At 39.9% G+C, this 287412-nt stretch overlaps 16 protein-coding genes across 23 annotated transcripts; 8 read left to right on the top strand and 8 right to left on the bottom strand.

Moving 5' to 3' along the window:
* Window positions 1-47446: 47446 nt before the first annotated feature.
* LOC113134130 (WW domain-containing adapter protein with coiled-coil-like) lies at window positions 47447-57413 on the bottom strand. Its single transcript, XM_026313368.1, has 13 exons — window positions 57080-57413; window positions 56611-56644; window positions 55688-55877; window positions 54926-55017; window positions 52692-52801; window positions 52422-52519; window positions 51923-52192; window positions 50752-50868; window positions 50111-50259; window positions 49844-49935; window positions 49050-49233; window positions 48379-48506; window positions 47447-48288 (listed from the first exon to the last, which is right to left on the bottom strand). Exons 1-13 carry the CDS (start codon window positions 57316-57318, stop codon window positions 48219-48221), a joined length of 1773 nt encoding a protein of 590 aa, XP_026169153.1. The 5' UTR covers window positions 57319-57413; the 3' UTR covers window positions 47447-48218.
* Window positions 57414-59893: 2480 nt separating this feature from the next.
* On the top strand, window positions 59894-78721 carry LOC113134490 (MAGUK p55 subfamily member 7-like). 2 transcript variants are annotated; one of them, XM_026313889.1, is made up of 18 exons: window positions 59894-59918; window positions 60242-60360; window positions 61140-61217; window positions 62644-62724; window positions 64498-64632; window positions 66919-67000; window positions 67124-67209; window positions 68103-68180; window positions 68834-69030; window positions 69147-69212; window positions 69306-69319; window positions 69907-69951; window positions 72985-73158; window positions 75268-75348; window positions 75448-75541; window positions 75743-75851; window positions 76604-76747; window positions 78477-78721. In XM_026313889.1, exons 1-18 carry the CDS (start codon window positions 59894-59896, stop codon window positions 78705-78707), a joined length of 1839 nt encoding a protein of 612 aa, XP_026169674.1. In that variant the 3' UTR covers window positions 78708-78721. The 2 variants fall into 2 exon arrangements, with proteins under 2 accessions (XP_026169674.1, XP_026169673.1); XM_026313888.1 differs by lacking the exon at window positions 69306-69319 and having other exon boundaries at window positions 69147-69215; window positions 69896-69951.
* Window positions 78722-83355: 4634 nt separating this feature from the next.
* Window positions 83356-89251, top strand: LOC113134637 (homeobox protein Mohawk-like). Its single transcript, XM_026314094.1, has 6 exons — window positions 83356-83756; window positions 84128-84287; window positions 84418-84571; window positions 84713-85051; window positions 88428-88461; window positions 88766-89251. Exons 1-6 carry the CDS (start codon window positions 83509-83511, stop codon window positions 89103-89105), a joined length of 1275 nt encoding a protein of 424 aa, XP_026169879.1. The 5' UTR covers window positions 83356-83508; the 3' UTR covers window positions 89106-89251.
* A 2506-nt stretch (window positions 89252-91757) lies between these two features.
* LOC113134766 (ras-related protein Rab-18-B) lies at window positions 91758-97748 on the bottom strand. Its single transcript, XM_026314274.1, has 7 exons — window positions 97555-97748; window positions 97104-97159; window positions 96850-96911; window positions 94634-94706; window positions 94227-94345; window positions 93904-93970; window positions 91758-93247 (listed from the first exon to the last, which is right to left on the bottom strand). Exons 1-7 carry the CDS (start codon window positions 97620-97622, stop codon window positions 93075-93077), a joined length of 618 nt encoding a protein of 205 aa, XP_026170059.1. The 5' UTR covers window positions 97623-97748; the 3' UTR covers window positions 91758-93074.
* An 829-nt stretch (window positions 97749-98577) lies between these two features.
* ptchd3b (patched domain containing 3b) lies at window positions 98578-101486 on the top strand. The gene is made up of 4 exons (XM_026313370.1): window positions 98578-99297; window positions 99385-99506; window positions 99647-99792; window positions 99967-101486. Exons 1-4 carry the CDS (start codon window positions 98578-98580, stop codon window positions 101484-101486), a joined length of 2508 nt encoding a protein of 835 aa, XP_026169155.1.
* A 1021-nt stretch (window positions 101487-102507) lies between these two features.
* yme1l1b (YME1-like 1b) lies at window positions 102508-112233 on the bottom strand. Its single transcript, XM_026314272.1, has 18 exons — window positions 112034-112233; window positions 111320-111448; window positions 110988-111165; window positions 110522-110620; window positions 110178-110287; window positions 109864-110014; window positions 109687-109770; window positions 109229-109402; window positions 106741-106893; window positions 106436-106568; window positions 106080-106142; window positions 105794-105906; window positions 105526-105681; window positions 104500-104651; window positions 104246-104372; window positions 104016-104089; window positions 103835-103921; window positions 102508-103733 (listed from the first exon to the last, which is right to left on the bottom strand). The coding sequence occupies exons 1-18, from the start codon at window positions 112064-112066 to the stop codon at window positions 103590-103592; spliced, it is 2160 nt and encodes a 719-aa protein (XP_026170057.1). The 5' UTR covers window positions 112067-112233; the 3' UTR covers window positions 102508-103589.
* Window positions 112234-112758: 525 nt separating this feature from the next.
* Window positions 112759-120428, bottom strand: LOC113133780 (acyl-CoA-binding domain-containing protein 5-like). 3 transcript variants are annotated; one of them, XM_026312662.1, is made up of 15 exons: window positions 120328-120428; window positions 119014-119166; window positions 118651-118769; window positions 118143-118266; window positions 117708-117780; window positions 117353-117494; window positions 117138-117176; window positions 116549-116761; window positions 115879-116082; window positions 115109-115203; window positions 114819-114999; window positions 114483-114691; window positions 114286-114336; window positions 113675-113790; window positions 112759-113581 (listed from the first exon to the last, which is right to left on the bottom strand). In XM_026312662.1, the coding sequence occupies exons 3-15, from the start codon at window positions 118730-118732 to the stop codon at window positions 113569-113571; spliced, it is 1542 nt and encodes a 513-aa protein (XP_026168447.1). In that variant the 5' UTR covers window positions 118733-118769; window positions 119014-119166; window positions 120328-120428; the 3' UTR covers window positions 112759-113568. The 3 variants fall into 3 exon arrangements, with proteins under 3 accessions (XP_026168447.1, XP_026168448.1, XP_026168449.1); XM_026312663.1 differs by lacking the exon at window positions 117138-117176; XM_026312664.1 differs by lacking the exons at window positions 116549-116761; window positions 117138-117176.
* Window positions 120408-140716, top strand: LOC113133781 (abl interactor 1-like). 2 transcript variants are annotated; one of them, XM_026312666.2, is made up of 10 exons: window positions 120408-120602; window positions 124827-124994; window positions 130285-130461; window positions 133212-133315; window positions 133549-133689; window positions 134485-134585; window positions 135206-135421; window positions 136839-136928; window positions 139637-139822; window positions 139935-140716. In XM_026312666.2, the coding sequence occupies exons 1-10, from the start codon at window positions 120486-120488 to the stop codon at window positions 140108-140110; spliced, it is 1476 nt and encodes a 491-aa protein (XP_026168451.1). In that variant the 5' UTR covers window positions 120408-120485; the 3' UTR covers window positions 140111-140716. The 2 variants fall into 2 exon arrangements, with proteins under 2 accessions (XP_026168451.1, XP_026168452.1); XM_026312667.2 differs by lacking the exon at window positions 136839-136928.
* Window positions 140717-141951: 1235 nt separating this feature from the next.
* LOC113133782 (amyloid beta A4 precursor protein-binding family B member 1-interacting protein-like) lies at window positions 141952-154345 on the bottom strand. 2 transcript variants are annotated; one of them, XM_026312668.1, is made up of 13 exons: window positions 154220-154345; window positions 150841-150900; window positions 149308-149395; window positions 148738-148952; window positions 148573-148644; window positions 148329-148488; window positions 147928-148049; window positions 147742-147816; window positions 147475-147618; window positions 145214-145324; window positions 143431-143529; window positions 143205-143289; window positions 141952-142990 (listed from the first exon to the last, which is right to left on the bottom strand). In XM_026312668.1, the coding sequence occupies exons 1-13, from the start codon at window positions 154247-154249 to the stop codon at window positions 142851-142853; spliced, it is 1401 nt and encodes a 466-aa protein (XP_026168453.1). In that variant the 5' UTR covers window positions 154250-154345; the 3' UTR covers window positions 141952-142850. The 2 variants fall into 2 exon arrangements, with proteins under 2 accessions (XP_026168453.1, XP_026168454.1); XM_026312669.2 differs by lacking the exon at window positions 154220-154345 and adding an exon at window positions 152479-152555.
* Window positions 154346-156168: 1823 nt separating this feature from the next.
* Window positions 156169-162745, top strand: LOC113133784 (uncharacterized). The gene is made up of 6 exons (XM_026312671.1): window positions 156169-157456; window positions 157754-157959; window positions 158532-158702; window positions 159144-159296; window positions 159454-159520; window positions 160079-162745. The coding sequence occupies exons 1-6, from the start codon at window positions 156745-156747 to the stop codon at window positions 161644-161646; spliced, it is 2877 nt and encodes a 958-aa protein (XP_026168456.1). The 5' UTR covers window positions 156169-156744; the 3' UTR covers window positions 161647-162745.
* A 2431-nt stretch (window positions 162746-165176) lies between these two features.
* LOC113134272 (annexin A13-like) lies at window positions 165177-171476 on the bottom strand. The gene is made up of 11 exons (XM_026313549.1): window positions 171338-171476; window positions 170578-170653; window positions 169425-169519; window positions 169157-169327; window positions 168520-168553; window positions 168271-168350; window positions 167647-167715; window positions 167103-167204; window positions 166927-167002; window positions 166718-166830; window positions 165177-166553 (listed from the first exon to the last, which is right to left on the bottom strand). The coding sequence occupies exons 1-11, from the start codon at window positions 171350-171352 to the stop codon at window positions 166434-166436; spliced, it is 951 nt and encodes a 316-aa protein (XP_026169334.1). The 5' UTR covers window positions 171353-171476; the 3' UTR covers window positions 165177-166433.
* Window positions 171477-174272: 2796 nt separating this feature from the next.
* gpr158b (G protein-coupled receptor 158b) lies at window positions 174273-226574 on the bottom strand. Its single transcript, XM_026314147.1, has 13 exons — window positions 225718-226574; window positions 220968-221073; window positions 204148-204250; window positions 199807-200018; window positions 198325-198393; window positions 190542-190651; window positions 188714-188952; window positions 184747-184885; window positions 180755-180860; window positions 178189-178335; window positions 177612-177855; window positions 176231-176787; window positions 174273-175247 (listed from the first exon to the last, which is right to left on the bottom strand). The coding sequence occupies exons 1-13, from the start codon at window positions 226572-226574 to the stop codon at window positions 174273-174275; spliced, it is 3864 nt and encodes a 1287-aa protein (XP_026169932.1).
* Window positions 226575-231646: 5072 nt separating this feature from the next.
* On the top strand, window positions 231647-242120 carry dis3l2 (DIS3 like 3'-5' exoribonuclease 2). Its single transcript, XM_026314224.1, has 21 exons — window positions 231647-231744; window positions 232300-233078; window positions 233205-233332; window positions 233676-233729; window positions 233924-234025; window positions 234164-234329; window positions 234511-234581; window positions 235013-235242; window positions 235326-235499; window positions 235639-235718; window positions 235821-235933; window positions 236083-236190; window positions 236384-236617; window positions 237242-237321; window positions 237400-237583; window positions 237830-237916; window positions 238251-238398; window positions 238655-238785; window positions 239268-239372; window positions 239902-240006; window positions 240338-242120. Exons 2-21 carry the CDS (start codon window positions 232325-232327, stop codon window positions 240437-240439), a joined length of 3156 nt encoding a protein of 1051 aa, XP_026170009.1. The 5' UTR covers window positions 231647-231744; window positions 232300-232324; the 3' UTR covers window positions 240440-242120.
* Window positions 242121-244275: 2155 nt separating this feature from the next.
* Window positions 244276-263956, top strand: LOC113134046 (unconventional myosin-VIIa-like). The gene is made up of 49 exons (XM_026313245.1): window positions 244276-244287; window positions 244531-244632; window positions 244736-244888; window positions 245170-245238; window positions 245365-245480; window positions 245613-245740; window positions 245841-245983; window positions 246184-246297; window positions 246622-246775; window positions 247257-247333; window positions 247461-247580; window positions 247910-248052; window positions 248200-248410; window positions 248523-248658; window positions 248739-248905; window positions 249122-249262; window positions 250072-250230; window positions 250436-250528; window positions 250808-250902; window positions 251116-251188; window positions 251322-251423; window positions 251645-251761; window positions 253555-253767; window positions 253874-254137; window positions 254232-254387; window positions 254494-254559; window positions 254639-254763; window positions 255014-255140; window positions 256173-256292; window positions 256452-256625; window positions 256709-256936; window positions 258092-258259; window positions 258431-258548; window positions 258853-258979; window positions 259077-259228; window positions 259411-259592; window positions 259947-260056; window positions 260303-260457; window positions 260757-260910; window positions 261018-261173; window positions 261791-261896; window positions 262041-262154; window positions 262284-262371; window positions 262449-262555; window positions 262668-262853; window positions 262968-263084; window positions 263178-263261; window positions 263518-263637; window positions 263766-263956. The coding sequence occupies exons 1-49, from the start codon at window positions 244276-244278 to the stop codon at window positions 263856-263858; spliced, it is 6435 nt and encodes a 2144-aa protein (XP_026169030.1). The 3' UTR covers window positions 263859-263956.
* A 2138-nt stretch (window positions 263957-266094) lies between these two features.
* Window positions 266095-277855, top strand: LOC113133977 (serine/threonine-protein kinase tousled-like 1-B). 2 transcript variants are annotated; one of them, XM_026313084.2, is made up of 22 exons: window positions 266095-266685; window positions 268440-268561; window positions 269325-269393; window positions 269549-269587; window positions 269716-269791; window positions 269872-269915; window positions 269997-270086; window positions 270206-270286; window positions 270401-270493; window positions 270680-270790; window positions 271451-271587; window positions 271735-271926; window positions 272360-272426; window positions 272856-272953; window positions 273173-273254; window positions 273350-273441; window positions 273527-273616; window positions 274301-274470; window positions 274734-274869; window positions 275144-275255; window positions 275439-275546; window positions 276112-277855. In XM_026313084.2, the coding sequence occupies exons 1-22, from the start codon at window positions 266559-266561 to the stop codon at window positions 276259-276261; spliced, it is 2286 nt and encodes a 761-aa protein (XP_026168869.1). In that variant the 5' UTR covers window positions 266095-266558; the 3' UTR covers window positions 276262-277855. The 2 variants fall into 2 exon arrangements, with proteins under 2 accessions (XP_026168869.1, XP_026168870.1); XM_026313085.2 differs by lacking the exon at window positions 269549-269587.
* A 1567-nt stretch (window positions 277856-279422) lies between these two features.
* gorasp2 (golgi reassembly stacking protein 2) lies at window positions 279423-285008 on the bottom strand. 2 transcript variants are annotated; one of them, XM_026314532.1, is made up of 10 exons: window positions 284853-285008; window positions 284041-284121; window positions 283723-283926; window positions 283541-283627; window positions 283304-283434; window positions 282474-282606; window positions 281911-282034; window positions 281650-281757; window positions 281166-281294; window positions 279423-280646 (listed from the first exon to the last, which is right to left on the bottom strand). In XM_026314532.1, the coding sequence occupies exons 1-10, from the start codon at window positions 284913-284915 to the stop codon at window positions 280369-280371; spliced, it is 1338 nt and encodes a 445-aa protein (XP_026170317.1). In that variant the 5' UTR covers window positions 284916-285008; the 3' UTR covers window positions 279423-280368. The 2 variants fall into 2 exon arrangements, with proteins under 2 accessions (XP_026170317.1, XP_026170318.1); XM_026314533.1 differs by having other exon boundaries at window positions 279423-280643.
* Window positions 285009-287412: the final 2404 nt, after the last annotated feature.

The following is a 287412-nucleotide window of genomic DNA, read 5'->3' as shown; positions in this document are numbered from 1 at the left end:
CAATACAGTGCAGCAGGAAATGCCACTGGAGGACAGCCAACTCCTCAGAACGAGACTCAGATGTCTACTTGCATCTGAAGGACAAGGGACAGCAATGTCGACATTTTCTCTCTGACACCACTTATCATTAGATGCATCATGTTTTACATTGTTTATGCTGTGAATGTACAGTTATACCACAGAAGGCATATAATGTGAAAACTCTACATCTCACACTTAATGTTAGACTTTACATCTTTAGATTTACATTATCAACCAGCACAAACTATATTTCATACAGTCATATTATTTGTTATGTCTTGGCCAAAGTTTCATCAGACTACACACTGCAGACAGTGCTTGCCAGCACTTTGTGACCTGCTCTAATTTCTACTAGCCAATGTACACTCCACTTGTTTGTAAGCCCCTGATCATTAGTTAATCAGGATTAGACTCTTTCTATACGTCTTGTAGTGTGTTCACACCTTAAAAGTAATAGACTCTCACCAGAACAGAAAGGTGACAGAAAGCTACCTGAATAAATACTTAGCGAGGCACCCGCTGATTGTGACATTTCTCTACTTATCCTAGAAATGCCATTGTATTAGACGACATATCCATTTACACATCAAACAGAGAGAAGTAATGAAATGCTAAAGAAATCTGCTTCTCTGATACTGTCATGGGTCCTTCAGCACAGGGGGTATAGTATTTGTCTTTGATTCCTGCAAAATAAGACAGACTAATACAATTGTGACATCTGACAGGCAGCACTGTGACCAGTGGGGCCAGTCAACGCTGATGATAAAACACACTGTAAATGAGTGCAGACAGTCCACTGCCACCTGAAAACACCCATCATGAATTTTCTCATGGGCTTTTCAATTTAATTCCTTCTCCTACTTCTGTGTAAGGCAGGGCAGGCCCAAACCTCATACCATTAACTTTAAAAATGTTAGCAGATTTAAATTAGTATTTGCTGTTATTATTACATCAACATTTTCCAAAGTGGGAAGGATTCATATGACTCATAAATGGTTTGGTAAAATACATGACAATCTGTCCAGTTATTTTTGGCCATAGCCTCATCCAGAGAAAAGGTCAGGAAACCACTAGGATGCATTCAGATCAGTCTCAGATTATAATCCAATGATTTACCGCAATTTAAGAATTTTAATTAACAACATTAACAAAATATATGAAAAATTTAATAAACTGATGAGCACATATTTATAATAATAATGATTGTACAAGTGGTATTCCGGCTTTCTTCCACAATCCAAAGACATGCAGGTTACAGGTCCCTAAGTTCCCAGCACCTCTATGACTTTCTATGGGATGAGTGGTATAGGTGATGGATGGATGAAGAACTGGATAATACACTAAGCATTAATTGTACAGACTGCACCATAAGAATAAAAACACAGAACCAAGCTTGAAGTTGTTGCTAAATGGGCATGTAAAATTTAATTAAGCAGAAAGAGAATGCATGTATAACCCTTTACAATGAGTAATACATGTTTAAGGCCGTTTCTTAACTTGTCATTTTAGATAATGTGTCTCCAGTGTATGTGAAGTGGTCACCCCCCCTGACCAAGACTCTTCTTGCCCAATTGCTCAGTTTGGCTGAAAAGCCAGTTCTACAACAGAAAATGTGCAAAAACGTGAGAGAGTCAAAACACTTCCAGGCATCCCCGTATATTGAAAATCTTTATCCTAATCTAGCTGCTCAAACTATGCCTTTTCTCTGAAATTTTCACCTTAACATGCAACAGCAGTTCTCTGGCTAAAACTGTAAACAAATACACTGTGTATTTATTCTCAGTGACTGATGCTATTGACATGCTACTGAGTGTATTGTCCTTGGGATACCTATTTTGTATTCTGCAAGAAAATATACTCAAATCACAGTGTTCTGGATACTGCACAGGTCAAGTGTTCAACCAATTGAGTGAGATTGGCAGGCAATAGTAAAAAGACACCTCCTATTTCCAGTTAAGTGCCACTCTGAACTTCCTCACTTCTTTCTGAAAGGGACACAATTAATTTTTGGTGTAACTAGCACTTGTCTGCTCATGTTTTCCCAGTGTCTGTACAGTTAGTAACAGGGTTCAGGTAAAACTGAAGTTTTCTGGCACTTATTTGATCAACAATCTCAGTGTTTCCTGATTATTTCGAGCAATTCAAGATATTTTAGGTTAACAAAAGCACTCTCATTTACTGATATTATAACTGATAACTGTCTTCTTGTGTTCTTTTTTGTCTAATAAAAAATATTAATAACAGAAAGGTTTAAAGTGATTGCTCAGTATCTGGGTTTCTGCTGGTCTCTGAATGTTCTACTTAATGACCATTTCTGACCTAGTGTGTCAAGGTTAATTATTGTATCCACCTTTGAAACTGATGTGACAGTTTGGTCCATATGAGAATCATTAATATTATAAAATATTCACTGAGGGAAAATATCTCTTCCATGGCAGCTCAAAGCTGCAGCTCACCTTGCGATCAATTGCTGCAGGAAGTGCTGCTAGGTGCTGGATTGCTAGATTTTGATGGACGAGCCTGTGCTATTCTGGTGGATGGGGAGCTGCAGTTAGATGAACGATGGTTAAAGAGCATTAGTGTTACAGTGTGCACTGAGAAACCTCGGTAAAATCTCCAAAGCATTAAAGGGGTCATTAAATTGAAAAAATGAGCATCCCACAAATGATTTCTTCATGGGTATTAATGGTTAATATTTTATTCCAGCTATACAAGCATATCTTAGCTTCCAGTGTCTGCAGCTATGTTGTTTATCTTTCAGACATTTTCCATCACATCTATGGCACAATGAAACAATCAGTTTTATTTTTAAAATTAGCTGCTCCAGCTCTAAGGATTTCATGTTATATGAACAAGCTGACTCAAACACTTGTCAGTATGAGCTGGTTCTATATAATATATAAGTTTTCTCTGCATTTAATGTAACTCAGGGAGATATACCCTTAATATTTATGAATTTAAAACTCCTAATTAGGCCTGCACAATATGAGGAAAATCTGCAATGTGCGATAACGTTTAATATTGCAATGCCAATATGACTTCCAATAAATATTTAAGTGGGTAATGCACAATCCAGTGTCTTCATGTGCCGGTCCCAAGTCCGGGTAAATGCAGGGCTTTCAGAAGCTGGAAGAGGGTTGTGTCAGGAAGTTAAACACATGGGTCTGTAACGCTATACACAGAATCTCACTGCACAAAGCAGGTGAAACACACTAACTTTGTCATCATTCATGCACACACTGCTCCATAAAGTACTACAGGCTGGTAAACAGCCTGTCTTGCATCGACAGCCAGTGCATTTGCTCCAGCACTAACTGCTGCCATCTAACCTTTGCAGGGAAAGAGCAGGCAATTCATGTGACTGGGCCAGCTGGTCCTGGTCTCTTTAACAAAACTGATTGATGTTTGTAATATTAAGTGCACAACAATCTTCTGCATACAGAGGAAAAGCCCATTCACCTTAACTAATGCCTCTAACTTGATGAAAGAGTCCAATGAAGACCACTGTCTACATTAGATGGTGGAATAATGCAAACAACACTTGAGGCTTCCTGAACATCCTCTGAACTTGAAGATACCGTGGGAAAATCCTTTTTGGTTTCTAAGCTTTAACATGCAGTAGAATTATAAAGAACAGAGAACCATTACCATTTTTGCTTTCATCATGCCACTTGACTGTTGTGATCCATTTACTGTAGAATCCATGCCTCACTTTTTGGGTCACACCCATCTTTCGACAAATTATTTGGCTTTAAAGTGCCACTGTGTTATAGCTACTTTGACAGGCTAGAAGCACATTTAAGACCAATCATGAGGCTTTAATTGGAACTATGGGATTCAGTAAGGAGGACAAGTGGACAGTATCAGGTCATCTTTGCTGTGAAGTCAAAAATGACTATCTGCAAATAGATCACACTGATGTCACTGCTAACAGGCAAGGCAAGTTTATTTATATAGCACAATTCATACACAGAGTAAGTCAAAGTGCTTTACAGAAATAAAAGGCAAGTTAAAAGTACATATGCAAAAATCAAAATAAGAGCCAGCAAGTAGTAGAAAATGAACCTGAAGTAAAATTAAAGGAGAATGAGTGCAGATAAAACACTTTTAGTTGTCATATGCAGAGGTAAAAAGAAAAGTCTTTAGCTTGGACTTAAACATGGTCAGAGATGAGTCTTGTCTAACATCATCAGGAAGATTATTCCAGATTATAGCTGCATCAAACTGAAACAGCCTCTGTCTGCATCATTTTACTACATGTTATTCAGCTTTGGCACATCATGATAACACTTTTGTATCATGCTAAGAAGCATAGCTGCATGTTACAATTTTGATAAAATGTTTATTAAAATGTGTGCAGAGAACATGGACACTTAACCAAGGACGTGCATCATGGCTCAGTGGGAATCAACACCACATGGTAAAACATGGCTTTTACTGTGAATGCTATGTGTTTGTCATTGCAGGTAACACTAATAATTATGTCATTAAAAATACATTTAAAAATGATGACTAATTCGCAAGATTACAAAAATATAATAATAATAATTATCATCATCATCATCATCATCATCATGAAAGAAATATTTACTGCCATCAGACTAGAGGCTGCTGAGTTTTTCCTTGTGGCTTAGCTCTGCTATATAAATAAAAGGTTGTCCTGCCTTTTCTTAATTGCTTCAGCTTGACTGTTTTGTGGCCACACCTCCAGAGGAATGAGCCTGCACACCAGATGGTTGTCTCTGCCCTCACTGTCAAAGTCATGCAACTCTCCCACAAACACTTAAGAGTGATGCTGTTTAAGACCCTCACTGGATTTGCAAAGCGCACAAACAGTAGGTCACTTTTGCAGCAGGGTTTCTGTCTTGTCTCTCTTTTATAAGAGGTCCTCACTTATCTCTTTAGTGCTCCGCAGAAACAAGGAAAATAGAATGAAAGCCTAAAAGATTAAACAGCTATCCACAATGAAAACCTCAGGGTCCAAAAACAAACATTACTACAGTAGCTTTGCCAAAGTATATACAGGAGAGATGAAGAGAATGTGATACCAAAGTAAGCAAGTATCTCTATTTGATGTTGTGTTTCACTACTGCAAGGGCACAAATTGAAAAAGTTCACATTGGCAACAATTTGTTGGTTACATGGCAAGTGTGTGAACCTGTGTTCTGTTAACAGGAGACAGGTTCCAGAAACAGCCTCAAATAATAACTGATCCTGCAGTGGGCATATAAGTTCAAAACTAAGTTATGAACATCGGCAAACTTTTGTATGCAAACTTTTGAGACAAGTACTTATCCTTTGATGGGAAATGCCTAGGTTCCATTTTTATTTTAAATATACAATAATAACTACTACATTTAGTAGCAGTAACTGACACAAAGGTTTGAGGGAGTATTGCTGTAAATATCTACATAATGGGTTTTGATTTGTATAAGGACATATATTACTGTGATATTATGATTTAATTTTACTCCACACAGTAATTGTTTTACTGAAATTACATTTGCTCTGTAACTTACAACAATAGTCTTTCAAAGGCGGCTGCATCCTGCAAACAATGTGTGATAAGTGTCACCTCCAGGTTTGTAGTTTCATGCATACAAAAAATTTAAATACAAGCTCAGTTCGCTGGTAAGGTTTGTTGTGTCTCATTAGTGAATGAAGCTATTTGGTAAGGTTACTGTAACGTTACGTATGTTCTTTTGAGTTGATGACAGGCGTAACTGTGATCAGCAGGAGGTAGTTTGATTGGCTTCAATAGTGCTGTGTCACTAAAAATAGCCCTTTTCAGTAATATTTATCAGTATTGACATGAATCAGTTTGACTTTTAGTGTATCAAATGAATGATTGAAAATTGGGGAATTGAATTCAATTTTCTAAAATTGTAATGCTATCCTGTGATGGACTGGTGACCTGTCCAGGGTGTACCCCTGCCTTTAACCCAAAGAGAGCTGGGATAGGCTCCAGCAGATCCCGGTGACCCTGGTTAAGGAATAAGCAGGTATAGATAATGGATGGATGGATGTATGTAATGCTATCATTCACCATGATCTTCAAATAAACGATGCAGTTTAAGCTACCCAACACAATACCAATATATCTTACAAAGCGCCTTTTAAAATCTACCCTGGGAGCAGGTCTCCTTTCACGGAGGCAGCCATGTTACACTGCCAGGTCTCTACAGAATGGACAAACTGGCTAACACTGACAGGGAAAACACAATCTGACATTGTGTGTACCCTTGTAGTATACTACTTTTTATAAACTTTTAAATTATATCAGACATACGACTGAGTAAATTTTAATTCAATTGAATTCAATTTTACAGTTGTCTGTCATTTACTTGATACGTGTTACACAGATTTATCAAACTATATTTGCCTTTTGCCTATAAATTGAATTTTCTATTTTTAAGCATGTCCACGCAAGTCTGCAAGTTTCTGACCAAGTTTGTTTGGTGCACCTATAGAACCAATGCAACTGGCTTAATAAAATGTGACAGAGATCATCACAGAACTACTGTAGATAAGTGACCAGATTATTCATTGAAGAACACTTTACAATCAGTGCAAACCCTACTATGAATGTAGTAACTTCATCCTTTGTGATCCTCTGGCTTTAATACAAGTACAATTTGAAAATAAGGGTAATGTGGTTTCTGGAGTATTAAGGCAACATATTTTTAACCATGAATACTGTTTGTTTTTGTACAGTTATGTTTTCTTTCAAAACACAAGATGAATTCCCAAAGTGACATTAACTGTGAAGAAAAAATAAAAACATTGTTCATTACAGTTCACTGATCCAGTAATCCCTCTGGATGGTGATGGCAATAATGTTTCCCACAAATCGCAATCTACCCGGCTTCTCCCTCGTGCACTTCATCCTTTCCCTCAGAACCTTATCCACTCCTGTCCTGCATGCCTCCACTCTGTCCTCTGTCTGCCAACTGCCTCCAATCTTTCCTTTAACCAACACAATGGTAGTCCAGTATCAGTGGTAAATTACTGCAGCTGCCTGGTGAAGCAGCGATTCAGTGGCGGTATCAGGGGGGCAATCTCATAGCCCAGAGAGAAGAAATTCCCAGGAAAAACTGATGGTATTCCATACTTCATTAATTGCCATCCAAGATGGCAGCTAGACTAAACTGGAAACTCTTTACTACTTCAACCCCACTTCTCTCCCTCGTCTTTGTCATCTCCCACACCCACTAGCTTCAACCACATTACTCTATATACTCCAAAGCTATGACGTTTCTTTTACTAAATGGCATTTCATTGCACTGTGTACTGTGTACTGCTCAAATGGGATCAGTGTGGTCACCTGGAGTTAGTATGAATGACATTCACAGGTAAGATGTTGTTCAGTATTAACAACCATCAGCTGAAATCTTTGGCAGGAAAGGGCAATGTATTAATTCTCATGGTATTTAGAATTACATCAGATAAATAGCATTCAATTGAGAAGTAATGAAGCACCTGTATTTGCTTGGCTTAAACAATGTACAAACAAGAGCACCCTAATTTGGCACCTTAATAGGGTGTTGACATAATAGGCCTTTGGATAGTATTATAATATTTAAATTCTCAAAAATGGTCTAAGTGCAAATTTGTTTGTGTTCATAAACAAACTAAAATTGTTTCATTGATATAATGATCATATGCGATGCCAGTCTCACAGAGATGCAATGTTTGCACACGTTCAGCAGGATTCCCTACAGACATCAGAAATTCAGTAAAGTATAATTAGAAAGGGTTGATCTGTGTGTCTTGATGTGTGGTCCATGAATCTACACAAACCATGCAGCAAAACCCAAATGCAAAAAACAACAGTAAACAATGAGCACTTGTTAATAATACAAACCTCTGTAATGAACTCCCTCACTGCTTCATACATTCATTCATTCAATCATCCTCTTATTCCTATTTAGGGTGACAGGGATCAGCTGGAGCCTATCCCAGCTCTCTTTGGGTGAAAGGCAGGGGTACACCCTGGACAGGTCACCAGTCCATCACAGGGCCACATAGAGACACACAGTTGCATACTTCCAAAAAAAGCTGCTTATAGTTTACGTTATTGCCTTTAACTGAGCTATTATCTTTTCAGAAAGAAGTGTTAATTGTGTGGGTCATAAAATAAAGTTCCAGCATAAAGTGTTTTCAGATATATTTCATGTTGGTCTGTGATGGACTGGTGACCTGTCCAGGGTGTACCCCTGCCTTTCACCCAAGAGAGCTGGGATAGGCTCCAGCAGGTCCCCGTGACCCTGGCTTTCAGGAAAAAGCAGGTATAGAAGATGGATGGATGGATGGATTTCATGTTGGTCTTTGAGACATGTAGTCAATTGTGTAAGAATCCAATTGAATCATTCAGAATCAAAATCAAACAGAATCCAAAGATGGCCATCAATAACAAGGTCTATTTTATTATTTCTGCAGATTCAGAAATACTTTCATTCTATGCGAGTTGGTGCAATTAACACAATGGCCTCTGGCATGTTTTTACCTATGGGGTTTTTTTATTCCAGGACCTGGGTTGCCAGAAGCAGCCATGCAAAGGGACACAGGTAACTCACTCATACATGCACCCACAGTAAAGGCAGAAGCACAAAGCAAAGTATCAGGAAACTTTCCAAAGATTATTTCCGGATATCCGTATTGATTTCAGACAGAATTCAGTTTGTATCAATGGCACTGTATCTTGGACTGGTGTATCAATTTTCTTTTGTTTCGTACCACCCCCAGTCAACCTCACAGATGTAGAAAGCACAAATTACTATGGTCACATTTCATTCTGAATATTAATAAACCTTGTAAAACTGCACGGGTGGTGCTCATTATTCAGCACTTGTAAATGGCCATTGCTGAAGGCATTAGAGGAAAGCATTGTGGAAGGTGAGAAGCCATTATAAAACAAATAATGTCAAACAAAATATGTATAAATTAGAAAATATCTCAACTTTAAATCTACTCTTTTTTTTGTACTTTGGCTTACACTGCAGCTGACAACAATGAAAGTCATTAGAGATTTTGCTTTATTTTGTAACATAAAGTATAAAGAGTAATTTTTTTAAATGTGAATGGCTAAATAGGCTATTGTATTGACTGAAAGGCATACTGCCGCCTTGATCCAAGCCTATCATTTTTTGCTTCACATCCTATGGCATTTCAGATTTCATAGTGCAGTTTGTATTAACTTATATGGAAAAGAAGATGATTAATGCAGTAAATGCATTAAGTATTTTTCATATTTGAGAAAAAAGGAGCTACATGAAACAGCTAACCTCAGCTATAACAAATATGCACAGGTCTTCATCATCCTGAAGTGCCAGCTGTTTGATGGAGGGAGGAAGTCAGGGATTTTAGAGAACCTTGAATCCAAGCTTCCTTATCATCTAAAGATCATTATTGCCAAGAAGACCCAAGAAATTGCATCACCCTAGAATACTTTGTGGTATAGCCGTGTTGGTAATGATGATGTGTTTTCATATTGGACATCCTCTCAAGACATCTACTGTACAATCAATGTGTGTTAGGTCATCTGATTACCAACAGTACGTACAGATTATTTACTATAAACAGAGATCAACAGTATTCTGAAACACTGACACCATTTTTCTCCTGACAAACCAAAAGCACTAAGACGTTTAGGGTCACAACAAGATTATTTTCTTCATCGCTTAATGTGCAGATAAATTTCCAACTTCTAAATTAGACTTTTAAATTATCTACACTCCAAAACCTTTATTCAGTTTGCAGTACAAAAAAAGAGAAAACCAAGAAACATATGGTACCCATGGCTCTACGATCAAGGCTGTAACTGGTTAGAAAACTGCAGAGTGGATAAAATGCAGCCCCTTCACTCATTTCAATTAGCCCACTACGCTGATGCAGTAAAGGTTCTGACACAGAGCTCAAGCAAAGAGATGCAGAGTGGTGCAGCAAAAACGCCTAAACAAGCTCAACCTTTCACTTCCTTTTAAATTCAACAGGTGATATAAATCCTTACTGAGTTTATATGGGTTTACAGATCTCTATGTAGTGTTGAATCAGATACTAATACTGATCACATAATAATACACACAAATGTAAAATGCTACATAGATGTCAGTTCCAGATTTCCACAAAAGCTTTATCTGACATTTGTAGACAAACTGTTTAGATTTAGCCAGTTTACATTAAAGATGGTATATTTCTGCCTGCTTATCTTTTTTTGCTTCTTTTGAAAAAGAAAATGTAGTCCTACATATTTACATCTCTTCTGTCACTTCTTATAAAATGTTACATTACACATGGTAGCTGTGAAATGTTAGGAAGGTTTTTCCACAAGCAGCAGAGAGGGAACCTGAAACTCCCAACACGGGGTCCCAGATTTCGTAACGATCCCATAATGTATCAATTACACACTTGGATGTTATCTCCATCCAGACAATAGACGAGGTAAGCGTGCAATGTGCCATTATTCTTGGGGTCATGGGAAGTTAATTAGGAAAACACATGGTTAATTATATGGCTCGTTTACCCTTGAGAACAGGATGTGTTGATGAACGTCTACAGCAAGCTGTTTGAAATGTTTTTATGAACATGCTATTTTAATTAAAGTTTTATCAGCTTCGAAGTGTATGTGTGTGCATGTGCATTTCCATTTGTGTACAGTTGCATAAAGAGATTTACCACCTTTAAATATTTTAATTTATCAATCAATATGCTGAACGCCAGTGTGACGGTAAACTCCTCCTAAGGGTTAAGATTAATCAATTTCTTATCCAATAAACTAAAAAGGCCAAATCTGGTTTAAAAAGAAAAGTGATTTGCTTTGTTCACACATCTATTGACATGTAAGATATGAGTCATTTAAAGGGAAATTTTTAAAAAAAACGGACTTGGTTTTAGTGTTCAGGTTAGGATTAGATTAAATAATGTATTATGACAATGAATGTCCTCACAGCCATAGTGAGACCAACATAGATCAAGAGCGGTCTACTGTATATAGTGATTGATTGTGTGTTAATGTTTCTTGCTCTTATTGGAAATGAATGTGACTCAGTGTAATCTCCTCTGTACTCTGTACAAAGAACTGTGTGTCCCTCCATTTGTCAAAATACTTGAAAGCTCTGTTTTCTGTTTTCTGCCAATCTGTTCACTTTAGTCCTCAGACATATGTGTCAGACCATTAGATGACAATTTGGCCCACTGAATGGATCTTGAGGTGAAAAGTGGCATACTTTCCAATAGTGACACACTCTGAGGTGGATTTTTTAAAATATATATTTTTTTATATATATATTTTTAATAATCATATATATATATATATAAATAATATATATATATATATGATTACTAATTCCTAGGTCTATGAATAATTTCTGTCTCTAAAAAACTTTATGGATCATTCTGTCCATTTCACCACAGACTACATTGACAAATTGTCATGATGGCAGCGTCCTTGCTGAGGTTCCACCCAGGCTTCGAGAGCCTCAGTGTGCCGACAACAGTGTCCCTGCTGAGGTTCCCTTCCAGTCGCCTAGATCTTTGGCTAGCCTCTCAACTGAGTTTCCAGCCAGCTTTTTGCCTCATTCTCTAGCCAGCTCTTCACCTCTTCAGTCTCCAGCTAGTCCCTGGTCTGATCCTCCAGCTAGCTCTTCACCTCAGTCTACGGCCAGCCTTTCTCCTGAGTTCTCGACTAGCCCTTCGCCTCTGTTTCCAGCCAGCTCTTCACCTCAGTCTCTGGCAGGCCTTTTGTTTCACCTGTGGTTAATTGCCTTTTGTTCCTCCTTGCTATTTAGGTGCACTGCTTCCCTTTGTGTTTGTGGAAGCATTGCAAATGTTTTGTGGACCTAGGCTGTGTGTTTGCTAGTGTTGTGCCACCGCCTCATTCGGATATTCTTTGTTCCCGTTACATTTGGTAATTCTTTGTGTTTCTTTTCCTTTGCCCTGGTGACCCCAGGAGGTAGAAATAAACTGTTTGTGTTCTGCATTTGGGTGCTACCTCTCTCTCTCCTACACACCACCAACTCATAACACAAATTGATTGAAATCTTCTCAACAGATCTGCCAGAATTCAGTATTATGACTGCTGGCACTCAGGCCAAGGCCATTTACAGAGAAAGAAATATTCAACTGTGTTTGTGATTCAGGATAGAGCTGTAAATTTGACCTCTCTGCTCAGGGAATCGAGCCAGTTACCTACTGTCTTACTCCTTTCTTTCTTTTGTAATCAGAAAAGAAAGATTCTTACTTGTGGACCTATCCTTTCTTTTTTCTACATGATCTTCATTTCAGTAGTAGCAAAGGCAAACTTAGTTCTTTATTTATTACTGTATTTGGAAGAATCTATGAGGATACATATAAGTGTGGTTAGAGGCTGTGATGTCATGGGATAAAACAGGTTTTAAAAAATATTCATATTTGAATCAATCGATCCATAAATCCACCCAAAACAATATTTTTATGCTTCAAGTATATTTTATTGTATTTTACAAATGTAACTACATGTAAAATGCCATTGAAGAGACTTTTGTATTAAAGAAGAAAAAAGAGTCCATATAGAGTCTATTTTGGAAAAGAAACTGACTCATCACCACAACACATTCTCTCTTTGACCTTGGACATGGACAAAAAATGTTTCATGTGCTGTTAATATTAAATATTATATAACAGAATGAAGGTACTTAGCTTATGAGTTTATTTCTCATGAATATTTTTATTCAGTTTTAGTTTTCATTGTATTAATATATATTTCTCACTGACTTTTTCATATGTAGGTTTTGTTTTGAAGGAGGGAAGCTAGTCAGAATACCATGGTGGCATGCTAATGAGATCTCTGTAGGATGCCTCTGCCCACTATGTGACCTTGCTCTCTTAACTGGACACATCCAACAAAACATAGACAGAAAGGGGAGATGACATCAAAGGAACAGAGCAGAAAGTTAATTAGCCTTCAAAACTGACAGAGACTGTTAATAGAAGCAGACCAATGCACATACCATAAACAGATGGATGCACTTGATTTGCTATATTCCTAGTCAACAATTCACAAATTATCCACCCGAACGCATACACACCCACACCAGCATTCTACATTGTTTCTGCAGCCCATTATCCCATCCCATCTCGCTGATTTTTCCAAGTATGTAACAGAAAGAAACACCTGCAGTAAAATACAATTACACTGTGGATCAATAAGCCATCTACATACTGATCAATGTAAATAAATAAACATGGACATATTTTCCCCCTCCACATTACTAAATCATTTACCCCTGCTATCCCATCATTATGCTGCCATATCAATTTTGTATAATCTGGTTTGTATACAGCAATTCATTGCCACAATATCTAGAGAAAGGTTCACACTTCTTCTTTCTTCTTTTCTTTTCGGCTGCTCCCTTCAGGGGTCACCACAGCGAATCATCTGCCTCTATTTAACCTCTGTATCCTCCTCACCCACACCAACTATCCTCATGTCTCACTACATCCAAGAACCTCCTCTTTGGTCTTCCTCTAGGCCTCCTTCCTGGCAGCTCTAACCTCAGCATCCTTTTACCAATGTATTCACTGTCCCTCCTCTGAACATGTCCAAACCATCTCAATCTGGCTTCCCTGGCTTTTTCTCCAAAACATCTAACATGAGCTGTCCCTCTGATGTACTCATGTCATCTGCAAACATCATGGTCCACGGAGATTCCTGTCTAACCTCATCTATCAGCCTGTCCATCACTACAGCAAACAAGAAGTGGCTCAAAGCCAATCCTTGGTGCAGTCCCACCTCCACCTTGAACTCCTCTGTCACCCCTACAGCACACCTCACCACTTACAGCTCTCATACATGTCCTGCACCACTCTAACATACTTCTTTGCCACTCCAGACTTCCTCATACAAACCCACAGCTCTTCTCTCAGCACCCTGTCATACACTTTTTCCAAATCTACAAAGACACAATGCAGCTCCTTCTGGCCTTCTCAGTACTTCTCCATCAGCATTCTCAAAGCAAATATTGCATCTGTGGTTCTCTTTCTTGGCATGAAACCATACTGCTGCTCACAAATGCTCACTTCTGACCTCAGCCTAGCCTGCACTACTCTTTCCCATAACTTTTCCCTGACAAAGTCCCTACATTCAAAGTCCCTACTAAGTCCTACACTCCTGCCCTTCCTCTTCTCTCTTTGCCCATGAACACACCTTCCTCCTCTCCTTCTTCGACTAACAATAGTCCAATTTCCACTGGTACCCTGTAGGTCAACAGCACCAGTGGCAGTCGTTGTTAACCCGGGCCGCAACCGATCTGGTATGGAAGTCATATTTGTGATTTGCATGTTTGATTTGGCTGATATTTTATGTCGGATGCTCTTCCTGACACAACCCTCTGCATTTACCCGGACTTGGTACCGGCACATGAAGACACTGAATTGTGCCTCCCTGTGGTTGCATTTCTGACCAAATGTGCTTCACACATATAGTATAATATTTGTATGTTGTAAAATAGGTATTTATGTTTAACGTTGTTTATTACAATCATTAACATTCATGTTTAGCTGAAATTTTGCTTTACAGATTTTAATTCATGTTCTACAATATATACTGTGCTCAGTGTTTTATCCAGCTATCTAAAATGGCTTTCTGGAGGACTCCTGTGCAATGGGTTGATTGACAGGCACTGTGAGTGTTATGAATGGCCTGAAAAATTGGAAGTAAATAAAAGCCGTGTGCATGCCATACCTCTGCTCTATAACATTGCAGACAGGAGGGTGAATGCCCGCAGAGTTGAAATATGGTGCTGTCAGGAATAGGCACATAACAGCAGAGAGAGGACACTGTGACCCATCCAGGGAGTGCGGTGCAGAAGTAACTGGATTGGTTTGGACTGCCTCATACCTAATGTCCATGCTGTTATCCCAGTCTGCACAAAAAAAAAGTACTCTGATCACTTTTTGGGGAAAAAAAAATCAGGCACCATAGCTAAACAAACAAGTAAACAACTGTTACTACAGAAACACCCCAGAAAAAATGTCTCAAAACAAACTATGGCTGTAACTAACTACTACTATTACTTTCAATGTCAATTAATCTGCGAGTTATTTCCACATCTGATTATTTGATTCAAAAATGAAACTATGGCTTAAAATAATGAACTGCCATTTAATCAATTGATATTGAAGGTTCAGTCCTTTTTAATTAGACACTTTAAAGCAAGTGTGATGACTATGAAGTCATCTGAAGGAGACACCTACAGTAAAATACAATCACACTGTGCAGATATGGACCAATAAACCTTCTACAAGCTGATCAATCTAAGATCAATCTAATCAATCGAACATGCACATGTCTTAGCTGTGTTTTATTTATTTTAGACATTATCTGATAAATCAAGTAAAACTGGGACAGGACAGCTGGAAACTCAGGTGAAAGGCCTGCCGGAGACTGAGGTGAAGAGCTGGCCGGAAACTGAGGCGAAGGGCTAGTCGAGAACTCAGACAAACTACCCCTCTATGACAACTCCTACAGTTTTTCTTTCCAATTCTCTACCTGTGTTTTCAAAACATGGCCCATGAATTAGCACTGCCAGAGCCCTCACAAATCAAATCACAGGTACTAAGTAATAAAAGTAGCCAGTAGTCTAGGTCATGTTGATTAGTCATCTGTCACTGGCTAAGTTGCTGTTTATCAGTATAAAAGAGCACAGTTGCTCCCATAGTTTGGTAAAACATGAATCTAAGCCGCTTGAGATAAAAAAGTCATCCTTGTCCTTTTTTTATATATTACATCTGAGTTCAGTGACCAGTCCCCCTTATTGTCCAGGTGCACACCTAGATATTTGTAGGCTGTCCACACCACGGATGTTGACTGGATCAGGCTTAGACCTTTGAAAATCCACTACCATGTCCTTCATCTCAGATATGTTCAGGCAGTTTTTGTGATTCCAGTCACTCAAGGATGAATGATGATGATGAGGAGATGGACAGCATTTCAACTAGGGCCGCCACAAACAAGGACTTCACTAATCGATTAATCAGTCAGTTATGTAATGCATTATTGATTAATTGATTATCTAACTTAACAGTACGTACAAACGCAATTTTTTGAGGAATATGGACCAAATATTACCCAGACTTTTCTTTGTATGAGACTGTTTTATAAAGGAGACTTTTTATAAAGGAGCTCCTTTTTAAAAAGTCTGGGTAGTGTCTGGGTCTAAGCTCCACAGTAGTATACAGTAGTAGCATTAAAATGTCTGTAGGTGAGCTTACACTCAAACATATAGCACCCTGCGCATGCATAGACCATACTGTAGTCTGCAGTAGTACTGTACTGTACTGTACTGTACTGTAGTACTTAGAAACTGACGTAAAGAATAAGCCTTGTAGTCAGGGTTTGCTGTAAGTTGCTATTATTGTATGTGGATCTTACTTTAATATTTTTGGAAATTTTCACTTGACTTCAGGAGACCAAACAACCAACTCTTTCCTGTACAACTAAACTCTAAACATAGATATGTTTTGTAAGGAATGTATTTATTTGATTATATTCCAGCATAACATATTTTTTGAATAACTGACCCTGCTTTTCCCTGCAAACACCCAGGTATGACAGGGAAGGTTTGGAGGAGGTGAACAACGCAGGAGACCTGAGTACAATCCACTTGAAGCTGCACTATGAGATTGTGTGAGATGGGAATTATTTTTAGTTTTTACTGTGAGACTCTGCACATAGTAAATCTTTACATAAATAAAATTGAAGCTATAGTCAGAAAACAGACTTTTGGGCTGGAGGATCAGCTATTTTGTCAGTTTTGTACAAATCAGCAGTGTTAGATCAACACTAAATATGTGAACACTGAAAACAGTACACTTTTCAGCAGGGGTGGGAACATTTATAAATTTTCAGCATGTGCACATGTATGCTACACTTACACTTAGCCTAATGTTACCACTCAGGCTGTGAATTACTGGGGGTGGGGGAGGCCACGGGAAAGGGAACACTGTCCTTTGCTGAAACTGTCTCCTCGTGTAAGAACACTTCTCACTCAGGTAACCACACACTGTGCTGCTTGTGTTAAAACCACAACTCCAGACTATCTCTGGAATTGTCTATATATAAATTCAGCTGGAAAAACCCAGAGGTTAATGATGACATGGGCGAGCTTTGGCATGGAGACTCAATTTGTACAGTTTGTAACAACCAGGCTTTTGTAGTTCATGCTGTAGCTAGGAAACAGGATGGGGTGGGACGGACGGACAGAGCAAAGAGTGGTGAGGAGTCGCTTATGGTGTGAATTTGTTCTGAGTCACTCTAGACCCTCTAGCAGATGAAAAAAAATTAGACAGATTAGCTTTAATGACAGTGTCAACAGATGCTTTACACAAATAAAGAAGCTCATTTCCAGCATGTTGACCTGATGGTGTGCAAGACGTCAGTGCTCTGGAAGGGATTTAAATGGATGCTGAGGAGCATTTTAAGTGTACTTAGATCATCATTATACAGAGTAATCAATGCATCGAACCACTAAAATCAGGTAATGGAGCAGTCCTCTCTGGTACAGCCAGCATGGGGATTAACTCCATGCTGAGATCCCATGAGTCATTGACAGCAATAAAAGCATAAGTTGTATGTTTGTGCAGGTTGAATGGTGGAGATGTATAGCACATGATGTGTCACCTGTGAATGTATTAAAATGCATGCACTGCCAATAGTGGGAGGAGGAAGTGGCACATTGCTGCGATAGCAGCAATGAATGGCCTCGCCAAGTATCTAATGAAGCATCAGTGACAGACTGAGGAAAGTTATGCTTTGCCTCCTCTGCAGCTGATGCCTTCCCATTTTTCATCTAGCTCATGGCAGGACTGGACTGAAGATAACAGATAAACAGAGGTGTAGCAGTGTGGAGGACACACGTATGATGAGCACAGACTTTATAGGGAAGGGGGAATGTCGATTCAGCATCTTACTTCTAACATTTCTTTAAAATCCAGGATGCCTCTACGTACCAGACGAGACATTATTGAATGAATTACTGGAGATAGATCACGTCAGAATTATGAATGAGGAAGTGAAAGGGAATAATTGATTCTACATATATTCTCATCTTTCATCAAATTAAACACTAGTACTATTTTAAAAAGAATAGGACTTAATAGCCATCATTACAAACCACATCAAATCTCACAGGCCAAGCCAACCATTAGGTTACAGGCAAAGCAAAAAGACTCCAATCAACACAGAAACTAGCTTTTAAACTTCCCTTCATGGAAAAGACAGAAGTATCAAAATCCAAACAGCAGTCGCTTTTATGTGAAATTCAACTAAAGAAGCCCAAGTAAAAGTTTCACTGACATTGAGATGTCACCAGTCAAAAGGGCAGCATTTGTTGAGGATTTTAAAGTAAAATTATGAAGCTGAGGACCAGATTTCAAAGAATATCACATTTAAGAGATTCTCGTCCACCCCTCTTTCCTCTTTGATAATGCACACTGACAGACTTATTTCTGCTGACATAATCTACATGTAATTGATGACAACAGGCTAAAATGTGTCAAGTTCTAACCCCTGACCTCGTATGATCAGTTGAGCCCAGGTCATGAATTTTCCAGTAGTCACCACTTAAAGATTTCACTGCCTCATTCATTAGTCAAGACTCTATCCCACTGTTTTTTATGAGCCTGCCTCTGCTGCTGTGGGTGGATAAGTTCATTTAAAGATGGAAAACATGGACTCGGGCATTGTGGATGAGTGGTTAGCACTGTTGCCTCACAGCAAGAAGGTTGTGGGTTCGCAACCTGTGTGGAGTTTGCATGTTCTCCCTGTGCTTGTGTGGGTTTTCTCCAGGTACTCCGGTTTCCTCCCACAGTCCAAAAACATGTATGTCAGGTTGATTGGTGACTCTAAATTGCCCATAGGAGTGAGTGTGAGTGTGTGAGGTTGTTTGTCTCTATGTGGCCCTGTGATGGACTGGTGACCTGTCCAGGGTGGACCCCTGCCTTTCACCCAAAGAGAGCTGGGATAGGCTCCAGTAGATCCCTGTGACCCTGGCTTTCAGGAAAAAGCGGGTATAGAAGATGGATGGATGGAAACATGGACTCACCTTTTCCAAAAATCCTCTTCTTCTCCTCCAGGATGCTGACAAGACATTTGAAATGAGTAACTGTTAATGCTAGATCGACATTCTTTTAATGAATGTGTGTGTAATTGGAAGCAAGCCCTGATGACATATGATGATGATTTAATGCTGACCATAAATTAAGGTGAAGGGCCGGAAAACATGTTTTTCTCAGGTGAAGGTCCAACAGGAAAACATGGGGGTGGCTTTTTTGAACCTTTCACCATTTAGTTGTTCGTTTTCATTTGCTGTACAATTAGGATGTTAGCTGGTACTTTTAATTATTTATTTACCTTGTCCCCACGGTGCTGTGACTCACAATCATAATCATTCTTAATAGGAAACACACAACTCTAGTACCATTAAATACCAATAAAAAATAGGCAGTGAAGTGTTTTTATTAATAAGAAGACTGGCATCACTTTGACAAAAGCCAAGCAAAGGATTCATGTAGAGATGAATTATGGAGTTCAGGCAATTTTCTAGTCTGTGTGGAAATTGCTTTTCATTGATGTACAATACAAATGGAACGATAGTAGAGAGCACTTTTCCCTGCTAGTCTTCTATCCATCTGTCTTCTAATGGGTTTTTGAAGACACATGCTGGCTTTCCTTCTTTTCTGTGGCCTTTCATGTGAGATCTGAGAGGTAAAATCAGTAATCATTTCAAGATTGCCTTCGAGCAGCGGGTTGTATTGTTTATTGTAGCTTTATTGTCAGTCTTTCCTGAGTGAATGAGTTGACATGTTACTCTCCATCTCTATATTCCGATGTCAGTTTTATTGTGGAGTATTGGTGGTGAATGATGTTTATAAATTGTCTTCTTATAGTTCACACAGCTGCTGTTTTGCCTTTCGTCTCCAGTTTTGCTTTGTTCAGCTCCTCACTTTTGGCTCTGTTGCTGTGGCCTTTTGTTTTGCCATAAAAATTGTTTATTCTTCTCATTTGTCTGTTCAAACCAGATGGGATTCTTTCTATTCGTATTCTACATCAGTTTCCTCATAGTTTTCTTTTTTCTTCAGCTGTGTTTGTTCCTCTTCTCCTCATTTGTTCAGAGAAGTGATTTGCTTGGGGAGGTCTCAGTGAACATGTAGTTAAAGAGCAATGGGAATCATTATGGGTATTTGTCATTCGTTGTGTTGCTGTGTGGGCGCCTGTGGGGTAGTGAATGGTAGTGGCCCCAGTCACACCCTAATATACTCTGCCTCTCACAATCAACCTCAGCCTTCCTACAAAATTCTCAATAGTTCTGATGTGTTAGCTCTGTTATATCTGTTTTCATAATGTAATTGAAAACTTTTCTTCTGTTTGCTGAAGAACCTTTCCTCTATTTCCTCATATTTTTTTTGATTTCCATATTTTGAGGATGCCAACTCTGACACAAAACATGCCTGAGCCAAGTCTGGTTGGAAATCTTTTATTTTCTCATTTCCTGTGTTGCCTCAATCTTAAATAAATTCCTAACATGCCATAAAACATATTTTCCTCAGACTCTGTGATGAAGTCTTCATACCCATCCAGTCAGATGACGTCTCTGTTGGTTACACTCACATTGACTCAGATGCATCTTCACCAATTCTTGCTGTCTCAAAGCAAAACAGCCTCTGTTCGTATTTGTTAGTTTCTTATTTTATATGGTTCACTGAAGGTGAACAGCAGATGAGCACATACTGTACATACATAAGTTATTTCGATAAAGGTTTTCAGCTAGCTGTCGATTGAAAGCTCAGGGCTGTTTGGTAGTTTGGGGACCAGAGATTGTATGGATATAGAGCTGCAGGGAAATTGTCTGAGTAAAATGATGGGTCTAAGAAAAATGCTTGCTCCAACTGGTCCTATTTTGTTTCTCAAAGGGAATTTTTTGGAACAGGTGGTTAGCACAACGTGCAGGGTCAACAATAATCCTTTCTTGCTCTTATTTGTCCCCAGTGACAGACTCATTCCCTCTCTGGCAGGAACAGGCAATTGATGATGTCTGGTTCTTGCAAGAAAAGCCCAAGATTTTAGATGCAGGCTACAGTATAAAACTCTGTTATTTATATGATACATCATCACTCTAGCACATTATTGATTTGACTTACAGCTTAAAGAGGTGAGTGTGATGATCGCTGGAGGGATTTCCCACTGCTAGTCTTGATAGACAGAATGTTGGCAGTGGTCTAAAGTAAGAAAAGCACAGAGGACAGTAATCTATGGTCATACAGGGACATCATTATTTGGTGGACTTCTTCAATCATCTTTAGGATTGCTTTAAAGGCCAGGGCTGTAAATCTCTATTTCCTTTTCTTATTTGATTCAAAATTGTGTTCATAACTGGAGCTGTGCACTGTTTCTGCGAAATTACAGAGTAGAAAGAAAGATGATGATTATGTTCAATTTTTTTGTTTTGTGAATTAACCCACTAGGGCAGCAGTAGCTGATAGGTTACCTCCAAGCAGGGCAGTGGCAGTCAAGGACCCAAGTGGGATGACAAAAATGAAGAGTGGGCCTTTGCTGACCCCAGATTCATCCCACTCTCTGTGTATTGTCTGTGTACACTAACAGGCCGAAAAAAGAAAAAAAAAATAGTTGCACACTCTAATATGTAGCCAGCCAACCTTTGGCCAAGATCTTGAAAGTTGAACCACCACCTGAAGTCTTCTTCTCCAGCACATCTCAAAGTCTTCTTCTCCACTGTGGTGGCCAATTCATGTGTGAAAGCGATTCCTCACACTCTCAGAACCACTCACAATTTATGCCTGATGAATCTCATCATTGTCGTCTTATAATATACCTGCAGCATTTCCATCCCAATATAACGGCCACTTTGACACATCACTGTAATGAAGAGCAGGATGGGTAAAGTCTAATGACAAGTTTGAGATATAAGCAACACAACAGTGATCTGACAAAGAGCAGGTGGAAATGGCCTTGCATAAGTACAGTAATTGGTGAGAATGGCTATGTTGGTCTTTGCAACAGGGAGACCAACTGTGTTCTCATGAGAGCTGGTTTTGGATGTTTGGCCCTATCTTTAGGGATGAACGCAGACAACCTGTGACTGAGACTCATTTTGGCTGCCTGGATTTGCAATCTGATTCTGTCACTCATTGGCCAAGCTGATGGCCACAGGAGAAAATTTGTAATATAGATGGACCAGTAAATTCAGAGCTGTACCACTGAGCTGCAAACTGTTCTAGTGCAGAATGGAGAGAAGAATCAGAAAAAGCAAACTCTATCACATCATCCACAAGCAGAAATGCAATCCTGAGGACACGTTCCACCCTGGCTGTACCTCGAGATTCTATCTATATGAAAATTACAAACAAATCTGTGACAAGGTACAACCTGCACTACAAGAACATGCCTAATTTCTGGCTGAGAATGTGGGCACAGCTTTGACTCTGGTTATGCATATTTTTATTCTTGCAGGTATTAAAACTGGATAAAGGTAAACTAGATTCAGTCCTAAGATTAGATAGAAATGCAGGAGCCACCTCAAGACCTTTAGGATTTCAGCCACTTCTTTGCTTTAATGTTGCATATTGCTAAACAACTTGTCAGTGAATCATATAACCAAACCACCTATCACACATTTTACCCAGGGTCATCTTCTCTGATGGGGCCAGGGCAGCTGCCTAATTTATCCATTTGATATTCAAGTCTGAGTTCTAAGTTCATGCCAGGACACCTAAAATCTCCTATATAATCATCACGTTAAGTATTCATTCTTGTTCCTTCTGACACCTGAGGCTGGGTGGGCATGGAGACCTGCCAGTGTAATCAAGAAACTATTGATATTTTTTTTTTCATTTTCCTGGCTGTCTGATACAGGAGGAGCCAACTGGAACCCTGTGACAGTGTAATATTTGAAAAAGTTAATACTTTTCTTAAAATCCTATATAAGTTCTAAAACTTGTCCTTGTTCATTGTGCGTTCTTGGAGGATTTAGGCAACCCACAGAGAGGTGTCTGTTTGTCACCCCCTAAATGAACCTAAGAGCACAGCCTGAGGTGTAATCGACAGTGTTAAAAAAGTGCTGAGCAGTGATGTGGAAGCTTTTGTCCTAATGCAGGGGGACAAGTCAGGGCAGCAGCATTAACAATATGTGTCCTTGGAGACTGGGAATGTGTATTAGTCATATAGCCTGCCTCAGAAACACCCCTCTGAGTCTGACAGGCGGGACGTGAGATTAATGGTGTCTTTTTATCCTCAAACAAAGTTACTGGAGGCCATGGTGACTGGCAGAGAGAGTCTACGTCATAGAGTTACTTTACATGCCATAGGTGTGATAAGGCCTGGAATATAAAGTCAAAATCAATTCAAAATCAACTTCAAACCGTGTGCTCTTTATCAGCTGTTATCTACTGCAAACGCATTACAGCAGATTTCAGTGAAAACGGCCTTAGAGGTCAACAAACTTACTTTTAGCAATAAAAAAGTGCCCATAATCCATCATATGTTGTTCATTTTTACCTGACAGTAGAAAAGTCAATCAACATGGTCAAAGATACAAAGGTGCATCAGTGTAGCACTGTCATACATTGATTAGGGTCTAGTCTCAGCACTGCCTCACTCTGTGACGTTTGCATGTTCTTCACTATAGATTTCCTCTGTGTGCTCTGCTTCACTTTATCTTCAAGATGAATGGACAGCTCCGAAATTGCCCACAGGTATGAATGCAAGTGTGAGTGATTGTCTGTCTACCTGCATTAGCCCTGACATGAACACATGACCTATTTGGGGAATTAATTTTGCTTCCTGCACATTGTGTGCTCAGATAAACTACACTATGCTCCCGAAGAGAAAAAAAACTTGAAAGACGTGAAGAAAATAAATAGTAAAAGGTCAGTTTTACTGTGTCAATTTAATATTTTCTCAAGGAATCAAGTTTTATTGTGGTTTAGATATTGTTTCTGCTGACTTCCTGCCTTGTAGAAAAGCTACTGAAGCAAGCTAGATAGATAGTGAGTGAATGAGTAAGAATGATAGACAGCATGATAGCCAGTGAGTGAGAAATACAGATAGACAGTGAGCAACAGCTAGAAAATGATCAAGACAGATGTATAGTCCTTATATGTATGTATACATTGATACAGTGGGTGCAAAATTACAGGATGGATATGCGGCAAGTTACACTTTAAATTCAAAGCTTCATAGATAAAACAGATTGCTCTGTAGATACACTTGACTGGCACAGCAGGAAATGAAATGAAATATTGTGTCATTGTTTACAGTAATTTGTCAAAGTCTGATAGTGTCCTTGTCTAAGGAAGGTATTTGCTGCTGTGTAGCACAAAAGCATCAAACGATATTACTCTCTGACACATGGAACCATCTTCTCTGCCCTGACATGTGCACTCTAAAAACAGTGCTGTTCATTTAAAATGGTTTAATTGATCGGTTCCAGTGCTCCTGTCTCTCCACCACTGGCCTGAAGTTAGAGATGCTTGTACCTCTGAGAGGCTTTAAAGCTTCACTAGATCATGTTTCTAATAATGTTTATTGTTGTTGTAATTAGTGTTGCCAGTTATGGCTCATCCTCCTGGGGTATGATATGTGTACAAATTTGACACATCACCTGAATACATTATACACAGTGAAACACACTAAGAAGATCACTAAGAAACTCAAGATTTATACGTGATTTTTATCTTACATGATAGTGAGTGAGAAACTGCAGCTCGCTCTCTCTCTCTCTCTCTCTCTCTCTCTCTCTCTCTGTCTTGGTTAGCACACAGAGACACCATCCCCCCCATCCCACAGAGCAACATTAGCATCAGCCCAGCATTCACTCTCCTTTTAGCTCTGACTTGCTCTGCACCAACAGCTGAGAAGCATTCACTCTCTCTCTCTGTCATTCACTCTCTCTCTCTGTCATTCACTCTCTCTCTCTGTCTTGGTTAGCACACAGAGACACAGAAGTATATATTTATATACTTCAGGGCAATGGTAATCTTAAAAGGGCCAGGGTTCCTTTTATCAACATTTTAATATCCCATTAAGATCAAGATGTACATGGGGAGAGAAGTGGTAAAATGTAGAGTGATTCTATACTGGCAGCATGATGGAGGATAGTGGTCTATTGCAATACACTGCCCCTGATTAATGTTAATGATAGGAGGATCGAAACATTCGCCCCTCTGACAGTGTACATGGAGTAAACCCCTGTTTGTAATAAAAAAAAGCACAAACTAAGATTATGTCTCACTGTGAGAATTATTCCTTTATGAGTATAACTGCACAATTGGAAATGGAAATCCATAAGGTAACAGTTTTTGACAAGGCAGCACAAACTGACAGAGCAGATTAAAAACACACACATGACAGTCACAACATGGCTACAGTAGGTGGATGATAAATGTGACACAATATCTGATACAATATTCAATACACAGTTTCTTATGACTTTGTAGACAAATTATATCATAGCAATGATACTGAACTAAAGTAGTAAAACATAGTAAACCCAGTGTATGGCCCTGCCAGCACTATGTTATGTGACATGCTCTGGGGAAAGTGAACACACTGCACACACACTGAAAACTCACTGTTCTGAGTAGGACCATATGTTGGTCAGTGCCAAATATTTGTATATATTTGTAATCTAGATCATTTTCCTCTCAGATATATAATGGCCAAATCTAAAACTATTCCTCTGCCTGTGAGATCAGCAAACAGGGTTGACCTACAAAATTAGCAGCCTGTTGAGTTGCATTTCCAGAGTGGCCTAGGATAGAGCCAGATTAATATTTCAGTCCAGCCCTGCTTCAGGCTGTGTTGCAGCTCATTCCAGTAGTGAAGTGCATAACACTGGAATCCAGGCTTCACAGGACCAGCTGAGACAAGGTGAGGACGACAGTGTTGATTTAAATGTCACTGCTATTTTTTCTTAAGTGAAGATGTGAATCACGTGTCTTTCCACCTGGACAAACCCGACTGTTGTAAACATGTAAAAACACAAAGAAAGACTATATGAAGACTATATTATACTACCATCATTAATAACTGTATTAACATAGAGTATTTCTTAGCATTTCTCTGTATTCTGAGTGAAATACAATCCTAGCTGACTGCCCTGTTTCAGTTGTGTTTGCAGTCATTGCATGTAATGTAATATAATAGTACAAGATCAGAGTCCTTCTAAAACTAGTGTAATCAATAAAGAATAAAAGGCATTCACTGTTTTTCTTTCACTTTATTCTTCATGGAGTTTATATAGTAGCTCTGACAACGAATAAGTATTCACTGACATCATAGTTTCTCACAAGAAAACAGATAATTATTCTGTGTCCGTGTAGACACTCATTCAATCTTTGATAAATAAAAGAACAAAAAGAGGCTGTCTTTTATTTCAGGCATTTCTTTAACAGGTTGTGAAAACAAACACCAGTGCCTGCATGAGAAAAACAGTATTTATGTAATACTGATTTTAAACCACTTTTAACGACAAATCCAGAAAAAATTGTTCAGCTAAAAATTGCTTACTTACACATCAGGCAGACACAGAGCAACATTAGCATCAGCCCAGCATTCACTCTCCTTTTAGCTCTGACTTGCTCTGCACCAACAGCTGAGAAGCTGAGCATTCTTGTTAGAGTGCTAATGTTCACCTGCTAGTTACTAACTTTGTCTGCTGTTTAGTGCTGGGCAGGCAGTGAATACTTTTTTTTAGCTTTCTATTGACAACAGGTGCCTCCTGTGGCAGGTGGACAACAGTGAACCAAAACAATAAAGTTACAGGCTAGAAAACCAAGCCAACTTGTTTTGGCAGCTGCATTTTCATGCTGATATTTTGCTTTGGTCTGGATATAATACCCCTGTAATTTTACAGCCTACTGAACCTCCTAGTTGGGGGAGCAGGGACCTGTTGAGCCTTAACAGTGGCCCAATGATGCCAGGCCTTGGAAGGGCATGATAACATCAGGGAGAATATGGAAAACCAAAACAATGAGCTAAAAGACACTACAAATGTTTTTAGAGCTAAAGGACATTTCAAAATTATGTGTTATTCCCTTGAGTTCATCTCTGCAAGCAAGTTTTTCACAAACTAGTAGGTAAAAATACATATAATAAGAGATTGACATCATGTGTCCGTTCGAACAGGAGAAGCGGAGCTCAGTAAAAAAATAAAAATAAATAAAAAATAGATCTATGAAGCATGAATTTTGTGTATGTAATGATTTCAGTATAATATCCATCTGATGACAAGTGTGCAGTGACATCGGTCACTAAATACATAATACTGTCCTGTGCAACAGAAATTAATGTATGTGCACTGTGAGAATGAAGCAGCTTTTCAGTATTCCTCTATGAATAACAATGAGGTGCACTGCACTAAGACTGAAGTACAGCCTATATTTAGTTTAATTTTCCTTGGCTACACATACAGTGGGTACGGAAAGTATTCAGACCCCTTTAAATGTTTCACTCTTTGTGTCATTGCAGCTATTTGCCAAAATCAAAAAAGTTCATTTTATTTCTCATTAATGTACACTCAGCACCCCATCTTGACAGAAAAAAACAAATGTAGAAATTTTTGCAAATTTATTAAAAAAGAAAAACTGAAATATCACATGGTCATAAGTATTCAGACCCTGTGCTCAGTATTGAGTAGAAGCACCCTTTTGAGCTAGTACAGCCATGAGTCTTCTTGGGAATGATGCAACAAGTTTTTCACACCTGGATTTGGGGATCCTCTGCCATTCTTGCTTGCAGATCCTCTCCAGTTCTGTCAGGTTGGATGGTGAACGTTGGTGGACAGCCATTTTCAGGTCTCTCCAGAGATGCTCAATTGGGTTTAGGTCAGGGCTCTGGCTGGGCCAGTCAAGAACGGTCACAGAGTTGTTCTGAAGCCACTCCTTTGCTATTTTAGCTGTGTGCTTAGGGTCATTGTCCTGTTGAAAGGTGAACCTTCGGCCCAGTCTGAGGTCCTGAGCACTCTGGAAGAGGTTTTCTTCCAGGATATCTCTGTACTTGGCCACATTCATCTTTACTTCAATTGCAACCAGTCGTCCTGTCCCTGCAGCTGAAAAACACCCCCACAACATGATGCTCCCACCACCATGTTTCACTGTAGGGATTGTATTGGGCAGGGGATGAGCAGTGCCTGGTTTTCTCCACACATACCGCTTAGAATTAACGCCAAAAAGTTCAATCTTGGTCTCATCAGACCAGAGAATCTTATTTCTCATAGTCTGGGAGTCCTTCATGTGTTTTTTGGCAAACTCTGTGCAGGCTTTCATGTGTCTTGCACTGAGGAGAGGCTTCCGTCGGGCCACTCTGCCATAAAGCCCCGACTGGTGGAGGGCTGCAGTGATAGTTGACTTTGTGGAACTTTCTCCCATCTCCCTACTGCATCTCCGGAGCTCAGCCACAGTGATCTTTGGGTTCTTCTTTACCTCTCTCATCAAGGCTCTTCTCCCACGATTGCTCAGTTTGGCTGGACGGCCAGGTCTAGGAAGAGTTCTGGTCGTCCCAAACTTTTTCCATTTGAGGATTATGGAGGACACTGTGCTCTTAGGAACCTTGAGTGCTGCAGAAATTCTTTTGTAACCTTGGCCAGATCTGTGCCTTGCCACAATTCTGTCTCTGAGCTCCTTGGGCAGTTCCTTCGACCTCATGATTCTCATTTGCTCTGACATGCACTGTGAGCTGTAAGGTCTTATATAGACAGGTGTGTGCCTTTCCTAATCAAGTCCAATCAGTTTAATTAAACACAGCTGGACTCCAATGAAGGAGCAGAACCATCTCAAGGAGGATCAGAAGAAATGGACAGCATGTGAGTTAAATATGAGTGTCACTGCAAAGGGTCTGAATACTTCTGACCATGTGATATTTCTGTTTTTCTTTTTTAATAAATTTGCAAAAATGTCTACATTTCTGTTTTTTTCTGTCAAGATGGGGTGCTGAGTGTACATTAATGAGAAATAAAATGAACTTTTTGGATTTTGGCAAATGGTTGCAATGACACAAAGAGTGAAAAATTTAAAGGGGTCTGAATACTTTCCGTACCCACTGTATTGCGAATGCCTCATCAGCAATATTTTCACTGTTCATTATTTTGGGAAATTATCTCTGGGAATAATCTCTGTATTACAGATCGTTCAGATCCAGCTGTATAACTCAGTCAAAGCATATTGGGATAAGGTGCAAGTGGTGATCCAGGTGTCCTTTAGCTAATAGCCTGATGTTAATTGAAAGATCTGACTTGTGTTTTTGTGCCATGGCCTTTTTATTTCCTAATTTAAATAATGTCAAAACACAAGGTATTAAATTATTATCACACCAAAGTGTCTAACATTAGAACAAACACTGCAATTTAAGTTTGATCCTTAACAAAACCATTAAAGGGGCCCTCTAGCAATTAGACACATGGAGTTTAGTTTTCTCAGGGCTTGAGATTGAAAAATTGTAACATATGGCAAAGTTAAGGTTAGAGGTCTGAAAGAACTGAGTATTTACAAGTTAGACAGTGTCTAATAAAAACATTAATACACTAAATCCAAGCCGTAAGTGACCTACACTTTAATACTGTGCATGAATGCAGCCTCTGTTGGCACAGAGGAAAGACTGAGGCTGCTGCCTCTGCTCTGCTAATGTGCTGCACCTCCCACACACACACAGTGTTAGCTAATTAAAATTTGTAATTTTGTAATGCCTTTAATATTTAGGGCAATGTAATAGCAGAAATGGAATATAGTATTTATAAATATGTTGTCAGTGTCAGAGAGTATCAACCATTGTATTTTTGTAATCTTAGAATAAGCTTTTTAAATCTACATAGGGAGTGTGTCTCCTCCCATAAAGGCAGCCATGTTCCATTGCCTTGTTTCTACAGTAGCCCAGAATGGACAAACCAAACACTGGCTCTTGACTTGTGTTTTGTTTTTAAAGGTGACAGCCAACTAACCCTCCCTCATGCCTGGATTTGGGAAGTTGGTTTGTGAGAGGTGCACAGAAGGCTGAATTTGTCAATCTCACCAATAAATGTTGTTAAATCTTTAACATTTAAACAACATTTAACACATTGCACCTTTAATGGAGTTAATGAATAAAATATTCCATTAAAAGGCATCTGCACTACATATCTGACTCAGCTTTAGTTTGGTCATTCAATTGTTTTCTTTTCATCCAGTATCAGAGTGGCTGCACAAGTCAGCTACATGCTTTTATGACGTTTTCTTAAAGGTGACATGATAAAAGATGAAGTGTTTTCAGATTAAACATTTTTAGTATAAATTTACTGTATGTTCTATAATAAGGGCAAACCCAGTGCTATTTCAACCATTTGAAATGAAATGTGTGTGGACTGTAACACAACATAGTAAGACAACATTCAACATAACAAATAAGGAGTATGTAGTGAATTCCAGATAATACTTAGAATGATAGTCAGATTAATACACTGCTTTTTAATAAAATGAATATTAGCACTGGGACAAAACTATAAAGCGATGTATAGATTTGTTGATTGCACACCATGGAGCTCAAATAATCTGTAGCCTCTTGTTTAGCTATGAAGGACTAAACTAGTTTAGCAGTTCGAACTCAAGAGTCTTTGTACTGGTTAAACTCAGACATACAAAGACAGAGGAAAAGGGAGCACTCATGAGGATGCTTGAGATATTTTTAAGGTCAGTTTATGACACACCTTGAAAATCAATGTGAGTTGGTTAAATTTCCCCTGGGTGATGCAGGGGAGTGCTGCTCATCAAGTAACTAACAACCACAGGGCCCAAATGAATATCACAGCATTACTTGGAGAAAATGAAATCTTCTCCAACTGTGCAGTCAAACAAATGTGGCCTGGTAATGACTACACACAGGGAAAATGTGAGTTGCATTCACATCTCTGACCTGCAGGGCGTCTGTATATGGAGGTAGTTGGTTAGGTATTTCAAAGTCAATGGCGCTTAATTCACACTTCTACACAAAAATGGCAATTATTATTTATTTGTGAGGCCTGTCACACTTTCTGTTCCATTTATTTACAGCAGGACTTTCTCTCTGGTCACTTTCTTATTGCTCATCTGCCTCTGTTCACAATGATCCTGTTCTCTCACTCCTTCTCCTCCTTGCTCTCCTGTCCATTCTGTGTTGGAAAAAAAAGAGCCCATCAAGGACATATCAAGATTATCATTAAGGTAGTGAGGAGCTGACAAGAAAATAAGAGTCATCCATCAAAGCCCTTAGCTACTTACCCAGTTTGTCAGAGGAACCCAGAGGTTCTCAACACACTGTCTGTTTCCGTATAATTCAGGACACTGTATGAGATCCTCACGTCAGACAGCTGGACCACAATCCACAGGTTTTAAAAAAATACTTAAAATGTGGTGTTTTTTGTTTATTGTTCTGTCTCCAGATTCCCCCTAACACACCTGATGTCAGGTTTTGTATTTTTTTTAAGCCCAGTGCTCCATTTTTACTTGCACAGCTGGATGGAAATGGGTTTGGATAAGTTTTGTCCTCACTAATAATTTACACCACCATCTTGATAAATGCTTCACCAGTGAAGCTTTATCTATTAATTTTACTGTTTTACCTGGTTATAAATCATTCTTTGTATTGTATGAAACACCATGTGGGTCACTGCTGCACCGCAAACATCCACTGGTCCTGCACATAAAAAAATGACAATTACAATATTCCTTGCAAATGAATTGAAGATCAATGACGCAAAGCATTTAAAGTGTTAATGATGCATCTTTGCAAGGTTTAGCTACCCATGAAATCCATGTGACAGGTGGAGGCTCGTAAGTGGTCATTAGAGTCACATACTATGCGTAAAAGAAAGAAACCAATAGTGTTTTATGAGGAAGTATTAATGCTGCCACTAGATAAGATCAGCACGAACTGTAGCATCAGTAACCGGGGATGAACATTACGTTCTGATTAGATTAGACATTGGACAGAGCAAGTAGAGTGCAGCACAGTTTCTGTTGCTGCTGCTGCTGGTGCACTCAGCTGCTACTCTCTGACTAAACAAAAATAGCTTCATTTGCATGGGGGTGTCACCAGATCCTGGGAAACAAATTGCATCTCACTGCGGATTAAAAATATCTCTGTAAGATTTATTTTAGTGGAGATCGTGTCTGGCAAAAGAAAAGAAAGTTGGGTAATGGGCAAACCTGCTGTGTTTCACTGTATCTGAATGTACTGAATAATATTAATGACATTAATCACTCATCTAATTTCTGTATAAAACTGCACATTTACCAATTTATATACTCCCTAGAGCATAATAAAGCTCAGTGACAAATTTAAAAGCAAAATGATCCGCAGCCTGCATGCAGCCCTGTGATGCTGTATTTTTAATTAAATGGTAGTATCAGCATGCTGATGTTAAGCAATTTCACCATCTTAATTTAGACTCTTCGCATGATACATGGATTAATTAGCACTAAACACAAAGTGCAGGCATGATGGGAATGAATCCTCCAGAATTTATCCTCAAGGAACCTGAAATATCTGTAGGAAATTCCATGGCAATTCCATGGCTGTCAGTTCTCATTGTGCATAAGAAATCATGATGCAGTAGGTGAAAATAAATGTGCATTTTATGACAATCCATGCCACTGTTTTAGAGTAGTATGTATTATTACTATAACTGCATTGCTTCATATGCAATAATGTATAAGTAGCCTTTTAATCTTGTAGCAGTTTAAGGTGAAGCTGCTTGTAAACACTTTAAATACTGTGGTGAAGTTTATCATATAACAGTTCATCATGTTTTATTAACTGATTATGTGTTTTAGATGTAAAATCCTACAATGCAATCTGACTAGTAACTCACTCGGGGGGTCACGGGGGCAGTAGCCTGAGCAGGGATACCCAGACTTCCTTTTCCCTGGACACTTCATCCAGCTCTTCTGGGGGGACACCGAGGCGTTCCCAGGCCAACCGAGTGACATAGTCCCTCCAGCGTGTCCTGGGTCTTCCCCGTGGCCTCCTCCCAATGGGACATGTCCAGAACACCTCCCCGGGAAGGCGCCCAGGAGGCATCCAGAACAGATGCCTGAGCCACCTCAGCTGGCTCCTCTCGATGTGGAGGAGCAGTGGCTCTACTCCGAGCTCCTCCCAGGTGACCGAGCTCCTCACCCTATCTCTAAGGAAGCACCCGGCCACCCTGTGGCTTGTATCCGAGACCTTGTCCTTTCAGATCATAGGTGAGAGTAGGAACGTAGATTGAATCTTTCTTCACCACAACGGACCAGTACATTGACCACTTTGACACCGATCCGTCAGTCAATTTCCCGTACGGTCTTTCCCTCACTCATGAACAAGATCCCAAAATACAAAACTCCTCCACCTGAGGCAGGCTCTCTCCCCTGAACTGGAAAGGGCAAGCCTCCTTTTTCCAGTTGAGCACCATGGCCTCGGACTTGGAGCTGCTGATTCTCATCCCAGCCGCTTCACACTTTGTGATGAAATCCTGTTGCCCCCAACTGCTCCCAGAAATTCTGTCCATAAAAATAATGAACAGAACCGGTGACAAAAGGCAGCCCAACATGCACTGGGAACAGGTCTGACTTACTGCCGGCAATGCCAACCAAGCTTCTGCTCTGGTCATACAGAGACTGGATAGCTCTTAGCAAAGGGCCCCGGACTCCGAATGCCTTCTCCAAGTCCACAAAGCACATGTGAACTGGTTGGGCAAACTCCCATGAACCCCCAAGCACCCTGGAGATGGTATAGAACTGGTCCAGCGATCCACGACTGGGACAAAAGCCGTATTGTTACTCCTGGATCTGAGGTTATGACAACATGCTGGACAATTATCATGAAATGAAGGAAAGTCATTTTGAAGAATTAGTTTCATCCCTCCAGGAACATGAACTGCCTTCACTCAGCAAATAATACATGAAAAAAACATATTTTGATGGGACTTATTATCACCCATCGCTATAATAAAACTGATAAGTTCATCAAAATGTCTTAAGAAATGCTTTAACTGCAGAGTGTCTAGAGGACTTTGGGGAAGTTGTGTGAGCCAGGGGAGGGAGGAGGGGTCTGTGGCAGATCAACAACAATATATGAAAATACCAGCAAGACCCAGTCGAAATGTGCACAAGTAGTGTTCACAAAGAGCTACTTTGTTGAACACAACCATAATGGAGCTATGGCCCTGGAACAAAAACATAAAACCTGGTTAATGCAGTAAAAAGCAGTACCTGAATGTATAAAAGGTCCATGATGTTCTGGATAAGTTCCTGTTCCTGCAGAATCATACGTTTAAGCATAAACTAACTGTATGTCACTTAAAACCAATGCCTGTAAGTACAGTATAGCCTGTGGATGACATTTATGTCCTTTCTCTCTATAATGTTCACTTTTCTTTCTCCATTTTGAAGTGTAAGAAGTTTTGGAGAAAAGATGTTTAAGGGAAATGCAACAAACAGCTATGGCTATCTAATTGGACTGATCTAGGTTACAAATTCTTCAACAGACCGGTCAGGATAATGAGCCCAAATGAAAAGAAGAGCCAAGGCAAAGTTATTCCCATCGTGACTCTTTGGCAGAGGACAAAAGGATTCGTGCCACTGCCAGAAACGACTCTTGGCACAGATGCACATTCGCCTTTTGACCTCCACTCTGTTCTCCTCTCAACTGGAAAGAGCTCACCTTGTCTCACCAATTCATACACAATTCAGTTCAAAATCTGGCATCATAGCACACCCTGATCCCTGATGATAATGAAACTTCCTTAAGCAGACACAGAGCGGTAACCAATTACCAGTAAATCATCTGACGTTGAACTGGCTTGTTGCCATGTTTGCCCTGCACAACACACAGAGCTGTGAAAAAACTTAAGACTACACAGGGTCCACAGGCTGAGCATATACTTGAGTATAAATCAGCTCCAACCCTCCAGCTACAACCATGATAATCCTAAAACCACAGCCTACAGCCCCATTCATCACTGCCAGGCTGTAGGGCGCATCCCATTAGTTAGCGAACATTCACCCTTCCACACCAATACTCACCCTGAGAAGAACAAAAGCAGCAGACTCCAGCAGTCACACTGCTACGCTGGAGGACACATGATAGTCAAACAATAGTACAGCAGGCCAGAGGCAGTGTGCTGCTTCCTAAACCTCCATTCTGCTCTGAAATCGCAATGTAAACTCCAGCATTTCTCAGACATTGTCACCACACCTGCATCCAAATCACATCTGCCAAGAGAAACAATTGATTATTGAGCAAGCCATGCATTCATGTGCAGTTAAATATCAAACATACCGTAATTAGTTCACAGGGAGATTCGAATTTTACTGTGTAAGCTCATTCAGGCAGCCAAGCAATTGAGGCCTTGCATCCAGTAAGCTTTTCTGTTTTGCTGTCAACTCGAAAACAGCCGACGTAGAAAGAATGAAGATTTATTAGCTGCTGTGATATAAGCTAGTACATAAGAGAAATGTGGCACTTTGAGTAAAGAGGGGTCATAGGTGGTAACTGTGTAATTACAGCAATAATTAAATGAGGTGGAAGGTGCACTTCCCACTCTTTTTGCTTGTGTGAACAGTGAGCTGAGTTTCTCCCAAAAAACAGGGAGAGCTTTCTTTTGCTTGAAGGCACTTTAAGTTTTTTTTTTTGTCTGTTTCCATAATTAATTATCTCCAGTAAATTGGGTGGAAACAGCTGCTTGAGACTGAAACAGCGTGCTGGGATCACCCTGCCCGACTGCAGGAGAACTCTTGAGTTCTGTCAACTGTAACTGTTCTGATTAAAACAAACCCTCTGACACTAAAATCATCCCTGCTCATATTTGAATATCTGGGAAATGGAATAAAGCAAACATGTAACTGAATGAATCTAAATATTCAGAATCACAGCTGTGTATGTGTGTGTTTGGATAACCTGATCACTGTATTTAAACAACTTACAGTTGTTTTTAAATGACACCAATTATTTAGTTTGACTCACAAAGACGTGCAATGAGACGACACACCAGCAAGTATTCTCATACACACACCAAACAAGATGACTTAAAATACATCAGTTCATGCTACTACCATTGTTGTTTGAAGCAGCTGAGCAGCGCCTTATGAAAGTCAACTTTAATGTGCACACTGTGATTAGTGTTTTGTTTTGGTTTGTGCCGACAGGATCGAAGACTACTTCAGGATTTTGGACATCTCTGCCAAAATACACCAAGTGCTGTCAAACGATCAGCCAGGTCCTGCAGGTGAATCCCTTGAATCTTGAATTTATCTTTGAAAAGAAAAAAGTAGGGGCTCACAATTTCACTCCAATACAACATCAGTGTCAAAGTGTCGAATGAATGTGTGGAAAGCACAAGCTGTCGCTGGAATATTTTGACTCATGCCTGCTGAGGTTAAATGACATTTTATATAAGTTTTGATCGTAGTAGAGAGAATAAAGCCTGTCTTACAGTGACAAATGGTATGTGTGTACTGAGACTGTGTGTAACCTTGCAGATACAGTAGGGGACTTTATCCACCAGCAGTTTTCTCCAACAGATTTCACCTGAGGCTTTAAAATCTCAGCGAAACAGTGATTACAGACCAAACAGTGTCGCTGCATCGTATTTTAAATCCACTCTGGGTAAGGGACAGTCATGTAGGCTAGAGAAAAGATTTGAGGTCTTTCTGGTTATGAAGCGAGGTTTAATACACAGTATACACCACTTCAAATGCTGCAGTGGGTCCAACTGTATGCCTGGTATCCTCCTGTGATCCTAAGGGTCAGATGACTTTGTTTATTAAACTGCTGTTGAATTGTACTGAAATATACTGACAGGTCGTTCCAGCACAAACTACAGCCTCCAAACAATGCTTTGCAATCTGCAATCCTTTCAAACAATGCAAACCATATTTTCATGCATGAATACTTCATAAACACATTCCGATAACAATTGTCAACATCTAAAAGCTTTGTTTTATTTATAAAGTTGTAAGTATAAAAGGAAGGAAATTGTCCACATTTCTTCTGTAAACACACCACCACCAGTGGAAATCCTGATCTACTACAAAGGTGACCTAATTTTAAGAAATGCCCCCCTTTTCCAGCAGTTACTGTCTTCATTTGGCAGCCCCTGACAGGATCAGTTATAATGAGGACCCTAATGGGACACGTTAAAGACGTGTTCAGAGCAATTCATTCTTCTCAGTAATACCCTTTTTTTTTTTTTTATTCAGCCCCACAGTGGTAAGGCTGAAAAACCAGCAACAAATGAAGTGTCTCAGCGAGGTGATATGAAGACGCTGTTGCATTTTCACTGTTGGTACTGATGCAGGGACTTAGCCATTCTTTTTTCTCTGGTTGTCCTTGATGCGTCTTGTGGGCAAAATATTACATTATGCTCTAGGGGATGATAGTGAGAGAATACTCTACACACTACTGTCCACATATTGAGGGCTACCATTTTTTCATTGATTTTCACATGTTGTTATTGGTACTATCAAATAAACACACAAGGCTGGGGGACCCATCATCATCAGGCAGGATATGATGAGATATTGAGTAAATGTTGCAACTGAATGACCAAACTGTTTTTTGTATGTTGTGTATACACTCTAAAGCCATATGGAACATTTAGATGTGCATGCATTCGTTCTTACCTTGAGCTCCACAAGAGATGAATACAATATTAAAATAGGTTTCCGTAAGTTACAGGGCTGGATTTATGGCACATTTCCACTTGTTCACTGTTAAAGAGAATGAGACACTGATGTGTCATTCATGTGGCAAAAATTACACTAGAAAAAAAAAATCTTATTTATTTTCTACTCAGCCTTACTCAGGGACAAGATGTAGTGAACAGCAGAAAGAGATCAGCTAAAACAGGGAAAACAAAGCCAACATAAACACAAAGGACAGTCATGCCTTTCTTTCCTTCTTCACCTCTGTTTATGTGTGCACATTTGTTCTGCAGGGCACTGAGTTCAGGGGAGATCAATACTTAATTTAGTTGAGCATTCAGCCATCTTTAAGAGTACAAACTTCATTTGATCGTCAGTGTATCATTACAACGGTGTGACTCCATTCATGCTAAATTAAATTAATCCTTTTTTTCTGTGCTCAGTTTTGTTTGTTCTCTTTATCGTTGTGCATAATAGACCGAGATAATATTTTGAAATGCATTTAAAGCATCTCACGAGGTACAAGCGATTTGTGCAACGAGGCAGCAAGTTGTCCGACAGTTTTAATGTTGTGGCTGCAGCATTCGACACTAATAAGCAAAAAAAAACATGGATCCAGGCAATCAATGCAGTGCACAAGCAGGAGACTCAGAAAGTCTTTTACTTTTCATGTTATCAAGAAAATGTCCACAGAGGCACAGCACAGAGGCTAGCACTGTCGCCTCACAGCGAGAAGGTGCCCCTGGATAATGGATGGATTGATGTTCACAGAGGCAAGAGTAACAGCTGAAAAGGTCCAAATCTCTCCTCGCTGCTGTTGTTTACAGGCAGTCCAACAATAGACCACACAAGTTCTCTTTCTTTTTAACATTGCCTTACAGCTTTCCTCCCACACTGAGCAGCCACGCTAATGTCTGCAGGTCAAAGGTCAGGTAGCGCTTCAGAGGTAGCGCCACACTGTGATAAGTGTTTTGTTGTCCTGTTAAGTGTTTCTTGCAATCAAACTGGCTTCATCAGACTACTGTTGTGCAAGCCAGTAATTTGGCAGCAGGATGAGATGCTAATCCATTCTACTCTCACATGGACTGCTTTTGTGGCAGTCTCACAAACACATCACAATGAATTAGCCTCTGAATTTGTTTTGTCTGGTGATCAGGAAGCACACATGCAAAAAACAATGCTAACTTGAGAGATGATCATTTAGCCCTTTTGTTTCTATTTCTAGCATTACTCTTGGTCTGGCCTTGTCAGAGTACAAATATCCAATCTGATTCAAATCTAAAGAGATATGCTAGCCAGCAGGGCCAACGATTTTCATATATGAGAGCAGTGTATTATCAATATAGCCTATACAGTCTCCTGGTAGAAATATATATTATACCCTGCCATAGTTATTGATGTATTTTTTTGGTTTTCTCCAAAACATATATTAGAAACAATGACAGAACTTGAATGAATAAGAACAGGAGAGGCAAAACACAGCTTCTTAGTCATGTATTTACCTTAAAAAATATATTTAATGCCACAGCTAAAATATCTGAAATATTTAGGACTGGCTATAGTCATCCTAAATTATGCTGGAAATCAAGTGGGATGGAATCTGCTGACTAGACTGATTAATGCACAGCTCATTGATATTCAATTATGTGACGACATAAAGACTTGGTAAAAATGAGTTTTGAAGACATTACTTTTGTAAATGTTATCAAATGTAAACATTAAGCTGTTTACTATTGAAGAAGTAGAAATAAACATAATCTTACAAAAGAAAACCTGAATTCAAAGCAATAAAACACAACCTTGCTCCCCTCGGTTTCTATTTCTATACCTGTTATTATTGTCATGGCACATTGTAGTTTACAATAATAACAGAGGTAGATGTGCAATATATGCACTTGATGGCTGCATATACTTCATGCAAATAAAACCAGTATGTAGGGCTGGAATAAACAGCATTTACAATTACAATTGCATTGTGTTAGAACCCATAATCCATACATTACAATTTTCTCTTTATGCAATTTGCTCTTGTGTTTTTGCAAAGATTAAATGAATAAAAATCATCCTTTAAATTCTTAAATTAAGTTTATATGCACACCAACAAAAGGTTTTACAGTACACTCTAAAAGCCTAGGACTTAGGACTTTTTTTAGTAGACTAAAGTCTATAGCCAAGCAGGAATGTGTGGACAGGGCCCATAGGAAAACATTATTGTAAATGCACAATAGACTCAACTAAACTTAGCGAGCTTGTTCTTCAACTGCCCAAGATGAACATCACACAGTTTTCTGACTTTAGTACCTGTGTTGCTGTTCCACTACTTTATAGCAGTTACTGCAAGTACATCTCGCTAACCACAGTGGTCTCTCTTCACACTAAAGTACAAGAGGGCCCACTGCTGAGACAGACTATGGCATATCTGCCTGTTGCCTGTTGATGCAATTAGTTATGCATTTCCCACTTCTCTTAGCCACACTCACTAACTTGGAGCACCATGAGCTGTACAAGAGTTGTAACTATTTGTAATGCAGTTATGCCCCCAGCTAATTGGCCATTGTTCTCAGAAGGCTAATTGGTCCAGTCTGGTGGTGCCCCGAGCTGACTGGGAAATTCTCAGCTATTTATTGTTATTAAGCATTAACATTTACAGCCCAGCTGTGGGATGCAATGTTATGGCCTTTTCAGTTCCATTAATGTACCTCTGCTGAATCTGTCAGCTCAAGGAAGTATTGAGATGGTCAGGAATCAGGATATGGCTCCTGAAGACCAGGAGAAAGCACCATGTTTAATGTTTATTAAACACATTTGATCCGTATCTTTATCTTTCTATTATTATGGATTTTACTTCCAGAGTCAGGCTTAGACCAGCTAGAGTTATCAGCTGGTCTAACACTACCACTACCACTGCTATTTGCCACAAGCTGCTCCTGCAGCTAACTGCACTGTGAAAGATGTTTTTTCATTGACTCAACACAGCACCCCCTTCATAACTCAATAGTGCGGTTTGTGGGGCTCCAAGTACAATTGTTTTTGCAGAATCTAAGATACTCACACACATTACTCACATTTTTATCTATGTGAAAGTTTTGTTTCCAGGGTCTGGGTCATTAGAAGCAGGAATGATTGTGTGAACAAAATGAGGAGAAACATCATTAGGTTTCCTGAAGTGCAAATTGAAAGTTAGAACCTCAGGAATAGAAGCAACGTGATACAAAGACTAGATGTTTAAAAAAAAAGAGTGCTTCTGTGAGGGAGTCATATGCCAGCCTCAGAAAAGACAAACTGGTTGTGTCATCACAAATGGAGAGGGGCCTAGTTCAGTCAAGTTTAATAGGAAATAAGTATCATTATGCTTTTTTTTGGCATTGAAATGGTTGCAAACCTAAATAAAGGACCATGGCCTCATGACTGTGAGCTGGGAGGTTCTAGGTGGGGCTAAGGGTAAAATGCTTTTCAGCAAGTTTTGATTTTGTTGTTGTCCTTACTTTAAGTTTTGGTTAATGTTTCTCATCGTTCCATTATTAATATGTTTGCTCTTAAATTTAACACTTTTCCTACTGACCTTTTTCTTCAGCATCCTCAAATGTTTCAGTGCAAATTAACATCATCTAGCCCTGTTTGGGACTGCTGGTCAGAAAGGCTGCAGCATAACAAGCTTCTGCAGACAGCACTGATGAGGCACATAGTAATGAAGGAAACGTACCCACCCTGAACTTATATGACTGAGAAGACAGTCCTCCTGTCTAAAGTTAGTGGATACACAGCCGCATTTTTGATACAGATGCACCTAAGCCCTGTCTCTTTACCTGCACAAATGTACTGAAAATCAAATGTATTGCTCTTTCTGTCAGGGAAACTAGGATCCATAGAGCAGGTTTGTGCAACATGTACAAAACAACAATTCACCAGAATGAAAACTGTTGAAATGCAAAGTAAAACGAGTGAAAAAGACCATCTCCTGTGGCTGCACTTTAAGCCATCTGTCCAGTCAACAGAAGTAAAAGTCTGGTGAAGTAATTATACAGTTCATTGTGATGGGCTCTTCCAAAGCCACACACTTCCAATGATTCAAGCCTGTACATTACATTTACACTGGAAAAATGTGGCACACTATATTACTATACAGGACCAGTGTCATCCAGCAGAGCAGAGGGGTTTTCACCTCCAATGAAAAAGTTACAAAACTATGCTGTATGACTAAATGGTCCTAACTATTAAGACACTGAGGCATTACCTCTGACCCAAATGTGAATCCTTCTCTTTTCAGCCAGAGCCACTGGTGTCTGCTTTTGGCTGCTTCACTTAATTCCTTAATGTTTCTAATTTCTAGGATTTGATGGGCTTCCTGCCATAGGTCCAGGCCATGAATCCGCCAGAATGTGTTAGTGAAAGGTGCAGTCCATATAAACAGCATCTCCTGAGAGCAGCAGACATTCTTGCCTCAGTGTTGATATTTTCTTATTTCACCTTAAATTCAGCCTCTTACCATCTGCTTTAACATATTTCTGTATTTGTGCCAAAGGTCAAAGAACACATGGAGAGATATGACAATATTCTAATACAAGCAAAGTTGATCTGTTTTTGATTTTTATCTACTCCTTAGAAACCTTTTGGATTCTTAATCTACCCCTCAGGTCTGATACAAGTTCCCTGTTCACTGGTTTTATATTGTGTGGTCTAATCATTGATTTCCCCTCTGGATTCAGCAATTTGCTCATGGATATGTATTAAGTTCACATCTGGATCAAAGCAGGGTATGAGGAGCCTGTTTTCAATTAAATCTGACCACTGACCACTGACTAACAGCACCCTCCAGTGGTGAGCCCATCTCATTTCAGTTGCTCAGAAGCATAATGAGACTAACAAGACCGACAAAGTGCCCAGACAGCTGCACCCATTTCTGTGCAGGTTTGTCTCAGGGAGGTTAATAAATCTGTGCTACTCTAATTGTAGCAGATCTATTATCAAATACATCTAGCCTGTGTGACTGCTACACATGCTAAACACACTTTTACTAGGAGTTTGATTGGTTATGCAACACAATCACTCTGTGATTTCAGATCAAAATCATTAACTCTCAAAAATATCTGTTATTTTTATACATTTTATGTGTAAGGCATTTAAAAGATGAGACATTAATTTTATGAAAGCCTGCTTTCACAAGTCCAGTTCTTTGCAGTTGTGTGCTGGGTAGGTGGCATCAAGGCTGGTGAGGCCAACAGACTAAAGAAGTTGATCAGGAAGGCAAAATCTGTTGTTGGACTGGAACTGGACAGTCTGGAGTCTGTGGCAGAGAGAAGGATGGTGGAGAAAATCAACTCCATACTGGACAATCCTGCCTACTCATTTCATGAGGAACTGTGGCCACTGGGAAGTTCATTCAGCCACAGACTAATTCCTCGTGAAGCCAGGAGAGATTCAAGAAGTCTTTTGTGTCCACGGCCATAAGACTATAATTCCACCATATAAACAATAACACATACACACACAAACCCCCAAAAATAAATTATTACTTTCTACATACAAGTTAATTACTTTATTACTTTATTAATTACAATTAATTCATATACATAATATTACATTTAATAACTTTCGATTAGAATAACTGCTGTAACAACTGAATTGCCCCTTGGGGATTAATAAATTACTTCTTCTTCTTCTTTTCTCCACTAGCTCCACAGAGACATACCTGTCTCTTTACCTGTCAAATATTCTACTATATGTACATCAGCAAAATGTTATCAGTGTTACTGCCTGTGTCAGATAGCTTGGGTGGCCTCTAGGTTAAAGAGCCTGTAATCATAAGTCACTAGATATGATTCATAGCTCACAAACATGCAGCATTTGCATCACAATTGTCACTCCCAGTCTGTGACTATTAATCCAAGTGTTTCCATTCTGATGTAGAAATGACAATCAAACATACAGTGCTGCATTGAGTGTGTCTGCACAATGACGCATGTCCCAGTCCTACCTCACGTCTCAATGGCAGGCTAAATGGTGTGAGCTTTAAAAGGCCGTGAGGAACACAGAGGAGTGGTAGGGAGTCAATGACGCTGGCATAAATGATCAGTTGAAGAACGAGGAGGATCACAAGGACACCGTGAAAGTGGTTGGTGGAAAAAAAAAACTCACAAAAAGCGAGATGAGGAGAAAAGCCATGGAGGTGAGATCTGAATAGAGCGGGGTTAGGAGGGAGCAGGGCTAATAGAAGAGGGACAGAGTGCTGAATAGAAAAACAGGACTAATGGCTGAGCCCACAGCTGGCCCACATGGATCAGGGGGACCCATAAATAAACAAGTGACAGCAATAAATACACTATGACAGGTAATCAGCACAGTTACCCACATCCCCCAAGGACATTTCTGGTGAAAGGGGCTGCAGGACATGAGGACTGCCCATTGTCTCAGACATGACTGCTGGGGAGCTGATTGAGCTTCTGTGTGAGGGGACACAAAATCCCCAGAAGGGAAGGAGTTGAAGACAGTAAAGAAAAGAGTAAATGAAGATGACCTTTAACCCACACTGTACGGAACAAATGCTGAAGGAAGGCAGCAGCAATGGGACCTATCAATCCCCTGGTATAGAGATATATTGGTTGTTATATAAGGTGACAGTGGTCAAGCCAGAGTTTAAGGAGTAATATGTGCAATGTTTCTGAGCTGCTTCACGGGCAAAAAGGGCAGTAATTTGTTCAGAGTATCTTTGACAGAATTTGAAATTCTTGCTGGCAGTGAAATAAATAGTTCAACCTTGTAATATATAATGATGAAATGTTAGTAAAAGTTCACTTTACCAAAAGTGAAAACAAGCAGTGAAATCTAGTCCCACACAGTCTGGGGTGAACTCACAATTACTGACTTAATTTCTGCTCATTTTCATTATTTCTTTAGTATCATTTGTTGTGTGGAGATGAAAGTTTATTCCTGAACCTTAGAAACAACAGTTGACCCTACTGTTCATCCATTGATTATCTACCAGTTATCCTGCAACATCCAGGGTTGCATGCAGCCAATCCCTGCATGTAGTGGGTGAAAGATAAGAAACAAACCCAACACAGAAGGACCTGCAGTTGAAAAGGATTAAAACCCACAACCTTCTCACTGTGAGAAACCAGTGCCCTCCTCTGTTCCTTCATGCTCCTCTAAATAGGTTTGTATTATTGTCAATTCATTTTATTATAGCAGCCTGAGCCAAACATAGACTTAAGGAAGAAACAGAAAAGGCAATGACTCTTTTGGCTGTCTGGAAAAATCCCAGCTGAGGATTAATCTGAAGATAGATGTTTTTTTCCCTTGAGCAAAATTATTTCACTCTACTTATGGTGTGATTATAGGATTGCACATATGAATGGGTTGCCAGGGGCACCCAGGACTTAGACTGCATGCAGAGAGAAACAGCAATCATGAATGAAACAAACAAACATGAAAGAGGGCCTTCAGGAGAGAACGTTCCAAAGGTAAAACAGATATAATGGATAACATGTAATGAAGTTGTAAAATTGAGTGCATGGGTCAAATGCATATTGGCAAAAATATCAACACCAGCATGTTCTCCAGGGAACCAGGTCTTGGTTTCAGCAATGCAGAGGCTGCAGGACAGGAAAACAGCTGCAGATCTGTAAAGAAGCAAACCTTCCTTCACCATTAACAAATAGTTAGTTGTAACATAACTGTTAAAGACAGTATAAATATAACCTTGGCTTAATTCAAACCAATGGGATTATACTATTACAGTGTGTCACTGCTCAAAACGACATCTAGGACTACAACCGTGAAAGAAATGGCAATTTAGAGCAATTGACTCTCAGTGATTCTTTGGGGAAGCACTGTCAACTGTGCAATTGCAGATAAATAACTGAGATAGGTAAAGTCTTTACGAACTCAGGTCAGGCAATCTTACAACTAATGGGTCTAACCTGAGTCATCAATCACATAATGAAAGAGAAAATTAATTTGGTGTGCTGCTTTGTTAGTATTGCAGCTATGATAGAGACTATTGTAGATTGTGTTTTAATGAGAGCGGCACAATGTAATCTCATGCACTGGGTCCTTGGATAATACTGAGGACAAACTGAGTACTGGGTGTGGGTTCTGTCATGCTATGATGAGTAATAAACTGGCTATAATTGGTAGTAATTGGACATCAGGGAAAATTCTGAAGTCTCAGTGAAGTCCTTAGTTAAGTCCTTTTAGTCAGACTAGGAAGGTCCATTGCCTCCATGTATCAAAGGGACCAATGCTGACGAGTGCAAAAGGTTAGAAAGAGAGCCCTAAAATTCACAGCAGTGCAACAAAGTATCAAAAAGGCTAAAAATATTAAAGGTCAACCTCACAATGACATGCCTGAATTTCTAAACAAACACACTGAGAAAAGCAACACTGACACTAAAGCATATCTGCAGTGTCTGGGCTGTAGTGTTGGTGCAAATGTTGGACAAGAAATGAGGCCATGGAAAAAATAATTCAATTTGGTTGTGACAAATTACAAAATACATTGCAAAGCTAGTGCTGGCTGACCACTTAGAAACTTACTAATGTGACAAAAAAGCCGTAACATTAAACTAAGCCCAAATTGCTCCTAAATTACTCTGACCTAAAAGTATGACCATACATGTAACATGAACTTTAGATACTATTTTGCACATTTAGATGCCAACAAATCCTTCGTGGGTGGCTGTCCAAAACGAACCACTCACGATGGGAAAAACATTTCTTACAACCTTTGCTAGTTAGTCCAGGCAGGACTAACGTTTCATGTGAGTGCATTTTAAAATTTAAAAAAAAAAAAAAAAAAAAAATCAAACTCAAGATTGCTCACTGTCACCATCCAGTGGTCAGAGCAGGAGCTTAACATCATCTGGTAAAATGCAAAGTTAATTAGGATTGGTATTATCAGTGTGCAGGCCAAAAAAACAAGGACCATGGAGACGAATACCCCTGACATGATACCGTTTGATACCACTGCACATTAATGTCACCATAACCCTACTCTCTGATGCATAATTGCACTTTCATTTAGAAAAATTACAAAATGCATGACTCAGGAAATTTACTTAAGGCACACAGATCACACACACATTACCTTTATTAAACACAGCTCTGAAGTCTAGAACAGTTGAACTGTAAGAAAAGGTCAAGCAGGAGGTGGTATAATATTTTATTCTCATATTTTATGGAATACAAACCCCCAGTACCCACCCCCTATCCCCAAAAGAGTGTGCACATCAGATGTGGTGGGAACTACGGATGAGGAAAAGAATAGTATAGACAATCAAACTTGCTTAATGGGTGTAGAAGTGTACAACTGCAGTCAAATGTCATGTTGATATAAAAAGTATACCCTTTCATTGTGACTGAACCTTTTAAAAAAATGAACAATATCTGGCTAGCCTGTTGATATAGGAGCTGCAGTAATGACAGCAGAGCAAAAACAAAAACTTGAGTTTCCTTGTTGAAAAAATAAAGCTCTTTCATTACAACTACAAGGATGTAATCAATAATCTGCAACAATAATTTAACTTTACATGACAGCAAATTTAGCCACTTTTTCTATTCTTTTACACAATCTCTTGCTAAGCTGCACAAAAGGAATGAAATATTTCCCAAAGTGGATTTGGGAGAGAAACAAAAATGCTGACAATTATACGTAACACAAATAGCAGAAGAATACGAAAACAGCCAGCAAGGCTACAAATGAATACAACCTCATATGTACTAGCAGCCAGCCTAGGTCCAATAATGTAGGTTTTTTTTCAAAATGGCTTTGATATATCTGGAGTGTGTTTGACATAACTAGCCATAACTTCCCAATGAAGTACTGCTGGGAAATAACTGAAGCACATTTAAGGTCTGGCCAAGGTTGTAACTAACCTCATTATATGTAAAACCGACCAGCTTCAGGACACACTGGGGTGGCAAAACCACTGACGAGTATAGTGAATTAAAAAATAACATTAGTAACATCACTGCCATTGAATCCATACATTGTAATGCATGACAAAAGTCCATTTCAGAAGTCTGGGGAGCAATCAAGCTTTTTCACCCTCCTGTCTCCCCAATAACTGTCATACCAATTGTTATGAGATGTTTTGTTTTAGTTAACGTTTGCAAGAATGAATCTTTTCCTCACCACTACACATCAAAACACACCAGAAAACAAGGTAACCCAATACAATACACACAAGCCAAGGTTCACAGTCCAAAAAGGTTCTGTTTGAATAGAGCCCCGGGTCCTTTATGTCCACTCTGTTAAAGTGTCCGACTGTGACCTCTCAGTTTCACCATTCAGCAAGAGCAATTGATGTGGTGGACACAGGAAAAACAATAAAAAAAAGGAAAAAAAAGAACTATAAAAGACTTCAGTTTGACAGAGCTTGTCAGCTGCTGTATCTATCAGCTTCGCTCTTAAGGTGAGAATATAGAGGCTGCAGCAGCTTGCCGTCCATGTCTATTCCTTTGTTTCTATCGTTATGTTAATCCATCCTCCCACCCGAGTCCTTTCCTCTCAGGTCCAGTCCTCACACCATGTAGGAATTCTGGTTCTTCAGCTTGTCCAGCTCTTTGCTCTGCTGCCTCAGAAACAGGATCCTATTGTTTAGGAGAAAAACATATGAATGAAATGGTCTCCATTATTATCAGCTGATGCACACATGTATGCAAATGTGACATTTGCCTCACCTCTGTTCCCTCAGTGTGGCCTGAATCTCACACACTCTGACCAGGGAGCGGAGTTTTTTCATCTCCGTGCATATCTCAGACATGTACAAGCTGCCCATGTTGTGGATGTCCTCATGCAACCGAGCCGCCTGATGGAAAGAGTTAAGCTATGATTAAGTTAAGTTATGATTACCAATGAACACATTAACACAAATATCAAGCATAATTACACCATATAGGAATCAACACTGGCTTAATGATGAAACTCCAAATGTTAAGCTAAAGTTTTATTTGTGATCTTGAAAATTAGAACCTGCTACCACAACCCATGGCTTTCCTTCACAGATGGAAATTTTCAGTTGTCAGAGATTTTATTAGGATTTTAAAAGAAACTATGCTAATAGTCCAGTGAAGCTGTACTGCCATCTTACCTGTCTACATTAAACTGGAAAAAAATTCTGTGACGTGGACAGATATTTCTATTCTTATCTAAATTCTTATCACAGAGACAAAAATAAGGTTGGCCTGACAGTGGCTCGAAAGACCAAAAATTGTAGTTTTAAAAACCACCAATGCGCTGGGTAGAGTATAAACCTGCACTACGCATCACATAACTGTGTAACCCATGAAACCTGACAGATACATCCTACTAAACCAAACCATGTGTTTGAGCTCTATCTGGAGAACTGTACCTGCTTCTCAGTGTTCTCTGAAGGCCAGCCTTGGATATGTCTGATGAGGCTCTCATCAAAATGAGCTGCCAGAGTGGGAGTGAAGGAGCCGGGTGTGTCAGCCTGGCTTTGGCTGGTGCTGCTGGAGGGCACATGGGACAGCACAGCACCCAATGGATTTGATCCAGTGCTCAGAATCTCCTGACTGGTGGTACGAGACAAGTAGTTAGTGTGTTGGCGGCACACATAAAATACAGCTGCAGTTTTCTTAGTGTTGGAATACTAATGTTACAGCATATTACTACAGCAATACTGTGGTCAGTTAGCTTACACCATTCATTTATTAATATAACAAAATAACTCAAATATTGCTCTATGACATTTGGGAGAATAACCAACCTCACCAGCCAACACTGGTATTTTAGGACTTTACTGCCTTGATAGGTCACAGTGTATCACTATAATTATACAGTATATCAAAAAGGTAACAACTTTTAGTGTTTCTTTTTAAACTGTATATGAATGTATGTGTTTCCTTAATATTAAAATGTATGTTTTTCCAGGAAAAAAAAAATACATTGGGTAATAGAAGGACCTTACTGCAAATCCTACTTTTCTTCCTTTCTACCAAACAAATGATCCCTATAAGAACTGTTTGGAGCTCATGTTGCTGTTTGTGTCAACAGTATCACAGTAGTTAAGATGAAATGGCATTTTAATTGAGATTTCATTTTTTGTTAGTGTATCATTTGCCTTTAAACAATCAGTTAATGTAAAAGAAATGCTGTTTTAAAGTGATTGTGAACTTGAACTACCTTTTCTGTTGCAGAGTTCTGGGGTCTTCTGGACGCTTCTCTGCACTCTGAGGTGGGGGGACAGATCCTTGCTTACCTGAAGACATACTGCCCTGCAGAGAGAAGAAGAGACAGCAAGGGAGAAAATCTGGGGAGTTAAAACAAAGATAACTCATAGACAAGGGTAGCCATAACAAAGTCGACAGCAGCAAAAAAGAGGGTGTAAGTCACGAGCAAGGGGAAGTATTCCCTCAATTTACTTTAGCCTTTTTCAGTGCACGTGCTCACCCTGGTTTGTGAGGATGTGATGCTGCTGGGATGCACGGTCAGAAGGGATTTCTGATTGCTTTGTGGCGTGCCGTTCCGTGGTGAGACGTACGGCCGCGGTGACGATGCATCTGTTGTCAGAGAGACAGGGGACTGACTGGAGTGCTGGGCTGAAAAGAGATGTAGCACAACAGACAACATTGGTGTGGAGAAACGGGGGATCTTCAGGTTACACATATGCAAATACAAACCTGCATCTATCTGTAGTTATATAATTGGTCCTCACGTGGAGGTCAGCGCGCACACAAAAAACTGTTAAAAACTGGTTTAACAGCATGTTAGTAAATACTTTACCAAATTAAAGGCTTCAGTAATTAAACTTTTTAAAGCAAGCTTCTTGTTAATGTTATTCAACACCTCTCCCCCTCTAGCAATGAACAAAGATTATTTAAATACATGAGATGTGATTGTTTTTTCACATTGCTGCAGTCAATCTAAAAACCCTTTAAGCTACATACGCAGTTAACATGAATGAAATGCAGAATTTCAATAGGAATATTGGTTATAGACAGAATTTTATGAATTTTGTGGCAACAGGGAGAACTGGATCTGATAAAACAAAAATTTGTGAAGCAGATGGTGAGAAACAGCAGAGGCCATACCTTGATTGGAGTGCTGAGCAGCTGAGAGCAGAGCAGTGATGTTGAAAGCAGGTCCAGCAGTGAGGAGCTTATGAAGCACAGACCGCAAGGAAGCTTGGGTGACAGCAGCTGCCAGGACTGGAGGGAGGAAATGTGTATACAAACACACACACACAGGTAAATGAGCAAGGAAAAACAATAGGTGAGTGCATAAATTCGCAGTTACATAACAAAAACACCGTCAAAATAAGAAACAAATCAATGGAAAGTCAATCCTGGCACCAGGCACAGGAACAGCTTTTTTATTTTTATTTTTTTCTTGTTTTACATTTCCATGTAATTTTTCTAGGAACTAACTGTACCTGTACTAGATCCTGGAGGTTAAACCAAGAGCAAACATATATGCTGTAAACAAATCATAAATGATAAGTGCATGTCCAGGTTAAGAAGACCTGAACACAATCACTCATAACAGATATCACAAAGAAGGACATTGACATGTTTTTTTAATACAAGTAGGACTATATCCACAGCATTGTAAACACAAGCAACATGTAGAGAGCCAAACTCATATCACATTCAGGCTACCTTCTGTTTCACTAGCTCATTTCAGCAATCACTTCAGCTGTCTAAGAAAAAAAATATCAATAAGTGTGTTCCTGGGGTCTACTTTCTATTTTCTAACACCAAGACAATCACTGCAAAAGCTGCAGTAGGAAAATGAAACTGTGGTGATTTTAAGTAAAGTAAAAGATTGTGTTTACTCTGTGAGCACAGAAAAAAAATACAGTTCACATAAAACAAAAAAACAAACCAAAAAAACAATTTTGTTAATTTATTTCCTCCATGGCACTAAAATACATAAGAGCCTTGCGAAACTCTTGTAACTCAAATTTGACTTACAAACACTTGTCACGGTGGTATCTTATCATCTTAAAATACTGACCCCCACTTTTACCTAAATCTACTTTTCAGGAAAAAAAAAACCAATACAGCTGCAGTGTAGAGTAGAACTGCTAACAGCCTAAATGCAATGCTGTAGCTATTCTTCTGTTGAACACAGTGCCAAAAAGTTTATTTACAGCCACTATGTGAAAGAAATGGCGGTGGCCCCAGTGCCACTAACCAAAAAGACACCATGGAAGACAGCAGTATGTGTGGAAGAGTAAGAAAGTTGTGTTTATGGCCTCACCCTCGTTGAGTTTTGCCATGTCCATACTGCCGTTGTTCATTTGCAGAGTCGCCTGCAGTGCTGGAAGGAGCTGATGCAGGAGGGCTGGGTCCTGCAGCAGGGCTGGTGATGGGGACTGGATGGCTTGGGGCACTGGACCTGAGGAGGAAGAGGAGGAGGACATGGTGGAGGGGGTGACACCTAAAGTACCAGGGGTAGTGTTCAGGCTCTGAGAAGAAGTGGAGGAATGGCCAGGGTTGATTACAGTAGACTGGTCCCCTGATGTGGTCTCTGTGGAAACAAAACGGCCAGAAAAACACTATTTGAACATTACATTAATGTAACATTGAGTCAAACTAACACTGAGTCAACAGAGAGACATAGTAAAATAAAGAAAACATTTCTGTATCTAAAAAAAAGTATACAGAAAAGGATCAACATAAGGTAGCAACAGCTTTAGAGGATGGGCCTGTAAAACCTCATATCACATTACTAAGGTTTAATGGCTGGGTGATCTTACTTGTTGTGGTTTTGTCCTGCAAGGCCTCTTGTCTGTAGTCCATATCCCTGGGGAAACTGTTTGCTGCCAATTTGATTGAGTCTTTCTGTCGTTGTTCCCTGATGCAGATTAAAAAGAATAAGGCTGTAGTTAGACTCTGTACCATAATCTCATGAAATTGTGTTGAGACTAGTGCACGTTGTGACCTTGTGATGTATGACTTCTGTCTCAGGTTAAAAACTAAACAGTCCTTCAGTGTAAGCATGCTGTAACTTCATTAGGCTAGCTTGCCTCTCCACCAGGTCCTTGGGCTTCTCCCACTGGGAGACCTCAGTTCTGCAGTTGTAATAGTACTTCTTCCCAGAGGAGCTGATGTGCTCTGTCCAGTCATCTGCTGGGTCCTGGTACAGACAGAGATGCAGTTTTCAAGGTTGACCAAATAAATTCTTTATATGAAGTGAATAGTACACAATGGCTTTAGAAATTAAAAACTCAGAAACTATAAAACATTGTTTGAAAAATAATAATTTCAATTAACTGGCAAGTAAATGGTCTTAAACCATGCACAACTGATGGTTATGGTCCTCAAAGGACAATTTAATGATTTAAAAGTGATTACAACATGAAAACGCAAACAAATCACCACATATGGTTATGGTATTCATAAGTCCATGTTCCTTTAGTAGGTGAACATCTCTCACTTTCCAGCCTTGACAATGGGCCTAGAGTCTGGCGGCATTTTAACATTAATTGCCACATATATTTACTAAAAACTTTGGACACTAACAATTCCACTCTAACAGTTACAACTTGCCTCATCCTTTCTCTGTTCATCTTTATTTTATAGATCTCTCTGAGAAAAACCCTTAGTTGACATTTATTTTGATAAATATGGAGAGTAGTGACAGCAGATTAGAGCAGGGGATCAAATGGGGATGTAATGTGGCATTTACCAACACCATAAAAGAGTCAAACAAAAACAGACTCACAAGGCACAAATCAAAACAGGAACTATATCCAAAAAATGTATTTATTTTTCATCAGCTAATGGCTGAACAAATTGCTACTCAATTATAGCAAGAAATAATATTCAAATAATTAGGGCTGCAACAACTAATTGATAATTATTAAAATAGTCTGCAACAAACAATTGTTTAGTTAGGTCTAGTGATGAAGCTGTTTGCGAAAGCACACTGGGACACAGTGAGCAGCTACAGAGAGGAAAATGGCAGAAGTGGAGAAGAGTGAAATTTTTAAACTGTTACCACTGGTGTTGTCGTCTTCTTCTAATTTTACTAGTTTTTGTTATGCGGTCAGATAATCAGTCATCCAGTAAAATGTTTACAGTTCTCACACCAATTGACACAGCATCTTGTGTCTCTCACTAAGCACACAATCTGTTTTATCTGATATCAGTCCACACTGACTAAGGCAGGCATGAGACCCATGTCCTCCTTAACGTCCGCATTTTTTTTTTTTTTTTTTTAAGACTTCACGCCTGTATTTCTCCACTGTATTTAGCCACTGTCGCTATGTCTCACTGACAGTAACAACAGCACGCAAGAACACCCAAGATGATTTTGGTCAGAGTCACAGTGGATTACATTTTTAATATTAACATATAAACTGCTGACAATGTCATGAGAATCACGTCCAGAAATAGTCCAGTCATCGTTTTAACACAAGCAGCACACTGTGGGACCTTGTCCGACAGACACATTCTTACATGGGGGGAAAATCCAGTAGACTTCAAGGGAGGCACTATAGAGCCCGCACTACCCAGACTTGTTACAATGGAGCTCGCAGGAGAAAAGTCAATGTAGTTGATGTAAATAAGTTAATGTAACAAAATTTAAGATCTGTTTAAATATCATACAAATATAATTCAAGTGTGTTTTATATTTTATTATTGTGTAGCAAACTCATTGTTTAAGGCTCATATTTTGACAATGACAGACTTCACTATAATGGACTCATTATTCAGCTATTAAACTAGTTTGTTGCAGCCCTACAAATAAATATCAAGGAGCCTTTATTAACAAAATACTACTCTCACTAAAACTGTTTATTTGTGGAATTCTTCTCTTTTCATCTCTCTGCTTATGGATGCACAAAGCTGGCTAAAGCAGAAAAAAAAAGGTCTTGGATAAAATATTTCTATTCAAACCATAACGTTGATTTATACATATACACTGTTTTCCACTCTCCACTCATAATGAGAACAAGGTCCTACTGCTCAGTACAACCACTGAGAAATGAGTGTCACTCAGCAGAATAAATTAAAAACATTCCTAACAAGGAATTCTAAGATCTAATACGATCATCTTCTGTATAGCTAGGGACTCTGTTACATAAATGGTATGTTTCAATCAGGCATCTTTGTTGAGTTTGGCAACAGAAAAATTTGCACAGAGAGAGACACCTCCACATAATGTACAGCAAAACATGTTCTGACGTAGTATTACAAAAATTTCTACAAGAAATGCTGATGGCATATCATCAGATAATGCAGGACAACATCTTACCCTGTCTGCAGGCTTGCTCTGAGTCGCATGAGATTCGGGGCCATGATGGGAACTGCTGTTGTGAGAGTTCTCTTGAGGAGAGCCGTTGGTCCCTGCAACAAAGCCATCTATCAGGTAACTGAAAATGCACAATGGTCTGCAGAGGACTAAAGCCTCAGTGAAAACCAGAGCTAAGAAATACTTTTTTATTTTTAATCAGCTTGTCAATGTTTTATGTCTTTATCACAACAGTAATGACTTGTGCAACATCACTAAAACATTAAATTATTGAAAATTGAACAATTTATGCTTCTAACTTAGCACAAGGATTATCTGTAAAGATAAGTGGCTGCTCAGACAATGTGAAGGACATTACATAAAGTAATTCTTCACGCACAATGTCCAGGTAGAAATCCACTGCTCGCAAAATGTCTCAAAACCAAAAGTTGCATTCACAAATGCTTACATCCTCCAGTGAAGAGTAAAAGATATTGGATTTTATTCATGTTGGGCATTTCCACTTCTAAAATGAACTGGATTCATTTTTGGGTGTCTAAAACCAAAATAATTTGTAATTTCTTAGTCAAATGACTAATTAAATTGTACTTGTTGTCAACTAGCTAAATTGACCAAATTTCTAAACTCTGCCTGCATGCAAAGCATCTGATGTTTTCTGTTTATCTGAGCTTCTGACAAGACCAAGATGCTGTCTTTTCTGTACACCACCACATAAGATAAGACTAGAACTGCATGCATGTCTCCGATTTCCAAATGCAGGCTTACCATTTTTACCTCTAACTGAGTGAGAGGTTTTTGTCTTGCCATGTCCTGTGTTGTCCCCATGTCTGCTGACAGGACTTTCATCTGAGCGTCGCAGCATCTTGTAGGGGGGTGTAGGATCTGATGAGCCATCCCGCACCTTTTCATACCGGTGAAGGCTGCTGGACTGGCTCTTTGGTTGAGATTTATGGGTCTAGATTGGACAAAATGTGTTAGATACGCCTGTTGGTATGTACTCAGGCGTACAGTGAGGTCATTTTTTGCCCCACACAGTCCATAAAAATAGTGTTTTAAGCTGGCTTCATTGAGGAAGTGCTATTGCACCGAGACAATAACACCAACAGTGAAAATAAAACTGGTATCTTCAAAAATAATTGGATGGGTTGTCTTTAACATCCTCTGACTCTGCAAATATGAATTTTATCTGTACTGTAAAGGCATTCACTGGCTCCAACTTCTTTACAAGAAAGAATTGAATGATAAAAAAAAGCTTTACACTTTTGTAATTTTTTTGATATATTATCAAGACATATTCTAAATTTCAAAGTTGAATTCTATCCTCAAAACATAGAGTCTATTTTGCAAAAATGTGGCTGAATGTTTTTTGCATTTTGGTTCTTTTTTGCTCAAATAAAAATGATCTGCATTTAGTGTGTGTCTGCAATAATATTCAAAACTGGATGTACTTACTATGGAAAGCCATAATAAGGGTTGATGTATATGAGATCTTTAATGGTTTATTATGTCACTAAAATTTTGAAGCAAGAACATCAATATGTGCGGGCGGTTACATATTCAATATAATAATAATATAACGACGTCGGTATTTTGTTTTGATGAGTTAACACTAACGTTACACTTTTATTAGCTAACTTGGTAATGTCAGAGTAAAGACAGATGAATGTCATCAACTGAACATGCCAAACCTGATAGGATTGTGAATCCCTTCTGTCATTGCACCTGAGGAGACACAGAATAAACATTACTATAATTTTCCTACCGTAACAATGTTTAGCTAGCTGGCTAATTAGCCACATTAGCTACGTTAGCTTAAATTGCCATTTTAATTTGAGCGGTTGTCTCTTCCTGCTACCAGGAACATTAAGGTTACCTACATATATTAGTGAAATATACCGCACATATTCCCCCTGCTCACCCAAAGCTTGCCATTAACGTGATAGTTAAGGTTAGCTAACGCTGCGTTGACGCTAAACGGTTTAGCGCTAGCTAACGTTACCGGAAACACCCGGAGCCCACAGCTACCTGGCTAACTGAAGCAGACTGCTAACTAGCGACCACCGTCAGCGGATACAACCCGACATGAACAGCCTACAAACAGGAAACCGATTAGCTCTGCGCTTCGTGTTAAAACCTTGGTGTGTGTGCTTTATTTACCCATCGCTGACTCTTGTTGGTTTCCTTGCATACATCACCATCAAGGCCGCGGTGATGTGTGTGTGTGTGTGTGAGGGGGAACCTTGGCCTCCTGTCTGTCCGCTCTCACTTCTCTTTTCGTCGGCTTCCTGCTGTCTGCACTCGGGCTGTCCTAACACGCTGATACCTACAGGCCATGCACCGAGGACCAGCACTGCATACCGGGGCACTTTATTAAAAACCAGTGCATCACCGGGCATATAGCTGCGATGTGCGCTTAGCTCGGCCGATGTAGCTCAGCGGCACAGACAGGAGGAAACGGAGGAGACGGACGGCTCAGTAATGTTTAGCTAGAAAAAACAACGTCCGGTTCTGGATTTCAAATTAAAAGTGCTAATATCGAATGTGCCTCAAAGTAGAGTACCACGAAGACAGTTGGTTAAAAAGTGCTGCCATAATATCTTCTCTAGTTCAACAACGTGCTTTTCTACTTATGTGACAGTAATTCTTGACCTTCACTGTGATTGATGTATGCCCAGGTAACGCTAGAAGGCTTCCTTCATATAAAGGGAAAATGGTTCTTCTCCTTATAAATGAGTTCATAACACCTGTACCTACAAATATGACCTGTGACGCACAACTAATTTGGAAGCAATTGCTGTACAAAAATGCAACCTTTATAAATATATGAAAACGTCAGAGCTTCAGGTGCATGTACAGTACTCTGAGAATGAACTTTACAGTGACAGAGACATAAGATGCACTTAAACTTTTACAAAGTAAATATTTGATTATTTATAGTTTTATATGAGATGTTACTGTCATTTTTTAAAAAATTCTATTGGTTAACTAAACAAGTTTGGCTGAAAATTCACCACAAACAAATATTCAAAGCAGAGCATTTTTCTTTAACATCTTTAATATCTTGGTTCACTACCACAGGTACAACAAGATGATTCTATTAGAAAAGTTAATTATAGACATATTTCTCACCATTTTACAATTTAGAGTATAATGTAAGGCATTTATGTGAAATGACAAATAATTCGCAACTTTTTGTAAAACTTTATGTTGACTTGCAGGCAAAATTAGATATACATATTATTTTTATACTTTTTGTTTCATTTAGGAAATTTACCTTAACAAAATAATATGACTACCTTAATGAGTAATATTGGCAAAGTATAACGAAGAGACCCGAAAGACATCTTTTACTCTGTGGTACTTCTGAGTTTGGGATGTTATTTTGAAGTACGTATCTTAATTTCCGGCAATAGCCGGACTGTCTGGGGATAACATGACGCAGCTGAAAACGAAGCCATTGCTATTATAGCTATAGTTGAAGCTGTGGGCTCCTCCCCCTCCACATGTCGTTGGTTGGCCATTTTCTGGGACACACCTACGGCCTATTCGCTAGTCGGTCCTGTTCTCATTATGTTTCAGTGCCATGCACCCTGCCCTCCACGAAAAGTGTGTCTTATATTTTATTCTGGGACCTATTTGATATGGAGTGTGTCCGGAATGACACGGTGCAAGAGACATCCCCGTTCTGTGGACAGCATACAAGAGGGGAACTTCTGTGTAGTGCATGTATACTGTATACATGCAGCAAAACAATTCCACAACTATTCATATTTTTTGATATTGTATATTCATGATTTTATTTTATTTTTTGGTCCCTAGATGTAAAATTCTTCATTAACCTCTCCATTGACACTGCTCAGTCAAAGCCTTGGTAAAAATAGATTTGAAGCCAATTGAGCCATTTGAATTGGGGATTATTGGATTTCTCTTGGAACATGCATCAAACAAAACCTCATGAATCCTATGTTGCAGTCATCTTTACAAACATCCTGATCTTCTTACTTTAAACCCCCCAAATTCCTGGTATCAACATACAACGTGAAATTTGCCTTATAAATAGAAAAAAAAATAATACACAGCACTGAAAGGATGCAACTGTTCATCATCACTTTCACTTAATCTGTGCAAATAACTGTCTGCACTGACAGTCACATCTGTAAAGTGAACAGCCTTACTTTAATCCCTGTGTACTTTGATTGCTGTATTGATTGCCTGCTGGCTTAATTTAGGTCAGAGCTGATACATATTGACTGAATAAGAGACAGTCTATCTGGCTAGTCAAACACTATACAACCTTTCTACAAGTGGATGTTCAAATGCAGAATCCTCTTTGAACATTAAGCAATATGGCCTGTCCAACGAAATGGATGGTCACTGGTGAGTGCACTTTAAGTTTACTGTTGCTGAGCAAAATTTCCTTTACTTTAAAATGAGTGTGAATGAACTTAAAACAATGTTTTTTACCCCATCTGTCAATTACTTTAGGTGTATTTATTAAGGTGAAATTTTGCATGTTTGCATATCTTCAATTGATCAAAATCATAATATTAGAGTGGCTAAAAAATAAATTAACCTTTTACATAGAATATATGTTTTGTCTTTTGTTTGATGTCATTTTACTGAAGTAACCTAAACAAAGCATGTACAAATGAAAAGTTTAACATCATATTGAAAAATAATTTAGAGGATTATTGATAAAACACTGACTGAATTAATAATTCATTGACATTGCTGTAAAGTGGTACAGTATATCACCATAATGATGAAATATCTCATACCAGCATTAGAGGGCAGTAATAACTCAGAAGAAGCATCTTTTCAAAGCAATATTTTGTTGCATTCCCTAAGCCTTTTTTGTGTCCCTGTGTCATGTGCTAGTCTCTGTCTGAACTTATTAAAAAAAAAAGGAACTCTCAAGCATAAATTTCAATATTTGTTGAATTTTTGTTTCATTTTCTCAGAGTGAGGAGGATGCTGAGTCGAACAGAACACAGAGGTATTTTTAAGGAATGACAGGTTATAGATGCCTGTAACAGATGATATAAGCAAGATTTTTTTTTTTTTCATTTTCCACCTCCAATATCCTGCACTCATTAATAAAATGTCTAGATACCTGGAAAATAAACTAAGATCACTGTAACAGTGAGTCTCTTAAAGGCTCCCCTTTGGGAGGTCCATTCAATCATTTGCAGGTTGAGGTCCGTTCCTTCTATTTGGTTTATTGACCAAAATACACAGATGCATATGGACTTCTCATTGATGTATGCTTATGTGTGCCTTTCTACATGTGGGTGTGTCCTGTCCCTCCTCCTCCTCCAGGCGTATGCAGGCTGCTATCATCAGTGATGTCTGAAACAGAGTCTCATTCAGACAGAGAGGAGGACTACAGGTTCCTCCACAGCATGTTGATGGAGAAGAAGCTGCATCTGCTTTTTAAGGTGAAGACATGTAGAGAGTTTTGAGTTTTACATCCTCTTTTTTAGGTTTCATGAGTTCTTAATCTTGTCTATTTGTCTTGAAAACAGAGGTAGATTAAGTATAATGATTTTCTACATAGGTAAAAGTAGTAACACTACTCCATTACAAATGAAGGTCCTGCATTCAAATACTTACTTGAATAAAAGTACAAAGGTAGTAGCAGAAACATTTACTTTAACTGTCAAAAAACAAAAGTACCATATTATAGAAGTTTAGATAAATGGTTCCTGCCAATGGATTATTGTGTAAAATGGAATTCATTTTTCCCTTTTCATTTTTCAAAACTATTTAACTATTTAGAACTATAAATACTACTAATATAATCCACAACAATATATTCTATAAGATTTTGATAAGTAGAATATAAATCTATAGTAGCTTATAAAACCTGTAAATTCTACAGTTATTGCCACTGAATTGCTATAAGGTAGAAGTATTAAAGTATTGAGTATTGAGTACTGAAATACTCAATTATGTAAAAGAATGTTAAAAAAACACAGGTCACATAAACGCAGTTACACTTATTCGATGCAATAACTGTTTATTTTGATTTATTTATTTTAGTTTTTTTTTAAGCTGTGGTCTAGCTCAGTGCTTTATTATAAAAATTATGTTTTTCCTGTTTTCCCCTCATTAATGTTAGTATCAGCAGTAGTAGTATTTAGATTAGTGCAAACATAGAAGTGCCTTCTTGCTATGGAGTGAAAATTATTATTATCATACTTGACTAAATTGACAGATCCATGAGCGACTGAAGCGTTTTGAGAAGCGAAGCCCCATCCCAGTCCAACAGCACGTAGCAAGCCTTCCCTCAGAGGTCAGTGATGCTCTCCAAACATCTTTTGCAGACAGACACACTGATGAGGCTGACATTTTGACAGCACAGGGAATATTTTTCATTGTTTAAATTTTCTCTGTCATACAAATGACTTTCCTACCACACAGAGGTACGAGTGGAACGTACATTCCTTCTGTTGTGCGCTGAATTATGAAATGTTATCTCAATTAACACTGTCACTTTGGATATTATCACTTGCAAAGTGTTTTTTGAAAAAGCTTATATATAAATTTGTATCTGTATTCCAGGAGTTAGGTCACTGAGGATAATGCTGAGCAAAAGGCTGCTAAAATCATTTTCTGTGTAGTGTAATGTTTCAGGTTGAAGGAATACAATTAATTTCAGATTTAAGATGAAGTGACAGGGAGTATGTCTACTACAGCTGTGACTTAAAATGGCCCGACCAGTCACTGTTCCCTTCAAAAGTGTGGCACACTTAATATACTTCTTCATTTCTTTTAGCCCCCAACCATTTTTATGAATCCTCTTGGCTCCTTTGTTCCATTTTTTCTTTATCCCCCACCTTCATTTCCTGATTTGACCTCTGTTTGTGGGCAAAGTGCAAAACAAGGATGTTGTTTTTACCCTTTCCCCTTATTTTGTACTATTATCTTCTCCCCCTGCATATCTGTTCTTTTTCTTCCTTTCCCTTTTCTTCTCCCCATACCCTACATACAGTAATTCCTGCCATGTTTCCATATCGTCTATCGTCGCCCCCCTATTTCTCTCCACCTCCCGCTCTTCACTCCCTTTGCTTCAGATTCAGTTCGACAGCGACTCTCCGCCTGGCTTAAATCATCAGGACCTACTGGAAGGGCCAAACCGTGGGTCTGTTTCCCCTCAGAGAGGCTTCTGTTTGCTCACAGTGGAAACTAATGACCTTCATGCATTGTCTCTGGAGTGTGCCTCGGCATCTTGAAGCAGTAGAAGTCTTAACAGTAATATGCTTGACAAAACGAGTGGCTGCACACAGTCACTCGCCACCTCTCCACTTGCTGCTGATGGTCAAGGCTGCTGTGTTTTAGCTGTCGCCGCGGCTGTCATGTAGCCTTGAACATGTGGGCGCTTTTTTTCCGACAGTGGCTAAAAGATGCCAAACAAAAACAGGGGCGCAGACAAATAGTTAACATCAAGCATAGAAAAGCAAAGCTCCGATGAGGTGAACGAGTCCATACGAAAGTGTAGGCCGTAAGAAATAATGACAGCATTGATGATGTGTCACTGCAGTCTGAATCAGATATAACTTGAATTTCACTAACATTTTTGCCTCTCTGCTCATTTCTCTGTCTCTCTTGGCTAGTCCAGTGTACACTAGAACAAACCTCACTCAGGCCATGATATAAATGTATACCTCTAATTATAAAAAACATATCCTTCCCCTCCATCTCTTTTTCTCTGCTTGCAGTTAACCGAAGACCTAAAATACCAAGGCTGGAGAGCTGAAGTCAAAGAACTGGCTGCCCTCTTCAACAAACCACACTTTAAGGTAAAGAGTATTTCCTCCCATGACAGTATGTACCTGTAGTCTCACACATTTGCATCTGAAACAAGCACAGCCAGGTCCTTCGTCCAGTCAAATCACGTACCGCCCTCTCTCCTGCCATCTGTTGTATTTTGTTATCTTTGGACAAATCCAGGCTACCAATCTTATTTCTGTGCTAAGCCAACTAGCTATAGCTGTAGCTTCATATTTAACAGGCCGGTATGCCAGAGGTTTCAATCTTTGACTTTTTCGGCGCACACACACATGCACATAAACATTCCCACATAAACTCTCCAAGGGTGCAGTTTTCTATCACTGGAGTGCAGTACGTTCTGTAAGTGCCATTTAAACGGACCATTTGTGAGACAAGAACGTGATCCGGTCAGAAGATGCTGTTTTGCTATCTTCTACTCCAGCGCTCCCAATCTGAAAGGATCATTAACAATAAAATAAACTCACTACTGAAGTGTAGTTACAACTAATAATGGAACTGTAATCTAAGAACCTAATTCCCATGCTTCATCTGAGTTACTCTAAGGTATTCAGACGACTGAAGACTGAAGCTTACTAACACATCGAAAAGCTCCCAGCGTTTTGTTTCCTACACTCTGCTCTCATACAAAGTGACAAAAGAATCCAGCTGGTAATTTTATTTAGGCTGATTTCACCTCATTATTCTGCCTGCCCAGAGGTGCTGACATCTATTAACCACACTGGCATTGAAGCTAATCTGTTCCCTGGTTATGTTTATTAGTCTTCACTCATGTAGAGGCCCAGACTACTCAAATGCATGTTTCCTCATTTCAGATACGCTGACAGTCATATTTCAGACACACATACGTACACACACAGCACATGGTTTTTCTGTGAACTGCAGAGGTTGTGGCTTTTCTTAATGAGGAGCTGTGCCCAGACGAGAACTAACAGGTTTGTTTAAACAGCCTTAATGACCTGTTTGTTCTTGGCTCCAACACGGGAGCTCGCACATACTTACGAGAGACACTGGGTATAATATTCTGTAAATGAATGTTTGTTTTTTGAAAACTTGTCTCTGAAAGTGGTCAGAGACACATTGCTTGTTGGCAGCTCCTGAGCAGAGCAACTGCTGATGGACACGGGAATAACAAGCAGAGACTAACTGACAGAGGCATTGGCTGACTGTTAAAATTATTTTGATGAGCAGACATTTCCCTTCTTCTAATTCTTTCTTATTGCAATAAATTCTCTTTTTAAATTGTGCTTCGTGAACGCTAACAGTAAGATATTACTGTTTATCGAGAATATTGTTTTTCTGCAAACAATCCTGGACCTTCCACACTACCAAAAATAACAACAAACAAACAAATAACTTCGGGTACTGATAATGGCTCACAGATCTTTTTTCGAAGACGTGTGATGTTTGAGCTGAATCAACACGACTGCAGGCACAAGCAGTGTTCGTGTTGTGGGGCGTTGCTTTCAGGTGGCCCACGGGCTTGTAGGCAGGTTGGCATGGACAAAAGTAGAGGTTTGCAACCGAAAGGAAAGTGCTGTATTTGGATTCAGTTGGTACAGTGGGTCCAGACGGGGCAGCCAAACTTGTTGGAATTTTTGCACAGCCTCATTCACTACCCAGTCACCTTTAATTAGTCAGCAGGGATTAGTTGCATTTTTGTTTGCCATGTTTTCCATATAAAATGAATACTAACCCTGGTGCCACATTTTTTCACAGTACCTAGAATTCAAAGTGACATACCTCAATGCAGAACAGACACTGTATTTCTGTTTCCCTCACAGAGTCTCCTGTCTGTCCATGACGCTGTGGCTCAGAGAGACTTCGAGCCTATTCTGCCACAAATACCTGATGATGTGCTGGACGAGGACGAGGATTCAGTCAAAATTGTCAGTCTGGTCAAAACCAAAGAACCCCTGGTCAGTAAACATGTCTTCATGTTTCAAAGCTTGAGGTAAAAATAGGATTTTTATCTTCTGTTTGGCTTTAAAGAATAGTTTGACATTTTGAGAAATCCACTTACGCTTTCTTGCCGAGAATAAATGAGAAAGGACTGATTCACTGTTATGTCTGAACTTAAATGTGCAACTAGAGCCAGCAGGTGATTAGCTTAGCTCAGAATAAACAGGGGGCAAACAGGTAGTCAGCCTCTGTCCAGAGATTTTAGATATACGGATATAATGTGTTAATTATTAAGGTGCAGAGGTGTTGGTAATATGGTTTTTTATCTTTAGATAAAAGATTCTACATATTTCCAGCTCATGTCAGGCTTTATGCTGGATACTTGGTGGCTCTAGTTGCATATTTGCTATGTTACCATATGACCATAAGAACAGTATCAATCTCAGGCAATGCTCAGCAAGAAGGTTCATATGCACTGGGGACCTGTCCAGGGTGGACCCCTGCCTTTCACCCAGAGAGAGCTGGGATAGGCTCCAGCTGATCCCTGTGAGCCTGGTTAGGAATAAGTGAATATAGATAATAGACGAATGGCTGGAAGGTTAATATGCATATCTCTCATGTACAACCTCTTATGTACAAAAATACATTTTACGCAAACTGCCCTAGACATTCAACAATAAACATTGCTTAAATGGGCCTAAACGTACAACATTACATAAATCTGTTTCTAATTTGAACTATCTGGCCTTGTAATGGACTCAAAACAAACTTAGCACTTAAGTTAAGACAGCCATGTAACTACACGTAAAAATTAGTACTTGTACTAGTCCAGTGACAATAGCTGATATAAAAAAGGACACAGGCAGTTCAAAGGAACAAACATGTGCAAGACAACTAAAGCTGAATTTTCAGTTCAGTTTATTTATTTTCGGCTGTTGCTCAAAAATGAGAAAAAAAAATGTCTTTGGAAACTGAATTTGTAGCAGAACAAAAGCAGCCTGGATCACCTTTTCCCCTGCAGTGCTGCTCATTCTCAACAACTTACAGAGTTAACTCTTCTACATTGCCTACTCCGCCTCTTGCTCAGTGTCAGCTGGAAATGGCTTCAGCCCTCCTCATCTCTGGATGTACCAGGATAAGCAGTAAATGATAGATGGATGGATAGATGGGATATTTTCTGTTGTTTTCAATGTAAATAAACCTCTTTCAAGGTCTTTAATCATGACTCATTTCCTTGATACTACTGGTATGGTAAGTCTCCTCCACCTTGTTTCAAACCCTTGTCACTTATTTATGGAAATTTCCTGGCTCTAGTGATACTGGAATGGAAACTAATGAAACTACAATGTGCGCATACCTCTACCAAGGTTGAAAAAGCCTCAAAATGTATGATTTTAATAATAAAAATATTCCAAATTTCTTTTATTTGCATTTGGCTCAAAATCACATAATATACATATTATGATGAACAACTATAGTGTACATGTGCCAGATTTTTTTTCCATTCAAGTAGACCCAGTAGTTCATTAGAAACAGCAGAAATGTAAAAAAAAAAAAAAAAAAAAAAAAAAAAAAAATGCCCTCACACGGAAAATTCCTTAAAATGTCTGGATCTACATCAGAAACAGAGCATTTGTTTCCTAGCCTGTGGCGTTATTTTTCACCAAAAAACATTGAAATGTGATGACAGGTTGAGATAATCCTGTAACCGAAAGACAAACAAACAGCACCAAACACCCAGCCTCCACTCCAGATATGAGTTTAATCTTTTTTTTTAAGAAAAATATGCTTTTAGAAGGAATACAAGAATAATTTACTTAATAATGGTCATTTTTGCTCATGTGTATGAGCAAAGGACCAATAATAGGAAACACACTTTTGTATTGATCCCAAAGCTAGATTGGAAGGGGACTGACCTTTCTCTGACATGGTCTCCATGATCGAACCAGCATGTTCCCGTTTTCCAGACAACAGGGATACACCCGAGCGTGAGCTGATTATAGTCAACTACATATGATGCGCTTTCCATTACGATTTGCTCCACATCAGTAACATCTGTTGAAAATAATGCTGATTTGGATAACCTCTTCCAGCGATGTAGTGTGTTACATGAAGGCAGCCAGCTAAATGGTCCTGTCTTGAGACAAATAATCTGTACTGGAATGAAGACACTCTAAATAAGAAGTTTGTCTGGGCTGCAATAAAATCAACATGTTATTTTCTCTCGGCCTATTTGCCTCTGTGCATCTGCTTTCCTCCTTATTTGTCTATCATGCTTTAATTTACTTATCATCATCTTCAAGGGGGCAACAATTAAGAGAGATAAATCCACGGGGGCTATTGTTGTAGCCAGGATCATGAGAGGGGGTGCAGCTGATAAAAGCGGTAAGCTGATAAATTCTTATCTATTGCCCATATTCAGATTATAGCACTATGATGGTATATAATAAATGTATATGTTAAGAGACCAGCTGTGAAATTTATATATGTGTTTCCAATGTTTTGAAGGCCTGATCCATGAAGGAGATGAGTTGAAGGAGGTGAATGGCGTCTCACTGGAGCACAGAAAGCCAAAGGAAATCCTTCCTCTGCTGGTTAGTCTTGCCTCTGCTATTTGGTTTCGGTACATTGTTTTCCTCAGCGTCTCCTCATTGGATGTTTTTCTGTTTGTCTTTCAACACTTTCTTTACGAATACATAGTGCCAGTTGTTTGAGGCTATTATTCTGGTATTACTTGGCTGGTGCTACAGCAGCTGGACAATAGATTTGGAAATAGTCAAAGTAAACTATTGTGCATGTTCCTGGTAACGCAGCAACATGTTACCCAGTGTAGCTCACTGATGTGTTCTTATTAGTTGTTGGACAACAACAGAGCCCTGTGACACAGACAAATCATCTGTATCAGGCTTTGGTTATTCAGGCAATACTTGCTCGAAGGATCAACTAATAGCTGGCTTTGGTTTTTTTCACTGGATTTTTTGACAGTCAGAAAAACACTGACTTTCCAGTGTTTTCATTTAAAGGCTTATACAGTTATAGACAGGGGATATCTTAGCTTAGCCTCAAAACAGGAGACAAGAGACTGATAAAAGTTTTTTTATGACCTTTGTTGGACAGGTGATAGGTAAGAGACAGACACGAAAGAAAGGGAGGGAGAAAGAGAGAGGATGGTACATATAGCACAGGTCTCTGGTTGTAATCAAACCACATGGTTATGTGACATGTGCTGAAACCATTCCTGGACTGGAAACATTCATTTAACATATAACCTTTTGAGCTTTAAAGGTGCACCATGTGAATTTTATAAAGTTCAGGCAACCATTTGCCTATTTCCAGTCTTTATGTTAATCTAAGATAACACACTGCTAACTGTACCTTTACTGTAGCATCCACACATGGGAATGATGTCTCATCTGTGAAAGACAGAAAAATAAGGGTATTTCTCAAAGCATCAACGTATGTGTTTCGTGTCACTTCTCTTTCACAGGCTCGTTCCCAGGGTGAAGTTAAATTCAAGATCGTTCCTGCCTCCTCCAATGAAGAAATATCACCAAATAAAAAGAAGGTACAGAAAACATAAATGGAACGTATTCCTATGCGGTGCAGTCTGCATGGAGAAAACTGTGCACCTGTTTTCAGTAAGAAGAAATGAAATCAGTGATATCATGCGTATGGTTACATTTTGTGTCTTTGCCATGATGCTGTCACTACAGCAGTGTGAGTGTCAACAAGTAAGTTTAGACCAGACAGTCAAGGATATGACACTCATTAACTTCATTACAATTTACAGCTTTTTGTCATTTAAACACTTTGCACATAACACATCTGTTGAGCAGTGTCAACCCAATTTAACATTAACAATGAATCTGCAGCATATACCTTATGTGGAAAATTTCAATTTCCTTTTGTTTAGAAAGAACTGTAGGACACCATCACATACATGGATTGGGTGTGCAAGCTGGAAACAGTTAGAGAAAGGAGCATTTGCAATGGATTAAGACAAATTATTTTCAATGATTGTGGTCATTTTTCAAAAATGACAACAACATATGTGAAGGAACACCAGACAAGGATTTGTGTCCATTGCCAGGAAACAGAAGAAGTTCACAAAGCTAATGCAGGAAAAGAGAAGCATGAATAAATAAATAAAGTCAAATGTGTATTTTTCTTTTTTTTTATGTGTGTGTGTTAGAAAATTAAATGATTGTTTTTCCACAGCTGTTTATCAGGGCTCTTTTTGACTACGATCCTAACGAGGACCCCACTGTCCCGTGTAAGGACGCTGCAATAGCCTTTAAAAGAGGTGATGTGCTCCAGATTGTCAGCATGGAGGATGACACCTGGTGGCAGGCCTGTCACCTCAAGGACAGCAACGGTCGAGCAGGGCTCATCCCCTCAAAACAGCTACATGAGAGGTTGCGATTTTATGCTTTTGTGTCACTCACCCTAATAATGCTGTTATTCAATACCTGTAAGTCATTTTAATAAAATCCTGTTTTGATTCAGCCTTGTTTTATCTGGCTTCTTACAGGAGAGTTGCACTACAGCGACCCAAAGCCCTTTTCAAACCTTGGCGAGTAAAAGCACCAGGTGATGAGCCAACATTTATTCATAAAGTCACCTGAAAATAATAAAAACCTTTAAACACTTTCCAATAAACACATAAAAGCTTCTTCATGGCTAAGTTAAGAGGCGGCAGGTCATGTCTGATGCTGCTGGTCAAGGCCATGGGTGAGCTCTGCTGCCCTCCTGTTGTACTCACTACTTTTGTTTTCTCCACATGCTGCACAGATGAGGGAGAAGGTATTGTCTGTTTGAAGTTGCTTTTGAAATCTTACCTTTAAAATAACTGACATAATATAATGCACATGTATATTTTGGGTTTTGGTTTGGGGTTTTTAAAGATTTAAAGAGCTGTGTGATCCAAAGCTAATAATCATGTAATGCTTGCCGCTTCGTATTTCCAAAATGGAGAGGATTCTGTGAATCGTTCCTCTGTTGTAACTGTTCAAGTATCTAATGGCTGAACAGGCCTATACAATGTTCTTCAGTTTTTCGCTACCAATCACTTGGTATGGTAGCTTTTAATATTATTTCTAAATTGTGGATATCATTTCTAAATAAAACTATTATTAGAATTTCCAAAGCTAAATATTAGGACATTTAGGTCAGAACATATGTTAATACTTTGAGTAGGGTATGAAATTTCAGAGCAGGGCACATGTCCTCCCCCTGTGGTTTGTGTCCATGATTTCCTCACTCTTTCCTCTTCTCTTTTCTTGTTTTTCCAGTCATGGAGGATGTAGACTATGGAGCTATAACAGGGATCCACATTGGTGAGATGTTTGACTTGTTCCACTTATACCAGTGATCCTGGAAAAGAGTCTAGTGTGACACAAGACAATGGAAATTAGGGCAACTGGACATGACAGCTCACAGCAATACATATATACGTATATATTGAGCAATAAAAACAGATGGAGAAAAAACCCAAAGAAATGGGGGACGTGGTTCTATTTACAGTACAAACCAGTTCATATGATAATGTAGTTTTATGGTTTGGAGATTTAGGTGGAAGGACTAGAAGAGTGGTTTTAGCCTTCCCATTTCTGACATATGTCTTGATCTCATGGATTAACCATGATGTGCTTGTGTGTATTTCTGTGCGTATACATGAGCAATGCAGGATGTTCATATGGGGGCGTGCATTTATGGCTGATTGTAAAAAGGCTCCTTACATCTGCAAAAGGCTAAGCAATGCAATTACAGATGTTGCATTATATCAGTTCTAACAGTCATGTGCCTTTAATAATGTGCATTTCATCGTATCTCAGGCCAGGTTCAACCTGACGATGTGGTTCAGACTGTGTTTCCTCTTTGTCTGCCATTTAAAGTCTTATTGATACTGCATGACCAATTGCCTGCATGCAGCATAATCAGAGAAAGAGCATAGTGGATTATTATGCAGTAGAGGCTTGGTAAAGACAGAAAAAATAAGTTACTGTACTAGCTTGTACACACTTAACCCCAGCCAAGAGAGTTTGCAGAGCATTCTGGGTTATCTGTCTGTCAGAATAGCTTGACATTTTGGGAATAATGCATATGGCTTTTTGGCTATGCATTAGAAAGACTGGAAGCAGATGGAAGCACAAAACACTTTTTAAATACCATCTTGTTTTTAGAATTTGGTTTTAGAGTGGGTTGAATAAACAAAATATTAGCTTTGGAGATTGTGGTCAGTAGTTAGACAGAGATGTTTAACTAACTAACTGTTTCATCATATCATCATTCTCAAGCTGCTGTCATCACACCATGACTGTAGAAAGAATCCAAACAATGGAATGAAGTTAATGTGGTAAATTTTGTACTTTGAGAAAGAGAGAGTTAAGTTAAATTTAACTTTAATTTCATTTTCATAAAATAAAAATTTACAAGAACAAATGATGAGGATTGGTGATTGGTGGTTTAGGCACCTTTACAGCTCATTCACACTTGGTTGATTGGTCAACTGTACGTACTGCTGCCCTGCCCGACACACCAAACACAGTCAGTCCAGGAGCCACGAGAGCACATTTACTGAAAAACATTATCAACCCTTCTTAAGGAAAAGAAAAGTCCAAGAAGGCAAGGCACTAGTCACTAGTCTTTTTTTTTTTTCTTGCTAAGGTCTAATTTAATCCAATCAAAGTTGAAAGACTTAATTAAAAGCCCCTAATAACTATACCCAGCCCAATATTTTAGTTTAAATGTTTACATTACGTTTTGTTTCGACTTGACTTTAATTAAAGTGCACCAGCATATAATGTTTCATATATTCCCATTTTCATTCACATCTCATCCATGGCCATGCATGAGCTCTAAAGGCTTCAGCATAAAAATACAGGCAGAAGTCTACATATTCATGCCATTATCCTTAAAGAGGTTTATAAACAACTAAAAATATCTTTTTATCTCGCTCTCTTGAAGAAAAGTGAATATGCTAATTTATCTGTTGGACTGTTTCAGGGGTGGCTACCTCTGGTCCTCAAGGGCTGCCCTACCCACAGCTGATTACAGCAGGGATGGTAAAAAACAAGCAGGACAGTGGCCCTTGAGGGCCAGAGTTAGCTACCCTTGGACTATTTTTTTGAATAGTTAAAAGAATTAATATTTCAGTACTTTTTCTTTGTCCTAAATGGTCTCAGTGTGTTTATGAATGACACATAATAACTTAATATCCACTCCTTTGCACTGCAGATTAGGTTTCGGATCATATCATATAATCTTGACATGTAGGGTTCAGGCCCAGCTCATGACATGAGTTGTGTTTAACTACTCAGCCTTATCTCTCTTCTCACCCTTTCTTCATGCTGTTCAGTGAAGCAGAAATATCTTGTAGCATTTCCAGTAACATTCATTGTATTGGCTGAGAGCACTTTCAGTAACAGATGAGCCTTTCACTGCCAGAATTACTTCAGGTAGACCGTTACAAGATGCTTTCCTCTGGACCTAATTTCAATCTAGGAAATATGATTTCTAGTTTTCTGTATAATATTGGTTTCATACAGTGTGCACGGTATTATTCTGTCACATTTGTGAGTGAAATAATCAGTTTAAATCCGATGTAAACAAAAGCTTGAAATCTCTATTCATAGTGCCATGTTTCTTAGAATGAAGGCTAGAGAGGAAACAGACAGATATGCTTACAAAGTGAAATTACAGCTGACGTCAAAGAAAGCCTGGCTTTGACACTTAGCAGCAGTTAACATCATGAAAGAGAGTAAGCTTGCCAAACCAGGCCAGACCACAGTCGCATGGCAGACGTTGGATGTCAGACGGTCTACAAGCCACGCGTGACGGACTGAGTTGTCGTCTCTTCACTGAGATTTGTGCTGTTCAGGATAGCGCTTGACACCAAATATTTTGTGGCAGTGTTTATGGATTCTTAAATGGTGTTGTGCTCTCCTATTTCATATTGAATGCTTCGTAACACGTTTAAGAGTTTTAACAGGAAAGCAATGTAAAATGAATAGGGAATCATTGAAGTGAATTAGACTGTACATAAATCAAACCTTATACACCAGTGAAGCCTGTTATTAATCCAAAATTGTGACTGAAATAAAATTAAATAATAGGAAAACAGACCATCACAATAGATAGTTTTTCATTCCTCTGTCTTGACCAAAATTCTTCTTCATTCTGTCTATCCACATTAGCTGAATTAAACCAACAACTTGATTATGTACTAAAGTTGAAAGCAATACTGATCAATATTTTTATATCAACAATGTATAAAATGAGAGAGTGTTAAAGTGATGTTTTGCACAGCAAAATAAAAACATGTGCTGTAACATTTATTTACGTCTAAGGCCTCTCTCTCTCTTTCCCAGCTGGCTTTAGACGGAGCTTCCGACTCGGCAAAAAGAGTGGATGGGCTAAAGAAGCAGCTCGATCCAGGAGGTGGAGTACGGGAGTACATGGCTCAATGTGTCCCCCAACCTACATTGAAGTGATCCCCTACCACAAAGACTCCACAGACAGACATCGTCTGGTCATTCTGGTTGGTATGTACGAGGTACACATAAAGCTGCATAAAGAAACAGACAGGTTCCCATCTTGTGTGATAAATTTGTTTTTGTAAAATAGGTTCCCATGATGTGAATGAGTCTAAGCATACCTTAAGCATAGCATGTATATAACATACAACTCTTATGATTTGGGATAGTTACTCTGATGATATGTACCCTGCTGTGGTCAACTGTGTTCTGGTTCATATTATCTTGTTGTCTTTTTTTACCCATATAAAAAAAAAAATTCAACATAACATGATCCCATTCACTAAAAGGGCAGTATTAATGAGGCTGTTGTTGATCAAAAGAAAAAGCAATGCAGTGATGAAGATTTATGTCCCCATTCTGGAGAATGAAGAACAATCCTTTCCCATCAAAACCATGTAAACACTGTCAGAAAACTTCAAGTCAGAATATATTGTGTTCTCTTAAGTTACCTAGTGGCCCACCCCAGATTTACTTCTCCGCCAATCCTGCAGGTCTGCTCTATGTATTTTTTAACTATATCTCTCTTCAGGGAATTTTACATTGGGCCCTGCTGAATGTTTTTTTCCAAATGTCATATTACAACACAACTGCTGATCACATGTGATATGGATATAGATATGGATGAAAAGGAAAAGAAAGAGAGGTGAGAAATCATGAATCAAAGAGGTGCAAAAACAAAACCAGATAGAGAAGAAATAAATGACAAATGAATGGAGAGAAAGGGATGAGTGGATTGTGAATAAGATCCTGCATAATGTCAGCCAAGTGCTCCATCATCAAACTGGAACAGTTACGACAGCTTGGATTTAGATTTAGACCTCTTTAATTGAGTTGGAGCTTGCCCTGACTCTGGATTACGTTTTACTGTCTACTGTGAAGGCTCTTCATTGACCGGAGGTCATCATTAAGAATATATAGCTTATTGGCAATGAGAGACATGAAAACCAAAACCTGGATCACAAAAACAGGAACAGCTGGATAATATTTGACCGGGTTGGAAATATATCCCTTTTTGTTTGCATTGCATACGCACTTCGAATGAAACAATAGCCCATTATGCCCCAGGAAAATTGGTGAAAGTAACTGTCAGCCACTTCAAGCCCTACAAAAAAAGGTCAAAAGAAAGCATCCATGGAGCCTGACAATGCTCCTCTCCAGTTGTGTAGGGCATCTGTGAAAGACATTAGCAGTGTAAGAGTGGAGAGTCTATAAACTTGATATTTTGTAATGTATCGAGCTCATGCAACGCAGTGATGGAAAAGGCAGGTATGTCAGGAATCCTACTTTCAGACAGTGCTCCATTAGAGTCTGATGCAACCTGGAGCAGGAGAAATCTGCAGCAGAAGAAAATCCCAGATGGTACAATATGTGTGTGTGTTTTTGTATTTCTAGCATTGTGAGGACCATTTTGAGCATAATTCTATTGGAGTGACGACATGTTGGCCGGTCCTCACTTTTTCAGACTCCTGTTTAAGGGTTAACGCTTGGTTTTAGGGTTAAGCATTGAATTAGGTTTAGATTTAGGGTAAGTTTGGGAAGTTAGGCATTTATTTGTGAGTAAAAGCACCAGGCTGTTAAGGTTAGGGTATGGGTCTAGAGAATGCATTACCCGAATGAGTGCCCTTACAAAGATAGAAACACTAGTATGTGTGTGTGTGTTCGTGTGTGTGTGCGTGTGTGTGTGTGTGTGTGTGTGTGTGTGTGTGTGTGTGTGTGTGTGTGTGTGTGTGTGTGTGTGTGTGTGTGCGCACAGGCTCACTCTTCATCCTGTGCATCCTACACTATAATGACATTGATACAGTGTGACTTTGCAGATGTCACATTTAGATGTGATGCTATGGATTTTCCAGAAAGTAGGCTATAGAAAAGTTCGGTAGAAAGTCACAGACAAAGAAAAGGAGCAAGGCTGGTTGGCGAATCATTTCAGACTGAAATCAGTATGAAATCAGATCTCTGTCTGTCTGACTCGCTCCTTCTTTGATGATAAAGACAGATGTGTCATCAGATCACCAAGCCTACTTGATGCTGGACTTGTCATGAGGAAAACATTAGTACCCTGTAATATTGGGAATGAATGCCGACATAGAGCACACGTGTTCTGATCTTTGTCTTGAGGGCCCAGCGGCGTTGGCGTTAATGAGCTGAAGAGGAGGCTCCTGATCTCCGACCCTGACCGCTACAGCGTCACCATTCCACGTAAGACAGACATCTTCAAGTTTCATAAGTGTCATCTTTACCTCCTGCACGAAACGCTTTTTAAAGCCAACTTCAGTCTTGCACTGTGTTGCCTTTCAGACACCACACGTGAGAAGAGGAGGCAGGAGAATGAAGGGATGGATTATCATTTTGTATCAGTTCACATGTTTGAAGAGGACATCCTCAATCATAGGTACTCTGTATGTGGGTGTCGCTTTTGAGGTTTCCTTTCCCATGGTGTTAGAATTAGCCCCTCTTGTGTTATGTTCTCCCACTTTTCCTCTCCCTTTTCGTGAGAGTGATGTCCTCCATCTCTACTGCAGTATTATTACCTTTTTATGCTCCCTTAATGTCTTTCCTGTCTGTTTCTGTCCCTGGTTCTTTCTCTCGCTAGGTTTATAGAATATGGGTGTTACAGAGGACACTATTATGGAACAAGTCTAGACTCTGTTCACCAAGTGATGGCTGAGGGCAAGGTGTGCCTTCTGGATGTACATCCCAGTGTAAGTATTAGGCCAAAAAAGATAATTACATTCATGTTTATGTAGCCCGCTGAATCTGGCTGAGTGTCCAAGGAGAAGAATGTTTGTGAGCCAAAGTAGTTCACATGTCCCTGCCAAATCATTCACGTTCGTGCTTCATACTAACACAAAAAATGTTAATTGTGATTACCTTTTCAGTAATGAAAATTTCATCATATGACCCGTTGACGTTTATGAGTTTCCAAGGTCCCATGTGTCACCATTACGGGGTTTTGTTCCTGGCAGTGTTGTCTTCCACTTGGCCAGGCCCCACACTGAATACAAATCACAGGGCTTGGGTGGTGGGAAGCCAATGAGGGATCATATGCTACTGGTTTGTCAGGATGCCTGTGTAGGGAAGGGATAGCATGAACCTCTACATGTTATGACCTGGCCATTAGGGTCCTGGTGACTCCATGTGTATTGGAAAAAAGACTCCCAGGTCAACAATGGGAAACATCAGCTACAGATACTGCACAGGTACTGTGGCTTATGAAGCAGGATAAAACATTAAGTTTCAGTAAAAGCTCTGCTGTGGTGCAGTGGTTGGCACTTTTGCCTTACAGAGAGTTTGAATCCCCTGGTGTGTTCTCATCATGAATAAATGTGCCAATCACCACAAATTTTGATTTATTCCTACAGTGTGGATGTAAATTGGTTAGACAACTTATTGTAACATAAAAACTTCCTGTGGCCTTCATCTAATCTTTTCTTTTTTGTCCATATCACTACAGAAAATAAAGCATGTGTACACATCTGAATTCAAACCGTATGTGGTGTTTGTGAAGCCCCCGCGTATCGAGGAGCTATGTCTCACAAGGAGGAGAGCTAAATTCAGCAGCAATGAAGAAGACACAAACGTAGTCCGGATCTTTGCAGTAAGAGAAACTATAATATAACCACACAAAACACATCCCCTCAGGTAACATGAAGGCAGGTGGTTGTGTCATATTTAGTAACATGCAGGGCTGTGAAAGGTCATACACCCTCTCAAACAAGCAGACATGGGTTGACTTCATAAAGGTGCTAAGGTTTAGTGTTTCATTGACTAATTAGACAATGAATAACGCTGAGTGAAGTCAACCTCTATTGACAGCGCCCTAGAAGAAAACCATTGCTCACAAGAAACCTTAAACCCAAAAGATGCCTGATGAATCCTGGCAGTACATTATTTGCACAGACAAAACCAAAATAAATGAGTTTGGATCAGATGGGGTCTGACAGGTTTGGTGCGGACCTGGCCAGGACTATCACAGTGGCTGCACGGTGCCAAAGTGTGAAACGTGGGATTGTGCCGATATGCGTCTGAAAGAGTAAAAATGGTGTAGCTGATGATTTATAGATGGTACTTTAAGTGCAGATTTGTACACCCTAATACTGAATGAAAAGATGACTCCTAGTCTCAAGAAGCTTGGCAGGAGAAGAAATTTCCAATATGACAATGATCTCAAACACACTGCAAAAATTAGACAAACATTTTTAAAAAATCAAAAGGTGAAAACTAGAATCTGGCCAAATATGTGGCCTGACATGAGTCCAAACAAATGCCACTGAAATATTTTAAAGCTGAAGGTAGAGCAACAAAACCAGTTCAGTAAAGAGCAGCTGAAAATCATTTTTGAGGAATGGCAGAATGTCACTCCTCAGATTTGTGCATGACTGTCATCCATGTCCTTAAGGATCCAATCTACAATCAAAATTGAAGGCAGACATACAAAATATTTTTAAAAATAAAGGAATGGAATCTCACCAATGATTCCTGCCCTGACTAAATTTGCAGATGGTTCTTAAATGTAGACTTTTCTTTAGTATCATCATCACACATTTCTTTTCAAATTAATTGGTTTCTTTCTTCTTGGGATTCAGCTAAAAACAAAAATAATCATTACATGGAAAGAATCTTTAATTACTTAACATTTTATTGACACTGACCAGGGGTGTACTGAGCTTCATTATATACTCTAAACATTTCAGGCAAGGACTCAGTGGGGGTATAATTCATATTATATGTTCCTCAAGTGTGTTTGTACTCACTTACCAGTGCATGTGTGTTTGATGATACGTGAGGTTTATACAGGACAAAAAGATGCTGGGCCACTTTCATAATAAGCATCTGGCTTCTCCTTCATGGTTTGACCTCGGCTGACCACCTCACCTTTATTAAACCCACCAGGTCACACAGCTGTGTTGCAGCATGGCTGGAGCATGTCCAGTACCAAACAGCACAGGCCCCAGACAGTTCAGGAACATCTTATAGGAAAAGTCCTCACATCCTTTACTTTCAACGTGCAATCATGTGTCACACCGTGGTCAGTAAAGTAGAGTGATCTTGGGCACCTTTCCAGATCCTGTCAAATGACAGTATGTGCAGACTATTATACAGTAGCATTACATCAACAGCCTTTATGATTCAAAATGGGGCAGGAATTATAAAATGTCAAGTTTCTTGTTTTGCTTGGTGGTTAATAACATAGACGCCAACCCAGACATATTTTTTCCGTATAAATGCAATACCACATTTACACAACTGGGCTGAATAGTGGTTTTACAGACTAAATATAGCATTCTGTTAACACCCATAATTTGCTCTGTGTTCTTGGTTCACAGGAGGAGGATTTTGAGGACATGATTGACTTGAGTGAAACCATGGAGAACCAGTATGGTCACCTGTTTGACAAAGTGGTTGTGAATGGAGACATTGCTGTGGCGTTCAGGGAGTTAAAGGCAGACCTTGAGAAGATGCAAGAGGCAGAAGTCCAGTGGATTCCTGCAGAATGGATTTGCTCCTCGGAAACAAAAGCACGAAGAAGCTGCAGTTATTTGACCGGCTGGAAATGAAATAATCCTCTTTAGACACATAGAAAACAATAATGTAGTAAAACCTTTAGTGATCAAAGGCTGTGTTTGTCTTAATGGGGATTTGAATGAGGAATATACCACCCAGTTCTGCAAAATTAATTTATTCGATTGTATGTAAGATTTAAAGTTAGAATTCAACACCTTGAACCATAGACATAAAATTTTTGTCATATTTGAAATGTTTTTCCATTTGTTAAGAAGACCTGTGATGACCACATTTTTCCACAATGTGGCTTAATGTGTACCTAATTAGGCAAACAGAATCAATCTCTCTCCTTCTCTCGCTCCCTCCTTCTGTCTCGGAGCCAGTTTTTCTGTTGGCATTTGGCTGAAATAACGTCGACCCTTAGGATGAAGAATTTCAAAAAAAAAGGAAAAAGAAAAAGGAAACTCTCCAGAGCTTGTGGCTGAGTGTAATCCTTCCCTGCCAAGTCACCAACATCAGCATGTAATTATTCTGACAGCTGCTGCATTTCAATTAACTGTAATGTACACCAGAGAAATATTATTAGCAGCAGTAAGGGAGACAGAGACGTTTTTCCAGCAATATACTATATAAAATAGGGGCACAAACAAGACAACAGTCATTTAAAGACTATACCTTTTTTATGATTGTGAGTTGTGGGATTGCGAAAATACTGTATATATTAATAGATAAGTACAACAGAAGTTGGTGTCAGTTAAAATCACAATAGACACAAGTATCTTAGTTATTTAAGGCTTAGATTTTTGTATGTTTAAGCATTTTAAGAATCAACTTCATTAGGAAACATTCAAAAGGCAAGGCAAGACAATTAAAAACGATTATGATTTACTACTAGTGACATTAGCAAATACTCATATTTGAGCATCACAGCTGCCTGTGCAAATTCTTCTGTTCTCTTTCACACAAGCGGCTTAATCTTCTTTTTAATGGCTACATTCCTTTACGTTCATGGTATTTCCGTCCTCCTTTTGGATGCTGTGCTCAATCGGGTGTGAAGGAGTGTTAATGTGTCTATCATGTCGTGTATGGGAAGAACAGGGAACAGCATGATGTGGGGATACGGTAATGACTTTAAAGGGATTTGGGCCTTCACAGACGTATGGAGAGAAAGTTACGACCGCACATAAAAGCTTTCTGTGAAAGCAAACTGAGGCTTGACACACTGGATTAGGCTGCAGGGATAAAAAGCACACCATCAAGTCTCTGCTATTTATTTTACTTTGGAAAGCTTATTGTCAGTGTCAAACACAACTGAGCACACAAGGAAGACAGTGACACAAATGGAGCGGTTGGTTTGGACACAAACCCATTGGTGCATCTAGATGTCACCAAATCGTACAAACCAGGCTGTCAGGACAACAGTCGCACTTCTGCCAGGCATGAATCCTGACCTCAGCCAAAGCGTGGCAGCCTAATTTCATCACACCACTGAGAATCTGCAGGCACCCTCTGAGATCATAACTATGCCATTAAAGACCCCAGAGTGATCCAATGAAAACCCACCGTTTTATGTTCACTGCAGCTCCCACTTCAAACATTAGAAGTATGATGTCAATTGGTCTCGAATCATTTGGCTCAATCATGTAACTGTCTATTCAAAGTATGTAAAAATAAATATGACCGATCTTAAACAATATTCTCATCTTTGCATGAGATATACTTAACTTTTAAACGACCAACAAAGTGAAGCACATGTTGAAAGTATATGGGAGTTCATCATACAAACCTACAGTAAAACAGGAAGAAGAAAAAGGCTGAGGTCATGAGAGAAAGGGTCACCTTACTAAACTCCATTAGTAAGTAGTAATAATAAACTCCAACTCCATAGACTGTGCAACTAAAACCAATAAAATTCTTCCCCTGTTCAATACACAAGGATTTTGTTGTTCCAACTTTACTTGCTCTGGTATGACCAGGATGTTATAGTAGCTGGTAGGGTGGTAGGATGTTGAACAGCACCTAACACTCAAAGCACCTGAAAGGTTCGGTAACTCAACATCCAGATAAGGACCACGGAGTTTGTGTTGTGTTTGTTTTCAGTGTGGCAGAGCATCGAGCATGGCTGCTGAGAGATCCTCTGCGGCTGGATGATCAAAATGACTACTTGCAGCTCAAAAAACACTTCTTACAACATGATGACACAGAGCAGAGAAGCTGAAATAACAACAGTAGGGCTGTAGGCAGCAGAGTTTCATGGAGTGGAATAGTACCACACAGACACCACATCCTGTCCCGTTTCGCTCAGTTTATCAGATAATGTGTAGAACTGTAGTTAATGTACCTCTAACTGCTTTCACAAACAAAAGTACTCATAATTACTTATGATTGTAGAATAGCCCATTTCAAAATGGTACTTGATAATAACTACTGATGCATTAATGTTTAATAGTGCAGCAGGTAGCAGAGGGGCTAATTATAACTACTTTATGTACTGCCAGGTAGCTTAACCCACGATAATAAATCATTATTTAATAGTTGATTACATTTTGTATTAAGAATCTTCATCTGCAAAGTAAATAGTGATTAAAATTGCCACATTAGTGTGGTGGTGTAAAAAGATTATTTGCCCCTTGCAAAAAAGAAAATAAAGGAAAATAAAATACAAGCACTTCAAAATCCTACTAATGTGCAGTACTTAAATGTTACTTTACACCACTGAGCTAAGAGAGCCAGGCTAAGTTAAATTTGCTTCATGGTACAAGCCGCAGCAGACGCTGTTGTTTTCTGGTTGCTGATATGCTTAAACTTAATGAATTCATTTGTTCTGCCACTTAGATTCAGCTAAATAGGCTGTAAATGAAACATATGTTATTACCTTCTGAAGCTGCTGTTAGCAAACAGTGGCCTATTTTCATGTCCAGCTTACATGGTGCAACATTAGCATCCGGAGTCATGTTTCTGTACATTTGAAAATTGAAGTCCAATATTCCTTTTAGCTCTGTTTTGCTTTCTACCAGCTCCTGAGGCAAAAATCTGGCTCCCCCACTGTGTTCACAAGTTGGTTGCTGTTTAGTGTGGGGCTCTTTGAATACTTGTCCAATAGATTTATCAGAGCTTTTTGTTTTGTTGTTTTTGTTCACAGTGACTGGATCAATGGTAAGTACAAATAAATATATTGATTAGTGCAGCTTTAAAGCAAGTCTGGGAACATGTTGCAGCGTCATGCAACAGCCTGCAAAGCATTATCAATCTCCTGAATTAAAATGACTAGATTAGAACTAATGCATTGTCTAAATGTGGCTGAAGTTACTTCTACAGGATTTATCTGAGGACAGTAAAAGCAGTTTCTCCAACAAGCTTTGCTTGATGTCTGGCCCTTTGGGTAAACCTGGAGTTTGTGAACCTGCGTGACATGCACACACGCAGACTGGTGCCAAACTACACAAACAAAGAGAGATATATCTCCCTCCACTGCATTTTTTACAGGTCTCCTGGCTGCCGAATGTGGGCGTGTTCCCAGCTAATATCAACAGTTGAGCCGGTGAACATATCACAGAGGGACAAGAGTAAATGGTGTGTGATAGCATGTAGCATTCTCCAACAACTGCTGAGGAATGTGAACAAGGAATTTACTGTGCCTGACGGAGATGCTTCTGGTCCATGTGTTTTTCAACTTTAAACACACTGAAACTGAGCCTTCCCACTGACTCCTGAATTATGGACAGGGATGAGACCTATGGAGTCCTTTAATACCTTTATCGGTTGAAAAAAATGCTGCCCGGATTTTAGTCTTAACCTTCAAAAGTTGAAACAGGAAATACACATTTTATCACGTTTTCATTGAGTTTATTAAATTATGATTGTACATGGCAAAGTCATTACTGTATATCCAAACAGCCTTACATACTGTAAGAGTATTTGGATGTCAAGAGGAAAAACATACACAGATGACAGCTGAAGTTGAACCATTAAGTCTTCCAGTACTGGGCTCTGTGCCCACATGTTGTCATACAGTTACACTAATGACAGCACTAAGCTTCTGTCAGCCGCAGTTTTCATAATTGTTCACAGTCAATGTTCCTCCGAAATGGAGACAAACAGTGACAGTTATGGCGGATATTATGCTCACACTGCAGACTGTGTGAAAGATGCACAAGCCTGACCCAAAAATACATAAATTACACATGCAACACTGACAAAGATCAATTTCCAGTGTTTGTGATGCCTTCATTATGGACCAATTTGTGCTTGAACTCAGGAGGATTCAGTGACTAACACCAGTCACGGTTTAGTGGTTTTGCTGGTTATTAGCAACCGTGTAATTACACCATAAATTTCCAGAATCCCCTGTTAAAACATGTATTATTATTTGCTGACATGATTTTTTGGTAAAACCACAAACTGCACAAGAATCACATACCTCATGCAGAAAATATGAGAGTATTTTTAACTTCTTAGCACAGGCTGCAGTCACACCAGACAGAATCTCTCTTGTAAATTCAGTGACCACATTTACTGTTATTCTTACGTGTGCAATATTTTTCATATCGTGGGGTGCTACCACTGCAGCTGCTCAGTGAGCTTTTCTTCACAGAGCTCTCCAGAGAAGTGATTGGACGAGCGAAGAGCCAATAGGCGGTGGAGCAGCAGGTTATTTGAACTCCTCTCCTCACACAGCTCAACTAAACCAGACAACATCCTCTGGCTTTTCAAACATTATTCTGTCCTTCATCATCTGTCTGCTCAGTCACAGCTCCTGTGGACACAGAAAGAAGCGCGAGGAACACTTTTAACTTTCTATTTCGTTACTTTTACATCAAGTGTATCAAGGATGGGAACCTACATCTTCTGTTTATGTGTGGAAGTTTACAGATGCACCTGTTTTTGAGGAAAACTGTCTGTGTTTTAAGATTGACCAAAGCAGCAGTGATGAAGTCCGATACCCTGATTCATTTGGAGGATAACAAAGGAGCAGAGGAGAGGAGCAGATTGAATTATGAAGACTTACCTCAGACCAGTTTAACGGACGGACAGAACACAGACCTTCTGCATTGCCAGGAGTCCACTGAAAACCGCTCTCCTATAAAATACAGACGATATGGGTACGCCCTTTTGTATGTGTCGGAAATACTGATTTTAAGGCACGATGGTTGTATTTTGCAATATAGTCACTATGTATCATAATGCACTTACAGTATATTTAATATAGTATTAAAAAGCAGAAGTATATTTAAGGTAATGTTCCAACCTAATGCCATGTGCTGCTAAAATGCAGTCATTGGTCAGTCTTACATAGATAATTGCAAGGTCCTTCACACTTCTTTAGAAATAGAAGATAAGAAATAGCCTCATCAAGTCAAATCAATTGCATGTTGTTGTGTAACCGCTACAATCCTTGTCTGGGGGAAGCTTCTGTGGGCAAAACTGCATCAAGTATTTTGGTCTGTAAACATCATAGTGCAAACTCCTCCAGGTCTCGTCTGGGTGGAGTCAAAGTTCGCCACAAGAGACAGGTGCTGCAGGACATGGCTCGGCCCCTGAAACACTGGCTGTACAAACACCGGGACAACCCTTACCCCACCAAGACTGAGAAGGTCCTGCTGGCTCTGGGCTCACATATGACACTAGTGCAGGTGAGACAAGAAAAGAAAATAGTAGAGGAGGAAGTGTGAAGAAAAGGTGCCTTCAGGGATGTGTTAATAATGAACTTTTTATCTTCAAACTTTGGCTAGTTCTGTCTTCTAACAAGTAGAATCTGTACAGGTTTCAAACTGGTTTGCAAATGCGAGACGGCGGCTGAAGAACACAGTGAGACAGCCAGATCTGAGCTGGGCCCTGAGGATCAAACTTTATAATAAATACATCCAGGGAAACGCTGAAAGGCTGAGTGTGTGCAGTGATGACACTGACTCAGATGGTGAGGGCTACAGTCTGCTTTTATATTAGTTTTAGGTTTATGACTGATGATGACTATAGCATGACATCTCATATATAAATCATTTTAAATCTGAACTAGGTTGTGATTTTATTTTCCTTTCCTTGTGTCACTGTCTTCCAGATGAAGAGTGTCGTCTACAAACTCCTATCAGCCAGTCGAACTTTGGCAGGTCACCTTCTCATAAGAGCGCGCTTGAGAAACAGGGCAGTGTCCTGGCCATGGCCGACTCAGCCAACAGTGACGACAGCGCATCAGCTCCATCCAAGTACAAGAGCAGTTTACTAAACCGGTATCTGAACGACACCCTGCGGCACATGATGGTGACAAAGGCCGATGGTGTGACCTCGGCCTGCAAGAGAAGGACCCACTCCGAGTCATTCAGCTCCAACGAATGTGACAGAGATGTCGTCTCTCCGGCTTCGTCCTACGAAACTGAGGCCAACTTTGTCTACCACATGGGTGAGAGAAATCAGCTTTGTCCCTCTAACGGGAAATTGTCAGTTTAACACAAAATCTGCCCTCAGTAAGTGTAACATCAGATCAAGGCAACACAGCATTATGCATAAACTCAGGACAGCTAAGAACTCAAACAGCACACAGAGGGGAAAAAAAGTGGAAATGAAATGATAGCACCCTCACTCACGGAAATCATTAAAAGCACCCTCCTTGTTAATTGAAAATTTATGTTGAATGTGAGGTAGAGAGTCAGTTTAACTACTCTGTTTCCCCTCAGTTCCTGTGTGTACAGTAAAACATCAAGAGAATGAACAGGAACCTCCATGTCTCAGAACTCCCTGACATTAATAAATCTCTGGCAATACACCCAAAATCAGAAGCTCAGCAAGATTCAATTATAAAATTACAGGGAAACTGGGAGGGAGTTTGACACCTGGGTGCCCTTTCAGATCTATAGGGAGCTCAGCACACTGACAACTCTCAAATCCGCTAAGGTACTGGAGCCAAAGCCTCTACAAACATTACTAATAAAGACTCATGCAGACGCTGAAATCCCTCATTTTAAAATTGGATGGAGCTCACGCTGGCTGCTGCTGCACACCGCAAATATCATTTCCATACACTAGAATGTGCCATTTGTTCCGCTTCAGCTTCTTGCCATGGTGGAAATGTCCAGTCCAGTCTCAAGGACAATTACAGAATGTCTGAGACTTTATTCTACCCAGGGTGAGAAGTAGAAACCTCAGCCAAAATGTAAAAACGGAGCAGTCTGTCAGTAAAGCACTGAAGACGTCTCAGAGATCAGCTGTCAGAGCTGCCACTCAGCTATGAGACAACACAGAGCTAATATCCACTTGGCTTTTCCCATTAGTATTAAAGGGTGTAGCTTTGCTTCCTCTACTCGTGTTTTGGCAGTCTGCTTCTCCCAGGTCTTACTTTCCCACTCAAAATCAATCTACATTTACATCACAGAGCTGTGAAGAGTTCTGAAACTAACGTTACTCATCTCATAGTTTCACTTGAAAAAATTAAAGAAAGCATGCATTCATTTTTTTAACAACAAATTCTCCAAACCTATCAGAACCTACAAACACTTTTTTTTAATACTTAAAAAAATCTCAACAAGAAAGCATGCCTTGAAACATGTCATGACTTTTGTACTTCAAATCATATTTCTCATAGAGTATTTGGGGGTTTCGTGATATTATTACATGCTATGTGGGTGATGTTGTTGAAATGTCTGTTCAAACTTTTAATGCATCCCTGCTGGTCATATTAAGGATGTCTGCAACCTCCGCTGTGGAGGTGAGGTGGAAAGTCAGACTGCCAGATCCATGACATGCACCAACACCATTAACACGTTTATACTCCACCCGAGAGACAGTTAAAGACTCACTGAACCTCAAGTGACGGACTAATACATGATGCCACTATACCGTATTTCAAGGGCACTTCAAACATACTGATCTCAGTCCCAGACACAGTAAAAGTCTAATGGAATAATATATATTATTGATTTTAGTGTTTACTATACAGTAATGTATGTTTGCACTATATAATGTGGCACTCAAGTTCAGTATTTCCCTCAAAAGTCCAGAGAGCCATAAATGTGCCTAGCATCATGTTTTATTGCGCACAGAGCAGCAAAAACATATCTGGACAAACGCCTCGCTGCCTTTTCCACCCATTTTGTTTCAAGTGAAAACATGTATGTTGAGAGCGGTGTCTATTGCAAATGCATACCTGCTCTGACGAAATAGCGTGTTTATTTTTCACATTCATTTTTTCGGTGCATGGTTTTTTTTTACTTACCTAAGTCAGTTCATGTGGAAATTATTTCACTGGTTTACATACAAACAGAATCGGTGGCAGTAATAGAAAGTTAAATCCTCTAATATACTGGCAATTGTGTTTTAAAATAAACACATTAACATTCTTACCTATATCATAGCTGTCCAGTAAATATAAAGAATACGTGTTGTTTACTTGCTAAGCACAAAGACTGGACAGAGGGTGGAGGAGATAGTCTAATCCAGTTAGTACCTGTATTTTCCAGTGTCAAACTCTTCCTATTTGTAAATAAGATTAGTTGTAAGCTCTAACATGGAATTATATGGACACTGCCCCAGCAGCCCCACAGCAAAAAAGCAGTGAGCAGCCTCATTGCCCCTTGTAGAATTTCACTGTAACTGATCCCTGCTGTAAACTTGAGACTCACCAGAGGTAAAACAATGTTTTTTCTTGGTAATAAATACAACAGAGGTACAAAAGGCCTTTCTTTGGCAAAGTGTGTTGTAGCTAAAGAGAGAAATGCTTTGGGACGTTCAGTAGCAAAAAAGTATAAAGCAGTAAAATGATTTACTATCAACAAGTAGTTGCTTTTGGCTCTGAAATGGCTAAAGAAATCAGAGACTGGGATGTTTCGGGCTGTTAGCATTGAAAGACTGTGTTTCACAGTGGGCCTCTAATTTCCCTGTCTATTGCTCTCTGAAGAAAAATCAGTTTTGACCAGCTTCTATCTGCTCCAATGAGAAAAGGCAATAGTCCAAAACCGAAATGGAAAATATGTTTTACATATAATACACACTTATGCACAGACCACAAATAGGAATTGTGCAAGCAACATAATGATACTCCAAAGTCTTGTCTGTCCTGCTCCGACTTCTGAAATAGCAAGAGATAGCGTAGTTTCTTTTGAGATCACTGTGAGAAAGGCTGTCCTTTGTATTCATTAGTAAGACACTCCTTTGCCTGCTGGTAGCTTGGTGTAAAGTATTTTAGTGTCCAGGGATTGGTCAAAAAGATGGAGATGTAATGGGGCAGTTTTGGGAAAGAAATTAAACATTACAGACTAACATTTACAGGTATGAGCAGAGCTTTCAAAACCTCAGAACAGAGCGTCTTTCCTCATGACACGATGCAGATAGCAGATTTTTTCCCCTCACGAAAGCTCAAGAGAAACACCACACAGCATTTGTTTTGGCGGGAGTAGCTGAGCTCAGGCAGACTGGTGCATTTCACTGAGTCAAGCCTTTCTGGCACTGTTAAGCACATCCACAGAGACATACTGGAAAAGGTAGTAACTGTATACACCAGTGTAACAATCATGATGCACTTTATGTGTAGATGCATGTGGGAGGACCTACAAATGCAGAAATCCCATGCATACACATAATCACTCATGAATCCACACATAATTACTCACACATATGCTGCAAATTAGAAACATTCATGCAATTATAGTATGTCTCACTAGCATACAGTCAAGTATCCTGATGTAGAAACTAATTGCCCAGTAAATTTCCTTTTGCACTTTCACTGCTATCAGCTGAACAGATTCATGAGATGTTTAGATGGTTCTTTTTCTTCTCTTTTGCAGATACTACAGACTATAATTCAACTAAATGTCGCAGGTAGGTGTAATTATTCATTGACCAATCTGGAGTAACGTCAGCTGTTTGCACTTTTCAACCTGAAAAGTAACACTACTTATAATCTCACTTGGCAGTTGCTCTTGAAATTGAACCACAACCTCTAATTCATCTGTATTATTCTGGCTTTTTATCAAGAGGAGATATCCAAGCAAATGAACAATATCTGTTCTAGATTTTTAAAATTGCCCTTCAACTGAATTTTTTCTGGTTAATTTGGCATGAGGTGCATTGATATTCAATAACCCACTTCATACACACCTGCTTTTCTTTAATGTATTTACAGGGAGCAGCAGCAGCAGGACCGGGGCCAACAGAGACCAGATGACCAAGGATGGAGAGAGATCCACGCTGCTGTGGCTCTGACCAACCTGGCCCAGGGACAGAGTCACGCGGACCAGAGCAGCGTTAAGGTTCCCAGTGCTGCCACAGTGCAGAGCTGCACCAAAGAGTCCTTCTCCATAACGGGGACCACTATCATAGACAGGATGTGTGTTACAGGGCCCAGCCCTGCTCTGAAAATGAGCTGCACCACACGGCCCACTCTCACCAGCCGCATCATCCAGAAGTCTTCTCATATCTCTGAGGTCCAGACTGTCAAAGTGGCGCTGGCAAACACCGTGTAGGCATTAAACATGAGCGTCTGGTCGAAGCACATCATTCCATATAGGAATACCAGATGCTTAAGTGCCTTGCAATATATGTACAGCCTTTGAGACTATTATTTTGTAGGCATTAATGCTGATCAACATTGACATTTTCAGTCATTTTTACATTGTAAAATGGAAAAACTAACACAGCTGATTATTTCTCTTGTTTTTTTTTCTATGTTTCTAATGTCCTCCTATTGCCATCTGTTGCAGTAAGTTATATTAACTTCCATGAGACTGGATTATCATCCAATGCTAAAATTTGGCAGCAGCTATTTGAATAAACCCAATGTGAAATCTTTTGACCAGTCGTTTGCTTTAAATCATTGCTTTGCAGTGGCTTAAGATGCATAGTTATTTTTCACTGAACTGTATTTAGTGGTAGTTTTCATGTGTGCACTTGTGGGTCTTGCAGTTCCAATATATCCGTTCAAATTGCTTTTTAAAAGGTAGTAATATGGACAGACGTGTGGGATACTGAGCTGAAAAGGAAGATAGTTCCTCAGTCAGACTGCAGTGTTTTAAGCGAGCTAAAGATTCAGTTAAATAAGGATTCACAGTGATAGCTGAGCATGAGAAAAATGTATTAAAATAAAGGTCAGTTAATCAGTAACAATAAAAAAACATGATTGACAAGGATGAAAACTAACAGAAGATCCCATAATCAATATTTTCATAAGAAAATGGGAACCAATGGGAAATGTGTAATTTGAAAGGGGTCACTCATTGTGATGAACCTATAAAAAACACCCTACTGTGCTTTTCCCTCAGCTCTAAAAAACTTTTTTAATATTTTTCAGCTCATATGTTTTGGTTTCGTGGGCCACACTATGCTTTTGATTCACTTTCACTGTTTTTGGTCACATAACAGGAGGCTCTAAAGCTCTAAAAACCAACTGTGCACCAAATGACACAAAGTTTGCAACAAGCTGGTGAACACAGTAGAGCATGGAGAACCAATGTTGGACCTCATCATAAACACCACACCAACACACGTCAATGACCATGATGGGTAAATGAATTGAAAAAGTCAGCTGAATACTGATGTTGCTCTGTCTCCAGAATGTCGAAAGGGCGGTTATTTTGCTAACAACTTTGCTATACTTAGAAGTTAATATGTCAGTCTTGTGTTAACAGTGTGTTTGTGTTAACAGTGTGTTTCCATTGCCCTCTATGGCAAAAAACAAAAAAAAACAAAACACTTTTGCAGGTTAAGGCCTGCGGCTTTTTTTTTTTTTTTATAATTTCCAACTCAAAACATAATCCAAATTCAATCAGCAACAGCTTCAGAAATGTAAGTCCAAAACAAACTACCTTTGCTTTTTTGAATAAGCAGCATTTAGGAGACTTCTGACATACAATAAATCTTTCTGTCCCTATCACCAGTGAGATCTGAAAAGCTCCAATGAAAATTTCACATTTCCTTTCTGCCTAATCAAAAAAATGATGAAAAACACCCTTATCATAAAGAGTCACTCAACACTGGTGCTGTTGAACCTGCTCGAAAAACTATAAAATATTACAGCCTGCAGTGTAACTGAAAAACAACATCAAGACCATAAATTTTAGCCATGCGGTAAGGATTTGCTCTGCAGCCTTCACAGAGAGACAACAGCAGGTGGTATTTAAAAACAGACAAAGCCTGGTCCCCAGTACCAGTGTTGTGTCTGATCCCCCACCAAGATTTCTTTCCCTTAATAAGTTAACCTGGTTGCAGACAAGATGGCGGACTACCAGCCTGTGGGATGTTGGCAATATTAGCTGGAAGCTGTAAACCTTGGCAGGTATGGCCAGGGTTTGTGCTTTAAGGTTAATATTAACCCTAATTGTTACCCAACCTCCAGAAAAAGTTGTCAACCTCCAGCTACGGTTGTCAGTGCCCAAATCATGGTTTCAATCCACTATCGTGTCTGCAGCCATGTCCCTTGTCCCTATAAGGGCATGTGTTGTGTTTACAGCTTGTTTCCACTACCCTCAAGTGGCCAAAACCCCAATTTTGTTAAAACTGAAATTGTAAATGTACTGTGCTGAAATAATAAGGTAAGGGGCTTACAAGGAGAGCTTGATTTCTGTCCCTCTGAGGAACTTTTTTTTTTTCCAAAAGCAAATCATTGTGATAGTTGTGTGTTTCACACACAACTGTTATTTGTTATTAAAACATTACTTTCATTCCAGATGAGATCTCAGGAATTTTCTGACCTCAATATGGGTTCAACTGCCAAAAACTTCAAATACTGGAAATAAAAAGGACATGTTAAGCCTCAGGAAAATGTCTGGTACTCTGTAGAGAGATTTGTGGGGAGCGTACTGTTCCATCTGGGGACATCCTGACACCTAACATAAGCTTGTAATCACACACTGCCTTCTGGTCTCCAGTCTATTTTATGAAACATGATTAACAGGGCTTTTTCCACTTGTGTCCTGGTTTTGGTCTGTTTAATTTTCTGCAAAGAATGTTTTCAGTCTTGCATGTACACACGTCTTGCATGGCAATCTAGTCATCAACAAAGTATTATGGAAATTGCACTTCACTTCTGTTTCCACTGTAAACCTGCTTTTGATTAGGCAGACTTCTACACAACATGGAAACTAATGGCAACTCTGAAATGGCAATTAAACAATAGTTAGTCTTGACTGACAACATCTTGAGATGTAATTTATTTCAGTTTGAAACAATACAAACAGTACTTGACCATGACTCTAGCAAATGTCATTCTATGTTAAGGCAGAGATTAATTCAACATATAGTTGTAATATGACTCAAAGAGATGCACAGCAAAAGCAATAGGAAAAAGTACAGGGATAAAAGCGAGGAAAAGGTAAACATGATTTCAAACAAGACAAACAAACTCAAATAGCAACAGTACATCAATCCAATGCCGAAGTGAGGAAGGAGCTCTCAGGAATGCTCTTTACTTGAAAAATTAAATGTGAAAAAACAAGATTACAGGACCAATTTGAGACCAAAATGCAAATAAGAAAAAAAAAAAAAAAAAGAAAAAGTAAAACCAAAGACAGTGAGCTCAAGTAAAAGAGGACATTTTATTGCAAGAGCTCTCAATACTGTAAACCTTAAACTTGTAGCTCTGGAAGGTATGGTCCAGATCAAACATGCAAAGATAAACCCAAACAAGTTCGGTTGCAGAAAATCCTACAAGATTATTACTTGTCTAATATATTTAAATATAAAGAGGGGAAAATTGTAAATCTTTGCAAGCATATATATGTATAACCGATGTCAATAACTGGGGTCCTTTATGAAGTGTTTTCTTTGGAGCTCTCACAGTGATCTGGTGCATAATGACAGATTTTAAATGGAGGTTGACATGCTCCACATAACAACTCTCTTCCACCACTATCCTCAAGCCAAGTCATGTGACATGCATTCGCTAAAGCTTGCAAATATATTGTGTGTGTTTCATTGAAAATGTTGTACTTTACCTTTGGAGCTACATAGAAGTTGACATTTACAGCTCACATAGCAAAAGCACGACAAGCTTTTCCTGGAAGTAAATGACTGATTATAATTCACTATTTTGAATAAAATCTGACAATCTATTTACTGCACCCTTCAAACTAATTCACGTTATAGGCACTAAACTATTAACCTGAATTGTAGTTGCCAATGGAATAAATTCAAACCAGATATGTACTCATGACGTGTATACTTGGCATGGTTCATTTAAAACACTAGGCTTCTTTAGTCAAAAGACTATATTTGGATGAGCCTTTCATTGAAAAAGTGATGACGTGTGAAAGATGATGGATGAAAAGGAAGTGTGCAAACAGCAAAGTCTGTTCAACCGATATATCTACTCCAACAAATAACATTTTAAAAACGTATTCATCCACTTCTACCTCTCGCTCCCTCTCTATCATTTTCTCTCTGGTATGGCCCGTAGTCATTCATATTAAGTTGTTTTTTTTTTTTTGCTTTGTCCTATTTCAGAATATGGAACAGTATCCTGAACATGCCCTGCTACTGGCCTGCTCCTGGTCCCCAACACGGATCTTCTGACCCTGGCTTTCACTCTGCCAAAGCCCGGGAGTCTGAAGGATCTTCTCCACAAGTTCCTCAAAGGCACACTGGACGCCATCTTTTGTCTTTGCGCTGGCCTCTATGTAAAAGAAAAGAGGGTTACCAAGATTTATGTGGTAAATCAGCAAAACAGTGAAGCACCTTCCAAAAGGTTATTAAAAAAAGAAAAAAAATCTGAGATACATTTCACCTTTTAAATCCAAAAACATGTTTTAAAATAGTGCAATAACCATGTGCTGACAAACATGACATAAAGTACAAAATGACTGCATTTAAGGAGCAGAGACACCCCCACAGCAAAGTAAATCCACAATATGTTCTTTGCCCAGCCCTTCTCAAAACCTCTTAATTTAGCCTTTCTAAAATGGAAACTCCACAGAAATGTTAACCTAATTTCCCAGAGAGGGGCAGACTGGAGATGGTAATCAGGTATAGACATGTATACAATAAATGAAAGCCTGCTAGATTTTAATCATAATGCAGTCTTTCTGGAGTGGATGCATCTCTCAGCGCAGCACTGACACAGACTCAAAAATCCCAGTGCAGTATAAACAATGCAACAAACTTAAACTAAATGCATTACTCACTAAAGGATGGCTTGACTTGTTCCAACTTTGCAATTACAGTTCTGACTTTTAAGTACACTATGGTAAATCTGAAAGGCTGCAAGTTAGATTTTATGGCTCTATTAGCTTAAATGACCATGTCGGATTTAACTTTAACACGGATACTTACCAATAAAGAGCATAGAGTGTTTCCTAGCAAACTTCAATCCTTCATTTCTGTCCACTTCACGGTCATCCTGGAAATCAAATAGACAATCCTATGTCATTTTCTCATTGTGGGATACAGATGGTAAAGGCCTGTTTAAACATCATGCCCTACACAAGTGCAGCAAAATGTGAAGCAGCATTCACAGCCAGTGAGCACAAATGACTAGTTTTTATGGTATATAGCTTTTTATAATAAATGTGAGAGCTGCTGTATTGATAAAAAAAAATTCAAATGAAAGAGATGTGTAAGTCTTACATTGCTGTGTGGTGGTACAACCTACTAACCTTATCAATTTTGTTCCCGACTAGCATTTTTACAATGTCGTTGCGTGTTGTGTAGGTTTCCAGTTCATTCAGCCAGTTTTCAAGCTTCGTAAAAGTGTCGCGCTTTGTAACATCATATACTGAAAACAAGAAAAAACAAATGGTGTGAGATCCATACACAATATACTAATTGTACATTAACATATTTCTAACACTGGAAAATACATGACTGCCAAAATCTGATAGCTTCATATCTACAGTTTGGGTAATCAACTTGTGTCAATGTCTATATCATTAAAATTGCAACAATAAGGAATGACTGACGGTATTTCAATGGTCTCAGGTGGATCAAGTACAGATATAAAGAAGTCATTTGATAGAGGTTTGGTATCGACAATTATGTAGCTTTTTATGTATGAACTATTTACCAAGAATGACTCCCTGTGCACCGCGGTAGTAACTGGGCGTCAGGGTGCGAAACCTTTCCTGCCCAGCTGTGTCCTGCAAAAGTACAAACAGCATAAAAAAAATTCCATGATACCAGTTTCTTAAGCCCAGCACGCACATCAGCCAGGTCCCAGTGTCCAATCTCACACACTGACTTTAACATGTGTTTGCAATGTTTCAAGACTGTCCTGCCGTGAACGGGACGTTGCATGAGGATTTGTTTTATGTTGTTTAGGTCCTTTAATCCTTTGCTTGAGGAAATTAGCCACAATTTATAAACATGACTGCCACGCACTGGGTCTGCCTTTTGTGGAAAACTTTGTGGCTTCTCTGGGCCTTACAGACCTGTCTGGCAGGGATGGACTTCACCCATACAGAGCCGGAGCCAGACAACTATCCCTGCCTCATCCATTAAGACAACTTCCAAGTAATGTTTGGAGAGTCAACCACACTCCAATGACTGTGCCATAACTGGTCACCTCTGTGTACTGTTCCTAGTATTCACAGCACTCTACAGCTGTCCAGGACAAACTATAGACCTATCAGAGACCTTCTACACCTACATATGAGGAGTTTGCTTCCAAAACTGCGTTTTGTAAACGTGTTACTGAGTCAAAGTGCTCAAGACATTCAAACATTCATAGCGTAGGTTGGAAAAAGTGTGATAATCCCTGGGCTAATCAAAAAAAAAAAAAAAAAAAAAAAAGCTAAGTGGAGTCAGGAAATAGCAAACCTGGAGTCCAACCAATATAACAAGATTGAAGGTGTGGCTTAGACATACTTTAACTTCTAAAAAACCCAAACATTTGGACTTTGCTATTGATAAGAAGCATCTGCTGATGTGAACCATGCCTCGCAAAAAAAAAAAAAAAAAAAAAGCCTGAAGAATTGTTGATTTCCATGAAGCTGAAACAAAGTAATGTCAAAGAGTCTATAATGAATTTGATTTAGTACCAAATAAAGGCTTAAATGAACTACAGGAACTGGTTTACGTCTCTGTTCATGAGTCTACCATACACAAATGAAGGTGCACGGTTGCATGGAGCATGTCATCAAGCCAGAGGTGAAATAGAGTGGAGGTAGTATTGTGATTTGAGGCGGCTTTCTTTCCTATGAATTTACAGGTTGATCATGGTGTCATGTGAGGATGTTACTGTCATCTAGTTGAAGTTCAGTAAAAGCTGAACATGACATCAACGCAGACATACAGTGACAATAACATTACGCAAATCTACTACAGATTGACTTTACACAAAGAAAATCCATCTTTTTGAGGGGCCCGGTCAGAGCCCAGACCTTAACACACAAGAAAACCTCTGGAGAGCTGTTCACACCAGACATCCAAAGAATATGGCTGAGCTAAAGCAGCTCTGTCCAAAATTCCCCCTGAACATTTTGCAGGTTTGAACCACAGCTACAGGAATTAGCTGTTTGAGATTGTTGCTGCCAAAGGAGGTTTGATCAGTTTTGAAATCCAAGGGTTTCACTAGCGTTTCCACCAGCTTTCTGACTGACTGTGTTCAATAAAATAAAATATAAGAATGTTTGTGTGTTATTAACTTCTGCAGACTGTGTTTGTCCGTCCTTGTGACCAGATCAAATCATAAATAACAAACCAATGCAGAAAAGCAGATCACTTTCAAATGGTTCACTGTATATCAGTAATTTCTAACTCTTAAACTTCTATCTCTAAAGTCTATAAAACCCATCGTGAACATCTGGCTGAAAAATTAAAAACTTGCTTCTTACACCAACACAGAGCTTGTTTTTTTTTTTTTAACCATTATGATGTCAGTGACATTCCTGATAAATATAGCTTGGCTAACTAAATTAACAGCATTTTTTTTTTTTCTAACACAAAATGTTCTTGTTGATTTGTTTTCATCCATAGAGAACAACCTTTATATATAAAATGAGAGGGAGCTCCACAACACACTTTCCTATTCCTCCTTGGGTTTTTGAGCCCTTTAAAGTCAACCAGAGTTCAGTGTTTAGGTTATAGACTCAGTATCTATAATGTGTTTTCAGTGGACATTGGACCTGCCACTATGTGTCTGATGATAGCACATTTAATCTCTTTTTCAGCTTCTTCCTGTCCTCTGGTTGTGCAATGTCACCATCTTCTGGAGCAAACCTGTACCGCAATATGTTTTGTCCCTCTCAGATAAACACAAGTAGGAATAGCATAATGACTTACCCATATGGCGAGCTTTGCTTTGTTGCCATCTATTGAAAGAGTCTTTACTTTGAAGTCAACACCTGATCAGTCATGAGGAAGAGAAGAGGCTATAAACTATATATACATATATATATATATTTAAAATTATAAGCAGTTTAAATACATCTAACACAAAACAAAAAACACAAAACTGAATATTTTATGTGTTTTTATGTATGTGTGTGTGTGTGTGTGAGAGAGAGAGAGAGAGAGTGTGTGTGTGTGTGTAAAACCTATTGTAGCCGACTGGTCTGGATCAAACGTGTCATCTGTGAACCTCAGGAGGAGACTGTGAGGGGAAAGATAAGATGGAAATGAGCAGGGGATAGAGCACAATGGCCTTCTGTGAGTTTCCTCTGTCAGTAACAGGAAGATGGCAGGAGCACACAGACTGGATGTTGACCATAAACAACATCACCCCTTTCAGATTACTTCGCTTTGCCTAAAGCCAAACTACGAATAACAGGTTTTACAACTGCGACATGGCCATATAAGGCCGTGTAACTGTGAAGGTTTTACCCATAAGTATTTACTGATAACACTGGTAGAAAATAACAGTGCCAGCTAAAGTGACTGTGGCCCCAGCTGATGAGCAGTGGGCGACAAACAACATAATACCGACGTCAATATTCACCACGGGCTAACGTTAGCTAGTAAGCTAGCTAACTATAAGCAGCCACAGACCTGGACTTTCCTACTCCACTTTCGCCAATTATCAACAGTTTCAGCGTGGTCAGCACGTCGTCATCCATAGTTCTGGAGTTGCTAGTTTGAGTTCCACTTGGCGACGACCTACGCAATGACTTGTAGTTAGTTGTTTTTAGAGCAGCAGGCGGCTAGCTGCTCCGGTCACAGCCTGCTGTTTGCGCAACTTCCGTCCAACGTGCTACAAGTGACGTCATACAGAGTCATGGGATCACGGGGTTGAAAGAAATAAAACCTGAAATTCAACATAAAATATAAATATAATAGGAATGAATAAATAAACAATATGGTGTTTGAAATTATACATAATTACTGAACATATTGCGTTTTTTTTTCTTTGTGTGTTGGTTGGCATAGAGAGTTAACCTAATATTCAATGTAGAGATTTTCATTTATCAAAAGGCTACACTGAAAAACATGTAGAATAATTTCAGTATTTTTATGTTTCATAAAATGTGAATCTATGCTCAAGAGCTCAGGAGTCCTTTGGCAGAACTGGAGGGGTTAGATGGAAATGTAGCATAGAAGATGATGGCTAACAGGTAGGAAAACCTTTGAATAGTCTAAATAAAGTCCCACATTACACAGGACAACACACCTTTCTTTGTTCTGAGCCTTTGATTCCCTGCACAGTTCTCAAAAGCCCCAAACATTTATGTTACTCCAACCATGAACAGGAATCACCTGGGGGCTCAGCAATTAGAAACCAGTCACTGTACCAAGACATGCAATGGAACCAGTGAGCCATACTACACCTCCTGTTCTTTAATAGGGTCTTTGAGTGAGTTGATCCTCACACTAGCTGCCTCTGTTTATCATTCAGAGGCCCAACCACGTTATTATGGGGATCTCAGCTTATAAAGGAGCTGAAAAGTCTGCAGCACAATAAATACATCTGGCAGTGAAGAGGTGTTAGATTGAAATTTCAGAGAAAAGGATCTGCACAAAGTATTTTTTTACTATATGCCAACCAGAAATCCAGGTTTTAAGAAACAAGCAGCTATGGCCACGTGGCACACAGACTACATTGAGAAACAGCTATGCATCTGTTTTCAGATGCTGGGCCATTGCATTGGATCCCATCCCTGGTGGTTCCTGATTATCCCACTTATTCTTTCAACAAGTCTGGGGAACGGATTTTACTTCCTTAAAGACAGAAGGTCCAACAGTATTGAAGAGCAGTTCACACCTGTTGATGGGAAAGCCAAGATGGAGAGGAAATACATCCAACACACTTTTCCTGAAAATGATTCCATGTTTTCCAGTTTAAGGCTGAGCACAAATGGGAATTATGCAACACTCATAGCTACGGGTGACGGGAATATTCTGACGGTAGAGTCACTTCAGGACATCCTAGACTTGGACTTTAAACTTAGGGGCATGGCAGTGCTGCATGACAACCAAACATTTGACTATGCAGATGTTTGTGCTGAAGTGATGGGATCCTGCTTCTCTAACACAATTCTAGATATTATTGGATACAATGCCAATAACATAGACACTGTCAATTTGACCTTTCCGTGGTATAACTTGGATTTTAAGAGTGTCCCCTTACATTTAAGTGTGGGGAGTGTGAAACTGAAAACAGAGAGCTCAGCTGTTGAAAGCGCCAGAGCCATACAGCTGCATTACTATTTACGAAAGGACAGCAAAGCAAAAATAGGTCGGTGGCTAGAAAGTTTCATAAATTTGGTCTCAAATGACTCATCACCTTCTATTCAGGTAAGCAAACCTTTAACACACCAGTGTTTTAAATCATCCGCCTTTTGTCGAAGTGATACCTGTTAAATCTCTTAATGATACTTCCAGGTGTCATACTCCACCTCCATGTCACTGCAGTGGGAATTTGAGAAATCTGCAGCTTCAGTCATCTATTTATTCTCCATCACTTATGCCATTGCCATTATATCTTCTATCATATCATGCTGGAGGTTAGTAAGGACTTTGGATTGATTTGTCATGTAGAGAGAACAGTTTACAACGATTCGGTCGACTCAAAATGAAAAGTTAAAAGTGAAAAGAAAAGTTTTGTGTTCAGGAACTAAATTTGTTTAATATGTGATTTCTTCAGATTGGATAACGTACGGACAAAGGTGTGGGTGGCGTCCTGTGGGGTGGTCTCCACAGGTCTAGCAATCCTGAGTGGGTTTGGTGGGCTCTTGTTACTGGGTCAGCCTTTTGTCATGACAGTTGCCTCCTGTCCTTTCATGATCCTGGGTAGGTTCTTTTGAATATCCCTGTCCATCAGAGCAGCTATAAAAATACACCCAGGCACGATAGCTGTGTGTTTCACAAAATGCAAAGTAGTCTATATGTGATTTGCAGTTAAAAAGTGGACTGCACAAGTTATATCTGCCATTTGAAAAATCTCTTTCTCTTCTCACTTTTAAGGTATTGGACTCGATGATATGTTCATCATGATCTCCTGCTGGCAGAGGACCCGTGTTCTGGACAGCATCCCTGACCGGCTGGCTGACACCTATAAGAAAGCAGCTGTCTCCATCACCATCACCACCCTGACCGATGCTCTGGCTCTCTTCCTGGGCTACAGCTCGCCCTTTGGCTCAGTGCAGTCCTTCTGCCTCTATGCTGCGATATGTGTTTGCTTCTGCTATTTGTACAACATCACTTTTCTTGGGGCCTGTATGGCTTTGAATGGACAGAGAGAGGCAGAGAACAAGCACTGGTTCACCTGCTCCAAAATCCCAGAAGCCTTACCATCCAGTAAGTCAAAAGCTTTCAGTATCTGCTGTGTTGGAGGGAGCTATGATCAAATCACTGAAAAGGAGGAAACTGAACCCATGAGTCATGTTTTTGAGCGGTTCTACAGCCCATTTCTGACCCACAAACTGATTAAAGCCTGTGTATGCGTCATCTACACGGGCTACCTGGCTGTTAGCATCTATGGCTGTTCTGTGTTAAAGGAGGGGCTCGATATCAGGAATCTGGCTTTGGATGATTCTTACATCATCAAATACTACAACAATCAAAGGCAGCACTTTTCTGAGTATAGCTGCAATGTGATGGTCTCAGTGACGCAGCCCTTTCCATACTGGGATGAAGATGAACAAAAGGATTTGCACTCATGCATTTCAAGTTTTGAATCTTTGGACTATGTCAACAGCACGTATGCTTGGTTTCTTTCCTTCCAACAATATGCAAATGCAACTAACCTCAGCATAAGCTCTAAAGAGGCTTTCTATACCCACCTGCCTCATTTCTTAGAGCTCAACTCCATGTTCAGACAAGACATCAACCTGACTGTAGACAATGACATTCAGGCCTCTCGCTTTTTCCTACAGACACTTAATAAAACCACAATGAAAGACATGATGACGGGACTCAGGCAAGCAGCAGACGAATGTCCACTGGAGCTCCTGGTGTACCACCCTGCTTTCATCTACTTTGACCAGTACACTGTCATCATGGACAACACTGTTCAAACCATCCTGATCGCTGTGACTGTGATGCTGGTTGTCTCACTCATCTTGATTCCAAATCTTCTTTGCTCCATATGGGTGGCTTTTGCAATTTGTTCAGTCATTGTCGGTGTGACAGGGTTCATGTCGCTGTGGGGTGTAAACCTGGATTCCATTTCCATGATCAACCTGGTCATGTGCATTGGTTTCTCCGTAGATTTCTCAGCGCATATTACTTATGCTTATGTCTCCAGCCCCAAGACTGATACCAATGAGAAAGCTAAGGATGCTTTGGCCCATTTAGGTTATCCAATACTACAAGGAGCACTGTCCACTGTTTTGGGAGTGGTGATGTTGTCCATGTCTGGGAGCTACATCTTTAGGACATTCTTTAAAATTGTGTTTCTTGTGATTACACTTGGGCTTCTCCATAGCTTAGTGTTCATTCCTGTGTTTCTGACGATGTTTGAAACTTGTATCAAGTGGCGTTAAAGTGGTCCTGACAATTTTGGATTGAAATTCAAAATGCAAATGATACTGCAGCTATTGTGCTTATTACATTCTTCTAAAACTGAGAAAACCATTTTGGATGTATTTGTAGAAACTATGTCAAGAGTTAAAAAAAAAAAATCACCTCACCCTTATTGAAAAAAAAAAAAAGTGTTTTAACGAGACTGGTTTTTTCTTCTATCTATCTAGATGGCTGCCTGAACTGAGTCCATTTCTGCTGGAGGTTTCTTCCATTAAAGGCAGGCAGTTTTTCCTTTCCACCCTTGCCAAGTGCATGCTCATAAGTGATTTGTTGGTTTTCCATGTGAAGTGGTTTTCAATGATTTGTACTATATAAATAAAATTGAATTGAACTGACCAAGCTTACAAGTTGATGAGAAACACCAGATATATATATTTTCAGAAAAACAATCTATTTTTAGGTGATTCTAAATCCACTGTTAGATATGTCAAATGTGTAAGAAGCTTTTTGCCATTGTATCAAAGGAATATGTGGTATCATTCTGTACACTTTTGGAAAAATGAATGTGCACCACCACCTACTGATCCTCATACAAAACAAAGATTCCCTTTTGATTTTGGGCATCTTTTTAATTAATTCAACGGCACAAATGTTCATTAACCATCATCACCACATTATTCAAAGATTCTGTCAACCAACAGCAGTCATTCAGTTTGTACACAGCATAAACATATTCCTATACATTTTTATACAATGTTCCCATTACTGAGATACCCCAGTCAGCTAAATATGAGTAAAAGGCCATGTGTGTCAAACCAAAGCAAACAGAAAAAACACTATCCTACCTCATATGCTGGTGGTAATCTTGACAAGAGCTTCACCTGCTATCTGTTCTAAATTGCAAAACATGAAGTAGTGAGAAAGTTGCTGCTGTAACTATTCAACTAAAAATGAACACATTCAACTTTATAACAGATACATAACCGCAAGTCTCTACCTGCAAATTGTGCCGAAGAAAGGTGATACTTAGAACCAAGGATGTCACATTACAATCAGATTTAATCAACAGTTTAAGTTCAGGTTTGTCTCAGTTGTTTACTATACAGAAAGGTATGCAGTACTGTATGTAGGACAGAGATGGACAATAACTGAAAGAACTAGCCTAATGCATGTTTCCAATGCTCTATTACTACTTAAATACAGGTTCTATTTGTTGCATGCTTTCTGAGGCTAAGCAGTAATTTTTGTTCAATCTGTACACAGCATAAATGAAATAAATTAGATGAAGAGTGCACAAGTACATTTTCAATTTGTGCACTTACCCAAAGGACTGAGACCTCATACACTTCCTACTTTAAAGGAAAAAAAAATTACACTTACAGTACATTTCTCAAAAGGCCACCTTTAAAAATAAGCAATAGGAACATATTCAGAGAGTTACAGCAGGGCAACAGAAGGTATATGCATGATCCTGGACACAAAGAATGAGACAGAGAGACATAACAGTTCCAAGTGCTAACTCGGAAACATATAGCCTGACCTTGAAAATATACTTCACAGATAACACGTGAACGGAGACGCTGTTGGATTCAGTTAAATTCTAGTTACTATGATTATGCAGTAGCTCTTTGGGCACACGTCAGTCAGGATTTCTCACTGACACTGAACAAATTTCAACATGTTTGTTTGACAGGTAACTAAAAAACAGAAATCCTATGATGTGTTTACGTTTGAGGTGCATATTTACATTCATGTCTGTTTTCCTCCCACCAGCTGAAAAGTGACCTGAGCAACATCCTTAAGGTTTAACCTGCCACAACCACTGAACCTGTGCAACATGTGCGCGCCTACCTTTGAACACAAGACGTAACGTTTCAAATAAAACTACTTGTCTGGGAATACTGATGAGATTCCATATATATATATTCCAAGATGACAGTGTGAAGGTATGACATCGTCTCATATGAGCACTTGTCAAGAAACTTTGTGAATGCAGGCCATGACTTCTGAATGCTGTGATTCACTACTCAATAGAGTCCATTCCTCTTTCCCTAAAGCCTGAGCTCTTAAAATCTGACCCCTTCCCCACTGCTACCCTGTGATTGTTGCTGTCCTGGCTGGTTTCATCTGACTTCCAGGGTCTTGCCCTCCAGGACTAGCTGGATCTCTTTGGCGTCCAGTGTCTCATACATAAGCAGAGCGTCGGCCAGATTCTTGTGCTCCTTGGCGTGGGACTTTAGCAGGGCTTTGGCACGCTCATAAGATTCCTGGCGACAGCAAAAGAAAAGCTGTTAAAAATGTTATTCCAGGTGGTGAGTGGATTGCTGAGCTGGTTATGTTCAGCTACTGTAAACAGGGCCACACAGACCTTGAGTAAAACCCTGACTTCATGCTCCACAGCAGCTTGTGTCTCCGGACTCTGCTCTGTCATGTCATTATAGGTCATCACGCCCAGCTGAAAACAGGAAGCGAAGCAAAAACGTAAATAAGCCCTGAGAACTAGCAAAAGCAAAAGTATGATAGGCCTTGTCCCTGTCAAGTCCGCCTACCTTTTCACACATTCCAAATCTGGTCACCATCATCTTAGCGATCTTGGTAGCACTGTCAAAGTCACTTGATGCGCCTGTAGAGGAAGAAACGGTATGTATATAACCGGCTGTGCTGCCTTTTAAAATTTCAGCCTTCCTTGAAATAGAACTAAGATTTTTCCTATTTTCTGTCCTTTAAAATAAAATTAAAAAAATATGCTTCACTGGCCCATTTGGGAACAGTTTCCTACCAGTTGTGATGTTCTCATGGCCAAATATAATCTCTTCTGCTACACGCCCACCCATACTGACATCCATCTGCGCAAGAAGCTGCGAGCGAGTCTCGCTCCAGCGATCATTCTCTGGGAGCATGGACACCTGACGAGAAAGGTTGAAGACAACAGGGCAGAGCAAAAAGGATAATTAGGTTCAAGGTAAGGGCAGTTTGGACCAAAGCTAACAAAGTTGTATAAATACTGAGCTTATGAGTTCTAAGTTTTCTTACATGTCCCAGACTGGGTCCTCTGGGCATGATAGTAGCCTTATTGATCGGCATGGCATCTTTGGTGTAGTAAGCTACAATTGCATGCCCTGATTCATGGTATGCTGTGATGCGCTTGTTCTTTTGATCAATTTCTGCACTTCTTCGCTCAGGGCCTTCAAGAAAAACAAAGGAAAAAACATCAGTTAAAGAGAAAGACAAAGTGTGAAAGTGAGACTTAAAAAAAAAAAAAAAAAAAAAAAAAAACCTTAAAAAAAAACCTTAAAAAAAAAAAACAATGGGTGGTTTCCAAAAGCCAGCTCTGTTTTGGACCTGTTTAAGTTTGTAAAATACCCAGATTCTTTAGTTACTGCAGTATTGTTTAGTCCCTTTAGCCTGCAAACAACTGCAAAATACAACATTTACAGGAGTGTACTCAAGAAAAGGGGGTCCTTCGTTTAAATATCTGTTGTCCAGTATGTAAGAACTTATTTATCAAATTACTATTTACTATTGTGATAACATGAGAAGGAATAGTTGGCCTTAGCTTACTGCTGGCATTAGGAAGTATTCTGCGACCTATAGTATTGCAACAAGTTCAGGTAATGTTAATTGCATCACAAATACAAATAAACAAAACCCCTTATAAGGATTCAATGTTTGAAAGGTCAGGGATTCAGTTAGTGCAACTGAAATCTATTCCTCAGCACAACTGTTGAAGATGATCTTAGTAATAAAAAAAAAGCAAAAGTAATCTTTCACTATGTTAGATGAAAATATACAATTTAATGAAAATCATAATGATTCATATTTTTGTATTCTTATTGTATATAACTTTGTAAATAGTTGCACTATTATTATTATTTTTTACAGTATTGCTGCTTTCTCTTTGTTGCTGTAGCATTTTGGAACTTCCCCACTGTGGGACTAATAAAAGGTCTTCTGATCTTAATGATAAGGATGAACTGAAACAGGAAGCATAGATTATAATTACAGTTGTTGGGAACCATCAAAGTGGTACCCTTTATCGAGTAACAAAGCTTTACTCACCCATGAGAATTTTGTCTTTAGCAAACTCCAGCTCCTTCATGGTGACCATGTCTTTGCCATCTACTGCTGCCTTCAGGGCAGCCTGGTTGACCAAATTTTCCAAGTCAGCCCCAGAGAAGCCCACTGTGCCCCGGGCAATAACATTGGCCTCAATATCTGTAGAGATAACCCCCATCAGTTCTCACAGTCCTCTGAGCTAGTCAGGAATCACACTAGGTTACCGTTTTAGCGAAGTAACACAAATAACAGGATTAGTATAATCTCACACCTGGATCCACTTTAATCTTCTTCAGGTACCAGTTGAGGATCTCTGTGCGTCCTTTCACATCTGGTTTGGGGACAGTCACCTGCATGTCAAAACGTCCAGGGCGGATCAGGGCACTGAAGGGGAACATCAGGCTGTTAGTAAAATGCTGATATTTGTGCCAACACAGAAACTGTGATGCACAATTTCAAAACTGTAGTCCATTCTTGTTACTGACAAGGACAGAAATCCTTGACATGTGTAAATATGTATGGTTAGGTCACAAGCAAAAACATTGACATAAACCTACTTATCCAAAGCCTCTGGGAAGTTTGTTGCTCCAATGATGATCACACCTTCATTTGGTTTAAACCTACAAAAAAAAAAAAAAGTACGCATTTATTGTCAACAAGGCAATAATAATCTCTAACCACAAGAATTTTTAATTTATTTGTTAAGAAGGTTATATAAGATATATAACACTGATGTGATGATTTGTCATGTTTCCATTACTGGATTAGCCAAATAACTGCTGCCAAGACATGAAATGCCTACCCACCACGTTGCCAATGAGAACATGGTAAATTCACTTCTGAAGTAAAATAACTCCTCACTCAGTAGATGTCTAAAATTCTAAAAAATGCAATAAATAATTGTAGAGATTACCCATCCATCTCAGCCAGCAGTTGGTTAATAGTCTGTCTGGAGTAAGGGTGCATGGGAGACTCAATCCTTTTTCCACCCACACTATCCAGTTCATCAATGAAGATCACACAAGGAGCATTGGCTTTAGCTTCCCCTACAAAAACATATTCAGCACAACTGGTTTTGCCACTATTATACAGCGCCTGCATTTGGAAAAGTCAACTCATCTCAAGTGGCTTCAGGAAAGCAATGGAAAGGAAAATTTATACATTTTTATGTTAAAATCATTCTTTTTTTTTTTGTTTTGTTTTTTTTTTAAATCTCACTGAAAAGGTTCCTGATGCGGCTGGCTCCCACTCCAACAAACATCTCATCAAACTCCGATCCAGATGCGTAGTAGAATGGCACATCAGCCTCTCCAGCCACGGCCCTCGCCAGTAGAGTCTTACCTGTCCCTGGAGGGCCAACCAGCAGAACACCTGAAGTAAAGAAGGAGAAGGACATAAGGAAAGATACAAAACAGAGTGCTGAATAGAATTGTCCCATCACCATATTTGCTGACAATGTTCAAAGTTATCATACTATATACAGTGGGTACGGAAAGTATTCAGACCCCTTTAAATTTTTCACTCTTTCTGTCATTGCAGCCATTTGCCAAAATCAAAAAAGTTCATTTTATTTCTCATTAATGTACACTCAGCACCCCATCTTGACAGAAAAAAACAGAAATGTAGAAATTTTTGCAAATTTATTAAAAAAGAAAAACTGAAATATCACATGGTCATAAGTATTCAGACCCTTTGCAGTGACACTCATATTTAACTCACATGCTGTCCATTTCTTCTGATCCTCCTTGAGACGGTTCTGCTCCTTCATTGGAGTCCAGCTGTGTTTAATTAAACTGATTGGACTTGATTAGGAAAGGCACACACCTGTCTATATAAGACCTTGCAGCTCACAGTGCATGTCAGAGCAAATGAGAATCATGAGGTCGAAGGAACTGCCCAAGGAGCTCAGAGACAGAATTGTGGCAAGGCACAGATCTGGCCAAGGTTACAAAAGAATTTCTGCAGCACTCAAGGTTCCTAAGAGCACAGTGGCCTCCATAATCCTCAAATGGAAAAAGTTTGGGACGACCAGAACTCTTCCTAGACCTGGCCATCCAGCCAAACTGAGCAATCGTGGGAGAAGAGCCTTGGTGACAGAGGTAAAGAAGAACCCAAAGATCACTGTGGCTGAGCTCAGAGATGCTGTAGGGAGATGGGAGAAAGTTCCACAAAGTCAACTATCACTGCAGCCCTCCACCAGTCGGCGCACTCTGCTTTATGGCAGAGTGGGCCGACGGAAGCCTCTCCCTCAGTGCAAGACACATGAAAGCCTGCATAGAGTTTGCCAAAAACCACATGAAGGACTCCCAGACTATGAGAAATAAGATTCTCTGGTCTGATGAGACCAACATTGAACTTTTTGGCATTAATTCTAAGCGGTATGTGTGGAGAAAACCAGGCACTGCTCATCCCCTGCCCAATACAATCCCTACAGTGAAACATGGTGGTGGGAGCATCATGTTGTGGGGGTGTTTTTCAGCTGCAGGGACAGGACGACTGGTTGCAATTGAAGGAAAGATGAATGCAGCCAAGTACAGAGATATCCTGGAAGAAAACCTCTTCCAGAGTGCTCAGGACCTCAGACTGGGCCGAAGGTTCACCTTTCAACAGGACAATGACCCTAAGCGGACAATGACCCTAAGCACACAGCTAAAATAACAAAGGAGTGGCTTCAGAACAACTCTGTGACCGTTCTTGACTGGCCCAGCCAGAGCCCTGACCTAAACCCAATTGAGCATCTCTGGAGAGACCTGAAAATGGCTGTCCACCAACGTTCACCATCCAACCTGACAGAACTAGAGAGGATCTGCAAGCAAGAATGGCAGAGGATCCCCAAATCCAGGTGTGAAAAACTTGTTGCATCATTCCCAAGAAGACTCATGGCTGTACTAGCTCAAAAGGTGCTTCTACTCAATACTGAGCACAGGGTCTGAGTACTTATGACCATGTGATATTTCAGATTTTCTTTTTTAATAAATTTGCAAAAATTTCTACATTTCTGTTTTTTTCTGTCAAGATGGGGTGCTGAGTGTACATGAATGAGAAATAAAATGAACTTTTTTGATTTTGGCAAATGGCTGCAAGGACAGAAAGCGTGAAAAATTTAAAGGGGTCTGAATACTTTCCGTACCCACTGTATAAAACTCATGTACAGTATTGTGCAAAAGGTTTTAGACACTAAAAAGGGACTGCTTTTAATATAAATTATATAAATATTTTTCAGTTAACTTCATCCAAAGTGCAGTAAAGGGACCAAAACCTGAATCTCATCAGTATCTGCAGCACTTCCCTTTGCCCCTAAACCAGCAGCAGCTCTCTCTGGTTTGACCTATAAACAGTTTCTCCTGGTACTTTGCAGCACCTTGGAGAAGCTGCTGCAGGTCTTCTGTAGATTCAGGCTGTCCCAGTGTTTCTGTCTCTTCATGTGATACCAGACTGGGTCCACACTGCTGAGATCAGAGCTCTGTGGGGGTCAGACCATCTGCTGTAGGACTCCTGGTGCTTCTTGGCTCTGAAAATAGTTCATGAACTCTAGTGGGTTCTTTATGGACTTCATGTCCTGAACAATGAACCTGGAAAAAATCTGGCCACTGACAGTGTTGTGTGATTACAATCTAAAACACCTAAAGTGCCTAAAACCTCTGCACAGTACTGTATATGTAGAAGTACCGTATAAAATCCACCTTACAACCCCTACCATCCCTACCTTTTGGCAGCTTTCCTCCCAAAGCTGTGAACTTCTGTGGGTTTTTCAGGAACTCCACCACCTCCTGCAGCTCGTTCTTAGCTTCTTCTACGCCTTTCACATGCTCAAATGTTACGTTTTTCATCTGGACAGGGTCCACTGCCGAGTCGAGTCCTGATGTGGTTCGGAACCGCACTGTAGGTTCAAGTTTGAAATCTCACTGACCTTACACACACACACACACCTTTTACTCAGAGTTTTTAACAACCACTTTCAATTGCTTATACAAAGAGCTGTAAATAGTTCTATGAAGCTTGATTTTTTTAATTTTTATTTAAGGCCTAATAAATGTTCGCTGCATACAGTGAACGGTATATACATAAACATAAATAATTTCTTTATATTACTTTTATATATTTGTATTGTCTACAAAATGATTTCATGCACGACATGAATCAAAGGAGAAAAGGAGTCTTTACCAGATATAAAGGGGGTCTTGGAGATACCATAGAGCCCAACAAGAAGCAGCACCAGTAGGATCAGACGAGTCCTCCTCAGAGAGTCTGAACAGTTGAAAAAATTACAGGAAAACTATACATAATGTTTAACAGTGGTATGTTGTGTAATACAGTGTGTGTTTTTCCATCTAAACTTGCCTTGCGTGCGCTGTGTCAAGGCTTGAGCTTTCAAGAAGCCCTCAGCAAAGCCCCGCTTAAAAGCATCCTGTTGTCCATCAGGTATATTCTTGTTCTTCAACAGGCTGTCTAGACTTTCCACATCAATCCCCTTGTCACGTGTCAAGAAACCCTAGAGCATAAATTTCAGTTTAGTCATTTGACTTTCAATGTCATATATTTTCAAAGGGCACAAGGGCCACTTGACTATTCTTAAACCATGTAGTAAACCTGCATAAATTCTCTTATGTACTAGTAATAAGTTTGTTAGAACACCAATTTCCAAAGTGCCCTACCTTCATAAAGGATGGTGTGAACCCTTCAGATTCCACAGGGCGGTCCAAGGCCGGCAGCTGTCGCCTTGTTTTACTCTTTAAAGTTTTGAATCCTCTGCTCTGCACCAACACTTAAAATATACAGTTAACATGGAGGTTTAAGTATTTTTAAAAAGCTCACTATGTTTCTACAGTCCATAAATATACTCAATTGCCTATACATAATTAGCATTATTGTATAAAAGCATAATATCAACAATGAATATGTCACTCACTCACTCAGTCTATTTTGTTTTCAAATTACACACACACATTATTAGTGACAGTATGAAGCTGTTACACCGCTGCTTCTAATTCATAGTTACCTGGCCAGTGTTGCAACGCTGTGCATACAGACTGAAGGGGTGAGGGGTGCTGCCTGGAAAAAACTGGGGTCAATTGGGGCACGGGACCACTTGAGAACCCTGAGAAAACAAGATATTAATTAAAAACACATATGAAAATGAACATACAGCTAACTTGAGACACTTTAGTAAAAAGGTGTGATCAACAGCCTTATGGTTTGTTAAGCCTGTCATTGAGTAGTTAACTAAACTGATCATAAAGGGGAGATCCATCTTAATCTCATGATAAATGCTGACCACCTCTACAAACCAGTTTCCAACTCAGTTTTCTCCAACAACTCAGAACAACCTGTTTAAAATGTCTTGCAAACTGGGAAGCTTGATGGTTTAGAGATTACAATAACGTTTAAAAAAGCTGTGCAAAAAGCAAAAGGGTATCCAGCAGTCGCTGCTACTATGGCAGTAAACAGGAAACACACACTCTCACCATACTTGTTGTAGAAAAAAGAGTGTGTGGAGAGATGGGAGGTCCTCCAGGCTGTCTGACTGAGAAATGGAAATGATGTCTCCTGTGGGCTGAATCTTGGTAACATGTGGTTCACTAGCTCATCCAGCTGCTGGGTACCCAGGTCTGATAATCCAAGCTCCTGCAGGTTCCACCTGGTCTGTAAACACACACAACGTACAATGTTGTTATTTTTTCTGCAACTGCTTTTTCTTACTACAAGTGACACAGGGCTTATAAACATAAAAGGAAATAAGTGTATCATAACACTGTTTTCGACCTGCAACTGTGGCTTAACCCATACTAATGAGTACCTCTGTGCATTGTAATGCTTGTCCTTGCTCCTTGTGTTTTCTTGTTTTGCAGGTGGCAGTACTGCTGCTTCCCACTGAGCTCTTCAGAGAGTTGAGTACGTTGATGAGGTGGCTAAGAGGTACAGTCACCTGTGATGAGGTGTAACCCAGAGTGAATGCAGTGACATGCTTCAAACAAAAATGACCTCCATACAATCAAAACCCCTGTTTGTAGCCGGTTAGATGGAAACTTACACACAGATCGTTGGCAGTAAACTACAAATAGCTACAGTAACTGGGGTTAAAAACTCCAGCTCTAAATGAAGCGTATGATCTAAAGAAAGTAAAGAAGGGCGGTAGCCACATTCGGTTTATAATCTCATATCGGTTAAACTGCGGGTTTAATACAACATATAAACAATCAGTCAAACTAGACGGTGACTGACGCAGTTCGCCAACCGGCTCACATGGAGGCGTTTGCAGTTACAAAACAGTAACCTTAGCCAAACTTCACCTGTCCGCCGCATAATGTCGTTTAAATTCAGTTACGGATAAATATAAAATGACAACACTGACACAGTGTCCACGGTCGGACGTGTACTTTCACTTGTAGTCAAACCCAGAGAAAAGGTCGAAAGCAGCTCTGTCAGTGGAGAACAAGCTAAGGTTAACGCCGCTACAGCAACAAGGCTAACGACAATGTTAGCTTTGGCCTAACGTTTTTCGCTTTCTTACCTGTGGCTGGACGGTCGCTGACAAAGAAAACATTTTAATTCACACTGAGACAAGACGAGCGTGAAGTTACACAAGTTATACCACTGTCCCTGAGAGTTACAGGTCCGTGTTTCTCTCGCGTTAGCTTTCTGTAAAAAGAGAACGCAAATCCGTCTTCAGCGGCAGCCTGGCAGCCGAAAATAACCGGATATGACCTCAATGATGGTGGGACACATTTTGTATCTGTGGAAATCGGCTCCCCCTCTTATGTTCCGCTTTAGTTAAACTCTTGGGTAGCGCTGGTTCAGCTGTGTTTTAGTCTGTACTGAACTCCCTTAGAAAATTATACATTGTTTTGAAAGCTCCAGGTCTCATGTTTTTATCTGTGCAAAGCATTTTGGTGTCGCTGCATCATTTTTTGTTTTATTTTGTCGAACAGAAAATTGTTCTTCACTGTTTTCACCGCAAAATGTTAATGAAATTGATGATGAAAATGCGCAGACCAATAAACATATTGTCATGGAGAAAAAGGCCAATTTTGCATGTGCCTGAATGAATGATACCTGGTTTATGACTGGGTTAATATTGGGGACGTTATTTTAAGGCTTCGGCACAAATTTTGGTTTGTTTTGTTTTTAATTTAAAGTCTATATGCAGTTAATGCGATACGGTCTATCTACTTTATCCACAATCAATGTTTCTTTCAAGTAGGAATAATATAATATGCACACAAAACAACACCGGTGCTTTATTTGACACATTTAATTCAAATTCCTTTTTTACCAGCACACACACAGCCTTTGAATTGTTAATCTCCATTCTGAGCAATAATGATTCAGTGCAATAAACGTGCGCTTGTTCCAATAATGTGTTTATTGCATGTTTAAATGTGCTTGACATATAGATATTATACAGCTGTGTTTTTGAAAGCACTGCAGCTTTGCTTAAATTTAGCATTCTTGATTTTCACTGTACAGCTGACAAGAAAAAAGAATGACTATATATATATATATATGGATTGTCTGTATTCTGTATCTCACTTTTTCTTCAAAATTACAATCTGTAGTAATATTGCTATAAAATCAAAAGAACATTACACACTTCACAAACATAATATTTTGCACCTTACATTTCTTGTAATACCCCTAAAATATTTCTATATTTCATACAATAAAAGGCAGATTTCTTTAGTTATAGTAAAGAATATTGTTGAAAAAATAATTGTGAAAAGGAAACTTAAATAAGCAATAAAATGTACAATAAATAAAATAAAATCTTCTCCTAACGTATATCATCACAAATAAGAAAATGTACCCGCGTCTATAATGTATACATCTTCTTCAATACATAAAAAGCATCCATGAAGTTTAAATGCTAAACTATATTGCAGTCTCCCTTTAAATGCCTTTCTAACAACTGATTTATTTAAAGTAGCATTCATTCCTACTAGTGCCTCTGGCTGTGTTGGTGACTTTAAAAGCCCCACAGAAAAGCAACAAAAGTGCAGCAATTTAATGTCAGGTTCATGTTCTTCGACTGATGTTCTGTTAGACAAGTCAGGGAATTTTCCTGAGTACAAAAGGTGAAACTGCGGTTTAGTAGTCTAGAGTAATTATTGGCAACAGACCAGAACATTTTTAATACTGGAAATATTTTGCTCACCTTCTCTTTCGCTGCAAATAAAGCTGGACAAGCCAATGGGCAATCAGTGGCCAGACTGCAGTCAACACCACTGTGAGTGGTGAGAAGTTAAAAGGCCACCAGGATGGTCTCAGGAACTGCAAAAAATAGACCACTGCATTAAAGGGACTGATTGTTTCCTTATTATATACTAACTGGTTATACACATACATAATATTAACACAAACCCATCCATCCATCATCTATACCCACTTATTCCTTAACCAGGGTCACAGGGATCTGCTGGAGCCTATCCCAGCTCTCTCTGGGTGAAAGGCAGGGGTACACCCTGGACAGGTCACCAGTCCATCACAGGGCCACATAGAGACAAACAACCTCACACACTCACACTCACTCCTATGGGCAATTTAGAGTCACCAATCAACCTGACATACATGTTTTTGGACTGTGGGAGGAAACCAGAGTACCTGGAGAAAACCCACACAAGCACAGGGAGAACATGCAGACTTCACACAGAAAGGCCCCTGACAGGGCCCTTCCTTTTGGGATGCAACAGTGCTAACCACTAATCCACTGTGCTAACACATTTTCACATAATCTAAAAAGAAAATGTAGAAAATTTTTATCAGAACCTTTCGTATTATAGGTGGGGAGTCTTCCTGCCTTGGTGAAGATGATCTTGACTGAAAATATAAAAATCAATCAGTAAATATATATCAAATTGTAATGGTGTGTGTCACATTTTAGTGCACATGTTCTATTATTTATTATTCAAAAACATGAAAAAAACAAAACTTCTATAATGTGGCTAACACCTCTGGTTTTTCACCTGTGATATGGTGAGCACCTCGAGAGCATGCAGCCTGTGCAACACATTGGCCATGTCATGCTGCAGCCTGAGCAGAGCCGTAGCTATTTGCTCATTGATGTTTCCTTTGGAAGTGCTGACAGGATGTCTGTTCTCTGACACACAGCGGCAGCTAGCATCTACGCACGCACATAGATGAGAGCTGTGGTTGGCCCTTGGTGATGGAGGAGCTGCAACAAGGAGTCAAAATTTGACCGATTAAAGCTGCAACATGCAACTTATCTGATTCGCAACTGCACTAAGTGCACGTCTTAAGAGGATAGGTAAATAAGGGACACAGAGTCTGTGCAGTCTTACCTCCCTGTCGTCTTGACAAGGAGCTGTAGTGTTGGCTTGTACTAATCCCTTCTTTAAGGCAGGAATCTCCTACTTGATCCTCTTCTCCATTCAGTGCAGTGCAGCTCTCAAACCAAAGATCATTTTGCTTCACTGAGGCAGCTTCTGATCCACGTGACTGAACTTTCAATGCAGGCACCCGCTAACACAAAGTGAAAAGCCATTAATAGAAGGAAGACTGCAGATTCATAGGTAACATGCCTTGACTATTGTGTTTAACACGAGGCAGACTTAGAGAAGGGTTACCACACCTCTTCCATGGCCAGATGCTCCATTGAGTCACAGAATTCCTCATTATCTGAATCTGTGGATCGGTGGTTTTTCTCAGGAACAGCATCACTATGATCTGAAAGGTGTGAGATAAGCAGCACTGTTCTTCACTATCCATCCACAGAATAAAAATTAAATTCAACACAATATTTATTAGCTCTTTTTTGTGCAGACCATATAGTTCAAATGTTATCTATATGCGAACAAGCAAACGAGGCAGTAACATTTGTGAGAAACCGGTGTATAGGAATGAATAAAGCTGGAGCCAAGAGATATTAAGCTTTGCATAGCGTGCCAAAACATCTAGCTTGGTTTTCGCCAATAGCAAACCTCTGAAGCTCAGGAATTACTGTGTAATATCTGGTTTGTATAATATCTGGTTTGTATAATCCACCCTTCTCTTGATCAAAAGGTGTTGGCAGGCAGATATTTTTTAACCTTTATACACAGCCAAACTAACTGTTTACCAGACACCAGGACTTAGGTAAAGTACAGCATATTTCCCAAAACTATGCCTTTTAGAGTGAAGTAGCTAGTTTGTCTTATAATTACATTTTAATAGCTTAACATTCTTTTTTTTTGTTTTGTTTTTCTAATTTTTATGGGATATTTTATGCTACAGTACATGCTATCAAGATAATTTATGATTCTTATAGATCCTATTCTTACAGTACATGCTAAAGACACACATGGAATCTGGAACAACATAATCTACATGTGCTAATAATGCTTTAATATTGCGCAATCTTACCACTCAAGTGGCCATTAAAGTGCATGTATGGCATACACTGAACACTGGGCTCTATGGAACAGGCCAGTTCCTCCTCCTCCACTTCACTATTGAGGGAGCTGTGCGTCCCATTGGTAAAGGAAGATATGCTGAGCTCAACGCTGCTGCTGGACCCCCTGGTGCCAGACTTCCACCTCTTGTCCTCCACCTTCAGCATCCTCAGGTCTGACAATACAATGGAGAGAGAGAGAGAGAGAGAGAGAGAGACAGAGACAAAGACAGAGAGAGGAAGTATGACTAAGCATTACAAAGAAGTGAGAAAGAAAGTCAGAAAGAAAAGACATCACATTCAGTTACTTTACATGGAAACTACCTATTTGATGCACCACAGATTTTTTGTGGCGGCTTGTTTTCAGAAAATTGTCTAATATGGTTCAGGCCTATAGGTGAATACAGAACAGGAGAGAAAACTACACTAAATGCTGCTCCCCTTCAAAAAATTAAGGAAAATTAAGCAAAATACTGCACACAAATTGATGATGCAGAGAAACGAGATAATGTACATACAGTAAATTACCAACCTTTAAATTATGCAAAAAAAAAAGAAAAACGATTGTGGCATAGTATGTAACCTCCACAACACAGCACGCAATTCACAGCAAAAACACATAGCTACAGTGGCTGATGATACCTTTTTCTTCCTCCTCCTTGTCTTCATCTTCTGTATTGTCTTCTTCATCCCAATTCTCCTCTTCCTCACTTCTCTTCAAATCACTACTTTGCTCTTTTCTCTCGATCTCACTATTTTCTCTGCTTCCCTCTGCCTCCTTGCTACTCACACTTATGCCATGATCACTGTCTTTTTCATCAAGGTTTTGTATATCATCCCACAGATCCCCATAGCCTGAACAGTGAGGGAGATACTTTTGATTAACCCCTTATCAAATTAGATGTTACACAACATAAATCTGCATGAAGCAAAGACATACAAGCAGTTGGCTGAACATTTCACAGCTCACAGCACCTACGCAATAGATCTACACCACAAAGTGCAAAAAACAACAGAAACAGATGACCACCACAGTAACTACAACACATACATAATGAATCACACAAAGCAATAGCATCTATCTAGTCGTCTCATATTACACCATTCCTGCAGCGTAAGACAAAGACAATTCACACGTAAAAATCTTTTGTCAGCCAAACACAACGGCAGTGAGACCAACTGTGGGACCAGTCTATCAACTCTAAGGGAACTACCAACACCAAAGACTTGCCTTCCATTGTTGGTTTCCTAAATGGTTTGACCAGCTCATCTAGTGATAAAAAGACATAAGACAGATTCGGTTCAGCAAAAAAAAAAATCTCTCTGACTAAGATACAGAAACTAACAGCAGCTTGAGCAGCAGTGGTCTCCTGGATTGTATTCATTTTTCCTTTGACGTGCCTGCAGGTGTGGAGAGACTATGGCATCTCTTATCATGTATATTACCTCCATGGTTTGCAAAAGGCCTTGTGAAGGGCCTCCTGTCCACTTCATTTTCCTCTTCTTCTCCATCTACCTCTGTGTAGAAGTTGCCAAGCTTCTGTACTAGGTCAGACACCTCATCTGAAATCGGGATTGTCTCCAAAATCTGACAACACATAAATCAAATACAGACATGATGATGCCAAGTTATTGTGTTAAAAACTGTAGTCTGACAGACAAACCATCAAATTATTTGTCTTATGTAAATAAGCTATTGTTATTATTATTAATGGAAATAGAAATTAGCATTAGATTATCAACTGTTTGATTCTGTGTGCTGTGTTTTGTTCCACATTTAGTTTATCTTGACCTGACTTACCAGCTGGATGTTCTCAACATAATTCTTCATGGCTTCCTCCTTTGTCATATTTCCTAAAGAGCTCCATGCATCCCTGGAAAAACAAGGTCACAGTTCAATTGTTGAACACCGAGAAGAAAGTCAACAGTGAACAATGGACATTGTGCACTTACAGAGGTATTAAATAATGCAGAAATCTTAGGAAACATAATCTATTCTGTATTGTTGCAGTATTACCTATGGGATATATCTGCTCTAATGTGCAGTAATATATAATTATTTTATTTAAATAATTAACAGCTTTGGAACAACTTTGTAACAGGCATGTGAACAGCCAGAGACTTAAATGCAGGGATCTTTAATACACAATATATGTAATATACTGTTTGTAAGTTATAACTTATACCATAACATATTTGTGGAATAGAACCATTACGTGTATTTAAGACAATTTACCATTTAGCTTTTCCACGAGGGTCCCAGAAGCCATTTGGTCTGGGGATGTTGCAGGGCCCCAGCATGGCCTGCTTATAGTAACTATAGAACATCAGCCTCATGTCATCAGAGGGCTGGAAAGGACCTGAAAAACAAACAGAACATGTAATTAAGAGAACTACTAATTTTACTATGTTACATCACATTTGCTTTTATTTTTTTAATGAAACATTTAAACGTGTACAGGACTTCTTGCAAATGCATTAAATATAATGTTGAGATACACGTGAACCCGAGGAGATGTTATCAGACCTGATCTGGGTAATCTGCTCTTATCCTTATGGCAGCTTTATCAATAGGGCTCAGCCGAGAGTGGCAGCTCTTCAATGCTCTGCATGTAGGTCAATACTTAATGGTGTTTACACACCAACAAGTGCAGGCTTCACGCCGGACTGCACACAGCTGAACACTTATATCTAAACCCTTTCCTTCATAGACCTGCACGGCGTTAAAAGGAATAAGTTATCACCTTCCTCTGGCAAACTCTGCATCACTTTAACTGCAGCAGCAAATTTCGCCTCCAGGCTGTGTTTCTCCTCGTCCTGCGCCATGCTGAGTCCAACAACGATGACACGAGAGTCCTCACATCTTCAACAGGAATTTGAAATAATTATCAAGGCAATTCAGAACATTTCACTGAGGAAGACTTGAACACAGTTGATTCATCACTGCAGCTAGTTGCCACTATTTCTTCTTTAGGCTCATCTAGGAAATTTTAGGATACATTTGTTTTTTGGTTTTTTTTGTACTAAACCCTTGAAGGTTCAGCGCTAATACACTATATTGTTTGAACGAAATGTTCCCATGTGTGGATGCTTTTTTAGAAACTCACCATTAAGTTCAGAATCGCCAGTACAATAAACATTTCGTCAGCAAGGTGTCTGTCTGCAGCAGAAAACCAATCTCGACTCCAGGAAACCTTTTCTTCTTCTGCTGCTGTTTATTGGCGGAGTGCGGGCCAGCTAAGATGCATTACCGCCCCTCACTGAACGGGATAAGGAGAAACTGATCTGAAGGAAATGTCCTCTTTTCCCATTTCTGTCTCTTTTCCTCTTTCTTTTTTATATTCTATGAAACCCTCTATAACCTTTGAATATTTAATAATAATATTAAACTCTTATAACGACTACATCCCACTATTTTTCTGTAGATTCTCTATTTAGTTTCAGCCTATTAATCTGTATGACCAATTCTCACTGTAGAAATGAGAGTCTCGTCCTTTCTGTCAGGCCTATTGTTTACCATCTGCTGTGTTCAGTCACTGGTTCAAACCTCTTTTAGAGATTTATATAGATGTCTGACTTTTGAGATTTCAGACTTTTATTTGTGACACGCTTTTATTTTTAGCTTCACTTATTGGTAGAAATGCATCTAGGAAGTGTAGTTTGTCTTGAACTAAACTGTCGTAAATGAAGGACTAGGACTCCTATCCCAGAAACACCTCTCAACATGGGATTTAATCCGCGGTGAGTTGTGGGAAATGTAGTACCTCGTCATCATCCTTCATAAAGCAAAACTGCACAGACGGACCTTTCACTGCAGTATTTTACGCAACTTTTGAGAATTATATGGCTCCATGTAGGTTACTGCCTATCAATTACCACTGTCATCAAGACCTAGACAAATGTGCATCTATTGCGTTACACTAAGGAGTGTTTCAATAGGCTCAAATATAAAAACATCATGGAATATACAAATTCGAAATAGTCAATTTATGTTTGAAAACTGTGATGGCCAAGGTGGTGAATGATAATAATATAATGTTTTGTAACTATAAAATGTATCCTTATTTTTTACAGATATGTGCTTTTCTGCTGTTCGTACCTTACACATTTTACAGACACAGCATTGTTATAAATATATGCAATGCAATCTGAAACTCATAATTCAGTATAACAATCATAATTGCATAATTACAATCCATGTTATATATTATATTATCTGTTATACATTATGATATAGACAATATTGATTATATATTCACGCTATTATTATTATCATTATTATTATTATTGTTTTTGTTATTATTATTATTATTATTATCAGCTTTACAATATCGTTATAGGCTACACGCCATCACACACCAAGTGAAATCTCATTGGTCGAGCGCTCCTCTTGTTCGGCCTTTCAGCCAATCAGCGCTCACCGTTTGTTGCGTAGCTGCGATTTGTCACGGGCTGTTGTGAATCGGAAGTCAGCGCCTCGTCAGCGCCAGGCGGGGGAGCCCCTTTCTCGGTAACACACCACAGCATCACCGCCTCGCCTCACTGAGAAAGCCAGGAGAGAAATGCAAAGGGATGTAAGATGGCAGAGCTGCAAATGCTATTAGAGGAGGAAATCCCTGCCGGTAAAAGAGCGCTTGTGGAAAGCTACCAGAACCTGTCCCGGGTAGCGGAATACTGCGAGAACAACTATGTTCAGGTAGGAGAGCCCACCGGGCTGAGGTTTGGTCCGTTTGTCGGTGATCTCCGTCGTGCCTGCGGTGCTGTAGTAGAGCTGAGAGAAACCACAGGGACAGGAAATGCTGGTCGTAAAGACAGGAATCCTCAAACCGCTAGCTACACCGAGTGGCCTTTTCTCCCGGCACCATGATTCAGCCGAGGCTCGGTATCCTGCCTGTATTTGATTATTTTGTGGTCTGGGCTAAACCGGGCCCGTGTTCACATTTAAAGGCCATACTCGATGTGCAGAAAACCGCTCGGGGCTTATAGAGGGTGTGTCGTTGTTATGACCAAGTGGTTTGTCATTGACTGCATTTTCCGATAGATACCTGAGACTGAACACTCATTTTAGCCCGTTTTCATAAATACTGAGCTTATTGATCAATTTTAAACAAAACAGGCGTCACACCTTTAGGCCACAGAGATAACAGCGACTTCAGTCTCCAATGAGCCATTTTAAATGGGTGATACTGAAAAACTAAGGAAACTGTTAATATATTTAACAAGATTATCATGTTTGTTATTGTACCAGGAAAGGAAAAAGGAAAAACACCATTAACGCGTAGTGAATGGAAATGTGGTTTATTTATTAATGGAAATGGGTTTTAGTATTTTTTTCCTTTCAGCCATTATTAACACAGTCTCCAGGTAGCTTTCATTTGTTAGGTGGCTTATTAGTGGTTATCATTATGTGGGATTGAAGACTCAAGTGCTGTAAGACTCTGAGGTGTTTAGTGAAGAAATGAGGTGACGGCTGCAGAGCATGGCCATGGATCATTTGGTTGTAAGCAAATGCATGGTCCAGGTCATTGATGCCTGCTTGTCTCCACATACAGACTCAAAGTGTGAAATTACTGCCTGGAAAATAATGAGTGAAAAGCAGGTGAGACCAAACCGGGTCATGTAGAGTTCCTGTTTTACTGTAATGACCATTTTCTAAATGTTTTGGAATTATTTTTTAAAAATGAAGCTTGATCGTTTGTTACCAGTTTGATTTGTCCTTCACAATACAGTGAAACACATTTCAATGACAAATATTTATTAGATAATTTTGTGATTTTTCTAATCCTAAAAATGTGGCTTCATTGTCTAATGTGTAAAAAAAAAATGTATTTTTTTTTTCTACATTTTACTGTTTTACTTGTAATTCAGTTCTCACAGGTACATGTTCTTTAATTGCCAGCTTATATGACATGCACCTTTGGTAAAGCAGTGGGCTGGAGGTTAAAGGGAACAGCTTCAGTCTAGAGAGCAGGATTTATTTATACACAATGTTAGCCTGACCTTTGTTTCTAGACAGAAAGTTAGGTGGTTTTGTTAATAGCATCATGGATCAAACTTTGAAAGAATTGGAAAAATACTTTCCGCACTCTAACTCCAAAATATTTAATCTTTCCCTTTACTGATGATGCTCACAAATCAGTAGCCTGAAATTTGATTGGATGCTTTGAAATTCATATTAATCATCAATCAATCGCCATTAAAAGAAATGGAAACAACACATGTGATGTATGGCAGGCACACAACATGCTGAGATGTGACTCATTTGTAAATTCTTCACATACTTGATACTGGAAAAAAAAAACAGTGTTTTCTTGAGCTATACTTCCTGAAATAAGGATGGAGAAAACAGTATTTAAAGTAAATAAAAAATTAAGTTAGCTTAGTGAAAGACATTTTGCTGGATGATTTTTTTGAACATTGTTTCAAAAGCAGCATCCATCTTCATTTCCACAATGTCTTTGCATCAGATACTTGTGTCTGTATGTTTTGTATGAAATGAGTGAGTCACATGATGTGACTCATGCTAGAATGTACTCTGATCAATTATGGGAAATAGCATCATCCACATAAGATTTATTAATCAATTTATGAAACATGATATCACTCCCTTCACTGCTCATTTTCAAAGCCATATACCATAGTGACAATTGCTGCTGTAATATTCTGTTTATAAACTGTTTATGTATTAAAGCAGGAGGATTGACTTGCCTAGAATATAAAGATGCGTGTATGTGGCTTCTCCTAAATAATAATGTCTTAGACAAGGGAAATCACAGTATTGGTATATCAAGTATTGGCAATAAAGCTTCAAACTAAGCTTTTTGCTAAAGCATGTTGTAGTCTACTTTGTCAGCCAGTTGTGGTTTTTACGTAAAACCAATCTGCATAATCCTGTAGGGATAACATTTATATACATGCAGTTTATTTATGCACACCATCAACTGGGAAAACAAAACTGCATCAAGCACCATACTGGCAATGCATGCTGTGGTATATAAATCCACTCTGTGATGATGGAGGAAAGAAAATTGAGTCAGCTTAATTTTTAGATGAGATATTTTAAAAACTGTCATCTCTGAAGTGATAGGTGGCATGAAAGCAGAACTCAACGTTGTTAGTACCTTTTTTAAGACCTTTGGATACTAAAATAGCTACATTGCTGTTTGAATTAAATTTGCTTTAATATTAAAAATTGAACTCTTGCTTTTATGGGGACACAGATGTAGCCGTCCTGCTTTTATGTAAATTAATCTTAACATTTTAAGCAAGACTACTTTAAAAAGACTAGAAATGAACATCACTTTATTCATTTGTCCCAGTATGTGGTTTACATGTACAAACAAATCGAAGACTGTTCTGTTCATCCTCTCTATAAGACGATGTGTGAAGAATAAGGTGTGAGGTGGAAGCTTGTGATTCTACTTAATATTTCCCTGATGTTGACCCACAAACCCCCCTCAGCGCACATGATACCCCTCTGACTCATGGCTGCTTTATCTATGACTCATGAGGTACACCATATTCTACTGTCAGACCTGGTGTGACACTAGATATAACACTCAGAAAGTGTGTTATTTTAGCACATTGTTAGTTGAGTCTGGCGCTTAACAAAAAAGGAGTTTCAAATGGAGTCCTTACAAAAAAATCTTTTGTAAGCTTAATATGAAACATAATATCTCATAGCACGAGAGCACAAGTAACAGAGAGAGGGATCCATAATGAACAATGTGGAATAGGAAGAGGTAGGCTATTATTGTCAGGGGTTTGTCAGAATATTTTTAGACTTTTTAAGTTTTATTCTGTTACAAGTTTTAACCTCTCTTTAAATCTGTGTTGACGCCTTCTCTCTGCTGCGTTTTATAGACAGCAGTGTGTATTTCTGTCTGACGTTGTTGTTTGTACATTTATGAATATATAACACATTAGGAATATACGTAAATCCACCCCAGTCCCTGCGATGGTGCAGAGTGAGCTTATACTGTTTCAACTGAGTGTTTTACAAACTGGCAGTTAGAGATCTGCAGGTCCCAGCACATCCTCTACAACAGATAATGTTGGTGCAGGTGGCTTGCAAGGTAGCAGGTGGTCCTGTTGTTAGGAGGTGTTGTGTCATGGTCAGCTCCTGCTATCACACACATACAAAATAGTTCGGCAACAGCAGGTAAATGATAGCTGGTGTCTTTGTAGCACTCAAACAGCATTAGTACAGTAACAGATTTGTGTTGAATCCAAAGCCTATGTACCGTGCGACTAGTGGAATGCAGGTGCAACTTATTCTTAAAGGACAGCTTTGTCTTGTTGCACAAGGCTTAATGACTCAAATTTTACTTTGAGGTGAAAGTAGGGCAGTTTGAGCTTACATACAAAATAATTGTCAGTTGTAGTCCTGTTAACTCCGTGCCTGCTTGTCACTGTTTTGTTTATAACTAAAAATATGTCTTTTTAGTCCCATTGCTATTTAAAGGCATCCAGAAACAGATGGTCTGCACAGCCGGGTAGAGAGTTGGGATCCTAGGAATTGTCTTGGCAGTCCTGCTCATTGGGTCAACTCCCACCCAGCACCTGTCCTGTGTTGTTCATCTAAGTTATTCTTAAGTTAGTGTTGTCCAGTTCCAGGCTGCTTTGCATTCCACAGAGTTGTTTCCTTGGAAAATCACGAGCTCTTGTTTACTTGCCCTCAGATATGAGAATGAATGGTCCTATCAAATACTGTTCCCTGTAGCAAAATGCTCTCACACCTCCCAATCACTCAACCGATATGAGAATAACACCAAGAATGCAGCATTTCCTCTTGACTTTTTTGAGTCTTGTACCTTACTTCCCTCTACCAACTTCTCAAATTCTTCCCCTTACACACCCTTCCACTGATTAATTTGACGTCTGTTGTCTCTTCCTCTGTGTCCTGCTCTCTCACTGCCAGGCTCAAGACAAGAAGAAGGCCCTGGAGGAGACCAAGGCCTACACTACCCAGTCTCTGGCCAGTGTGGCCTACCAAATCAATGCCTTAGCCAACAATGTGCTGCAGCTGCTGGACATCCAGGCCTCGCAACTGCGACGCATGGAGTCCTCCATCAACCACATCTCCCAGGTACAAACTAAAGCCCTAGAAGATAGACCCACAAATACCATATACATATGAAATGCATAATAGACATGGCCTTTATTTACTTCAACTACAAAGAGAACCATGCCCTTGTTTGAAAGAAGCCTGTATTATTCCTAATTTCCTCTGGTTTTCTTTTGTGTCTCATATTTTAGTTGATCTGATACTGTTTTAATATGGTTTTGCAGCATTAATTCCAGAACAGAGCCATACCATGGTCATCTCCAATTTCTCATCTCTAACAGAAATACTGTTTTCATTCTTATTTTCATTTGCTTCCACTTTGCAGTTTTTTTCAGTCATTGCAAAGCTATTAAATACATTTCATTCAGCACTTTTATATACATTTCAAATTTGTATGCTAAAAAAATGTTAGTGAAAAATTGAATGGGACAGAACTGGATGAGCACCAGCATCATTTTATTTTGACAGACTAACTCCTAAAAGTAGTACAATGGTAATTCCATACACAGATTTTACTTCACAGATTTTCAGATTAAAATTTTCCTGTTTTGTACAGTGGCAAAGTGGAAGGGCTTGGCATTAATGGGTCACTTAAATTAGTAAGACATCATATATATAGTTGATTCACCCCTTGTCAATGTTCTTTACCTGCTGTTATTGAAGACCAGACCTTATTTCTTTATGACAGGCATAATAATAGCCATTTTTAAGCAGTAGTTTTTTATTTGATATTTGTTGTGTAGGTTTACAAAGGCTTTCTATGTTTTATAATGTTTTGTGACCTAAGTTGCCAGAATGTTCAGGTCCTCATGCTTCATCAGCAGTCCTCTCTTTTCCCCGCTCTCTGTGTGCTTCATACACCACCCTGCCTGTCAGCCAGTGAATGTCCCTGTCCCCTCCCCGGGTGCTTCATTAGGCCTGTCAGAGATGAAGTGAAATCCTGACACCAGCACTCTCGCCTGGTTAACCTTTTCAGCTCCCACTGTACTTCACAGGCTGCAGGATGGTGCAGTCCAATAAAGAACAACCAAATTCTTTTATTTATCTTAAAGGATGGTTGTTGGTTCTTACTGTCTGCTTAAGATATATGAGCACTATAAGGTAATTTTGACTCAGATGAACATTTTGACAGCTACAGAAACAGCATGTTTCATGTTTCATATGGGATTAAATTCCCTGTGGGTCCTGGTAGTTTAACGCAAGATATTGCATGAGATCTTTGCAGCAATCACAGGTTATGAGCTTGAAATAAACCTGAACATTCAGCAGGACAAAGCCAAAAGTAAAGGTAAATGCTCATGGGAGAGTTCATTTGAAGGTGATGGGACATTGAGTCAAAACTTAGTCAGATCTTAACGCTCATATATATACGCACATAGAGGCTAAAACATGGCTAATAAAAGACAGTACTCACAGTTCTCCCAAAACTTAGAGATCCACTTTAAAATGCAGGGAAGTTTCTGTGGATGAGATTTAAATTACAAGAGGAGCTGGTGAACTCCCTGAAACCCAGCAGATAAGGGATGAAAAGTTACTGGGCTGTATTAGAATCACCCACCAAGACTAAAAGAAAAAAATCATCACTCTTCCCCTAGAGAACCAAATCCTGTCCAAATGGAGCTTAGGTATCAGCAAAGACACATCAGCTCAGGTCTGTCCATCATGTTCTTTTTCATGGAAGCCATTTTGACTATTCATAGCAGGAAAAATCCCAGTGTAACTAACAGCATTAACGATGGCTGCTTTCCATATGAGTGTACTACCAAAGCCAACAAGCCAACATGCAGAATACAAGAAAACTGGAATGAAGCCATCACTGAAGTTATTAATACACCTGCTCCTTTCATTCTGCTGCATGATAAAATACCTGCCATGAAAAAGTCGTCTCTTTCAGAATTCCATCAAATGATTGTGCTATAAATCTCAAAAAGTGGATTAACAGTTGACTCTGTATAATGTATTGAGTATATGTAATTACAGTAGATCAGGATGGTGTAGCGCTATTATTCAGTTTTTTATGGCTAGCATTGGAGTTTCAATTTGTTTGCATCTCATACCGGTATCTCGCCAAAGCTTTTTTTTTTTCATTATTCTAGCAATGATATCTCCCAAAAATGAAATTATAAATTTGTGCCCAGTGTTCCTCTGGCTTACATTGTGTTAATGTTCTTGACATAAAAGAGTTAAAATGGGATTAAAAAGAGAGGATAGCCAGACACTGCTGCCAAATTCAGGTATAGTTCTGATTTAAAAGCCCACAACTAAAAAGCCTCTCACAAAATTACACAAGAAATGCTACTACTTAGATGTAAAATAACAGCATGTTTAATTAAATCAAAGCTGAGGAAGTCCATTTTGCCTGTGTGTTTCAGCTACACTGAATAATGTCCACTCAGTTGTCATGTCTGAACCCAAACGAATGCAATGAAAGACAAACGAGAACTGCTGCTTTTTAATTTTGTTGCAATGCATGACATAGAGGAGTGTCTCTAGCTGATTTCAAGTTTCCTTTCTGATTCATCTCTTCCTTTTAAAAAAAAAAAAAAAAAGGCAAATTAGTTACCCACCACTGCTTTTTTTTCAGCTCCATTTCATTTGGTCCCACCCTCTGAAGTGCAGACTGTACCTACCCCACATTTATAGTTGAGTTTCACTTCAAAAAATGCAAAGGACAAAGATCCAGATTGTTGCAGGGTTTCATTCATAACCCTGCAATAGACCTGTGTGAATCTGTAGACATGCTAACAAGTCAAGATCAGTGGTGTATGAAATTACAAGTCTTGGAATCTCAGTACAGGCTGATCATATTTTCCTCCTGCCAATAGCACTTCAACAGCAAACACATCCACAGCTTGTTCCTCTGTGCTTTAAAGAAGAATCATTTGCTAAAGCACAGATTTATTATGCTGAAACTGCTGTATAGATCATGCAGCTGTACCATCTTTTTCAACTAACACACTACAGAGGTTGAGCAGACAACCAGACGTTTATTAGAGTAAAGAGATTACAAAAGAAAGTGATTGAGAGAAGCGCAGGAAGAGCAGGCAGAGGTCTGTCATGAATGGTTAGGTAGAAGTTATTGTGTCTATAGTTTAGACTACGGACACTAGGACTCTATAATGTTAATTGTCCCATCACCACTTTTCATTTTGTTTTAAACACCAGGATCAGCTTTTGGTTTTACATACATATTTTACATATTTCCTGTCTCTGTATTGTCTGTCTGTGTCTGAGCCTCCCTGTGCTTATGAGCTTTGTTTTTCTCCGTTTCTCTATAATCTTCACCCCACCTCTATTCGTCTATCAGTGGCAGGAAATAGGCGGGTTTCTTTACTTCCCAGCTCAAGCAAGGCGTGTCATTTCAGTTTCCTCTCCTAAAAAAAAAAAAAGGGCAGAGCATATTCTCTCTATATATATCTACAAGGCAGCGCACACAGACTTCATGGCGGACACAGAGAGATTTGGACAGCAATAGGGAAGAGCAGCTGTGGGTCAGCTTCTCTACATCTATCAGGCTTTCACTCTCAGTTGGATTCTTCATCTCCAGTGAATAGATGAGAAGTGGATGCAGCAGTGGAGCTGTTGGGTCGATTGGAGGAGACGTCTGAGTGCTGATGCATGACCTCATTGCTGCGTTGGTCTTGCACACACACTGGAGCACATTTTCTACTTACAAATTATGCACACACACTTTTCTAAACATTTTGTATTCACTTTTAAAAGGGTTGTTCTACAATTTAATAGTACATTTATTAGAATTAGCAACACGCAGTATATACCTCACACCAGCTTAAGTAAGACACATATACACTTTAACTCATCACCATTCACCTCTAAAATGTGGCCTCATAATCAAGACACGTAGCCATCGATCCTCTCATATTCTTGCTTTTGATTTTCATCCACTTCCCTACCTGTGCCTCTCACTCCTTCCAGTTTCATCCATCATTCATATAGTGAAGGCCAGTCCATGACTGTAATGGTAGTAGACATGGAGGTCATTGGTATTTTCAGTTGGCCCTGAAGCGAGGGGTTAAAGGAGACCCTCAGAAAAGGGCCTCAGGGTGTAGGCCAGTGGCGCAGAATAGTGGGCCAGTGGGAGTTCACAAGGACGAACCCAGAGTCGTGTGTGTGTGAGCATTGGGGCACTGAGAGATTTACAGACCACTGAATTATGAACTAGGTAAAATATTCAATTTCAGTTTTTCAAAATTTTCAGTTTATTTTATTTGTATAGCACCAAATCTTTTCTGGACTTTACACAAATTGCACATCTCATTACATGTACATCTGCACTTTATAGGAACTATAACATGTACATATCTATGCCATCATACACCATCATACACTGTCTTCATATGCATATGCCACTTTATGACGCTCTATGCCTCTTTGTACTTTATATTTTATATCTTATCTCACTGGTCCCTTGTTACCTTGTTTCCTATTTAATTTTTTTTCTTTAAAATTCTGTTCTATTTTATTTTATTTTTACTATTGTTTACTACTTTTTCTATAGATATAATAGGACAGTCATAAAAAAGCATTTCACTACAAGTTGTACTGTGTATGACTGTGTACTTGACAAAAATTTTTTTAATTTGAAATCACAATATAGTCATATCAAGGCACTTTACAAAAAATAAAAACAAAACCCACCAAATCCTTTAATATGTATCATTTTAATTATGGTTTCTGGTGACATATTGTATATGGCATGTGAGGAACAAGATTGCATTATTGTAACTGTAGACTGTATTAGTGAGTGTAGATTAGCTCTGCATAGGCTAATCAAATTTAGCCTGAACCTCAATTATTGCTAAATAAAGATACAATTTTGAAATAAACAAGAGGCCTAAAACAGAGCCCTGAGGGACCCCAGAAGTTTCTAATTTCAAACGTAGTTTATGTAATATGATTTGAACACTCTTAGATGGTTTGTAAATGATCTAAGAAAAACTCTTCTTTTTTCAATATAAGCTGCCTTTAACAAAACCAGCCTACAGGTATTTATTTCATGACCACATCACTCGAGGGCAGCAAGGTAAATTTGCCCCCTGGGCTCCTGTAAAGCTTATAATGTCAAACAGATGGCAGAAGTGTTGGGTTTTCATTTAATTACTTTAATAGGACACAGGGAGGCCTTTTAGTCAAATATGTTTAAATCTATTAAGAAAAGCAATGTTTCTAATAATAGCTTGTGTCTAATAAAAGGACTGTGACTTGAGTCCATTAAGGGAAGTTTGAACTAAACACTAAATGTTTATTATATCGCATCACTCATGCTACACATGAATTCTTTCTCACATAGACAGTGGACATCCATAAAGAAAAGGTGGCACGTCGAGAGATCGGCATCCTTACTACAAATAAGAACACTTCTCGCACCCACAAGATCATCGCCCCAGGAAACATGGAGCGGCCAGTGCGCTACATTCGAAAGCCCATCGACTACACACTGCTGGATGATGTGGGACACGGCGTCAAAGTAAGACTAATTTTGGTTACCACAAACAAAACAGACTTAAAGCAGACAGATGTAAAAGTCAATAAATATCAGTATATTTGTTTATCCAGATTGAATCCAGCAGCATTGTTTATTTTTACTTTGTTGTATTTGTAAATTCATGACAAGCAAACTGATGCAGATAAATCCCAAAGTCATTACTTTGATATATTGTCTTCAATCCCAGTGGTAATCAATTTTGGAAAGCAAATAGGAGTTCACACCTGATGATCTGTTTTCATAATTCACTTGCACACATCCACTCACACTGCGGGCCAATCAATACTCTGGCCTTTCAGTTTATTTAGCCCAGAAACACCTAGAAATGTAACTCTTACTCATCCATGAGTAAGATTTGGTGGCTGACTAAAAAGCTTTGCTTGTCCAAGTCTGTTCATGTCCAATGCAACCACTTCCTAAGCTGGAAGTTATTAGATGTGTGGGTGTTTGTGTGTAGAGTCCAGGGTGTTAGAAAGAAAGAGATATTTTAGCCAACTGTTACTCATAGCGTTATGTCCCCTATTGAATTGTGGGAAAATATTCTTTCAACCGTTTTCTGCCTCATTCTTTATCTTTTTTTTTTTTTTTTAAATTTTCCATCCACTCTCTTCTCTTCCCCTCTGGTTCTTTTTCTCTACACTCCATTCTTGTTGTTTCAGTGTCTGCACACAGTTTATGTGCATCAGTTGCTGGTGTTGTAAGTTTCTCTGTTCAGATAGTGGCTGTCTGCTGATTTGCAAACATGTGCTGATTCAAATTCAAAGGCTGGTGTTTCCTCCTCTGAGAGCTGGCTCACACTGAGGCACATTTGGCATGGCCGACTATGCAAATGATGGATCTCTGCAGACATCAGTGCTGATTAGTGCAAAAATGTGCAACCTTTTTTTCCCTCTCTTTAGATATAGATAAAACATGACACACTTAAAAATACAGATGACTGTAAAAAGACTCATTTTGGGGAGTCTATATTTGGGGAGCACCTTAAACTGAATAAAGTTGAGTGATTTGAGTAAGGTCTGGGGATTGAACAGTCTCTGGCTACTAGCTCATTTTAAATTCTCTATGATTTCTCTGTCTGGCTTTGTGTAGCGTAGTGTAGTGTAGTGTAGTGTGTGTGTGTGTGTGTGTGTGTGTAGATGCATTTGTGTTCATGGATCAGCATTTGGCTCTGTGCAGGCAGAAATACATATCATATTTCATATTTTCTCCCCAGAGTGCTCTCTTTCTCTCTCACACACGTCTGTGAATAATTCAGGAGGACTGATATCCTTTCATACTCACTACTGCACCAAACACTAGATAGAAGTACAGCTAATCCTAAGAGTAGTATGTGAATGCATGTGCATAGTTCTGCCTGTGCATTTGTTTTCATATACAGTACATGTTCATGCTGTGTGGGAAATAGCAGCTTGTTAGCACTCCATACAGCCTCTTCCCTTGAGCATTCAAGGCGTGAACATCTCCTCTCTGCCTTTCATCCACATGACCAGGGGAACTCACTCATGGATAAATAGGAAGTTAGACTCAAGCATGAAAAGACCCATTCACACATTTATGGATGACTGTGCTCACCCGTTCACCATAATACCCTTTACTGGCATTACTGGCAGTTACCAGGGTGACATAGTTTCAGCTGCTCTGACTGTCTGGCTGTTATTTACAACCTCATCGTGCTTTTACTGATGATTTGATGCTTTTCTCTGTGAATGAAGCAAGCACTTTGAAAACCTCAGATTGTACACATTGAGTTTTATGAATATTCAATGTTATTAAATCATCAGAAGTAAATGTTGCACGAAAATTATGCCGGCAGCTCGTGAAGCTGCAGGATGTTTTCATAAACCCACTTACTGTGTTATACATTGGCCTTGTCTCCTTTTTCTTGTATCTATTCCCTTACCCTTCTCTTCCTTATCCTCTTTTGTCTTATGCTGTTTATAAAAATTAACAGAGAATAGTTCATGATTAAAATGCTTAAATGTGCCTCTTGCTATCACTATAATAATATCACTCTTTTTTTTTTTAACCATTAACCAATGAGTGTGTCTTGTTTTCTGTCTTCTCTTTTTGCCTTCTTGCATTCAGTGGCTTAAGGCCAAGGTAAGAGATGGTTGTCTTTCTCTTCATTTTTTCACATTTTGATCAATGTCTAAGCAACAGCATGAAGATTCCCATAGACCCATCCAAACTGTCTGTTCGTTTTCCTGGACAAAATATGATTCTATGCAAATATTTTCATCTCTTGTCTAACTGTTTACAAGGTCATCATCTATTAGCAGCCCGACTTTTTGATGTGATTATAAACATGGTGTTAAATTCAAGTTTAATTCAATATATACCATATGTCACATGTAGAAATGTAGAAAAGTGGTAACATATATAAAACATATGCCACATTTCAGTATTTACTCTTAACACATGTTCCTTCATCCATAAATGCATCAGTGACACCCCAGTTTACATGCAGTTTCTCAATATTAAGCCTCCATTCAGCTACTTAATTGTTCTTTATGTCTTCCTCCTTTGGTATCTCTCTGTGCCCATATTTTAAGTGTTTCTTCTGTAGACAGAAGAGTCTTTGTGCCAGTGTTTCTCCAAACTATTCCACGTTTTGCTTAGTTGTATTGAGGTTAAGTGACTCCACATGCTTGATATTCACTGGCTGGGGAAACACTGGTGTCAGCTCAGATTGTAGGAAAGCTGTGTTTTTAACTTTGTCTTTACTCTTCTAGCAACATGGGAACAATGCAGCAGGACGGGGAGGGACACTTTCTAGGACCAACCCTCCAACACAGAAGCCCCCGAGCCCCCCCATGGCAGGTCGTGGTACCCTGGGGTAAGAGCTTAACAGTAGAGGCAGTGACTTTTATGTGTCCCTGGGATAATATGTATTGACAGTGGCATCTATAGCATCAAATCACTGTAGCTTTTATATGGTTGTTAATCTGAGATTACTCGTGGATTTCATAGGACCTCCTGTTCATGGCTCCACAAACAAGCTGTCTGTAAAACCAGGGCATTGAAAAAGAACTCTCTCTTGACTTTTTCTGTATGTTTGTCTGTGCCCAGGCGTAACACACCTTACAAGACACTGGAGCCAGTGAAGCCTCCGGTGGTGCCTAACGACTACATGACGAGCCCAGCCCGACTGGGCAGCCAGCACAGCCCTGCACGCACAGCCTCGCTCAACCAGAGGCCCAGGACACACAGGTAGCACAGCCCCTCGCTGCTTATTCCTGACAGCGGCACATCTTTAACGTTTGGAGAGCTTTATACACAGATCCAACCGCAGATGTGCTAAAAAGTTGCTAATTTGAGTTGCACATATGGATCACAACTCATTGGCAACAGAATTTAACAAAAGCGTTTGACATGGGGTTGACATAGGCAGGAGAAGCTGTGGATTGAGCTCATTAATCTTACAATCATTGTTTCTTCAATGTATACCATTAAAATATAGGCTGTTGCTGTTATCTTTAAAAACCACAGCATCACATTTCAGTTTTATTGGCTGAAGTAGCAAAATGTATTTAGTCTGTAGCATCAGATATCCATGCACTGTAATGGTCAGCCAAGTTTTTATCTTTATTTCTTGATTTGTTTATGATAACTATACTTACAGTACATTTCCTGTGTAATGCAATAGTAATTTATTCATTGTGTTCAGATTTTTTTTTTAGTCATTGACTTTACATAGTCTAATTACTCCCTCAGTCAGAGCGTTTGAGATTTGAACATGGTTCTCCTCCCGATTGGCTCTTATATTGTTTTTGTTACACTCTGGAAGTGCAGATGCAACAGTGTGTTTCCAGATTTGCACCCAGTATCCATGTGCCAGACAGTGCACAGAGCCGTGAATGTGTTGCCACAGTGACGGGAAAGTTGTTATGACACAATGACATATGAGAGTGTAATGGTAGGATGTCAGATCCTGTTGTGTAATTAAATCTGTCTCACACATCCTGTAACGATCACCACAGATCCTCATGCTCTCTGTCTGTACAGTGGCAGCAGCGGTGGTAGCGGCGGCAGGGAGAACAGCGGAAGCAGTGGAGTTGGTGTTCCTCTAGCAGTTCCAACTCCCTCCCCTCCCAGCATGGGTCAAGGTAAGTCTCTCAGCAGCAGAAATCTTTTTTCCCACCCAGCTTTATCACTTTCACTCTCTCAAACTGGCAGATTGGAAATGTGGGCAAAATAATAGTATAAACAACACAAATAAATGAATTACAAGATGACTACATGAATGAAAGTTTTATTTATAAAATGCTTCTTAATATGTACATTTGTGCAAGTCCTTGAAAGACAGGTAGCATTTTAGCTTTATTTAAATCTCATTTTAGTATCTCAGCTTGTATGTTAACAAATCAGGAACACAGTAAAGATGTAAAGGTTTATCACCATATTATACACATTCATTAATATACATCAAAAAAACTGCTGTGTAGTCAAATGTTTGACTTTTACAGGGTGGAGAGGAAGAAAATTACAACAGTGGGCTTGAGAAGTGAGAGATACTAAAGTGGTTAAGACTAAGATATTGTTCTGATTCATAAAGTTTTTCCTTTTTTAATGAATGTCCTTTTAGTGCTGAACAAATGCAGTGACTTTAAATACTCGTTATAGCTCATCTTAACCAGTTTTATTTTAGATGGAGAAAAGAACGAATGAGGCTGAGGATTTCATGCTGTGTACCTGCCTTTTTGTCGCTTCTTCCCTTCCCCTGCAGTGGCAACATCCTCAGCCTCGGTGCCACAGGGTCCTGGTTTGGGTCCCATTCCCATGTCCCAATTCGGCACCATCTCCCGCCAGATCTCCCGTCACAACTCCTCCACCACCTCCTCGGCTTCCATGGTGTCGGCCACTGGTACCTACCGCCGTGCACCCTCTGTCTCCTCCCAGCAACCCCATATCAACGGTGGCCCTGCCTACCCACAGAACTCAGGTAGTTTGGGTTTAATATATCTGTCGGTGATGTATATATAAATTCGCTGTATGGTTTATTAGATAGTCAGAGTGTGTAAAAGTGGGTTTTCTGGAGAAGAAGCTTAAGCAAATTGGTAGCTGCTTCAGTGAATAGCTGTCTTCTGGGGCTAACAGAGCCATATGTGCTAACCCTTCCAAATGATGATTGGAAATGAAAAAGGATGATGAACTGTACTGTAATTACTGAAGACAGGGCTGTTGAAACCTTCCCACCTTAGCACTGCTCTGCACACTGTTTCATTACCATTTCTAATTGAGTTATGACATTATCACTTTAGTCAGCTGGAGGAAGCTCCTGGTTCAGGAGAGACAGGCAGAAGACATTTTATAGTAGAAAACACTTAAACAGCTGCTAGACAAGAGGGAAACCCAAGACATATGCATATTTTCTGTTAGACAAGTAGAATTTATTTTGGCAGGCATCACTCTGAGCTATTCTCTAATGGCTTCTCCTTCAGAGGACAAGCTTTGTCTTCTTTGGCACAAAACGCAGGAGGAGGCGGCAGCTGTCTGTATTGTTTGGGAGGAGTGAGACAGCGATGACTTAAACTGGGACACCTCGTCTTCTCTGTCATTGAAATTTAATGACACAAAAAAATGTGGCTGCAATAGAAGTTTTATATCATAAATGGCTACTTCCCAATACACGGGGAGCTCACTGGTCTGACGGGATGGGGCTGTGGATGGATGTGTCTGTGTGGTGAGAGCAGGGTGGAGTAATAAGACATTACTGACGCCTCTTCATTACATGTGATTTGTGAGTCAGACCTGGCCTCATTTGATCAAGGACAGCTGTGTCTCTTTGTTTGTCTGTCGATTTTTCTCCTTTTTCAAGACCGTGTAGGAAGAAGCTTCTTTATAGAGGCTGAAGAAACAGATTATACAGATAAACAAGTTCATTCAGTAAATGTTGCTCTTGAGCTACACACACTAATGAGCATTTAATTCATCCCTGGGTCTGATCAGATATGCTACAGCTTTGGAAATGCTTTTTTTTTTTTTTGAGAACAGATATTTCTGCTGCTGAGCTGCTACCTTGTTACTGTCACAGGAAGCAAAAATCTACTGCCGCCTGCAGCTTTTGTTCTTTTTTTCTTTTTTTGATATAGAGCGAATGCTGATGAGGTAGATCCTCAGACTGAGAAGAGATTAATACCTCTTTAAGCCCCGCTTGAAAAAAATGCAGCACAAAAGAACACTGATTGGGGAAAGTGTTAAGTGTCAGCAATGCTTCATGCACTGTTTTGCCTTCTCACAACCTTTTCTCCTCAGTGATGCCGTCTGTTCTTTTCTTATTCTGTCGTTCTTTCTGTCCATTGCCTTTCTGTTCGCTCCCTGTTTCTCTGCTGCTCCTGCTTCTGGTGTTGCTGCTCCAGTGTCTGTGGCTCCTCCGCCGCCTCCTCCCATGGTCCAGCTGACCCCGCAGATCCCTCTGACGGGCTTTGTAGCCAGAATGCAGGAGAGCAGTAAGTACTCAGCACTCACTCAAAACTTAGCTATACAGCTACATATCGCAAAAGCAATTAAATGTACAAATGTAACTAATACATACATATATCTGCTGTAAGGTTTCAAACATCACTTTACTCTTATGTCATATACACATTATATGATTTCTCATATGCAGAGTGGCTGGACCAAGAACTAAATGTACTGAATGACCCATATTTCCAATCTTTTATTGTCATAAAATTGCAGGTTTTTTAGTAAATGTCCATAGAGTGTGAGTATCAAAAACAGCAAGTGCTGGTATTGTAATTCTGCAGGACCTGGCATGATGTATAAATACTATCGTATAAATTGTCTTTGTAGTGTGCACGCCACACGCCGCAGCACATGCACACTCTGGGCTGCTACAGTCAGCGCACTTTTTCTTGCACTGTATGGGGTTGAGGGGTGCACACACTCATCAGATGTCTGTCTGTTGCCATGGCGATGGATCACTGAAAGTGTGTTTCCTGCACACTCTGTCCACTGAGGAGAAAAATGTGACCTGATGCTGTGTCCTGATTCATCATGAACCTATCTGCAGCGATGCAGCTGTGCTGAGCTCTAACTGTCTGCGTCTGTCTGGTCAAATGAAATGCAGGCTGCCATTACTCTGAACTGAAGTACACTAGTGAATATTAGGCATACTGTCCGATAAAGAACAGCTCGTATGCAGTAAAAATAGGTTTACTTTCCTGTAACTGTGTGACCGAGTATACTGTAGCTGCTCTTAAACAGACCTTTAAACTGTACTCAAAACATTGTATATCAAGATTTGGAAACGTTTTCTTTTCCAAACAGCCACTGTCCTGAAAGTCTTTCTTAGCAAAGGAGCCCTTTCACAAGGGAGTGGGCACAGTTTATCTTTCAAGGGTTTCAGTAAACAGAGGAACTGAGTAGTTTTAGTATGAGCAGTAATAGCTACCCTGAAGAAGAGAGTGCCCAAAAAGTTTCACAGCCTAAAAATGCTTCATCCTGGATACATAATCACTTCTACAAAGACACCACACTCAAAACCGCTGATCTCACTGATTACCATTTTATTAGTGGCTAAAACGCACGCACGCACGCACGCACGCACGCACACACACACACACACACACACACACACACACACACACACACACACACACACACACACACACATATACACATACACATGCTTTTTAATGTTTTAAATAGAAATGCTCTTGTTTTTTTTCTGTCTGCCTGAATTGTAATTTACTGGCATTACACAGTTATATTTAGTCCTTGGCAACAACATGCTTACACTGAGATGAAGTGTAGTATATGCTGTGTTTGTACAGACCTTAAAAAGTCTAATGGCTAGTACTAATAACATCTGAGAGTTAAATAGATAAGGTAAGTGGTTAGACCAGTGAAAAAGCAGGTGCATAAGCAGATTGGAGTTGAAGGGATGTTCTGTTCAGTCCTCTGGTGTATTGTCGCCAGTTCTGTAATTTCAGTGTAGGCTTATGAATTAATGAGATAGAATATGAAGTTTCTTTTCTTTAATCACTGGACTTGAGGACACAACGCTGCAGAGGAACTTGTGTTTCTGAGACTTGAGACTTTAGGTTTAATGAGTCAGGTCAGACATTCTGTACACTTACCCACCCCTCACATCACACTCCTATGACCACAGGCAACTCCTTTTTTGCTGATTGTATAAACACTCTTTTTTCAGTTGTTTCTCAGTAGTTCTCACAAAAACAACTCCAGAAAATATTCAGGGAACTGTAAGTATATGCTTTAAAAAGCTGTTGCTGATTTGTCAGGGGAAACACAAATCATACAGCTTTTTAAATGTCTGAGGAACAGTAAGTAGAATGGGTATTCGAGGTGCAATAAAACAATATCCTGTCTTAGGTAGAAAAAGCTGCAGGTAGCAATTTACACTGCGGTTCTTACATAAATTCTCTGTTCAGCTTATTTAGTGTGTCAAGCTGATGCAGTAGTTGTACTGTAGTAGTACAGCTGCTGCCATTAAGAACACTGATAACATGTCTTTGCTGTTGTTTCTGTGAAATTTAGCAACCTGGAAGGAGAAACTCTACATATTTTAACAACCACACAGACCTACAACACTTAGAATAAATAAATAAATAAGGGTTTTACTGCTGGCAGTAATGAAAAATAGTATAAAGACCTTCATGTTTGGTAATAACATTTAGAATAAATGTAGTTGAACACTTAAATTAATAAATAACTAAAATATGAATGTTGAGATATTTGAAGTCATCACATAATATTTTTTAAATTGCGGCTAATATTACTAATAGTAGTACATGCTAAAGAATGACTGCCTCACTAAAAAAAAGACAAAGCTGCTCTCTAGTGCTCAGTTAAATTGCTGCACAATTAATATGACATTTGATGTAAAACTGATCTACATTGTGACAAGGTTCATAAAGGTTCCTGTTGGTTTAGATTGTCAATAGGAAAAATTAAGTTGACTGTGGACTGGTGGGGTGGTGAAGGCTGTCCCACAACACAATCATTTGTCACTGCCAAAGAATCAAATTTCTGTACCATGAAGCCTGACCCAGTCAGATCCAAACATTATATAAAAAGTATGTTTTGAAAAATTATTGCAGTTTGAAAAGGAAAGATGACCACACACCCTACTGTTGACAGATTTTCAAATAACTGCAGTGATAAACCCCTTATATATGCACTTTTTCAGTAACAGACAGCCCTGCCCCGCCTCCACCACCTCCACCAGAGGACATGGGTGTGTTTGAGGAGCCCTCTCCCCCTCCTCCTCCCCCACCCGTGGACTACGAAGAAGAAGAGGCAGCGGTGGTTCACTACAGTGATCCCTACGCTGATGGAGACCCGCACTGGGCCCCCAAGGCCTATTTAGAGAAAGGTTAGTGCCAGGAAAAACAAGGAACATGGCAACATTTTTTATTTTTTTTTTTTTTTTCACTCACTTAAACATGTTATTTACACTTGCACGATTTTTTTTTCTCTCTTCCCAGTTGTGGCCATCTACGACTACACCAAGGACAAAGAGGATGAGCTGTCCTTCATGGAGGGAGCCATCATCTACATAATCAAGAAGAATGATGACGGCTGGTTCGAAGGCGTCTGCAACGGCGTCACTGGACTCTTCCCGGGAAACTACGTTGAGTCCATCATGCACTATGCTGACTAAAATTAAAAAAAACAAAAACAAAAAAACAAAACAGTTTTGAACAGAGGTAAAACCGTGAAGATGTACAGATGTGTGCAGTGCAGCGATATCAGTCCATACAGCTCCAGTTTGAAATGAAGTGCCATGGTGAACTCTTGGGAATTCACAAAATGGTTTTCTTTAGAGACGCTCATGCTTGCACAGTTTTGTCTGCTCCAAAAAAACAAGCGTTTGTCAGTGGGGGTCTGTTAGTTTACACTGTGGACGAAAAGGAGGAGATATTGACCTTCTTGTATTCTACCGCCGTCACAGGTGGGGGTCATGACAACCTATCCTATTGTAACGACCACATTTTGCCTCACAGGAAATTACATACAAGTATAATAGTTTGAAATAATACAAACTAAGTTTAAACATAGTGGTAATTTGTGTGTGTGCAAACAACATTTCCAGTATTTCCAGTGTGCAGTAGATCCAGAATGTGAAGTAGCGCTATAATTTCATTGAATAGATGAGGCAGTAAAGTATTTTTATGACAAAATGCTTTATAGATGCTCCTACTCCTTCAGTTGCACTGTAGACCAGCAGACTTCCCTCCTTTCAGAAACATCCATTTTACCTTTAAAAGAAAAAAAAAAAAGGATAAACAAATATCATCAAGTGCTTTAGGACATTTTCCAAATCACAAGATGTTTAATGAGGGAACAAAAAAAACAACAACCTGGAGTTGTGTATTTACTATGCGCTGTCAGTGGAGATGCTGTTTAAAAGGGTGAAGTGAGTGTATAGAATGCATTACAAAAATATAAAACCCTTACTTCTTTCCGGTGGAGTTTCTTTCCGCTCTCTAACCTGTATATAAACTGTAACGTGAGAAGCTGCCAGTACAGTACATTTGTCAGTTAGTGTTTCACCTGTGAGTTTCCATCTGCGTCAATGGAGGTGATGTCAAGATTGGATTTTTTTTTTTTTTTTTAATTATTATTTTATGTGTTTATTTTTACTTGAATATTAAATGTATTCATCGCTCACAGTGCCATTTTAACTTTATCTAGGCAAAGGGGCCATGTTATAAACATTTACTTTCCTTGTAAGTCCAGGCTGCAGTATGGCATTTTGGTCTTTGTCACTGTATCTGGTGATGCTGTCCAGCTACTGTAGCAGAGCTCTGAGGTGGTTCTTGCTTCAAGATCTGAAGCAGAGGACGAACTAACTTGTATGTTTTCATGTTGTTTTTCTGTTATGTTGGAATAGCTGCACTGATTATTCGTCAACAACTGTGATGACTTTATGATTTTCCACCTTGGCTTTGAGTTAAAACAAGAGTTCCTATCCAGATGTATCAGCTAACCTATAGACCTGTCGTCTGTCCTTTCAGTGGTTGATGGTGTGGTGCTTTACATTGGTGCTCAATAACCATAATCACCAACACAAACAACCTCAAGACAAGACTGCTCTACATAGAAATGTAACAAATGATTCCTCTCTCCTTATTTCTTTCCAGAAGAGCATTAATCATTTTGATTGTAATTTCCAATCATTTCTACATTATAGCGAATGTAGGTGACTCAGCAGTAATGTACTTTCTTTTTTTTTCTTTTTTTTTTTTTTTTTGGTTGGAGTCTATGCTACATATGAATGACACCTGGAAGATGCAGTGAAGTAATGAATCACGATCCTGACGTCCTAACAACAGTGCTAATATGAAAACTTTTTTTTGATTTCTACTACTTTTGCAAATTAAGATGCCTGCTCTTACAAAGTGATTGTCGGTGCAAGTAAAATTCGCTGTCAAATGCTTATTTCAGAATATATGTTTGTAACAAGTCACGTAAACAAAAGTAACCACATGTACATTGGAATTAATGGGCATTGATCATGAGCTTTTATTTTGAAGGGGATCTACAGGTAACATTTTCAGGTTTCTACACAAACTAGAAAACTAGACAATGAGGTAAAATCAACAGTTTTCATTGAGCCTCTGTGCATGAAAACCATCTAAATGTCATTACAGTGAATGATTTGCCACTTCTACCCATTCTTGATTGTATTTTTCCATCTTGAGGTAATTTTTGTGAGAAAATGACTTTTTTCTATCTAACATATTTCTAGCTTTGCATTCAACTTGTCCTTATGTCTCAGACTGCTGAGGAAGGTTCACTCGCAGTTTGTATGTAAAGCATTTATTTATACTTTTTTTCATAGAAATCATGCGACAACCACTGACGTGCAAAACTTTGTAATGTTTACCACTTAACGTCTAGCATTTCAGGGCATCACAGGTCAAGGCGCCTTTCTTTGATGTGTGTTTTCTTATGATCAAACATGGAAAAAAAAAAAAAAAAAAAAAGATCCATAACTTAAATGTTCATGGAAGCAGAATCCAATATTTGTCTTCTCCTCTCAGTTTGTACATATGATGTGTTCATTGAAATTTATGTACAGTCTTTTTGTAATAAACAGCCCATTGAAACCGCAAACTGTGCATTTTGTGTAACATAACTGTTGGAACAGGAGAAAAATCTGCAACAAATTTTATCCAGAACAAATAAATGTCATTCTACATTTATGAAGAGATAAAATATGTTCTTTTGATCATAGACATGTAACATGTCATCTGCATATAATTGCTTTACTCATATTTCTCATGATTCTTTGCTCCGGTTTGCACATTGTACCAGATGCATGGATGTGAGAGGCTAAATTGGCTAAGCCCATTCCACCTGATGTTAATCCTGATAGAACATGGTGAAGATGTGTCTTAAACGTTTGTGTACCCAGGTGGAGGAGGAGGGATGAAGTCAGGTGGTGGCTCATATGGATAGTCCTCAACATTTGTGGCTTTGGGTAGAGATGGACCTGACAGTGAGTTGGCCTGAGCACCAAGACTGTTGGAACTGTCTGTCAAGGTAAATGAGAATTCAGAGATGTGAGGTTAAGGGTTTAAATACTCAGCAAGAAATAAATACAACTACATTTTAACCGCTTTTGCTTTTCACATAAACTAAACACATAAGCTGAATGCTTTAGCTTTTCTATACAAAGTTAATTCAAAGTCTAAGATATTCAAAATATTTTTTCATATACCTGCTCTCTTTTAGAAATGTAGATTTACCTTTAAGCGCAACAGAGTTGAGAATTTGCAGAGTGGACACTCTTTTTACCGCAGCCTGGTAGTTCTTATACAGCACAGTCCCATACTGAATACACACAGAGTCAGTACTTTTGTCCTTAACATTTCCAAATTTCAAAATGACACAAAATTATCGTGCAATTTCATTTCCAGCATCACTGCTAACATTAAAGTGAATTATGTTATTATTGACAGTGTTGGGCCTGACCTTGGCTATTCTGATGGCGGTGACCCACAGCAACAGTATGTGTTCATTGTCACAGCACAGGAACTTGATGTAGTGTGACTCTTTCTGGATGTGTGGATGCTGGCAAAAAAAGAGCAGGTCAGGAGAACAATGGTTTCAAAATGGCAATAGAGGAATTTTTGTCATTTAAACACAGATTGGTTAAAGCTGACTGGCTGAGATATTGTGACTTTTAGTGTTAGAAGTAACTCTTGGTCCTCCCTGCCTCAAAGATAAATGCCCACATCTTAATTTGTAACAGGTGTGTAACACAGGCTTTCCATTATAATCAGACACAGATATCTGATGAAATCATTATGAGATCATCAGTATTATTTTCTTTAACTTGGTGAAGCACTTGCAGAAACAATGCATTACCACTGTTAACCCCTGAGTTTAATGTCTAAAATTAGTTGAATGGCCATTTAAATACAAAAGCTGTTTCTGCTCTATATGTAGCTGTAATGCACATAAGAGCCAGCAGAGGGCAGGTCGTACCAAGCTGTTTTTGCACTGTGGCGGATGAAGCACAGATACCACTAATGTAACTGTTAAAAACAGGACTAAAGATGATGAGTTCGTTGGAAACTTTTTTTTTTAATAAACTTTTACAACAAATGGACCAAAACTGAAAATACTAGATGTGACTATAATGAAGATGAACAACACAATTATTGCTTACATCCATACCCACTTATTCCTATTTAGGGTCACAGGGATCAGCTGGAGCCTATCCCAGCTCTCTCTGGGTGAAAGGCAGGGGTCCACCCTGGACATGTCACCAGTCCATCACAGGGCCACATAGAGACAAACAACCTCACACACTCACACTCACTCCTATGGGCAATTTAGAGTCACCAATCAACCTGACATACATGTTTTTGGACTGTGGGAGGAAACCAGAGTACCTGGAGAAAACCCACACAAGCACAGGGAGAACATGCAGACTCCACACAGAAAGGCCCCTGCTGGGTTTCAAACCATGACCCTTCTTACTGTGAGTCAACAGTGCTAACCACCAAACCCCTGAGCTGCCCCTTCTACAGACATAACACTGTATTTATTTGAAGTTTTCTTCTGATTCTCACAGTTGATAAGTATCTATTTGACGCTGCCACATTTCACCCAGATAAGAACCAGTAGAGGTTTGTTGGTTTTTAGTATTGTACTTCCCCACAGCATGACTTACTTAGCATTTCCAACAACATTACTAACACCTTTTTTCTGTCTGGGCTTTTATGTGTTACAGTTGCAGTGCAGGGGTGCAGTTTGCAGAGTCTGGCTTTCATCAGATGCAGCCTTGTTCTCTGTGGATGCTCTTCCACTCAAAATACCGTCAAATGCAACCTGCAGGTACAACTATGGACTGTTTAAAACACAAAAAAAAAATGCATGAGGTCAACCTCTGAGAGCTTCATGCTTCCCTGTTAGGAATAAGAGTCATTTCTACAGCACAGAGCCCAGTGACCTCAAGATACACTCCCACATGCTCTTTGAATAGCACACACATACACAACCACAAGCAGACACTTTTTTCAACTTTGTGTTCAGGCCAGCTTCTGGCCTAGATCAAAATGTGATACATGTTTAAGGAAGAGTGATTAGGAAAGTCAGTTCGCTTTTGTTTTGTTGACTATTCTTCTTCTTTTTGTTTATTTTTCTCCTGCGCCCTTTTCTCTCTCTGCACACCATACCGCCATCATAATGCCAGAATTCTCCGTGAATCCTCTGTGAAGTTTTGAGGATAGATAATTGTTGATCTTACTTTTAGCACGAAGCCAAAGTTGGTGGGAGCTTTGTATTTCTGTCTGTAGTTGTTGCTGGTGTAGATGTTGACGTTTTCAAAATGGACAAAGCAGGCCAGATCACTGGAAGACTAGAAGAGAGAAAAAACATATTATCACACTGTAACAGACAGAAATGTGGACCATATGTGTTGCTGAATACTGGCTGTGTTTATATACATGATACTGTTCCACTCTAAGCCTCAGTTTATACTGATGTGCAGAGCAAAACTCTTCTTGGTTGCTTGACAACAACAAAGGAAAAAAAATTACATGTTGTCATCACAGCAAAATCAACACATATGTTTGGCCATATACATATAGTATGTAATGTATATGGACGACCTGGCAATACACTTCTTAAACAGTTTTTAAAGTTATAAACTGCAAATCCAGAGCAGAGTTAAAAGGTTTTTTATTATTTAGAACAGTCTAAATGCTGGGGGGTGTTTTGCCATGAAGCTCTGTTTGTTTTTCAGCATGTGCAGACAAATACTTTCTCCTAGTCTTATTTTTATGGAAAGTATTTAGTGTGATCAAACTTAAATGTAAAGAAGTCCCCTCCCAGCCATTTGTCTTCAGTTCATCTTTAAAGAAAGTCCACCATCAAGCTCCACTTCAGGAAAAAGTGTGTGTTTTTCTACCTAAGCCATCATTTCATTTTAAGCAGGCACACTTGATGTTCATACTTTAAACCTCACCTATGACAAAATTAGAAAGTTTAACTTCCTGGAAGTGGTGGTGACCCACAGCGGATGACTACTTGCACTTTCTCTTTATTTGGTCTTTCCTGACTTAACCTTTATCTCTATTCCGTCTATGATCATTTCTTCAGCTCTACCTGCATGACAGCACCATTATTTTCACTTCATCATACTAATCTACATGACTCTTCTTAATGTGTTTTTCCTGCTGCATTTCTCTTTCCTAATGAACTATCCCTTCCAGGTCATCCTCTGCTTCATCCACGTGTCCCTCAGATGATTTCTGCTGCTTTCTTATGTTTGCCATTTGCACATCTGCCTTGCACAGTTTCCCCTTTGCATGTATTTTTTCCTCTTGGATGATATTTTGGAGTCAGTCTGCACCGGCGGTGTTTTTCTGCTTCTTCTCAGTGACAGAACGACATGTTTCTCTTTAACAGCGGCAAGGCCTCAATTCACACTGTCTATCTTCATTTCTCTGGCTCTTCCTTTCTCCCACTGCTATGCTTGAGCACTCAAATACAATCCATCATTAGACTTCATGCACACAAAGAAAAAAACTCTCTCTTTGTTTAAGGATTGTGCTATAACCTCTTTCCCAGTTTTTCTTTTCTTCTCAGTTACACAGTTGTGAATATTCTGCATGAAAAATCTGGCAGTGTGAATATACAAATATACTCAGAAGCATTTTAAACCAGAAACTGGACATTGTGCAAGTTCCACATGTTGACTTCTTGTCAGTAAAGATCATCTCCCTCACAGTCTGTCCTGTTTGATTAGCCAGTTATCTTAACACAAAGTCCACAAAGAGGATCAACAATCAGCAATCCTACTATTAGCACTTTATTTTTGCTTATTTGATCTAAAACTGGTAAGTGGTGGTTTTATGGGGAGTCATGCATGGGACTAATTCTTAGCATAGCTAAGCAGGAAAAAACATCTTGTAGCTAAATCCCTAATTTGTCATATTGATGCTTTGTGTTAATAAATGAGTTTTAAGGTAGTAAGTGAGTTTCGTTTGACTTTTGGACAGAGCCAGCCTCCCTCTGTTTCCAGTGTTTCATGCTAACTGACTGTAGTTTTATATGTAGCGTGTAATCTTAACATCTTCTCATCTGATTCTTGGCAAAATTTAACATGTGTTTCTCAAAATGCTGAGCTATTAGGCCATTTGAAGCAAAGCATCTGAAGGAATATGTATGACTGTAGTCATTTGAACAGAAATGTCATCTGAAAATTACCAGAACATCTTTTCCACCTAGTGAACCATTTCCCTGGCTCTTATGGTTTAGGCTGTAAGTGAAACATAAATAAGATGTAAGATGCACTTAAGGCAGGTCAGCCTGCCTGTTTTCTGTTATGTCAAAAGTCACTTCATGAATCATAACATGTGACTGACCATTTTCACTGTGATCACTGTAGTTTACCCTCAACGCAGGGTGCTAAACATGACACCTACCTGTATCAACAGTGCATCATAAAAAAGCAGGCATTTAAACTAAATTATGATGTATTGATCTAAATTTAATTTGTCATACCTTTGTTTTTCCTTTTGGTACGTAGTAGATGCCAGAGGCTCTGAGCATGAAGTAGCGAGGTTTCCAAACCTTTTTCCCATCTTCCTTTAGGTACAGCATGCCCTCAAGGTCAGGGACAATCAGAGCAGAACCCCCAAAATGCTCCTGCGGGGTCAGAGGAGAAAGATGACAAATGAGACCAACGCAGGGTGGATATTTTTTTCCTGTTTGAAAATGGCAGCCAATAACCTGTGTTTGTATTATTTCGGGTGATGATGGGTAACTCACCTTGATTAAAAGTTGTTTGGTATGCTCATTAATCCCATTCAAACACTCCCTCTTCTTCTTCCACATATAAAATAACTTTAAGGCGAGAAAAAAAAAAAAAAGTTCTGTTTACTGACTGACTGTTAAACCATGTGATCGAACTGTGGCATTAGGAAAATACATACACAGTTTCCTGCTCATACTCACCTGTGGGTCTGTGAACATCACGTATTTCTGAGGTTTTGACACAAAGTAGATTTGGTTTTCACTGTGGCGAGTCCATGCAGACAGCGGCTCCACTAAGTATTCATGGTCCTCAAAGCCTCTTTCTAAAAAAAAAAAAAAAAAAAAAAAAAAAAAAAAAGACAAACCAAGCAAACAATAGCCACAAGCCCCCTGAGCTCCTCTCAAAGTGTGCAGCAGTCTTCAGCATTGAAACATGTGTGCATCTGTGTCGACTTGCATGTGATATACGTGCACACACCAATGATTGCCTGCATATGATCTGAATGCAGGAACATGTACATATATATATGTGCGTGTGCGTGTGTGTGTGTGTGTGTGTGTGAGGGTGTGTGTGTGTGTGTGTGTGTGTGTATTAATTTTACCAATCTGCAGCTCAGGATTGGTCTCGCACAGGCTCCAGTCGATGCTGCGGTCACAGTGTGTCTTCTCAAACAGCTTGTCCAGAACGTCTCGCACCGTCTGGCTCTCCTCCACCATCAGAGTCTTGGAGCTGCCGTCACTCAACAACATCTTTACTATCAGCTGGAAGAGGCAGAAAGTTTGGTTAACTGTGCATTTACAATTTTGGAATCAGGGGAGTGTTTCTTATAAATCAGTTGACTTTACCTTCCTCACTTTGGCTTCTTTCAGCTTTTCCAGAGCCAGTTTAATTTTGTCTTCCTTTGTCTGAGGTTGCCTCTGCAAATGTCATATCGAGGGGGAATCATGTATGTTTTCTTGTGCAGCAAATTACATCTTTATTTTCGTGATCAGTAGCAAACTTTGAGTTACCGTCTGCAGCTCTGTGGATGATACAGCGGGTTTTGGTGGTTGAGAAGGAGCAGCTGCTGCCTCGGATCCTTGGGGTATGACAGGTGGTGGTGCAATCTGATTGTCTGTGAGGCCATCAGTCTCCTGGTAAGTGGAAAATTCTTGTGTTGTTGTTTTAGATCCCAGGTCAGCCACCAGAGCATCCAGGTCCTGGTCCTCCAGTTCATTTAGAGATTCTGTAAGGAAGGAGATGTGGGCAGTTGTAGGCAAACTAAGAGGAAAAGGCTTTCCACCATTTCAGACCCTGGACTGTCACTCTGTACTATCACGCTGAGAGTCCAGGTCTGAGTCTGCCATTTCCACATGGAATTCAAATAATTTCAATAAGCTGCCCAGGGTTTTACAGGAAACAGGGTTTTGCTGTTATCAAATGTTATTCCAGTGAAATCAGCCTCAGTGTTTGCTTTTCATCCTCCTGATCATATCATGAGATATATTATATAAATTCTTATGATTGTGATTCTGGGAAGTACAGCTTTAACTAACACTGTTGTTTTGAGTAGGAACATCATCATCTGAATGAGCACTCACCGTTCAGGTCTGTGAAGCCAATGGAGAAGGTGTGCTGTTTGGGTGAGTCAGGATCTGCTTCTGGTGGGTCTGCTGTCTGCGTTAAACTCTGTGGATTGTGATGGGAAATTAGTGATGAAACCTCACGTCCCCCGGCCCTACTCGGGATCCTCAGAGAATATAATTTCATTTAATGTTCTAAGATACATATCATACAGTTTTTCTTGTTTCAGATAACACTTGTGGAGCAGCCCCAAAACCCAACGTGTCCTTGAACTGTTCCGCACTGTGATTATTTATCACAGCCTTTGTTTGCCTGTGCTTTATGCTGCTCTGTTTTCAAGCTGTACCAATAATTATAAACACTTTGTCCTTTGCACAGACAATAAATCACTTGTCAGTTCATTAGGGAAAACAGATTCGTCAAAAATGTAATGTTGCAATCTCACAAATTGAACTTCTGGACCAAATAAACAACACTAACATTTCCATTGTCTCTGCTAAACCCAGTGAAAGAATCAAACTCTGATGATGACAAAGCGATATTCAAAACTAAACTAAAACTATAAGACTTTAATTATTAACAGACTCCCCAAAGGGTCATATTCTATAAACAAGGTGGGCAGACGGCCAAGCTGTAGACAGAGTGATGCCCACCAGCATGCAGTTTAACACATGTCGTCATGCTGGAGCTGCTGCTTAAATGACACCCCCATGCTCCTTCAGTCAGGGCTAAAAAAATCACTCTTTGTCTTCTGGCTCCAAGGCAATAAAGCAGAGAGGATGGACCCAATCAAAGCAATAAGTTGTAATTACTTCACATTCTTTTATTTCTGAGACTCAGGGAGGAACATTTCTTTAATCACAGTGCTTTTCCTGAACTCTGGGACTCATAGTCTGTGAGGAGTGGAGTTTGTCACTGTAATGGCTTTCCAGGAGGATAAATGCCAAAGTGACATATAGAGTCTTTTTGTGGTATGTCTGATGTAATGTTAGAGATTGATCCCATTCTTAGGGCTGCACACATTTAGTTACAGAGAGAGATGAAATGGGCAGTAATGAACTGGCCTCAGTGTAAGGTTGCATCAGAAGTATGTAATGTTTTTCTTGATGAGCTGCAGTCATATGACAGTCGGCTTAGGTGTGCTTTAGGGAATCAGCAGCAATCGCCCATGCTACGATCAGGACGCAGTGATTTCACATCTCACTGCTGCCTTACTTTGTTCTACCTGATGCTTAGTCTGAAAATAAAGGCTTTATGATAATGTCCATAGTGCTCTACATCTACAACTTGTTCTTCCTCTCAAAAAGGAATTTCAACATTGAGTTTAACAGTTTCAGCTCAACGTGCTCATGGTTTGAAAAAATGTCATATTTACAGTCTTGATGTGCATCTCACAGTTTCAGATTAAACCAATGATTTTATTATGGAACATACTCAATGGTTTTTAAGCTCTGGTGTATAAGCTACAAGCATTGCCATATTTGATACAGACATTGGTGGTTTCCAGAAAATCCAGTAAATCCTGATAACTTATGGTCCTGAGAACTCACCTGAGATAGATGATCCATCTCGCCGAGCAGGTGACTGAACATGGCATCTATGTCATCCATCTGGGAATAGTAAATCAAGACAATAATATTTTGCAAGCAGTGCAGGACATAAAGAAATGCACAAAGGAATTACAAACTGAAAACTATTTCGAGTTTGCTTTAAATTCTGTTTCTTCTGGCCATTTCTTTTTGTCATGCATCAAGGAAAACTTAAAATGAACTATATTGAAAAACCTGCATGACAGATGGCATTTTGTGGCAGCACCCTTACATGCACATTTACATAGTTTAGAACTGTCTGTCACATAAAAAAACATGAACTATGTGCTTGTTTGTGCTTGATCACTCAACAGGAAAACAAAAAAATTCTGTGTCTAAATATGTTTAAAGCCAGAAGTGCTGGAATGCAGTGTCATTACTGTGAATATGCAAAGTGACAGCCGTGTGTGGCAGGTTAAAATGGTTTCCATATTGCTCTGGTTGTGAAGTCATAGTTGTCTTTAATCATATCCAGCAAATACCATCTTCCATAAACTGTGCATTAAAGTGGCTCAGACCGTGCTCTATTGAAGGTCTTTTAGGATTTCCCATTTTATCCAATTTTCATCCAGTCTACCATGCAGAAATAATTTCACTTAAGTCGCAGCTAAAAAAGAGATTATGTGGTAACTTTGTGCCGACGGGCTCCACACGAAATACTGGATGAACGCTGAACAGTGGGAGTTCTCTCCTGAAAACATCTTAGGAAAATCCACTATAATTTTGTTTGACAATTATTTTGAAATGGTTTGCTGTAGGTGCTATGTAAGTAACGGATTCTGTGAATTATAATATGGTGAAAGATCAAGATGAAGTATCAAACATTGTATCCAACATTCTTAGAATTTGCAATTGGTAATACATGATAAAATGCTCGAATGACATCAAAGATTATCAACTAGCAACAATTTGCATCTGGGGTTTCCCACACAGAGGTAGGACGCTGCCAGCTTCAGGCTCAAAGTTCATCTTGCATGTGGAGAAACTGAGAAAGCAAACTGATGAATGTTTCTTTCCATCTCATTGGTGCTATGTGCGGTTATCAATAGCAGCTGCAGTAGCATGCAAAGAGACTAGAGACAATAAAAATACACAGATGGAACAACAAGTGTAGCAGCAGTATCAGTGGTAAAATGTGCACACAGCATACAGCATTTTTTCAGTGACTTTATTTTAGTCTGACTGTGACATGATATACTTCATGTATCACATATGCTGTATCTGTGTCTTCATTTAATATTCCGTCTCACGTCGTCTTGCTTGTATTGAATGAAATCACATTTTGGATAGTAATTTTTTTTTTTCCTAAGCTTTTCTGTACCTTATCAAGTCTTCCTGTTGTTGCCTTGCAGAGCTAAGTGCTGTACTTCATTAAGTGCTTCACACATTTTAATGTTCAGTTTGCCTCCTGTGCAGTGGATGTTGGGAAAGGCTCCAACCATAAATGCAATTAAATCTGTGTCCAAACAGCATGTTTAGGTCTGTGAAGCCAGTCCTAATTTCCTGTTTTCTTTTAAAAACTATATTAACTGATGTTTGCCCACCGCAGCACAGCACAACAGTAACCAAGCTATAAACACAACAGTGACATTTTATTACCTTTTGAGTTGACATGGCAACCATAAACCAACAATGGCATGCTTTTGGTGTTGTTCCTGGCCACCTGGGCAATATTCACTATGTAGCTCTGTTTTACTCTCTATCAGGTCCTGAAGGAAAATCTTTAGTCACTAAATGCTTCTCAATGTTCACCAGACATAAAATTTTTCTGTCATGCTGTTTGGTGCTGGCCAGGTGTTTGGCAGAAACAGGTCCTTGCTGTGGCCAACAACATTACATGGAGAGAAAAAAAAAGAGAGACTAAAGGGGGACGGGTGATAATCGTGTACAATGATTATAGCAGCTTTAAACCTGATATAAGTTATAGTTCTGCTGCTCTTGGTCAGTAGAAACAGCCTATAAATACAGCACTCAAACAATTTATTAGGTACGAACTAATGCAATTTAATACATCAGTCCAATAATAAGTCTTCCTCCTCTGAGTAAAAAATATCTGGCTCTTTACCTGCTAAATGCTCCGTTATGTTCAGGTTGCCATTAAGTCCTCATCATGTATGCCCTGCTGTGCTAAGAATGTAGCTAGACCGTACAGTAATGAGCTAACCTTTCTCTGTGGGCTAGTCACGCTGTAAGAAAATGGTTTCATATATATATATATATATATATATATATATATATATATATATATATATATATAATTGTGATCAATCTTTCAAATCACAATACTGATCATAGGCACTGTGTTTGAAGACAATTTTTCAGTTATCATCTTTATGCAGTTTTGATATTTCTAGACATCCATGACAGAACAAATAAATATCTTTCATACTTTAAAGCTGCAGCTGGAGGAATTCAAAATGCATATTTGTCCATACAATAACTCATATATAGTTATTTCACATATATATATATATATATATCCACATATAGTATATACACATACAAGCATATAGCCTAATGAGCAGGCCTGCTTGTGCTGTTCAGTCTCATTCTGTGTTTATGCTGAACAGTAAACAAACCATCCTTTAAACTGTAATGAGGTAAAAAGGGAAGAGTGGAGATGATGGTAGTGGAATAAGTATTGTTTCCATATGAAAGTGAAACTTTCGGCTCAAGAAAGTGAACTTTACCTATGGGGCCTCCCAGGACTTCTGCCTCACATGTGAAAGTCAATCCCAACTTCTGTTTCTATAACTTCTTTCTCATGTATTAAAACAAATCACATTTATACAGCCATATCGAGTTTCAATATTAATCAGCAGTACGGGTCAGTGATACTGTATTTGCAGTCCTGGGCATGTGCTGGTCAAAGTGTGTGCTATAAACCAGTATGTGTAGAAATTCCACACTCTTATCCGGCCTGCCTGATTGTTGCTGCTGTATCCCACTGTGGTCTCACACATCAACAGAACAAGGAGCCGCCAGGAGACAGACAGGCAGGCAAACAGGCGGACGAGCCAAAGCCTAAGTACAAATAGCGATTTATTGAGCCTTATATGCATGAAAGGGATCAGAAAGCATTGCCTGCTGACAGTAAACCAACATGTTTTCTCTTTTCTTGTGGTGTAGAGCTTCTTACTGTTTTCTAATTAGTTGCACAGCCATCCATTGGCTGGTGTGAGAGAACATGTGTTATTCGTAAACAAAGCTGATGTGACTGTTCAACTATTTAACTCTTAAAGGGACTAAGAGAAGGGAGAATTTGTTGTACATAGAAGTGCTAGGTTTAATCATTTAAGTTACAGCTTGAATTTGTTAGAAAAATGTTCAGTGATCTTACCTCTTCTGCCTGTTTCTCACACGGGAGCATAATGAGATGTGTGTAAATGCTAAAGCACCAATAGGTCAGTCTATAACTAACCACTGATGTGTGAGAACTGGGCTGCACCACCTCTGCAGATATTAGCTGAACTTCCTGTGAAATCAGGAAGTAGGTTTGACAGTTCCTCTGGTAAAGCAGCGTGAGGTTACGTTTCTGATTATGTGTCATGTATGTGTTGCTCAGCGACAGCTATAACCATTGCCCTAACCATTACTACTTGTCCTCATTTCCCTCAGGCTGCACTGATGCTGTCATTTATTTTGTCTCACTGGACCTTTACTGGGACATATTTGATTTACTATCTATCCATGTCTATCCATTTCATCAGTACTGTGCAACCTTTCACTTGACTGCACTAAGTGAAACATCAATCAGACATCAGCAGCTGATTCAGAGTCCTCATTGAGACCAAGAATACTCTCAGGTTCTTACCTTGACCTCCTGTATGAACTGATTTTAGTGGAGCCTACGGTTGTGCTCTTTGCACAGAGTGGTCCAAAGCTCATCTGGAACAGATCTGCTTACTGTCAAAACTAAACACTGAGGAGTGTTGAATTTTTCTGCGGTATATCCGGGAAAAAAAAAAAAAAAAAAAACTCCCAGGAACCTTGAAAAATGTCAGGGTATTTATTCATACCTGGCACTGCATTGTAACTGCACTTGAATGTTTTCCCCTCTTGTTTCATCTGCTTTATTCAAGCACCTGGATGTAAACTTTGTAATATTGCTCTATCATGAGATAAACTTTAGGGATGCAGGGATGAAAAGTCACAGCAGCAGAGAAGTATAATTCAAAAGAATATTATGAAATGACACAGAGGTGCTCCACAACATATAATGGCTCTTTCTTTTCGCAGCACACAGATATTTTTGAAATAATATTTTTCATGATCGTTACATTTCATTCAAGTGTTGCAGTTTGCTCTGTTATTTTGCACCCTCACTCACCTTACTGACCTGACATGTAAAAGAAATCAAGCCATCAATAATGTTACTTATCACATCACCTGTTTATTCTGTCAAACTATCAGCTTGTTACAAGGAACAATAACTATTTCCATATACAGCACTGGAACTTTTTGATGTTAGAAAATAGCCTCTATATGTTCTTTTTTAATTTAAAAATATCTTCAGATGATCTTAAAATGCTGGAGAGGGAGGGAAATACTCTGCAGTCAAACTGTCAACAAGAGAAACTGTAATGTAAAGCACGTTATATTTGCTGTATAGTTATTATACGTTTTGAATGTTTCGATATGTATGTTTGATGTTGCAGTTATACTTTGCTGCAGTGTGTAGTGAAACAGTAACAGCACCATAAATAGTGATGGCAGTGTGTGTGTGGGCAATACAGTGTGAAGTCTCTTAGTGTAAAACGAGAATCAACAGACCTAAATAAAGTTCTGTCTTGTCTTAATGACCTTGACCAGTCTCCGTAGCTGCACTTAGAAACCTGTGTGGTCTAACGTGAGCGATTAAATTAGTGACTATAAGAACAGCCCTGCTATCACCTGCTGTGTTTGTGCATGTGTGTGCACAAATCTTTCAGCCTCGCACCATTCACAGAGAAAATCCAAAATTCCCAGCTCAACATATTCATCTTGTGACAGTTTATAAACAGGAGATTTATAACCAAATGCCTCAAAAGTGGAGAATTTATATTGTGTGTGTGTATATGTGTGTGTGTGTGTGTGTGCTTGTTTGTTTGTGTGTGTTTTTGGGGGTTTTTTTGGCGGGGGCAGGGGGTGATGTGGATTAAAGCTTTAATTACAACCATAGGGGGTCTGAACGGAAATGAGAGTGGCAATAAACTGTCAAAGATTTACACTTTACAGGAGATGTTTTTCAATATTACAGGGTCTTGCTCAACCACTGCGCCCTAATCCAGTGTTGCAGAAGACATCAAAGCTTAGATCACATGTAAGGCAGAGATCTGACAGAGTTTGTTAAAAACCCACAGGGCTCAACCTGTCATCAAAATAAAGGGCAAAAGGAAAAAATAAAGTTAGAAAGAAAGATTTCTTTGCCTGTGAAAACCTCTAAATATCTGAAATTCCACTGGACCATGTGGACCTCACCATGAGGTTTTAGTAACTTTGCAGATGAAAGTGCTTATGAGTGAACTTTTGGAGTGTGAGAATAAAAGTGACAATACAAAAGTCCAAATATCTGTTACATGCACAGCTTCAGAAGGAATGGAGTGACTCTGCAGCGTGGTATGTCCGGGAAAGCTACGGGTTAATTTAAGACTAGGAGCAAAACCTGCTGCCAATTAGGAGCAGTGAGCGCCACATGTGGGCTAGACTGAGCTATCTCCAGAAGGGCAAAGGGGTAGAACCAGTGGTGCGCGCAAATGGAGTCAAGCTGAATTTCTGTGCAATTACTCGATTGCATGATCATTTGCATGTAGTTAAGTTTGTGGATAATTTCTAATTTAGTGTGTTTTTTTTTTTTTCAAGAAATGATGCTCAAACAAGATCCACATGACTGAAGGACTGATGCGCAAAGGGGCCACTATTCTCACGTGGCCTATTTCTATTTTCACTTTTAATCATTGCAACATGGCGCGTATCTTTATCATATTTTTTTTCTGTATTACATCAGTATTCAGCGTAGCAGAGGGCTTCTCTGGACAGGACTGGAGCAGACCGTGTGTCGGAGCGCAGTGCCAGGGACGCAGAGAGACAGCAGTGTCCCGGCGGCAGTTTCACCAATCTGCACAATCCAGACAAGGACAGGTTTACCCGGGTTACCAACAGGATGGTCATTTCCGTCATCAGCAAGCTCAGAGCGCGCCATTAGCACCGTACACGACCACCCAACACCAGGGAGGCTATGCGCAACAAGCGAGTACGGATGGCACCAGGAGGACGAACCCGAGAACCATCACGGCTGAGGTGTTTCACCCTGACTGCGCCGGTGGGACCTGTTCGACCACTGTCTCTCAACGTCAAACGAGTGATGACAGTCCAACGCGGGAGTGCAAAGGGATTGGGTGTAAACTGCCACCCCGGATGCGCCAGAAGCCCAAGTCCTGCGTTGGTGAGGGTTGTGGTACGCACGGAGGAGACAACGGGAGAGGCAACTCTTCTCCGGTTCATGTGACGGACAGAGCAGCGCAGTTTTTGGATGAGCTTCCAGACATCGGTTCGGAGAGTGGAGCACTGATACAGCTGACATGTGACATGAAACCAGGTCAGTATCAACCTGTAAGTGATTATACACAAAATGGAAAGAAGGATAAAATAATGTGATTTAAACTGCAGCTTATGGCACTGATAATCACTGGGCTGCCACTAGGTTTATACCAAAGGTGCTTCATATAGCTATATTCACAGATATACAGGCAGGGATGCAGAGAGCTTGTCCCATCACTCTGGACATAGACATACATTTAATAACTGAACAGAGGCTGGAAAACAACCCTTTCTGTGTGTTTTGAATCATTAGTCACTTAAATTGCTGTGTAATAGTCTTTTTCCTTTGCGATAGGGACTAATGAGGTTCCCTCAGAGGATGCACTTGTGCTGCAGCTGCAACTGTCTAAGAGCCAGGAGAAGCTGGTTGAGGCCCTCAGGGGCCAACAGGACGAGGTCAGGGAGCTGCAGAGGCTCCTGAGTGAGCAGCAGGGGGCGCTGGTCAACCAGCAGAGAGAAATACTGGATCAACAGAGGAGGATGTATGAACAAATTGAGCAAGTAAGGCTGTTGTAATTAAATAGGGTGATTAATGATGGAGATGTTCATATTTGTTTTTTTTTATTTTTTATTGTGCATTAATTATAAATGAGGTTGATGTAAACCACCTGACCTGCAGAGGTTTGTTAAATGTTACTAACCACTGACTTCCCTTCAGATGATCCATACGGAAATCAGAGGAAGAGAATTTCATTTCACTTTAAATTAGTGGGAATAATAAGTGCTCGCATTTTGTAGTTTGATTTGTATGTTTGTAGGTTATGATGATTACCATCCATCCATCCATCCATCCATCCATCCATCCATCCATCCATCCCCTATCTTTACCTGCTTATTCCTGTTTAGGGTCCCAGGGATCTGCTGGAGCCTATCCCAGCTCTCTCTGGGTGAAAGGCAGGGGTCCACCCTGGACAGGTCACCAGTCCATCACAGGGCCACATAGAGACAAACAACCTCACACACTCACACTCACTCCTATGGGCAATTTAGAGTCACCAATCAACCTGACATACATGTTTTTGGACTGTGGGAGGAAACCGGAGTACCTGGAGAAATGTTATTTTTCATTTCAGGTCAAAGCCCAGTACAATATCTTGATGGACACCATCAAACAAACGTCTTTCCAGAACCTCCAGGGAGAGCTGGGAAGTCACATGGAAACCTTGAGTGGGCAGGTTAGAGCTCACCAAGCACAGCAGGCTCTTTCTTTCCACAAGGTGGACATGGATGCCAGTGTGATGGAGGTGAGAAACAAGTTGAATCAGGAATAACAAAAATGGCAACCTCACAGTCAGTATAATGCCAGATGTTTTGGAGAATTCACTGATTCATGAAGAAGGGTACTGGCGTTAAAAGTTAATGGCAACTGAAATCATGTATGACATTGCGTTTACTTAAGATGTCAAGAATATTGTTCCAGTAAGAATATCTGCCCAAATTATAGTTATATTAGTCTAGAACAAACACTTTAATTCAAAAGCATGTGTTACCCCATCTTGAACAATAAACCCCCATTTTTTTTACATTCACACCTACATCAATCTGGTATAATCATCTCTGCTACTGTTTTTAATCATGTCCTAACAGCTGCTCTACACAGCCTTCTGCACATGGTGCATCTGCAGACCTGACTGCAATGCTCTATGAATCTGTAATTATCACACTGAAATGTTTGATGCCGTCAGGTGGGTCGCTCCCTGCTGGCCTGTGGTAGCTGTGGCCCTGAAGAGTACTGCGGCTTTAGCAGTGGCCATCCCCACTGTGAGAGGTGTACCATCTGTCCTCCCGGCTTCTTCCTGGTCGCCCAGTGTTCACTTCATGCTGACAGAATCTGTCAGGTAAGCATAAGTTGAAGTTGCAAACATAAACTCTTGCAATACGAGGAATCCTGAAGCGCGGGAGAAAAAAGCTTGGGTTGGTGGGTTTCTGAGTTATCAGTGAAATTGAAGTACTTGCTGTTTAAATTTAATTCACAGCATGAATTTGTCATTACAGGACAGAGATGAATGCCTTGAAATAGCTGAGCTGTGTGGAGATCAACAGAAGTGTCTCAACACACCAGGTAATCGTATAAACTGAAACCTTTTTTAAAAGTTCAGTGTGTGATATTTGTGCTATATTTCTATTCTATTAGCAGAACTGAAAAATAGTGTTCAGAAATATGTCGTCATTAGTGTGTAATAACCAGAAAATACCAACTGTTGCATTTTCTTAATCTTAGAATGAGCCTTTTAAATCTACATAGGGAGCGGGTCTTGTTTCACGGAAGCAGCCATGTTTCTACATGCCCTGCCATGTTTCTACAGTAGCTCAGAATGGACAAATCAAATACTGGGTCTAGACAGGAAATCATGTTTTATTTTAAAGCCGATGGGCACTATACTTCTTGCATTTTGCAATCGCACCATTAGATGCTGAATCTTTAACATTTTACACACTGATCCTTTACTGTTGCTTGTTTTTTCTTTCAACAGGCATCAGTACCCTCAGTTTCAGTAATTCAACAACTGAATTATCATTCATATTTAGAGACCATGCTTTCAGTGGCACATACACATAGACATTAAAATAGTGTTTGAACTAATATCCAGTCCTTCTGTCTCTCTGGTGGTATCACCAGGTGGTTTCAGGTGCCAGGGAATGACAGAGCGAGACGCCAACTCAGGAATGTGCGGCCATGGTTACTTCTATAATTCAGACATGGATGAGTGTCAGGCCTGTAATGAGTGTGATGGAGAACCTGTAGCTTCACCCTGCACCTTCACCACAGACACCATCTGCTCTGGTCCGGCTGCTGATAACAGCGCCCTCTCTCTGACCTGGGCTGGAGATGTGAGTCTACCAGGGGCAAAAGGCCACATCATGGCGAAACCCTTTACCAGCGTGCAGCTTCAAATCCAAGGAAGAGGTGATGCAGGCCTGGTGTCTGCTGAGGATGGGCACCTGGTGCTCAGACAGCATGGTCTGGTCTGGCTGGATGAGAATCTGTCGGTGACTCATGGCTGTCGCAGCTTCATCCAGGTCTGTCTCCGCATAAACAACACAGACGGCTCAGAAGGCCGTGACCTCAGCGGCATCAGGGTGGAGCAGCAGGAGGGAAGGTCGCTCCAAAGTATCAGCATTAGTGGGGTAGCGGTGGTCGCCCCAGGTTACACAATCTCCCTATTCCTCCGGAGTGCCAGCCACCACTGTAACCAAAGCAGTGAAGGTCTGCAGTTGTACAACCCCTCAGCTGCTCCTCTCAGCCTCCTATGGCTCTCCCATGACACTGGGGCTGTTGCCATGACAGCGCTAGCAATGGTGTCCGCACACTACCACACAAATTATCGCCCAGTCTTCCGCATTACCTCCACCTCTGACCCTTATGTTGTGGGGCTAACTCACGATGGCCGTGGGATCCGTTTTGCAGAAAGTGGCACAGTGCGCTTTGTATTCCAGCAAGCGTTGTACTCCATGGGCCAGGCCTGTGTGAGTGAAGGCTTCCAGCTGCTGGCATATCTCAACCGTAATGGAACCAGCACAGAGCTCTGCCGTGCCTACAAACCGGGCGTACACTACCGGGACACATCCATATCTCTGTCTGGTGTGGTTAAGGTTGGCCCTGGGGACACACTGGGCTTTGAGATCCTTTCTCCTGCTCAGTGCAATGTTCGCTTCTTTGGCGATGAGACAGGCATCAGTACCCTCAGTTTGGTTTGGGTCCCTGCAGCCATTTCTTCCTCTTTGTCTGCCTCTGTGGCGCAGACCGGCCTTCCTTCAGGTGCTGTACGAAACAAGCCACTGTTCTTCCTCCAGACCAGCACTCAGGTATCGCAGATGGGACTGCCAGGGAAGGCAGATCAGGCGAGATATTTTGTTTTCAGGGAGAGTGGCACAGTCAGTGTAGCTCTGGATCTCAAACTCATTCACTCCTGCAACTTGGTCAAAGTGACTCTGTTCAGGCGAAGTGATGCAGGAGGATCCGGAGGAGGCAGGGAGGCAGAGGGAGCTCATCCCATCCCTCTGGCCCAGCAAGTGGGTGGTCAGATGCCGGAGGGCAGCCAGTGGGCCAGTGTGAGCCTGCGGGCAGCCTTCCAGGTTCAAAATGGCACAGCAGTGTTCTTCACACTGGACTGTGTACGCGGACGCATCAACCAGATCAGTCATCAGATTGGAAGTGGCATGTCTGTCCTCTGGGTGGCAACATAATAAAATAAATACAAACTTCTCTATGCTGTCTCTATTTTACGGTTGGAGATGTTAAGCCAGTTACAGAATGGACTAGTTTCATTGTTTTTTTTTTTAAGTAGGCATTTTACATTTTGGGAAATACAGTAATTTGTTTTCTTAAATTCCAAGAGAAGATTGATACCACACCTGGATCTTTTGGTCTTTTAAAAATGGAGCTACAGTAAGGAACCTATTAGCATCACTTAACGACTACAAAACAGATGGAAAAGGCAAAATCTTGCTCTGTCCAAAGGCTACAAAATACACCTACAAGTATATGTAATGCTCACTAAATAATCTGTTGCAGTTCATTTGACATTGCACAAAAAAGTAACAAGTAAAACCAGCAAGTTGTGGTTTTATGCCAGGTAAGCTGCTCCCAGTCTTTGTGTTAAGCTGTAACTGTATCCTGTCATTTTTAACAGATAGCTAGATCTTCTCATCCAACGCTCATCTAAGCAAAACAACAAAATAAGCATATTTCCAAACGTGTTTTCAGCTGCTTGATTTTGGATTGAGTACACTTCATTTTACTTTGTTTTAAACTTATTTTGTGCCTTAAAATTCCAGATATAGACTTTTATTTAAAAACATAGCACCATGCGTTGTATTTATATAATACAAGTATTAGTACTAGATAATGATTTCTACAGAATTACAAGCAGTGGCTCTAAGAACCTGTATTCATATGATAAAAATGTAAGACACAGTTTTGATTTTTCCCATGCAGGTTTCTGCTCTTATATTTTCAGAAATACCATGTGTTGTATTTGTCTGCCTTTTATTTATGTAATTCAATCAGTCTGTGAATGCCAAAGGACCTTCAGATCATTCCCACTGTGACTGCAGTATTTTCTCCTGTCAGCAGATGTGGTTCGCTGGTGCTGGTTTCATCCAGTAGCGTGTTTCTTAAGAGCATGTATCTCATGTTAACCGCCATTTTCTAATGTGTCTACTGCATGCATTGCTTAATATTATTGACTTACACAGAGTCTTGTATTTCACTAAAGCCATCACTGAAATTAAACTGTCCTGGAGTAGCGGTCTAATATTTTCAATACAATCACCTTGAGGTTATTGTTTACTCAAACTAAGCTGTAATAAAATGTATATTTGATGTCTTATAGTAAATATAATAAAAAGATGTTTCCAGATGTTTTGCTGTTAATGTGACTCACACTGAAGGTATACACTGCTAGGTATACACAGGTTGTGGCATGTTTGGGGGCCTTTTCCCAAATTAATCAATATTGTGTTGGTGTGAATATGCACAACAGTAGCACATCAAGAATTGCCCTGCTTATTACAGCCTAGCCCAAAACCATCCTCTCTAATATCTTAAAGTAATTGGACTCTGAAGCCTCTGAAACACAGGTGACCTACATTTACTGTGGTCCCTGAAAACCTCCATACAGACCTGGCCCTCAGTTGGTCTCATTGTAAACATTATCAACATACCATGTATTTGGAATTACACTATTTCAGACTAATCAAAGAGGATGTGTTGTTAAGTCACTAGTGCAGCAATGTGTTTCCACATTAACATTAATCGCACATGTACAGTTGCCAAACAAAGAGATGGCAGAAAGCTAAGGAGAAACTGAAGGCACTGAATTTACCATTTGTTGACATTCATCTCAGACAAGTGGATGAGAAAAGGCTCATTCCTTACATTCGGACCAATTACATTTAATTATGCTTTAATGGAAACTTAGCAGTAACTGTTATATAACTAAATTAACTCATTAAAATGGTGAGTGATGTAGCCTCATATAACCAAACAAAATAGGCTGACGTTAATGCCTACTACTACTATGACTGCTTCATGCATTGTAATAATAATACATCACAGTATTATAATCACATACTGTTAAATATATATCTATATATAGTATATTAAAAGGTCTGTATGTCATTGGAAATTGAATCTATTAGTACTTTGAGACTGTTAATCTAACATGCACTAATACTATCAATCCTACCAGCTTGTCCTTTGATATCTCAGTCCGAGATGTGGAGACTGAATTGAACATGTTGGCTCTTAGCAGAGGCTGCCAGATGTTTCCCATTACACATCAAACAATAGAGGTTCTTTAACATAAAGTTTACCATCTGAAATTATATTAGTCGCGTAGTTAAACTACTAATGGTCTTCCTACCCACTTCCACCGACAACCTTCTTGTTCTCGAAGTGCTGCAGTGCTTTGGCACACGATCAGAAAGATCCTGGGCATTTGTTTTATGAAATCCTGTGGGCCAGTTGATGTTATTATTTAAGTTTTTGAAGTCATGACCTCAAGGCAAGTGTGCACTATAGATTAATCAATAAATCATGATTTTTAGGGGATTAATTCTAATGCAGGTTTGTGTCCTGAAGGTTATCACTTGGAGGATCTGGTATTCCCCCTCAGTCCTCCAGTGCTTTCTAGCTCAAGGTTCGGGTTATGTAGAAAGTCTGGAACTTTTGCATGACGTTTGTCAGAAACCTAGACAGAATAGCACAGACAATATCCAGACCTCGACTAACTAACAGAACAGAAAGGAAGCATATCTTGAGACAAATTGAAACCACGTCGAGGCTGATGGGTGACTTCCTGGATGAGTTATGGTGGCCTGGGGATGAAAGGAAAAGGTCAGAGCCCAACCTTATCAAGGTCTGGCAGGGCTACTTGACCTAGCAAATTATCACTCTTGCTGATAGAGTACAGATGGAGGGAAAGGTGTTCCTGGCTTCTAAGTCTGTCAGGTCTGTACGGGTGTGTGTGTTGTTTTAATATTTCAAGGAGCATCCAAATATAAATACCCCTGTGGAGGGTCTTGCTTTTAAAAAAAACCTGAAAAATGGTGCCATGCCCCTAGCACCACCATTTAATCATAAAAAAGTTAGAATCAAGTTGATGTATTTTGAAAAACAAGACAAATGCCTCCCAAAATAGAGTGTCCCACGATACCTGTGGCCACACGCTGCACGAAACCTCCACCTTTGTCTTCTGATAACACAGGCAGAGAGGTAGACAGATAGTCAGATTCTGAGTTTAGCATGAGGTGCATGGTGAACTGGGCAACATATGGAGCACAGACGGTAAATTTACAGATATCAAGAATGTTCAGAAAGCAGGTGTCCTTCAGACTGAAGCAACCATAACATTAGTAGAAAGACAGAGAGCTACAGAGGGAGGAACTGGAAAAAAAGGAGAAGAAAAGGGAAAGGAAAGTGAGATATTCAGCTATTCCAGTGTGTGTGCATCTGGAAGCAGTTCCCACTTATTTCTAACTCCTCTTTTCACCTATTAAACTCACATCCCACAGTGTCTGTGCTCAGTAGTAAGTCAATATGTGTAAACAAACAAACTGCCACCAACCCAGTAAATTTTCACATTTTAACATCTGAACCAACAATAATACAACATGTCAAAGCACATTATACAGTTACAGTTTTTATATTATCTAAATATCTAAGTATTACATTATATTATTGATTACACCATGAATTTCACTATAATTTAACTGAAAACCAGTTTAGACACTATTCCTGGTGGTGTAATACTGCCCTCTACAGGAAATAGAATAAAACGCAACTTTTAGAGGAGTTAAAATTTATTATCACTACATACATAAATTTGTGCCATTAAAACAGGTGAACAGTTACTTCTTCCATATGATTTAATGTATTAATTTGCTACATGACAACACATAGTAGATAATAGTAATTTGTAATTCCATACATGAATACTGACAACATGGCCATTATAACTGATTGTACCTCAGGGGCTATTATCATCATCTAACAATGTTAAATCTGCACTGATATCATAAAAGGTTTACAGTGGTGTGTGAGGATAGCTGCAGTGAATTTTATAACAAGGAAAAAGGCAGTTTTCTATCAGTGTGAGAACAAGGCAGCTTGTGAGCTGTGACGACAAACAGTTAAAGTCCAACACAGCATTTAGGGATGTGACTACAAAATAAAACCATACTGTATAATTAAAGTGTTTGGGATTTGGATATTAGTGTAATAATATCTTCCTCAGGTGTAAGTGACCCTCTGGTATATTCAGATGCCAGAGATCAATGGTGATAATTCGGCACTTAAGTGTTGAGTGTTGCAGCAGAAAGGAAATTGCATTGCTATATTCATATGAAAGGCATCTTTGAGGCAAATAGAGGTGAAGTTGACCATAATGATGCATCACTGAGAAGAAAAAAGAAAGAGCCTACATATTTTATGTTGAGCAGCCACTTCGTCAGGATATTTCTAGCTATTTTAGGATGAGTTTGAAAAGGTGGAGTGTAGCTGAAATACAAAGACTGTGAATGTGAATAAACAACTTGTATTTGGAATAAATGCATTAGCATGAAGCTCAGCTGCACAAGTTCTGTACAGTATAAGTTTCACAATGCTGCCCTAAGACTGCCAAATAGGTAACAGATATTCAATGCACGTCCACTTTACACTAGATTATAACTGTAACAGAGTTTCCAATGAGCGTTATGTTCTTGGCAAAACTGTGCATTCAAAGAATTTAGGTTTAACGTGTCAAACACTGCATAATGAGTTGGTTTTTGGTCCGTGCTGCAAAGAGAACTGACTGTCTCTGAGAATAAGAGAGGAAAGAATCTGGGTATAATTAGAATAACAGGTAGGAAAAATGTCATACAATCGAATGAGTTTAATTGTCAAAAGTAGTAAATGGAAGGGGAGTGAGGAGGAAGAATGAGTGTGCACAGACATTAAACAAGGCCTGTAGGAGGAAAGTGAGAGGTTTTTAGTGTAGGATCTCAATGAGGAGGCGTTTAAAGTCTCCACCACACTCAGAATCCAGGGCATCTTTCAGGGTACCATCATACTTCTCCAGGTACATGTCCTTCACCGTCTCCAGGTCAATCTGTGGATTAGCAACATAACACTGCAGTCACAACAAAATCCCTTTGTTTATTTTTTTGTCTTTGGAATTAGTTATTATGTGGTCAAAAATTACTTTTAGAGCACAATTTAAGACCAAAATCACATTTGGTAATTAATCTGAAATTAAAATCATAAATGGCTTGCCTCAGAACGGCCTACAATGATGCGAATGAGTGTGTCCTCATCAGTGCCCAGTCCCTTCATGGCAGCATTAAGGCGTCGTGCAAAATAAAGTTGTGGGTTCTTAGCACACCTGACTATAAATCACACACATCAAAAGGCAGGATATGTCATGAGGGGAACTGGGGAATTGATCTGATGAAATATCAATGAAAGATCCTCTTATGACCTACCCAGAGTAATGTAGCAGTCCTTCAGAGTTCCTGTTGCCTCTGCATCAATGGTGTCCAAAATATCAGTTCCCGATATCTACAGAACGATATGTTAATGCATGAATAAATATCAACAAAGATAAAAACCTATATCTTGCTAAAGCAGCTTTTATTGTAGAAGTCAGTGTAGTCCTTACCGACTCATAAGCCTTAAAGGTGGCCTGAAGCTGCATGTAGTTCCTGTGTGTCAGGATGTAGGTGAAGGTCGACTCATCTGTGCCAAACCTGCCTTCTCCCGCCTGTTTCAGTTTTCATAAAGATCGACGAACATGCGTAATGATTACAAAAATAATAACATCTATATTTGGGAATATTTGTCATAGAATATATGTGTCTTGGAACATACGTCTTACTATTAGACGCAGTAATGTAAGTGCTCAGCAATAACCAGTTGAACCTGTCAGTAACAATAATGTTGAACTCAAGGTAATTGTTGGCACCTACTTATATGAGCCTGGCGAGTACAGAAATTACAGATACTATTATAAAACTAAGAGGCAACTTGTAATGAACCGTAATTATCTTTTTTTGAGTTTGAGATTTGAGAGTGAGATTTACCAGTAGTCTTGTTTGCTCAATCATGCTTAAATATCTAAATTAAGGATGTTGTTTAACCCAAACTATGGGTAAGGGCTCTATTTTGAAGCAATTATGCTGCTCACATTTCATCTGCAAATGTACCTCAAACAAAGATGTGGCATCCTGTTCAGCTAAACCCTCATCCACCTCATAGCCTTCATCCCTGCTTGCCTGTAGAAAAAGTGGGATACAGGAGAAAGATGTTGGGGGAGGAGGAAGAGAAACAGGTTGAGGAAGATAATAGAGAATGAGGAAAATGATTTAGTCAATGGAAGAAAGGTCAAAGTGGTGGATTATACAAATAACCTTATGCAGGCAATGGAATAACAATCCTCTGCTCCACATTAGTGAGAAACATTCCCAGGTCCTTGAAGTTGTGGCTCTTTAAAACATGAGTCACACTGCATTTGTCTTTTTTTCCAAGCTAAGCAAACAAGAGGAGATGCGGGCAAGGGCACAGAGGCCAGACCATGACAAACAATAATGTGGTGTGTGAACAACATCCCAGGAGGCAAACTGCAGCATGGAGCCTAATTCTAAGATCCATTATCATATGATGGAAAATACTATTCTTCTTCCTTCCCAGACTTCCAACCAACTGTGGCTGAAAATTGTGAACTTCAAGATGCCTAATGTGCTGAATTTATAGCCAGAACGGCCCCCTTGTAACTACCTGAGTAAACCCCAGAAATATGTTTAAATAAAGGCAATAGAGTCAGCACTTACCTGCAGCAGTGACATCAGTAAGTTCCTTACATCTCCACTGGTGTCATCCTCAATGTCTGCCTCCAGGTCACGCTCATGCACTGTAGGGCAGAGCCAAAAGGAAAACATGGCTCACTACACAATGATTCATACCCAGATGTGATACACCCAAGACATTAAATAAAACTGCATGTGCACTTAAGTGACCACACTTTCCAGAATGAGAGGAACATTGAATTGGTAGTTGTTTATACATGACTCAAAACTAACCCTGGGCGTATGCCTCTTTGTAGCTCATGATGTCCTGTAGGGAAAAGAAAGATGAGATTAAGTCAGTTATAAACATTAAAGGAATCAATGTTTATCTGTTATTGATACTTCTAATCATTATGTGCACTATTAAAGTGGTAGGTTGTAGTAAAAAAGCCACAGAGAATCATTACCTCCACATTAGTATTAGAAACCATTTTACTGTCTTTTAGTTTGTTGTTTTGGTTTTACAGCATGTAACTTGTAATTGTCATTGCTGTGTTTATAGCTTGTTTGCTCAAATAGCCAGAAAATATGAACAAATAAACAAACCAAAAATCAGATAATCCAGGTTTAACATCTGCCAACAGAGGAACAGGCTTAAACCAGGGAGGTGGAACAAACGTGCTATAAAGAATTAGGAAATGGAGACAATTGTCTGTAATGGTAATGATTCTGCCTCTTCTCTGAATTTGGAAAGCAACAGAAAATCACAAATATTGTTGGGGGCAATTATGTCCCCAAATTCAACTAAAAAAAAAAAGATGAGCCGTGTAGGCGGATCATTGGTGTGCAGGGTTTTTGCTCATTTTATTGAAGGAAAGCTGAAGTAAAAGAGTGAAAATTTTAAAAAAAGTTGCGCAGGATATACACAGACCTCGTTGGTGGCTGTGCACAGGATCTCTACTAGCACAGCTTCATCTGTGCCCGCCCCCTTCATGGCCTTTCTCAGCTCCTTGGCAAAGTAAATATGGGGAGGGTCCAACATGGCAATGATGGCTTTCTCAAAACTACCTGTCAGCTCCTTCTTCAGGACCTCATCCAACTCCTGAACAAACACAGAAGTGACATGGTGCATGGTGGTAATGTGTGTGGGAGTGTGTGGGTGTACAAGGAATCAGAGAGGAAGGTGGGTGGGTACTTACATCATCATACTTCTCAAAGTAGGCCTGCTTGATTTCCACACGCTGAGCTGCAGAACGATTGGCCAGGATTTGACTGATGGCTTCTTCATCTGTGCCTGGAGAAAAGATGCATGTTAACAGAATATAAGTGGGATACAGACGGACAGACAGGTGATGGCTAACCAACCAGACATAGTAGTGGTGGACAAACAACAGAAGAAAGCTGTAGTGGTAGATGTAGCGATCCCAAGTGATAGCAACATCAGAAAGAAGGAACATGAGAAGCTGGAGAAATACCAAGGGCTTAAAGAAGAGCTAGAAAAGATGTCGAAGGTGAAGGCAACAGTGGTCCCTTGGGGGCTGTGACCCCCCAAACAGATCCCTTCACCTATGTCCTGACACACAGGAACAACATCAGAGCTCTCAGTTCAGAAAACTTTAGTGCTAGGAACAGCTAAGATACTGCGAAGAACCCTCAAACTCCCAGGCTTCTGGTAGATGACTGAGATTGAGGAAGACACACACACACACACCACCCGTAGGGGTGAGAAGGGAAATTATTACAATATATAAACTGACCATCAATAGAATCTGGAGAACTATAGAACAGCCCTGTGTGGCTGAAAGCTGCCATGCACGGATCATTAAATTTTCTGTATTATTATTTATCTATTATTATTTATTTATTATAATTTATCATTGTATTTTAATATAGTTACATACTCCAAGCCAACAGAGGACAACACACCCCAAAGAGCTAATATGTTCGTCCATACTCCCCAAAAAAGCACCCATTCCCAGGCTGGGCTTGGCCTAGCTGGGCCTGGTTGGGCTGTTTCCAGGCCTGCTTTTCAGCCTAAGTCTGCCCCCGAGTTAAAGCATGAAAACTGCCAAGTTTAAGAAAACCTATCATTTAAATCCACTGAGTAACTCACAGTTTTTCACTAGAGACAGCAATGCTCATACTATATGTCTATCAGCTGTTATTATCTCCATGTCAGCACGCCAGCTGAATGGAAAAAGGCAGTAAAATCATCTGAACATGTTGCTTATATAGTGAGGAAAGACACAGATGTGGATTTATTGATTAATGCAGTTAGAGAACTGAATGAAAAAACAACAACATACTCCATAGCCATAAGAGAAAAACAAGCAAAACGTCACACACACTTACCCAAACCTTTACATGCGTTTCTGATAGCCTTGATATCAGCAGTCACATCAAAGTCCTCATATGGGACTATGGTGGGCTAGACAAGAAAAAATGACAGGAAGACTGAAATATAGGCTATGGCTCAGTCAAAACATTTAAGCAAATAAAATTTGCACACACACACACACACACACACACACACACACACTCACACACACACATTCATCCAAAAATTATAATCGTATGTAAAACTACAACGACAAAGCTACAACAGAGCAGATTGAAGGCTGAGGCTTTGGACGGTATTTATTATGGTAGAATACACGCAGGGCAGTTTCTCCTGCAGGAAAAGGGTGCAGCCTGTGTGGCTGCTGAGTCATGGGGCAGCAGCACCAGCAGCTGCCTCCTGTCCTCGCCCACCCTCCGTTTAGCACAATGTGGCCTTATTGATGTGCGTCTCTGAGAAATTCTTCGCTGCTGCGGCCTCCTCGGTCCGGAAAGACACACTTTGTGCAACTTAACTGCGCAAATTCAGCTTCTCGGTGCAGTTCAGAGACAGTCTGCACAAAAGCGCAGGCTTTTAGTCTCTGAAGCAAATTTTAAAAAACTGTGTTATTGTTTCTGGTGCGTCTGTCGTACTCAGTACTCAGGTGCTGCTTGTTTTTTCTTTTTAATTTGTTTATCTATTTATTATATATATATATATCTTTTTTTGCTCGACCTTGTTAAAGTGCGCTTATATTAAAAGTAGAGTTGGAGCTGTAGAAAATCAATTTCTTACCTGTACGTTGCCCATGATATTTAAACGCAGTCTTTGAGTGAGGACGCAGACGATGAAAGATGTGTGCTGTGTTTTGATGTTGTGCTGCGCAGTGTGCTGCTCTGTGGCTGATGTGACGCGTTTCAAGTCAGATCCTCTGGACCTGCAGGGACGCAGCCCTGTCCGGTGCTGCAGGGATGACGTCACCACCGCTTATTCATGGAGCAGGATGGAGCAGGGTGAAGCAGGGTGCTGTTGGAGCTACACCTACTACAGTAAACTCAGGCAACTGGCCCCCAGACTAGTAATAATGACATATATTATTATTGTTATTATTATTATTATTAGGTATTATTATTAGTATATTTATTGTTATTTGTGGCCAGTGATGGAATGTAACAAAGTATATCTATCTTACTCTATTTCTGGAAATATAGACTATAGAATATCCAAATTTCACATCCAATTGAGCAAATCTTGCACTTGAAGTCATCTGTAATATATATATATATATATATATATATATATATGTGTGTGTGTGTGTGTGTGTGTGTGTGTGTGTGTGTGTGTTTATAAATATATAATTGTAGTGAGTAAAAATGTAGCAAGTAAAGGACAACTACCTACTACCTACCTCAAGTTTGTACTTATTAATTTAAGTAGTAAAAGTAGAAATATCATAATGGCAAAATACTAAGAAATGCTGCATTCAAAATCCTAGTTATTTAAAGGGGTAAGCAGTAAATGCATGTGCTATATATACAATATTTAATCTTTTTTATTAATATTTAATATTTTGTGAAATGCAGGAAAACATAGAGAAGCATACAGTGAAAACAGGCAAGAAAAGCACCTCAGATCTACACGTGACTTCAAGTACTCAAGTTTTAAATTTTACCACTGTCTAATCTAGTTATGAAGAAGTGCTTGAAAGTATGACCCATTTTGCACTCCAAATCAAACTTTGGTCTACAACCATGATTTTCATTCTCCATGTGATGGCAGTGTTGTACCTGCTAAAAAGGTTCATAGAAACCTAAAAACATTAGTTGAACTGGAAGTGTGGTAGACACAGTCAGCTGTTTTGAAACTAAAAGAATCCAGAACTTGGTTTTCTAAATTGAAAAATTTACAGTCCTTAAGCAAACTGAGAGGAAAATCAGCAATGGGTTTTTTTTTATATATATAAATATTTAATTCAGAGTTGAGAACAGGGCATTTACTGTATTTACATGCAACACAATATGAATGTACAATACAAATATTCCCATGTGGATGCTACAGCAGTTTGTACCTTTAGGAGCAACATTACACAGTATAGCATTCATAAAATACATTTAGTGGGCCTCTAACCATCTGATAAAAAAGCTTGTGAAAATTAAGAGTGGTTGGCCATGTATATTTATCAAATCTTTCACTCTCTGGATGCTTGGTGTGAAAGCTTGATGAGTATATGAAAAACCTATTCTATCCTTAAACAGGAAGGGAAAATGCTTGATAAATACATGGCATCTGACATCTATATTTGACTATTCCACGTGCTCCCTCTTTACATATTTCATTATATATGCAATATATTGGGATGCCTTTAAGTGCATTTTAGTGTATCATGGCCCCTTGTACTTTCACTGTCATGCACACACAAACCATAATGAAGCTGAACTGACTACCGTGTGTGACTGCATCGCGTGAGGCGTCAGCAGTGGGTGGCTGATCACAGGACAGAAAGGCTGTTGTTGTTGTTGCAGCTGACGGTGAATTACTCATTTTCTGTCAGCGAGAAAGCAGTAAAATAAAAGGCTTTGGTCGTGCATGGTTGTGGTTTTAGCAATTTAATATGTGCAAAGATTTTGGAGGAAGGTGCATTGAGGCGGGTGTAAAGTGGGAAACTAAGTGAAAAATGCATTATTCACATCATCCGCTCTAGTCAGGCTTGGTTTTAGTACTTGAATGACTTCATCTCATTTTTTTTTATACATGTGGAGATAGTACACCCTGTGACGCAAGAGTGCTTTTCAAACATTGGATATCGGGACTAGACTATAGGGTAAACAGTAAATAAATAAACATAAATAAACAGGACGGACAGGCTCAGGGACATACTGTATTAGTACTGCTCAACTGTAACTGCAAGCCATTTGAAATAGGTTTGTACATCAGTGATAGCAATGCACAAAGTTTCAAAAGTATCATGGAGACAAATAGCATAGCGACAACATCAAAAGTTCCACTGTCATATCTGAGTACAACTTGACCAATAAACAGTTATTGGATGCTTGATACAGTAGTTTGCCACATGCGATAGCTTTCAGAAAAATAAAATGAATGTTAAGAAGTTTTACAGAAGCATACAATTTTCCTAGGTTTGCTGTACTATTAATTAAACAGACTGCCTTTCTACCATGAATTTTAAATTTGGCTTAAAGTTGAGAAATCACAGCTGTTTCCGAGGCTTTGGTCCAACTTCTTAAATCAAACATCCTAATTTTCCATAGGTCTTTTCTTCCTCTGTCTTGTTTCTACCATCAGCAGCTGATACAGTAAGTCTCCACTGGCTCTTTGCAAATGTAGGATATCATCAGTGTAACATACATTAATATTCAATGGAGCATTTACAGTTTGTCACAAATGATTGTCTGATCTGTTGTTAAGTAAATTCCATTTACAAACCACCTTGATGTACTCAGTGTGGTCAGACACACATACAATGTAACTTTGACAAATGTGTGAGCAAACTAAACCTGCAAGCGAACTAAAGTGACTTGGCTGCATTAACTGTCATGTACAGTAACAATGAGTAGTTTTCTAGGTTTAAAATCTTTTTTCATTTAGGTCACCCAGAGAAAAAAAACATTCTTATGAGAAATGCAATCTTTATCATTTAGTTTCTTTGCCTTGTCCACTGTGTTATCACTGTGTGAATACAAAAAAACACATATAGTCATCACACCAGTCATCATGCCCTCTCACCAGAACCTTGGTCCTGAAAGTCCCAGGGGCAAACATCAGCCATGTTTGCCCCGTGGATGACTGCAGGCTTGTAACTAGTACTCAAAGGGCCCTCCTTCTTCCTCTCTAGTGAAGGTTTAGTTTTCTGAGCAGAGCTGGTGTGTGAGGACTTGGTTTCCTGGGAGAAAACCTCTGCCCTCCTAACCTCTGTCACCTCTGGGTCTCTGGTGGAGCTCCTCCGCCGCTCAGAAACTGGCCCGCTGCACTCTGATGACTGGCTAACCCGTCTCCTCTCTGATGGAGGCTTGCTGGAAGAGCTGCGCCTCTCTCTGCTTTTCTCCCTCCCTTTCTCCTTCTCTGCCTTGTGGTTGGACGAACAGGAGCCTTTCCGTTTCTTCTTGTGTGTGGTGGGACTGTTACAGGGCTTCTCCTGCTTGGGTGAGGGCGGGCTGTTGTAATCCCATGAGGTGATCTCCACCATCAGTGAGGGAGGCTGTAAAAGGCTCCCTGTAGACTTGGAGTGGTCTGAATGGAGCCCCTTGGGTTTCCCGTCAGTGGGTGTGACGCTTTTCTTACGCCTGATCCTGTCTGGAGAGATGGAATCAGATTCTCCTCCCAGCATGGGCTGATCATCGAACTCCCAGGGACACACGTCCGGCTTGAGAGGGAGAGGTGACCTGGGTGAACGAGATTTCCGTATTTCCCTGCCTTCCTCCCTTTCTCCTGCTTTATCTTTGGAGCGCCGTCTGTTGGAAGGGGACTGTCCTGTTTTCTGCCTCTGCTGGGATCGACTCCCTTTGGTGATTCCGGAGCTGCTGCCTCTCCGGCCTGAGGTGGTTTCCCCAGGAACGATGGAAACATGTTTCTGGGTCTTTGCTTCAGTAGGAGTCTGAGGTTCCTCCAGCTCCCAGGGACAAACCTCAGAAACATCGTAAAGGTTCCTGCCAGTCTCTGAACAAATGGACGGCTGGCTGCCACTCACCTGTTACAATCAAGCCAGAAAATAACTTTAGACTAAACATTTTCATTTTAAGTCTCTTTGTTTACTTTCAACTAGAAGCAGATTCAGCTAAATCAATCATTGCATGTGTTAATATGAAATGATCAGAGAGCTAACTAGGATGCAACTAATAATTATTATCACCATCAAATAATTTTTGTTTAAATAAATATAAAAAATGCTGAATTTAACACGTTTTGCCTGTCCAATAAAATCTTAAACCCTGGTCCAGTTAGCAGCTTTATCTTAACCTCTCAACCACCACCTCATGATCTTCATGTGGATGGAGGTTTCTCATTTGTCATGACTTGACATAAATACAGACTGGCTTTAGGTGTTTTATCATCTTACTGTTTTTCCTGTTTACATGTAATATCGTACACCACTCCAGTTCTCCTCTCAGAGGGGTCCTTGTCTTCAGGGTGTATTGAGCCTGGAGATATGTACTGCACCACCTATGGTTCTCCTCAGCTCGACCGATTGTTTTGGCTTCTTTCAGCTTATTGTTTTGGTTTAATGCAAGTTGTTTTCAGTCTCTCTTATCAGTGTTGTTTACAGCAGCAGCAGTCTGTTGTTAGAAAGTAGCTGCTAAACACAGTGACACATTTAGCAGTCAACAAGCCAGGTGGGAATGAAATCAGAGAGGAGTGTGAATATTGGGCTTACTCTACTGTTCTGCTTAGGTAAAAGCTGAAAGGTGGACCATGACTTAAGAACTACAGTTTCCATGATAAATATTTCAGTTTTTCCTCAGAAAGTGTTTTATTTGCAAATTCTCACATTTGAGAAAACGGGAAACACAATGTTTGGTATTTTTGTTTTTGATAAATCAGTCATTTAAGGAAGCTGCTGTTGATAAAATCTTTCTTGACGGAGTAACTGATTCATCTACAAATCATAACAGCACTAGAGGTAGAAATAAGGCTTTAATAATCTAGATTTGCAGTGTACTTCAGGATAATCACCTGTTGTTTCATGATGCCCATCTTCATGGGTGTCTTGGAATACTCCACTGACTGGCTGATTATCATTTTCGGGTAATGCTCGGGTGTCTCGTCTACCTCTGACAGCATCTTCCCCTCCTGTCGCTTCACACCCTTTTTACTGGCATCCTCCACACTTTGTGTTTTGTTGGTAAGCCCTGGCATCTTCTCCTTGGCACTGGCTATAACGCTCAGAGACTTCTGCATTATAGAGGTCCGCAGGTGGACAGGTCTCTTCTCATGCGTTAAGTTGTGAGCACTGGCTGATTTCCAGAACAGTGGAACAGACTCAGTGGACTCAGCTGGTTCCAGTCTGGGTGCAGTTGCAGCTGGTTCCAGCTGCTTCTTTGCATGTTTTCGGCCAATGAGGGAACCCAGAAGAGATCCTTCCGCACCACCCCCGACAGAAGCCAATTTGTCTTCTGCAGCAGAGCCAGTCTGGCTAGCAGTTTCCTCCTCCTGGTCACAAACATGATCGTAGCTGAGCGACTTCTTCAAGCCCATGACTTTGTTCTTCAGGGAGTCATCCCGAGGTTTGCCTGAGAGAAGATTAAAAGAATAGAGTTGCTTTAAGTGGAGCAGATGAATAAATTTAAATAACAATGAAGTCTACATTTTTTAACTTTAGTGATGTTTAGACAAATTTTGAATTAAGTATAAATCAAAATTGTATCCAGAGAATGAATTCCAGTGACTTTGGTGATTTCTTTGTCCAATTTTTCATTGGACATCAATTTGAAAAACAGGAGGATTTTCTTGCTGCCTGTGATTCCAGTGGTAATTGAAGACATCGTCACACATACACAGTAAGAAAAACTCAGGTGTAAATAAGAAAATTATTGATATTGGATTCCATTTAGCCATTTGGATTTCAGAGTCAGGGTGATTTGTATGTTGGCTTACTGTCACACAGCCAAGACCTATTGGGTTGCAGAGCCAGTGTTTATTTTGTTATGACAGGACAAAATGTTTGCTGTGAAAAACACCTATGTGACCTCATTACTTCAGTTTTTTCTCTAGTTAGTGCATTTTTCTTAATATTTTTAATGGAACACTAATATTGCAAAAGCATTTACTTATAGCTTACTTCTCTATTTTGTAAACTGTTGAAAGGAATGACAAAATTAGACAGAAATACAGAACAAAAGTTGGTCACATTTTGAAGGAGGAATTTATGTTTGCAGAAAATACAAAGTCAGTTTTTAAAAATGCATACAGTTTCACAGTCCGCAGGCTTCAACTCATCCAACAACTCAGTCATGTACCTCCTCATTTCCAAGGTGAAACGCGGTGATAACTCCTCTTAATTTCCATGGTGCTGCTATCACTTGCCTGAATTAAACAAGTGGAACAAGGGTCTTACCGTGGTGACTCGGTTCAAACTGGTTTCTCCTCAAGCTGCTGCGGTTGCTGCCATGGTCACTGCTATCCTCCCGACTGCACTGGCGGTGTATGTGCATGGTCTCAGGGATCTCAGTTAACCGCTTCATCAAGGAGCGACCCAGGCCTTTCTTGGAGTTGCGCTTCTTTTGCAGATGAGGGTTATTGGCGAGCATCTTCTTATGTTTGTAGACTTCCAGCTGGGCGTACAACTTCTTCAACTCATCCTTAAATAGTAATGTGTTGACCTTAAATTATATTTAACTATTTCAACTTCCATGCTAAAAGAGACAGATCTACAGTAGTAGGTCAAAAATAAATTCTTGACATACCTGGTTGCTTAAGCAATTTACTAGATTGTATGTTAGCTTAATATGTTTGTCTAGACAGAAAATTATTCCTAATTATTAAAAACATCAATATTTAGAACCTAGTGTGACCTGTCTTACAAACATTTGTCTCCTGTGGGGCACCCGTTAGTGCTAGCTTAAGGCATTGGCAGGATTAAAGCATACATATTTAGACTTGATATCTTGGCATGCTTATAAATACTACTTCACCCTTATATCTTCAGGGTCCAGGCTGTGCTCGCTCCAGGCTGAGGTGATGCTGTTGTTGAGGTAAGAGCCAGATCTGCCCATGTCTAGCTCTTCCTCGTAGGCCTCTGTGGCAATATCATCCCTGGCCTGAGTCCCTTTGGAAAGGAACTAACACAGATGGAGAGCCAGGGTAAATAATCACTGATGGTGAAGGCGGAAAAGATGATAGAAAATTGGGAATGTAATATCCATCCATTATCTATACCCGCTTTTTCCTGTTTAGGGGAAAATGTAATATCTGCTTGCAAAATATGGAATTTATTCATGGATGTGTTTGGTAAACAGGTCATTCTAGGTGGACTGGAGGTGAACATTTTGTCGCAGCAAAATATCTACTGATATGCAGATGAGGACCACTGAAAGAAAAAACAAAACAACACAAAAGAAGTACCGTGGTAAGTTTCTGGGCCACCACATGCCGACACAACAGCTTCAAAGTGCCTGTTGATTGATGTGTCTGAACACCATGACATGTTCCCTTTTTTGGTGTTTGATGATGTTGTTGGAGAGCACAGTATATGATTCACATCATTTTCATACTTATCAAAAAGCGCTCACACTGGGAGAGAAATGACTACAGGTACTGAACTGAACTAAAAGTTGAACCAAATAAACGCTGTACTTTACTTTAATCTATGCAACTATGCAAATTGCATATAACAAATTTAATTTTATGCATTGTTTGCAGGCATTAATGTCCTCCTCGCTTAGGTTCCTAATTACAGAATCAAAAAGCGAGGTGAGGTCACACTATTACAATAACACAAGAAGTTCAAAATGATCTGTACAGATCATTAAAATTTGATTTTGACTTAATTGACCAAAATATTTAGCTTTGCATGAACATCAAATATATACTCAAATATTTAGCCCGGATTCAGGAACAGACGCTGTGTGAGATTTACATCCTCCCATTGTGCTTAATTATCCCAGTGCACTCAACTGACTTGCACTTCTGAGGTGCCTAATTGAGAAAGAATGAAAGAAGAGAGAGCACTGATGTAGTAATGCATTTCTCACACAGCAGGAGAATTAAATGTTTTCCATCAGACTTGAGAGATTAAACATAAAGACACCCGCAGGGGTTCTTAGCTAAATTACAATAACCACTAACACAGTTTGAATGAATTTAAGGTAAGGGCAGCAAATGTGCCTGTGTATGTTTGTGTGTGTACATCACTAATATCAAATGAACTTACTGTACCATGATTAATTAACTGAAAGAAACCATTATGATCTGTTTGTATTGAATTTAGCCTTCATTACAAACTTCTTCTTCTTTGTTTTTGATCAGTTACTGTACATCCTTGAATGTGTGGGATTATATTTGTGCCTAACTTCAGAGCAAACAATGATAAATTGCCACTGATGGCCCCTAGAAGATGGTGCCAAAAAATCTTGACTCTTAAATTAAAAAAGCATCAAATTCTCTATAGAAACACTAAGTAATTTAGTCTTTCTACAAGTCATTATGGTCTCAGTTGCTTAATTCAGACACTCTAATTAGTGAACTGGAAGTTATTTCTCCATTTTAGGCTCTCCATTTGTTGTGTGGCTGTTGACTCATGGATTTGCTCCTGGACTCATGAGAAGTTAAACCTTTGGCGTTCCTGTTACATAACGAATGCAAACAGAGTAAAAAGTAATGAAGTAATTTTTTCTGTGCACACAGTTGTACTGTGGATATAAGTTACACTGATACAAAACTCATTCAATTTAATGTTACCTAATTGTGATACCTGCTCAGAATACTTTGGCTAACTTAAGTAATGTTAGAATTAAATTGGCTTGTAAAGTACATTTCTCTTATATAATCTACCGCTAGTTAAATAAGATACAGTAGCAGTAGTATTCAATTTGTGGTGCACATAAGCCATTTATATGCAGCCGAGTATGTAGTTAAATGGCATCTGGTTTGTCTCAAGCTTAGATTTGCAAAGACAGCACCCTGAACTCTTTATTGGGACAGTCCTCGCTCCAAGCATAAGCTGCAGCTCCCGTTACTCCACTCGTCCTACTGTGTCTAATTTTTTTTAAATATTGTCTCTAGCTGTTTTTCAAATAAGTACACAGTAATATCCTCTTTCATTTAGCTTCACTCATTTGCACATTCTTAAATTCCTGCTTTGTGGGCTTTCCTACCCTTGAACACATGTTCAAAGCCAGTTTATGTGGAAAGATAGTGAAAACACAATTTAAAAGTATCCAGCCGTATCTGCTTGTCCAAATTAAATCCTCCTCTGCATGTTAATCATTTCTCTACAAAGTAGTGATTTAAGTATTAAATGCAAAGACACTTGTTTTTTTTTAGTAAAATGTGTTGTGACTGATATATTAATATTATTATATATATGACATTATGTACAATATACAGTATCAATGGTATTTTTTAAAGCAGATGAAACAATCAGCGTAAACAGCATTTTAATTTGTAAAGTAATAAGTGACTCAAAACTTTAAATCTATTTGGTCATTTTCAACCACTGACCTACAGGCGAGTAAACTAATAAGTAATAATAACTGTTACCTTAGGGACAAGCAGCAGGCCCAGAGTCACAGTCACCGTCAGATGAGTGTGAGCAAAGAACAACATGAGCATCCAGTCAGGGTGTAATCCTGGCACCAGGGAGAACCTGCAGGAAAACATCAGCAGGAGACAGTCTTTCCTGAAGGCCTTTTGAACTGACTACAAATACAGAAAAAAAGCTTCCTTAGTGAATTTCTGGATGAGGATAACAAGTTAAATGTACCACACACCAGAGGCGATCTCAAACCAGAAAAAAAAATGCAGTTGCATAAGAACAGTACTGTGTGAAAATGATAAAAGTACCAATTCACTGAAACCAGATGTCTGCTTTGGAAATTCAATCTGTAGAGTTTATGAGACATTTGTTCACCTAAACATGGTTTTGAGGGGAGTGCAGTTATTTTGAATTGAAGGAAAACGTATTTTGAATGCCTTGCAACCAGAGTAGATGCTAAGATTTATACCTGACACTACAAGATCTATATGTTTTTCTATGACGCCTTGCATTGTATTCTATATTGATGGATGAATTGAAGCATGCAAGTCTGCTGTGAAATGCTCGTGTAATTCCTCCTCTAATGCCTTTGAAATTCTGTCTGCATCGCTATTTTCTCTGGTAAACTCTCATTTTTAGATGGTTATTGATTATGCCATTTATAGCGTGTACCACTTTTTCTCTGCTCAGACTTTGTGCAGCCTAGGGGTCTGCAATCTGAGAATCACTGGTTTAACTTAATCAGAGACCAGGTTAACCCAAGACCTTCTGCTGCAAGTCATTATACTCTTCTGTTTCTCCCCTTATCCTCTGTCACCTACTCTCAACTATCAAAGTAAAAACAAAAATGCCCAAAAAGTTGCTAAAATTGCCTGTTGATTTTCTGATCGCTCATCATGTGAGGGTTTTAAACAATGATACCCCTTCTTAACTCCACATAATGCCCCATGCTTCCACATTAGTGAGCATGTAATTCAGGCACATAACTGGTACAAACTACTGTGAATGATGTGGCATTTCTTATTCCATTCAGGTTTAAGGCTATGACAATATCATGATCCTGAATCACCTGGAACAGTCCGTTAGACTTTACATTATTATCAGTTTGTCCCTCAGAAATTTGTCTGTTCCAGTTGTGTTTCCGTCTGTTTGCATCTGTACAGTTTGGCTGTTTGTAACGTGTAGATTCATGATGCATATGGTGTGTAGTACAGCTGGTCTTGCTGCCTACAGATTAGTTCTGTGACAGATGTACCCTATATATTCAACATCCTGCTAACATTGTGATGACATGTGTGTACCCTGCGTCTTGAACAGTGTGTTGGTACAGATAATGGATGTTAAGTAGAATGTAAACTCATGGGATTTTGAATATCCTGCCCTTCATTCACTGCCACATTACTTTAAAATAATGTATTTTTTTTTAACTTGTAAAGTGTGGCTTGGCTGCATATATTTGTGTTATGTTGAGCCACACAAGCCCGATCACAGTTTGGGATCCTCTGACACTGTTTTTTACAGAAGAGAGAAAAGATATTTCTTTCTGTCACCATCGGCAACACCAAATCTAATAATTTCGCACAAAGGAATTGTGTCCTATTTCTGTCACCACTGCTTCAATCCTGACATGTGAAGTATCCACGTCAAGGCTCACAGCATCAACTTTAGTTTAGTTTTGTGGTTCCTCTTAAAAGCTTCATGTCATCATTGCTATTATTGTAGTTCTTTTAAATCATAGTTCGTATTGTATTCACAGGGACAAGAGCAGGTAATTGGTCCAATTATTGCTGGAGAATGTGAAAAGTACACAAAAGCCTAAATGGGATCTAACAAGTAGCTGCATTCAGGCACCAATTTTCCATAGCCAGTCACAAGCAGACACCATGACAAATACACCACTGCAGTTATATAGAATGTATCAAGCTGAGGTGTTGTATATTTTCTGCAAAGTGTGTTAAAAGATCTTTCTGTGGGTGTGTGTGTGTGTGTATGGTTGGGTAAGGATGATGAAAAACACACACATACTATGCTTTTGGATGTCTAATGTGAATCATGAATGTGAATACGATTATTTAGAGTGATGAAAGAGGACCAACAACCTCCGAGCCACCTTGGAGGATCTCTGATGGATGATGTGGAAACAACTCACAATATATAGAGGTTTCTCTCTCTCTCTCTCTCTCTGTCTCTCTCTCACACACACGTATCCAGCACAAGTCCAGTCTTATCTCTGGACCACAGCAGCAGACAGACTATGTGAGCTCACAAAAAAAGATAAAAAACAAAAATAAAAAAAATGCTAATGTTTCATTCCCTAGCAAGCAGGAACAGTGTGATTTATAACAGTTTCACACCAGTGATGAAGGTGTACCCACTGGACTTTTCACTTTCTGAACAGATTAAAAGCATGTGATCTTTTTCTGTTTTATCCCACTGAGCACAATAGACCATTGCCTTAAATGAAAGAATATTCAATCATGAACAATTTTATCAGAGAAAGTATGACAAAATGGAACTTTTTGCCTGAGGCGCCTGCAGCCTCTGTACAAAAGCACCTGACCAAATTTTATTCCCACTGCAGTAGGATCGACAAATTGCTCTGTGGTTTAAAAGTCTTTGTTTTAGTTTAGGTACCTTTTTTTAAAATTCTGATGGCCAAAACCCACATACTCAGACTTACTGTAAGAACATAAAAACCAGCTTCTCTTCAAATAAGACACACACAGAACACAAGTTGGTTTTCATGCAGCGGATTCATGAATAGTAATAGTAAAATAATTTTAAAAAAAAAAGAATAGTGAGTAAAACTAAATTCATCAAACCAGCTTCAGATCTGTTTTGCAAAATATTTTGCACGTTTATGAAAGTAGGACAGCTTTGAAACATTTACCCAATTGTTAACACAAACTTTCAGGCTATACTTTTATCCTGCATAATTTAGTGTAAAAAACACAAAATGAAAAAAAAAAAAAAACATGGATAATAGTGACTCAAGTGATCAAATTTAAAGCTCCATCGCTGATTCTTGATCATTTGGGAGCGGCAGCAAAAGCTGAAAACACAATATTAACATATTGTCACACTTTGGTGTTGGAACAGCACTGCACAGCACAGTGTTAAATAAACTCTATTATTAATTTAAAACAAAAAAGTGTTTATATCTTTCTACTGTTCACATATGAATACAGTTTAGTGTTGATTTAACACTGGAGATTTTGCTCTGTGGACAGTGGGTTTATCGCATGTTTTGCAGAAAACAGCTGCCGGCTTTAGCTGAAAAACTAATCAGTTTCAGTGAACACAGCTGTGGGCCTGAAAACTGAAACATTAAGTAAAAGATACAAAAAGATACTATTGGGTGGGGACATAATTATTTGGTAAGGACATGCCTATGATGTGGAATCCAGTAAATACCTCAATGAGGTATTATCAAGGAAATGTACAGTACGACAATTGTTAACGTTCAAAGGAAATAGCAAAAGAGTTACCAAACTGAATGCAGTTTGTAAGTAGAGTAATAAATTTCCACCTCTGTCAGACAGAAAGACAGTTACAGGGCACAGAGGGTTTATTTCGGGCTCTGACATAACAGATCTATGCTGTGTCTCTGCCTGAGGAAGACATTTTTTATTCACCTCCCTTGAACTGTCTTACCCTGTGCTCTGCTGATCTGTTCATTTTCCCTGTGAAAGGAGTGGGAGCACGCAACCGTTCATCTGGCATGTTCAGCACTTGAAATGTCCATGTCAATAGGCCAATATCTGTGATTTAGATTAGACAACCCCTCGTGCTATAAGAAACGGTTAATTCATCTAAGATCCTTCAAAGTGTTGATACCATTCCCTTATCACTGTCACACAGATGGTAATCAAGCGAGCCACTTCACCGTGCTACAGTCATAGTTTCATATCTCGTATGTGTCCCCTCCATGTCTCTCGCCTGTTTGTTTTTCTCTCTCAGTCAGCATCAATCCAGCTGATCACTGTCTCCCACTCACCTGATGATGTGGAAGATGGCTGATATGAGGAGCTCATTGTAGATGGCCACAGCCATGTAACGTGGCTCGTGAAAAGCCGAAGGGACTGTTCGGACGGCATAGCACAGGTACACACCCCACAGCAGGAACAGGAACTCCGCTGGCAAATAAAACGCACAAACAACAAAAATGTTACAGAGATGGTCAAAGGGCATTGAAGGCTTCTTAATTGTTTTCACTGTCTTAAAGTAAATCTTCACTTCCCATTGAAAAAATAAGATTCCTTAGCATATAATTCCTCCTCTGATCCTAATATTTGTTTTGTGACACATTCTCTATCTCTCCAAGAGCTAGATTAGCTTAGCTTAGCATAAAGATATAAAGCAGCTAGCCTGGCTCTGAATAAAAGTTTAAAAAAAAAAAAAAACATGACACCCCTGAAGCTTGTTAATGAAAAAGATTTATCTTTGTGTAGTCGATACAAATGAAAAGAAATGTAAAACTGAAAATGTCTGATCTGAGCAGGTGGTTAATTCATTTCCCAGGAGGACATGATGGTACAGCATCTGGCAACTTTGTGTGATAACAGAACCCAGTATTGTTGCTTTTCTGTTTGTCTGTGGATTAAATAAATGAGACATAACATGTTGAACAGTGAGTTTTGAAGGTGTTGTTAGGTGGACTGGACCAGCTGTTAGCCCGTTTCCAGTCTGTATGCAAAGCTCCAGTAGGTTAATGACATCCTGGCTCCAGGTCAGGACTTAACGCACAGACACAACAGACATGAAATAACATGTTTTCAAAATGGATAGAATATCTGTTTAAATGCTTGTTCAGTGAAAGCAGCGCTGTTCCCTGAATGTGGAAAAACTGGCAAAGGTTGGTCCTTAACCCTGCTGTCAATGCGTGCTGATGGGCAATGATGTCATTTTAAATGTAGCTCTTTCTAAATTCCACGTGTTTGCAGCGTTTCGCCCCAGTGAGGCAGCTGCTCCATCGACATCATGTTGACACGTCTCTGCTGTCATCGAATCACACCAAGGTCACACATCCCTGCTGCAATTTACAGATTTAAGGATGGATTTAAAACACTGGCTGTCTGCACAGTTACCAAAATACTTCAGATACTAATACAGCACCATACATTCACGCAGATAGCTCATTATCATCTAAAGTGAAAAGAAATGAAATCCTGAAGAACATTTGGTGCAAAAATCAATAGTAATTATTTTGAATGTGGTGAAGAAGGTTCCTTAAGGGTTGATACACTCAAGAGGTATGAAATTATGTCTTGGAGAAATCTAATATATTCTTGTATTTGCCTGGTATAGAACAATTAGATGATGCCTCTTTCACTGCTAGTAAAAAAAATAATATATTTTCCCATAAAGTGTATTTCAGTTATGATATGCTGTATATGAAATGAACAACATAACATCAGCTTGTTTGCTTGTTTTGCAGACAGGAAAAAGCGCCAAGAAACTGTGCCAAGGACTGTGTTTGCATATGAGTCCATAAAGTCTTTACAGTGATTACAGCACATTCATATTCATGAATAGACGTAGTCTATAAATCATAACTAATTATGTGATACTTAGCCTCTGAATGGGGATGCATGGAGAGCTACTTGCAAGAGGGAAAGCAGAACAATTCCAACTGCAATGCGGATTAATTGCAGATTCAAATTAATTGCGTATTGTTGACTTTATCAATAGTGTTTTGCATCAGCTCTCTTTTGTTTCACATTTCAGGACAAAATGAATGAGGATGATTTATTCAGTTTTAGATAGACATGTGTTCCCTTGTCAGCATTATGACAAAAGCAATTGGATTAATTCTCACGAGCGTGGTACAGTGTTGCACCACGGCTTGTGGACGGCTAAAATCTCCCAAGCAGCATCATGGGGTGCTTCCTGTCCTTCAACATAGCCTGAGCACACCAGCACGTTTTCACTGGCTGTCAGAGAAAACAGCAGGGCCCCCTCATTTCCTATCTTGTCTAGTACCCACACAGATGCACACTGACACACACACAACACAGATGCAGAAGCACAAACAGAGAGATTTATGTTTCAATCCATTTAAAGCAGTGTGTTTGTGCGAGGTTGTCACCACTCTCCACACACACTCTCCACACACACACACACACACACGCACTAAAGTGCTGTTCCTCTGTCCTGTCTCCAGTGTGTCCTTTCACCAGCTCTGTTCCTCTCAAGTCCCCCCCTCTCCTCAGCTGGTGGAAAACTCTCTGCATCGTTGCCCACATCCCTACACGCTCCATACTTCACAGGCTCCTCTCTTTCTTTTTTCCTGCCACTTCCATCTCTCTGCCTATTTCTATCAGTTTTAAGAGACAGACCAAGCATCTCTCAGGGATCCATCCTTTCCTTCGTTCCAAACTGGATTAGTCTCCCATGCTGTCAGCCTGGTTTCTCAGAGGTGCCCATCACTGCCTCCTGCTTCAAGAATCTGTCATTAGGAGGCAACTGTAAAGCACACACAAGAGTGTGATTCTTCAGGGGTACTCAAAGGGAAAAAAACAGCAACTCCTAAACAAGCTGATGACTCCTAATGCTTGTCGTGTGAAGAGCATTTCTATTCTAAATTCTGTTCATTTTAAGGGCTATACAAAAGTTGTTTTTCTTTTTGCTAAAGGACTGATTGTTTGTGTGCTTTAGGGGACAGAGTCTTTGCTCTTCTTCTTTGCTCTTCATTTGCCTTCATATGTTTTATGACGTTCCATAATATATTACACTATTTTATTGCCTAGTTAAAACAAGATGTGCTCATCCTCTGGAAAGTCCTTGGAGACATGCATGTGGTAGAGAGCTATTAAAATAAATATATAATAACATTTCTCTCTTGTGGCATTCTGCTTTCATCCTAGTGGCAGCCCTGGTTTCTTTAAGAGAAGGGTACTTCATCTTGTTTATTAGGGCTTTCCATTGTTAACCTAACACACAGTAAAACTGAAAGTTACATTAAACAATGCAAAACATCATCAAAATTCACAGCTGCATCCATTTAACCTCAGGTTCAGATCAGCATTCTTTCTTTTAATGCTGCTTCGAAGGCAGGGCACTGAATAGTCAGATCCATTACAAGACAATGGTGCCTTTTGGCAAGCACACACTGTGTTTTGTGCTTTGGAGCATTTTATGACTGTTGGAAGTAGTAGCTCTATTTATCTCCAACATAATGCACATCAAAACAGAGGAGAATATCACAATTACTGTATATAAGATCAAGATTCCCTGCCCTGTACCTGCTGTTTCTATCAGACATGATTTGCCACTTGACCAACAATGGATGTATGTGCTTAAGACTCTCTTAGAATTTCAAGACGCAGCTTAACAAATTTGCCTTCGCCTCTATTTGTGTGCACACATTTGCTGCTGGTATTGTCAGCTTTCATATGCATAGGAGAGAACGGCACTGAATAAATTAAATGGAAATGGTTCTTTTTCACTTCAGAAAACTCAAATCTGTGAGGTTGGAAAGTGCCCTTTTGTGACCATCAGTTTCTAAAACCTCACACTGTTTATCATTTGACCACGCTGACATTTCATCCTCAGCATTTCATACATTATGCCTTAAAAACCTGCTTTCAGGGATGTGGTCAGTACCAGTAAAACCGTTTGCAAAGACACATCCTCAATAATGTCTGTTAAAAACATCTTCTTATGTTTCCTTCAGATATGTATTTGCTGAATGCAGCATAGCTTTAGAAACATTGGGAAATGAATACAATTCTAGCATTTACAACCAAAATGTTTAAGGAATCACTAGTCATACCAGGCAGTTTTTCAGCTACACCCTATCCACAGCTTATTCCAAGGGGAAAGTAAACATAATCTTAAGCTGTACCCAGGCAGCCTGGACACAAGATACAGTATAAGCCCAAAAGCTCCTTATAGTTAAGTGTTAAGTACCATCACAGTTTCCTCCTGCTGAATGATTTCGTGTCCTGGGATGACACACTCACCAACAGACATCATGTAGTCCCATCGGTCCAGCAGACACATGCTAAACTGCAGTCCCTCTGGGGTCAGGCCCGCAGTGATCAAGGCCCGGCTCAGCTCGGGGTTCTGGCACACAGCCGAGGTCCAGGCCACCAGGAACCACAGCACCACCAGCAAAATCACTGCCAGCAATCGAAGGACCCGCCAGCTGGTCATATAAGGTGTCCTCTGAGCCGTGCGGGACAGAAACACCTTTAACACCCTGTGAGAGGGAGATAGAGGAGAAAGAGGTAGCCTGAATGATGGAGCCTGCTGGATGAAAGTGTGGTGAGCAGCTAAGTTGAATAAGAGATGCTCTCCCTGCCACTGACAACTCACGCCCCTGCCTGTTTCTCTTATTAAAATGCCCACTTGAATTAAAAAGAGGACAGAGAGAAGAAGGTACTGTTATTCCAGTTCATTCATATTTGTTATGTATGGTTGGTTTAATTAATGATGTAATAACTCTTGTGCTGCAGGGTGAGTTAAAGAGATGGCAAAGGAAGTGAAGAAACAAATACAGAAGCAAAGCAACAGATTTTTTTTTTTTTTTTGCTCAGATTCAGAAATTGTATAAATCGAAGGGAATAATAACCACTGAGAAATGTCTTCAGGCTGTCAGTGTTTTTAATTTGCTGCATCCAGAAGCAGTTTATTTATAGGTTGCACTGTATTTACTGTATTTTTCTGCATGTACACAAGACAATACCACCTCTGTAAAGGGAATTTAAATGTACCACATCAGCTGGAATAGTCAGAGAAGCATAATGTGATCTGATGCTACACCTATATGGGGACAAAGATAGCATGTAATTATATAACTATCACCATCCAATTATACAGGAAAGTAGTCAGTTCTCTATTTGCTGTACTCATCCGCTCTCTCCTGAGCAGAGAGATTCAGTGGGACCAGGCTGTAAGAACCTGCCCCCAGGCAAACCTCACACCCGGCGAGCTAAGAAAAAAGTCAAATTGGTAATTTTGTCAAGGGAACACTCTGGCCAGCCTTTGACCCCTTTCTCCTATCTCTCCAACACTTGCTCAGAGCTGAAGAGCAGGGCATGAGTGTGTATGTGTGCGTGTCTGAATGAATAAATACAGCAGGCGCTCTTGTGAAATTCAAATGTGGTTATTGGCAGGACTGCCAGTACGTGTGTGTGCACCCATGTCTGCAGTCTGAGAGGGAGCGGAATTATTAAGACTTGGAAAGGGCTAACTCATAGGGCAAGTTAATATGAGGAGAGGAGACAGGAATGGTGAGGAGTGAGAAGCGAGAGGAAAGAAAAGGTGAGGAGGAAATATGGGAAGAGAGTAGAGAAAATCTAAGACAGGAAGGGAGGGGAGGTGAGAGAAGGAGAATAGAGGCGATGGAAAGGAGGTAGGAAGAGAGGCAGTGGAGAGATCATTTGAAGTAAGGATAGAATAAGAGACAAGAAGACAAGAAAAGGGTTTGAAAGGAGATGAGAGGAGAGGAAAGGATATGATAGACAAGGAGAGTAGATAGGGAAAGCATAGGCGATAGGAAGAAAGTAGACAACCAGAGGAAGCAGAGGAGAGGATATAGAATGTGGATACAAGGAGGGGATAGGATGAAAAACGACAAGAACAGACAAGAAGAGGAGCAGAACGAAGATGAGAGTAGACAAGGAGTGTAAAGGCTTGCCTGTTTTTAGTTTTATCTTTATCTATTTGCTTTCACTTCAGTATTTTCATTAGCAATAGGAATATTTAAGAAATATTTAAGAAAAAAAAGGTTTATATCTCACTCATGGTTTTATCCCATTGCTTTAGTTTTTGTTTTAGTTTCAGTACCTGTACAGTTTGAGGACGACAGTGCCGTACATGATAGCAAAACCCAGGAGGCGAACCCACCGCAGGAGGATACAGCGAAACACACTGGGATGGAAGTACAGGATCATCACCTGCAGAGCAGCACAGAAGAGTTAGTGTTTACACTGTAAAACACACACACACACACACACGCGCGCACACGCACGCACGCACACACACACACACACACGCACACACACACACACACAAACACACACACACCCTCACACACACACACACGCACACACACACAGATAATATTTTTTTTCCCCTGCGAGCACCAAATCTTTCACATCCACTCCTGTCATATTCTTCTCATATTCAGAAAGAAAAATGAGATGAGTCCGCCTGCATGTGTGAACCAGTGCTGGAGGCAGATTTGGCCACACAGATATCTCACACCTCCACAGCTCCCACAGATTAGCTGTATGTTTTTCATATGTCAGATGTCTCAACACATTAGATATGGGAATTTGAAGGGTTAATTTCCATATCTCAGTGATTTAACATCCTCCACAAGTGAGTATGTGTGACTGATTTATTTGCATGTTGATTTGCATTTGACTGTGCATGAACATTTTCCAGCTAGCACATGTGCACACGAGGTTATCGTTTTTGTCACTGCCTGATTTTCAGTAGAGCTGAGAATTTAACAGTGGCTGGCAGCCTATCATTTTCTGCTTGGTGTGAGGTTTATTTGCACCTATTATAGTTAAAGACGAGGTTGCGACAGGGTCTGAAGAGACAAGTCGTATGCCAAGCTGTGAAGATTATAGCCCCCATTTGCACTTCTATTACAGCTTCATTTCATTTCACTAGTGTGTATCTCAGCAGGACACCACATGTCAAATCATAAATGACCTGAGTGAAGCTGAAGAGCCAGTGCAATGACTCTGTGCTTCTTTCCAGTGAAGCAAAGAAAACCTGTTTCACTCACCTATTAGATGCATACTCTTTGTATTGCTAATGCATGAGTGCTTCCTCAGTCTTGCTGTTTAAATGTACTCTGCTTTAATTCACACAAAGCATGCAAGGATACTCAAGTTTAAACATGTGATTACTGCCTGTTAAAAGCCTCACTTAAGCCAAGATTGTTGCATGTTGGAAGCCACCTGACCGATGATGCAAATAAAAAATGAATCATGTTTCAACCACCTGCCACTGTCTTTGATATTAGTGCTTAAACCTGCATTATTTGATTGTTGTGGCCACTTGGAGTAGATGCAAGTTGTAAACACAACTCAAATATACTGTCAGATGATATGGCATGTAGTGGCTTGTTTATGCAGTGAGTAGTCCATTAATTTGAAACACTTTCAGTCGACTTGATGAGTGGAAGTCTAATCTTCGCTGTCATTTCTGCTCTGATTTAAAACAAGGACTATTTGACAACTTGCTCTTTCTGGTCAGTGATCCAACTGCTAAATGTTCACCAACTGGTTGTTATCTTGTTGTTTGGTGCTGGGCAGGTGGGGTACAGTGGGTTTTTATGCTGAACACATGCCTGCTGCAACAAGCCTGCCAATTTAAATGATGATATGAATCCATGTGCAATATGCCACATACAAGATGTTAAAAATTACTCTAGGAAAAAAATTAACCCTTTACAATGTGACAAAATGATATATCCTATAGGTTTCGTTTAGGCCTAAAAACAGCTTGGTTAGGTTTAAAGAACCAGCACTTTGGGTTAAAACATCCATCCATTATCTTAGTCCTAACCAGGGTCACAGGGATCAGCTGGAGCCTATCCCAGCTCTCTTTGGGTGAAAGGCAGGGGTCCACCCTGGACAGGTCCCCAGTCCATCACAGGGCCACATAGAGACAAACAACCTCACACACTCACACTCACTCCTATGGGCAATTTAGAGTCACCAACCAACCTGACATACATGTTTTTGGACTGTGGGAGGAAACCAGAGTACCTGGAGAAAACCCACACAAGCACAGGGAGAACATGCAGACTCCACACAGAAAGGTCCCTGATGGGTTTCAAACCAGGAACCTTCTTGCTATGAGGAAACAGGGCTACCCACCAAGCCACCATGCTGCCCTGGGTTAAAACAGGTAAGCCTATACTGTTAAGGTTAGATAATACTACACAACACTTATGGACAGTGCTAAAAGAAATAGTTTTGGCCTGGTCAGTTTAAAGTGTGGGCTGTCGTGTTAAAGTCGATCCATCCACACTCACCCCCCTCCTCTGTGTTGCCCATTGTACAACAGCATCACATGATCTCCTCCTTTGTTATAATCATAATTACCTTAACCACAGCGAAGCACTGTCACTCAAACATAAACGTTAATATAAGGAATTTGCTGTAAAGACTAAGGTTGCCTCACCCGAGTCTAGCACTCAGGCTCACATGGCTTAAAAATAAATTGTAGCTATAAGTCATAATGAGCTGCTAACAAACCTATAAGATCATTTTTTAAAGGATGATCTCGCCTGTTTAACCTTTAACTGCCTGTGAACAAAAACAGTTATGAAACAAGCTGTCAAACCAACAATGAAATGCACTGAATTATTTGTAGAGCTGCAGATTCAGCCAATAAATAATTATCTGTGAATTTACCACTATGATGACTCTTTTCACATTATTTAACTTTACTAGAGGCTTTGTTAATATAAAAATCACAAAATACAGACAAGGGCATAACTTCTTGTGTATTGTTGGGTAGCTGCCTGCATTTCTCATAGATTCTTTAGTCCTCTTCCTACCTAATATGTGCTGGGTCATGTAAACACAACATAAGGGCAACAGTTAATGTATAGATGGATGGTTGAATACTTTGATATCCATAATATCTCACACTAAATATCCAGCTCTGAGAGGTTGTTTGGGGAAATGTATTTAACAAAATAAAAATGCTTTTTTTCTGTGGTTTTTTTCTGCTTAAAAGTCATCAGTAATTGAATATCTTAGTTTTCCAACATGACCTCAAACAACTGCAAAGCTGTAATAAAATTACAACCCTGAGGAGTACAGTCTGTGATTTATTACTGTTCTTACGTTGCACTGGCAAACAAGAGAAAGCAGCTATCCAGAATAATTAAGAAACATCAGCACCTGTAAATCCTTTTGCTCAGAAAAGAACAGAACATCTGTGGCAAACTTAACTAAGCAAGCAGCCAACCCTGAGGCTATAACTGTCTGGATATATAATGTGTTAAAAGAAAGGAGACACTAAAGTGTATCTGGGAATATGAATAAAAATGTGCACTCTGTATTACTGCCAGTGGAAATGTATGGTAAAGTGTACATTATGGTAAAAAGACAGGAAAGAATAGAAAATTTGCCACTGTGTCAAGAGCTACACGTAAAACAGATGTTCATGATGAGACAACACAGGATCATGAGCAGAGAACTAAACTGCGGCTTGTTTCTTGCTTTGGATCATCGTAATTCTGCCATGTTTGTTCAGTAATCTACAACTGGTGAGAGATATTTCAAACATTTTCCCAAAATCTACATGGGTACACAATTATACTCTCCTAACATCTTGAGTCTGTCCACTCACAGACATCTCTCTCACCTCCTGATTAGAAAGTGGCAAAAGGCACAGACACAAAACACAGAGCAGCAGCAGCAGCAACAGTTTCCTTACGTCCACACTCCTCATCAAGACCTCAGCGTGCAAAAGTCTGTCATTGGTATGCTGATCATGAGAGAACAGGGAGCCAAGTGCATTTTATACCCAAGAACACGAATTATAGCTGTTCCTTTTTAATGCTCCACTACTGCCTGTGAGTCACTGTTGCGGCTCAGTATCTCATAAATTAGTTGGTTTATGGAAGACAGACAGGTATGTAGTAAAAGAATGGCTTTCATTTGATCCATTTTGAAAAGAAAATTAATATTTTCATATTTCAAAGAAAGTGAAAGTTTCAAAATTACAGTGATTTTATGAATGACATTATCATCATAATACAAAGAATGTCTTTTCCTGGAAAAATGAAGATTTGTGGATCGCAATTAAGTTTAGAAATCTACCAATGTTATTCACAACTTAATTTGTACACAAACAGTTTTTATATATTGTGGTCAATGAACTAATATTTTAAACCGACCCTCATTAATTTTGTGGCCACTTGGGGAGGAGCACAACAAACTCTATACACGTCTACATATTATCACTGTATAAAGTTGATATGGTGTGGTACTGTAGTAAACTGTGGCTGATGGAGCCATCAAACAGTCAGGAGACAAAATTAGCAGTTGTGGACACTCATCAAATGAAAGTCCAATAGTCACGGCTCTTTCATCTCTGTTTTGCTTTTGTGAAGGAAATATCTTTAGCTGCTACAGGACATTCACCTGCAACTCACAAACCTTGTGTCTATATATATGTATGTAGTTATTTTATGCATTCTTTATATACAAACACTTATTAAAAACCTAATACAAAATGACATTAAAGTATGTCTTTTTGTATTAATTTAATTGGATAATTACTATAGTAGCACCTGTCCAGGGTGGACCCCTGCCTTCGACCCAAAGAGAGCTGGGATAGGCTCCAGCAGATCCCTGTGACCCTAAATAGGAATAAGTGAGTATAGATGATGGATGTGGATATAATAGCAATTATATTTAACCTCTCTGCTTCTATGAAGCAACAAACTGCTCAAATCAGGTGACTGTGAAATCAAAATCATAAACAGAAGTGTAGAGAACAGATAGGGAGAAAGAGCAACACACAGACCAAATATCAAAACAGGCAATATATTTCTTTACAAACCCTCCCTGCTTCACTGTTGGGGGCAGTCGTGGCCTAATGGATGGAGAGTCAGACTTGTAACCCGAAAGTTGCGAGGGAAGTGGGGCAGAGTGAATAGCCAGTGCTCTCTCCACCTTCAATACCATGACTGAGGGTGAGACCCTTGAGCAAGGCACCAAACCCCCCAACTGCTCTCCGGGCGCCACAGCATTGGCTGCCCACTGCTCCGGGTGTGTGTACACGGTGTGTGTTCACTGCTGTGTGTGTGTGCACTTTGGGTGGGTTAAAATGCAGAGGGGAATTTCCCAGTTTGGGATGAATAAAGTAAATTCTTAATCTTAATCTATCTTATTTATCTCCCTTTAGTCCTCTCGTCTCTAGGCCTCACTCTTGCTAACCTGTGGTCCACACTGGAAACATGCCTGGCACGTTCATCTTTTTGCCTCCTGAGCAAACATCCAGAGCTTTCCAGCTCTCTGGTCGAACAACAATAAATCACTCCTGCAAATACGAGATATAAGTAGGCCACACTGTTTCTTACACCCACATTCATAAATTCAGCGATGCAAATGCACATGCACACAATCGCATACCCATAAATCCACTTAAACACACTGATAATCCATCCTGCATTTACACATACACTCACACACACACACCCACCCACACACCCACGCACACACACCCTCACACACACACACACACACACACACACACAGTAACAACATCCACACAGACGGACATAGTGGGACACCTTTTCTCCAGCACTACCTGTGGACTACAAAGTCACAAGGGACTGCAGAATAAAAAGCCATGTCTTTATACCATCCTGAAGACAGGGTGGCCCTCCTGGTTTGCATCCAACCTCCTATGCCTTCTCCATCAATTAATCAGCAGATGTATTTTTAAAACAAGTTGTGCTAGAACTTGATGGACTGTTTAAAAATGCATTGAGCACCAGAGTAGAGCAACTGCACCAAGCTTAGCTGAGGAGGCTTGTGGCAGCAGGAAAAAAAAAGAAACAGAAGCAGAAACAAACCTTAAGTCTGTGGGAGAGACAGACACAAAGGTGAGATGGAGCGGGTGCATGCAGAGGGGGTAATAAAAGGAAAACATGAGGTAAGGATGGGGGCACAGAAAAAGTAGAGACAAGCAGGAAATGTGCTAAGAAATGCAGAAAAAGAAGGAGAAACAGCAGAGCACAGGGAAAAAGAGACCCTTGAGTCTATCCAAGTGTGTGTGAGCATAAGAGTGGCAGGATATTTTTGGGGAGGTATTTTTGGTACTTGAGTTATCCTTGGGGTGAATGGAGGAGAGGCTGGATGGATGGGTGCAAAATCAAATCCATTTGAGCATCACAGCAGAAAAATATGCAAAGCATGGTCACATAAGGATAAACCTACAACACCTGAGGCTTTTTATCTGCTGCAACAAAACTACCAGGCATTCCATTCAAATGCAAATATCTTTCTTTTGGTAACACTCCAGCAACTTTAGAATACGAACAGTCGAATGCGATGAAGCTCTTTCTTCTCAACAGATTTCTTTATATATATATATATTTAAAAATGGCTAACATCCAGCCATCAGACTTTGTGTTTGAGGACAGCAGCGGCTCACTGTTGGCATTCTGTGCAAGTATTGAAAGGGAGCGAATTCCCCGGTTACATCAGATCTCTGTGTTACATGGCACACAGGTTTCTTCCATCTGTTTCCCTTCTAAAGATGGGCTTCTGACGCAGCACTCCAGGTGCACTGTGGGATGTGTGCACAAGTTATAATACACATGTATACAATGCACGCTGGCACCCACCCACGTGGACCAGCTCACATACAGACAACACAAAGGCTGGCAAAGGAGCATGTACAATAATACAAACTCATACTGTACATGCTCATGCTGTCCAACTCTGTTATTGATGATCAGAACTACAGTACTATAACAACACCTATTGTAGAGGAAAACTGTGAATCAAGTAGGAGGGTTTACCATCTGGTTTGAATAGTAAGGTATTCTGTTCTGAATATAGGCAACAGCCATCACTTTTTATTAAAAGTACTGGTTTAATTCTTTTGGTAAACATTAAAATGAACTCCCCGTCATTTTAAAAATATAATCTTATAAACTGTTATGATGTTATTATGATGCCATTTTTGATGCTATTTATGATATGCATTTTCTCTGTAAAGCCATTGTTACTGGCCATTTTCATGTTGGATTGACTTCAGTATTTAACCAAAGTGAGCTTATTTGTTTGTTGTTGTCTTGGCAAGGGATTTTGGCATGGGTTGCCATTTCCTTCTCCAGTGGACCATGCTATGGGCAATTTCTAATCAACCTGACATACATGTTTTTGGACTGTGGGAGGAAACCAGAGTACCTGGAGAAAACCCACACAAGCACATGGAGAACATGCAAACTCCACACAGAAAGGCCCCTGCTGGGTTTCAAACCAGGAACCTTCTTGCTGTGAGGCAACAGTGATAACCACTAACCACAGTGCTGCTACAAGCTTATTTGACTGATGCATTTCTTACAAATTAGATTTTTGGGCCATACTAAATACTGTGTTTTATCGTTATAAACCACATTATAAAATGATTAGCATGCCAGTGTTATCTTTGTTTAGCATGTCTCCAATATGACCTAACAATTATATTTTCACTAAACCAACATACTGCCATTAAAAAAACACACAAAATTCTATTTGAAAATTATGTTTTTCTTACTCAAACATGGTCAACAACGCATTTTATAGATTGCAAACTTAAACACAGGTTGCAAAATGTGAACATATAATGCTAAAATCAATATTTACTACACATGATTTTTCTATCAAATTAAAATGATCATATCTCGATATTTCCTTGCTATTTTATGCACATCAAACAAAAGCCAGCATAGTGTTTCAAGCCTGAACATTCATCATAAGTTGACAGCAATGATCAACCTGACTTTGTTTTTATTCTGAAACATCTTGGACCCGCCAAGTGATTTGATAATGAGTTAAACTGTGGGTGACATGAGTTCAAAATGGAAACTTACTGGGAAATAGAGCAGTAAAGCCCCAGACAAGATGGCTTCCAGCAGAATGAGACCAGATGTGCGAATGCTCTGTTAATGAGGAAAAAGAAACAATAGACATACCATCAATCACTGACAAGGAGAGTGTAATTTATTTACAGGGTGTTAATATAATACATTACACGTATAGAGTACAGACGGGGGGGCTGCTGTGTTAAGGCTGTGGCATATTCTTCACATCCTGTTGCTGAAAACCTGACATCGCTGTTTAACCTGAGCATTATTAGAAGGAGCTTGCAGTTCTTTGCCACTGCAGGCAAACTCAAATAATAAATGTGTGCCTCTTTCAAAGCAAACAAACACAAAGGGGAGTTAAATATGTATATTTTTATGCTATGCTGCCCCCTGAAATAAGAATATGAGGGACGACAGCTCTTTTCTTGGTTGGATTTAATTACCCATATTACCTCTTGGTAAGTTTTTTTTATGTCTTTTATGTAAATTCAATGGGCTCTAGGGACATTTCTTGTGGACTGTGGGAAATGTGGGAAATTCTTAGGCAACAGCAAAAATTTCTATAAAAAGCACAGCAGAAAATATTCTACTTTGCCTAAGGACTTGTTGTAATTATCCTGCAACACAAGGCTCTTATTTAACTTTATTCTATTAGCACAGTGTGTATTATGCAACAAGCATGTGAGGATTCAAGGGGGGCTGATGGACAATGTGTGGTATATTAAATCTATATAGATCAACGTGATTGTCATTAAGTGGGCACAAATCACAACAAACGTACCTGTGTACCATGTTAGATTAATCTGGTTACATTTTATTATACCAGGCTGTGCAGAAACCAAACGTTCATTTAACAAACTTGGTACTCCCTTGGGTTACACACTGAAACTCATAGAATTCATGGGACAGAAGCTGCACGAAACAGATCTGCTTAATATGGGACAGTTATCTCCTTGCACTTCCAGAGGCACCGTCACTGCCATCTACAATAATGTTTGGTAAAATAAATTGGATTTTAGATTGTATATAAAGGCTTTTGGCACCTATCAATCAGAGAAAATCCTTTGACCCCAGATGTTTCAGTTTCCATTATAAAGAGGTGTGCATATTTTGCTGAGACACATTGACATTTTCAGCTACAGTTAGTGAGGTAATTATAACAGCAGTCTGCACATTTGCATTTTTCTTGCTGATATTCATTATGGTGGAGAAGAGAATACCAAACAGCACAAAGACTTTGCTCCTAGACTGCATGACTGGTTACAACATTGAACATAGCTCTGATGCTAATTAAAAACAATAGTCTGCTTGCAATATCACTTTAGAAAAGCTTAGAAGATTAATTTTTTTGCGGCTTTGTTGTTTTATTCAATAGCCAATCAGAACCATCTGGGTCATGTATCCTAGAAAAAACTTTATAAAAAAACAGAAAAACAGGACATTGTTGCAGACTACCCATACTTTTAGGCACATTTATGTTCTTCTCACCTTGTTCCTCCTGAAGTGGTAGACCAACACCATGCTGGCCAGGTCCAGCACCATGCACAGACCCTGAAAGGAAACCACAGCAAGCCGCAGAGCACCATCCTCCTGCACCAGACAGGGTGTGTCGTCCCGGCAGTAGGGGCAGCCCTCACGGCATGGCAGGCACTTGTTTGACACATCAGAGGTCTCCTGTCTGTGAGAGGCCTGCTCCTTGCCTGTAGATGTGAAGACACTTTAGTTTTCAAATATTTAAATGTTGGTATATTCATTCATGTTCTTGAACTGAAGATTAAAATCATCATGTCTAATCACAACTCAGAACACAGGCCTGATTTATTGTAGTGTTCTCAATGATTATCACTGAAATCAATTTGCGTTTAGCTGTCACACACTGACTTCATATAAAATGCTCAGTTAATCAATTTGAAAGAGTAGAAATGATCAATCCAATAAATCACAAAGCCTTCGGGGTAATCATTAGCAGAGTACAGCCTTTAATTATGCACATGAGGGAATAATGATGGAGGGGAGGATAAAATATTGTGACACTGCTCCCTTCATCACTCTAGTCTGCATAATTGTCATTATGCCAGTATGTGGCACACTTGGTTTATCAAATCTCTTCCTAGATTACTTTTTACAACATCTCATTTGTGAGTGTTCACATTCAGCATGAATTGCATTTTGAAACCTGGATTTAATCAATTACAAGTAAAGAAGCAGAAAATGCCAAGTCTAATTTCCTGAAGTCAAGCTCCTTTTCCACCACAAGGACATTGTGCAGTTCTTATAGAAAGTGATGTTTGATAAGGATGTAATTCCTCTGTCCCAGTCCCAGAGCTCATACAGTATGCAAACACTGTTTGCTGGGATAATGATTAAACAAGTATGAATTTATTCATAGATATATAGATGCTAAGGATTATACCACTAATTTAAGGAATGACACGAATTTCTAAAAAAACAGAGAGAAATAAAGGACAGAGCAGAAAGAGAAAATAAGAAACTCCATTGAAGCTGTCATGTCTTGACTCAGTTTAACACATTTAGCATGAGGCCAGATGCTCGCAGTGATTCCACACTGATCCATTTGGGGTCTGTTGACACGTACAGGCAGCACCTCCCACCCATCAGACTACCTGTCAGGGCTGATCTACAAGAGAGTTTATAATTGCAATAAAAAGTGTTTTTCTGAGATTGTATTTTTAAAACTGCTGCCATGGTTATGGTCTGATGAATTTTCTCCTCAACTGCTGTTACACAATTTCCTCACATTTTATTACCGTGCTTGAAGCAAGTGCAGAACTTGTTCTGCCTTCACGCGCTCATACATTGAACATTTGTATGCAGAAGAGTTAAGAAAATTGTCAGCTGGCTTTTCTCTTATCTTTCTGTTTATACTGTAAGTGTATGGCTTTAACAGACCTCAAGAATTTGTTGTCAGGAGTTTCTATTAACCTTAACCATAACACAATATTGTCAATACAGATAGTGGATAAAAAAGTAAGTGCACATATTCTATAGGTACCTCTGCTCGAGAGATGTTGTAAAATACAAGTCCCTTACTTTCGTAAGTGACCTTTAGTTCTGAACTGAGCCTTTAGCTGACATGAAGATTTTAGAGGAAGCACAAGCCTGAACCATTTTCCAAGATCTAATTAAAGACAAGGTGGGAGCTTATTTGCAAATGCAAATTGTGAATGGCTAATAAGTAGTTCCGTATTACTGAAATATTTTACATGAGAATTTAGAAGGGCTAAATTACTCAAAGCATCATGTGAATTGGCTGCTGTATATTAGCAGACCACATAACTATTTAATATTCTAATTCAGCACATTAATTAGCATGCACAATACACAGGGAGAGAAAAGTGACAAAAGAGTTTTCATTATTGATCAGTGAGATATACTCAAAATCACACACAAAAAAAAAATCTGTGCAAATGTTACATAAAAATCTCCACATCCTGCTTAACAAATGTTTCTGTGTTGCTTAATATTTCAACTTAATTGGTAATGTTCATACATTAGCCTTGAGCAGATCCCCGTGACATTGGTTAAGGAATAAGTGGGTATAGATAATGGATGGATGGATGAATGTTCATTCATCAGCTCTTACATCAGATTTTATTTGGGAGCTATAACATTTTCTGTGCTCACAAATTAACTACTTAATGAATTTCACAAAGTTTTCCATTTATCACAGCAGCTATTGTAGTGGATCTGATTTAACTCCAAATATGGAAAGTAAGGTGTACCCCTTGCTTTCACCCAAAGAGAGCTGGGATAGGCTCCAGCAGATCCCTGTGACCCTAAATAGGAATAAGTGGGTATAGATATTGGATGGATGGATGATCTAGTTATCTGTCAGTTACAGCTATCAAGACAAAATGGCTAAGTGAACAAAACATAGATTGTGATATTCAAATCAAATGTCATGTTTCATGAGGTTCTACTGCTCATTTGCAAATAATTCATTTGTTCATGCAGGCTGTGTTTTTTTCTCTCCATCTTTTCTCCCCTTTGATATGTGTCCTTTTGGCCCTGTTGCTAGGGAACAATACAAATCTGTTTCCAGTCTGTTTTGGGGGATGACAGACAAATTACAGGAGGGGGAAATCAGGGTCACCAGCTCCTGCGACCCAATCAAGCCACAGTGATTTTTAATGACAGGGGTTTGGAAGATGAGTCTCCTCACTGACTGAGCAGTTTGACTGCAGACCTCATCACGGCTGCATTACAATAAAGCTCCAGCTTAGCATATCTTCCCCCTTGGGGTGCTATATTGTTGAAGCTAGGGATGAAAACCACCGCAGTTGCCTGATTATCTCTCTTATCAGGGCCAAGCTTTCTGCCCGGGGACACTGCAGCGCTTTCAGTCAAAGTGTCAGAATACAGATATTTAAATCCAAAGCACGAGCAGGAAAGCAAAGTTAAGGATATACTTGAAAATGTAAAGGTGAAAGTAAGTACATCAGTATAGAAAAGTTTAAAAGATAGGTTATTTGTGCATGTTCAGATTTAACTGTAAGTCATCAGTTCCTTATCGACAGAAACCGTCACAAATTAACACATAAAAGCAGGAACTATATGAATGTGAGAGTGATAGTTGGTTCACCATCAGTTGATAAACCCAACAACGAAACAGCAAGTGTTCAATCATGGCTGTAAAAGCTTTACTTTGTAAGTGAAACTTAGTAAATAAAGAGTTTTAGGGTGGTGTTTTTTTTTTATTTTTTACAGTAATTTGCAAAACCAAAAACAAATGATGAAAGTCAAAGAAATAGATTAAAATGTTTTTGCTCTAAAATGGGAAGGCTGCAAATATCAGCTGACACCCTACAGAGCAAATCAAGCCCAGCTCGTGCTGGAAAAACCCACTGGTTATTCCTCATGTCGTTCTTAAGTGCGAAGCTCTTTGTTTAACATTAATGACTTCACATGGGCATTATTTTACCTTTAGTGGAAAGTAATGGGGGAGCTTTGTGTAACATCAGTGCTTTTTGTCACATTAGCAGTAACCAGAGTTTTCTACTAGACTGCAAAATGTAGTCATTAGTCAGCTAATGTTGGTAACACTGGTAGCTTTCTACTGGAGGCTGCTTTTTGTACAGTTTGTTGCACTCAGGCATCTGTGATGGGAGAGGCAAAGGGTGGTTAGCAATGTTTTATGGTGCTGGTTTGTTTTGCATCTCAATAGACCTTCTAGTGGCTGAAAACAAATCCAGCACCTTTAAATAGTTTTCAAACAATACTGTTCCTTTAGTTTCATATCTTCTGGAAAGATTTAAAAGTCAACTGGAGTTTTCAATAAACTTGCTCTTACATAGTCAATGTCAACTCAAAAGTCCACTGTTTTAAGGTTTTAGGTAGTAAATCTACTATTACATGTCATGTGGTAAGAGAACGTTTGACATACATAACAACTCGTGGGGAGCAGGGTTTATCACATTGTTAGCCAAACCTTATTCAACTTTGCTTCCATATTTTCTCTATTTACACAGTTATCCTACAATCCAACAGGTCTGTGATTCAGATACCACCTGTGGCTCCCAGACATGCTCAGAATAGCAACATGGTAGACATTTCCTCAGAAAGAACAACTGAAATCCTTTGACTGAAGCTTGAGGTTTCATAACCTCATAAGCCTCAGGATACCCATTCAAAGCTATAACAGGAACTTCAAACAAAATGGATGTCAGCTGAAAAAAGAAGTTGTTTTCCTTTTTCTTCTTCTTTTTATTATAGCTAAACCCCCAGTGTTTGCTTTTGAAAGATTCATAGTTTTGATTTGACAGCTCATTGCAATATGTGTTTTTATACACAGAAGGATTTGCAACCCACTTTTAATGCCATTGAGCGCCACTCGGCTTGGATGGTAGAATCCTCTCCTGCACTGGCACTTGTATTTGTCCAACACAAATCCATGGCCAACGATCGGAGTACACTGGGAGGAAGAATACAGAGACAGACGTGCAGATTATTAAAAAAAATCTGGGTTCACCTAATTTGGTCACAATCAGCAAGAACATTATAGGATTTATCACAGAGGTGTGAGGGCAAAAGGGCAGAGCTGTGGCAGAAATTATGGGAATGTGAAACAACAGGATGGAGGATGATTGGTCAAGATGGTGACTACATTTTGCTTCATTGAGTCAAAAAACAGGTACGACTAAAATGATCAGAATAAAATATTTAAGAGTGTAAAAACAAAAAAATCTGACAGTAATCAGATTATTAGTTTTTCTTCCACACATGTTAAACATTTAAAAGGACCAGCTTAATTTAGCTGATAAAAAGTAAGCATGATAATACCAAGTGGTTTTATATAATAGATAGCTGAGACTTCTACAAAGAGCTGAAATGATAAATCAATTAAGGAAGTAGTAAGAAATCATCAAACAATTCAATTCATTTAAAGCTACAGTGTACAACGTTTTTCTACTACAGGTGAGAACTACTACTCTGGCACAGAGGCTTCAAGTTCGTTTTAGCTGCTGGAAGACTCACGGCAGGCACCTAATTATTGTATTACCTGAGAAAACAGTGGAGGGTGTCGTAGATAAAGATGTACATGAATGGCTTGGGTGAACATAACAGAGCAGGGAGAGGGAGGAGTTGGAGTGAGGGGTTGGCTCTTGAGTCTCGTGCTAGAGCGAGCTTTAGCTCCAGGACTCCGATGTTGTAGTTATATTTGCCTTTTTTGAGCGGTAGTACTACGGTAGCAGTAAAAATGTGTTTCACCCAGCATCCCAGGGTGTAAAATCACAAACTGAACAAAGAACAGTTCCTATATGAAGTCATTGCTGGTAATTACGCTTCTTCTCAAAGCCAGTGCAGTGTTTAGTTTAGTTAATGAACTTGTTTCAATCATGTTACTGAGTCTCCTACATGCTCTTCAGCAGCATGAAGCAGCAGACGTCCCAGTTATAAACCTGCCTGGTGTTAGGGGAAATCACAAGGTTTTGCCAAGTAACAGGAAAACTAATTAATATCTAAATTAAGAATTAAGGGTTGTTTGCAGAGTTTGCTTGCATAACTCCAGCTTGCATTGAAGACTGAGAAAGCTACATGGGCTTATACTCCATCTGGAGAATAAACATCCTCAATGACTCACACACATGCACTACTGTGGTTACACTCATGTGAATGACCAAAACCTTGTACTAAAACACAGCTGCAACATGTCTGACATGAATGTTCATAAATACCGCATCATATTGCATGCTTCCAGTCAAAACAACAAACCTCCTCTGCAATGACTGTTGTGGCTAACGCTGAGAGTATATTTACACTTGACAAATCAGTGACTTTTCCTGATATTACTCAAAATACAACGCATTTTTAAGGAATAGAAATATGCTTTCTTCTTGAGTGTGATGAAAAAAATTATATCGCTCTCATCTGAGTATGAAGCTTAGTAGGCTATAACAAGTGGAAGCGAGGAAAACAGGCACCCTGGCTCTGTCCGAGCGCTCAAAACTACACATAGCAGCATCTCAGAAGCTCACCGATTAATGTATTGTGTGTCATTTGGTTACAACATCCTGTTGTTCTTATAGTTTTGTTTGAGTAGGGGTCCGACCAGCACAGTATACTGTCTAAGCCACCACTCTAATGTGGCCTCTAAAAGTATCCAACCATCTTAAGCAGCACACTGGCATGTAAAAACACCTCAAAAGCACAATTACGCATAATTTATTTATTGAACTAGTACACAAACCAAAGCATAACACAAGTGGTGGTAACTAAATGAGATTTAACAATAATTACGGAGCTGCCTCGAGTCATGCTATGATAAGCTAATCACATCCTGACTGTACCTACAGTATATCGTACCACACAGACATGAAAGGTTTTGAGTGTCTTGGTTAGAAGGCAAAAGGCATTTTCTGAAATGCTAAATATGACTTTAAAGGTAATATTTAACATATTGTTTCTGCTGTATCAAATGACATATTGTCAATAATCTGATCAAAAAAAAAAAGATTAGATTAATTAAATCTCACTTCCTGCCTGCAGCATGATAGGATTTATATCAAAGTGACATTTTGGAATTCATTTCCTGCAGACAAAGCCTGTTCTGTGAACTTTATTTCTGTGTGTAGAGAGCAACAGCTGCAGTATAAATCTAATGTAAAACATATCTGTGTTCACTGGTTACTCTCCTTTAACAAGTTCCGCATGTTTAAGGTTCCTGCTGAGGTTCTGAACAGATCAGTTGATTTTTCAAGCTGACAAACAGCCCAAATCTCCAAACACACACAGCAGCAGGAGGGATGGGAGGTAGAGGGTATAAATGTCTTAACTGAAGTGCGAATGGTTGACAGAATAAAGAGATACAGTATAACATTGCTTCAGTGTTGCACCAGTGAAACAGGCCTTGGAGTTATATATTTCCACTTTTTTGGAAGAAAGAATATGAGCTTCACACCTTAGAGACTTCACCTCTTGTTCACTGCATTTTTCTTCTGAGGTATGACTGACTGAAGTTTGCAGGTACTGCTCTGTGAACTGTTTCACATGGGGATTCCTGAGAACTATTTTGGGTTGAGTGGTAAAACAAAATGAACAGCCAAAGACAACAGAGAAAAACAGTAGTAGGCTTCAGTGTGCAAAATATCAGTGGCATTTTTGAGCCTTTTACTGTTCTTGTTATGTAGTTCATTCAGATTGTGAAGTTATATAGTATATACATTATGTTTGTTTATAAGAAATTGATTTATACACCATAATAACTTCAAAGCAGCATGGTGGATGAGTGGTTAGCACTGTTGCTCCCACACAAAGGATCAGGGTCATGAGATTTCATCCTCTCATGATCATGAATGTCTGTACAAACTGTCAAGGCAATCCATCTGTTAGATGTTGACATAGTTCAGTCTGCACCACAGTGGTGCACCAACGGACATCACCATCCCTACAGACAAGCTGCTCCTATGACTTAAAAAGGTCTGCAATAAAAAAGAGCATGTCGTTCTCTTTAAAAAATGCAAAGCAGATTCATAAAATCTGTGCAAATAGATTGTGTATGGTGACTTCTCATGCCACAGTAGGTTATGAACAGATAGTAAAGAACAATTCAAAGCATGCACAATAACAGTAGCAAGTGCATTGTCCAAAGAAAGCTGAAAACACATGAAATATTTTTGTTTTCCATAAACATGTTGATAAACAGGTCGATATGAGGTTTCTAAAATGTCTAATTACAGTAAATGTGTGCGGCTGCAACCAACATGCAGCTTTAATAGCATCTTTTAGAATTTCCATGGAAGGTTTTTCATCTGTTTTTGAAGAAAACATGGATATTGTACATACATACATACATATATGCCTACATACAGTATACATATAAATAGCACAAATACAGCAAAGACACTGCCACACTATAAACCACCAACCACGCACACTAATTGAGCCACAATCACACACCACCAACATTTGTTATGAACTTATTTTCTGCTTACTCAAAAGGAAGTGGAGACTCATTAAGATAAGACATACCCAGGGACACTGAGGTGGGCAAGGGTGAAATATGATGCTTATTTTAGGCCTTTATTGGGCTCTGTGCATTAGAATTGTTGCATTTATTAAGCCTGTCTCTGCCATCCCAGCAGAAAGCGTTTCTAGAGCATAGCAAATACGAATGTAAATCAAATGCCAGAATATGTTTGGCTTGCATGCTGAAACAGAAACCAAATGTAATATGTTTAAGTTCATGTAAAGAAAGAAACACAACCACAAATAAAGTTTTACCAACCTACCTACGTTTCCTGGGCCTATAAATCTCTTTAAACTGGTTCATGTATGGAGCCTGTGAGTATAATACAGGAAACATGTATGTCACACAGGAGATTGACATAAATCATTAAAACTAAATTTATGTCACCCTGCACTTCTGACCTGGCTAATGAGCAACACAGCCTGCACACATATACTGTACAAGGTAAGGGTTTAACAGTGCCAAAGCCAGACTAGTTTTTCCTCTTTTCCACTTTAAAAAAACACTGTGAAACGGTCATTTGATGTGTCTCAGTTTGATGGATCACCTTCATCAGACCGCAGGCTGAAAGTCAGAAAGGATTTTATAATTGCACCTTACTTCGGATGCAGTGGGAGCTTTTAATTTCAATTTTATTTCACTGACAAGGTTCAAGGTTGCATTGTCAATCATAGCAAGTTCAGAAGCCTTTTCTCCAAAGAAGGCTGCCTGGGGAGAGGCTGTAATATTACAGAAGCAAACCTGGTTCCTGGATTTGTTTCAACCTTGTACAGTTTATCTGTTGCTTTTGATAATAAAATGCATTTTTAAAAAAAGATAAACTGACATACTGTACCAAAAGTGTTAAAGATATAATCAGTTTGTTATGATTTATGAATCCCAGCATTGGTTTTATAATACTCTCTTTATGAAATGGGCTTTTCTTTAAACTAGAAAGAAGCTGTTGCTTTTTTATGTCAAGGGACTGACTATGAACAATATTTTACAATAAATGAGAAGTTTAGGAATTAATATGCAATATTCTCCAATTTAGCATTGTAGTTTTTTAATTTCACCCATTCCCTTCTTCCTTATTAGTGCAACTTGACAGTTCACTTGGATATTTGGGTTTGTCATGCTAGAACCTGCTAATGTAGCCCTGAATTACATCATTTAAGGCAATTTATTTACACAGATCCCTCTGGACCCATAGGCAGTTTTATACAACTTCCCATATGCATCAAGACATATAAACAAGAAAAAGTGTTTATGTAGTACAAAATAACCAGTTTTAGCACAACCCCCAGCAGAACACTACATAACACTATCACTTAAAACTATCAGGCAAAGTGTTAAACATGCTTCACATGCAAGAGACGAGAATTCCTCCACAGAGTGTCAAAAACTGAACTAAATGTAACTTTCACAATTGGACTGCAGCCCATGCTACCTGTTTCATTTTTCTCACCGTGCTATTTAATAAAAAGCTGTGAACATGACACCAAGCTGGGAGCTGGCAAAAGAGAAAAAGAGACGGAGATGGAGAGAGAGAAAGAGAGAGAGAGAGAGAGAGCACTCTGCGTCCCTCAGAGATCTATAAATACACTGAAAGCATTAAACCCTAAAAGCATTACAATCGCTCTGTCCCCTGGGTACAGGGAATCTGCCCACTGCAGTTTCACAAGACTACCAACAACCGAAACACTGGATGTCTGAGGAGACAAGACCTTGGACTTAAGCCTGTCTGGAATTTCTCCATCAATTTAACTGAGATATAGCTGGTTATCGATTGGTGGCTTGTTGTGTTTACAGTGCTGTGACTAGAGATAGAGTCACCAGGACGGCTAAGGGGAAAAAAGTGATTGGATTGTAAATTCAGAAATCCAGGGCTGTGCTTTAGATTCAGTTCAGTTAAACTGGAAAAATGTTCAAAATGTTACTGCTGATGGGCTTTGCTGCCTTAGGAAATCTGTCAGGAGTAAAAAAAAGTCTCACTTGGCATTTTAAGACTAATGAGATGAACCCTCAGTTTTCTCACACAACCATCTGGGTAGGTGGTCCCCAGATCCTTATATTGGCTCGGCTGGGAGGCCTCTCTCAATTAAGATCCAACTGCTGTGGCCGCCTAGTCAGGCTCTTATATTTTTCCTGTGGCAGCCGCTGAGCTGCAGGCAACAGATTAGAGAGGGAATGGTGTTTGTCTGTGGAGGATGAATCCTCCTTGACGACTGTCCCTCTCTGCTGTCACTCCTCATCCTTGCCCCCGTCTTGTCCTCCTCTTCATCCTATATGGATCATTGTCCTTCCACACTTGCTATGAGTCATCAGCCTAATAAAGATCAAAGAAGCACAGTATGTTCGACTTGCCAGAATATGTATGGCAGCGCAAAGGTTTGGGCTAAACAACATTTTTCAAAAATTACAACTATCGTCATAATTGTAGGGTGTTTTTTATGTTAGTTTTTACTACTAATACTAGCAATTGTATTTAGATAGAATTAATTAATACCAACTCTACTGCTTTGGTTACTTGCATTCAATGGCCATTATTAGCCTAGCCTATACATTTGGTCTCAAAGCATTACCTTCTTGACATTCCAGAGATAAAAACAAAGAACACTAAACTAAGGAGAGGTAACTGTGCTGGCTGGACCCTGTGTTTCCAAAAGAGACATCACTTCCCAAATGTTGCACTGAAGTCGACTACAGGCAAAGGAAAACCTGGAACGCCAAAAATGACCTGGCGCAGAACAGTGACGCTCCAGCCAAAATGAGCCTAACCTGAGGGGTGGGGGGCTCCATGTGTTGCCAGTGATAGGGAACAATGGAGAGAGTGTTGTGGTCTGATGTCCCACAGGGGACAAAAAGGATTAAGTTCACAAACATCCTACTCTACCCATAATGCAATTTGATGACACCTGATTAGACCCTCTATATCCAGGTTCGTAACCCAACCTTTCTGTGGAAAATGGAAGGACTCAAGGTCTTCATGTAGATAACTTTCTTATTGTCTGGCTGTTATTGTTTGGCTCCTCCAGAGACACAAAGGACATTTTAGTTTTGTTCTTCCAGATAAAAACATGAAACAGTGCCTGTTTCAAAATAATATTAAAAAACATTTATTTTAGCCCTAAAATTAAGCCAAAATTAAGTTTCTGTTCTTTACTGAACTAATAATGACGTCAGTGTTATTTCTGCTAATAATATAGACTTTGGTACTTTTGTTTTAAACCATGGTGGCTAAAAAGATTAGTGCTATCATCACAATAAACTTTGTAAACTTTGAGTTATTATTGGGACTAAGAAAGCCTTATAGCTGGGACATTTTCCATTTTTATTTCCACTGTATGGAGAGATACTATAAAATTAAAAAATAAGGGGTTTTTGGTCAGTGTAATATTATTGAGGGGACCTGGCTGTCTTAAACTTTTAAGTACTGTGTGTCATCTTTTTATTTGATGTGATTTTTCCAAATACAGATTTAGTTTTCTTTGCTCTCATACGTACAGATATGTCCCCTGTAGCCCAATCCAGACAAAAGGTGATTTTGAATATACAGTTGAATGTACAGCTGAGGAAGCCTCTCACAAAAGCAACACTGACTTAATCACAATGAGGGATTTTATTTTTTACCTTGGTTTGAACTTTTTTTTTAATAATGCACCTTTGAATACAAACGCTGACGGTTTCTTTGATGATGAAAAAAAAAAAAGACTTGAACACTTGCACACACATGCATTGCCAACTGGCATGCAAATGCACAAGTCTTGAAACACTTCAACCCACCTTTAGCTATAGAGCTTCAAACTCCCCTGAGGAGAGATGGAGGGATTCTGGCAGAACAAAACAGAAGAGTGAAAGGAGAAAAGGCAGAGCAGAATGGGATATTTTCTGTCTCCTCTGCTGCTCAAGTCCCTTTTTTTCCCTGCTAGAGATAAGTGGGTACAAAAACAGGTCGCGCAAATGTCTGCTTTCCTGACACATACAGGATGACGTACCTTAGAAGAAACCCCAAACCCAAGCTGTTTCTTCTGCTTAAATATTCTTTACTGTTTACGCTACTGTCTTATTCAGCTGGGCACCTCTTTCCCTATATACAGTATTTACACTGACTTTATGACTTTTGAAGCTGAAATCCCCTTCTTTCTCTGCAATGTGCCAGAGATGATAAGAACTGCAAAAGACTTAGTGAGGCAGAAACAAATATTTATGTCCTTTTTCACCCTCTCCAGCCTAGGGGTGCAGAGCCAGCCTAGTGTGCTGCAGCGGGGCAGAGAAGGGGCCACATGTGTCCAGGTAATTAATTTTTCACATGAGAGGGACTCACAGGTTGCTATAAACAGTAATGTTAAAAAAAAAACAAAACAGTAAAAATAATGACATTGGTGCTTTTTCTTTTCATACTGTGCATTCTGTGTCTAAATTGTAAATTAGGTGCACATGCTGGAAGAAGCCATAACAATAAGAGGCAAGGTCACCATTTTATGCCAGCGAAGACGTTGCTACAGCGTTTAAAACAGAAGAAGGCAAAGAGTCTATCATGACTTGGCCAGTTCATGTGATGATTTAATGTGTAAGGCTGGCACACGCAGAGAATGACATGTTGACAGATGGAGGGATCATTTCTGGCTTGTCTTTCCTCAGAGGAGTTAATTGGCTTCAAGAAAATGGAGACACAGATAATGAGTGACAGTGTTAGAAAAGCCAAAACCGAAAAACAAAAGAGCACATGAGAGATGAGAAGGGAGTGATAGCCAAAGATAAAGTGGATAGAGAGAAATTTGGGAGAGTGTGAATAGCCATGGAGACAGAGAGAGTGGAAAAGAGCTGGAAAAGGAGAAGAGGAAGTGTAGTTGATTGAGAAGAGAAAGCAAGAGGAGACACACAGGGGGTAACCCTCCTTGGCTGTCACAGCAGTTTACAGTCATTAGCAGAGCTGTGCTTTTGAAACCCTTTATCTTGAGTGGCATGTTTCACAGAACTGAGAGGAGAGAAAACACACAGACACACTCATACAGACATCCATACGCAAACATACAACATACATTGATGCCTGTTTAGATGTAAGAAGCACACAAACAAAGACTGAAATCTGCTTGGATGAATCCAGTCACAAATCACCCACACTAATCACTTTCAAGTCCTTGTCTAATTATATAAGCAGTGGCTCCTTATGTAAGATGCTTCCTCTACAACTGACTATCCATAATACATGAAGTCTTGTATTTAGTTCATGGTGACACATCCACCTTCCTCCACAGCCTCTATGTATCTTGGCAGACCAGCAAACAGACCAAGAAGAACAAGAAGCCCTTGTATCCTTGTATTAATCATTCCCAGCAAACTTGGTCAATGTTTCCTCAGTCAAAGTTCAATTAATAACTGAAAAGACAAGTTCTGATCATTTTAAAGTTTTAAATCAACAGCAGATCAAACAGATTATTTGTACTGCCAAGCCATGAGATCCCAACACCGCATGCCCCCTCAGCTCTATGAGATGTTTTATGCTAATGTACATTCACACACTGTTGAGAGAACTGTAAAAACAGGAAAAGCTCTCATTTTCCTTCGAGGGATATTTCAAGATCTGCACTGCTTGCCTTATAAACTTAGCAAAATGAATCTTACTTAGACATAATTGCCAGTTGTTATTTTTAAACAGTTTGCATCCACATGTAGGTATTACCTTCTTATGACCACTTAACACTTCTGTACTCTTCACGCCAGCTGACATTTCCACCAGTAGCCTGTTGTCAATATTTGCCCTCTATCATCTGCTCCTAACTAAAGTCTGAACAGTGCACTGTTGTTGCTCACTGTTTTCCAAATGCAGAAGAAAAGCTCTCAACCCTCCAGATGGCACCCAAAAATGTTTCTGTATGACAAAATGAATTACATGTCAACTTGCATGCACACTACGCAGGCATGAAGTTCCTACCATGCGTAACTGAAAAACGATTAATGTTACAGCAGGAAAACAAGGGTCTTGCGTTGTGGGTTTTGTGTTGGTCTGCACAAGATTTACAGCTCTGAAGTTCCTGGTACCACAGCACTAAATGGCATAACCCACCAGTAATGTTCATGCTAATAGTCCAAATGTGAGTTTCCTACCAGCTTTCCTTCAGACTGATGAAGCTACTTGGATGAATAATGAAACATTTCGACCTAAAAACTAGAAGTCCAGTTGCCTCTAGATATCTTCACCTGAATGACTGAGATCTTCACAGAAATATTTCATGCTAATAGCTTTTGTAAAAAAAAAAAAAAAAACACTTGGTAGTTGCATCTGCATACTAATATTTCATCAAGCAAAAACCCTTTTGCTTTTTGTCTTTTGCTGTCTGCTCAATATGAAGCTACAGTAATTTGTCTTTGTGTAGTTCTAGAGAGCTTTATAGGATATATTGCTCTAAAACCTGTTGTTTCCATGCAGTTGTTTGAAGGATAAATCATCAAGCATAACCTCCCCAGGCTCCACTAAACTACCTCTTTAACAAAAGAATATATATATATATGTATATATATATATATATATATATATACATATATATGTTACTCAAATCTGGCTATTTTCTGCTAAAAACAGCAGAGGGTTGGCATAAAAGTTGCTCAGCTACAAACCGACTGAAACCAGTAAGAATGAGAAGGCAACTGTTGCAGTAATACTCTCTGCTCACTCTGAGGAACACATTATCCTTCGTCACATTACTACAGACTGTCTCATTATTGTATTTCTCTCCGAGACAGAGCCTCAAGGTGTGCTCGATGGCTCACTGACGTTCCACAGCCCATTTCCCATAAAATGTATTTAGCAAGATTTCAATGGAGACACTTTTTCCTACTTGGTCTGCGATAACAACCTAAAAAATGTTATCTTTTTAATAAGGTCTTACCTAAATGTGCTAAAGTGTGTGTGCGTGTGTGTGTGGTATACTGAGATACCATTTTAGCCAATCATTTTTCCTGGAGGCTTCTGACTGCACTGTTCCCAGAGTTTGTTTTGAACAAGAAAACTGAGTTAAAGTCCCAGAAGAACTAGACCAAAGTGTTTGTAATGGGCTGTCTGAAAAACAGCAATAAGCAATTGATTACATCAAGTCAAAACTGGGAAAAGAAATGAAAAGAATCGAGAAACAGGAGACACTCAGCAGGGGGAAGAAACAGCACATTCACATTTCATTCACGAAATTTAAAACAAAATCTAAGTTTTGTTTTAGACTTTACCTGTGATAAGATGAAACAGAGACCCAAAAAAGGCCAAAGACCTCAAAACTACACGTGGTTATCAAACAGAGTAAGGCTAATCCCTGGGGTAATATTAAGGTAAACTGCTTGTTTTTCTACTTAAGCCATGTTTACTGTTCGCTGTTTAACTTTACTCGCTGTAGATTCACTTACCTTTTTAAGATCGTGACAAATCTCATCTTGTCAGGTTGCAGCCTGGCTGACTGCCACTCTCCCTCTCTCTCCCTTTCTCCCTGTTGGTGTGGGTGAGTGTGAGTGAGTGAGTGTGTGCATGTGTGTAGGTTGGATACTGGCGGCAGCAACACCTGTTTCTCATTACACTCATCAGCTGTGCTGCTTAAGAGTTGCTGTCTTCTCATTGCCCGTTACCAGATTGTACTTTCGCCTTAGACGGTAGCAAGTCCACCGGCCAGGTATCTCCTTTACATTTCTTGTTTCCTTTTCTTCACCTCCAATTAACTTTGTGAACAATGGTTTTTAATAGATGCCTGCATTGGAGAGTTTGCATTCGTGCTCATTTGCCAAACCTCAACAAATTACACAACTCTCTGGACCCATCCAAGGATTAACTGCTCACTCTGTCTCTGTTCAGCAGGTGCCTAGCTCGACTTCGGCCAAAAAAGCCCAGTCTAATACCACCAATGCCTCCCTGGCAGAACTTGGCAGCAGCTGCGGCAGAGGGTAACATGAGCAGAGCCTATTCAGGTAAGAAGGGCTCGGTGGAGACTGAAGGCTGGAGAATGTCTTAATTGGTAAGATGGAGCACTTTCAGCTTGCTTGCCCAAGTAGGTCAAATGCCCTTACCCCCCAATAACAATGAGGGTATTGGGCAGTCATGCCAGACCGATTAAGGCCTTATCAAATACTCAACTACAAGCTACCCTGATTATAAATAGTCTTACTGGAGCTCACCCAGTGTTGATTATTGATTCTGGTGCTGATGGTAATTTTTTTTTAATTAAAACCTGGCAAAGCAGTTTGGTTGCAAACTGTTTCCACTAGAGAAACCAGTACAAGTGAAAGCCATAAATAATTATTGATCCAAAATTTCTCATCAAACTGAACCTCTGCAACTTTTATCTGTTTTTTTTTTTTTGTTTTTTTTTAAGTTTCTGCTCCATCCTCTCCCATAGTTCTGGGGCTCCTGTGGCTAAAGAAACACAACCCAAACACAACTGACTAGTCAGTTGCAGCCAAGGTGGCTGCCATTTTGTTTGCTTCCAGTCTGGTCTTCCCCCAGCAGGTGTGAAGGCCAAGACCAGGGTCACGGACCCTCAAGATCTGTCTAATATTCCTCCAGTGTATTAGGAGGCTAAGAGTAAACAGAAAGCACTTTTTCTGCCTCCCCATCATCCCTATGACTGTACCATCAACCTGCCCCCAAGAGCTGCTCAGCCCACTAGTCGTCTGGATTACCTCTGTCTCCCTGATGTCCTCATCTTCGGGAAAATTGATAAGAGCACCAGGCAAACTTTTTGTGAAAGGAGAGAATGTGAGTCCCATGTGAGTCCCATGTGTCTTCTGTGTCTTGTCTGGGCACTATTGAGAATGGGCAGGTGAAGATGGACTCTGAGAAGGTTTGGGCAGTGACTGAGTGGCCTGAACCTACAACATGCAATTACTGCAATTCCTGGGTACTTTATCAAAGACTACACCTGACGTCACCCAAGCTTCACTTCCACTGGTCCCTGGATGCTTTTTATGTCTTCTGCCAACTTCAAGACATCTTCACTTCAGCCCCCATCCTTATCCAGCCTGATCGGGCAGTTCATTGTGGAGGTACAGTAGATGAGCTTCTGATGTGGGAGCAGGGGCAGCTCTCTCTCTCTTGTTGTGCCTTTTGTAATGCTGTAGGATTTTCAAAACATCTAAATTCCCGACAGAACACACTTCTGTGCTTTGTCAAGTACTTCAGTGAGTATATACTGTACATTTGTCCTGTTATCGCAAGGGTTGGCACACTCTCCAACATTTACAATACTTTTGGTGACTTCTGTGGCTTATAGTAGTCTGCGCTGTCTGCGCCTGCAGTAGAGCCAAAGTTCTCACCAGCCAGTCGTCTTCATCCCCTCCCAGTTCCACATAATACCTGGCCTTACCTGAAGGTGGATTTTGTGACGGGCTTACCTCCTTGAAAGGGTAACACTATGATTTGTCACTGTAGTTAAACCTTTTCTCAAGACTGCCCATTTCATTCTCCTTCATAAGCTTCCTTCTTCTCAGGAGACAGCTCAACTCTTAGTTCAACATGTTTTTTGGCTCCATGGCATCCCTATTGCTATAGTGTTGGACCAAGGGGCCCACTTCATTTTGCAGGTGTGGGAGAGTTTCTGTGTGGCTCTGGCTACATCAACTCATTCCTCTGTTTTTAACCCACAAACCAATAAACAGACTAAGTATCTTGAAGCGGCTCTGCACTGCATCTGTGCAGCCCACCCATCCACCTGGAGCTCTGTTATGTTGGGTGGAATATGTTCATAACTCCCTCTCTAAAACTGCATTCATGGGTCCTGTTCATTTGCCAAACCTGACATAGCTACCGCTATATAGCTGTTATGATTCTCACCTCTTTTTATGTAACAGTCTAGAGATATTTCAGAAGCTCGAACAGCATCAGTGAACTGCGAATGTCTCTCCACGTTGTTGGAAGTCAGAGGTGATAGGAACATTTTTGCCTCACTGAAATTATTTCCTACTGTACTTTGAGGCTTTCTGTATGTTTTTTGCCACACTAACAGCATGTCTCTATGGAAGGACATGCTGGTTGTTTGGCTTTTGCTCATATTAAAATATCTCATATCTCAGAAATGATTGGATGCACTTCCATAAAATTTGATACAGACATTCACGTTTGTCTATAAGCTCTGATGCACTTAGTGCCAACTTACTGCTGTTCTAGCATGGCTGTAGATTCATTGTCTTTTGTATAGGTTTACAATGCAATGATTCAAATATATCATGGTACTGATATATCCGCACAGAAGATGTAACCACTGTTGAACTGCCCTCAGACAGACTGTTCCTACATGAACAGTGAACAGCTGCAATGCAGTAGATCTAAAATAATACTGCAACAACTGCCTCCTTCTGTCATTGTCCTAAACCTTTTATTACTTAATGAAAATATCCATATGATTGAAAATATCCATATGAGATTGATGAGTCAATCGTCAATTGATGAATCAATCAATATTCAGCCTATCTAACAAAACATTTGTAATGAAGATAACGTTTTCATTCTCTGCTGTTTTTCAACATCATAATCCCAGTTCAAACAGCAAGAGACAAAAAACACTGTTGATTCACTGCTGGCACTGAATCATAGACTATCACTCTGCCGAACATGGTGTGTGAAGGAAAATTAGCAGAGGAGGACAGTAATGAGTGATAAGCTCTTGAAAGGCCCTCTCATAATGTTTCAAATTCAGTTTTATTTGCAGTGTACATGGGATATGTACATAGCATATAATGCACAAATTTATGCACACAGGGCACGTGCCTGTAGTAAGATACTTCCACCAAAGTGGTCAGAAATAGGCTGGAATGGCCATTAAAAAAGGCTGTCTCTGCAGACCATGGTGATAATAGGACGCCACACATCCTGTCTGCACACACAGCCAATATGGCTCTGAGCAGAATAACTACAGAAGCACTCTGATTGTAGCAGGTATCAGCCATGAGAGTGTTTCTTATAATTATAAAACAATACAGGAGAAGCAGCACAACACACCAAGACCAACATGTTACACCACTCCATGACAGGCATGCAGACAAAGACTGCAGTCAATTATTCACCATGTCTTGCTGCAATCCATTACACAGCATTTATTATATATCATATGGGCAGCAACATGGCATGCAAGCCTGAGCAGCTACTCTTCCCTGCTGGAATCAAAGAGGCTTCCTACAATACATCAAATAAAACTAACACATTCTCACTGACATGACTGAAGTCACAGAGGGACACACACATATACACACATACTCAAACAACACAAAAAAGGTCTAACAGACACATATCCGGATCTGTATCCTTGTCCTCTGTATCTCCGTCACCCTGGAAGGTGACAAAACATGATGTATGACTGCTGCCAGTTCCATCACAGCAGTCATCAAGGTAAAATCGCTATACCATTGAAAAGAATCTCACACAAACACACTCACACACACTCACCTGCACACACACACACACACACACACACACACATCATCGCCAACACTCATCATCACAGACAATGACCCTGCAGCATACTCACTGAAATCCACAGACATTGGGCTTCTGTCTAGGGCTTTGTCTTCCCAGACATAAACATGTGATGATGAGAACAATCATAGTGTCCTGGCTAAATGACTGCCAGTATTACTCTGTCGGGGTGTCTGTCACTATATATAAATACTTTTTTACTGCATGGATTGCTATAAAATTTTTGTAACAACATCCATTGTCCCCAGAAGATGAAGCCTACTGATTTACATTATACCTGACATTTTTGTTTTATGTAGTGAAATGGATGCATTGCCATTCAATGTAGTCCAGACCACAAATACTTTCATCTAGTGGTGCCATTTCACTTTGGTAACACTTTGAATTATGGCCCAATACCTGCTAAAATAACAATATTCTCCTTCACTTTATGTTTAATGTTCATCAGCAATGGATCACATGTTAACATGCTAGTCTAGGATGGATAATATGGTAAACATCACAGCAGCTAAACATCAGCATGTCAGCATTGTCACGTGAGCATGTTACCTCATAATTTTGTTAACACTTAAAGTAACGTACAATGTCACAGAGGTACTTGTGTTGCTGCAAACTGTGCAAACTTCCGTCTTTTGAATGGGTTCATAGATATTATGTCAATACGGCTTAGAGGAAAGTTTCCCTCTTTCAGCTTAATGTCCAACAGGAAAGACTTTTGTCAAATGACTCTTTCCAGCCTTTAAGGTGTATTCAAATAACAGTGGTAAAACACATTCTGCACATAGATCCCTCTGAAATTCTAAAGCAGCAATGCTACTGATGCTAGCAGTAGTTTAATACATTTCAGAGGTTCAAAATGTGTTTTCGTACTAATTGTGGTAGCTGCATCTGCATGCAGAATTTTGTCAAGTGAATAGTCTGCCTGTGTTTAGCAGGGCTTAACATGACAATTAACAATTTGTTACTTTACAAACTGACAAACACACATAAGCTGATTACTTTATTTGTCCATTCAGTGTTCAAGAGTTCAGCACTGTGCACCCAGTGGTTGAATGTTGTAGCTGGGGTCAAAGTTCAACATGCATGATAATGAGGAGGTGTGTGTTTGTGCCAGATGGAGGCAAACACTGTTTTTCTGGATTCATGTGAACACACTGTTGTTTATTACTTTCACATTTCTGAATAAATAGATATTTTAAAATATGTTAGTGATGACATAGTAATGTCTGAACAAACAGTCAACTGTAAAAGTGAAATATATTCTCTCCATTTGTAGCACACCAAGAGTAGAATGGGAGCATTTTCACGTTATTGCTAATTGACAATAACTGCAATAAAGACGGCAGCACAGTGGTTAGCACTGTTGCCTCACAGCAAGAAGGTCGTGGGTTCGCAACCTTTCTGTGTGGAGTTTGCATGTTCTCCCTGTGCTTGTGTGGGTTTTCTCCAGGTACTCTGTTTTCCTCCCACAGTCCAAAAACATGTATGTCAGGTTGATTGGTGACTCTAAATTGCCCATAGGAGTGAGTGTGAGTGTGTGAGGTTGTTTGTCTCTATGTGGCCCTGTGATGGACTGGGGACCTGTCCAGGGTGGACCCCTGCCTTTCACCCAAAGAGAGCTGGGATATGCTCCAGCAGGTCCCTGTGACCCTAAATAGGAATAAGCAGGTATAGATGATGGATGGATGGAAAGGTGGATGCAATAAAGACATCCATACTGTACAGCAGACTTACTTCCATACTGGTGAGATTACAGCGGTGAGTCCCAGCAAACCAGCCGCTAGTGGAACACTGGTCAATATCCACATCCTGCAGGTTCACGTCCACACGTACGACACCCCTGCCAGAGGAAAAGAAGGGAGGAAAAAGGAGTAATGAACAGTAATGGGAAACCATGGGAGATATAATCATGCAAAAGATAAGGAGGGGTGCAGCAAAAAAAAATGAAAAAGATGCAGTCAATAGATCGTGATAAATGGTAACAATGAGAAACAAATAGAAAATACATTGCATGGGAGTGTAAGAGAAGGGAAATAGAAGAGGAGGGAAGGTGTGAAATGACAAAAAAATGAGGGAGACAGGAAAATGGAGGGTAAAGGGTGACAAAATTTGTACGGTTAAACAAATTGGTGTAGGAGAAAGAACGAAGGGGGAGGAAGAGGAGGTAGCGAAGGCCAGAATGAGTGAGAAGAAAATTAAAAACGACAGAAAGCGCAATGCTCAGGGGAAGTTTAAGGTCAAGGTGTAAGAAACAGAAAAAAAGAGAGTGGCAATAGAGCATAATGAATGAGCCAGATCAAAAACGGGAACGAAATAACGAGTGATGGAGGTGAGTAATAAAGAGAGAGGGAAATAAAGAAAAAAGAAACAAGAGCAAAGTTTAAATTTTACACTCTCAAAACAAGGTTATGCTGCTGCTTGCCAGACACTAGAGGTGTGCAGAGAAATGCACTTAGTTTTAAGATTGGACTGTTTTGGTCTGAAATGGACAGGCTGCAAAACCTAGCTGCCTTGTGTTTTTGTCCTTACTTCTTTTAATAAACCAAAAATTTCCTTAATAAAAGGGAATAAAATGTTTTACATTTTATCCTCATTCTCTTCATTTAGTTTTTTTCTCCTCACAGAATTAATTTGACAAAAGATGATTTTCTAAGGCGGTGCTGGATAATATTTGGATGCTGTTTGCAGCATTGGATTAAGGCCATTCTTATATTAAGTTATCTCAGTACTTTTTGACTTTCACAGCCTGTCAGCCACAAGCCTACTGGTTCTTTCTGAAGAGGAGGATCATAAATATTTACTGTCATTAAAAATGCTATAAAATATCCTCAAACAGCTGGACAGTGTTGGTTTCATGTAATTATAAATATAGTACATTTATTTGGGACTACTTTCATCCACTGATTATTCCACATTCAGTGCACTAGTGAACTAGTGAGTACAGCAATGATGTTCATTACGATGAAGACATGTGTTACCCAGTGTTACAGTGTGACTCATTTATGGGATTTTGATGGAGAACTATGGCACAGAAGAACAAGCCTTGCCCGGCCTTGGCTACAAACACAGTGCTTAGGACCAATGTGCTGTTGGTTTGTGTGTTTTCATGGTATAATCAATAGTGGACATCCTAAAGGCAATGATTGCACATGCAGTGTTTACTGTAGGTACTATTGAGCAGCATGTTTTTTGGGTTTTTTTTATAGAGGTGCAGTTTTTCAGTAAGTTCGATATGCTGCATGGAGACTGCTGCAGCACTGAGGCACCAGAAATCCACTGTGCAAAGAGAATAAGGTAAAAGGCTGTTAAGGGATGTAATACAGCAATAAAGGAAATCTACCTGGGATTTCTGAACTAGTAATAGTGACCCTAACTATAGTTCAGCTGTTGCCATAAAACCTACTGTATAGAGCAAAGCCCACTTTATTTCTTCCACTGAATCTATGACTTTTATACAAACACATAAAGCACGCTTCATGGATTCACCCTGTCTTGATCATTCCCTCCACCACTCTACAAGCTGTATATCTACATTCTCTCTTCCTGCCTCACCCCTTTGTGGTTTTGTGGATGGTCCTAACACCCGTTACCTCCATCTGCCCACTGGGAAGTGGAGCAAACAACCATGGAAAGAGGCTCCAGCCACCTTCTCTCCTCAAATACACAATCAGACAGAAAGAGAGGAAGGAAAGCATGTTGGTATCTGTGAGTGACAGGGTGTGTGTGTGTGTGTGTGTGTGTGTGTGTGTGTGTGTGTATGTGTGTGTGAGCACACAATGTCTGATCTGTGTTTATGGGTCAAGGTTTGGTAGCGACTGAAAGCATCAGAAATAGCAGAGAGACGTGATGGATGTTGAATCATCTCTGGGTGCCAGGAAAGACACTCAGTGATATAATATATATAATTCTTCTGGTGATGGTGATAATCTTTAAGATCATGTTAAAATATATCAGCATTTATCATAAATAGCCAAAAATAACAGAAGATAAGAACTTCTTGCTAACGGTCTGTTTTTAGGGATGCTAATCATATCACCCTGAGCAGCCTCACAGTTCGTAGTAATTCTCCCTCTTACCTTGTGTTTCTGCTTCTAATCTGCAACTATCATTTACATTTTGATTAGGTTTACAAAAGCTAATGTCCTCTTTATTCTCCTCTATAGCCTGGAAGGACAGTGACTAAAGTGAGAAGAATTGAGAAAGAGGTTGCTTTGAAGCAGAAGGAGGAAGACTGGAACTGACTCCATCTTCTACACTAGCTTATGCTTCCCTGTCCAAAGCCAACCAACTTTCTATTTTTAGAAATGTCATTACAGAACCAAAGTGGACCCACAAAAAGGATGCAGACCACAAATTACAGAAAAAAAGAAAAAAAAAACATTAAACAAAGTAGGAAAACAGGGGAGGAAAACGACATACAGTACATGTGGTTGTGGAGCTGCAGCCAATCTATATTCAATTAGCTTTCTACCAGACACCCTGGTCCACTCTACGTTCTCTCCAAACTTCTCTCTGCTAACTTCACAAACTGTGTAACAAATGCCAAACACTACATTAAGCATGAACATTGAACATGGAAATGGTGTTTTGGAAAAACAATTCTAACTCAAGCCCTAATACCTAGAATTTTCCAGGCATTTCAGTTGGATCACTTGGGCTTTATTTGCTCATTTGACTCAGAGACTGATCTGTTGCCATGAAGGCTCAGGAGCTGTTGTGACCAAAGTGTGAAAGCTCCAGAAAAATCTAGTAAGTGTACCTTGAGTATAAATGCTGCCAAAGTACTATTTCCATGATTAGGAAGAAGTCATCAAAGTGCTATGGGTGAAATTATAGCAGCTAGTAAACACACATATACAACCACTAATGAAGACCATGTTTTATGACTAAGAAGTCCACAAAAAAAATGTCATCTTACATTTCAATATACAACATGTCCCTTCTGGAGACATCAGATGATATATGTTCTTTCACCTGTTCCTGTTAATGATTTCTATAATACAGTGTTTGTGTTATATCACAGTACAGGACATTTTCTTTCCTCTCTTTTTTCTTATGAAATGAACGTGAAATCCTCCTGCCACAGATCAGTCACATGTAAAATGTTCTTATCCTCACAGGCCTCTTGGCTGAGCTCAGCTTCTCGGTAGATTCGTTATAAATGCATTCAGTGAATTCATGTAATGACATTTAACATTAGGAGACACTTGAGGCAACTGACACAAGCAGACTTTCATTTCTCTCCTTCTATCTGAAACACCCTCACGGCATGTTGATGGCTTCAGACAGGGAAAGTCCCAGACAGACAGTTTCCGGAGATTGTCTGAGATATTTCTTATCTCTTTGGTTATTGCAATAACAGACTATTTACAGATTGTGGGATTTCTGTGAGGTTAGAATTGAAGACCATGATAATTCTGTGTTAGGATGAATCACAGTCATCTTTGACATATCTGAATGCCGTGCAGCGGGGATGGTGATGGCTGTACCATTCCCCAAAAAATGTGCAGGGTACATCCTAGCTGCATCTTGAACTCTGTAAGCCAAGAGTCACTGTTACTGGAGCAGGTAGTGATGCAGCACTTTGTTCAGGGACATGTCAACAGGGTGGACTCTTGCCAACTTAAGGCTCAAATCAATTGCGTGACACAGTGCTGCCTATAAACTACTGAGCAGTGTCTGCGTCCATTCTTCCAAATAAAGTGATATCCAAATTCATCATTTTGCTCGTTACTAAACATTTTGCTGGAGGTGTAAGTAGAAGTGTGTGTTTGTGGTATAATTTTGACTCCAGAAAATGATAAACTATTTAGTGTCGAGAACACACCTCTCTTTTCTAATGTTTTCATCAAATATTACCAAAGGAATTTTCTGATAGTAGTGAAGAGCTTATGTTGTGTGATTTAATACATCTCTTCTAAGAGGTTAAGTGCTGTTCACGGTAGCTTCATTTTGCAGCTGTTGACCTTTCATTGTTTATTCATGAGTTAATTGATCTTTGAAAGACACTCTCAAACTGGAGTCTTGAAATATGAGACCCTTGGGTGTTTTTTTTAAGCACCCAGGTGCTATCCATACACACACATGCCAGGCTGTGCATATCACATCACCAGCACAGCATATAAAGCCTGCAGTGTTCATTAGATTGTAGGCTGCAGCAGTGGAAATGCACAGATGTGATTTGACAGCTGAGCATATTCAATGAGAAAGGTCTACATGTGCCTGTGAAGCTGCTTTTACACCACCTGTTTCTGGCTCTGGCTCAGTAGGATCCATATTTATATTAGTTCTCATAGTGATTATTTTTGTAATAAAATCTGGGTAATTGTAGTAACTCTGGATGATTGTTAATGACTGTTGCTTGACTGACATAGACCATTTTTATGCTGTAGACTTGTAGTCTAAAAAGTATGCAACGCCTTAATACATTTTTTAGTACTTTCTGTCTTTTCTCTCTCTCTCTCTCACTCACACTTCCTCTCACCTGAAGTCTGGTGCAGAATTACTCTTGAGTGCATAGAAGCCAGCAGACAAGGTGAGCAGCCAATAGGGCACAAACGCCCCGTGTTCACACTCCAGGTATGGTGCCGACCACTTGATCTGTTTTTTCTCCAGAAGGTAACTTCCACTCTTAGCGCCCGGTCCTCCCGGAACCCGTCTGTGCATGTGTGGTCTCCTCCCGTCCCTGAACTCGTTAAACCATTCGGATTCCGGGCTCCTGTTCTTCAGGTGACGGTGCGCTGAACTGGACAGGTCCTGCAACACCACTTCCTTCTCAGTTCTCGTCGCCTGGAGGAAAACGTGGGGCCCAGACGTCGGCGCGTCCGTGTGGAAGGTCACCACCGCCCTGTGGATTTTGGGGTCCCCCTCGAGGATGCTCTGCACGAGCGCGTGGTACCAGTGGATGTCCCTGCGGAGGGTTTCCTCCCGGGACCTGTTGGTTTGCAGGATCATATTCAGGAAGTTTGTTGCGTGCGCTACAGTATCCAGGATGCTGTGCAGAGAATAGTGGGAGGCGACATGAAGGCCGCCTCGCAGGCTGCTCAGCTCGTACCTCCGCGAACAGTTGACCTGCCTCAGCGCCGAGGAGTCCCCGGTGTGCAGAAAAGCGGTCACCACCCTCGGCAGGTCCTCCTCAATTTTGTGCGCCACCACCGTGCGCTCAGTGGATGGTACCGAGTAATAGGTCGGATGGTGGGGCGGCTCCCTGTTTATGTTTTGGGTGCTGAAGACTGGCGGGTTTTTGTCGTCTCTGTCATTATCCGACCACTCCACATAACCGTAGTTTGATCCCCAAACGAGTCCTGTTTGCAGAAGCAGCGGAACGACCAGGAGAGCCATCGTTCCTTTTCACAGGCACAGAGAAGACACCGTGGCCACTTGGCAAAGTGTGGGAAGCATAACCAAAGCCGCTCACCCGCTTCACGAGATCAGAGACACTTTAAGGAGCGCACATCAGGCACTGCCTCTAATTTCACAGCCTACCCACAGACGAGCTGAACACGATCCCTTTCACTTGTCTTCCCGAGCATATTGTGTCCGCGCTAGAGACCACACTTTCCCTCTCTTACTCTGCGTTTTTACAAAAGCACAACCTGATCCAAACAAGCGCACAGACGGTCCCCTGTCTCCTAACTCATAAACAACCCTGACACCTCAGCAGTCCGCAGTCCATCCATATGCTGCGACGTGATAACCGAGTGCCCAGGGTCTCTTTCTACTCCTCCTCGGAGAAACCCATGTGAGAGGAGACGGATAATGAGGAACGGAGCGAATTGTTCCTGAAGTTCCGTCCCTCCCAGTCCAACCCTAATAGGCCACCTGAAGTGTCGCCCACCAGCAGTGTGTGGTTGTTTCTCACTGCCAGTCTGCCGGAGGTGGGCGGAGCGTGGGAACGGGAGCTGTCCGGTGCTGAAAGTAGCGCCCGTAGGAAGGAAAGCGAGGTGGTGATGAAGAGCTTTCAGTGATGAAGATGGAGGAGTATTCTGACGATCAGAGCCAAAATAAAAATAGAACAGGACAGAAGAGAATTGTGTGAATGCTGGAGATGGCAAAGTGTGTGGATACAGTAAAATTACACTCGCTATAGCTTTATGTGAATGCAAACATTATTTTTGTAATCCAGTTCCATAGTTGATGGGCCTAGACAGATTGTAAACACAATAGTCTAAGCAAATCTTTTTCAGTTTAAATCACTTTCAACTTTGCCTCTTATTTTATGAATCACACACCAAGGCCTGCCCACATGTTCAGTGTACTGCTCAATGACACTGACTCGTGAGCAGGGAGATCTGGGAATGGAAATCTCCCTTCAGAGCCACATAAACATTTTTACAACTGTTTTCACAAGCAGCTTCAGTAAGTATACCAGGTAAGGACAGCTTAATGTCTAAAGCTGCCGCTGTAACAGTCTCCAATGGTTTCAGACTTCTCACAAGATTTTGGAATCCGGCTGCAGGGATTTGATGAGCAGCCTGGAAACTAGGCTGAATAAATATAATAGAACAGAATTCAATATACTTTTCTATATCCATTATATGCAGCATAAGACCTGGATCACAGTCACCATTTTAATTCATCCAAAGGTTGATGGATGGGGTTGTGCTCAAGGTTCTGTGGAGTCTAGTTCAAATTTTTTATATCATTTCTTCATGGCCCTCACTTAGTGAACAGGGGCACGTACATGGTAAAACAGGAAAGAGGGTTTCCCAAGACTGCTGCCACAAAATTAGAAGCACATTACTATATAAAATATAGAAGTATGTTTTTCAGAATTAAACTGGCATGACATGGCAAAACATGAGAAACAATCCAAAATCAAAAGTTCACAGACATATGTGGTGGGTATACTTTTGGCTATATAGTAAATAAAGCATTTAAACAGATGTACAGACAGGATGATTTCACACACACATACATACACAAATGTTGCATCTGACATCTTACATTTACAGCCCTGGATTGTAAATGGGCGTTGCAGAGTGCGGCTTGCCCGGGGTGACTTGCAGGCCGTTGCCATGGCAGTGGAACAGTGCAAGGTGATGACCACAGAGATCTGCTGCTCGCTGCAGCCAGTGACGAAAGTAGTCTGGCCTTGCAGCATCTACAACTAGACCTATAGCATACACATCTAGCATACCTCTATACTCACTTGGTCACTGTTCAGCCTAATATTTGGACAAATAATGACATCAAAGACAGACACAGATCGTACTTTCATTCATTTTGTACATTGATGTAAATGACTAAGCTGTTTCCAGGTCCCATCAGAAAAGGTGTGCATGTGGTGGTGATGGTGAGATAGGCAGTGGAAAAGAGAAATTTCCAAGTAGATAGGGGCGAGAGACTGAACAAAGTGACTGCTCCTGCCCGCTCTATTTCATCTTCTTTTACAAGCTGTGCTGCCTCCCCTGGTCTGATGAATATTTGATAGGCATTTGCTGCTTCATCTGCATGCGTTGCAACTTGGGCTCGTACACCCGCAACTGTGGTAGAGAGGCAGCCGTTCTTTCACCCACGCTCTCTGTTCTCCCAGATGTTCCTTTAGATGCCCTCAGAAGAGAGCAAGGGAAGAAAAAAGGCTTGTGAGAAAAAAATTCCTCTGATCCCATGCAGGAGTCCCCACCCATTCGGTGAGCTTCATTTCAACTAAAAGAAGTAAAGCTTATGTGCTGTCAGAGGGAAAAGAACCAGTGCCCACTAGATGTTTTACCAAAGAAAAGCTTATATGTCATGCCTTTAAGAGTGTTTATTTAATGAAAGCCAACAATCAAACACTGCTTTTACTGAGAAGTCACCAGTAACCATGCCTTTACAAGTCTGTTTTTTGGGCTTTTTTGCCCTGAACCTTAGGAAAAGATCTGCATCCATTCAGTGACTTTATTGACAAGAGGTTAATTTTCAAGGCCTTAAAATTTTCTCCATCTATAATGAGACCTCACACTTGCACAAGACTAGAATCTTTATAGATCTGAATTTATGTGCATCAGAGATGCTTCATCTTCTGATATTAAAATCTTCAGTTTCACCCACATTTCTCCATCTTGTGCACTAATGTAAGGCAGCTAACAAGTTGCAAAATGTTAGAACTCTGCAAATGGGAAATATTTTTAGACTTTGGTTGATCACATCCAGGGTTGCAGGTGGACTGGAGCCAATCCCTGCTGACAATGGGCTGTGGCAGGTACACCATGGACAGTCTATCACATGGTTGAGACATGAAGACAAACACTCACACTGGCACCTACAGGTGAATTAGAGCCACCGATTGGCCTGTGGGAGGAAGACAGATTACCTGGAGAGAACATACAAACTATTGTGAGGTGACAGGGCTAACCACCACATCACTAACCACCACCAGACTGTCAGTTGAAAGATCTGGTCTCCATATATATCCTTTATATATAATGTTTTGTAAAGCAGGGATGATGTCATGTCTGGGATTGGGTTAATTATATGTTTTCATTCAGCCTCCCCTGCTGTTGTGCTGTTAGACATAGACTGAATTCTTGCCTATATGTTTTAAACAGCATTTACACTTTGAGTGTTATCGGCATGAAACTTGTAGAAACAGCAGTCCACCGGCCAGGATCCTTCATCACATTGAAGAGACATATTATTTGGTAGGATATAGTAACACTACACACTCAGACCATTCATTTTTGTGCTGATATTTGCAGATGAAATAGGAGATGAAATAGATTTTTTTTTTTTTACCAGCATTACGTGATAAACTGCTCGTTTGTTAGCAGACGGTAACTTGGGAAATTAGCATAACTACAGCTTTCTGCATCTCTTTTCATTGTCATCAGACAGCTGGAGGTGATGAACAACAGCTTGAGCTATATTACCTGAAAGATAATTTTGCCAGAAACTCATGCTCCAAAAATCATGTCTTATTTATTTCCAACATTTCCCACATCATTGTTCATCTTTTTCACTATCATTTCCTTTTACCTGGACCTACAGGCTTGTCTAAGGTGAGAGACATGAGTCTCAAGTGTAAATGCTGTTTAAAACACATAGGCAAGAATTCAGTCTATGTCTAACAGCACAACAGCAGGGGAGGCTGAATGAAAACATATAATTAACCCAATCCCAGACATGACATCATCCCTGCTTTACAAAACAATATGTAAAGGATATAAATGGAGACCAGATCTTTCAACTGACAGTCTGTTGAACTATGTATATACTGATGTTGTCAGGATAGCACAGTGATGTGGTGGTTAGCCCTGTCAACTCACAATAGTTTGTATGTTCTCTCCAGGTAATCTGTCTTCCTCCCACAGGCCAATCGGTGGCTCTAATTCACCTGTAGGTGCCAGTGTGAGTGTTTGTCTTTATGTCTCAGCCATGTGATAGACTGTCCATGGTGTACCTGCCACAGCCCATTGTCAGCAGGGATCGGCTCCAGTCCACCTGCAACCCTGGATGTACCAGGATATGCAGGTAGATAGTGGCTGAATAATTGTCTGGCAGGTGGGACACAGGACACTATATGCAGGATAGGCAAAACCTGCTGTTATAAACATGAGTGACAGATGAAAGCTAGCACTTCACAAAATATTCTATTCTTCTCAAGCATACAAAGCTCCTATACAACTTCACTATCGCTGTTGATGAGTGTAAGTGCGTGCATGGGTGTACATAAGTGCTGCAGGAATTTCAAGGCCTCTACCAGGACGAAACATGGCAGCCTCCTCTAAATTATACTCACAAATGACTGGAAGCAACATCAGATCACACACATGCACCTGATCTGTGTGATATCAAGACGCACTCCCATACTGTCTCCAGAGGTTTGGGCTGAGGAACGTGTGTGTATATGTACAGTGTGTGTGTGTGTGTGTACACTTGGAAGAGCCTTCTTAAGTTGTCTCGTATTATGCAAGACAGGTGTGAAATCAGCTCGTTAGGTGGAAGAAACTCCAGCAAATATAGGTGATCCCTAAGAACTATATCCTGTAAAATTAGGCACACATACACACAGTCACACCCAAACCTCACACAAAGCACATCTCTGTCTCACTGCATGTTAGGTTTACTTACTTCTTATCTCTTTCATCAGCATATTTGCACACCAAGGAAAAGCATGTCACTGTTTAATCAAATCGTTGAAATATTTATCAATGCTGCCCTCTACAGGTTGCTTGTGGGTCTGTAATCCCAACTATCAACATGGAGCTGCAGCGCCGACAGTGAACGCTGCAAAAGCATCAATAACCTGGGTGTCATTTGTCTGTATTATCTCACACAAAACAAACAACCTGATGTCCATGTTCTACAAAACTGCAATATATGTGCTGGAAATAAGAGTAATGTGACAGTCTTTTTTTTTTTTGTTTGTTTTTTTTTTTGTTTTACTTTGCCCATTGGTTTCTTTCCGATATTTCCGACAGTACCCAAAGGCAGCATGACTGCGAAACAACACAGGAAGTGAAAGCAGCAGCTAACATATGACAGCTAGCTTAACTAAGCTACAAAACTAAGTTACATCGCAGTGATTGAGGTAATGTTTACACTTTTGACAACCTGTCCGTTCATTTTTGTTTATTATGGTCAGGTATGTCGGTATGTCGGACATAACTAATGTTGTTTAGCTGAATCTAGTTCAGCATTGTTAACGTTTATATACGTTAGTTTGCTAACGTTAGCTAGCTAGTTCACGGCTAGCTGCTAACAAATGTTTGTTTAAAGATAACTTAACAACGTTTAACTAGTTAGTTGTAAGGTTTAACTAGTTCGTAGGTAGTTGTTGGGACGTTAAAACCGAAGAAAGCGAGATAGTGCAGCGTTTGTTTTCTCCTATAATCAGCATGGCTAGCTAACCTTCAGTCACGTCTATGTGTGTAGCTAATTCTAGGTGAGCTAGCATTAATTAAGCTAGTTATACGATGTGGATAAGTGGAGTACTAAGTCATTGGTTTTATTTTCTCCTAGTTAACTTTAGACAACGATATATCTGTCAGCACTGGTGCTCCGTTACTAACTAGAGCCATGTCTGAACATTTGTTGACTCATGCTTGAATAGCAACAATCACATAGTTTGCTTGTGCCTTTTCAGAGACGGCATCGTTGAAAATTTCCATATGGCTTCTCCTTGGCAATCTAAGAGGAATCGAGAGGCAAAGTGCGGCCAAAATCAACCAAGCATTCCTCCTCAGAAAGATGCTTATGCCAGGCTTCTCAGCCAGCACCGCAGCAGCAAGTTCAGTTCATATCTGGAACAATATGCAAAGGAGTCATTATTTCAAAGGGAAGAAAATGGGCCAGATAGATTGCTCAAAGCCCAGAGTGATAGGCTCAACATACCACAGAGAAAAAGGGATCAAGTTGCTAATGATTTCTCAGATTCAAGTGACTTCTCCCCTTCCTCCATGAAAAGTAAAGGGGAGGAGAGTTCACTGTCTTTGTACATGGAAAAACTAAGCACTCGCAGTGCTCACCAGGACTGTGAAAGAAAACAGGGTGTGTCTGATAGGCAGCGCCGGGGACAGAGAAGGGACACTACCACCAGCCATGATGGAGACATAGAATCTGGCGAGGAGCTCTGCTCTTTTAAACCTTATGAGTCTAAGAAACACCAGAAGCAGCAGAAGAAAAACAAGGATTCAAACAGAGATGCTACTTCAAAAGAAGCTAACTCATTTGTTGGACACCCCAAATCACCAAAGAAAGCCATTACAGGTGAGCAGGAACAAGAGAAGGTGAAGAAATCAAAGAAAAAGAATCTTCCAAAGCACCCAGAAGAGGAGGAAAACAGAGAAGGAACATTATCTGGGGTTGACACTCAGGTATCAAAGCCCAAGTTCTCTAAAGACAAAAAAATGCAGCATCCCCAAGGTGAATAGTATTTTTGGTTTTTAGTTGGCAATTCTCAGTTTTTGGGCATAAATTATATTTGCTATAATAATGTAGTCATACACAATGATTTAAGATAGATTAAAGCATCATGTTCTTCTCTTTTAGCTCCAAATGCTAATTCTCCTGCTGTCAAAAGTAAAAACAAAAGAGGAGGATCAAAGAAACAAGTGTTTGAATCCTACATGACATCTGAGGAAGTTTCCCATGGCCTTAAAAGAGGAGAACTCATTCAGGTACAGAGTAACTCCTGCCAAGCTCTGTGTGCTCTATATAGTTTATGTTCAGCCTCAGGTTTGCTGTATTGTAGTTTTATTAACCACTAATTAATCTATAAAATTATCTAACAGATGAGCACAAAACAAATAAAATCTTGAAAATGTAATGTGAAAACCTTTAGGACAGGAATACAGGTGTGTCATTTCCCACATATACTTTCAAGAAAATCAAGAAGCTGACTGACATAAAATAGACTGCAGGGTTTGGACTAATATCTCTTTTGCTGTTTTTTGATCATTTAGCCTTGGTGCCATTTTGTTTAACATCAGTTGTTGGCATTTCTGTGTATTTTCCCTGCAGGGTCAGTTAAGAATCAACCCAAAGAAGTACAATGAAGCTTTCATCCCATCTCCTGTAAGTTGTTATCACTAATCCAGAACAAATGAGACTGCTTCAATAACTTGTTTAGTTCTGTGTGACACCTCATAGCTGTCGCATGTCTTCAGAGTATGACTTGACATTGGATCTGACTGTGTGAGCTCATACCATAGTAACATTTATGTGGAGAAGTCTCCATCAAAAATAAATAATTTCTTGTATGTTTGTAGGATGACACATGGGATATATTTCTGGATGGGATTGTAGCTCGCAACAGAGCATTGAATGGAGATATTGTGGTAGTGCAAGTGCTGCCTCGGGAGCAGTGGAAGGTAAACTGCACTTCCCCGTTGAACTATAGTCTACATTTTTAATTAATCTAATGGTCTTGTAACAGGCTATATTTTAGCACAGAAAAGCACACTAGTATTGAGTGAATAACCAGGAGATGAATGTTTGTATCTGTACAGGTTGTGAGGTCAGATACTGATTATGAAGGTGCCAGTGAGCCAGAGAACCAGAAAGAGCACACAGTACTAACTACACAGAAGAAGGCAGAGCACACCCCCAGCTATGACGTTGATGACCAGTGTAAACCCATCAGCAAACATCAGAATACTACCCTCACTGACACAGGTACTGTGAAGAAGTTAATATAGCAGGGTATTTAATATAGAAACAAAATAATTTAATAATAATATTTGATGTATTTTATAACAGTTGAGAAAACTGAATGTTTATTTACTGTATAAAGTATTTATATATAGAAGGTCTCCAAAAACAATAGTTAGTCTTAATTTTTCCTCTCATCTGACAGCAACAGGGGCACTTCTGGAAGACCCCTCAACCCCACGGTCTAATGGGGAAATATTCCAAAAGACTGCTAAAGTGAGCTTCCTGCATATCTGTTATGTTTTTCTTCTTCACCCATATTCTTTCTGTTGACCTTTTTTGAACTAATTAGGAATTGAAAAAAAAAACATACAAACAATAAGATTTTCTTGCTTAACATTATGTTACAGCAGTGTGGTAACAAGAAGATTCTTATTAACTTGAGTAAACAGTGCTCTGCTATATTTAATCATCCTTCTGAACTAAACCAATGAAAGGTGAAAAGAAGTAAATATAGAAATGAAGATTTAGACTAACCTGTATCTTTGCTTAAAATAAATAAGCTATGCTAAGCTGCTGACATTTATCTGGCTGCTTTATAATAAACCCCCCCCAAATATTCCTGAAAGGATCCAAAGGTTTTGATTCTAATACACTGATGTAAATAAATTGCTCACTCTGCTTCCCTCATCCTTTCTCTCTGTTAGGTGGTGTACATAGTTGAGAAGAAACACTCAAGAGCTGTGACCGGCTTCCTGAAATTCCTACCAGACAAGCGCTTTGCCATGTTCTCCCCTGTGGACCACCGAGTGCCACGGATTAATGTTCCCCTGGATGATTGTCCTGAAAACTTTAGTTCCCGCCATGGTGACTACAACACCACCTTGTTCATCTGTCGTATCACTGACTGGGCAGGCGACAGCTACTTTGCAGAAGGGTGCATATAGATGCATGATACAGTCAACAGTATTATTCTGGTTCAACAACCATATTGATTGTTTTCTAATTGTTTCCTCTTAGTCGACTTGCTAAGACACTGGGTCAAGCTGGAGAAATCGAGCCAGAGACAGAAGGCATCTTGACGGAGTACGGCATTGATTTTTCAGAGTTCTCAGATCAAGTGTTGGACTGCTTACCCAAGAACCTCCCCTGGACCATCCCACCTGAGGAGATGAGGAAGAGAAGAGACCTGAGGTAGTAGTGTAATCCTGCACGTGCTTCTTGATCGTTCCTTCTTTGTTTTACTTAGAAATGTGTTGCTTGAGTGAGACCTAGATCTGCCTGTTTCATTCAGTGATGCGTGAGTCACAGTGCGCTCTTTTATCACATGTAGGAACGAGTGTATCTTCACAGTCGACCCTGCAACTGCCAGAGACCTGGATGATGCTCTGTCCTGTAAACAACTCCCAGATGGTAAACTGCTGTCTGATGTTTGGTGATAGTGATTTTTCATTAGAGCTGGTTTATAATGCTTTTCTGGAGTGGTGGAACATTTTGTACTGTTCTTTAATACAGGAAACTTTGAGGTGGGAGTCCACATTGCTGATGTGAGTTATTTTGTGGAGCAGGACAACATCCTGGATGCAGTTGCCAGCCAAAGAGCCACCAGCGTGTACCTTGTTCAAAAGGTCAAACTTCCCTGACAGTTAGCTACTAGTTAGGCTTACCACACATTTGCTTGCCACTGCATCATTTCATTTGGTTTCTCTGCTGCAGCTTAAAAATCTTTCACTTTTTTTTTCTTTGGTGGTTACTGTCTATTTTTGTTACTCTCCAGGTGATCCCAATGTTACCTAGGCTGCTGTGTGAGGAGCTGTGCAGTCTGAACCCTCTCACCGACAGACTTACTTTTTCTGTCATTTGGAAAATCACACCTGAGGGGAAGGTACGATCGTTTAAAATTTATGGACCTGTTAAAACTACACTTAAGCAATACAAGGTTACTTGTTACAAGTAAAGACTGAAGGAGTATGTTGAAACATAATGCTCTTGGTACCATAATGATGGCATTTGATCGGTCAATTTCCATCTGTTTTCTAATTGGTCTCATCAATTCACTTCACCTGCCTGACACCCAGATCCTCAGTGAATGGTTTGGCCGCTCAGTGATCCGCTCCTGTGTCAAGTTGGCTTACGACCATGCTCAGAGCATGATCGAGGCTCCTGACAAGATGTTTGCTGCTGAGGAGCTGCCACCCGTGGACCCTGTGCACCCCATTGATGAGATCCACCAGGCTGTCCTAAACCTGCACTCTATAGCCAAGAACCTCAGAGCTCAGCGCTTCTCAGGCGGAGCCCTCAGACTAGACCAGGTCAGTCCTACATCTCTAGTATTTGACTATTTTGTGCTCTCTGGTGCATGTTATCAAGAACATATCTGCTGGAGCCTGACAGAAATGACTGAAAGTGTTTTGATCAAACTCTTGATAATTTATAGATACATGTACAGTACTAGTTTTGAAATATTAAAAAAAAAAACATTTTTCTGTCAAAAGTTATTTCAAGCTGCTATAAACTAGAGCTATGGGGTTATTGGATGAATGTAAGAAACTTTATTTGGACTCAAATGAATTGTTACAGCCATTATTTGTAGTTAAATAAATTGTCAAATTTAATCTCTTAACTAGTAGTCTGTCAGCATAGATTATGAGAACATAGTGAATTTGTAGTTGCCAGTTTGGTTTATGTTGTTTTGGGGGTTTTTTTCTGTTAGTCTCACAAAACTGTATTCATCATGCCAATTTTGTTAGATTAGCTCAAAGAAACCTAACAGGAATATTTGAGCTCACTATCCTGATATGAACCATTAATAATTAGTTACTGTGTGGAAACAAACCCAGGTTATTCAGTGTTCTCCAATTATTATATGTACATATTATATCATAATCATATTATTGTATGTGTTTTTTTTTTTTCTTTTTCTTTTTTTGTTTCAGTCCAAACTGTCGTTCATGCTAGACAAAGAGACCATGATGCCTCAGGGCTGCTATGTTTACCAATACAGAGACAGTAACAAGTGAGTAGCAAACCTTTCTCAGATGAATCTCTGCGTTTGTATTCTTCTTCTTAACTGTTGCCCGTAATTCTTTTCTAGGTTGGTGGAAGAGTTTATGTTACTGGCTAACATTGCCACAGCCCATCACATCTATCGCAGATTCCCCGAGCTGGCCCTGCTCAGGCGGCATCCTCCACCAAAAGCCAAGATGGTGGATGAACTGCAGGAGCTGTGTGACCAGCTAGGCATCAACATTGACTTTTCCTCGGCTGGAGCGTTGCAGGTCAGTTTTGTAATGCGGATGTAGTGCAGCATCTATTCTTTTGGAAATAATTAGAAAATCTTTCCTTCTATATGTAGTTCTCACAGTGCGAGGCATAAGCTTTGTGTTCTCTCTGCTTATCTTTAAAATGTCTCCAGGTTAAGTTTAGTATGTAGCTAACAAAACCTTTAAGTCATTCAACTTAAAGAAAATTATCCACTACAAATATTGATGATTACTTTTTGTTTTGATTTGTTTTTTATGCAGAAGAGTCTCAACAATACTCTTGGTGATGATGAATACTCCAGTGCCCGAAAAGAAGTCCTAACCCACATGTGCTCCAGACCCATGCAGGTTAGAGCTCAGTAACTACTGCTGAAAGGCGGCTTCCATCCTCATTATGAGATACAACACATTTCATGCTTTTCTGTTTTATATCACCCATGAGTGGAATACAATTATGTATAAAGAGTAAGAATAAATTCCAAATGAGAAAATGCGACACCCACTGTTTTGTAAGGCATTATATAAAAGGCAAACATATCAATGCAAATGTGTTTTCTTTTTAGGGAGAGTTGAATAAACCACTTTTAGCATGAATCATTTACACTAATGTTAAACGATATTATAATTACATGTTATCTTCTGTGAGTGTACAGGACTAATTTGGGGTATTGATGTTTCCCAGATGGCGTTGTACTTCTGTACAGGTGTACTGAAGGAGGAGCAGGTTTTCAAGCACTACGCCCTCAATGTTCCTCTGTACACACACTTCACATCACCCATCAGACGCTATGCTGACATCATTGTGCACCGGCTGCTGGCTTCATCACTTAGTGCGTACCTTCTTTACATAAAGTTTCTCTCAGACAGACATAAAAACACACATTTAAACAAATAAGACTACCTTATTTGTGTTAGTGCTTCTGTGATCTGTGGTTGATAATGCAAAAGAGAAATGCAACAGAAGAAAACAAAGCACCTTCAGATCTGTCTGCTCTTACTCTTTGTCTGTGTCAATGGTATTTGTGAAGTATTATTTTTGGCTCATTTACTCATTTTCATGTGTGCCTACTGAATGTTTACATGTAGACTGTGGGCCACATTTGGGACTGTCAACAGAAGAAGTTGAGAAACAGGCATCACACTGTAATAACAAAAAGACGGTGTCTAAGAGAGTCCAAGAGCTCAGCACGGAGCTCTTCTTTGGAGTGTTCGTAAAGGTGGGTGACCAGAAACCAGGTTACACTGTGTGTGCAACCATAAAAATGTTAAATTATATTTGATCACAATAACAATGAGGAGCACAACATAGATAATAATAAAACAAGAACATAGTAAGACAAAAACAGGCCTGTTTGTTTAGTTGAAGAAGGTTCTGTACCATCCAGCACTTGACGTCAGAAGAACAGCTGAAGGGTTGGCCTGTATTTGCAGTTTTATGCAGCTGTTTGTCATCGGCATATACACGATTCTTCTTATAGTGTCTGAAACATTTTGCCAAGTGACAACATGTTAAATAGGAACCAAAAAGATTTAAAATGTTTAAAACTTCATCACCATCCTCCTCAAAATAAAAAATGTTCAGCTAGTTCATCCAGATGTCTGAATGTTAAATCAGCAGTGGTCTAAATATGTCCCTTAAGTGAGGTCAGAACAGTATTGTCAGTATAAAGAGACATGTTTTTTTTTCTGCTCTCCATAGGAGTGTGGCCCCCTGGACTCTGAGGCCATGGTGATGGGAGTGCTGGATCAGTCCTTTGATGTACTGGTTCTCCGCTATGGAGTGCAGAAACGCATCTACTGCAAGGTCAGCTGCAATACACTATTTACAGGGAAACTTTCCAGTCTTGATATACAGTTATACCCGATATTCGTTTTTTCACATTATATTGTTGTATACAGGTATTTACTTAACTGGAGATGTTTACTAAGGTTTTGCAGCTTATTTGCCGTTATACGGTAAAATATGTGTTCCTATTTGCTAGAGTCACAATGGGGTTTTGTGCCAAGATAAAAAAGCAGAAAAGCAGCTCAGACTCATGTTTTATGTGTTTTGAGGTGTTCCCATTCAAGCATGCAAAATATTGAGAATGGAAATTTATGAATAAAATACCCTCACCACCTTATGTACCACCGCTGTACCAATTGAGAGAGCAGGTTACAGTCTACACACAGGTCACTGTTGTAGTTCATTTACATTGTTAGTGCTGGTAAATGCACCACTAAGTTTAAAAAATTGACTTTACAAAGCAAAACCATCCATCAAGTCAGTGACACAGTGGTAAGTCAGATGAGTGTCTCTAAAACTGTTTGAAAATATTTGCTTTCCACTGCAGTCTGTTGGGGGACTGGACTCATTCCAGCATCGTAAGGTGGGGAAGAAATCAGAGCTGACTCTGGTCTGGACACCTGAGGAGCAAGAGAAGCTCCCAGTGGAGCAGGTGAGAACCACAGTTAATGAGGATGCTTCTGTACAGTAAATAGTGTGGCCTGTCCATAGGAAAAGGTTATTTAGTATGAATAGTAATGTAAACATTTATTATTTTTTAGTTTATATGAGTTTGTAGTTTATATAATTCTGTAGTTCTTGATTATATTAAAGTAACCTGCAAATTACTCATTTGTTTTAAGTTACATCAAAAGAGAAATACCAAGACTATTAATACTTTTAGTACAATACTGTCTCATGCTTTATGGCTTTTCTGCCAACTTCTCTAAAGACTGCAGCAGCTAGCTGTATTTTATGATAACTGTCAGCATTTCCTTCAACAGATCATTTCAGTCTTCACCTTAGTGGAAGTGCAACTCAAAGCCGACAGTGTGCCCATGAAATACAGTGCTGTACTCAAGAGGCCTGACAACAGCAGATTATAAACACTTCCAGATCGAAGTTTACTGTTGCAGATTTTCTGTTATTAATAGGCTGATTTGAAATGTAGCTTAGAAGTGGTATCATAGTGGTAAGCAAGGAAGTCGCTGCTTAGATCAGAGTCAGATTTTAGTTGAAGTTCCCACTGATTTCTTTCAACTTAAAGGACCACTCTAGTTTTCTTTTACCCCACTAGTGAATAATCTGCATACGCAAACACAACGTTGCTGTTTTTTTTTCCAACATATCCTAGTATTTAAGATTTTGTTAAAAAAAAAACAAAAAAACCAATGCAGTGAAAGTCTTTCTTTTCAATCTTCCTTTGGTTTTATTAATTTCGGTACTATAGAGAGGACAGTATTTATAGATGTGCAGCAAGTAACCATTACATGTCTAAGGTCTGCAAGCTGTCTTTGGAAAATGATTAGGTGTAGTCTATATAGTAAACTGTTTTATATGTAACTTCCTCCAGGAAGCCACTCATTTTTATGTTGTTTTATGATTCAGTAGGGATTTCAAATTGAATTTAGGCTCAGGTCTAATCAAATCAAGGCAGCAATGAGTTTTATTTTGCTGTTAATTTATTGACCTTTTGAGGTCAGTTTTGATGTGATATAATTGTACACAGTGTAATGTGTGAAAACTGATTTTTAACTGTTTTCAGTTTAATATTAATGACTGGTTTCCTGATTGAGAAGAGACTCATATTTGTTTGCACAGCAATAGAGAAACCCACACTCCTCATTTTTGCTTACATTTGCAGTACATTTGTAGTTAAAAAGGTTACCTACACCAGACCTGGTATAGTAATATTTGCATAATACTAATAATACAATAACAGCCATGAAGTGTCATCCCTGACTTTTTATATTGCCGGAGTGTGTATTTATAATCTTTTATTCAGGAATGAGTTTTTTTTTGTTTTTTTTTCTGGATTCCTCTGTGGCATCAGTCAGGTAGGGCTGATTCAGGCCCTTGTTATTGTTTTAAATGCAAAACATGGGAATGACTTGAATGTGATTTGCTGCTAAAAATGGTTGGTAGCCTTGAGATCTAAATGAGTTTTATGTTGGCTCATGTGCTTTTCTGTGTGTGTGTGTGTGTGTGTGCGTGCGTGTGTGTGTGTGTGTGTCATGTTCAAACTTCGTGTCACAGGAAAGCTTTATGTACCTCATTAATATCAACTGTGAATGTCTTATTTAGTCAAGTAACCATAAGACATTTCAGTGGATCAAGGCCCCACCTTCATTTGTTTATTTCTTACTCATTCTCACTTCCTGATCAGTGCCATTTAATGGCTTAAAAACTGGCCACTCTGTCTGCACAATTTTTGAGAGCTTTTTTTTTTTTTTAAGCTTGCATTAGATTTTTGAATCACCACCATCTCATGGTGTTAGATTTTGTTTTACATAAAATGATAGTATCTGACCTTTAAATGAATTTTAAACCAGAAAGTGCTTAGTAGTCCAGAATAACTATGCTGTTAAAAATGTGTTTTTGTGACTTAGATACAAAATGGAGATTAAAAAATAGGAGTTTTGTGCATTTGACAACCTTTAATCTAATTATTCAAAAGAGGTCTAAAGTACAGTTTAGGTGTATCTTTTGTGAAGTTGTGTTGTCACATGTAACTTTCATTCAATTTCTGCTAAACCAGAGACCAGGTCAATAAATACATGAAATCCACTGGGCTTGTCTTGTTTTGTTTTTCTTTCTGAGATACTAACATTAAGGTAGCTTTAGTAAATTATAAACTGTTCAGATACATGAGTAATCCCTGCTCACTGTGACGCTGATGATACTGCTGCCTTATTAACTATAATGTGGCACTGCCCATCTTTGTTTAGTTTGTACAGTGAATAAACACTGATAATCTATGTTCTTAATTGCAGAGGTGTATCTCAATCCACTGCAATAGCACATAAGATAGTGAGGTAGAGTTGGCTCACTGTGCAAGAGTTGATGACTCCAACCTGAATAAACTACAGTATATTTTCCACACCCTTACTGATATACTGATAGCTTGTCTTTTTAAGCTTTTCCTCAAATCCTATTTGAGAAATTGACCCTTTTTAAATAGATTTCATGGCTAAAGAACTTCTCACTTTTTATGTTGTCATGAAATTTCTGAATTTCTTGAAACTTAACATTTTGCTTTTGATTTATGATGAACCACAGACCTATATAGCATTTCATGTTTTTTTTTTTTTTTACTTATTGTTCCATTTGTGTCCACAACTTTACTGTTTTTGTTCACTCTCTTAGCATAATAGCTCATTTCCAAGGAAAGGTTCTGATAAAACCATGGTACAATATTCAGGCAAGGTTAGCAGAAACAAGTAGAGCATTTAGCTGCTTAACAGCACAAAGTGTAATCATGCAGCCACAAAATGAAACAGTTTTAATCCTTATGCTGCCCCTGACACATCGCGAAGAAGTTTTGTACATCACCTTAGATAATATGACAGTGATTGTGTGTGTGTCAAGTGTCTGTGTTCAATATCAGAAAAAAATATATATAATCATGTTAAAGTACTCTTCTTTAATCACAACATGCAATGATAAACTGACCTTCTGTTGGGATTTTATCCAGTAGCACATGCCATTGCAGTGAGGAAACGAGTTTATGAGATCTTTTATTTTCCCGTATTAACTACCTTGCAGGGAATTTCTTATCAAAGCTGAACACACTGACGCCAGTGAGGAACCACCTGCGACTCCCACTGCAGCCAAGTATACTGTTTTGACTTTAAACCTTCAACTATACACCCACAAAACTTTCTGTAATGGCTTTAACTTTATAGTAGTGCAGATAACTCACATTTTTCTGTTAGAGGAAGTTTTCCTATCAGGTTTGTGTAACTTCTAACCTGACACAATAGATAACTGGCAGTGAAATGTACAGTTTAAAGAATTTCATTGCAGTTCATTACTGCCGGGTCTGAAAGACAACCATGTAATCCCCAGAGTCTAATATGCTGAATGTGTCTTAAATGATAAACACAGTACACAGATAATGAAGTCCTGTGAAAGGTCTCAGGTCCTCCCTCAATATAAATGATTAGTTTAATCTCATGTTTGCATCTTTATTGCAGTGACAGTTCGTGAGATGCTCAGCAGCGTCTCCCTCGATTTACACAGCTAAAGGCTCCAAAGGCTGCATATAAATTAATTAATACCTGCTGTTTGACCCTGGTGAATGTACAACAAAGCCGTTTTTTTATAAAGGGTTATTTAATGTCAATGTATGAATGTCCCATTATACTAAAAATAGTATTAGAGTCAGATTTGAACAACATGCTTGACAACATTGAGTGTTTGTATAATACTGCAAGAGTTCATTTAGATTTGGAAAAACTTTAAATGGGATCAACCAGGCCAAGGAGACACTTCCCCAGGGACAAGATAGCATTCACCTGTGTGATCAGTTTCTTTTCCTTCCTATCACAGTCGGTTCAAAGTCAAAGTGCCATAAAATCAATTTTCCCGTCATAGGTGAGCTGTGTCATTGCCTTCCTCGTACTGAGACAGATTTCAGAAGACATCAAGACGAACAGCAGCTCTACAGCACGCTGGAAGATTGGGGAATTAATTAAGATCGCCGATAAAAGGATTTAAGTGGACCTCTTACTTTTTTTGTGTATGTTACATTTAGTCCTTTGTCATTCTGTTATCTATGGGCACGTTAGCCTGTGGCATTCAGCCACTGGTTAAGTGGCTCAAACTTAGGTTTGTTCCTAATTCTGTGTCTGAACATGATTTGTCTTTCACCTGCCACTGGGAATTACAACTCATTATGTGGATGGTTTTTTTTAGGGAGTAGGAAAGCTACAAATTGGTGATGCTGAGGAAGGTAAGGCTGAAAAAAGTCCCTCATTACTGACTGTGGAGTTGTGACTAGATTTTACTGATAAGACTATTGCACAATCAGAAAGCACTACTGTAGATAATTTGGTTATTCCTGGACCTTGTGTCACTTCCCTCCCGTTAGTGTTTCATTAAATACTGAAGCTATTTGCATCATAAAATCTGTATGATAGAGGGCAGTGCTAAAAAATATTTAGTGGGATTATTAATGTATGTATTATGTTTTCAGGGGGAGTGGGTGTGGGTGGACTCGCCGATTGGGGTACCCATTGGAGCCAGGGTCAAAGTGACACCATCTGGTCAGCGGTTACTGGTAGACGATGAGGGAAAGGTAAGCACCCTTTGCTGGCTAATTATAGAGCAGCATAAAGCTGTTGAAATGTGTCGATCGCATCAAAAATTGTAGTTTTATTTCTTGCATTGACCTCACCCAGGAGCAGAGTCTGTCGCCGGAGCAGGAAGCTTCTCTCAGGATCATGCACCCCACATCAGTGGAGGGGGTGGATGATATGATCAAACTAGGGGACCTGAATGAGGCTGGTCTCCTCCGAAACCTGCTGCTCCGACACAAACAAGGAATCATCTACGTAAGGCACACGCATAACACACAAACACTAACTTTTCTGAAAATGAAAAACCTGCCACTTGGTGGACTTTTGCCAGGGCAATTTTGTCTTCAGCGTTTTGTGACATGAGTATGTTGATCTTCATTGGAGATGTATTTTCGTGAAACAACTCCAACCTAAAACCTGAGGAAACAGCGAGAGAAATGACCTGCCTGGATAGATAAATAAGGCCAGGAGTAAATGTGAACATGTTTGTCACCCAGTCTCAAATGTCTCACTCCACCACTTTTCTGGTACTATAGACCTACACAGGCTCAGTGCTGGTAGCGGTGAATCCATACCAGGATTTTCCATTCTACTCCCCTGACCAGGTGAGAATGTGTATATGTGACAACTTATTCCTAGAGGTTCGGCAGTTGTGTGTCATGTTCCCTGCAACTTTACACAGGCATTTGTCAAAGAGATGCATTTTATGTGTGCCTCCTGTCGTCCCTCAGGTGAGGTTGTATCACGCCCGAAAGCTTGGAGAACTCCCACCGCACATCTTTGCCATCGCTGAATCCTGTTACTTTAACATGAAACGCCATAGCAGAAACCAGTGCTGCATCATCAGGTCAGGATGAGTAACTGGCTGAAAAAGCCATAGCAGCCAGTTGCACATACACAGCGCTGAATAGAAGAAACCATGGCTGTTACTTCTTGGTCACTTAGTCATACTGATGCTGATGTGTTCTCTTTCTCTCAGCGGGGAGTCGGGAGCAGGGAAAACAGAGAGCACTAAGCTGATCCTGCAGTACTTGGCAGCAGTCAGCGGTGAGCTCTCTGAACAGCAGATTGAACAGCAGCTCCTGGAGTCTAACCCAATACTAGAAGGTACCTTACAGCTGTCCTCTAACAAGCACATCAAGCCTCAGATGATGTGAATAAACTGTCTCTGGATTTAAAAATAATCTCCCTGTTCTGTCTCATTCAGCCTTTGGGAATGCTAAAACAATCCGCAACGACAACTCCAGTCGCTTTGGAAAATATTTGGAGATCTTCTTCAATAAGGACGGGGTGATTGAAGGTGCACGGGTGGAGCAGTACCTTCTGGAAAAGTCTCGCGTGTGTCATCAGGTGGGACACTTCTGTCCAAACAAACCTAGTTTCTCATATCTCACCAGAGTGCAGGCCTGGGCTGTAAACCTATAAAAGCATAATGAATTATCTGTTTCAGCCAGGGCTGTTTAAAAATGGTCTCTCTGGATGCCATGTCAAACAATGCTTCTTAATTTCACCGTGTTCAGTTACAGTTCATTTTTGCTTCACATCCTCAGGCGCTACAGGAGAGAAACTATCACATATTCTACTGCATGCTGGCAGGAATTACAGCAGAAGAGAAGAGAACTCTGAGTCTTGGAAATGCAAAGGAATACAAATTTCTTACAAAGGTATTGCAATAGCTCTCTACAAATGAAAGTTACACAGGAAGTTACGCAACACAGCAGTGCCCAGATACAATTTCATCTGTATAGAAAAATGTCATTTGTGTTGACATTATTGCTTCTTAGAGAAATTTTTTTTTTGCTGTAGCTGCAGTATCTTGAAGCAACTTATGTTAAAGATTATGTTGAAGAGCAAACATGAGAAGCTGCAGCAGTTCTCTGTGGGCCATATCTTCAAAATAAGACCAATACTCTTTTTTCTCACATTTACTTAAAGATGCTGCATATTGTCTGTCCACTGCATATGATCATGTTGTTTATGTGCTTTAGGGTGACTGTATCATGTGTGAAAGCAGAGACGATGCCAAAGACTACAACCGTGTTTGTTCTGGGATGAAAATCCTGACCTTCTCAGAAAACCAGTGTCAGGAAATCCTCGAGCTGCTGGCAGCCATATTACACCTGGGAAATGTCTCCTTCAACGGTGAGTGTACATACTGTAGATTAGCAGAAGCTTCTGACCACACATTTTAGTTATAAGTTATTGATCAGTTATTATAATGTATGTATTTAAAACCAAGAAACACTGAAACAGAGGTTGTACTGAAAGTGCTTTTTTTGAAGTCAAATTACTTGTGTTCATGTGTGTTAAATTATCTATGTAGGATATTTCTGAATTATTATTAGTGTTGCTACATTTTCTGTAGGTTAGGATGGAGATATTTTACATCTACAGTATATGTTCTGTTAGAAAGTTATGGTAAAATGTGTTGTATTTTATAAGCTCATCAAAGGTTATGTAGATGTGGAGTAGTAAAAGTAAAAAGTATCATCAAATAAAAATGTTTAAGTAAAAGTATTTCAAAATTGCAGGTATACAGTGTAATTACATTGTAACTATAGAACTGAACCCAACAAATGACAGTTTCGTTTTGTTGTAACATTTGGTCTTAATTTCCCATCAGCCACCACACAAAACAACTTGGAGACCAGTGATGTCTGCAAGTCAGAACATTTCAGCATGGCGGCGTCACTGCTGCAGGTGGGAGTTTTATCGTCTCTGTATGTTTTTTACATCAAGTTTTTAAAAAAAAGAGATTGAATAAACATGAACCTGTTGCACTATTAAAGTGTGTAATTGATCTTGTCCTTGTGTGTGTTTTCTGCAGGTCCAGACATCTTCCCTGGCGAACAGTTTGACTCATCGTTCTTTTATGACCAACAGAGAGAGGGTGACCAAACCTCTCAATTCCGAGCAGGCATCTGATTGTAGAGACGCCTTTGTCAAGGTAATAAAACCGAGCCAGTGATGGCAAATCGACATGTTGTGTATTTCCTTACTGGATCCTGGCTTGTGATGAAATAAACATTACCTTGTAATTGCTGTATGGTGCATTATAAAGTACAAGAAAGAGTCCCAATTCAAATGCATGAGGGAATTTTTGAGGAAGCAGCATTCAAGCAGTTATACACATTTAAAAGGCAAAGGTCCAACCATAGCTTTCAGATAACACAGGTGTTAAACAACCACAGCGCCATAAATGTACTTGGTATTCCACAGTTCTGTTTGAGTGATTTCTCATGCTTAGAGGTCTGTAATTTGTGACTGATTTCTCAGGCAATCTACAATAAGCTGTTCATATGGATCGTTGGTAAAATCAACAGTGTCATCTATAAGAAGTTGACCAACAGCTCCAAATCCAGATACCTGTCCATCGGCCTGCTTGACATCTTTGGCTTTGAGAACTTCAACACAAACAGGTGCAGACATTTCTTCATGCATCTCAACCCAAGAGCTGTTTAACACAAGAACCCAATGCAACACAGGTGTCACAAATTCACACACTGTCACATGACTGCACCAAGATGATCAGTAGATGTCACTGCATAAGAAACTTTTTTTTACAGTTTTGAGCAGCTGTGCATCAATTTTGCCAATGAGAAGCTGCAGCAGTTCTTTGTGGGCCATATCTTCAAGCTGGAGCAGGCGGAGTACCTGAAGGAGGACATTGTGTGGAATAACATCAACTACAATGACAATCAGGACATCCTGGACCTTCTGGCTGGGAAACCCTGTAACCTGCTGGCTCTGATTGATGAGGAGAGCAACTTTCCAAAGGTGGAGTTTCACTATGGCACTTCTTTGTTGTGGCCCTTTTACTTTCACATTTTCTTATTAATGAAATACTTGCATTTGTTTTAAATTAAAAGTATTGTTTGGTCGGTCACAGGGCTCAGATCTGACTCTGCTGAACAAGTTGAACCAACAACACAGTGGAAACAAGAACTACCTCAATTCTATAAGTGACCGTGACACAGAATTTGGGATTCGCCACTTTGCAGGCTTGGTTTACTATGACTCCAAAGGTATGCAAGCAAACCGCAATTAGTCCGACAAAGGTTCAATGCTGTGAGATGCTCATTACATTTCTTTGTTTCCCATTTAGGCTTCCTGGAAAAGAACAGAGATGCAGTCAGTTTTGACATAATCAAGACAGTTGACATGTCCACCAATAAGCTACTTCGTCAGATCTTTGAGGCGGAGCTTTCAACCAGCGCAGTGAAGATGACAAACAACAAGAGGATCTTCATGACACCCAGGAACTCTCTGCGGGTATGAAAGCACAGACCCATCAGCATGTCAGTTTCATACTGCTCTTCTTTCCTCAAGTCAAGAAGATTGTTTTACTTGTTTCTAATGCAGAAAAATGACCTCACTTCATTTGCAGAGAATTCGCAGAGAATACAAGATACAGTTCTACATTTGTTTCTATAGACATGCATTCAAAATAACATTGTTCAAAATGACATGTCTCTGTCACCCATGCAGGCCCAGGCTGACAGTCGCAAACAAGTGCCGACGCTGAGCGGCCAGTTCCGTCAGTCTCTGGACTCCCTCATGAAGGCTCTGAGTGTCTGCCAGCCTTTCTTCATCCGCTGCTTCAAACCCAACAGTGACAAGCAGTCTGAGGTGAATGACACAGCAGCAAACACCTGCAGCGGCAACATACATTTGCTGTGTGTAGCATTTTAAAACCTGAACAGTTACCTACAATAATCAGATGAGATGCATGTACGTATGTGTGACGGGAATTTTCCAATCTGCCCATCACCCTGTCTACCATCTGCCATTAAACTGGACTCACAACAACCTCTCCCTGTTTTGTGCTATAAAGTAACTGAGCAAATTTCCTGGAAAACAAAACCTTCTGATGCACAGTGTAAAGTACAGTCTGTGCTATGTGTTTAGAAGCTTTGCTCAGCCTTTGAATTTAGTCTTTCATTCGCTTTCACTATTATTACTGTTATCTTTGGTGTGGCCATGTCAGTCCATCAGTCCACACTGAAATATCTCGGCAGAGGTTGGTCGGATTGTCATAAAAGTTTGTTCAGAAATAACTGGTGACTAACTTTTCATTCAGTGCCATCATCAGGTTAAAGTTTTGATTCGTCCAGTTCTTTGGATCATGACCAAGTATAATGTCACCAGTATAATGACATTTATATGGCATCAGTTTTAGCTATAGTTCACATGATAAGTACCAAATGATAGTGAACATGATTAATGTTATAACTGATGAACATAAGCATGTTCACATTGTCGATATGGGCATGTTTGCATAATGCCCCCTGAAAAAATTAGAAAAACAACATCAGTGCTAAGAAAACAATGGATTTGAAAGAGTCATTGTGCTTTTGTTGTGAAGGCTGGAAACAGATATGCTACTCAGGCCCTCACAGACAGAATATTTACAACCACTTTGACTTACCCTCCTCCAGGTGTTTGACCGAGAGCTGTGTATGCGCCAGTTGAGGTACTCTGGCATGATGGACACCGTCCGCATCCGGAAACTGGGCTACCCAATTCGACACACCTTTGAGGAATTCCTGAGGCGCTACAGGGTGCTCCTGAAGACGACCATCTGTGACCCCAAAACTGTTAGTCATGATGTACTCTTAAAATTACTGACAGTTTCGATAAAGTTACTATCATATTTGTGGAACCTGAAATATCACTGCTACAGGAAATGTCACTATGATGGCCTAGTGGATGAATAACTTCTTTTTGTTCTTTGGCTGGAGGAATTTGGACTGTCATTATCCTTTCTTCAGCGTTTACATAAACTCTTTATTGTCACACCAGGAGACAGCTGCTGCCTGTTGCGACGCCATCTGCAAGACAGTGATTAAAGGACAGGACGAGTGGAGAATAGGCAGTACCAAGATTTTCCTGAAGGTACAGAAAACTCAAGACAGAAACTGTAATGAAGCAGCAGAACATCACTGCCTTGTAACAAAAAACAGGCACTGGTAAAGTACTGTAGTACTAGGATCTGGCCTCTACTTCATGTTTTCTCTTTTGTGATTTTGCATAGTTTAGTTTATTTAATTGCTTTTTAGGTGATTTGGATGAGAGGCTTGGAATGGTGTGGCATCTTAGTGCAAGGATTTCCTGGACAAATCAAGAAAAAGGGTTTTTTTTTGTTGTTGTTTTTTTTTTTTCATTCTACCACAGGATGCACATGATGCTGCCCTGGAACGAGAGAGAGAGCATGAACTGAGCAGGGTAGCTGTGGTGATCCAGAGGGTGATGCTGGGACACAAAGACAGGTAGAGTTTCTCAGAAAACTAATAAGGAAAGAACAAATAATAAAGAAATAATAAACAGAGAATTAAATGAGGTTACTTTATCTTTGTTTACATTATTTCAACCTGTAATAAAGTGTATGTGTATTACTGTCCTGTAGCTACATGTGATTCTATTTTATTGGCAAGCTTTTTTGTTTATTTATTTGTTAAAGGCTTTGGTCTCCTCTTTTCTAGAAAATCTTTTCTGAAGAAGCGGAGAGCAGTTGTGGTGCTGCAGAAGCACTGGAGGGCTTACAGAGAGAAGATTGTACAAAAGAAGGTCTAATCCTTAACCTCTTATAGAATTCAGAGTTTGTAACTTTACAGACTTATCTCAGCTCCTGTGACCTTGTTCTTTGTTTTTTTTTGTTTTTTTTTTTTCCTACTCCTGCTCCAAGTAGCTCAGGCACGGCTATGAACGACTGGCATCAAAGGTCAGAGGTCGGAAGCTCCAATCACAGTACCAAAGACAGCGAGTGGCAGCTCTCACCATACAGACACAGGCATGTACTGTAGACACTGCAGTTTAACATGTATTATATTATACATTCAAATTAATGCTATTTTTTTAGCACTTTTAAAAGAAGAAAATCAAATGTAAAATATTTTAATATGTTGAATATATTTTCAAATAGAAGCGAAACTGTTGCTCGCTGGGATTGCTGTTTATTGGCATCACAAAATCATAACCGTTACAATAATAATAAATGCTGATAAACTGTAGGTACGAGGCTACAGGGCGAGGAAGGACTGGAAGCGAAAGAGAGAGGCAGTCATGCTGCTACAGGCTTACACCAGAGGACTCCTGGACAGAAGAGCAACTCAAAAGCTGAGGAATGATGTAAGTGCTGAAAGTCTTGAAACTGAAAATGCTGTAACATAATACATTTCATGAAATAGTTGTAGTACTCCTGTACTCCTGTGTATATATATATATATATATATATATATATATGTACAGTGGGTACAGAAAGTATTCAGACCCCTTTAAATTTTTCACTCTTTGTGTCATTGCTGCCATTTGCCAAAATCAAAAAAGTTCATTTTATTTCTCATTAATCTACACTCAGCACCCCATCTTGACAGAAAAAACCAGAAAGGTAGAAATTTTTGCAAATTTATTAAAAAAGAAAATCTGAAATATCACATGGTCATAAGTATTCAGACCCTGTGCTCAGTATTGAGTAGAAGCACCCTTTTGAGCTAGTACAGCCATGAGTCTTCTTGGGAATGATGCAACAAGTTTTTCACACCTGGATTTGGGGATCCTCTGCCATTCTTCCTTGCAGATCCTCTCCAGTTCTGTCAGGTTGGATGGTGAACGTTGGTGGACAGCCATTTTCAGGTCTCTCCAGAGATGCTCAATTGGGTTTAGGTCAGGGCTCTGGCTGGGCCAGTCAAGAACGGTCACAGAGTTGTTCTGAAGCCACTCCTTTGTTATTTTAGCTGTGTGCTTAGGGTCATTGTCCTGTTGAAAGGTGAACCTTCGGCCCAGTCTGAGGTCCTGAGCACTCTGGAAGAGGTTTTCTTCCAGGATATCTCTGTACTTGGCCACATTCATCTTTCCTTCAGTTGCAACCAGTCGTCCTGTCCCTGCAGCTGAAAAACACCCCCACAACATGATGCTCCCACCCCCATGTTTCACTGTAGGGATTGTATTGGGCAGGTGATGAGCAGTGCCTGGTTTTCTCCACACATACCGCTTAGAATAAACGCCAAAAAGTTCAATCTTGGTCTCATCAGACCAGAGAATCTTATTTCTCATAGTCTGGGAGTCCTTCATGTGGTTTTTGGCAAACTCTATGCAGGCTTTCATGTGTCTTGCACTGAGGAGAGGCTTCCGTCGGGCCACTCTGCCATAAAGCCCTGACTGGTGGAGGGCTGCAGTGATAGTTGACTTTGTGGAACTTTCTCCCATCTCCCTACTGCATCTCTGGAGCTCAGCCACAGTGATCTTTGGGTTCTTCTTTACCTCTCTCACCAAGGCTCTTCTCCCACGATTGCTCAGTTTGGCTGGACGGCCAGGTCTAGGAAGAGTTCTGGTCATCCCAAACTTTTTCCATTTGAGGATTATGGAGGACACTGTGCTCTTAGGAACCTTGAGTGCTGCAGAAATTCTTTTGTAACCTTGGCCAGATCTGTGCCTGGCCACAATTCTGTCTCTGAGCTCCTTGGGCAGTTCCTTCGACCTCATGATTCTCATTTGCTCTGACATGCACTGTGAGCTGTAAGGTCTTATATAGACTGGTGTGTGCCTTTCCTAATCAAGTCCAATCAGTTTAATTAAACACAGCTGGACTCCAATGAAGGAGCAGAACCATCTCAAGGAGGATCAGAAGAAATGGACAGCATGTGAGTTAAATATGAGTGTCACTGCAAAGGGTCTGAATACTTATGACCATGTGATATTTCAGTTTTTCTTTTTTAATAAATTTGCAAAAATTTCTACATTTCGATTTTTTTCTGTCAAGATGGGGTGCTGAGTGTACATTAATGAGAAATAAAATGAACTTTTTTGATTTTGGCAAATGGCTGCAATGACACAAAGAGTGAAAAATTTAAAGGGGTCTGAATACTTTCTGTACCCACTGTATATTTTTGGCCCTATCCTCTCTTTCCCCAACTCCATCACAGGTTTTCATTTCACGCCTAGAGGAACAGAACACTGAGCAAATAGTCTTGGCGGTTCAGCAGCGACTTGAAGACGTTATCGCCCAATCACAGCAACCTGACAAGGAGCCTGAGCCAGTCATCGAACAGGATTCAGGGGAGAACTTGTACGATCTCCAGCAATCACCTGCTGTAAAAGTGGTGGAAACAGAAACGCCAGAGTCAGATGGTTATGAGGTTAGACAATAATCTTCTTATGTTTTCTAAATTGTCATATATAAATGTCTTATGTTTTCCAACTTATTCATTTGACCTGTGATATAAATTCTTCTGTGCTGTCAAGAAGAAATGGAGCAACCCAGAGCTGTTGGAGGAAAACTCATTTGATACTTCAGAGCCAGACTCAGAAATCATGGCTCCAGCCTCAACGTCATCAACCTCTACCCCGTCACTGGAGGAGGATGACGACCAGTTTGATGATCCCAGTGATGAGTTTTCATTTTACAAGTTCAGCACCCTTCACTTCCAGGACAACGCTACCCACAGACACATCACCCAGAGACTCAGACAGCCTCTTCTGCATCATGAGGATGAGGGTGATGCACTGGTGAGAAGATAGATGAAAAAGAGAAGTAGCTTTTGTGACTGTCAACTCCAAAAAATTTGCTTCTCACACTGAGTTTCTGCTTTCACTCCTCCAGGCATGTCTAACAATTTCGTGGATTATTCTACGGTTCATGGAGGACATACCAGAACCAAAAGCTTTGGATACAATATCTGAAGCGCCCAGCACTGTTTCGCATCCTCTACCTCTTAGGCAGAGCAGGAGACTGAGCTACCTGGTTGGACTGGACGAGGTAAACTACTCCAGATAGCTTAATTTTTGCTGCAGTATGCCAAAAAATAAATGTTGAAACACCAGTCATAAGTTTTACTTTGAACTATCTTGTCTTTTCTGATCAGAAAATACTGAGGAGAAACAAGAAAAAGCTTGCCGGAAACAGAAAAGCTTCTGTTATTCCAGAGGAGGTCAGCGCTAACGTCCCACGACATTTATCATTATTATAATGTGTATTTCATGAAATTCATGTTGTTTCATCCTAACCAGCCAGAGAACGTATCAGAAGATGGAGACATCTTGATTGGAGAGGGTCCAACACTGGATCGGCCACTTTCATCCCTGGAAAAACTGCACATAATCGTTGGATATGCTCTATCGCGGAAAGATATACGGTAAAATGGGACTGATCTTCACAAAATAAACAGAAATCCGAAGATGTGCACATCCCTAAAAATGCAGCCCTAAAATAAAGATTATTTGTATTTTCGAATCAGTCGGCCATGTGTAATGTGCCGTGTTTACTCCTGGAGTTTCTATTACATATTATCTCACATGCTGCTCAGGTTTTTTCATGTTGTCTTGCTTAACATTTATTGTCACTGTCTTTTTTACTCTTTGGTTTGTGTTTCACTACCTGTGCAGGGATGAAATTTACTGTCAGATCTGTAAGCAGCTGGTGAACAACAAGAACAGAAACAGCCGCATGCTCGGCTGGACCCTTCTATCCATCTGCCTCGGGATCTTCCCTCCGACAGACCTCTTCATGAAGGTCAGTCTGCAGGAAGTCATCCAGTAAAACAAATCGCCACCTTCTGAGGGTAACCTGCTCCTAATAGCAAAAACGTCTCAGAGTGGCTCCTGCTTTTATCAAAAACTAATCACCACAGAACAATAAACACTGTTACTTCAGCTAGCATTTCATATCAAACAGGTGTAATCAAAGTGATAAAATTAGATACAGTCAAGACGACTGTAAACATCAGATAAGATTCAGAATTAAAAAGGAATTAAAAAGTTTCTGTAAATTAAAATCATGAAAGCATTTAAAAAACAGTCCAGGGTTAAGTTTTTAATTGCTGCAGTGTCTTTATTGTATTTTTCATTTGCTAAGTACATTCAATTCTTTCTATACAGAATATTAAACTTTAAGACATATGCCATAATAATATTACTGTGCAACCCATGTCTTTTGTTTAAAACAAATCAGATTTTTGTCCTTAAATGAATCAGAACACTAGTACTAGTGCATTTTTACTTTAATACATTAGGAAAAGTACAATGTTTTGACTCTGTGAAGTACAGGGAAATCCAAAGGTTTATGTTTCTCAGAATGCTACAGAATGCTAAACATTACAGCGGAAAACATAAACATAATATAATAAACAGTATCTAAAAAATAGAAATGATGTCGAATACCTAAAATACCTAAATTACAACACAAAAAAACACAGTGAAGAGGGGTTTTGCATTTTAGTATGGTCCACAACAGAGTAGTATAAGCTGTGTTGTACTAAATGTACAGCACTGTCATTACTTTGGGTGAGTACTGTAGGTCTAGCAAAAGTTTTCCTGTTTTAAGATTAAGCTGCATTGTCCATGCCAAACTGGACTCACGGTTCAAGGAAGTACTGATTATAATATCTAATGTGTTTCACTTTGCTTTCTTTGATTTGTTTCTATCTAAGCATTTGAACTCTTTCACAGAAGCTCACAATCACTTTATTTCATTTGTTAATTTCCATTCCTATTTGCTGATTGTGTTCATGTTCATCATGCGTTCTTGTTCTACTCTCCTTCACAGTACCTGGAGAGTTTTATCTGCAGAGGACCAGATGGTTACAGAGCATATTGCACTGAGCGGCTGCGTCGGATAATAGCTAACGGAGAGAGAAAAGAGTTGCCCTGTTGGATTGAGTTACAGGTCAAAACACTGAATCCCATTTAATATTTCTATCACGTGATGACTTTTCCTGACCAGTTTTATTTGTGAAAATAAACAATTGTCTCATTATGATTATTACTATGAATGTTCCAAATTGTTATTCCATTCTAGTCTCATCTTCCTTATCCTTAATGACAGGCTGCCAAGTCCAAGGAGCCCATAGATGCATCTGTGAGTCTGATGGACGGCCGTATTATCGAGGTAGATTTGGAATCAGCCTCCACCTCTGCTGAAGTCTGTCAAACTGTGGCTGACAGGATTGATCTCAAAGACACCTATGGATTCTCCCTGTACATCAGACTCTATGATAAGGTCAGCTTTACTCACACACTCAAGTTTAACTGTGTGTGTAGACAACCACGCTTAATGAAACTCTAGTTGTCTTTCATCTCCAGATGTGGTCCCTGGGCAGCTGTGGGAAGCATGTGTTGGATGCAGTGTCTCAGTGCGAGCAAGAGATGAGGAGGCAGGGCAAGAAGGAGAAGGACACCCCCTGGAGCCTCTCCATCCGCAAGGAAGTGTTCACACCCTGGCATGACTGCTCAGTGGACCCGATCAGCACTGATCTAATCTACAGGCAAGTCATCAAAGGAATCAAGTCAGGAGAATACACCAGCGATAAGGTACGACTCAGCAGTGACACATCTTAGTTTACTTATGAGTAGATCACATGCTTATCAAACTGGTAGTTCATCCATCCATCCGTCATCTACTACATATCCTGGTACACTCAGGGTCCCAGCGAGCTGGAGCCAATCCCAGCTGACAATGGGTGAGAGGTGGGGTACACCCTGGACAGATCACAGGCTGACACATAGAGACAGACAAACACTCACAACTACAGGGAATCAGAGTCACCACTTCACCTAACACCAGTCTGCATGTATTTGGACTGTGGGAGGAAGCTAAAGTACCCATTTTTAAACTTAAACATGCTATAGCCAATATTTTTTATTTTTTTAACATTATGTGTCATTTGACAGTGCTCACATGTAATGATGAAACCAGAGAGAATTTTCACCAACTCTACCTCAGCTCTTTTGTCTTATTGTCTTGGTTCACTCTCACTGCTCTAATCGGCATCTTTTTCAGCAGGTCGCTTCTTTTAGGAACAAAGCTCTGATGAATCTTCTTATCTGCTCAGCATGAAAATAGCTGTTTTAATAACATGGTTTTCATATGAATGCTGTGACTACAGCTAGTTTCGACTTCCCTCTAGTGGCAGAAAAATCACCTGCTGCAGGTTTTTTTTTTTTTTTTAAGTATTGTTTTTTTGGGCAGTTTTGCCTTTATTTTGACAGGACAGTGTAGAGAGACAGGAAGCTAGGGTAGAGAGGAGGGGAGGACATGCAGGTATACAGGACGGCTGGCTCGGGAGTCGAGCCGGCACCACCTGCGTATATGGACGGGCACGCTACTGCTACGCCACCAGCGGCCCCCCCACCTGCTGCAGGTTTAAAGAAAAAAGCAAGCCCAGAAAATGATGTCCTTTTATTTTAGTCAAAAGAGAATGAAGAAAATCAAGTCTATTTCTGGAATTTGTATAACCATTCATATTTTTTTACATAGATACTGTTCCCAACTATTATTAGACCTATAATAAATACCAGCTGTACTGTCAGTTTTAAAGTGATCAGAGTTAGGATTCACTTGTCATAAATGTTCTTGCTTTGGTCAACACCTTCCTATGCATATAAATGTGCAATTCAAAATAAGCAACAAAAACAGTGAACCAATTTGTGTACACTCCATCTTGTAAGCATATTTGTTTCTCTCAGGAGGATGACTATGTGCAGCTGGCTGCAAAGCATTATTACATCCAGTTTGGCGCTGCACACAGCAAAGACAACATCCAGAAGGTGGTTGAAGAGTGTATTGCCACCCAACGTATCGAGAGCAAATCTATGACAAAGTGGATCGAACTCATCAGTTCAGCACACTTACAGGTGTAGTGCCACTCGATCAAAGACAGAGAGTAACTACTGTTTGTATTTTATGAGCAGGTTTGAAGCCTGAAACATCTCAAATAAGATCTTATCTTCCAAATGCCTGATATGTTATTGTGTGTACACATTATGTAGACGTTGGATAGTTCTTACATGTCTCATATCATACAGGGTCCTTATATCAGTGGGAAGCAGAGCACAGAAAGAGTAAAAGGAGAATTAGTCAGCAACGCCCAACAGAAATGGCCACTCCACTTCTCCAAATTTTATGAAGTTACCTTGATGTCAGGTCAGTCAATGTTCAGCTTTTACATGCAAAATTTTAACAATACAATATAAGCTTTCATAAATATCTAGGGGGTTATAATGTAATTCCATGTTTACCTTTTTAGAAATATTGTAAATAAAAAGCTAAGTAACTTATTCATACTGCAGCTGCACTTATATATAATGTCATGTAGTTTTTCTATATGCCTGTAAAGTACTTTTGTCCCTTTGAACTTGGATTTCCAGTCACAATTTGGGAAATGGCAGACTCCTTATAACCCTTCTCATGAAGAACAATGCAAATCCAATGTCATATTTGTCCACAGGGCCGTCTTTGCCTAAAAGTAGGTTTGTCGTTGCCGTTAACTGGAGTGGGATCTTCTTCATTGATGAAAGAGACAAAAGACTCCTAGAGCTTTCTTACCTAGAGGTAAAGGATGTTCAAAGAACAAGGTATGGATAACCTTTGAATTCATCTAGTTTTCTACTTTGCAAGACACTTTAACAGTAATAGAATGAGAAATGAAACTAATATTTCAAACTTGTCTAGTGACAATCATGTGAGTTTGGCCACAGTCCATGGAGTGTTTGTCCTGAAGTGTGGGGAAGCTGCAGACATAGCTGCACTTATAGAGACAAACCTAGAAGGCCTGAGGCAGCGCTCAGTGTATGCACTGGCTCAACAGGATGCCAGCAAACCAGGTACAAGTTCACAGCATGCACAGTATCAGATTGTATCGGTATCACATACACCTTTGCATGAGATAGAATACACTTATAACAATGTATGAAGTAGTGGCATGTACGTCTACCCACACACAGAAAAAAAAACAACTCATACCAAACATACAACAAAACTTTTATGCATCTCTCTTCTTCTCCAGATGACCCCATGTTCCTGGTTTGTAAACGAGGTGACCTGCTGCTGACAGAGAAATATAAAGACTTCTCTCCTGAGGAGAAATTGATTAAAGCAACTAACCAACGGACTGGCAACACTGGTGCAGTCTCTAAGGAAACAGTGCAGTTTCTGCCAACTCTCAATAAGCCCACTGATGAAGTGCTGGTAAAGTTACTTTCACATCTCATACTAGTTATTTTTTTATTTGCTCAAGAATATAGCATGTCCCAAAGGTAGTGGGAAATGGGAAAAACACAGTATATAAATAAATAACTGATGTAACACAGTCTATATATTTTAGATATTATTTTTAGATTGTAAAAGTCGGTTAGGTTGTCTGGTCTACGTGTGCACCATAAATAAATATGGACTGTAAGTGTAACATCATGTGCACCTCATTGATTGTATTCAGGACTAGAGAATTATGAGGGCAGGTGTGTGCAGCAGAGATCTGTGAGTGTGATGGTTCATATGAGTCCCCCTTGTGGAGTAACTAATGAACTGCCTGTCACCCTGTAGGATCTGCTCAACTCACAACAGAGGAAAATTTCAGCCACACAAAGCTCCTCACAGAGGGATGAAACAGTGGCTCCTGTCTCTTTAAAAGAGTTTGCACTTGAGAACTTCAGGTAATTGTATTATAGTTTGGTTCTTTGGTTGCACCAAGGTTTGACTTTGATTTGATTTGTAGTGGAATGTTTGCTGAATGTTACTGTACAGTGGTGATAGTGAGTGTGTTTAAAAGCAGCTGCTCTAATTCACTACAGTTTATATTCAGGTGCATTTATAATTACATGGATCTCAAACTGTTTTTAAAAATACCAAAAAGTAATCAAGAAGCAAGTGTCACTGACGTGGTTTCCATCCTGTCACAGGGCTGCAGGTAAAGAAGTAGGTCATCAGGGTGCGTCCAAAGGAGCAGCCAGGGATAAGCTGTGGGCTTGTTCCAAAGAACCTCTCAAACAGCCGCTGATGAAGAGTCTGGTCCGCAACTCTGAGCTCAGTTATCTGGCCTGCAGTGCCTTTACTGATATCCTTGAGATTACTGCTATTCAAAATGAAAACAATTTTACAGTTTGTTTCACACATCGTCTGTATATTTGAGGACATTAAGATACTTTGTTATGGAAAATCACAGTTACATGCACAGGGTATTAGCCAAAGTATTAATGTATTCATTTCACAAATTAGAGCATGTGTCAATATTGTTTTCAGTCACCTAAAAACACACAGCAAACTGTATGTTAAGAAAAGAGAGGACCCTGTGTGATACAGACCCTAAGTCCAGATTTAAGACCATTTGTGTGAGTCCTTGACCCAAACCGCTACCTATCCTCAAGTACATGGGCGACTACCCCATTAAACAAGTTCGCAGTGCTTTAGAGCTGACGGACCAGATATTTGGTCCAGCCACCCAGCATGAAGCTCTGCAGGATGAGATCTACTGCCAGATTATGCGACAGATGACCAGCAACAACAACAGGTGCTGTCTCAGTGTGTATTTCTGTATTTTGAAGAAAAATCACTCACATAAACGATATCCAACATATGCCTTGTTTCCCCCTATATGTTGTCTTCCTTTACTCTCAGGTTGAGTTTGGAGCGTGGGTGGCAGCTGATGTGGCTGTGTTCAGGCTTGTTCCGGCCCAGTCAGAACTTGATGAGACACACTCAGCGCTTCCTGGAGTCACGGCCCAGAGACCTACTGGCTGCTGGCTGCCTACAGAGGCTGCAGGCGATGTGCAGGTCAGGATAGAGGAAGAACATAGATCACATTATAGCAACATCCTGTAAAAGAGACACATGATGATATGCCATTTATATCTGCATCTATATCTGTATATATATATATATATATATATATATATATATATATATATATATATATATATATATATATATATATATATATATATATATATATATATATATATATATATATACACACACACACATAGGTTATAATGATTAATCTGTCTGACTAAATTATAATACAATGAGTAGTTTTACTGCATCATTTACTGTGTCATCTTAACATACTGTAGTTTGCATAAGTGTTCCATAGCCAGGAGCAATACTCTCAATGTTAAAATATATTCAAAATGTTTTTACACTAATTAAATTCAACGTTGTCATACCTGGTGATATATAAAAATGGGATTTCATAATTGGTCTTTTATAAATACCACTTGTAATACCATTTATAGCATTGACCTATTTTTTGAAACACCTGTCTGAATGAATCTGTCTTGAAATTGTAAATTGTTAATTTGAAGCTGGGCAACTTCAGAAACATTCTTTCAATGTGCCGTATGTTTTTAAGGTTTCTATGTAAAATGTATCTAAGTTCTCTGTTCCCTCAGTAAGGAGCCCAGGAAGCTTCCTCCCCATCTGGTAGAAGTGGACGCCATCCAACAGAACAGCACCCAGATCTTTCATAAAGTCCACTTCCCGAACGACACAACCGAAGTAAGACACAACACTCAAATGTGAATACTGAGAGTAGAGATGAGATCTGCAGACATCAGCGTCTTGATTATACCTTTATATTAACTGGCCTTACTTCTAATGATACAGTACATTTGTATATTTTATTGATTTTCTGTCGTGTAGATAGTCGAGGTGACATCCACAACCACGATCAGAGACCTGTGCTGCAGTGTTGCCTCTGAGCTCAAACTGAGCTCTGCTGATGGGTATGGCCTGTACCTGAAAACACCAAACAAGGTGAGGTTAGGGTGTGTAACACTGCTGTACATGTATATGTATATATATATGTGTATATATATATTTAAAATCTTCTGACTGGGATACATTTCCCATTCATTATACTGATGTTCTATTTTTAATGCCTAGATCATGAGCTTGGATGAGCAGAAATATTTCTTTGACAGTTTAAGGCAAACTTCAGACTTTCCTAAGAAAGCAAGAAGAGTCAAAGAAGGTAATGCATCACACTGACACCTTCAGTTTTTATAGGTCGGTACATCTCCATATTCACATTTAGTAATTGCCTCCCAGGCAACCAGGCCAGTATGCCCTACCTGGTGATCTTTAAGAGAAAACTCTGGTTCAATGTGATCCCAGGGAAGGACTGGGTCGCAGACCTCATCTTCCATTTCCCACAGGTAAAGTATCCAACTCACAACCAGGCAGATTCTTCTTTGCGCTGATGGTTTTTACTCATTTTTAACATGCTGACTCATCATGATGCACATACTCTTTTTTGCTTCCATGCAGGAGCTGCCTAAGTACCTGCGTGGATACCACAGTTGCACCAAAGACGACTTAATCACCCTGGGTGGGCTGCTGTTCAGAGCCAAAGTCGATTCAGACAGGTCGCAGTTTGTCATGATCCCCAAAATGCTGAATGACCTGGTTCCTGCTGACCAGATAAAAATCATGTCCTCAGAAGAATGGAAGAAGGTAAAGGAAGGAATGTAAAGAAAAACTGTAACCGATGACAAGATGAAAGGGAGCTTGAATGCGGATGGTGGCTTAGGAGAAAATTAGCTTTTTACATGACTGCGTCTTTTGCAGCACATCATCTCGTCCTACAACAAACAGAGTGGCCTCACGTTGCAGGAGGCCAAAGTGGCCTTCCTGAGAGCCATTTCGAGTTGGCCAACCTTTGGCTGTGCCTTCTTTGAAGTGAAAGTGAGTAATCAGAAATGAAGTGAAAGCAAAGTTAGCTTAGCTCACATCAATTTCAGAACAGTATTCTCATATTATCTATGACTTCATTTGTAGCAAACATGTGAATCTAGCTATCCAAGTAAAGTTTTGATTGCCATCAGCAAGCAAGGCGTCAGCTTAATTGACCCAGTGACAAAGGTATGCACAATACTTATTCTTATGTATAATAATATGTATTCTATACATCTATAACTTGTGAAAGTCTATGCTGTATGTGTACAATCTTGTCAGTGTTTATTAGTGAAGTATTCTGCTTCTCTTCATTATACAAGTCTAGTCACAATTCATCGCCATTTATTGTATTTTTATATCCTATAACCTGACTGGGGTTTGACTTTACTGGTAAGAAACCATCACATTTTAAAGTAGCTTTATCACACTGTAAACCTTTTAGGGGGTGCTTGTCATGCACCCATTCAGCCGCATCACAGAATACCACAGCAGACGCAGCTTCTTTCAGATGACCATCGGCACCCTGGTCAGGGGAAACAACTTTGTCTGTGAAACCTCACAGGTACGTGGCTGAGTATTTCTTCCTGTGCATTGTTTCCATTTCTTCTTTCTATATGTGTTAACGGAACAGTTGGCAGTAGTGATTTTGAAATGTTTTCTGACAATGACATCCATTTCCTTGTTTCTCAGGCTTACACAATGGAGGATCTTCTGAGGTCGTACGTCACCATGTATGAGAGGCAGAGACAGGCCTTTCGACCAAGGAACCACATGTTTTCCTGAAGTTTCAAGGACAACAGAAACATAGGCTCATATTTTCATTTATGTGGTTTATGTGCACTGTTAAGTAATTTCTTTGCAATCATTTGTATGCTTTATAAAATAATCCAAACTTCAATTACTCTAGTAAACAAGATATTTAGAGTGTAATATTTTCATTTTTTTATTATCTAGATTGCAGTACTTGTGTCACTGTGAGAGCTGTTGTGTGTCGAGAACATTTATTGCGATTCATGTAAATTTAGTGATATTAAACTCTAATATCAGCAGCCTTGAATCATTATTAAGATATTTATATCAATACATAAATCAAAGTAAAGTCAACTGTTGTGACTGTATCACAAGTAAACACAGATATGACTCAGATGGAGCACAAGTCAGTTTCACAGCAGCTTTTGATGTTATAGCAGGAAATATACAGGTATAATGACCTGATCCTAACCCATAACCTCGACTGGAGCTGCTGAGATATTTTAGCAGCGTTGGTTGAGTTCAAAGCTCATAATTATGACACCAAATTATGGGCAACAATGGTAAAAGTTCCTCATACCAACTCTTGGAAATCTAGTTCCTGGTGCTTTTCACCTCATTTCTGGAATGTACTGCGACACAGTGTGAAGTTCGGGACACTTGTTTCCCTGAGAGAACTTTACTAGCTAACACTTTTAACAGTAGTCGTGATGGTTAAGGTTTAATATTCATTTGTATAAATGTATATAAGTAATTTGTTCAATGGGCTTTCTTGGAAAAAGAGATGTTTCACTGACTCCTATGGGCAATTTAGAGTCACCAATCAACCTGACATACATGTTTTTGGACTGGGAGGAAACCAGAGTACCTGGAGAAAACCCACCCAACAGTGCTAACCACTAAACCACTGCGGTATGCCATTTTACAATTGTGTGAAAAAGCATCTTTTCCTTTAAGATCCAGAACTGCTGAGTTTAGTGTGTCAATGTCAAAATTACATTACTGACTTGCAAAATACAGCTGAACTAGTTTTAATAGAAAACACAGTCTCTGCTTTTGTTTTTCATCTCTGAACTTTTGGAGTGTACTTGAAGGTTGATTTATTATTTATTCTTAAAAAAACTGATTTCAGATTATTATATCTTGTGCATTGAACACCTACTACTTTAAAGTAGGCAGTTTTCAAAAATGTCAGCGAACACTCCCACTTTTCCATCAGGCACCTCACCTCACCTTTTTCCTCATTACACAAACCCAATTTCATACCTGAAATGACATCACAAACTGTGTGTGTGTGTGTTTAATGTAGTACAACCCTCTTCATTGCTTGTCAAGACTATTGCTCTGTTACCATGGAAACCATGTGACCCAAAAAATCAGGTTACCATGGGCAGGTGCATATGAGGTGCAGCGTTAGTCTGTGCCTCAAGCTGTTTCCTGATGCAATCGGACTGCAAGGTGCACTGGGGTTTGCCAGACAAAAGACCCTCTTACAGTGTGCATACTACTATGAATTCTTATCCGAACAAACCAAATTACATTAGACATTAGAATTAACTTTTTAAACATTTGAGGTTGAACATCTTTTCCATGACAGGTTAGACACACATGTTGACTCAACATGCAGTCTAGTTTTCAGTAGATGTTTTATGCAAAATAAATTATTCTATTCCAAATAAAATACAAAGAAATGTAAGAAAAAGATTTAGGGCAAATAGTTGCATGTTAGTCTCTCTCTCCCTCTCTCTCTCTTTTATATGTGTGAGAGATTGTGTGTTTTGTGCTGCCCTACAAGGAGGCAAAGGCATTTTGATGCACTGCACCAAATTTGGAACAAAAGACCTTATAGCCCAGACCACATCACTATCCTCCCACCTGCACCCCCCCTGTGCAAGTTGTATTTCAAGACAGAAAAAGCAGCATATCAAGACCACATCCCTACCTGACTGGTACACTTACACAAACTCAAGCACACACACACAGAACACAGCACAGTAGCACAGGCTACTGTACATGATGCATTTACAGTAGTACACAGTATGTATACAGTATATATGCATACATGTATGTACATGTACATATATACATGTATACACAAACACATACAAACATCATATATGTATGTGTATATATATACGTATGTATTTATGTATGTATGCACAACATGCATACAATTTGTTTGTGTGCGCGCGTGCGTGCGTCCATGTGTGTGTTTCTGTTTTCCTTCGGTCTCCTCGAGCAGACAGGAACTTTCGGCCATTTTTTCGGGTTGTTTTTTTGTTTTCACCTCAACAAGAAGAAGCTGTTCTCAGGTCCACGCTGACTTGTGTCTTCTAGTGAACCTCAGGCCAGTTCGGAGGAGGGTAAAACGATCCCAGATCAGTGTCTGTTTCGGTGTCACGCCATCCCCCATCGCGCTGCTAGGTGCGCGCCAGCCTCGCGATAGCCTCGCCTACTAGAATCAAAGCTCCGCTCGCGAGCTGGATGTTGACAGGCGCGCGGTGCGGTCACCATGCGAAGGTTACGTTGGATCCGTGTCAGCGAGACTCCGAAGACGCCGCTGCTCCGCAGGACCCCGGCTCACAAAATGCGAGACGTCTAGTACCACATAGACGGACTAAGTCAGTTTACAGGCCCGTGTGGCTACAGCAGGTGTCAGACGATGGACGCGAGTTTGGGATTTCCGCGAACGGCAGAGTGCAGGCTGGCTCCTCTCGGCGGTAAAGTGGCTTCATGAGTGTCCAAAGTAACAGTGGAAGTGGTGGTGGAAGTTTGGAGGCGACGCCATCTTGGTCGCAGCTCTCCTCGTCCCCAACGATTTCTCAACAACATATAACGGCGACCGCAAAGAGCAAGGAAGGTACATCAGATCGCCAAGTGCACGAAAGACTCGTATTCTCCTTAAAGTGGGCCCTTTGGAGGAGAACTGGAGGGTTTTGGCCGCGTCGGGCTGCCGTTTAATGAAGTAAAAATGGATGTCAAGTTCACTGATGCCGTGAATTGGAAGCCAAACGTCAGCTGTCAGTTCAGTTGATGGCCAGTATAAGTAGCAGCGAGCTATCCTGTTTGCACAAAGGCTGCGCTAGCTTGTTGTCTGGTTTGCGTGACTGTCCGCTTACAGGCTTTGTCGGTCCTCAGCTGTTGATGTTTTGTAGCAGTTTGTAACAATCGCCTCCCATGAACAGCATCGAGCTCAGCTGGAGATGAAACCACGCATGCATCCATTAATGCATTGCAATGCACGTCCCCGCTGCTATCAAGTTGAGGATAGATAGGCCCTGTGTGTTTTTGAGTTTGGGGCCGTGCGGATGCATCTGTTTGTTCACACTGTTGTCGACATGTTGTTGAGCTGTTATTTACTCGGATATTGCTGAGTTGCTGGACGCGAAGTGACACAACAGTGAATTAGTTGTAGGACTCAGAAACATTGGCATGGCGACGGTGTTAAAAAGTGGCTAAGGACGAAGTCGGCGTTAAAAAGGGGATAGTTCGGGAATTAATTTTCATTGGTGTGCTAAGACAAAATAATGCTGTCATATAAAGAAAAAAAAAACAACATATAAAACAAATCACTCTCTCCCCTGTCCTTAGATAACCCCACACAGGCCCTGTGCTGTGCTCTGTTTCACTGCTCCAGGGTTTCATAATGTCCATTATGCCTTTTAGGGCTTGCCCCTGAGCTATGTAAAGATTGCAGCCAGGAAGTGTCCAATAAGGAAACAAATACTTGCAGGAGCAGTAGTCTGCAGGGAGCAGAGCACCTCTGTAAGTCTTTCCCTGGAAAGCGCTTGTCATAAAACAAGGCCTGGTCTGGCAACATAGTGCTTGTGCAAGAGAGTCCTTTTTATTTGCATTGTGGTTCAGATTAGCAGCTGTAAAGACATACCGCTCGGACATCTGCACGTCTATATGCTGAGGAAATTTAAATATAAAAGTAAAAGCAGGCCTTTTTCAATATCATCATTGTTGCACGTGTAGGATCAGACACACAGCTTCTAAAGGGCCCAAATCTGTTTTTCATTGAGGTAGCTGCACATTAAAAGGTTTTACTTTGGGATAAAACTTGTAGTCTCTTTATCTCAGTTGTTATTGTGCTTCATGTGAAAGGCCTCTGTGGTGTTGAGATCCATGAATGTCAGAGACCAGTTTAGCATTGTGTAATGAGCCAATTGTGGCAGTCTAATAAATGAGAAAGCAGAAGGACTGGTTGAAGGTTTTTGTTGATAAACTGGTGGACTCACTCTGACTGGTTGTGGATCTTCTACCTCGGGGCTCCTGATTCATAGAATGACCTTCTTGCTTAAGTTAGAAATGCACTGTCACCATCTGAAGTATCTGCCATCATAGGATAAAAATGCATCCGTTAAAGAGCTACCTACGGCACCTACAGTTAAATCCATTTTTCTATTTTTAATCCCCGAATCACTCTAATTTTCTCTAATCCTCCTCCAGATATTGTCCTCTGTTTCTTCTCTTACTGCTCATTTTCCTTCTAGTAATCTTGTCACAGGAATGTGTTTCACTCTGATCATTTGTACTACTGCTCTCTACTGTTTGTCAGTAGTTGAAAAAAGAAGTATTCAACCCTCCTGCCCTGGTCCCTTCTTATGCCAGGCCCCATGGAGGAGTTGCACAGCCTGGACCCCAGGAGACAGGAGCTTCTGGAGGCCAGGTTCACGGGAGCTGTCAGTGGAAACACAGGAGGCAGCACCGGTAGCACCAGTGGAGGTGCTAAGGTAATAGTCATACATTTTAAAAAAAAGACGTGTTTTTGAGAACACACACAAACACAGTTGAACCAGCAACTAAAGAGCCTTGTGCATTCCAGTGTTGGGACTGATAATAGATTAAAAAGCTTTTAAAACAGCATTGTTTTAATCATAGTTTTGGCTCACAAGACAACACATTTTATCTTGGGACTGTTCCAGAAAATGATGCCTTCTATTAGATGCCAGTAACAAGAAACTCCAGTCCTAAGTCCTAATATCAATACCAAAAACTACCACTGCTTGCTTGCAGCAGAAAGAATGCTGTACACAAGCTGTAGCAGCCTTGTGTTCAAAAGTGGCTATATCCATCCGTGCAGTTCCGTGTTCATAAGTGGCTATATCCATCCGTGCAGTTCCGTGTTCATAAGTGGCTATATCCATCCGTGCAGTTCCATAGACCATCAGAAACTAGTACATCAAGAGTTGGGACTTTTGGGACCCAATGAAATACGCAGCAAACCCAAATTCCCATGTTGGAAGAGCAGGTAAAGATACTTATTTTCCTTGAAAGGATGCATCACACTAGAAAGCCTTCATGTGCTGGAAAAGCACCAGGTGACACACCTAATAACTGAAGATCTGCATTCCTTTTAGTCCTGCCGGTGTTGCTTCACTGTTGTTTACGTTTCATGAGGTCACTGAAATGTGGCAGCATCACACACCTGTACTGACAATATTCATGTTGTGTGTTGTATGTTCACTTATTAGTTTGAATTATCACTGTTTGTAGGGTCTGGCCAATGAGTCGTCTAACCACAGCTATGGCAGTCTGGGCTCATCTAGCGACAAGGAGTCAGAGGTAAAACACACACAGATGTCGTCATTGTAACAGTGGAAAGAGTTGACTAGTTAGACGCTGATCCATGTTGTCGGTACTCTGTTTCTTCCTTTCACGGCCTATTCGTCTTTCTGTCCTTCCCGCTGCCTCCACCTCTCCTTCTCTTCTCTTCATAGAACTCTGATTTGAAAAGAGGGGGCTCCCCTGCCTACTCAGTATGTACTCTTTGTTGATACTGCTCCTTCCTGTTGAGTACCATCACTGGATGTTTCTTTGTTAGGTAAAACACTTGGGAATTATGTCTTTTTTTTTTTCCCCTCTTCTATTTCATATCGATTTACAGACTCCGGAGAAGAAGCACTCAGAATCATCCAGAGGGAGGAAACGAAAAGCTGACACCTATTCAGAGAGTAGTCAAGGTACGACTGACACCTGCACAAAATCTCTAAGTTGGCCATCTGTGTGTTTGTATGAAATTTTTGTCCACTTCTTAATGCAGGGAAAACCTCCACACGTGGGCCTAAGATCAGCGACTACTTTGATGTGAGTGTTGCTGCAAATGGTGATATTCTTGCATGGCACTGCTGTTGTTATTTTAATTTACATATTTGTTTCTCTGCACAGTTCCAGGGTGGAAATGGTTCCAGTCCAGTCAGAGGGCTCCCATCAGTTCGACGCTCTCCACAGAATTCACACTCTGCCCCGGGCTCAATTGTGAGTGTTTGGCAAACATTAAAATAGAACGTTTTTATTTTTTCTACAAGGTGGGTGTGAGTCTCTGCACTGTATGTTATTACAAGGTTTCACCCTTTTTTTTTTTTTTTTGTCTGCAGGTCCGGCAGAATAGCTCCTCTCCTACAAGCCTATGTTTTGGGGAACACAATCCCAAAGCCTCCTCCAGCAAGTTTGTCCAGGTAATATGACACACATGAAACAACTGTTACATCTTTTTGGGGAGTTTTTCCTGCAGTATGCATGTGCATTTATCAGTAACATCTGACTGGTACTTCTGCACTTGGTTGTCGTAGACGGAGCTGACAGGTCTGAAACTGGCTGCTCTGGAAAGCAACAAGAGTCTGGACCTGGAAAAGAAAGAGGGAAGAATAGATGACCTCCTCAGGGTGAGTTCATTGTCTGTAACCTGTGTTGCTGAGCATATAGAAGAATCATCAGCTAATGTATAAATATTGTCATTTCAGGTTTTATTTGTATATATATATATATATATATATATATATATATATATATATATATATATATAAAACACAGCTCAATTTAACACTCACCCTGGTGTCTTTCCTGAACAGGCTAACTGTGATCTGCGGAGACAGATTGATGAACAGCAAAAACTCCTGGAGAAATACAAGGAGAGGCTCAACAAGTGCATCACTATGAGCAAGAAGCTGCTTATAGAAAAGGTATTTATTTTTCTATGCACACTGTGCATTTAATTAAAGAAATTTGAAGCTGTATGAAGTGGATTTTGACCTCCAGGACAGAAAAAACAAGCAGCACAGCCAGCAGAAATGGTGTATCACAATATGGCTAGTGTGTTACAGAAAAAGCTTGAAATGCAGTGGATATAATTCCACAAAGGCATCCCTTCCTCATTATAAGTCCCCTTTTCCTCTGCGTTTTAGCTCTGCTTTGGTTCCCAAGTCCTAGGAGAACAAATGTCTCTTTTGGTTGGTAGATTTTTAAATCTCTTTACCAGCCATGTGTCTTTTTTAGGTCTCCACCATTCTGGGTTGTAGTTACACAGAACAGCACCGTGGTGGAAGTTGGGCTTGGTATAAAATAATGCTAAAGGAGACACCTCGATACGGCTGGAGGATTCTGTTGTCCTTTTACAAATAAACACAAACATTTATTTTTTTTGGGGATGTAACCTAGCTCTCATTGATTTACTGTGGCTTGGATTGTGCCTTATTACCAAATGAATATATAAGTAACGTATGGGTCAGGGCCTGTCGTTGAAGTATTTTCCAAGTTTGAATTATAAATGTAAATGTTGAAATGTTTACAGCACCACTCTCTATTATTTCTGATTTTGTGTGTGTGTGTGGTTTTGTGCACAGAGCACCCAGGAGAAGCAGTCGTGTCGTGAGAAGAGCATGCAGGACCGCCTCCGTCTCGGTCACTTCACCACCGTCAGACATGGAGCATCCTACACGGAGCAGTGGACTGATGGATATGCATTCCAGAACCTGATCAAGTGAGAGTTTGCGAGCACATGCATCATTTATGAATCCATTCAAACAAACAAAATTTTGTGGTTGATAATTTTGCTGTGGGCATTGTATTATAAATAGTGTTTAAGTTCTTAAACACAAAGGTACATTTGCGTGTGCTTTGTACACAGACAACAGGAGGGCATCAACCAACAGAGGGAGGACATAGAGCGACAGAGGAAGCTACTGGCCAAAAGGAAACCTCCGAACCCTGCATCGCCCTCTGTCTCGGTGGCCTCCACATCTGAACCCAAGCAGCGAAAAACTAAGGTCGTCAACGGCAACGATTCTGACCCTTTCCTCAAGCCCTCTTTGCCTCAGTTGTGAGTACACTCAAAAAATACATACTGTCAGTAGGAAAGTGGAGGAGGCTCGGCCATAAAATGTGAGGGCTGATCGTCCTATTTATGATGTTTTGCTTGTAGGCGTTTTACAGTTTGGGGCGTCTTTAATATCTCTTCATAAAGATGATCCAAATCAGAGGTGTTAAGATACAGTGTCTGTGTAAATCCAGGTTCACTACACCACCACACAGAGTTAAAGATATTGTTTGGCATATGTCTGGATTTCATTTCCTCTGGTCAGTCACAATGAGTGGAAACCTGCTTCTGTTTTCAGTTGGCCGATTAGAAAAATCTTTTTAACCTGAAATAGGTTTGACTTTATTGAGGCATCTATAATTCAGAATTCATATGCCCAGTCCAGTTTGTCTGTTTGGTTCTATTCTAAGGTTTTGACTAGTCTATGTTTTGGCAGACTGACCCTTGCTGAGTACCACGAGCAGGAAGAGATCTTCAAGCTCCGCCTCGGACATTTGAAAAAGGTCAGCAGGAAAAAGCCAAGCACTCAGTCAACAGGACAGCATTACTTTCTGTTGCATGATGCTGTTTTCTAATGCATGTCTTCCAGGTGTAGATTGCACAACATTTAGTTTAAATTGGGGTAACATCAAATGGCTAAAATGTAAATGGAAGCATTAAAAGCATGACTAAAAGGATGTAGAGATGCTCCCACATACAGCTTTGATCGTCCACTGGAGTGTTTACCTGCACTAATGAGATTAAAGTGCATGCATCATCTAACGCAGAAAGAATCGAAATGTTATACATCTCATCGTGTGTGTGTGTGTGTGTGTGTGTGTGTGTGTGTGTGTGTGTGTGTGTGTGTGTGTGTGTGTGTGTGTGTGTGTGTGTGTGTGTGTGGGGGGTGGGTGGGTGGGTGGGGGTGTGTGTGTGTGTGGGTGTGGGTGTAGGAGGAAGCTGAGATCCAAGCAGAGCTGGAGCGGTTGGAGCGGGTGAGGAACCTCCACATCAGGGAGCTGAAGAGGATCAACAATGAGGACAGCTCAGCGTAAGTTAGCAAGCAGTACCAGAACCTGCCAAGCACCCCGATAGTTTAAGACCTGGACTAAAAAATACATGGGCAGTGTCTGATGTAATTTAAATGTGTTTAGTTTGTGTTTAGAAGAGAAATACAGTCATCTGTCTTTGCTAATCATTGGTTCATACAGATTAGATTAGATTTTAGATCAGTTTCCAGGTCAGAGCACTGAGTGGTTTGTCCTCACAGGTTTAAAGACCACCCTACACTGAATGAGAGGTACCTGCTGCTGCACTTGCTGGGCAGGGGTGGCTTTAGTGAAGTCTACAAGGTAATATTTGTACGGCCAGATTACTAGGTTTCTGTTTTCTCCCTCTCTCTGAAAAGTGTGTTTTGAGACGTGTGTGTTTTTGTTGTCACACACAGGCGTTTGACCTGTTTGAGCAGCGTTATGCAGCTGTTAAAATCCACCAACTCAACAAGAACTGGAGAGAGGAAAAAAAGGAGAATTACCACAAGTAGGTCCCATCCACACAACCTTAAATGCACAAAGACACAAATGTTTCTGCAGAAACACACGTGTTGACATTTATGCCCTTCCAGACATGCATGCAGGGAGTACCGAATACACAAGCAGCTGGACCATCCCAGAATAGTCAAACTGTACGACTATTTCTCCCTGGATACCGACACGTGAGTCATGTCTGACCTGTACTAGTTGCATTCTTTGCAGGAGTTTTAAAACACTGTGCACATCATATATTTGTGAAGGCCCTACCCAGTGATTATTGGAATATTGTATGAGTTAGTAATCTGCCTTGAGGCTGTACGTCACAGGGTGCTACAAGTAAGAGCAAATATCATAAGGGTGTTATCAGATCAGACGAGAAAACAGTAAAAGCAGTTATCAGAAATATGTGTGGCTCACTATCAACATGCCCTGACAATAGAATCTGTTTTACGGGATCAACTTATTTTGAGGGAGATGAAGCCATTCCTAAAGAGAGCTAAAGAAACTGGGCCTGCCCAGTCTGACACACCACATTCTTAGGCATAAAACCTTTTTAATGCTGAGTGTAAAGGTCGAGCTTAGGCCCAGGTCACATTGTACCATGTTAGAAGCACTGGCTTTGGGTAACTGAGTAGCTGACATTCCTGACCCTGACCTCTGACCTCCATGTAGAGAAGGGGAAAGTGAAATTCCTCATCTTAGCTTTGTCTTTCCAGCTCTTTAAAAGAAACATCTACTTGTTAATATTTCTACTCAGTGATTACTAAATTAATGACAGTATTCTTGTAATGATAGGTTTTTTTTTTTGTTTGTTTTTTTCTCTCTGGGCTGTAATGGTGTGTGTCCGTTTCTCTATTCCCACCCAGATTCTGTACAGTTCTTGAGTTCTGTGAAGGAAACGACCTGGACTTCTACCTGAAACAAAACAAGCTGATGTCAGAAAAGGAGGCCCGCTCCATTGTCATGCAGATTGTCAGCGCGTTGCGCTACCTCAACGAGATCAAGCCCCCCATCATCCACTACGACCTCAAACCTGGTGGGTGACATGGTCAAAAGATTTGAAATGAATTACAGAGTAAAATTTAGGTAACTGAAAGTTGATGATGGCTGTAACTTCTTTGAAGAGGTTAGGCTCTTTGCTATTGCTGTTATTGTTTTTCTTTTCAACATGGGACTGAACCTAGTGTATCAAATGCTGTTGGACCAATCCTTTCCAAACCTGAAGATGACATTCTGTCAAACACACCATGCTGAGTCTCTGTGTGTGTGTGTGTGTGTGTGTGTGTGTGTGTTGCACAGGGAACATCTTATTGGTGGATGGCACTGCATGTGGAGAAATCAAAATCACAGACTTTGGCCTGTCCAAAATAATGGATGACGATAACTATGGTGTGGACGGGATGGACCTGACATCACAGGGAGCAGGCACCTACTGGTAAGATACACACACACACCAATCAGTATCTCTTTCAGATACATGTACGTAGTATAGACCCAGTTTGTAATTATACATAAGATGTCCTCATCAAATGCCTTGTTGTATTTTGAATATACAGTGACATATTATCATCTTATTGCTAATAAATTCACATTAATTCCTATTGCTTGTATGGTATGAACTAATTACAGTCAATTCAAGGAATCCGATTTGCAAAACTGTATGGACTATGTATTTCATAGATTGACCCGTGCAGTACTCTGTGTTTCAGGTACCTTCCCCCAGAGTGTTTTGTGGTGGGAAAGGAGCCACCGAAAATCTCAAACAAGGTGGATGTCTGGTCTGTGGGAGTGATCTTCTTCCAGTGCCTCTATGGACGCAAGGTACAGCACTAAACACCACACACACAAATTAAAGATGTTGGAAGATAAGATCTGTGCATATTAGCGTAGACTTTTGTCTACAGAAACAACTACAGGGGTTTAACAGTTGAAGCAACATTAAATCTGTTAGACTGTGTTCATTATCATGTTTGGTTTTTTTTGTTGTTTTTCGTTTTTCATCAGCCGTTTGGTCACAACCAGTCTCAGCAAGACATTCTTCAGGAAAACACAATCCTCAAGGCCACAGAGGTCCAGTTCCCTGCTAAACCACAGGCCAGCACAGAGGCCAAGGTGTAACACTAACACACACACACACACACACAGATAAGGCTCATTATGTTGGTTTTAACTTAATTGCTGAATGACACCTTTGCTTAATTTTACTGCCATCAACACCAATCCAATAAATAGTCTCTGTTGTCCTTAGTAGGAGGTGGGCAATATGGGTTTTATCTTTATTCTCTAAGCTCAACTAAAATGGACAATAGATGAAACAGCTACATTGTTTGTTTTTGGGCCCAGTGAAATTCACAAAATATCAAGGACCTGGTTCCCGTTATTGCAAAAGTCCTGTAAATTGTAAAATGTTATAATGTAGTTCTAATGAGTAACTGGTATTGCCCAGGCCGGTCTCATACAGCTAGAGATGTTAAAGGGATGATAACATCTGCATGAACAACAAAGCAAAATGACAGTTGAATACTGAGATGTGGTGTGTTGCAAACAAACAGGTTAAAGTGCAGTCTTTGCTGCAAAGTAGAAATAGGTACACACACACTGTTTCTTAAGTAAATAAGAATAATCGACACACGCAGGCTGCAGGACAGTTTGTAAAATCCTCTCTCCTGCTCCGCAGGCATTTATCCGCCGCTGTCTGGCCTACCGCAAGGAGGACAGGTTTGACGTTCACCAGCTGTGCTCAGACACCTACCTCCTCCCTCACATGAGACGTTCAAATTCCTCCGGCTCCCTGCAGCCCTCCGCCTCATCGCTCCCCACCTACTGACTGGCTCTCTCACATGACTGGCAGAACCCTCTGGCCAATCTCAAGGCAGGATTGTAAGAGGTGAAGGACAATGGATGTGGATGTTCTTTAGTGGAGTTGTTCCCAAAACAGATAAATAAGCAACAGAACAGAAATGAATGGAAAACATGAGATGGGAAGAAGAGGGATACTCTCATTGCAGAAGTTGTACAGAGTTGTGCCCTTGAACTCAGCTGAGTGAGATGGTGCAAAGAAGAAAATGGAAGACTGACAAATCCAAAAGGAAATGGAAAAAGAATGATAGAAGAAGCAGCAGTGGAATGTCTCAGTATTGTTTGGAGCAAGAGAAAAAGACTGAAGCTTGTGGATTTGTGTGTGGACTTAATTAACTTAACTCTTAGGAGACATTTCAGCAGGTATATGAGCTCCTAGATGGCCCAGCCCGACTCTCATAGCTCTACATACATGTACACATACAGATACACATACATCTTAATACACCAGGGCTGAGAATTGTGTTGTTAGTCTTGTTGCTTATGAGGATGGTGGCCAGCAAGGAAGACACGGGCTGTGGTGCAGAGGATGTACGAGTGTCTGTTCGTCAAATGTGAACTACCTGTTTAAATCTCATTGAATTTCCTCCTCAGAGTGCCTCTGCACGCAGGGGTGAACTTTAAAGTAACGATGTAACCTTGAACGGGACTTAACTTAAAAAAAAAAAACAAACAAAAAAAAAAAACCTTCCATATTAAATTTCTGAGGTTGGTTTGCACTTCCAATCTGTATCACAGACATCTGGTCTCTCAGATTTGCCATGAAATACAATATTGTGGTAGTTCCAGACTTATCCATAGTCAGATCCTCCGTTAACAGTTTTTATTGTGTTGCAAAGCAATTCAGGTCCACATAAAGTGGATCTGTGAATTTCGTCTTAATCCATTTTTGCTGTTCTAATAGGAGTAGAAATGTTTCAATGGGCATAGTACTGCAGTACCATGTTGCCACAGCTGTACTCATCAACCTGCCTGAAGAGAGTTGGACTCAACCAAGGGACTGGATCGGTTGTTGCTGCACTGCAAAGACTCAGAACTCACAGACTAGTGTACATTTCATGTGCGGGAGAAATTACTCACTAGCAGATATAGAATAATAAGGCTTATCCCTGCTCCCCAGTGTCTCACTTCGCTATGTTTTTGTGTTTCCTCCTGAAAGCTGTTCTCAGTTTGCTGCTATAAATGTTGCTTTTAGTTTGTACCGTGTGAACGGTTTTCGCTCACACCTGTGCTTACTTGAACTGCGTTAAGAGAAACGCTCTACAGAGCCTGTATGTCTGAAATGGACACGCACTGTGCTGTGCGAGGGGTGCAACACTTTCTTCTGCCACCATCGTCAAACGTTCATGTGGGTTTTTGTTTACTTTCGTGTAAGAATCCAACAGACATTGTATGGAGCAAACTCCTGGTGTGCTGTTCTGGTAGGAATGGTCACACCTGTTCCTGCCAGCAGGAATAGGCGCGCTCCAGGTTGGCCTGTGTTGCAGCATGATTTACTGCAGCTAGAAATCAAGTGGATATATCCAAATGTTGTTGTCCTGTAAATAAAATACTTACCTGTATGATGTTGTGACATTTTAAGCCCCTGTGAAATGCAGCTTGTCTGGGCTCAGCCAAAATCACACCCTTGGCAAAGGAAGGAGACATTCTAGGGCGTGAAGTCCAGTGGAAGCTGTAAATAGCAAGCTGTGGCTGCCTTCACCTCCTTTAAAAATCTGTCCTAATTGATGTTGTGTAACAGTTGTAGTGTAGGCAACATGACAGGTGCATTAACGTGCAGGATGTACCTGCTCACAGCTTGCTGCTCCCACATGAAAGTATGCATCCAGTTTGACAGACTCATTTCATTCACTTATGTACAGTAAGGCATAAAACAGTCTTAGCCTCGCCTATTTCCCCCCTAACTTCTTATAATCAAAAGCATCTTAAGAGAACACGTTCTTGCATCAGGTGCATATACCACCTGATGAATGAGAGCTGTGTGTAGTTTGATGGTAGTGCAGCTGTCAGTAAACTACATCAGATCACATTAGCTGTGGGGGTGCAACACTAGCCCATGTCATTCATATGCAATAAAGATTGCCTTACAAGTCTTCATTCCTGCAGTGTGACCCGTATTTCCTGCAGAGGGTAATGCAACCTTGCTACAAGTGTTTGACACAAGCTGGAGCTCAGAAGAAGGTGACATCTGTGAGAAGACTGGCAGAAATTACAGCTTCACAGATGTCACAATGTTTTGTAGTGTCAAAAACAAATTCTTAAATGTAATTTAACTACTATATAATTTACCTGGTCGTTGCGTCAGCAGGCGTTTATTAAAATCTCACGTTCCTGTCATTGGGGATTGTGAAAGCATGATTTATGGATCTAAATTACACTTGTAATAACTTGAATCTTTCTAGCAAATAGCACAACTGACAACTGAATAGCTATAATTTGAATATTAGTGAATTTATGGCATGAAATATCTTACTTTGAAAACCTCCTGGCATACTTGATTTTTCACTTTTGTAATGTGTAGTACATATTTTAAAGTGGGCGGTGTCAAAAATGACATTTTCTTTCAGGATTCCAAGGTCCAGAAAGGACGTGTGTCATTAAAAAAAAAACATTGTTGCTATTAGAGATGCAGATGAAAAAAATCTAACTTGAACATTTGCAATTAGATCTTAAGCAGGCCTCTGTCCCATACTGCTATGTTGGCAGTCACATGACTCAGTCATTTATTCTGCAGGATCTGTCCTTGGTAACGGTTGGATTTCTACAGTAAGTGAATTCCATATGCACAGGAAGTGCAAGTTGACAACTTTTTACATGTGTTTCACTAAGTTTTACTTTAGTTTTTCCCTACCTTTTGAACTTAAGTTCGTATTTTCACCTTTGTTTCACACAATTACTGCATGTTTCCCAAATATTTTTGTAATACCTAAAATTTCCATCTGCATTTCTTATCTTTACACTTGCCTTTTTTCTCTGTAACGCCTGCAACCTCGGGTGGTCAGCCTAATTTCCCAATACAGCTTTCGTCTTGATTTCTTTTTATTTGTGTAAAGCGTGGCTGACACTGCAGAAATGAAAAGAGTAGCAACATACACTGCAGATGATATATAAAGACACGCAGACACCTTGTAAAATTAATTTGGCTTTATTGCTCGCACTGTGCATACTGTAGATATTCTCAGAACGTTATATTACAGCAGAGCCTTGCGGCTGTACTGCATCACTGCAACTCTGCTTACCAATTTGCTCAGCCATGCCAGGACAGGACATACCTGCGTATTTAATAACCAATAATCCTGCACCCATGTTCCGCCCCACTAATAAAGACCCAGCAGCAAACACACACACACTACTCAGTAGCTCATGTAACTATAAACTTCCATCCCCTCTGGCATGGCCTCCTTCAGGCTGTCTGTGCGGTAGAGACTGTGCGCTGTAGAGTCCTGGGTATACATGGAGACACACATTGGGACAGACTAATCATTTCAAACCACAAAAAGGTGGTGGCAAAATAATGCAAAACTAACATGTCAATCAAATTAATCTACTGGTCATGGGGATCTGTAAACTAATAAATGGTTACATGTTAAGGCTGGACGATCCAGAATCTCTAAGATCTAGTTCAGATTTTGCTTGTGCCTATTTCGAATACAGCAGCGGAAGATTTTTTTCCATATTGGCCCACATGTGATAGCTCTGTTCTGATTTCTTCCAGTGACCAGTTACACGACTGAACAGTTAGTTAATAATCAGGTTAGATGTTGGTTGTTGAAGCTATTCTCAATTACTAATAAGGCATTCATTCTCATACCACAGCTCAGACAAGTTTCATGATAATCTGGTAAAAGACATGTTGGTAAGATCAGTCTACATTCGTCCTCCATTCTTCATCACCCAACACAAGCTTCCTCGCCTACAACTGGATCATGCCGACCTCTGTGTCTGAACCTGTGTAGCTGTCTGCCTGTGCCTCGTTGCCAAATAAATAGAAAAATACAGGAAAAGACAGACGGGAGAAAGAGAGAAACCAGGTGCGTGTTTTGGTTTGATGGTAAGCGGGTGCTTCTTTTCCTGCTTACGACGATGTTAGTGTTGTTTCCGTGGGGGCCGGTGATTCCGTGGCGTTTGTAGAGAGGGGTTCTGTGGGTGCTGTGGAGATGGCGACAAGGTCGGTCGCAGGAGCTGCTTTGACTGTTGCTAGGGCTGGAGGGGCATTGATGGAGGTGGGCAGGAGGGGGACCACTCCCTGAGGGAGGAGAGGAGGCAGCTGGGACGGCAGCATGGTGGGTAGAGGGGGCAATGGGGTCAAACCTGGCAGGTTTAGGGGTGGGAGAGCAGCCAGAGGTGGAACTGCTGGTGACAAACAGTGAAAAAAAAATTGATTGCATCATTCTCTGCTTTCTCCATTTTTTGCTTAGGATTTATTATTAAAAATAAGAGAACGACACTCCACATTTATATTTACTTGTATGTGTGTTCACATTTTATATAAATTCATACTATTAAATATGAACTTTATACTGCTAGTACATCAATCACTGATGTATTGTAGCTGCACTAGGGTCTTTGGTAACAGGAATTGATATGAGACAATTAAGACAGACATTTCAAGAGAGCAAACCTTCTACACAGTGATTGATTTGTTTGCTATAGTGCCACAATAGAAACCTTTTTAACATTTGTTTGAACACCTAAAAGACATACTTAAGCACTTTTATCCTCTTAAAAATGTAACTTTTGACCCCTTGTGGGGGTCCCATCTGTCACTTTGGGTATAGAATGCCTGTGACTAGACTATAATACTGTGCTGTGTACAGTAAAGATGTGCAACAGCAGCAAATAAAAATATATGTTTTGTGTTACTGTGTTTACCTGATGTTCCTACTGTTGGTGGTAAGGAGCTGGTCCCTGCTAACGACACAGCATTGAGGTCTGGGAGTGGCAGGTTCAGATTAGGAAGGTTAGGGAGTGGAGGTAAGCCACCTGGGAGGGGCATCAGACCTAAAATCACACACACACATAAAACACACGTGACTCAGATGGACTTTCATGTGTTAATGATGACCATGTGTAAGACTATTTCAATCTTTACTAACAGCAGGGGCTTGTCCTTAAGAAAACAAAGTGTGTGTAGTATGTAAACATAGTAAGACTTGATATTGGATAATGCTGCTGCTGCAGACTTTTGTCTTTCTTCTGCCAGGGTGTGAACACACACTCAGAAATGTGTGGAGAAAAAGCTCTAACAACTCTGTCTCGCATTGGCTTTTCCAAACATTCTGAGTTGAAAGAGCAGCAGAAAGGCCGATGACGTGCGCTTTGACTTGGGGAAACAAAAAGAAAAAAAATCACCCACCTGGCAGCGTCGTGGAGAGGTTGAAGCTAGTGGAGGCAGGATTCAGTGGAGTGAGGGAGCTGAGGGTGGGGCTGGTGGAGGAGGGGAGCAGAGGGACTGTGGGCAAACCTGGAGATGTAGGCGACACAGACATTAAATCAGAATATTTGGAGGAAATACACAATGCTCATGAGTGAAGCATATGGTTTTACCTAATGAGTCCAGTGGATCAGAACAAATGAGTAAGCATGAAACGGAAAAGGAGAAAGTAAGATGAAATACCTGTCTGCAGCTCACTGGGTATGGTGGGTGGAGCTGTGTTAATTGACAGACCACCCAGTGAATCTTCCAGACCTGTGGAGACGACCGGTGCAGTGGGAGGAGGGGTCACTGCTGAAAGCTGGACCTGAACAATTCAAACGAGAGAACAAGCTGAAGCAGAGCTAGAGAAAACATCGCTGCTGTCAAAGTGCTAAGGTCACATTCACCCAGACTTCCAATTAATTCTAATCAGCTACACTGCTCCCTCTCTGTCCTGAGTGCTTGGCTGCATACAGAACAACTTTTATTGAGTGTGAACATTTTAAAAAAGCTGAGACACAAAACAAAACTATTTTCAATGTCATGCACAAACACTGCACTCTGATAGATAATGTTTTGGCTGGTGCAGAATTCTCAGGGACACAGGCAATAGAGGCACATATTTCTTATGTTTTCCGTCTGTAGTTCCCTTTGAAGCTGTCATATACAAGTGCTTTTCAATAGATTAAAATGTCTTTAATCCGAACTGAGGACGTTGTGTAATGAAGTTCAACCTGGAAGATGAGTTCTACATGTGGACTGACCTCAGTGAATCCATCCTTCAGCGGACTGATGGGCTCACTGGGAGAATTTGCAGGGAAGCTGATTTTCTTCCCTTCTTCAAAAGGCCGGGTGGGAATCCTGTGAAGGTATCCGTAGCCAATCCCACATCCCAGGCTGGAAAAGAGGCCATTAGATTTAAAGTCACTGTACACAACCTTTAAAAATTCAAATAGGTCTGTATTACATTTATTGACAGCTGTTTCTGGAGATGCACCGATTGACCGGCCAGTGATCGGAATCGGCCAATTTTTCGCATGACCGGCCCGGATCGGTGACCAGCCAGTCAGTCTCACGTCTTGCCAATTCCGAGCTGATCCTTTTATTGCCAGCAGCGCAGGCAATGACATAGCCACGCGCACACTCACAGTCGCGTGTAAACATGTCGGTGTGGAAGTTCTTTTCTGTGAGTGAAGATGACACATTTGTAAGGCCAAAATACAACGTGGGGGAACAACCAGTTTTGTTAGTGAGCCTACTTTGTTAGTTATATTTTATTTCTAACTTTTTCAAGTCACAGAGCACTTTATTTTGTTGATAGATATTTTGTTATGAGAAGATCCCGTAACCTTTATTAGTTTCTTTTATTATAAAATAAAAAATGTCATTGAGGAAAAGAAGATGTTTGTTTTTGTTGGTATAACTCTACAGGTTAGTTACAGGAACTCATTTTATACCTTTTTCAAGGCACAAAGCACTTTATTTTGTTGTGAGAAGATCCTGCAGTGTTTAAAAATTTCTTTTATTATAAAATAAAAAAAATTTCTTTGAAAAAAATATTTCTGTATATGCTAACATTACGGTACGGTATTACCTGCCCTCTCCTCCCCAGGCACTATTAGGTGTGATGACCACCTCTCTGCAGTTGTCGGTGTCTGTGTTGTACACATAGAGCTTCAGGCCTTTTCCCTCGTGGCTCTCTATCAGTGAGAACAAGTCCTCTGACTGCAGATAAAGCCCCAGAGGGGGTCAGACAAAAGGAGGACACACAATCAGTGTTAGGAGTGTGCAGGGGAGACAGCAGCAAGGGCTGAAAGTGCTGATACATTACCTCATTCATAACAGTGTCAGCACCGATGATGTAGTCAGTATATGGCCGCAAGCCGGCAAGCGCTGCTGGAGAGTTAGGCTCTACTTCCTGTGAAGAGAGGAGGGGGGTGATAAACAAACAATAAAACAACTGTCATGTGATACAAGACAATAGAAAACAGATGAGTCTTAAGGGATGCCTACCAGCACGTGCCAAACATTCTCATTGGCTCCCTCGAAGCTGCAGAAGCGAATAGAGACGCCAAGCAAGCCCTGCCCACCCCAAAGGTTGCTGGGTGTGACAGTGGCTTCCCGCAGCTCCAAGGTCTTTGAGGAGTAAACCAGCATCTTAACAGGTTTCTCCACACTGGCTTTTAGCAAGTCCTTCAAGGTGTCATTGTCCTTGTTCTGTAGAAAGCAGGATGGAAAGAAGGAAGAAGAGGTAACCATGAAATATGTAGTTGTGTGTGTGTGTGAGAGATGCATTTGGTCCTATAAGGTAGAGCTGCTGACTTTCCTTACCAGCCTGGTGTTGTTGATGGAGACGATAAAGTCAAAGAAAGGCTCCAGTCCTGCACGGTGTCCAGGGGAGTTCTCCTGAACCTGCACAAGATTGAGGGACAACTTGAGTCGCTGCTGGACTGTGGCTCCTACCATCAGTGTTTGCACTGTACTGAATAGCGGGTTGTGTGAGATGGTGCCCGAGGTGTTGAGGACTGACCTGCAGCCACTCTCTACTGAGATGTTTAGCCCGACCCCAAACTCAACCGGGTATCTCAGCCACACAAAGCCTCAGCTCTAACCCTAACCTCACCCACGGAGCCCTGACATGAACCAGTCTCACTACGGCAACTTCACGGTCTTTGCTTTTTCCCGTGATGCAGTAGAATGGCTCCAGTCTAGTCTCTGCTACTGCCGCTTACTCACAGCTCATGCTTCAACTCTGGAGCAGGACATGTGTTATCTTGTTGCTAACACCCTCACAGCCAAAGCAATGTAAAGACAAAGAGCCTGCACCGGTGCTGTCCGGTAACGGGCACAAGCTTGGCAGATTTAACGCTAGTTTGCTAGTTAGCTGCAGCGCTAGTGCCCAGCTAACGTCACCGACAGGCAGTTTCAAAACAAAAAACAAAAACGAAACGATGTGAGACCCGGGCACACATCTGCAACACACGGCCTGTCCCTGACGGGTGTTAGTTTTATCCGGACGGAGGCCCCAGCATCATCCCCGGCCTCTCGTCCACACACGGAGGGGGGAGTCCTGCGCCTCAGACCGGACGCTGAGCTGCCGTTACCGCCTGACAACCAACGGGCTGTAGGGGCTGAAAACTCACCCGGAGGACGTGGTAGCCCTCGGAGCCTCCTCCCGGTATCTCCACGCTCTGAGATCCTCCCATGGCTTCGCTCTGTTAAGGCTTTCTAGGTGTTTTATGGCAGTTTGTCACCCAGCGGACGTAAGACACCTGAACACTTCACACACCGGGTACACGTCGCCAAATGACTGGCCGAGTGATGCGCATGCGCCGTGACGTGGCAGGAAACAAGGCCTTTTGAAATCTAGTTTGCAGCTCGAGGCAACAGCCCATTGATAGTAAAGCATACACCTGACACAAAACCTTTAAAAACAACGCATTTACCATTCATTTCAGATCGGTTTCCTTATGTTGTTATGTAGTCAGACAGACTATATATATATATATATATATACATATATATATAGTCAGACAGACTATATATATATATATATATATATATATATATATATATATATATATATATATATATATAATATATATATAATATATATATATATATATATATATATATAATATATATATATATATATATATATATATATATATAAGGACCACTGTTGCCTTCACCTTCCACATCTTTTCTAGCTCTTCTTTGAGCCCTTGGTATTTCTCCAGCTTCTCATGTTCCTTCTTTCTGATGTTGCTGTCACTTGGGACTGCTACATCTACCACTACGGCTTATATATATATATATAACCACTGAAACTAAAAACATATATTGTCCCTCTGGTGCCCTCTGTATGAACATTTTCAGGCAATAGTCTATACCTTTTTAAACTTTTAAACTTTGCTGAAGTTTTCCTTTTAAGAAGCCAGCCCTCATTTAACACTTACTGATCTAATTTAGCTCTATTACAATGTTTTTGTACAGACCTCATGCTCTGTTGATTTGATTGCACCACTATCACTACCAGCCAATGAAGTCTGTGAAAATCCCCTGTAAGCAAACTGGCCGTAGTGCATTTTCTTCTACCTCAAAGCCCCTACAGCTGCTAAAGCCACAGGACGAGGAACTCCAATTGTGTCTCTATTATACAGTACATTTCTATTTATACTTTTACACTATGTATATGTGCATCCACATTATTACAGACACAGAACCGGATAGTTGAAAAGCCCAGTATGATATCCATCCGGCCATATTTCACAGTATTTATTCATTTAGATCTCTACTCACATGTTATTAACTGTACTTAAAGTTAATACTCAAACATATGGGGAGATGTTTAACACTACAGCCTTCAACTCTGAAATTAACTCCCTCAAGATTTAAGAGCATCAGAAAATGTCAAGATTTAAAGCTAATTAAAGGTTTTTCTTTTTAATGGATCTTTTAATAAATTAATTATGTTAGCTCTATTGTCTGTTTTATGGTGTTATAATGTTCCCATAGCTGACATTTGTAATATACACTGGTTAAGAGTATTATGCCCTTCCACTCAAAAAAAAAAAATTCTGAAATAAGATGCAAATAACAAGTAATTGGCATCCACAATTTCATTTTCCATATTTAACAGAACAGACACATTCATTTTGAGTTTTGATGTGAAATATTGCCACAAATATTGGGAAGCCTTACACTAATATTTAATAGCAATCACTATTTTGAGGCATTCACTACAATCATGCTTTTTACAGCTTATAATGAGACTTGTGCACGTCACAGTTGGATCAGGGCTAAAAACAGGCCTCTTCTGTTTTTCTTCTCATCAGTTCTTGGTGTTTTCATATCGCAGCATCAAAGTGACAGGGGTGCTCCAAGCTCGATCTCCGTGGGTGCTGAGTGCTGCTACCTTTTACCATTAGTTCTTACTAGCAGCTCTTGGATGAAAACACCTGCCACCAAATTACCCCTGATCGCTAATGAACAATTACAGTCAGCAGGGCCTACAGACCATAATGTTCACTGAAACAGGACTCTTTTTTTTGACATTGCAAATATTTGTGTGTGTCTGTGAAGCTTACCTAGATCTGTTTTGCTAGTACAACATATCATTTTTAGACATTAGTGTTCAGGCTCATAATTCAGGCTCATAACTCATAATTTTACCTTTTGCCTTATTTCCATGCACATGATGTAAAATGTTAAGCTAATCAGACACCCACTACACCTTTTGGTGAGTTTCATTTTGTGCATATTTATTATTATGTTTATGATATGATGCACCTTTTTCTGAGTATTATATGAGCTTTTCAGCAAGTTAAACTGTGGAGTGCTTTGGGTTATTGTACAGGCAAAAAATGACCAGCAGAGGACGCTGGTGATTCATTACACTCTCACTGCTGAGCTTCTCTCACTGTGCAATTTACAGTGGTGTGAAAAAGTGTTGGCCCCCTTCCTGATTTCTTATTTTTTTGCATGTCTGTCACACTATAATGTTTCAGATCATCAAACAAATGTAAATATTAGTCAAAGATAACACAAGTAAACACATCATGCAGTTTTTAAATTAAGTTTATATTTTATTATTATTTATTATATAGTTTTTATTATTAAGGGAAAACAAAATCCAAAGCTACACACCATACAGCAGGCAGGTCGTATTTAGTGATTTAGTGATTTAGTGATTTCTTGATT

The sequence above is a fragment of the Mastacembelus armatus genome, chromosome 17 (genome assembly GCF_900324485.2).
Source record: "Mastacembelus armatus chromosome 17, fMasArm1.2, whole genome shotgun sequence".
In the NCBI taxonomy this organism is placed as follows: domain Eukaryota; kingdom Metazoa; phylum Chordata; class Actinopteri; order Synbranchiformes; family Mastacembelidae; genus Mastacembelus; species Mastacembelus armatus.
The sequence above is the reverse complement of the archived record's forward strand: the minus strand, read 5'-3'. Positions and strand labels throughout refer to the sequence as shown.

Bases quoted from the DNA above. Each gene is read 5' to 3' on its own strand.
- LOC113134130 (XM_026313368.1), bottom strand. From the start codon at position 57,318: ATGCCCGGTGATGCACTGGTTTTTAATAAAGTGCCCCGGTATGCAGTG. The intron at 52,193-52,421 runs GTAAGATCACCC...TTGTTTCCACAG, and splicing joins GCAGGACAAAACCACAACAA to AGACCACATCAGGGGACCAG. The intron at 48,289-48,378 runs GTGAGGCAAATG...CCTAAACAATAG, and splicing joins GCCACACTGAGGGAACAGAG to GATCCTGTTTCTGAGGCAGC.
- LOC113134490 (XM_026313889.1), top strand. From the start codon at position 59,894: ATGCTGAGTCGAACAGAACACAGAG. The intron at 64,633-66,918 runs GTCAGTAAACAT...ATCATCTTCAAG, and splicing joins TCAAAACCAAAGAACCCCTG to GGGGCAACAATTAAGAGAGA. The intron at 75,852-76,603 runs GTAAGTATTAGG...ATATCACTACAG, and splicing joins TTCTGGATGTACATCCCAGT to AAAATAAAGCATGTGTACAC.
- LOC113134637 (XM_026314094.1), top strand. From the start codon at position 83,509: ATGTGTGGAAGTTTACAGATGCACCTGTTTTTGAGGAAAACTGTCTGT. The intron at 84,288-84,417 runs GTGAGACAAGAA...GAATCTGTACAG, and splicing joins CACATATGACACTAGTGCAG to GTTTCAAACTGGTTTGCAAA. The intron at 85,052-88,427 runs GTGAGAGAAATC...TCTCTTTTGCAG, and splicing joins CAACTTTGTCTACCACATGG to ATACTACAGACTATAATTCA.
- LOC113134766 (XM_026314274.1), bottom strand. From the start codon at position 97,622: ATGGATGACGACGTGCTGACCACGCTGAAACTGTTGATAATTGGCGAA. The intron at 94,707-96,849 runs GTAAGTCATTAT...GTACTTTTGCAG, and splicing joins AAGCAAAGCTCGCCATATGG to GACACAGCTGGGCAGGAAAG. The intron at 93,248-93,903 runs GTAAGTATCCGT...TCTTTTACATAG, and splicing joins ACACTCTATGCTCTTTATTG to AGGCCAGCGCAAAGACAAAA.
- ptchd3b (XM_026313370.1), top strand. From the start codon at position 98,578: ATGGCCACGTGGCACACAGACTACATTGAGAAACAGCTATGCATCTGT. The intron at 99,507-99,646 runs GTTAGTAAGGAC...TGATTTCTTCAG, and splicing joins TCTATCATATCATGCTGGAG to ATTGGATAACGTACGGACAA. The intron at 99,793-99,966 runs GTAGGTTCTTTT...CTCACTTTTAAG, and splicing joins CTGTCCTTTCATGATCCTGG to GTATTGGACTCGATGATATG.
- yme1l1b (XM_026314272.1), bottom strand. From the start codon at position 112,066: ATGTTTTCTTTGTCAGCGACCGTCCAGCCACAG. The intron at 111,449-112,033 runs GTAAGAAAGCGA...ACCTCATCACAG, and splicing joins CAGCGACCGTCCAGCCACAG to GTGACTGTACCTCTTAGCCA. The intron at 106,569-106,740 runs GTGAGATTTAAA...ATGTTTTTGTAG, and splicing joins CCGCATCAGGAACCTTTTCA to GGGAAGCTAAAGCCAATGCT.
- LOC113133780 (XM_026312662.1), bottom strand. From the start codon at position 118,732: ATGGCGCAGGACGAGGAGAAACACAGCCTGGAGGCGAAATTTGCTGCT. The intron at 117,495-117,707 runs GTAAGTCAGGTC...ATGTGTTGTCAG, and splicing joins ATGTTGAGAACATCCAGCTG to ATTTTGGAGACAATCCCGAT. The intron at 114,692-114,818 runs GTAAGACTGCAC...TCCTTGTTGCAG, and splicing joins CTTGTCAAGACGACAGGGAG to CTCCTCCATCACCAAGGGCC.
- LOC113133781 (XM_026312666.2), top strand. From the start codon at position 120,486: ATGGCAGAGCTGCAAATGCTATTAGAGGAGGAAATCCCTGCCGGTAAA. The intron at 134,586-135,205 runs GTAAGTCTCTCA...CTTCCCCTGCAG, and splicing joins CCCTCCCAGCATGGGTCAAG to TGGCAACATCCTCAGCCTCG. The intron at 135,422-136,838 runs GTAGTTTGGGTT...TTGCTGCTCCAG, and splicing joins TGCCTACCCACAGAACTCAG to TGTCTGTGGCTCCTCCGCCG.
- LOC113133782 (XM_026312668.1), bottom strand. From the start codon at position 154,249: ATGCTCCCGTGTGAGAAACAGGCAGAAGAG. The intron at 147,619-147,741 runs GTGAGTTACCCA...CTGACCCCGCAG, and splicing joins CCAAACAACTTTTAATCAAG to GAGCATTTTGGGGGTTCTGC. The intron at 142,991-143,204 runs GTAAATCTACAT...TTACCTTGACAG, and splicing joins CAACTCTGTTGCGCTTAAAG to ACAGTTCCAACAGTCTTGGT.
- LOC113133784 (XM_026312671.1), top strand. From the start codon at position 156,745: ATGACTGAAGGACTGATGCGCAAAGGGGCCACTATTCTCACGTGGCCT. The intron at 157,457-157,753 runs GTCAGTATCAAC...CCTTTGCGATAG, and splicing joins GACATGTGACATGAAACCAG to GGACTAATGAGGTTCCCTCA. The intron at 159,521-160,078 runs GTAATCGTATAA...TGGTATCACCAG, and splicing joins GAAGTGTCTCAACACACCAG to GTGGTTTCAGGTGCCAGGGA.
- LOC113134272 (XM_026313549.1), bottom strand. The intron at 168,554-169,156 runs GTCTGTGTATAT...TTTTCCCTACAG, and splicing joins TGTGCACAGCCACCAACGAG to GACATCATGAGCTACAAAGA. The intron at 167,716-168,270 runs GTAAGTGCTGAC...CTTTTTCTACAG, and splicing joins TACTGATGTCACTGCTGCAG to GCAAGCAGGGATGAAGGCTA.
- gpr158b (XM_026314147.1), bottom strand. From the start codon at position 226,574: ATGGCTCTCCTGGTCGTTCCGCTGCTTCTGCAAACAGGACTCGTTTGG. The intron at 200,019-204,147 runs GTGGGTTGCAAA...TCACATCTACAG, and splicing joins GGCGCTCAATGGCATTAAAA to GCAAGGAGCAGGCCTCTCAC. The intron at 184,886-188,713 runs GTGAGTGTGTCA...TTTATTTGCCAG, and splicing joins GGACTACATGATGTCTGTTG to CGGAGTTCCTGTTCCTGCTG.
- dis3l2 (XM_026314224.1), top strand. From the start codon at position 232,325: ATGGCTTCTCCTTGGCAATCTAAGAGGAATCGAGAGGCAAAGTGCGGC. The intron at 233,730-233,923 runs GTAAGTTGTTAT...GTATGTTTGTAG, and splicing joins AAGCTTTCATCCCATCTCCT to GATGACACATGGGATATATT. The intron at 234,330-234,510 runs GTACTGTGAAGA...CTCATCTGACAG, and splicing joins TACTACCCTCACTGACACAG to CAACAGGGGCACTTCTGGAA.
- LOC113134046 (XM_026313245.1), top strand. The intron at 248,659-248,738 runs GTATGCAAGCAA...TTTCCCATTTAG, and splicing joins GGTTTACTATGACTCCAAAG to GCTTCCTGGAAAAGAACAGA. The intron at 256,293-256,451 runs GTCAAAACACTG...CCTTAATGACAG, and splicing joins CCTGTTGGATTGAGTTACAG to GCTGCCAAGTCCAAGGAGCC.
- LOC113133977 (XM_026313084.2), top strand. From the start codon at position 266,559: ATGAGTGTCCAAAGTAACAGTGGAAGTGGTGGTGGAAGTTTGGAGGCG. The intron at 270,791-271,450 runs GTATTTATTTTT...TTTTGTGCACAG, and splicing joins AGAAGCTGCTTATAGAAAAG to AGCACCCAGGAGAAGCAGTC. The intron at 273,442-273,526 runs GTAGGTCCCATC...ATGCCCTTCCAG, and splicing joins AAAAAGGAGAATTACCACAA to ACATGCATGCAGGGAGTACC.
- gorasp2 (XM_026314532.1), bottom strand. From the start codon at position 284,915: ATGGGAGGATCTCAGAGCGTGGAGATACCGGGAGGAGGCTCCGAGGGC. The intron at 282,607-283,303 runs GTAATACCGTAC...CCTCTTTTCCAG, and splicing joins GCCTGGGGAGGAGAGGGCAG to CCTGGGATGTGGGATTGGCT. The intron at 281,295-281,649 runs GTGGGTGATTTT...GTGTGATTTTAG, and splicing joins CCTCTCCACGACGCTGCCAG to GTCTGATGCCCCTCCCAGGT.